A 288,358-nucleotide genomic window follows, 5' to 3' on the forward strand; every position below is an offset into this window, starting at 1 on the left:
ATTTTAATATTAATGTTATTATTATCTAAATTAAAAAAAAATATATATTAATAATAATTTTAATTAATTTAGTTTTTTTTTAATTATTTAAAATATATAAAAGTCTTAATTTTTGGTTAAAATTAATTTTAATTTATAGTTTATTTTAATTTTAGAATTAATTATATTTTATAATAAATGATGTGTATTAATTCAAATTCTAGAATAAATGATAAAGAATTAATATCAATATCAATATTAATATTAATATTAATATTAATATTAATTATTATTAATAATAATAATAATATTAATTAATAATAATAATAATTTTCTTAATCTTGACATGGATCACAGAAGCCTCAATTCAACTAATATTAATTAATTTAATTATTTTTTTAAATTATTTAAAAATATATAAAAGTCTTACATTTTTAGTTATAATTAATTATAAATTATAAATTAATTTTAGTTTAGAATTCTATTAAGAGTATTGTTAAAATAAAATTTAAAAGTTTTTATTTTAATTAATTGTAATTTATAATTAATTTTAATTTAGAAATAGTTTTACTTTAGAATAAATGATTAAGAATTAATATCAATATTAATATTAGTATTAATCTAAATTTTAATATTTTTTATTACTAATATTAATATTGATATTAATTCTTAATCATTTATTCTAAATAAAACTAATTTTAAATTAAAATTAATTATAAATTACAATTAATTAAAATAAAAACTTTAAATTTTATTTTAATAATACTCTTAATAGAATTCTAAACTAAAATTAAACTAAAAATGTAAGACTTTTTATATTTAGTTATGAGAAAATATTTTGGCGTAAATCACATTATGATATATTTGTCGACGCATTTCAAACCAACGAGTGTGGTTCATCGTTAGGACAAGTTGAAGAATCAGACCATGGCTGCATGTTAAATAGGGAGAGCAGATCTTCCAACAACTAAGTTTGACTAGGAAACGGTTATAAGGGACTGGACTAACGGCTATATTTGACCAAAAAACGGCTAACTTTGACCAACCAATCGGACTCGACTGGATTAAGGGATAAGGACATGGACCAAAATTTTTATTTTATTTTTTATTTAATACTATTTTAATTATAATAATTTTATTAGATAAATTTAATCAATGAATTAATATCTATTATTATAATATACTCTGGGTTCTTGAATGTTAAATTAATAATTTTATTATAATGCTTAACTAAACTAGTAGTATTAATAATTAAGAAAAATTAACTATATTTATGTCAAAATGTTTCATAGTGAAATATATTAATAATATTATGTATTTATTATCTTTAATGTCCTTTTAACTATAGTATTAATATTATAGATTTAATTATTACTTTAAAATTATATTATTATATTATTATTACTTAAAACTTAATAATCATAAGTTATTGATGGCTTGTATATTTTTATAAGTGGAGCCTAATAACTAAATATGTATATTTAAGCTATCTAATAAATTCTAGATTAGATAAATCTAGTAAAATTTTAGGGGAAGGAATATGATGGAAAATTCCTAAAAAGAACTAAAAAGACAAAAAAAAAAGAAAAAATAAGGACTTATTACTCTTGATATTCTTATAACTCTAGAATTGATATTATAAATTTTATTATTATAGTATTCTTATAGTAGTATTATTGATATTAATTTTAATGGATCATATAACTTATCAATAGGGCTTAATAATTAAATATAAACTTAATGCTATCTCATGCATACAAAGTCATTCCAATAAATTTAGAAGATGGGGGACAAGATGGAAGAAACCGACTAGGAAGAGAGGGCAGGGATCCAGCAACTGCTGATCTTCCAGCTGTCATCTCTATTGAGATTGCTTGGCCTTTTTTCAATCTTAATGACTTCTCTAAATTTCCAGTGGTGAAAATGCGGAACCTTAGCAATAACTCAGGCCTCCTCAATACAAACATGATGCTTGGTCTTCTCGGCATGCTCTGCAAGGGCGGAAGATCGGGTTCTCCCATGTTTTAGGTCTGCTGATTGCTCATTAATCCTCTGATTAATAGAGCGACCAGTCTCTCCAATGTAGGGGGTCCCACAAGAACAGGGAATAATATAGACACCTTTCATGTCCTTAGGGTCGATCGGATCCTTCACCGATCGGAGGGAGTTACGAAGGGTGTTAAGAGGTCTAAAGGTCGAGGGAACATTATGTTTCTTAAGAATCCTTGCAATTTTATCAGTGGTCCCTTGGATAAAAGGTAGATGGACCCCTGAGGCTCGATCTTTAGGGTCTTTCTTGACCAACGAATTCTTGTTGGCTTTAAGGAAAGCCCTCTGACCAAGGTGCCTACTATAACCGTTATTAACAAAGACATTGAGGAGATGGGCTTTCTCTTTATCGAGGCTTTTTTCATCAGAGATTCTCAACGCACGAGTAGCAAGTGTGTTGAGAACGCCCAACTTTTGAGCAGGGAAATGATGGGAGTTGGCATGAAGATATTGCTCGGTATGAGTTTTCTTCCAAAACACTTGGTGGGAGAGGGACCCGTCATTATTCTTTGAAATAAGAACATCGAGGAAAGGAAGGCATCCATCGACTTCTTGTTCCATAGTGAACTTAATGGCGGAGGATTGATTGTTAAGATGTTTGAAGAAGAGATCCAACTCATCTTGGCCATGAGACCAGATGACATTCGTGTCATCCACAAATCTCTTCCATAGCTTAGGCAATAGCCTAGCTGAGGCCAGAGCCTTGGATTCGAAATCTTCCATAAAAAGATTAGCAACAACGGGGGACAGGGGGGAGCCCATGGCAACACCACAGGTTTGTTCAAAGAACTCACCCTCAAAACTGAAAAAAGTGGAAGTGAGACAGATCTCAACCAACTTAGTGGTATCAGGGTCCGTGAGTCGGTTGATAACCTCCATAGCCTCCTTTATAGGAATACAAGTGTAGAGGGAGACTACATCAAAACTTACAAGAATGTCCCCAGGGTCAAGTCTAATACCTTTAAGCTCTTCAAAAAAGGACTCTGTAAGGCCAACTAAGGGTCTAAGCTTCAAGGCCAGGTATTTAGCAAGAAGGTAGGTGGGACCTCCGATAGTATTAACAATGGGCCTAGGGGGAGCCCCCTCCTTGTGAATCTTTGGAAGCCCATAGATCTTGGGAGTGATGGGGTTACTTTCAATGAGTTCATGGCATAAGGAACTCACTGAGCTACTAGACTTGATAGCAAGAGCCATAGCCCTAGATATCTTTTTGAGAGGATTCTTGGAGAGCTTTTTGTAGCTTCCCGTATTACATAAATGATCTAACATCTTCTGGCGATAATCCTCTTTGTTGAGGATGACAACAGCCCCTCCTTTGTCAGCTTTTAGAACCACGATATCATTATTCTGGTTTAAGGATCGAAGGGCATTAAATTCATCCTTGCTGATGTTGCTGTTGGAGGGTTTTGCCTTCCTGAGGACAATGGCACAATCCTACCTTATTGTGTCCTTGATATTATCAGGTAAGCCCTTTATCCTGAATTCAACATCACAAATAATGTCTTATCGGGATCTTTCTAGGGCCCAGGGAAAAATTTAAATCTTTACCCAAAAGATTGAAAACGAAAGGGGGAAAGGAGAAACTCAAAAGATTAATAACCTTATTATCATGAGAGGAAGGAGGAAGATTGTAATTATTATTATTAACATTAAATTTCTTGTGATTACTATGAATCTTATTGGTTGAATCACCCTTATAATAAATCATTCATTCTTTATTTTTATAAATATTGTTATCTTCTTTTTTATTCTTGTGATTCAAACTACTACTACTATTATTATTATTATTACATAAACCTTGTTTATAATTATAGTTAATAATGTCCATATCGAACTTACGGTCCTTCTCATATTCGTGGATATCATTCAATAAGCCTGTGTCAAAAATCATATTTGGGATTGAGTTTAGGAAAGGCAAGGTTGTTGGATTCGGTGAGGAGGATAGTTTGACCAAACTCGAGGGGGTCTTGATTTGGAGTCGGTGACAACAAACCATAGCGTGAGTTCATGACAAAGCCATGGGATGGATTTAATGTCTATGGGAAAGCTTTGTGGCTTGACTCAGAGACAGGGACACGTGGACGAGATTGCGTTGTGCATGGTGAGATAAAAACCCCGATCAAAGGCTAGCTAGAATGACATTCCAAAGGGTTGAGCGGTGGTTGTACTGTGGTCGAGTTGGATGGCTTTAGAGGGACCTAGCCACTTGCTGGAGTTAAGGTAATCTCTTTAAGCTCTGATCTAGAGCTGGTGAGGAGAACCAGTGGATCAGAAGGGATGGGGGCACCTACGGGGGATGGCGATTGCAAAACAGTGCAAGGGTTCTATTCAGGAGGTGAAATGTACTTGTGGATGGAAACAATGTCGGGGGTAGGTTGAAGATGTGTCGATGGCGATATGGAGGATTTAGGTGAGAAATAAACCTCAAAGCATGTCTTAATGGAGGGCTCGTTCGAAGGGCTGAGAGACAGCGCTGCGGTCGACCAGGATATCGGATGGGGGATTGGGTTGCCCGCTGAAGGTGAGACGTGGAATGGATAGGTCTTTTCAGCAACCATCGTCGAATTTGCCGGATTAACATGTGGGTGGGTTGAGTCAGGAAGGCTGCAAGCCCAAGACTTGAGGGTTGCCCTTTGATTGACCGAAATATCGTTGTGGGAAAATCCGTTCGAAGAAGCGAAAGGGCTGGTAAACACTAATATATATTTTTAAATATTTTTAAAAAATAATTAAATTAATTGATATTATTTTTAATAAATTTTTTTTTTTAATTTGGATTAATATTAATATTAATATTATTAATAATTAATATTAATATTGATATTAATTCTTTATCATTTATTCCAAATTAGAATTTAAATCAATACAAATCATTTATTTTTAAAATTAAAATGAACTATAAATTAAAATTAATTAAAATAAAAGTTTTTAAAATTTTATTTTAATAATATTCTTAGAATTCTAAATTATAATTACTTTATAAATTATAACTAAATTATAATTACTTTATAAATTATAATTAATTTAAACTAAAAATGTAAGACTTTTATACATTTTAAATAATTAAAAAAAAATTAATTAAATTAATTAAAATTATTATTAATATAAAAGTTTTAAAATTTAGATCAATATTAATATTAAAATTAATAATAATTGATATGAATATTGATATTAATTCTTAATCATTTATTCTAGTTGAATTGAGGCTTCTGTGATCCATAATAGTTGAAAGAATAACTTCGGCGTAAATCACATGTAGACAGACATTTGTCGACGCGTTTCGAACCAACTAGTGTGGTTCATCGTCAGGACAAGTTGAAGAAACAGATCCAGCTTAGCATGTTAAATAGTCTGAGCAGAGTCTCCAACGGCTAAATTGACTAACGGCTAATTTTGACCTTAGGACCCAGGTCAAATTATTATTTATTAATTATTTATTATTATTATTATTATTTTTCTTATTAGGTAAAAATACATAAATAAATAAAATAATTTTAATGGTTGGTTTAAAAAAGGAATTTATTTATTTATTTAAATTAATTATATATATATATATATATATATATATATATATATATATAATATTAGGTTATTAAGATAAAAGTTAGGATTAATAAATAAAATAATTTCAATAGTTAGTTTAAAAAGATAATTTATTTATTTATTTAAATTATTTAATAATTATTATTAATATTATATACATATATATATATATATTAATTAAAATCATAATATTAGGTTGTTAAGTGACGAGTATTTTCGTTCAATAATAATTTTAATGGTTGGTTAAAGAAGTAATTTATTTATCTATTTAAATTATATATATATATATATATATATATATAGATATATATATATATATATATATATATATATTTTAATTAAAGTTATAATATTAGTTTATTAAGATAAAAGTTAGGATTAATAAATAATTTTAATGGTTAGATTAAAAAGATAATTTATTTATTTATTTAAATTATTTAATATATATATATATATATATATATATTAAAATCATAATATTAGGTTGAGAATTTTCATTTATTTTTATTAGGTCGAGAATTTTCATTTATTAATTTAATAATAATTTTTAATGGTTAGTTTAAAAAGGTAATGTATTTATTTAATTAAATTATTTATTATATATTGCTAATATTATATATATACGTATATATTCTAACTAAAATTATAATATTAGGTTGTTAAGTTAAAAAACGAAAATAATAATAATAATAAATAAATTATAGATAAATAAATAAATAAACCAATAATAATAAAAATTATATATATATATATAAAAGAGCTCAAAAACGAGGAGGGGGCAGAAAAACCGACTAAGAAGAGAGTGCTGGAATCCAACACCTACTGATTTTCCAGCCATCATCTCTATTGAGATTGCTCGACCTCTTTTCAATCTCAATAGCTTCCCTCAATTTACGATGATGGAACTGAGCAACTTTGGCAACAACCTTGGCCTCCTTAATACACACCTGATGCTTGGTCTTTTCCACATGCTCAGCTAATGCTGAAGACTTGGATCTCCCATGTCTTAGGTCGGCCGCATGTTCGCAGATCCTTTGATGGATGGAGCACCCTGTTTCCCCAATATAGGGGGTCCCACAAGAACAAGGGATCAAGTAGACACCCTTCATGTCCTTAGGGTTAACGGGATCTTTCACTGATCGGAGGGAATTGCGAATGGTGTTGAGGGGCCTAAAGGTTGAGGGAATATCATACCTTTTAAGGATCCGAGCAATCTTGTCCGTGGTTCCTTGAACATAGGGAAGATGGACACCTAGACGACGCTCTTTTGGCTCTTTCTTAATTAACGCATTTTTAGAGGCTTTACGGAAAGCCTTCTGACCCAGGTGTCTACTATATCCATTCTCCACAAAGACATTAAGGAGATGGGATCTCTCCTTATCAAAGCTCTCACAATCAGAGATCCTAGATTAGCACTAAAATTAATTCAAATCATTTATTCTAAAGTAAAAATAATTTTAAATTAAAAATAATTATAAATTAAAATATTAATTATATGTATATTTTAACAATATTCTTAATAGAATTCAAAATTAAAACTAATAAAATCAATTATAAATAAAAATTAATAAAAATTATTTTTATTTCAATCTTAATCTGAAATTAAATTAAGTCCAATTAAATATCAAAATTATTAATTGTAATAATTATTAAGTATTATTAATAATTATCTTTAATTAAGACATGGTCGGCTACTATCATTCCTGTTCCATCTATCTCATACCTCTATTTATTCATTCCAACGAGATCTATCCTACACACTTATTGATCTATCCTGATTATGAACCACGGTAGATGGCTCGAAACGTCGATTCAAACAATTATGGATGCGATAACTCTGGAAGAAAACTCTACACAATGTTATATGTTGTTGATGAGTATGTTATAGGTTAACTTCTTGTTGTTATATGATAGTTAGCTTGATGCTTAGGTTATATGTTGTTGAGGAGCATGATGATTAGGTTATATGTTGTTCTAGTAACTTGATGATTAGGATTATTACATTAAGATCTTGATGTTATATGTATCACACTAAATTGGATAGGCCTATGTAGATGGTTAGGGTTATGACATTCATGTATGAGTTGATATGTTGTGATATTATGTCATACTAATCTAGATTGGCTATACATATGCTATTATTATGTATGAATGATAATTTTTATGAGTTTATGATGTGAACATGTTAGTTAGTGACCATTATGGATACTGTGACCTTATTTATGTTTGATTCGATATGGCATGAAGTTATATCATGCTAATATAGCTTGATTGTGCAGACAAGATAGCCTCCCCTGAGATATATTAAGGTATGAGCTTGATTATGTCGTCTATCTTTTGTTGAATGTTTAATTAATCACATGATATGGGTATGTGTCTATAAGATTTCATCAAGTAATGATCTTGTTTTAAGATGATTATACTAACACATATGTGTTGAGACAACTAATATGTATTTGAGTGTAAGTAGGTGATTGTTGTAGAATTATGTATTATGATTGATGAATGTGATTTTATGGTTGAGTATGACATGCTTGTTACTCTTAGTAAATGTTGATTTCAAATTGATAGATATGATTGTCTTGATATTTGGAACATGTGGTTGACATGTGTAAATAGTTGCAGGAAACATGCTTGGTATTAGCATGACAAGGTAACAGTTGATGTTTTTATATAACTAACAATTGGGTGATGTGACAGTACATAGTAAGCCTCGATTGAAACAAGGTAAAAAAGTATAAGAAAGGAATGGGGAAAGAATTCCTTTGGCTATGTTTGGAAACCCTAATTCCAAATGAATGAGTGTTTTGCATACCAGAAGTCTTCTTAACTTTGATTTCATCTGACATTATGTGGGTATGTGTTATATTCATGGACATGTATTTTACAGGTATAACAGTTGGTGCCTAGTTATAGCTAGATCTGTCAAAGGATTGGAGTCCCTTGAGAGATGTCTTGGATGTGTTCAGTTGTAAGCAACATGTTTGGCACAATAAGGTAAGGTAACTGGTGTATTGTTATGTTTATTTATGCACTGACAGTTATGTGTTGATGGTAGTATGATGCAAGGGATTGTATGGAAAAGAGGTTGCCATGAAATCTCGAAGAAGGCTCAGGTTGAGATTTTCCTTGGAAGCACTAGGAACCATGGGGATTGAGTCATGACATCTATTGCAGTCTTGTGCTTTTGGTGATTTGTTGTGCTTGATTGTAGTTTTGTTTGCATCTTGTGCATGGCCATGCCACTTTGTTGAGGTGTCGTACTGTTGTTGGTTTTCTATGGTTTTCTTCTTGGTTGCTTCTCGGTCTTGTCTTTAATTTTTTGAGAGTCTGGGGAATTGGTTGGGAAAGTGGAAAGTTAATGGAGCATAGGGAGAGTTGAATGAAACCCAACAGGTGATGTAAGGCGTGGTTGAAGCTCAGTGCATGAGTAAGGGCAGTGGAATATAAGAGTATGACAACCAATTGGATTGGTTGGGTCCATTGGTATAAATGGATGATGGCAGTATAGTCATGAGAAAGTAATCAAGAAAGGTAAAATAAATAGATTTGAGGCATCATATGCCTTAGCTATGTTGGGAATTGTTGTTCTCAATGTTGTACATGAGTTTCATGGATAAAGAAAGTTCTCTTAACCTTGACCTTATGATATCTGGTAATTATGTTGTGATTATGATTATGTTGATGTCTATATATGTATACATGTATGTATGTATGTATGGCATGTATGATAGGGTCATCATGGATCATCATTGTTTTTATGCTAATGTTTATATGTGTATTTATGTATGTCATTTTCTGAGAGGATCATGAATGTTTAATGCTAATATTTATTTATATATATATGTATGTATGTATGTCACTGTCTGACAGGGTTGTTAGGGATCATTCCGTGGAGGAATGATTTCTTATGCAGGTGAATAGCATGAAAGAGTTCTTGATCTTACAAGGAACCAAGTGGGAAGAGTAACCTTGATAGATCTATCAGGTCAATAACATCTAGATATGAAGTGATATTATATGCTTGTATTATGCCTATGTTGATGTTATGGACAAGTGATGCTGAGGGTGACATCAGTGGAATGAAAGCAGTGTGATTTGCGGCATGCTAGGAAAAGCATGGATTGTGCAAAGACACTCGAAACAAGGTTTCCTGGTAGAGACATTGTGGTATGAGGATGTGTGTTACTATTGTTGTGCATATGTTGTATATGTTGTACATGTTTCATATGTGATGTTGTGTGTATGCATTGTTGTGTATATATAGTGTTTGTACATGTTGTTTATGCAACATTATGTAAAAGGTGGTACATATAGTGTTGTTTGAATATTGCATATGCAGTGAACCATATAAATGGTGCTATGTACATGTTGGATATGCATTGCTATTTACAAATGATGCTATTTACATGTTGGACATGTAGTGTTGTGTACATATGATGCTATGTAAATGATGGATATTAAGTGCTATGTACATGTGGTGATGCGCGCATGTTGTACATATGGTGCTACTTACATATTTTGTTGTGTGCATGATTGTACAAGTGGTATTGTGGGCATGTGGCATTGTGTACATGTTGTACAAGTGGTGCTTTTTGCAGGTGGTGTTGTGTACATGTGGCACTCTGTATAGGTGGTGTCAAATACATGCTATGCATGTGGTATTGTGTACATGTTGTACAGTTGGTGCAGTGTATATGTGGTGTTGTGTACACATTGTGCAGGTGTTGTTGTGTACATGTGATGTTGTGCACACTTCGTGCAGGTGGTGATGTGTATAGGTGGTACTATGTTCATGTTGTACATATAGTTTGTTGTGCATATAGTATTGTGTGCATATCATACATGCTGTGTTGCAAGTATGCAATACTATGTATGTGCATTATGTAGTCATGGTATCATGACACGTGTACTTGTCATGTTGTACTTTGTATACTTATATGTATTGCGTTGTACATCGGTTGTAGGTGTATGTATTTTTTGGTGGTGTAAAATGGGTGTAGGTGTATGTGTGGTATGTCATGTGTAGGTTCATGTATTGCATGGCATTGTATGTCGCGTGTGGTTGTATGTGTGTGTGCACATGGTTGAGGAGAAGGCACTAGGTGTTTTCCAGGTATGGCAACCGATACAATGTGCATACAGAATAAGGACAAAGGTAGAAGCTAAGGATTGATTAAAGGATAAGTATCAATATTTATTTCAGTTTTATTATGCATGTGATCTATGATTATGGTTTATGATGGTTACATGTGATTTATGATTTCGATCTATGATGGTTGTGTTTTGAGCTAACCTGATGTGATATGTTTATACATGATGATTTGGTCAAAGATGCTATCTTTGACTTATTGTGACAAGAAGCAAACATAATTTCAAGTGTACCTTATTGAAGAGATACCAATGAGGTATGACGTGAATTTATTTCAATTTATTTTAAATCTAATGGAAGTTATGTGCTTGGTACAGGAAGCATGGAAAATGCTCAGTTGGATGGTTGAAATAGATTGCAAGAATTAGCAACAACAACAAAAGGAATTGGAATAGGAAATAGTACGTTGGTAAAGAATTTAAGAGCAGGGCCATTGTGGGACACTGGTACCCAATAGTGTCCATTGATTGCCATGAGCATGCTATGATCAGTATGATGTTTTTAAGGTAGGTATATGTGTAATAGCCGTGGTGAAAATTCCATGTAAAATTATATAAATACCACTGATGATGGGACACGTATTCCAAGTTGAATGGTGGGGAAAACATCCTATTGGGTGGTCATTTGGTTGTTTATGGCTAAGGAAATTGGCAAAGGCAAAGGCTAAGGCTCTGAAAATGCATGAGGCATTAATTGGCATTTTATTTATGAAAATAATGGAAGTTAGGAGAAAAGGAAGGTGAAAGGTCACAAGTTGCATGTGAGGAGTAAATTGAAGGAAAATAATGGAAAATGAATAAAATAGAGGCCTCATTAATAAAAGGGCTTTCGAGGATCAGTGGTGAACCTTTTGTCAGTTCAGTTTTGGAGCTCTCCCATTATTCTCTCTCTCTCTCTCATACTCTTCGATACTTAGAGTTTTCTTGGAGCACTCTTGGAGGGTGTGGCATACTTGGATTCTTGGAGCAAGAAGGCAAAGGAAGAGTAGGAGAGTGCAAGAAGGCATCAACATAAGAAACTACATTAGATTTTCTTGCAGGTACCAAGTTGCATGTATGATTTCTTCACTAGTTTTAGCATGCATGGAACATGCATGTGGTTTCTTGGTTATGATCTGTCATTGGCATGGAGGATGGCCAACATTGACAATGGATTTCCTAGCCTTGCCATTTCTTGGATAGGCATGGTGATTGTGGGTTTACTTTCAATGCTTTGTTTTGGTTGGTTCTCATGTTTCCATAGCTTGGGTTGAGTTACTAGTCCCGGAAGCTTTGGTTGAACAAACGCTCTAGAAGCCCTGTAATAGCTTGGGTTAAGTTACTAGTCCTGGAAGCCCTAGTTGGACAAAGAGTCTAGAAGCCCTTGGCGGGTTGAGTTACTAGCTCAAGAAGCCTTGGTTGGAAAAACGCTCTGGAAGCCCTGGAAGGCTTGGATGGAGACCAATCTGATGATGTTTGACCGTGAGGTGGAATCACTGTTTGATGTGGATGGGCTCTGTTAGCCCTGGATGAGTTTTGATTGATGTGTTCTATGAGATCCCACATTCATGCTTGGAATATGGCAAAGGGGTGAATGACTAAAGAGAGATTTGGCTCAGCCATTCTACGGTTGGGTGGAATGTGGTAGTGCCATCTCTGGTTGGTTCATTGCATTCATTAATGAGAAATCCATTCCCTTGATTTTCATGTGTAAAGGTACTGATGTATTTATGGATTTGATGGCGCTATGTTTATTGTATTTTTGTTCCTATTATGCTAGCTATATGCACATTTCATGACAACGACTATGTATGGCTCTCAGCATGTTTTTACTTGTACATGAATGGATAATGTGTTTATGAGTTAATGGAGGATAATGCAACAAATGGTATGATGGAACAATGGTTCATAGTGATTCTCAGATAAGTATGAGATCCCTACACTTAATTATGTTATTTACACCTATATGTTACATGTTGTTGTTATGTTTGATGAAATGCTTGTCATGGCTAGCAGGGTTCTGGTGATGATCTTGTTCATATTATTGCTTTTGCATCATTGTTTCCTTGCATCCTTACTAATTCTAAGTGATAATTCCATTCTGGGCAGTGTCTTGGGCTCTGGGCCGAAAAAGGTGGCTCAAATCCCGAAATGCTAGCATTAGTGCTGAGACTAACTCACATGGGCAGTGTCTGGGAAGCATTATAAAGCACCTGGGCAGTGTCTGGGGAGAATTAGTCCTGAAACTAACTCGCCTGGGCAGTGTCTAGTGGGTGTTACCCTACCCTTAAGTCTCTCAAATAATAGTGGGACCCAAGGATAGGTAGTTTGAGTGGTTGACTTGTCCCCTGAAGGTTATTTGGATGAAGTTGGATGACTCTATCTTATGTTTCGTTGATTCCATTTCCTTAAAGTCACCAAGGAGTTTGAATCTTATCATAGTGGCCTCTCATCGCATGTTTACCCCGACTAGTTGGTAGCTTGGGTAGATATCAAGGAGGGTGTTATAGAGTGGTATCAGAGTGTGGTTGCGCTCTCCTTGGGATGTGTGTTGGTCATGCATTCATGTTGGTTGCATGTGTATCTCTTGTGTTGTATTCCATGTGCTTGTTTCCCTTGCATGGTTTTGATCACGGTTGTAGTGATGTAGCCATGAAGGTCGAAGTTGTTGTCATGGAGTATGTCGTCATTTGTGTATGATTGATTATGCATTTTTATGCACGTCAGTGTTCACATTTTATCAAGTGCACATGATGTGGTTGTTGTTGTCATGCATTAGGTCATGGTTTGTATAGTTGATATTGTCATGCATTGGTGACTAGACTCTAGATAGAATGATGTGTATATGGTTTGGTACACATTTGTTATGTGTGTATATGCAGTTGTTATGCATGTATGGTCATGGCTATGATTATTCATGTAGAGTAGGCCAAACATTCCTTGTGAAGTCATTATATGAAATTTAGGTCATCATGATGCTATTGGTTGCTATAATGCTAATGTTTTGGCTGAGATAGAAAAGGAGATGTAGATCATCATAATGAGGTTGCAGCGTTGGACTTTGGGGTAAGAGCAGATCGTCATATAGGTATTGTATGTTCGTCATGCAGGTATGTTAGTTAATGGATTGTTATATGCATTAGGGTTATATACATTAGGTTTATGTACATGTATTTTTATGTTATTATTACATACATGATAGATGATAGTTGATTTGATAGATGATAGTTGATTTGTTAGTTGTCTATATAACTAACAGTTGGGTGGTGTGACAACACATAATAAGCCTCGATTCCAACAAGGTAAAAGGTAAAAGAAAGGAATTGGGGAAGAATTCCTTTGGCTATGTTTGGAAACCCTAATTTAGAACGAATGAGTGCTTTGCACACAGGAGGTCTTCTTAACCTTGATTTTGTCTGACATTATGTGGGTATGTGATATATTCATGAACATGCACTTGACAGGTATATTAGCTAGTCTTTAGCTACAAATGGATTTGTTAAAGGATTGGAGTCCCTTGAGAGATGGTGTGGATGTGTTCAGTTGCAAGATACGTGCTTGAAAAAATTAGATGAGGTAACTGGTGTATTATTATGTGTTATGAAACCAACTCATAAAAATATAGATAAGTGCCTTCAAAATAAGCCTCTTTGAGGGGGCAACCTCCTTTACATTACAAAAATGAACAATTCTTGGATCATACAAATGACAACACCTCCTTTCTATATATAGGAGTCTAAGGGATCATAATATAATCATAGACAAGATACAAATAATAATGTAAGGGCACAATATAATAACAATAGTGGGCTTCTATGGGGCACAATAATAACAATATGGGGACTACATGGGCACAACAATATAATAAGGGGGTTGTACTAATAACAATAAGGGGTTACACTAGTAGTACAGGGACCTAACATGCCCCTCTCCTTCAAAAAGTGTTGTCCTCAACACTTGAGTAGTTCTTGATGATTCTGTATAAAATTCTTGTCCTCCCATATGGAATCTTCAATGGGTAAGTTCTTCCACTTGATGAGATACTCTGAAATTGATCGATTTCGTAGCTATCAGGTTCTTGTTTCTGTGACTGCTCCAGGTTCCAATATGATTTTTCCTTCCTGTTCAAGTTCTATCATTATTGTTTGAACTAGGATCTTCTGCAACTTTTGAATGAGTGGCCACACTTCTTTGTCCTTCTTCCATTCATCCCTTGCTTCATTGATCCAATTTGGTTGGATAATAGAAATAGCACAAAACAATGCTTCCACATCCTCATCCTTTCTTGAGAATGCATCTTGCTTGAGATGTAGCCGTAAAAATACCCAATCGCCTACATCAAAAATTCTTTCACTGAAATGTTGATCTACTTGTTGTTTCATTCGATTATGCACTAAAGTGGTGTTATCTTTTAAAAGTTGGAGAACTTGTTGTTGATGCTTGATGTGATCTTTCACTACTTGAATCTTTTTCTTCTTGATATGTCCTTCTATCTTGAGAGTTTGAGGAGTGGTAATTTCTTCCAATGCATCACAAGATATGGTCAGATTCATTTCTTGATACTTGATGTGATCTTTCACTTCTTGAACATTTTTCTTCTTGATATTTCCTTCTATCTTGATAGTTTTAGGAGTGGTAATTCTGGCCAATGAATTACAAGATATGGTCAGATTCATTTCTTCTTTCTCGATGTGATCTTTCACTTCATGAACCTTTTTCTTGATATGTCCTTCTATCATGAGAGTTTGAGGAGTGGTAATTCTTGCTAATGCTTTACAATATATGGTTATATTCATTTCTTCTTTCTCTGGGGTTGGTTCCTAGTGTATATCCTCTTCTTTTGATGTTTCTTGATCCTTTTCTTCCTCCTCTTCATAATCTATGTAAAATATTTTCTTCTCAGCACACTTATGACCTTTAGTGTATTTCCTATCACAATTGTAACAAATCCCCTTTTCTCCTTTTTCTTCCAATTGTTGTGGTGTAAACCTTGTAGGTTGTGGAAGGCTAGGAGAAAAAACACTTCCATAATTATAGTCGTGAGTGGTGGGATTCCTTATTTCCATTATTTCGCTTTCAATTTTTCTTGCCAACCTGAATGCCTTCTTCAATGAATCAGGTTCCCAAAGATGAACCTCATGTTGAATGTTATCCTTTAAAGTCCCTATGAAGACATCAATCCTTTTCTTCTCTAGAATATCATTTACCCTTATATTCAATTTTTGAAAGTCCTCAATGTGCTCTGCCATTGAATCCTTTTGTTTGAGATTTATCAATTGGCTAAAGAAGGTGTTTCTCTTTGTATCCTCATAATGTGCTATCATTTCCTCCGTGAAAATTGACCATGTGACAAGTGGTTTACGAGAACAAAGCCCTTCATACCATAAAAATTGATTCGGTTCTAAATATAAATATGCAATACGTACCTTTTGTAACAGTTTCACCTCATGTAGATCAAAATATTGCTCCATCTGTAGTATCCAATTTACGGATCCTTGCCATCAAACTTCCTCATATCTCCTTTTCTTGATTTTAGGAGCTCGATCTTGAAATGACTGTAACTTTGTAATTTTGGATCTCCTAGTTCTGAAATTGTGATCTGCAGTAGCCCTCTACGTCCTCTTTCTAATGCCACTAGTCTGATCGAAATTGGATTCTCCAAGAAAGAGTTATGCACAATCTCCCAAGATGACCTGATTATATACCTTTTTAGAAGAGCAAACTTGTACGAAGTTCCACATGTCATTATTTCAACCTTCAAATCTAAACAAAATACACAGAAAACTATAGCCCGTCCTATTTCTGTAACTTCTTACGAAATTTCAATCTGATGCTCAAAGAGATAGTTATGACGATTTACCCTAAATGTCTTGGACTGTATCTCCGAAAATATAGCGAAACAAGATCTAAAATTCAAGCCCGAGCTTCACCAAGTTTTCAGCTCAAATGGGTTTTAATTTCAGAGTCTGAAACTTTGTAGAAAAAAATTATAGCGAAAATGCCACGATGACCTGTTTGAGATGGAATTCTGGAGCTTGCAAAAACCCTAACTTCCTCAGATTAGATCTCCGAAAATATAGCGAGACAAGATCTGAAATTCAGACCTGAGGTTCAGCGCAATTTCCTCTCAAATGGGTTTCGTTTTTCACTTCTGAAATGTCGCATAAAAAAAGTTATAGCGAAAATTCCACGATGACCTATTTGGAGCAGCGAAACCCTAGAATCCAAAGCTCTGATACCAAATGTTATGAAACCAGCTCACAAAAAGATAGAAAAGATAGATAAACACCTTCAAAATAAGCCTCTTCGAGAGGGAAACCTCCTTTACATTACACAAATGAATAATTCTTGGATCATACAAATGACAAGACCTCCTTTCTATATATAGGAGTCTAAGGGGTCATAATATAATCAGAGCTGACATAACAATAATAATGTAAGGGAACAATAATAACAATAGTGGGATTCTATGGGGCACAATAATAACAATATGGGGACTACATGGGCACAACAATATAATAAGGGGGTTGTACTAATAACAATAAGGGGTTACACTAGTAGTATAGGGACCTAACATTATGCTTAATTATACATTGATGGTTATGTGTTTATGGAAGCGTGATGCAGGGAATTGCATGGCAAGAGAGGTTGCCATGAAATCTTGAAGATGGCTCTGGTTGAGCTTTCCTTGGGAATCATGGGGATTGAGTCATGGTGTTAGTGTTGTGCTTTTGGTCTTTTGAGAATGATTTGCGATTTTGTTTATGTCTGGTGCAAGGCCTTGTCACTTTGTTGCAGTGTCATATCGTTATGGGCTTTCATGGTTTTCTTCTCGGTTTTCTTCTTGTCTTCTCTTTTATTGTTTTAAATCTTGGGAATTGGTTGGGAAAGAGGAAAGTTGATGGAGCTCAGGGAGAGATGTGTGGTACCTGAAAGGTAATGTAAGATTCAGATGAATCTTGGTGCATGGGTAAGCACAACGGAAGGTAAGACTATGATAGTTGGTTGGACTAGCTAGGTCCATTGTGGTAAATGGATGGTAGCAGTATAGTCATGAGAAAGATAATAGGAAAAGGTAAAGTAAATGGATTTGAGGTGTCATATTCCTTGGCTATGTTGGGAGCTATTGTTCTCAATGTTGCATATGTGTTGCATGAATAAAGGAATTTCTCTTAACCTAGACCTTATGTGATCTGGTAATTATGTTATGATCATGATTATGTTGATGTTTATATATGCATACATGAATGTATATATGTTGTTGTCTGACAAGATGATGATTTATTTATGCTAACGATTATATATGTATGTATCTATGTATGTATCTATGTCACTATCTAATAGGGATTGTCAGGGATCATGCTTGTGAAGGAATAATTACTTACGCAACTGAGTGGTATGAAGAGGTTCATGGTTCATGAGGAATCAAGTGGGAAGATTAGTCATGACAAATATATGAGGTTAGTATCATGTGGTTATGAGTTGATATTATGTGATTATATTATGACTATGTTGTGGACATGTTATACAAAAGGATACACCAATAGAAAGAAAGCAACGTGGTCTGCGGCATGCTAAGACAAGCATGGATAAGACCCTAGAAGTAGGGTTGCTTGGTAGAGTCAGTGTGGTTATGGATGTGTGGTACTACTGTTATGTATATGTTGTATATGTTGTACATGTTGCATCTATGATGTGTGCACTTGTGGTGTTGTGTATACATAGCATGTGTACATGTTATTTATGCAATGTTATATATAGGATGGTACAAATAAGGTTGTGCGAATATTTCATGTGGGATGTTGTATACATATTGTATTGTCTTCATGATGTGTATGCAGTGTGTGTGCATATGGTGTGGTGTGCATGTTGGATATGTAGTGATGTGTACAGATAATGCTATGTACAAGTGGTGTAGGTGGTGTTGTGTACATGTCTTGCATGTGGTGTTGTGTACATGTGGTGTCATGTACATGTCGTGCGTGTGGTACTGTGCACATGTGGTATTGCGTACACATTGTACAAGTGGTGTGGTGTACATGTGGCATTGTGTACATGTTGTGCAGGTGGCGTCGTGTACATGTGATGCTGTGAACACATTGTGTAGGTTGTGCAGTGTACCAGTGGAACTGTATACATGTTATACATATGGCACTGGTGCATGTGTGGTATTGTGTGCATGCCATACATGTTGTGTTGAGGGCATGTGGTATTATGTATGTGCATCATGTAGTCGTGGTATTGCGGCATGTGTACTCGTCGTGTTGTACCTTGTGTAGGTACATGTATTGGGTGGTATTGCACATTGGGTATATATGGATGCACTGTGTTGTACACTGGTTGTAGGTGTATGCATTGTACGTTAGGTGTAGGTGCATGTATTGCATGGTGTTGTGTGTCAGGTGTGGTTGTATGTGTGTGATGCACACTATGCATATGTGCACCTGGTAGAGGAGAAGGCACTGGGTGTTTGCTAGGTGTGGCAACCGATCCGGTGTTTATACAAAAGAACAAAGGAAGAAGTAAGGATCGATGAAGGATAGGTATCAGTATTGTATTTTAGTTTTATTATGCATGTGATTTATGATTCTGGTATATGATGATTACATGTGAATTATGATTATGGTTTATGATCTATGATTCTGATTTATGATCTATGATTCTAGTTTATGATGGTTACATGTGATTTATGATTTTGATCTATGATGGTTGTGTTTTGAGCTAACCTGATGTGATATTTTTATACATGTTGATTTGGTCAAAGATGCTAGTTTGACTTCTTGTGACAGGAAGTGAATAGGATTCCAAGTGTACCTTATTGACGAACTACCAATGAGGTATGATTTGAAGTTATTTCAATTTATTTTGAATCTAATGGAAGTTATGTTCTTGGTACAGGGAGCATGAACATGCCCAGTTGGGTGGTTGAAGAATTAGTAGCAACAATGAAATAAATTAGAAATGCAGCAATATGTTGGTAGAGCACTTCACGAACAAGGCCATTGTGGGACACTAGTACCCAATAGTGTCCATTGATTTCCATGAGAATGCTATGACCAATATGATGTGTTTATTGAGGGATATGCCTTAGTTTTTGTATCTTCCGATGTGAGGAAGCCTTGCTAATGGATGGACTACCCAAGATGGGGGTGCCAGTGGAACTTCGATGGTGAGTGAGTACACAGAAGGGATTAACCAAATTGCCTGGGGGATTGTGTAGCAGAGCAGGGAAGGTCGGGGATGGATTTGTTTTGGTCATTGGCATTGCCAAATGGAATCAACTGCACATTAGGAGTGCACCTTGGAATAATGAGCCAGTAACTATTCACAGAGAGGATAAGTGGCGCAAGATTATAGCGTTGGACAATGGATGCAGATTTGACTTTGCAGTGGATTTTGGACTTCCTCGGAAGGAGGTGAATACTAGTATTACTTGAGGGTGGAGGTGTGAGCCTCTAGATTCCCTTGTTGATTGATATGGGCATCGTATCCTTTATTTTCCAGTTAAGAAAATTTGTATACGTGTATATGTGTATATCATTGTAAATACCGTAATGAGTTGTGTTATAAAGCTCCAATACAAGGTATGGTCTTTAGCTAGTCATGTTGTCATGATGTTTTTATTTTGAGCAGGTCATTCATTGTAAATACTGCAACGAGCTGTGTTATAAAGCTCCATGGGTAGTATGTTTTGTTTTTAGTCGTCATGTTGGTTATAGGTTTCATTGAACACTAAGGACGGTGTTCCCCCAAGGGGGAGGGTTCTGTAACAGCCATGGTGAAAATTCCATGTAAAAATATATAAATACCATTGATGATGGGACACGTATTCCAAGATGAATGGTGGGGAAAACATCCTAGTGGGTGTTCATTTGGTTTTTGATGGCTAAGGAAATTGGCAAAGGCAATGGCTAAGGCTCTGAAAAGGCATGAGGAATTAATTGGCATTTTATTTATGAAAATAAAAAAGGAAGGTGAAAGGTCACAGATTGCATGTGAGGAGGAAATTGAAGGAAAATAATGCAAAATGAATAAAATATAGGCCTCATAAAAGGCTTCTGAGGATCAGTGATGAACCTTTTGTCAGTTCAGTTTTGGAGCTCTCTCATTATTCTCTCTCTCTCTCATACTCTTGTATCCTTAGAGTTTTCTTAGAGCACTCTTGGAGGGTGTGGCATACTTGGATTATTGGAGCAAGAAGGAAAAGGAAGAGCAACAAAGTGCAAGAAGGCATAGACATCAGCATCTACATCATATTTACTTGCACATACCTAGTTGCATGTATGATTTCTTCACTAGTTTTGGCATGCATGGCACATGCATGTGGCTTCTTGGTTATGATCTGTCATTGGCATGGAGGATGGTCAGGATTGACAATTGCCTAGCCTTTCCATTTCTTGGATAGCCATGGTGATTGTGGGTGTACTTTCGTTGCTTTGTTTTGGTTAGTTCTCATGTTTCCATAGCTTGGGTTGAGTTACTAGTCCTAGAAGCCCTGGTTGAACAAATGGTCCAGAAGCCCTGTAACATCTTGGGTTGAGTTACTAGTCCTAGAAGCCTTGGTTGGACAAATGCTTTGGAAGCCCGTGGTGGGTTGAGTTACTAGCCCTAGAAGCCTTGGTTGGACAAACGCTTTGGAAGCCCTGTATAAGTTGTGGGTTGAGTTGCTAGTTTTGGAAGCCTTGGTTGGACAAACGCTCTGGAAGCCCTGGAAGGCTTGGATGGAGACCAATCTGATGATAGTTTTGGTGATGTCCGACTGTGAGGTGGAATCACTATTTGATGGGTTGAGATGGATGACCTCTAGAATCCCTGGATGAGTTTTGATTGATGTGTTCTATGAGACCCAACATTTATGCTTGGAATATGGCATGGGGGTGAATGGATGAAGAGAGATTTGGCTCAACCATTCTATGGTTGGGGGGAACGTGTTAGTCCCATCTCTGGTTCATTCATTGCGTTCATTAATGAGAAATCCATTCCCTTGATTTTCATGTGTAAAGGTACTCATGTATTTATGGATTTGATGGCTAATATGTTTATTGTATTTTTGTCCTTTTATGTTGGTTATATGCACATTTCATGACAACAGCTATGTATGGCTCTCAACATGTTTTTACTGGTATATGAGTGGATAATGTGTTTATGAGTTAATGGAGGATAATGCAGCAAATGGCATGAGGGAAAAATGGTTCATAGCGATTCTTAGATAAGTATGAGATCCGTACACTTAATTATGTTATTTACACCTATAGGTTACATGTTGATGATATGTTTGAAGAAATGCATGTCATGGATAGTAGGGGTTTGGTGATGATATTGTTCATATTATTGCTTTTGCATCATTGTTTCCTTGCATCCTTACTAATTCTAAGTGATCATTCCTTTTTGGGTAGTGTCCTGGGCTCTGGGCTGAAAAAGGTGTTTCAAATCCTAGAATACTAGCATTAGTGCTAAAGATAACTCACCTGGGCAATGTCTGGGAAGCGTTATAAAACACCTGGGCAGTGTCTGGGGAGCATTATTCCTGAAACTAAATCACCTGGGAAGTGTCTATGGAGCGTTATCCTACCCTTAAGTCATGAATGCATGTCAGTTGTATATGTATTTGTTACGCATGTCAGTGTTTGTATGTTGTTATGCATGCATTTTCATGGTAAAGGTTGTTGTGCATGAGGTCATTGCATGCAATTTGGTCATCATGATGTTGTTGGTTGTTATGAAACTGATGTATTGGCTGAGATAGAGTGGGAGATGCAGATCATAAAAGTGAAGTTGTGGCATTGGACCTTGAGGCAAGAGAATAATATCATACATTTATTGTATGTTTGGCATGCAAGTATGTTAGTTAATGGATTTTTATATGCATTAGGGTTATATATTAGGTTTATGTACATGTCTATTGATGTTATTGTTACATACATGATAGATGCTAGTTTATTAGTGTAGTCATATGCACCTGTGTCAGATAGTCATGAATGATAGTAACCTGTTGTTGTATGCATTGCTATTGTTGTTTTATGTTAGATAACTTGATGATTATGTTATATGTTATATGTTATTGTTTTGAGGCTTCTGTGATTTGTACTTTGTGTAGAGTTTTCTTTCGGAGTTATCACATCCATAATTGTTTGAATCGACGTTTCAAGCCATCTATCATGGCTCATCATCAGGATAAATCAATAAGTGTGTAGGACAGATCTCATTGGAATGAATAAATAGAAGTATGAGATAGATGGAACAGGAATGATAATAGCCGACCATGTCTTAATTAAAGATAATTATTAATAATACTTAATCATTATTACCATTAATAATTTTGATATTTAATTGGACTTAATTTAATTTCAGATTAAGATTGAAAAAAAAATATATATTAATAATTGATTTTATCAGTTTTAATTTTGAATTCTGTTAAGAATATTGTTAAGATAAAATTTATTTAAAAAAAAATAATATTTTAATTTATAATTAATTTTAATTTAGAATTATTTTTACTTTAGAATAAATTATTTGAATTAATTTTAATGCTAATCTAGAATAAATGATTAAGAATTAATATCAATATTAATATTAATTATTATTATTATTAATATTAATATTAATATTAATATTGATATTGATCTAAATTTTAAAACTTTTTGATTAATAATAATTTTAATTAATTTTTTTTTTTAATTATTTAAAATGTATAAAAGTCTTACCATACTAATATTAATTAATTTTAATTTTAATATTAATGTTATTATTATCTAAATTAAAAAAAAAAAAATATTAATAATAATTTTAATTAATTTAGTTTTTTTTTAATTATTTAAAATGTATAAAAGTCTTAATTTTTTGTTAAAATTAATTTTAATTTATAGTTTATTTTAATTTTAGAATTAATTATATTTTATAATAAATGATTTGTATTAATTCAAATTCTAGAATAAATGATAAATAATTAATATTAATATTAATATTAATATTAATTATTATTAATAATAATATTAATATTAATTAATAATAATAATAATTTTCTTAATCTTGACATGGATCACAGAAGCCTCAATTCAACTAATATTAATTAATTTAATTATTTTTTTAAATTATTTAAAAATATATAAAAGTCTTACATTTTTAGTTAAAATTAATTATAAATTATAAATTAATTTTAGTTTAGAATTCTATTAAGAGTATTATTAAAATAAAATTTAAGTTTTTTTATTTTAATTAATTGTAATTTATAATTAATTTTAATTTAGAAATAGTTTTACTTATGATTAAGAATTAATATCAATATTAATATTAGTATTAATCTAAATTTTAATATTTTTTATTACTAATATTAATATTGATATTAATTCTTAATCATTTATTCTAAATAAAACTAATTTTAAATTAAAATTAATTATAAATTACAACTAATTAAAATAAAAGCTTTTAAATTTTATTTTAATAATACTCTTAATAGAATTCTAAACTAAAATTAAACTAAAAATGTAAGACTTTTTTATATTTAGTTATGAGAAAATATTTTGGCGTAAATCACATTATGATATATTTGTCGACGCATTTCAAAGCAACGAGTGTGGTTCATCGTTAGAACAAGTTGAAGAATCAGACCATGGCTGCATGTTAAATAGGGAGAGCAGATCTTCCAACAACTAAGTTTGACTAGGAAACGGTTATATGGGACTGGACTAACAACTATATTTGACCATATAACGGCTAACTTTGACCAACTAATTGGACTCGACTAGATTAAGGAATAAGGACATGGACCAAAATTTTTATTTTATTTTTTATTTTTTATTTAATACTATTTTAATTATAATAATTTTATTAGATAAATTTAATCAATGAATTAATATCTATTATTATAATATACTCCGGGTTCTTGAATGTTAAATTAATAATTTTATGAATATTATAATGCTTAACTAAACTTGTAGTATTAATAACTAAGAAAAAGTAACTATATTTATGTTAAAATGCTTCATAGTGAATTATATTAATAATATTATGCATTTATTATCTTTAATGTCCTTTTAACTATAGTATTAATATTATAGATTTAATTATTACTTTAAAATTATATTATTATATTATTATTACTTAATAAACAATAATCATAAGTTATTAATGGCTTCTATATTTTTATAAGTGGAGCCTAATAACTAAATATGTATATTTAAGCTATCTAATAAATTCTAGATTAGATAAATCTAGTAAAATTTTAGGGGAAGGAATATGATGGAAAATTCCTAAAAAGAACTAAAAAGACAAAAAAAAACAAAAATTAAGGACTTATTACTCTTAATATTCTTATAACTCTAGAATTGATATTATAAATTTTATTATTATAGTATTCTTATAGTAGTATTATTGATATTAATTTTAATGGATCGTATAGCTTATTAATAGGGCTTAATAATTAAATATAAACTTAATGCTATCTAATGCATACATAATCATTCCAATAAATTTAGAAGATGGGAGACAAGGTGGAAGAAACCGACTAGGAAGAGAGGGCAAGGATCCAGCAACTACTGATCTTCCAGCCGTCATCTCTATTGAGATTGCTTGGCCTTTTTTCAATCTCAATGGCTTCTCTAAATTTCCAGTGGTGAAACTGCGGAACCTTAGCAATAACTCAGGCCTCCTCAATACAAACATGATGCTTGGTCTTCTCGGCATGCTCTGCAAGGGCGGAAGATTGGGTTCTCCCATGTTTTAGGTCTGCTGAGTGCTCATTAATCCTCTGATTAATAGAGCGACCAGTCTCTCCAATGTAGGGGGTCCCACAAGAACAGGGAATAATATAGACACCTTTCATGTCCTTAGGGTCGATGGGATCCTTCACCGATCGGAGGGAGTTATGAAGGGTGTTAAGAGGTCTAAAGGTCAAGGGAACATTATGTTTCCTAAGAATCCTTGCAATTTTATCAGTGGTCCCTTGGATAAAAGGTAGATGGACCCCTGAGGCTCGATATTTAGGGTCTTTCTTGAGCAATGAATTCTTGTTGGCTTTAAGGAAAGCCCTCTGACCAAGGTGCCTGCTATAACCGTTATTAAGAAAGACATTGAGGAGATGGGCTTTCTCTTTATCGAGGCTTTTTTCATCAGAGATTATCAACGCACGAGTAGCAAGTGTGTTGAGAATGCCCAACTTTTGAGCAGGGAAATGATGGGAGTTGGCATGAAAATATTGCTCGGTATGAGTTTTCTTCCGAAACACTTGGTGGGAGAGGGACCCGTCATTATTCTTTGAAATAAGAACATCGAGGAAAGGAAGGAATCCATTGACTTCTTGTTCCATAGTGAATTTAATGGCGGAGGATTGATTGTTAAGATGTTTGAAGAAGATATCCAACTCATCTTGGCCATGAGACCAGATGACATTCGTGTCATCCACAAATCTCTTCCATAGCTTAGGCAATAGCCTAGCTGAGGCCAGAGCCTTGGATTCAAAATCTTCCATAAAAATATTAGCAACAATGGGGGACAGGGGGGAGCCCATGGCAACACCACAAGTTTGTTCAAAGAACTCACCCTCAAAACAGAAAAAAGTGGAAGTGAGACAGATCTCAACTAACTTAGTGGTGTCAGGGTCTGTGAGCCGGTTGATAACCTCCATAGCCTCCTTTATAGGAATACAAGTGTAGAGGGAGACTACATCAAAACTTACAAGAATGTCCTCAGGGTCAAGTCTAATACCTTTAAGCTCTTCAACAAAGGACTCCGTAAGGCCAACCAAGGGTTTAAGTTTCAAGGCCAGGTATTTAGCAAGAAGGTAGGTAGGACCTCCGATAGTATTGACAATGGGCCTAAGGGGAGCCCCCTCCTTGTGAATCTTTGGAAGCCCATAGATCCTGGGAGTGATGGGGTTACTTTCAATGAGTTTATGGCACAAGGAACTCACTGAGCTACTAGACTTGATAGCAAGAGCCACAGCCCTAGATATCTTTTTTAGAGGATTCTTGGAGAGCTTTTTGTAGCTTCCACTATTACATAAATGATCTAACATCTTCTGGCGATAATCCTCTTTGTTGAGGATGACAACAGCCCCTCCTTTGTCAGCTTTTAGAACCACGATATCTTTATTCTAGTTTAAGGATCGAAGGGCATTAAATTCATCCTTGCTGATGTTGCTGTTGGAGGGTTTTTCCTTCCTGAGGACAATGGCACAATCCTACCTTATAGTGTCCTTGATATTATCAGGTAAGCCCTTTATCCTGAATTCAACATCATAAATAATGTCTTATCGGGATCTTTCTAGGGCCCAAGGAAAAATTTAAATCTTTACCCAAAAGATTTAAAACGAAAGGGGGAAAGGAGAAACTCGAAAGATTAATAACCTTATTATCATGAGAGGAAGGAGGAAGATTGTAATTATTATTATTAACATTAAATTTCTTGTGATTACTATGAATCTTATTGGTTGAATCACCCTTATAATAAATCATTCATTCTTTATGTTTATAAATATTGTTATCTTCTTTTTTGTTCTTGTGATTCAAACTACTACTACTATTATTATTATTATTACATAAACCTTATTTATAATTATAGTTAATAATGTCCATATCGAACTTACGGTCCTTCTCGTATTCGTGGATATCATTCAATAAGCCTGTGTCAAAAATCATATTTGGGATCGAGTTTAGGAAAGGCAAGGTTGTTGGATTCGGTGAGGAGGATAGTTTGACCAAACTCGAGGGGGTCTTGATTTGGAGTCGGTGACAACAAACCATAGTGTGAGTTCATGACAAAGCCATGGGATGGATTTAATGTCTATGGGAAAGCTTTGCGGCTTGAGTCAGAGACAGGGACACGTGGACGAGATTGCGTTGTGCATGGTGAGATAAAAACATCGATCAAAGGCTAGCTAGAATGACATTCCGAAGGGTTGAGCGGTGGTTGTACTGTGGTCGAGTTGGATGGCTTTAGAGGGACCTAGCCACTTGCTAGAGTTAAGGTAAACTCTTTAAGCTCTGATCTGGAGCTGGTGAGGAGAACCAGTGGATCAGAAGGGATGGCGGCACCTACGGGGGATGGCGACTGCAAAACAGTGCAAGGGTTCTATTCAGGAGGTGAAATGTACTTGTGGATGGAAACAATGTTGGGGGTAGGCTAAAGATGTGTCGATGGCGATATGGAGGATTTAGGTGAGAAATAAACCTCAAAGCATGTCTTAATGGAGGGCTCATTTGAAGGACTGAGAGACAGCACCGCGGTCGACCAGGATTTCGGATGGGGGATTGGGTCGCCCGCTGAAGGTGAGACGTGGAATGGATAGGTCTTTTCAGCAACCATCGTCGAATTTTCCAGATTAACATGTGGGTGGGTTGAGTCAGGAAGGCTGCAAGCCCAAGACTTGAGGGCTACCCTTTGATTGATCGAAATATCGTTGTGGGAAAATCCGTTCGAAGAAGCGAAAGGGCCGCTAAGCACTAATATATATTTTTAAATAATTTTAAAAAATAATTAAATTAATTGATATTATTTTTAATAATTTTTTTTTTTTTTTAATTTGGATTAATATTAATATTAATATTATTAATAATTAATATTAATATTGATATTAATTCTTTATCATTTATTCTAAATTAGAATTTAAATCAATACAAATCATTTATTTTTAAAATTAAAATGAACTATAAATTAAAATTAATTAAAATAAAAGTTTTTAAAATTTTATTTTAATAATATTCTTAGAATTCTAAATTATAATTACTTTATAAATTATAATTAATTTAAACTAAAAATGTAAGACTTTTATACATTTTAAATAATTATAAAAAAAATTAATTAAATTAATTAAAATTATTAATAATAATTGATATGAATATTGATATTAATTCTTAATCATTTATTCTAGTTGAATTGAGGCTTTTGTGATCCATAATAGTTGAAAGAATAACTTCGGGGTAAATCACATGTAGACAGACATTTGTCGACGCGTTTCGAACCAACTAGTGTGGTTCATCGTCAAGACAAGTTGAAGAAACAGATCCAGCTTAGCATGTTAAATAGTCTGAGCAGAGTCTCCAACGGCTAAATTGACTAACGGCTAATTTTTACCTTAGGACCCAGGTCAAATTATTATTTATTAATTTAATATTATTATTATTTTTCTTATTATTATTTATGGAAATAAGTTAAATTAGGTAAAAATACATAAATAAATAAAATAATTTCAATGGTTAGTTTAAAAAGATAATTTATTTATTTATTTAAATTATTTAATAATTATTATTAATATTATATATATATATATATTATATATATTAATTAAAATCATAATATTAGGTTGTTAAGTGACGAGTATTTTCATTCAATAATAATTTTAATAGTTAGTTTATTTTTATTATTATTATTTATGGAAATAAGTTAAATTAGATAAAAATATATAAAAAAATAAAATAATTTTAATGGTTGGTTAAAGAAGTAATTTATTTATCTATTTAAATTATTTATTAATAATTATATTTATATATATATATATATATATAGATATATATTTTAATTAAAGTTATAATATTAGGTTATTAAGGTAAAAGTTAGGATTAATAAATAATTTTAATGGTTAGATTAAAAAGATAATTTATTTATTTATTTAAATTATTTAATAATTATTATTAATATTATATATCTATATATATATATATATATATAAATCATAATATTAGGTCGAGAATTTTTATTTATTAATTTAATAATAATTTTTAATGGTTAGTTTAAAAAGGTAATTTATTTATTTAATTAAATTATTTATTAAATATTGTTAATATTATATATATACGTATATATTCTAACTAAAATTATAATATTAGGTTGTTAAGTTAAAATAATAATAATAATAATAATAATAATAATAATAATAATAAATAAATAAATTATAGATAAATAAATAAATAAACCAATAATAATAATAATAATAATTATTATATATATATAAAAAGAGCTCAAAAACGAGGAGGGGGCAGAAAAACCGACTAAGAAGAGAGTGCTGGAATCCAGCACCTACTGATTTTCCAGCCATCATCTCTATTGAGATTGCTCGGCCTCTTTTCAATCTCAATAGCTTCCCTCAATTTACGATGATGGAACTGAGCAACTTTGGCAACAACCTTGGCCTCCTCAATACACACCTGATGCTTGGTCTTTTCCACATGCTCAGCTAATGCTGAAGACTTGGATCTCCCATGTCTTAGGTCGGCCGCATGTTCGCAGATCCTTTGATGGATGGAGCGCCCTGTTTCCCCAATATAGGGGGTCCCACAAGAACAAGGGATCAAGTAGACACCCTTCATGCCCTTAGGGTTAACAGGATCTTTCACCGATCGGAGGGAATTGCGAATGGTGTTGAGGGGCCTAAAGGTTGAGGGAATATCATACCTTTTAAGGATCCGAGCAATCTTGTCCATGGTTCCTTGAACATAGGGAAGATGGACACCTGGACGACGCTCTTTTGGCTCTTTCTTAATTAACGCATTTTTAGAGGCTTTACGGAAAGCCTTCTGACCCAGGCGTCTACTATATCCATTCTCCACAAAGACATTAAGGAGATGGGATCTCTCCTTATCAAAGCTCTCACAATCAGAGATCCTAGATTAGCACTAAAATTAATTCAAATCATTTATTCTAAAGTAAAAATAATTTTAAATTAAAAATAATTAAAAATTAAAATATTAATTATACATATATTTTAACAATATTCTTAATAGAATTCAAAATTAAAACTAATAAAATCAATTATAAATAAAAATTATTTTTATTTCAATCTTAATCTGAAATTAAATTAATTCCAATTAAATATTAAAATTATTAATTGTAATAATTATTAAGTATTATTAATAATTATCATTAATTAAGACATGGTCGGCTACTATCATTCCTGTTCCATCTATCTCATACCTCTATTTATTCATTCCAACGAGATTTATCCTACACACTTATTGATCTATCCTGATGATGAACCACGGTAGATGGCTCGAAACGTCGATTCAAACAATTATGGATGTGATAACTCTGGAAGAAAACTCTACACAATGTTATATGTTGTTGATGAGTATGTTATAGGTTAACTTCTTGTTGTTATATGATAGTTAGCTTGATGCTTAGGTTATATGTTGTTGAGGAGCATGATGATTAGGTTATATGTTGTTCTAGTAACTTGATGATTAGGATTATTACATTAAGATCTTGATGTTATATGTATCACACTAAATTGGATAGGCCTATGCAGATGGTTAGCGTTATGACATTCATGTATGAGTTGATATGTTGTGATATTATGTCATACTAATCTAGATTGGGTATACATATGCTATTATTATGTATGAATGATAATTTTTATGAGTTTATGATGTGAACATGTTAGTTAGTGACCATTATGGATACTGTGACCTTATTTATGTTTGATTAGATATAGCATGAAGTTATATCATGCTAATATAGCTTGATTGTGCAGACAAGATAGCCTCCCCTGAGATATATTAAGGTATGAGCTTGATTATGTCGTCTATCTTTTGTTGAATGTTTAATTAATCACATGATATGGGTATGTGTCTATAAGATTTCATCAAGTAATGATCTTGTTTTAAGATGATTATACTAACACATATGTGTTGAGACAACTAATATGTATTTGAGTGTAAGTAGGTGATTGTTGTAGAATTATGTATTATGATTGATGAATGTGATTTTATGGTTGAGTATGACATGCTTGTTACTCTTAGTAAATGTTGATTTCAAATTGATAGATATGATTGTCTTGATATTTGGAACATGTGGTTGACATGTGTAAATAGTTGCAGGAAACATGCTTGGTATTAGCATGACAAGGTAACAGTTGATGTTTTTATATAACTAACAATTGGGTGATGTGACAGTACATAGTAAGCCTCGATTGAAACAAGGTAAAAAGGTAAAAGAAAGGAATTGGGAAAGAATTCCTTTGGCTATGTTTGGAAACCCTAATTCTAAATGAATGAGTGCTTTGCATACCAGAAGTCTTCTTAACCTTGATTTCATCTGACATTATGTGGGTATGTGTTATATTCATGGACATGTATTTTATAGGTATAACAGTTGGTGCCTAGTTATAGCTAGATCTATCAAAGGATTGGAGTCCCTTGAGAGATGTCTTGGATGTGTTCAGTTGTAAGCAACATGTTTGGCACAATAAGGTAAGGTAACTGGTGTATTGTTATGTTTATTTATGCACTGACAGTTATGTGTTGATGGTAGTATGATGCAAGGGATTGTATGGAAAAGAGGTTGCCATGAAATCTCGAAGAAGGCTCAGGTTGAGATTTTCCTTGGAAGCACTAGGAACCATGGGGATTGAGTCATGACATCTATTGCAGTCTTGTGCTTTTGGTGATTTGTTGTGCTTGATTGTAGTTTTGTTTGCATCTTGTGCATGGCCATGCCACTTTGTTGAGGTGTCGTATTGTTGTTGGTTTTCTATGGTTTTCTTCTTGGTTGCTTCTCGGTCTTGCCTTTAATTTTTTGAGAGTCTAGGGAATTGGTTGGGAAAGTGGAAAGTTAATGGAGCATAGGGAGAGTTGAATGAAACCCAACAGGTGATGTAAGGCGTGGTTGAAGCTCAGTGCATGAGTAAGGGTAGTGGAATATAAGAGTATGACAACCAATTGGATTGGTTGGGTCCATTGGTATAAATGGATGATGGCAGTATAGTCATGAGAAAGTAATCAAGAAAGGTAAAATAAATAGATTTGAGGCATCATATGCCTTAGCTATGTTGGGAATTGTTGTTCTCAATGTTGTACATGAGTTGCATGGATAAAGAAAGTTCTCTTAACCTTGACCTTATGATATCTGGTAATTATGTTGTGATTATGATTATGTTGATGTCTATATATGTATACATGTATGTATGTATGTATGGCATGTATGATAGGGTCATCATGGATCATGATTGTTTTTATGCTAATGTTTATATGTGTATTTATGTATGTCATTTTCTGAGAGGATCATGAATGTTTAATGCTAATATTTATTTATATATATATGTATGTATGTATGTCACTGTCTGACAGGGTTGTTAGGGATCATTCCGTGGAGGAATGATTTCTTATGCAGGTGAATAGCATGAAAGAGTTCCTGATCTTACAAGGAACCAAGTGGGAAGAGTAACCTTGATAGATCTATCAGGTCAATAACATCTGGATATGAAGTGATATTATATGCTTGTATTATGCCTATGTTGATGTTATGGACAAGTGATGCTGAGGGTTACATCAGCGGAATGAAAGCAGTGTGATTTGCGGCATGCTAGGATAAGCATGGATTGTGCAAAGACACTCGAAATAAGGTTTCCTGGTAGAGACATTGTGGTATGAGGATGTGTGTTACTACTTTTGTGCATATGTTGTATATGTTGTACATGTTTCATATGTGATGTTGTGTGTATGCATTGTTGTGTATATATAGTGTTTGTACATGTTGTTTATGCAACATTATGTAAAAGGTGGTACATATAGTGTTGTTTGAATATTGCATATGCAGTGAACCATATAAATGGTGCTATGTACATGTTGGATATCCATTGCTATTTACAAATGATGCTATTTACATGTTGGACATGTAGTGTTGTGTACATATGATGCTATGTAAATGTTGGATATTCAGTGCTATGTACATGTGGTGTTGTGCGCATGTTGTACATATGGTGCTACTTACATATTTTGTTGTGTGCATGATTGTACAAGTGGTATTGTGGGCATGTGGCATTGTGTACATGTTGTACAAGTGGTGCTTTTTGCAGGTGATGTTGTGTACATGTGGCACTCTGTATAGGTGGTGTCAAATACATGTCGTGCATGTGGTATTGTGTACATGTTGTACAGTTGGTGCAGTGTATATGTGGTGTTGTGTACACATTGTGCAGGTGTTGTTGTGTACATGTGATGTTGTGCACACTTCGTGCAGGTGGTGATGTGTATAGGTGGTACTATGTTCATGTTGTACATATAGTATTGTTGTGCATATAGTATTGTGTGCATATCATACATGCTGTGTTGCAGGTATGCAGTACTATGTATGTGCATTATGTAGTCATGGTATCGTGACACGTGTACTTGTCATGTTGTACTTTGTATACGTATATGTATTGCATTGTACATCGGTTGTAGGTGTATGTATTTTGTGGTGGTGTAAAATGGGTGTAGGTGTATGTGTGGTATGTCATGTGTAGGTTCATGCATTGCATGGTGTTGTATGTCGCGTGTGGTTGTATGTGTGTGTGCACATGGTTGAGGAGAAGGCACTAGGTGTTTTCCAGGTATGGCAACCGATACAATGTGCATACAGAATAAGGACAAAGGTAGAAGCTAAGGATTGATTAAAGGATAAATATCAATATTTATTTCAGTTTTATTATGCATGTGATCTATGATTATGGTTTATGATTGTTACATGTGATTTATGATTTCGATCTATGATGGTTGTGTTTTGAGCTAACCTGATGTGATATGTTTATACATGATGATTTGGTCAAAGATGCTAGCTTTGACTTATTGTGGCAAGAAGAAAACATAATTTCAAGTGTACCTTATTGAAGAGATACCAATGAGGTATGACATGAATTTATTTCAATTTATTTTAAATCTAATGGAACTTATGTGCTTGGTACAGGAAGCATGGAAAATGCTCAGTTGGATGGTTGAAATAGATTGCAAGAATTAGCAGGAACAACAAAAGGAATTGGAATAGGAAATAGTATGTTGGTAAAGAATTTAAGAGCACGGCCATTGTGGGACACTGGTACCGAATAGTGTCCATTGATTGCCATGAGCGTGCTATGATCAGTATGATGTTTTTAAGGCAGGTATATGTGTAATAGCAGTGGTGAAAATTCCATGTAAAATTATATAAATACCACTGATGATGGGACACGTATTCCAAGTTGAATGGTGGGGAAAACATCCTAGTGGGTGCTCATTTGGTTGTTTATGGCTAAGGAAATTGGCAAAGGCAAAGGCTAAGGCTCTGAAAATGCATGAGGCATTAATTGGAATTTTATTTATGAAAATAATGGAAGTTAGGAGAAAAGGAAGGTGAAAGGTCACAAGTTGCATGTGAGGAGTAAATTGAAGGAAAATAATGGAAAATGAATAAAATAGAGGCCTCATTAATAAAAGGGCTTTCGAGGATCAGTGGTGAACCTTTTGTCAGTTCAGTTTTGGAGCTCTCCCATTATTCTCTCTCTCTCTCTCATACTCTTTGATACTTAGAGTTTTCTTGGAGCACTCTTGGAGGGTGTGGCATACTTGGATTCTTGGAGCAAGAAGGCAAAGGAAGAGTAGGAGAGTGCAAGAAGGCATCAACATAAGAAACTACATTAGATTTTCTTGCAGGTACCGAGTTGCATGTATGATTTCTTCACTAGTTTTAGCATGCATGGAACATGCATGTGGTTTCTTGGTTATGATCTGTCATTGGCATGGAGGATGGCCAGCATTGACAATGGATTGCCTAGCCTTGCCATTTCTTGGATAGGCATGGTGATTGCGGGTTTACTTTCAATGCTTTGTTTTGGTTGGTCCTCATGTTTCCATAGCTTGGGTTGAGTTACTAGTCCTGGAAGCCCTAGTTGGACAAAGACTCTAGAAGCCCTTGGTGGGTTGAGTTACTAGCTAAAGAAGCCTTGGTTGGACAAACGCTCTGGAAGCCCTGGAAGGCTTGGATGGAGACCAATTTGATGATGGTTTTGGTGATGTTTGACCGTGAGGTGGAATCACTGTTTGATGTGGATGGGCTCTGTTGGCCCTGGATGAGTTTTGATTGATGTGTTCTATGAGATCCCACATTCATGCTTGGAATATGGCAAAGGGGTGAATGACTAAAGAGAGATTTGGCTCAGCCATTCTACGGTTGGGTGGAATGTGGTAGTGCCATCTCCGGTTGGTTCATTGCATTCATTAATGAGAAATCCATTCCCTTGATTTTCATGTGTAAAGGTACTGATGTATTTATGGATTTGATGGTGCTATGTTTATTGTATTTTTGTTCCTATTATGCTAGCTATATGCACATTTCATGACAACGACTATGTATGGCTCTCAGCATGTTTTTACTTGTACATGAATGGATAATGTGTTTATGAGTTAATGGAGGATAATGCAACAAATGGTATGATGGAACAATGGTTCATAGTGATTCTCAGATAAGTATGAGATCCCTACACTTATTTATGTTATTTACACCTATATGTTACATGTTGTTGTTATGTTTGATGAAATGCTTGTCATGGCTAGCAGGGTTATGGTGATGATCTTGTTCATATTATTGCTTTTGCATCATTGTTTCCTTGCATCCTTACTAATTCTAAGTGATAATTCCATTCTGGGCAGTGTCTTGGGCTCTGGGCCGAAAAAGGTGGCTCAAATCCCGAAATGCTAGCATTAGTGCTGAGACTAACTCACATGGGCAGTGTCTGGGAAGCATTATAAAGCACCTGGGCAGTGTCTGGGGAGAATTAGTCCTGAAACTAACTCACCTGGGCAGGGTCTAGTGAGCGTTACCCTACCCTTAAGTCTCTCAAATAATAGTGGGACCCAGGGATAGGTAGTTTGAGTGGTTGACTTGTCCCCTGAAGGTTATTTGGATGAAGTTGGATGACTCTATCTTATGTTTCGTTGATTCCATTTCCTTAAAGTCACCAAGGAGTTTGAATCTTATCATAGTGGCCTCTCATCGCATGTTTACCCCGACTAGTTGGTAGCTTGGGTATATGTCAAGGAGGGTGTTATAGAGTGGTATCAGAGTGTGGTTGCGCTCTCCTTGGGATGTGTGTTGGTCATGCATTCATGTTGGTTGCATGTGTATCTCTTGTGTTGTATTCCATGTGCTTGTTTCCCTTGCATGGTTTTGATCACGGTTGTAGTGATGTAGCCATGAAGGTCGAAGTTGTTGTCATGGAGTATGTCGTCATGTGTGTATGATTGATTATGCATTTTTATTCACGTCAGTGTTCACATTTTATCAAGTGCACATGATGTGGTTGTTGTTGTCATGCATTAGGTCATGGTTTGTATAGTTGATATTGTCATGCATTAGTGACTAGACTCTAGATAGAATGATGTGTATATGGTTTGGTACACATTTGTTATGTGTGTATATGCAGTTGTTATGCATGTATGGTCATGGCTATGATTATTCATGTAGAGTAGGCCAAACATTCCTTGTGAAGTCATTATATGAAATTTAGGTCATCATGATGCTATTGGTTGCTATAATGCTAATGTTTTGGCTGAGATAGAAAAGGAGATGTAGATCATCATAATGAGGTTGCAGCGTTGAACTTTTGGGTAAGAGCAGATCGTCATACAGGTATTGTATGTTCGTCATGCGGGTATGTTAGTTAATGGATTGTTATATGCATTAGGGTTATATACATTAGGTTTATGTACATGTATTTTTATGTTATTATTACATACATGATAGATGATAGTTGATTTGTATAGTTATATGCACATGTGTTGGATAGTCAAGAATGATAGTAACCTGTGGTTGTATGCATTGCTATTGTTGTTTTATATTAGATAACTTGATGATTATGTTATATGTTGTTGATAAGTATGTTATAAGTTAACTTGTTATTGTTAAATGATAGTTATCTTGATGATTAGAGTTATTTCATTGAGATATTGTTGTTGTAAATTGGATTGGTCATATGTGTGATGGTTATGTTCATTGCATTGAAGATCATGATGTTATGTGTATTGTGTTAACCTGATTTGGCCTATGTAGATGGTTATGGTTGCGATATTCAGGTATGAGCTAACATATTGGTGATATGGTGTCATACTAATCTAGACTGATCATACATGTGTGATTGTTATGCATGAAAGAAAAATTATTATGAGCTTATGATGTGAACATGTTAGTTAGTTAATGCTATGGATATCATGATTTATGTTTGAGTTCATATGTTGTGAACTTGTATCATGCTAACCTAGATTGATTGTGCATACAAGATAGCCTCCCCTGAGGTACACTAAGGTATGAGGTTTCTTATATAGTATACTCGTGCTTCATTCTTGATTATGTTGTCTATTGATGTTGAATGTTCAGTGTCTATTATGTTGTCTAGTTGATTTATTTAACATGGTATGCTTTTAAGTTGTTTGAATGCTTTATGAATTGCATAATATGAGTATGTGTTCAAATGATATTGTTTTAAGATTATTATACTAACATGTATGTGTTGAGACAATTGATATGTACTTGAATGTAGTTTATAGTTGTATCATTATGTCTAATGACTATGGATTATGACATGATCGTTTGTAAAAGTTGATTTCAAATTGATAAATATGATTGTCTTGATATTTTGAACATGTGGTTGACATGTGTGACCAGTTGCAGGGTAACATGCTTGGTATTAGCATGACAAGGTAATAGTTGATGTGTCTATATAACTAACAGTTGGGTGGTGTGACAACACATAATAAGCCTCGATTCCAACAAGGTAAAAGGTAAAAGAAAGGAATTGGGGAAGAATTCCTTTGGCTATGTTTGGAAACCCTAATTTAGAACGAATGAGTGCTTTGCACACAGGAGGTCTTCTTAACCTTGATTTTGTCTGACATTATGTGGGTATGTGATATATTCATGAACATGCACTTGACAGGTATATTAGCTAGTCTTTAGCTACAAATGGATCTGTTAAAAGATTGGAGTCCCTTGAGAGATGGTGTGGATGTGTTCAGTTGCAAGCTACGTGCTTGAAAAAATTAGATGAGGTAACTGGTGTATTATTATGTGTTATGAAACCAACTCATAAAAATATAGAAAATATAGATAAGTGCCTTCAAAATAAGCCTCTTTGAGGGGGCAACCTCCTTTACATTACAAAAATGAACAATTCTTGGATCATACAAATGACAAGACCTCCTTTCTATATATAGGAGTCTAAGGGATCATAATATAATCATAGACAAGATAAAAATAATAATGTAAGGGCACAATATAATAACAATAGTGGGCTTCTATGGGGCACAATAATAACAATATGGGGACTACATGGGCACAAAAATATAATAAGGGGGTTGTACTAGTAACAATAAGGGGTTACACTAGTAGTACAGGGACCTAACATGCCCCTCTCCTTCAAAAAGTGTTGTCCTCAACACTTGAGTAGTTCTTGATGATTCTGTATAAAATTCTTGTCCTCCCATATGGAATCTTCAATGGGTAAGTTCTTCCACTTGATGAGATACTCTGAAATTGATCGATTTCGTAGCTATCAGGTTCTTGTTTCTGTGACTGCTCCAGGTTCCAATATGATTTTTCCTTCCTGTTCAAGTTCTATCATTATTGTTTGAACTAGGATCTTCTGCAACTTTTGAATGAGTGGCCACACTTCTTTGTCCTTCTTCCATTCATCCCTTGCTTCATTGATCCAATTTGGTTGGATAATAGAAATAGCACAAAACAATGCTTCCACATCCTCATCCTTTCTTGAGAATGCATCTTGCTTGAGATGTAGCCGTAAAAATACCCAATCGCCTACATCAAAAATTCTTTCACTGAAATGTTGATCTACTTGTTGTTTCATTCGATTATGCACTAAAGTGGTGTTATCTTTTAAAAGTTGGAGAACTTGTTGTTGATGCTTGATGTGATCTTTCACTACTTGAATCTTTTTCTTCTTGATATGTCCTTCTATCTTGAGAGTTTGAGGAGTGGTAATTTCTTCCAATGCATCACAAGATATGGTCAGATTCATTTCTTGATACTTGATGTGATCTTTCACTTCTTGAACATTTTTCTTCTTGATATTTCCTTCTATCTTGATAGTTTTAGGAGTGGTAATTCTGGCCAATGAATTACAAGATATGGTCAGATTCATTTCTTCTTTCTCGATGTGATCTTTCACTTCATGAACCTTTTTCTTGATATGTCCTTCTATCATGAGAGTTTGAGGAGTGGTAATTCTTGCTAACGCTTTACAATATATGGTTATATTCATTTCTTCTTTCTCTGGGGTTGGTTCCTAGTGTATATCCTCTTCTTTTGATGTTTCTTGATCCTTTTCTTCCTCCTCTTCATAATCTATGTAAAATACTTTCTTCTGAGCACACTTATGACCTTTAGTGTATTTACTATCACAATTGTAACAAATCCCCTTTTCTCCTTTTTCTTCCAATTGTTGTGGTGTAAACCTTATAGGTTGTGGAAGGCTAGGAGAAAAAACACTTCCATAATTATAGTCGTGAGTGGTGGGATTCCTTATTTCCATTATTTCGCTTTCAATTTTTCTTTCCAACCTGAATGCCTTCTTCAATGAATCAGGTTCCCAAAGATGAACCTCATGTTGAATGTTATCCTTTAAAGTCCCTATGAAGACATCAATCCTTTTCTTCTCTAGAATATCATTTACCCTTATATTCAATTTTTGAAAGTCCTCAATGTGCTCTGCCTTTGAATCCTTTTGTTCGAGATTTATCAATTGGCTAAAGAAGGAATTTCTCTTTGTATCGTCATAATGTGCTATCATTTCCTCCGTGAAAATTGACCATGTGACAAGTGGTTTACGAGAACAAAGCCCTTCATACCATAAAAATTGATTCGGTTCTAAATATAAATATGCAATACGTACCTTTTGTAACAGTTTCACCTCATTTAGATCAAAATATTGCTCCATCTGTAGTATCCAATTTACGGATCCTTGCCATCAAACTTCCTCATATCTCCTTTTCTTGATTTTAGGAGCTCGATCTTGAAATGACTGTAACTTTGTAATTTTGGATCTCCTAGTTCTGAAATTGTGATCTGCAGTAGCCCTCTAGGTCCTCTTTCTAATGCCACTAGTCTGATAGAAATTGGATTCTCCAACAAAGAGTTATGCACAATCTCCCAAGATGACCTGATTATATACCTTTTTAGAAGAGCGAACTTGTACGAAGTTCCACATGTCATTATTTCAACCTTCGAATCTAAACAAAATACACAGAAAACTATAGCCCGTCCTATTTCTGTAACTTTTTACGAAATTTCAATCTGATGCTCAAAGAGATAGTTATGACGATTTACCCTAAATGTCATGGACTGTATCTCCGAAAATATAGCGAAACAAGATCTAAAATTCAAGCCCGAGCTTCACCAAGTTTTCAGCTCAAATGGGTTTTAATTTCAGAGTCTGAAACTTGGTAGAAAAAAATTATAGTGAAAATGCCACGATGACCTGTTTGAGATGGAATTCGGGAGCTTGCAAAAACCCTAACTTCCTCAGATTAGATCTCCGAAAATATAGCGAGACAAGATCTGAAATTCAGACCTGAGGTTCAGCGTTATTTCCTCTCAAATGGGTTTCGTTTTTCACTTCTGAAATGTGGCATAAAAAAAAGTTATAGCGAAAATTCCACGATGACCTATTTGGAGCAGCGAAACCCTAGAATCTCAAAGCTCTGATACCAAATGTTATGAAACCAGCTCACAAAAAGATAGTAAAGATAGATAAACACCTTCAAAATAAGCCTCTTCGAGAGGGAAACCTCCTTTACATTACACAAATGAATAATTCTTGGATCATACAAATGATAAGACCTCCTTTCTATATATAGGAGTCTAAGGGGTCATAATATAATCAGAGCCGACATAACAATAATAATGTAAGGGAACAATAATAACAATAGTGGGATTCTATGGGGCACAATAATAACAATATGGGGACTACATGGGCACAACAATATAATAAGGGGGTTGTACTAATAACAATAAGGGGTTACACTAGTAGTATAGGGACCTAACATTATGCTTAATTATACATTGATAGTTATGTGTTTATGGAAGCGTGATGCAGGGAATTGCATGGAAAGAGAGGTTGCCATGAAATCTTGAAGATGGCTCTGGTTGAGCTTTCCTTGGGAATCATGGGGATTGAGTCATGGTGTTAGTGTTGTGCTTTTGGTCTTTTGAGAATGATTTGCGATTTTGTTTATGTCTGGTGCAAGGCCTTGTCACTTTGTTGCAGTGTCATATCGTTATGGGCTTTCATGGTTTTCTTCTCGGTTTTCTTCTTGTCTTCTCTTTTATTGTTTTAAATCTTGGGAATTGGTTGGGAAAGAGGAAATTTGATGGAGCTCAGGGAGAGATGTGTGGTACTTGAAAGGTAATGTAAGATTCAGATGAATCTTGGTGCATGGGTAAGCACAACGGAAGGTAAGACTATGACAGTTGGTTGGACTAGCTAGGTCCATTGTGGTAAATGGATGGTAGCAGTATAGTCATGAGAAAGGTAATAGGAAAAGGTAAAGTAAATGGATTTGAGGTGTCATATTCCTTGGCTATGTTGGGAGCTATTGTTCTCAATGTTGCATATGTGTTGAATGAATAAAGGAATTTCTCTTAACCTAGACCTTATGTGATCTGGTAATTATGTTATGATCATGATTATGTTGATGTTTATATATGCATAAATGAATGTATATATGTCGTTGTCTGACAAGATGATGATTTCTTTATGCTAACGATTATATATGTATGTATGTATGTATGTATCTATGTCACTATCTAATAGGGATTGTCAGGGATCATGCTTGTGAAGGAATAATTACCTACGCAACTGAGTGGTATGAAGAGGTTCCTGGTTCATGAGGAATCAAGTGGGAAGATTAGTCATGACAAATATATGAGGTTAGTATCATGTGGTTATGAGTTGATATTATGTGATTATATTATGACTATGTTGTGGACATGTTATACAAAAGGATACACCAATAGAAAGAAAGCAACGTGGTCTGCGGCATGCTAAGACAAGCATGGATAAGACCCTAGAAGTAGGGTTGCTTGGTAGAGTCAGTGTGGTTATGGATGTGTGGTACTACTGTTATGTATATGTTGTATATGTTGTACATGTTGCATCTATGATGTGTGCACTTGTGGTGTTGTGTATACATAGCATGTGTACATGTTATTTATGCAATGTTATGTATAGGATGGTACAAATAAGGTTGTGCGAATATTTCATGTGGGATGTTGTATACATATTGTATTGTCTTCATGATGTGTATGCAGTGTGTGTGCATATGGTGTGGTGTGCATGTTGGATTTGTAGTGATGTGTACAGATAATGCTATGTACAAGTGGTGTTGCTTGCATGTTGTACATGTGGTGCTATGTATATATGGCCTAGTGTGCATGATTGTATGAGTGGTGTTGTGTGCATGTGGTGTTGTGTACATGTTGTACAAATGGCATTGTGTGTAGGTGGTGTTGTGTACATGTCTTGCATGTGGTGTTGTGTACATGTGGTGTCATGTACGTGTCGTGCGTGTGGTACTGTGCACATGTGGTATTGTGTACACATTGTACAAGTGGTGTGGTGTACATGTGGCATTGTGTACATGTTGTGCAGGTGGCGTCGTGTACATGTGATGCTGTGAACACATTGTGTAGGTTGTGCAGTGTACCAGTGGAACTGTATACATGTTATACATATGGCACTGGTGCATGTGTGGTATTGTGTGCATGCCATACATGTTGTGTTGAGGGCATGTGGTATTATGTATGTGCATCATGTAGTCGTGGTATTGCGGCATGTGTACTCGTCGTGTTGTACCTTGTGTAGGTACATGTATTGGGTGGTATTGCACATTGGGTATATATGGATGCACTGTGTTGTACACTGGTTGTAGGTGTATGCATTGTACGTTAGGTGTAGGTGCATGTATTGCATGGTGTTGTGTGTCAGGTGTGGTTGTATGTGTGTGATGCAGACTATGCATATGTGCATATGGTAGAGGAGAAGGCACTGGGTGTTTGCTAGTTGTGGCAACTGATCCGGTGTTTATACAAAAGAACAAAGGAAGAAGTAAGGATCGATGAAGGATAGGTATCAATGTTGTATTTTAGTTTTATTATGCATGTGATTTATGATTCTGGTATATGATGGTTACATGTGAATTATGATTATGGTTTATGATCTATGATTCTGATTTATTATCTATGATTCTAGTTTATGATGCTTACATGTGATTTATGATTTTCATCTACGATGGTTGTGTTTTGAGTTAACCTGATGTGATATTTTTATACATGTTGATTTGGCCAAAGATGCTAGTTTGACTTCTTGTGACAGGAAGTGAATAGGATTCCAAGTGTACCTTATTGACGAACTACCAATGAGGTATGATTTGAAGTTATTTCAATTTATTTTGAATCTAATGGAAGTTATGTTCGTGGTACAGGGAGCATGAACATGCCCAGTTGGGTGGTTGAAGAATTAGTAGCAACAATGAAATAAATTAGAAATGCAGCAATATGTTGGTAGAGCACTTCACGAACAAGGCCATTGTGGGACACTGGTACCCAATAGTGTCCATTGATTTCCATGAGAATGCTATGACCAATATGATGTGTTTATTGAGGGATATGCCTTAGTTTTTGTATCTTCCGATGTGAGGAAGCCTTGCTAATGGATGGACTACCCAAGATGGGGGTGCCAGTGGAACTTCAATGGTGAGTGAGTACACAGAAGGGATTAACCAAATTGCTTGGGGGATTGTGTAGCAGAGCAGGGAAGGTCAGGGATGGATTTGTTTTGGTCATTGGCATTGCCAAATGGAATCAACTGCACATTAGGAGTGCACCTTGGAATAATGAGCCAGTAACTATTCACAGAGAGGATAAGTGGCGCAAGATTATAGCGTTGGACAATGGATGCAGATTTGACTTTGCAGTGGATTCTGGACTTCCTCGGAAGGAGGTGAATACTAGTATTACTTGAGGGTGGAGGTGTGAGCCTCTAGATTCCCTTGTTGATTGATATGGGCATCGTATCCTTTATTTTCCAGTTAAGAAAATTTGTATACGTGTATATGCGTATATCATTGTAAATACCGTAATGAGTTGTGTTCTAAAGCTCCAATACAAGGTATGGTCTTTAGCTAGTCATGTTGTCATGATGTTTTTATTTTGAGCAGGTCATTCATTGTAAATATTGCAACGAGCTGTGTTATAAATCTCCATGGGTAGTATGTTTTGTTTTTAGTCATCATGTTGGTTATAGGTTTCATTGAACACTAAGGACGGTGTTCCCCCAAGGGGGAGGGTTCTGTAACAGCCATGGTGAAAATTCAATGTAAAAATATAGAAATACCATTGATGATGGGACACGTATTCCAAGATGAATGGTGGGGAAAACATCCTAGTGGGTGTTCATTTGGTTTTTGATGGCTAAGGAAATTGGCAAAGGCAATGGCTAAGGCTCTGAAAAGTCATGAGGAATTAATTGGCATTTTATTTATGAAAATAAAAAAGGAAGGTGAAAGGTCACAGATTGCATGTGAGGAGGAAATTGAAGGAAAATAATGCAAAATGAATAAAATATAGGCCTCATAAAAGGCTTCTGAGGATCAGTGATGAACCTTTTGTCAGTTCAGTTTTGGAGCTCTCTCATTATTCTCTCTCTCTCTCATACTCTTGTATCCTTAGAGTTTTCTTAGAGCACTCTTGGAGGGTGTGGCATACATGGATTATTGGAGCAAGAAGGAAAAGGAAGAGCAACAAAGTGCAAGAAGGCATAGACATCAGCATCTACATCATATTTTCTTGCACATACCTAGTTGCATGTATGATTTCTTCACTAGTTTTGGCATGCATGGCACATGCATGTGGCTTCTTGGTTATGATCTGTCATTGGCATGGAGGATGGTCAGGATTGACAATTGCCTAGCCTTTCCATTTCTTGGATAGCCATGATGATTGCGGGTGTACTTTCGTTGCTTTGTTTTGGTTAGTTCTCATGTTTCCATAGCTTGGGTTGAGTTACTAGTCCTAGAAGCCCTGGTTGAACAAATGGTCCAGAAGGCCTGTAACATCTTGGGTTGAGTTACTAGTCCTAGAAGCCTTGGTTGGACAAATGCTTTGGAAGACCGTGGTGGGTTGAGTTACTAGCCCTAGAAGCCTTGGTTGGACAAACGCTTTGGAAGCCCTGTATAAGTTGTGGGTTGAGTTGCTAGTTTTGGAAGCCTTGGTTGGACAAACGCTCTGGAAGCCCTGGAAGGCTTGGATGGAGACCAATCTGATGATAGTTTTGGTGATGTCCGACTGTGAGGTGGAATCACTATTTGATGGGTTGAGATGGATGACCTCTAGAATCCCTGGATGAGTTTTGATTGATGTGTTCTATGAGACCCAACATTTATGCTTGGAATATGGCATGGGGGTGAATGGATGAAGAGAGATTTGGCTCAACCATTCTATGGTTGGGGGGAACGTGGTAGTCCCATCTCCGGTTCATTCATTGCGTTCATTAATGAGAAATCCATTCCCTTGATTTTCATGTGTAAAGGTACTCATGTATTTATGGATTTGATGGCTAATATGTTTATTGTATTTTTGTTCCTATTATGTTGGTTATATGCACATTTCATGACAACAGCTATGTATGGCTCTCAACATGTTTTTACTGGTATATGAGTGGATAATGTGTTTATGAGTTAATGGAGGATAATGCAGCAAATGGCATGAGGGAAAAATGGTTCATAGTGATTCTTAGATAAGTATGAGATCCCTACACTTAATTATGTTATTTACACCTGTAGGTTACATGTTGATGATATGTTTGAAGAAATGCATGTCATGGATAGTAGGGGTTTGGTGATGATATTGTTCATATTATTGCTTTTGCATCATTGTTTCCTTGCATCCTTACTAATTCTAAGTGATCATTCCTTTTTGGGTAGTGTCCTGGGCTCTGGGCCGAAAAAGGTGTTTCAAATCCTAGAATACTAGCATTAGTGCTAAAGATAACTCACCTGGGCAATGTCTGGGAAGCGTTATAAAACACCTGGGCAGTGTCTGGGGAGCATTATTCCTGAAACTAAATCACCTGGGAAGTGTCTATGGAGCATTATCCTACCCTTAAGTCATGAATGCATGTCAGTTGTATATGTATTTGTTACGCATGTCAGTGTTTGTATGTTGTTATGCATGCATTTTCATGGTAAAGGTTGTTGTGCATGAGGTCATTGCATGCAATTTGGTCATCATGATGTTGTTGGTTGTTATGAAACTGATGTATTGGCTGAGATAGAGTGGGAGATGCAGATCATAAAAGTGAAGTTGTGGCATTGGACCTTGAGGCAAGAGAATAATATCATACATGTATTGTATGTTTGGCATGCAAGTATGTTAGTTAATGGATTTTTATATGCATTAGGGTTATATATTAGGTTTATGTACATGTCTATTGATGTTATGGTTACATACATGATAGATGCTAGTTTATTAGTGTAGTCATATGCACCTGTGTCAGATAGTCATGAATGATAGTAACTTGTTGTTGTATGCATTGCTATTGTTGTTTTATGTTAGATAACTTGATGATTATGTTATATGTTATATGTTATTGTTTTGAGGCTTCTGTGATTTGTACTTTGTGTAGAGTTTTCTTTCGGAGTTATCACATCCATAATTGTTTGAATCGACGTTTCAAGCCATCTATCATGGCTCATCATCAGGATAAATCAATAAGTGTGTAGGACAGATCTCATTGGAATGAATAAATAGAGGTATGAGATAGATGGAACAGGAATGATAGTAGTCGACCATGTCTTAATTAAAGATAATTATTAATAATACTTAATCATTATTACCATTAATAATTTTGATATTTAATTGGACTTAATTTAATTTCAGATTAAGATTGAAAAAAAAATATATATATTAATAATTGATTTTATCAACTTTTTAATTTTGAATTCTGTTAAGAATATTGTTAAGATAAAATTTATTTAAAAAAAAAATAATATTTTAATTTAGAATTAATTTTAATTTAGAATTATTTTTACTTTAGAATAAATTATTTGAATTAATTTTAATGCTAATCTAGAATAAATGATTAAGAATTAATATCAATATTAATATTGATCTAAATTTTAAAACTTTTTGATTAATAATAATTTTAATTAATTTTTTTTTAATTATTTAAAATGTATAAAAGTCTTACCATACTAATATTAATTAATTTTAATTTTAATATTAATGTTATTATTATCTAAATTAAAAAAAAAAATATTAATAATAATTTTAATTAATTTAGTTTTTTTTTAATTATTTAAAATGTATAAAAGTCTTAATTTTTGGTTAAAATTAATTTTAATTTATAGTTTATTTTAATTTTAGAATTAATTATATTTTATAATAAATGATTTGTATTAATTCAAATTCTAGAATAAATGATAAATAATTAATATCAATATTAATATTAATATTAATTATTATTAATATTAATATTAATATTAATTAATAATAATAAAAAATTTCTTAATCTTGACATGGATCACAGAAGCCTCAATTCAACTAATATTAATTAATTTAATTATTTTTTTTAAATTATTTAAAAATGTATAAAAGTCTTACATTTTTAGTTAAAATTAATTATAAATTATAAATTAATTTTAGTTTAGAATTCTATTAAGAGTATTATTAAAATAAAATTTAAAATTTTTTATTTTAATTAATTGTAATTTATAATTAATTTTAATTTAGAAATAGTTTTACTTATGATTAAGAATTAATATCAATATTAATATTAGTATTAATCTAAATTTTAATATTTTTTATTACTAATATTAATATTGATATTAATTCTTAATCATTTATTCTAAATAAAACTAATTTTAAATTAAAATTAATTATAAATTACAATTAATTAAAATAAAAGCTTTTAAATTTTATTTTAATAATACTCTTAATAGAATTCTAAACTAAAATTAAACTAAAAATGTAAGACTTTTTTATATTTAGTTATGAGAAAATATTTTGGCGTAAATCACATTATGATATATTTGTCGACGCATTTCAAAGCAACGAGTGTGGTTCATCGTTAGAAGAAGTTGAAGAATCAGACCATGGCTGCATGTTAAATAGGGAGAGTAGATCTTCCAACAACTAAGTTTGACTAGGAAACGGTTATATGGGACTGGACTAACAACTATATTTGACCATATAACGGCTAACTTTGACCAACTAATTGGACTCGACTAGATTAAGGAATAAGGACATGGACCAAAATTTTTATTTTATTTTTTATTTTTTATTTAATACTATTTTAATTATAATAATTTTATTAGATAAATTTAATGAGTGAATTAATATCTATTATTATAATATACTCCGGGTTCTTGAATGTTAAATTAATAATTTTATGAATATTATAATGCTTAACTAAACTTGTAGTATTAATAACTAAGAAAAAGTAACTATATTTATGTTAAAATGCTTCATAGTGAATTATATTAATAATATTATGCATTTATTATCTTTAATGTCCTTTTAACTATAGTATTAATATTATAGATTTAATTATTACTTTAAAATTATATTATTATATTATTATTACTTAATAAATAATAATCATAAGTTATTAATGGCTTGTATATTTTTATAAGTGGAGCTCAATAATTAAATATGTATATTTAAGCTATCTAATAAATTCTAGATTAGATATATCTAGTAAATTTAAGGGAAATAATATGATGGAAAATTCCTAAAAAGGACTTAAAAGACCAAAAAAAAAAAAAAATAAGGACTTATTACTCTTGATATTCTTATAACTCTAGAATTGATATTATAAATTTAATTATTATAGTATTCTTATAGTATTATTATTCTTATTGATATTAATTTTAATGGATCATATAACTTATCAATAGGGCTTAATAATTAAATATAAACTTAATGCTATCTCATGCATACAAAGTCATTCCAATAAATTTAGAAGATGGGGGACAAGATGGAAGAAACCGACTAGCAAGAAAGGGCAGGGATCCAGCAACTACTGATCTTCCAGCTGTCATCTCTATTGAGATTGCTTGGCCTTTTTTCAATCTCAATGGCTTCTCTAAATTTCCGGTGGTGAAACTGCGGAACCTTAGCAATAACTCGGGCCTCCTCAATACAAACATGATGCTTGGTCTTCTCGGCATGCTCTGCAAGGGCGGAAGATCGGGTTCTCCCATGTTTTAGGTCTGCTGAGTGCTCATTAATCCTCTGATTAATAGAGCGACCAGTCTCTCCAACGTAGGGGGTCCCACAAGAACAGGGAATAATATAGACACCTTTCATGTCCTTAGGGTCGATCGGATCCTTCACCGATCGGAGGGAGTTATGAAGGGTGTTAAGAGGTCTAAAGGTCAAGGGAACATTATGTTTCCTAAGAATCCTTGCAATTTTATCAGTGGTCCCTTGGATAAAAGGTAGATGGACCCCTGAGGCTCGATATTTAGGGTCTTTCTTGAGCAATGAATTCTTGTTGGCTTTAAGGAAAGCCTTCTGACCAAGGTGTCTGCTATAACCGTTATTAACAAAGACATTGAGGAGATGGGCTTTCTCTTTATCGAGGCTTTTTTCATCAGAGATTCTCAACGCACGAGTAGCAAGTGTGTTGAGAACGCCCAACTTTTGAGCAGGGAAATGATGGGAGTTGGCATGAAGATATTGCTCGGTATGAGTTTTCTTCCAAAACACTTGGTGGGAGAGGGACCCGTCATTATTCTTTGAAATAAGAACATCGAGGAAAGGAAGGAATCCATTGACTTCTTGTTCCATAGTGAATTTAATGGCGGAGGATTGATTGTTAATATGTTGGAAGAAGATTTCCAACTCATCTTGGCCATGAGACCATATGACATTCGTGTCATCCACAAATCTCTTCCATAGTTTAGGCAATAGCCTAGTTGAGGCTAGAGCCTTGGATTTGAAATCTTCCATAAAAGATTAGCAACAATGGTGGACAGGGGGGAGCCCATGGCAACACCACAAGTTTGTTCAAAGAACTCACCCTCAAAACTGAAAAAAGTGGAAGTGAGACAGATCTCAACCAACTTAGTGGTGTCAGGGTCAGTGAGTCGGTTGATAACTTCCATAGCCTCCTTTATAGAAATACAAGTGTAGAGGGAGACTACATCAAAACTTACAAGAATGTCCCCAGGGTCAAGTCTAATACCTTTAAGCTCTTCAAAAAAGGACTCCGTAAGGCCAACTAAGGGTCTAAGCTTCAAGGCCAGGTATTTAGCAAGAAGGTAGGTGGGACCTCCGATAGTATTAACAATGGGCCTAAGGGGAGCCCCCTCCTTGTGAATCTTTGGAAGCCCATAGATCCTGGGAGTGATGGGGTTACTTTCAATGAGTTTATGGCATAAGGAACTCACTGAGCTACTAGACTTGATAGCAAGAGCCATAGCCCTAGATATCTTTTTGAGAGGATTCTTGGAGAGCTTTTTGTAGCTTCCCGTATTACATAAATGATCTAACATCTTCTGGCGATAATCCTCTTTGTTGAGGATGACAACAGCCCCTCCTTTGTCAGCTTTTAGAACCATGATATCATTATTCTAGTTTAAGGATCGAAGGGAATTAAATTCATCATTGCTGATGTTGCTGTTGGAGGGTTTTTCCTTCCTGAGGACAATGGCACAATCCTACCTTATAGTGTCCTTGATATTATCAGGTAAGCCCTTTATCCTGAATTCAACATCATAAATAATGTCTTATCGTGATCTTTCTAGGGCCCAAGGAAAAATTTAAATCTTTACCCAAAAGATTGAAAACGAAAGGGGGAAAGGAGAAACTCGAAAGATTAATAACCTTATTATCATGAGAGGAAGGAGGAAGATTGTAATTATTATTATTAACATTAAATTTCTTGTGATTATTATGAATCTTATTGGTTGAATCACCCTTATAATAAATCATTCATTCTTTATGTTTATAAATATTGTTATCTTCTTTTTTATTCTTGTGATTCAAACTACTACTACTATTATTATTATTATTACATAAACCTTATTTATAATTATAGTTAATAATGTCCATATTGAACTTACGGTCCTTCTCGTATTCGTGGATATCATTCAATAAGCCTGTGTCAAAAATCATATTTGGGATCGAGTTTAGGAAAGGCAAGGTTGTTGGATTCGGTGAGGAGGATAGTTTGACCAAACTCGAGGGGGTCTTGATTTGGAGTCGGTGACAACAAACCATAGTGTGAGTTCATGACAAAGCCATGGGATGGATTTAATGTCTATGGGAAAGCTTTGCGGCTTGAGTCAGAGACAGGGACACGTGGACGAGATTGCGTTGTGCATGGTGAGATAAAAACCTCGATCAAAGGCTAGCTAGAATGACATTCCGAAGGGTTGAGCGGTGGTTGTACTGTGGTCGAGTTGGATGGCTTTAGAGGGACCTAGCCACTTGCTAGAGTTAAGGTAAGCTCTTTAAGCTCTGATCTGGAGCTGGTGAGGAGAACCAGTGGATCAGAAGGGATGGCGGCACCTACGGGGGATGGCGACTGCAAAACAGTGCAAGGGTTCTATTCAGGAGGTGAAATGTACTTGTGGATGGAAACATGTCGGGGGTAGGCCGAAGATGTGTCGATGGCGAAAATTCCACGGTGACCTATTTGGAGCAGCGAAACCCTAGAATCTCAAAGCTCTGATACCAAATGTTATGAAACCAGCTCACAAAAGGATAGTAAAGATAGATAAACACCTTCAAAATAAGCCTCTTCGAGAGGGAAACCTCCTTTACATTACACAAATAAATAATTCTTGGATCATACAAATGATAAGACCTCCTTCCTATATATAGGTGTGTAGGGGTCATAATATAATCAGAGCTGACATAACAATAATAATATAAGGGAACAATAATAACAGTAGTGGGATTCTATGGGGCACAATAATAACAATATGGGGACTACATGGGCACAACAATATAATAAGGGGGTTGTACTAATAACAATAAGGGGTTACACTAGTAGTATATAGGGACCTAACATTATGCTTAATTATACATTGATAGTTATGTGTTTATGGAAGCATGATGCAGGGAATTGCATGGCAAGAGAGGTTGCCATGAAATCTTGAAGATGGCTTTGGTTGAGCTCTCCTTGGGAATCATGGGGATTGAGTCATGGTGTTAGTATTGTGCTTTTGGTCTTTTGAGAATGATTTATGATTTTTTTTATGTCTGGTGCAAGGCCTTGCCACTTTGTTGCAATGTCATATCGTTATGGGCTTTCATGGTTTTCTTCTAGGTTTTCTTCTTGTCTTCTATTTTATTGTTTTAAATCTTGGGAATTGGTTGGGAAAGAGGAAAGTTGATGGAGCTCAGGGAGAGATGTGTGGTACCTGAAAGGTAATGTAAGATTCAGATGAATCTTGGTGCATGGGTAAGCACAACGGAAGGTAAGACTATGACAGTTGGTTGGACTAGCTAGGTCCATTGTGGTAAATGGACGGCAGCAGTATAGTCATGAGAAAGATAATAGGAAAAGGTAAAGTAAATGGACTTGAGGTGTCATATTCCTTGGCTATGTTGGGAACTATTGTTCTCAATGTTGCATATGTGTTGCATGAATAAAGGAATTTCTCTTAACCTAGACCTTATGTTATCTGGTAATTATGTTATGATCATGATTATGCTGATGTTTATATATGTATACATGAATGTATATATGTCGTTGTCTGACAAGATGATGATTTCTTTATGCTAACGATTATATATGTATGTATGTAGGTATGTATCTATGTCACTATCTAATACGGATTGTCAGGGATCATGCTTGTGAAGGAATAATTACTTACGCAACTGAGTGGTATGAAGAGGTTCCTGGTTCATGAGGAATCAAGTGGGAAGATTAGTCATGACAAATATATGAGGTCAGTATCATGTGGTTATGAGTTGATATTATGTGATTATATTATGACTATGTTGTGGACATGTTATACAAAAGGATACACCAATAGAAAGAAAGCAACGTGGTCTGCGGCATGCTAAGACAAGCATGGATAAGACCCTAGAAGTAGGGTTGCTTGGTAGAGTCAGTGTGGTTATGGATGTGTGGTACTACTGTTATGTATATGTTGTATATGTTGTACATGTTGCATCTATGATGTGTGCACTTGTGGTGTTGTGTATACATAGCATGTGTACATGTTATTTATGCAATGTTATGTATAGGATGGTACAAATAAGGTTGTGCGAATATTTCATGTGGGATGTTGTATACATATTGTAATGTCTTCATGACATGTATGCAGTGTGTGTGCATATGGTGTGGTGTGCATGTTGGATATGTAGTGATGTGTACAGATAATGCTATGTACAAGTGGTGTTGCTTGCATGTTGTACATGTGGTGCTATGTATATATGGTCTAGTGTGCATGATTGTATGAGTGGTGTTGTGTGCATGTGGTGTTGTGTACATGTTGTACAAATGGCATTGTGTGTAGGTGGTGTTGTGTACATGTCTTGCATGTGGTGCTGTGTACATGTGGTGTCACGTACATGTCGTGCGTGTGGTATTGTGCACATGTGGTATTGTGTACACATTGTACAAGTGGTGTGGTGTACATGTGGCATCGTGTACATGTTGTGCAGGTTGCGTCGTGTACATGTGATGTTGTGAAGACATTGTGTAGGTGGTGCAGTGTACCAGTGGAACTATATACATGTTATACATATGGCACTGTTGCATGTGTGGTATTGTGTGCATGCCATACATGTTGTGTTGAGGGCATGTGGTATTATGTATGTGCATCATGTAGTCGTGGTATTGCGGCATGTGTACTCGTCGTGTTGTACCTTGTGTAGGTACATGTGTTGGGTCGTATTGCACATTGGGTATAGATGGATGCACTGTGTTGTACACTAGTTGTAGGTGTATGCATTGTACGTTAGGTGTAGGTGCATGTATTGCATGGTGTTGTGTGTTAGGTGTGGTTGTATGTGTGTGATGCAAACTATGCATATGTGCATCTGGTAGAGGAGAAGGCACTGGGTGTTTTCTAGTTGTGGCAACCGATCCGGTGTTTATACAAAAGAACAAAGGAAGAAGTAAGGATCGATGAAGGATAGGTATCAGTATTGTATTTTAGTTTTATTATGCATGTGATTTATGATTCTGGTATATGATGGTTACATGTGAATTATGATTATGGTTTATGATCTATGATTCTGATTTATTATCTATGATTCTAGTTTATGATGCTTACATGTGATTTATGATTTTCATCTACGATGGTTGTGTTTTGAGTTAACCTGATGTGATATTTTTATACATGTTGATTTGGCCAAAGATGCTAGTTTGACTTCTTGTGACAGGAAGTGAATAGGATTCCAAGTGTACCTTATTGACGAACTACCAATGAGGTATGATTTGAAGTTATTTCAATTTATTTTGAATCTAATGGAAGTTATGTTCGTGGTACAGGGAGCATGAACATGCCCAGTTGGGTGGTTGAAGAATTAGTAGCAGCAATGAAATAAATTAGAAATGCAGCAATATGTTGGTAGAGCACTTCACGAACAAGGCCATTGTGGGACACTGGTACCCAATAGTGTCCATTGATTTCCATGAGAATGCTATGACCAATATGATGTGTTTATTGAGGGATATGCCTTAGTTTTTGTATCTTTCGATGTGAGGAAGCCTTGCTAATGGATGGACTACCAAGGATGGGGGTGCTAGCGGAACTTCGATGGTGAGTGAGTACACAGAAGGGATTAACCAAATTGCCTGGGGGATTGTTTAGCAGAGAAGGGAAGGTCGGGGATGGATTTGTTTTGGTCATTGGCATTGCCAAATGGAATCAACTAATCATTAGGAGTGCACCTTGGAACAATGAGCCAGTAACTATTCACAGAGAGGATAAGTGGCGCAAGATTATAGCGCTGGACATTGGATGCAAATTTGACTTTGCAGTGGATTTTGGACTTCCTCGGAAGGAGATGAATACTAGTATTACTTGAGGGTGGAGGTGTGAGCCTCTAGATTCCCTTGTTGATTGATATGGGCATCGTATCCTTTATTTTCCAGTTAAGAAAATTTGTATACGTGTATATGCGTATATCATTGTAAATACCGTAATGTGTTGTGTTATAAAGCTCCAATACAAGGTATGGTCTTTAGCTAGTCATGTTGTCATGATGTTTTTATTTTGAGCAGGTCATTCATTGTAAATACTGCAACGAGCTGTGTTATAAAGCTCCATGGGTAGTATGTTTTGTTTTTAGTCGTCATGTTGGTTATAGGTTTCATTGAACACTAAGGACGGTGTTCCCCCGAGGGGGAGGGTTCTGTAATAGCCATGGTGAAAATTCCATGTAAAAATATATAAATACCATTGATGATGGGACACGTATTCCAAGATGAATGGTGGGGAAAACATCCTAGTGGGTGTTCATTTGGTTTTTGATGGCTAAGGAAATTGGCAAAGGCAATGGCTAAGGCTCTAAAAAGGCATGAGGAATTAATTGGCATTTTATTTATGAAAATAAAAAAGGAAGGTGAAAGGTCACATATTGCATGTGAGGAGGAAATTGAAGGAAAATAATGCAAAATGAATAAAATATAGGCCTCATAAAAGGCTTCTGAGGATCAGTGATGAACCTTTTGTCAGTTCAGTTTTGGAGCTCTCTCATTATTCTCTCTCTCTCTCATACTCTTGTATGCTTATAGTTTTCTTAGAGCACTCTTGGAGGGTGTGGCATACATGGATTATTGGAGCAAGAAGGAAAAGGAAGAGCAACAAAGTGCAAGAAGGCATAGACATCAGCATCTACATCATATTTGCTTGCACATACCTAGTTGCATGTATGAGTTCTTCACTAGTTTTGGCATGCATGGCACATGCATGTGGCTTCTTGGTTATGATCTGTCATTGGCATGGAGGATGGTCAGGATTGACAATTGCCTAGCCTTTCCATTTCTTGGATAGCCATGGTGATTGTGGGTTTACTTTCATTGCTTTGTTTTGGTTGGTTCTCATGTTTCCATAGCTTGGGTTGAGTTACTAGTCCTAGAAGCCCTGGTTGAACAAATGTTCCAGAAGTCCTGTAACATCTTGGGTTGAGTTACTAGTCCTAGAAGCCTTGGTTGGACAAATGCTTTGGAAGCCCTCGGTGGGTTGAGTTACTAGCCCTAGAAGCCTTGGTTGGACAAACGCTTTGGAAGCCCTGTTAAGTTGTGGGTTGAGTTGCTAGTTTTGGAAGCCTTGGTTGGACAAACGCTCTGGAAGCCCTGGAAGGCTTGGATGGAGACCAATCTGATGATATTTTTGGTGATGTCCGACTGTGAGGTGGAATCACTATTTGATGGGTTGAGATGGATGACCTCTAGAATCCCTGGATGAGTTTTGATTGATGTGTTCTATGAGACCCAACATTTATGCTTGGAATATGGCATGGGGGTGAATGGATGAAGAGAGATTTGGCTCAACCATTCTATGGTTGGGGGGAACGTGGTAGTCCCATCTCCGGTTCATTCATTGCGTTCATTAATGAGAAATCCATTCCCTTGATTTTCATGTGTAAAGGTACTCATGTATTTATGGATTTGATGGCTAATATGTTTATTGTATTTTTGTCCTATTATGTTGGTTATATGCACATTTCATGACAATAGCTATGTATGGCTCTCAACATGTTTTTACTGGTATATGAGTGGATAATGTGTTTATGAGTTAATGGAGGATAATGCAGCAAATGGCATGAGGGAAAAATGTTTCATAGCGATTCTTAGATAAGTATGAGATCCCTACACTTAATTATGTTATTTACACCTGTAGGTTACATGTTGATGATATGTTTGAAGAAATGCATGTCATGGATAGTAGGGGTTTGGTGATGATATTGTTCATATTAGTGCTTTTGCATCATTGTTTCCTTGCATCCTTACTAATTCTAAGTGATCATTCCTTTTTGGGTAGTGTCCTGGGCTCTGGGCCGAAAAAGGTGTTTCAAATCCTAGAATACTAGCATTAGTGCTAAAGATAACTCACCTGGGAAATGTCTGGGAAGCGTTATAAAACACATGGGCAGTGTCTGTGGAGCATTATTCTTGAAACTAAATCACCTGGGAAGTGTCTATGGAGCGTTACCCTACCCTTAAGTCTCTCAAACAATAGTGGGACCCAAGGATAAGCATTATGAGTGGCCGACTTGTCCCCTGAAGGTTATTTGGATGAAGTTGGATGACTATATGTGATGTTTCATAGATTCCATTTCCTTAGAGTCACCAAGGAGGTTGAATCTTATCATAGTGGCCTCTTGTTGCATGTTTACCCCGATTGGTCGGTTGCTTGGGTAGATGTGGGAGGAGGGTGTTACAATATGCCTTGGTTGTTGACCTTTTGACGCGATGAAGCCTTTCCAAGGGATGGATCACTCGAGATAGGGGATGTCGGGGAACTTGGAATGTGAATGACTCCACATAAGGGGCGACTGAATTTCCCGAGGAACTGTGTAGCCAAGAAGGGAAGGTCGGGATGGATTTGTTTGGTCATTAGCATTGCCAGATGGAATCAAATGTACATTGGGAGTGTGGCCTGGAACAATGAGTCAGTAATTGTTCACTTAGACGGAAAGTGGCACAAGATTGTAGTGTTGGACATTGGATGTAGATTTGACTTTTGCAGTGGATTCTGGACTTCCTGGGAAGGAGGTGAATCCTGGTATTACTTTGAGGGTGGAGGTGTGAGCCTTTGGAATTCCTATTTGCGGATGCAAGAATTTTATCCTTTTATTTGTTGGTTGAGAAAATTTGTATATGTCTATATGTGTATATCATTGTAAATACTATATTAAGCTAGATTTATAAAGCTCCATAGACAGTATGATTATTTTCTGGGTCGAGAAAATGTGCATGTGTGTATATGTGGTTATTATTGTAAATACCATGATGAGTAGTGTTATAAAGCTCCAATAAATGGTATGTTTGTCAAGTTTTAGCAGATGTTCATTGTAAATACTGCAACGAGATGAGTTATAAAGCTCCATGGGTAGTATGTTTTGTTTTTAGCAATCTTGCTGGTTATAGGTGTCATTAAACAATAAGGATGGTATTCCCCCAAGGGAGAGGGTTTAGTAACAACCCTAGTTAAAAATAGATGTAAAAATACAAGGCCACGGTAGATGGGACAGGTATTCCAAGATGAATGTTGGGAAAAATATCCTAGTGGGTGTTCATTTAGGTTATTATGGCTAAAGGAAATTGGCAAAGGCTTTGGCAAGGCATGAGGCATTTATTGGCATTTTACTTATGAAAATAATGGAAATTAGGAGGAAAGGAAGGTGAAAGGTCACAGGTTGCATGTGAGGAGGAAAACGAAGGAAAATAATGTAAATAGAAGAAAATAAAAGCCTCATTAATAAAAGGCTTATGAGGATTAGTTGGAAAGCTTTTTCCCAGGTTTTGCATTGGATCAAGAAAGGAAAAGAAGGTGAGAGGAAGGAAGGAGCAAGCGAGGAAGAGAAGGATCAAGAAGCTACATCGAGATGCTTTGTAGGTAGCTATTTTCATGTGTGTTTTTCTTGCTGGATTTGGAATTCACGGTATTACATGTGGTTCTTTTGTTGTTATGGCATGGGTTTTTTCAGGTATGATAGTGTTTTGAGGCTAACCTTTCCATTTTCAGATAGTCATGGAGTGATAAGGCTCTCATGTTTTGTTGAGATGGATTTATGGATGGATTTGAAGCTAAGTGAGGTGGATCTCTGAATGAAAGAACACATGGCCTAGGGGTCCTTGAAACAAATTGTGGATCATAGTAAAGCCACTGGCCTAGTAACCCCTGAGCCAGACTGTGGGTTTTGGTAAAGCTAGGATTATGTGCCTTGTTGGGTCTAGGAATCCTTGCCGGTGAATGGTGGGATATACGGTAAAGCCAAGAGGTGGATTGCTCTCCATTGAGCCTAGTAATACCGAGTTGGAATATGTGGTAAATCTTGGAGAGTGGGTCTCATTTTAGGGCTTGGTGATCTAGTGTGGGTTGCAGTACAGCCTGAGAGACTAGTATCTTGGTTTAGGGCCTAGTGATCTGGTGTGGATTGCAGTAAAGCATGAGAGGCTAGGAGGCATGAAAATTCCTCACGGTGTAGGTGGAGAAATCAAGTGGCATCCATGCTTGTTTGGCCTGGTGATTGGGTGGAGATCATGATAAAGCCTTTTATTACATGTTTATTGTGTTGACCTAGTGATCTTGGATGGATTATGGTGAAGCCTGGTTTCTATTGATGAGGGTGAGGTGGTTTAGCCTTGGGATGCCCTGGTTGGTTCTTTTGGTTTGAGTCCTAGATTCATGCTTGGAATATGGCATGGGGGTGAATGGTTGAAGAGATATTTGGTTCAGCCATTCTATGGTCAGGTGGAATGTGATAGTTCCATCCCGTGTTTGAATTTGGCATCATCAATATGAGGTTATTTCTCTTTGTATTTCTATGAGTATTGTACTAGTTTATATGTGGATCATATGGCTGTGATTTCCTTGATATTTTTGTTGTTATTATGTTGGTTATAAGCATGTTTTATGATAGTGGCTATGTATGGCTCTCATCATGTTTTTACTTGTAAATGAATGAACAATGTATTTATGACCTAATAGATGATAATGCAGTTGATTATATAACGAAACAATGCTTCTTAGATATTTTCAGATAGCTATGGGACCCCTATGCTTAAATGTGTTGTTTAGATATGTAGATTGCATTGAAGCCAAGTGTTTGACAAAATGTCAGTCCTGGTTGGGGATGGTCAGGCCTAGTCCTGGAGTTAGTTTTTGGTTTATTAGTCGTGTCATCATGTGTTTAATGGATTCTAGAATTTACACCAAGTTATGGACGTTAGCATGCCCATAATATGGGAATGTCCAGAGGTTTGATAACTTAAAAACTCAGTGGGACCTAGGGACATGATACCTGAGTAGTTGGGATGGCTCGTGGGAATGTTGTTTCTAATGTGTAAGGTATGTTTGATGTGTTTACATAGATTCCACTTCCGTAAGGTCACGTAGGAGGTTGAATCATATCATAGTAGCCTCTCGTCACATGTTTACCCTGGTTGGATGGTTACTTGGGTATATGTGGGAGGAGGGTGTTACAATTACATGATCTTTTAACCCAGGTCCATTACAAACCCCTCCTACTTAGGGGAACAACATCCTCAGTGTTTTATGACACATATAACTAGAAAGCTACTGAAAAAAAGAAAACTAACTATGGAGCTTTATAACATAGCTCAATGCAATTTTTAGAATGAACAACTACTGCAAACCATGACCAACATGACAAACATGAATACTTCTTATTGGAGATTTATAGCATAGCTAATCATAGTACTTACAACATATACATATGTACATAAATATATCAAAAATTGTTTGCTTGACCCAGAAAATAATGAAGGATACAAAACCCAGATCTGATAAGCCATCTCTCATGTAGCTTGATCGAGACCAAAGTGCTTTGACTTGACTTTAAATTGTTTGATTGCTCTGTTCTGGAGCATGAGTTGTTTCCACTGCAATATGCATTGTTTTTCTGGTTGGAATTCTCCCTATGGTTCCACTTGTAATGCAGACTAGTCAATCACATGATCAACATCCCAAACATATCTCTTAAGTAATGAAACATGAAAAACATCACGAACTTTCACTATCAGAGGCAGTGCAAGTTTGTATGATGCCAGTCCAATCCTCTCAAGAATCTCAAAAGGCCCACAATAACAAGGTTCCATATCATGATCCAATCCTAAAATAGATCGTCTTAGGCTTGATGCATAAGTACACATGTTCCCTATCCTGAAACTCCTTGAATGCTCAATGTTGATATGCATAACTCTTCTGCCTATCTTGTGTTTCCTTTAAATTCCTCTTAATAACCTACATTTCTTGTTCCATCCTTGCCAACATATTCGGTCCAATCAATACCTTGTTCATTGGATCACTCCCACTAATAATAGTATTACAACTATGCCTGTAAAAAACCTCAAATGGACTCATATTCAAGGAATCTTGATACCCATTATTATTGTTGAGCTTTGAAATTACACCTCTCCTACACATTTTCCCAGACTTTTTCCCTCACCAGTACTCCATAAGCTATCAGAAATCATTGCATATTGATTCTAAAAGAGCATTTAAGTGGTTTTCTAACTATGTTCTTGTGTTTGCTGTTTGACTTAGATTTTGCTCATAAGCTGCGGAATGCAACCACTTTCCGCAGCTGTTTTTGTTAAACTCCAGGTTGCAGGTGTCATCAGGCAAAACGGGACACGTGGGTAGGTCAGGAATGACCTGGACATGGATCAGGTCCTATTGGTTCAGCCGGATTCATCAAGGAAAGCTGTGGTCAACGGTGGTCAAGCGGTGGTCAAACAGAGGAATCCTACAGCAACAGGACTCTGTCTTCAAGCACGTGAAGGATTCGTGGCCATTCCTAGATCCTTGGGGTCATGTCGACAGCTGTAGACTGCCCCACGATGCGAATCCAACAGCCACAGTTGATAGATTTAATAATCTCGGCAACCATTATGCTAAATCCATGGACGTTGTCTTTTATGTGTCCTCTGTTCACGTAGTTTTATAGGAAAATAGTTATGTAACCTTTGCTATAAATAACACATTTCTATACGCATAGTGTTAGTCTTTTTTGAATGTAATTGTTCTGTTCAAAGTTCACTGTGCCGTGACACTAGTCTTATTGCTGTAACTGTGTTTTGAAATATACGAGAAGACTCTGTTTCTACATGATTGCGTGAATGTAATTTTGGATTGATAGCCTGTTGACCGAGGCTATGCAGAGGGCCCTTGTATGCTGAGGTTTCATTTCCGTTGTTGCTGTACAGTTTTTATGTATCGTTTCCTTATTTTCATTGCACATGTTTTATAGTTATTCACCTGTGTATATATTTCTAACATTTCCTTCCTGTTTATGATTTTACAAGCTTTGTATATTGCTGTTAACGCTGATCAGTGTGTGTATGTTTCAGGACAGAGTAGGCCTGGGCATTTTTCATGCAATTTTTGTAATAACTAGTGACATGGAATTAACCTCTCTGCTGACTTTTCTTTTCTTAGTTTTTTTTTAATTCCAGTTATGCTTTGATTCCAGTCTTGTTCACTTGCTTTAGTAGTTAGTTTAGATATCAGATTGCTCATGTCATTGACGATTATCTCTGAAAGCCATAGCTAGACTAACTGGCGAGGAATCAGATTATGAATGTTGTGATTTGATTTTAGTTTTACTTTTCTGCAATTAGATATCAGATTGCTCATGTCATTGACGATTATCTCCGAAAGCCATAGCTAGACTAACTGGCGAGGAATCGGATTATGAATGTTGTGATTTGATTTTAGTTTTACTTTTCTGCAATTAGACATCAACTTTCTCATATCATTGACGATTATCTCTGAAATCCATAGCTTAGACTAACTGGCGAGGAAACGGACTATGAATGATGTGAATTGATTTTACTAGAATGTAATTTTTGATTTATTTGAGTGCAATAGCTTAATTCATTTTTTGTATTTAGACAGCAGCAGAGATAATGATTTCATGATCAATAGTTCATTACTTGCTTGATTTGAATAGCAGCACATTTTCATTTTTTTTCAAGTATTAATTTCATCACTAGTATGTTCTAAGACCCTCTGAAGTGTTAAGTTCTGAAAATCATTATAGAGGACATAATTGCCTTAAAATCTATATCCATACTTGCCTTCTAGAGTATTCTTAAAACTCAGGAATAGGATTTCCATTCATATTGGAGATAAACAAAGATAAAAACCCCCAAAACAAAATAAAAATTGAAAACGAAAAAAAGGTAAGAAAGATGCTGTCTTGCACATATAGTGCGCCACACTTCATCAATTTACGACTCCCAGATTGATAATTAATATAGCAATTTAGGACACACTAACTTGACCAAACAATTATATGTAAAATATACCAATGGAAGATACTCCTCCCACCTCCATTGTTGATGCATGACATACATCATCAACATATCCTTAAGAATCAAGTTGACCCTCTCTGTTTTTCCATCTGTCTGTGGATGATAAGTTGTACTAAAATCCAAATTTATCCCCAAACATGTAAACAAATATTTTCAAAACTTGGAAGTGAACTTGGCATCTCTATCAAATACCAACTTCTTAGGAACACCATGGAATCTCACTATCTTCTTGATGAAAATATTAGCTACCTCATTGGAAAAATTAATAGAATTAACTGCAATGAAGTGAGCTACCTTACTTAACCTGTCAACCACTACCATGACGGAATAATGTTGCTTTGATGTCCTCTGAAAACCTGTAATGAAGCCCATGGAAATGACCTCTCATTTCTACTCTAGAATCAAAATTAGTTGCAATAGACAACCTAGATGCTTTCACTTTGATTTTACTTGTTGGAAGTTCAAACATCTCGCAAAAAAATCAACCACCTCTTTCTTCAAGTTCGACCAATGATAAAATTTCTTAACTGTTGTCAATGTCTTCTGATATCCTAGATGCCTTGAATACAACTTGACATGAAAATTCGTCAAGATAAGATTTCTTAGCTCACTATCATTTGGTACATAAATGATGTTCCTGAATCTAACCAAGCCATATACTATGAGAAAAAACTCCTCATCCCTATCACCTTCAACCTGTTGTTGTAACATGTGCCTCAACTATTAGTACCTATCATCATGTTTTCCTGCGTGCAAGACCTGCTCCTTCAAATTTTTCCCATAAGAATTAACTGTTGCAATGTGATTCACCTGCACTCTTCTACTAAGAGAATATGCAACCCTATTCTCCTTTCCCTTGATATACCTAATCTTGAAATTGAATTCACTGAGAGTAACCAACCATCTAGCTTACGTGACATTTAGATTAGGTTGATAAAATAACTCATCCCACTATGATCACTCATCAAGATGAACCTCCTTCCAATAAGATAATGCATGCACATCTTCAAGGAATGAAAGATCATAGTAAACTTAAGATCAAGAGTCACATAGTTCTACTCATTCTCATTCAACTTCCATGATTCATAGCATACCACATGTCCTTCCTGCATCAGGACTCCACCAAGTCCTCTCTTGCCAGCATCTGTACATACCACAAACTATTTTTCTGGATCTATAATTTTCAAAACTAGAGCATTTGTAAGCAACTGATTCAACTGATCAAAACTTGCTGCAAACTACTTAGTCCATTCAAACTTCTTTCCTTTACGCTGAAAAGATCTAATATGATAGAAAATTCATGAGAAGTACCTGATGAACCTCTTGTAATAATCTGTTAATCCCATGAATGATATGACCTCATCCACATTCCTAGGAGCTTCCATTCCATGATAATAATGATATTTTCTAGGTCCACTTCTATACCTTCCTTGGAAACAACATGTCCCAAGTAATGAAATTTTGTGTGAAGTAAACTACACTTGCTAATCTTAGCATACAATTGATGCTCTCTTAACAACCTCAACACTTCCACCAGGTATTCTGCATGCTCTTCCTCATTCTTAGAATATGTTAATATGTCATCAATGAATATTATCACAAACTTGTCTACATAAGGACGCAACACACTATTAATAAAACACATGAAAGTAGTTGGAGCATTAGTAAGACCAAAAGGAACTACTACAAACTCATAATGCCCATACCTGGTATGAAATGTGACCTTGTAAATTTCCTCTTCTTTGATGCGTACTTGATGATATCCTAATCTCAAGTAAGTATTTGAGAACATTGTTCCTCTCTTCAACTGATCAAACAAGTCATCAATTTGTGGTAATGAATACTTGTTCTTGATTTTCAACTTGTTTAACTACCTGCAGTCAATACACAACTTGAGAGTACCATCTTTCTTCTTCACAAACAACAGTGGTGCACCCCAAGGTGATGCAGTTGGCCTAATGTACCCCTTATCAAGATTTTCCATAAGCTGCAACTTTAATTCCACTATCTCTAGAATGCTCATCCTGTAAGGTTCCTTTGACGCTGGTGTTGCTCTTGGTACCTAATCAATAGAAAATTCCACTTCCCTATGAGGAGGAAAATATGAAATCTCTATTGGAAATACATCTTGAAACTGCTACAAAATCGAATGCCTCTTCAAGACATCAACATCCTTACCTTTGTCACTGGAAATATGAACTGCAAATAATACACACCCTTTCCTAAAATTGTGCTTATCTTTCATAACTGTAACCATTCTCACTAATGTAGGCTTCTTCTTAACCTGTAAAATTCTATTATCTTCATCATCATCCAACTACCCAATAGCCTTCTCATAGTAATATGCCTTAGTCCTGTGAAGGTATAACCAATCCATACCCAAAAGCATACTCTACGAACCCAAAGGAATCATATTCATATGTGTTGATGTAGACATACCGTTCAACTCAAATGCACAAGCTCTCACCCAATGATGAACTATTTTCTTGGTACTTGTAGTCAACTGCACCAACCAAGATTTTGCATGCACTTCATTTCTCAAGACACTCTTATCCACCGGGTCAATATTAACATAATTGTAATTATATCTAAGATCATTCTAAATGGAAACAACTAAATCGTAGACGTTACCTTCGATCTCAATAATGGATGCATGGTGATTTTCCTGCTTGTTATCAATTGCTGCATAAATTCGAGGAATGCTTTGCCAAACATCCCCAACTATCTGTGCCTCCTGAGTACTGTAGATCTAAGGTCTGCCAACCTGATACAATGGACAATCCTCCTTGTGATGATCCTTACCATAAATCCAACATTGCAACGGTTCCCTGCCACTACCCTTATTCTGCTACTCTCCAGACTGATATCCATGTCCCTTCTCTACTACATTAAAATTCTTGTAAGGAGCCACATTTTATTTCTCACTTTCATCCTGAGGTATTTCCCTCTTTGGAGGCCATTTTCTTTTGGTCTTGACATTACTTTTCCAGTCACACTTAGGCCTAGTCTTGTGCTTTGACTGCTCATAACAGTGCTTCAATTTCTCGATGACTTCCTCCAACGAACGAGGCTCATCATACCCAATCTGATCCTTGAATGCTAATGGTAGTCCACTGATGAAAATTTGAACCTTCGTCTTCTCATTCTTGAGGTAAGGCACACACCTCAACAAATCTAGAAATTTAGTATTATACTCTTCATCTTTCATAGACCCCATCTTAAGCTCATAGAACTCCTCGGCCTTTCCATTGTAATATCTCTATGACTAGTACTTCTTCTTGAAGAGTCTTTTGATCTCATGCCAACTCAACTCCTTTTTCCTGATGCCTCTGAAATGTTTCACATCTTACCACCAGATGTATTCTTTTCCCTAGAGACTAAAAATCATTGTCTTGGCTTTCATATTCTCTGTATAAGCATGTAGCTCAAAGAACTTATTCATCCCAAGAAACCATGCTTATGCATCCTCTAGTTTCTTCAACTCTCCATCAAATGTAGAAGGATTGGATTTCTTGAACTCATCAGGAAAGTACCTCCTTTAACTCCTCCTATAAGGATGATAGCGATGATGACCATGATATCTATCTGAACCAGAACTAGAATAGAACCCATAACCACTACCTCTCCTGTCAGGTGTATCCATCCATCTGCCACCTTTGATTATGTTATCCTTGTTTGAACTGTGCCCTCCATGATACGTGCTACCATATGCCTCATTATTCCTTTCTTCCTATCCATAACTGATCCTTGGTTGTCCTTGTCTTTGCAAATATGACAAGATTTGAAGGATCACTACATTGACCTCATCTTGCTTTTCTTGAGCCTTGACACGTCTTTCCTGTGACTGAATTATCCTCTTATTATTTTCCTTGCGACTTCTAATTTATACCTTCATACTTCTTAAGGTATCTTCTATTTCAAGAGAATACTCTTCCCCATGTTTCTCAATTGATCTATAAGGAGACTCACATGAACTGTAATCCACAATTTTTCTTGTCATCTCTGATCTTCTTCTTCATGCAAACATACCATGCAGATAAACTAAACATAACCATAATCAAAAATACCTTGGTGAAATTTAGGGGAGGCTATCTCGTTTGCACAAATCAGTCCATATTAGCATGATACACACACACACACACATAATGACACCAACATATCAACCTATCGACATCATGCACTCTAACATTGATTAGATACATGACAACCATAGCTTCTGTGATGCATGCATATGAATGCCATGCATTCATAACAATCACATCTCACCCATCCAATACAAGTGTTTGAACCTGGAAGGTCTGATACTAATCTGTAACCAACCTCCCAACACTTTCCCGCTTTTAAAAGCCCTCAAGGTAAATGTGAAGCATAGTACCACTATGAAATGACTTGACCTCCTAGTTCAAGTTAAGGAAGTGGGACCTACAACTGAGACTTACTGACCTTCCTTAGGAACCATAGATCACTCAGAGGCTGAACAACCACCCCAGGTAACCAATCCCTGAGCTGGAACCCTTTTTTAGTTACCTAATCCTATAACCACACCCTTGACACTACCTACATGTGATTGTGAGCCTCCAACCACACTCACAAGCCTTTCTCCATGTAGTTATGACCCTAAATATCTAGTTCAGAGCATGTGATACCAGGATTTGAGCCACTTTTCTAGGCTAGTCTCCAAACCACTACCTATAACTTCTAGTAACTCTCTAGAATCATATTTATCATAACGAAAATGCTAAGCATTCAAACATGAAGCCTAAACTTAACCTAGAATAACTAGAATATACTAGAATTTTTTTCAAACACATTGTAAACATGTAAGCTACAGGTCATGAATGCATATCTGAGTGTAAACTCTGTACTTTAGCTGAAAATCACCAAGAAGGTCTAATTCCCTCTCAAGTAGTTGCAACAAAACTAGTTAGCCCATGCATTCATCAACTATTCATTAACTTATCAAAGCATAATAAGAGCCATAAGTGGAGCACATCATAAACCATGCTTATAACCAACATATAACCAAAATATTAACCATGAAAAAACTGCCATCAAAGAAACGTAATAACAAGTACAAATACTTATAAATCACAACAAGAAAATAACTCTTATTAACATGCAAAATCAAACCAAGTTAGGGACTTCCATGTACCACCTGACCATAGATTGAGCTAAACCAAATCTGTCTTTCAGCCAATCACTCCCGTGCCATATTCCAAGCATGAATGTGTGATCTCATGGGATAAACCAAGACTTAATCAACCAAGGGAATCCAGAGGTCAAACCACCTCCACTTTCAAACTACTTTGATCGCGCCAAAACTAGTCAAGAGATAACAAAACCAAAACAAGCTTGAATGCCTTAGAATTTCTTCACCATACCTTATGGAATTTTTCTGTCTCCACCCACCTATTGAGGTATTCCTAGAGAAAACCATATCCACCCCAAACCCTTGGGAATTTTCTTGAGACCACCTCACCTATTTCCAAAACCTTCCGGCAATCCAAAGCTCAACCAAGAAATAAATCCCATCGCGCCATGGCTATCCAGGGAATAGAAAGGCAAGGCTGAAACCATTGCCAAACTAGGAAAAACCCATGCCAATGATAAAAAATGAACGAAATACACAAATGCATGGACCATGCATTCACACCTCAAATAGTAAATCACGTGTGCAACCTGTTACTTGCAAAATCCTCCTGTTGAAGTTGTCGATTCAGCCTTCTCCTTTATTTCCTTTGCTTTCCTTTTCCATCCTTTGCTTGCTTACTTTATTTCTCCTCTTGGTAATCTTCTCTCTGTTTGAAGAAATTCCAAAACCAAACTAAAAAATGTTATTAACTAATCCTCAAAAGCCTTTTTATTATTGAGGTCTCTAGTTTCTCCATTTTCCTTATTTTTCCTTATAATATCCCTCTCATGCAAATCTGTCTCTTGACCTTCCTTTTCTCATATTTTCCTTTATTTTAATAAATAAATTCCAATTAATGCCTCTTCTTTTTTGTCAATTTCGATAGCCATTAATAAACAGAAAGTGATTCCCACTATAGTGCTTTGCCCAACATTCATCTTGGAATACGTGTCCCATGACCTTGGTCTTATTTTTCCTTTATTAACTTTTATTGCATGAAATTTTAACCCAATGTTGTTACAAACTCCATTAACAACCTGATTTATTCTTGTCCCATTCTTTTCTACCTTTATTTCTTCAAGTATAGTCTTTATTTCACTTATTAAGCTAACTGCATATGATAAATGCAAATCAAGTCATAGATTTTTGGATCAAGTTCGGTATCACAGTAGATGTGACAGGATTTTCCAGTGTGGATGCTTACTCAATCAAAGATTAAATGAGGAGAAGGATCATTGGAAGAATTCAACCCATTAACTAGTTCAAGGTGAGAAACTCAAAGGCAAGAAATGGCATCGCTAAGAGGAGAAAACCCTTTTTCTTAAGAATAGGATTTACATGAAGCATTCCTGACAACGAAAGGTATGGTGGAGGAATTGTACCACAAACAAAATAATTTTGATGATAGTGGACCATATGTAAAAGTTGAAGGAGTTGGTGATCCTCCTAAGTCTCCTCCATCTCCATCATCTTCTTCCTCTTCTTCTTCTAGCTCAAGAAAAACTTCTTCCAAAAAAACACTCCAAGAAACTTCGTCCAAATCACCTTGGTTAAAACTTGATGTTAAGTCTGATTTTCCTACATATGAAAATGAAATTAACACAAAGAAGTTGGACAATTAGATTAGGAAACTAGAATTTATTGCAATATCTGGAAGATTGTGAACAATGTAAAGATATAACTTGCTTCTCTTCGATTGACTGGTACAACCTTCACTTGGTGGGAAAGAAAAACTAAAGAAGACTTCCTTCGACATGGTAAAGTAATTTATTCTTGGTATGAATTTACTTCCGCATTAAGGAAACAATTCTATCCGTTAGGCTACATGCAAGAAGTCGTAATGGACTGGAAAAAATTAAGACAAACTAGGGGACAAAGTGTTCAATGTTACAATCATGATTTTAGGAAGAAAGCTTTGATTGTATTTCGTTATATACATAAGAAACTCTTCTCAAGTATATTGGTGTTTTTCATATCTATCTTCTACATGCTATCCATATGTTCAATCCTACTAACTTGGATGAAGTTTGTGTTCAAGATAATCAACTTGAATCTAGAGGGAAGAATGTTCATGATGATTTCTTGAAGAATCCATCTAATTCTACTAAGGAAAAGTTGAAAGGAAAAGGAAATGACAAAAGGAAGCAAGCATATACGATCCAGAAATAGGGTGAAAATCCTACATGTACTCACTGGAAAAAAAAGGAGTACATCATGAAGCTAGATGTTGGAAGTTTCATCCTAAACTAAGACCAAAGGAGTTTGGAAAGAAGGGAAATAAGACACTGTTGCCATAGTTCAACAAGATCTCATGTTTGATTCAAGTGAAAAAATAAAGATCCCAACTATAGGAGTACAAGGTATATCATCTTCTAATGCTAGTTCTATATGTACTATTCAACTTCCTATTTCTGAATTTGAACACGATGAAAGGAAAATAAGTGAGATTTTTCATATTATAGCCATAACAAATCATGCTAAAGTTGACACACTTTTTTATAGTGATTCCTAGGTAAATCCCACTAAAGAAATTGTTAAAAAGTTAGGGTTGGAAACTAATCCTCATGTAAAACATTACCTTTTAGGATGGGTGTGTGGTGATGCAAAACTACAAGTAACTAGATACTCTAAATTCATATTTGAAATCTCCTCTAACTTCATAGATGAGGATGAATTGGATGTACTTTTGCTTGACGCATGTGGAATTTTATTGGGAAGCTTCTATCTTTATCACCAAAAATCCATATTCTATAGAGAGGAGAATAAGTACCATCTCTTCAAAGATGGAATTGAATACATTGTGAGAGCTCATCACATGAAAACTAACCTATCTCTTGTTAGCACAGGGAAAATGAAGAGACTCGTAAGTCCTAGAAAGAACTTTGTACACATGATTGTAAGGGCTAAGGATACTGGTAAATCCAATGCTTTTAAAGGATGTGATCCTATTTCAAATATTAATTAGTTAAAGTTATTTGTAATTAATATGAAATGTTTTAGGAACTTTAAGGGTTTCCTCTAGAAAGGAAGATACAACATGATATATAGTTGCAACAAGATGCCCCAGTTCCTAAGATTGGTAAGTACAAGATGTTACTAATAAAGAATGCAGAGATCGAGAAGAAAGTTCATGAATTTCTCAATAAAGGGATCAGCAGACCAAGTACCTCTCCATGTGGGTCACCTATTTTATTGGTACAAAAGAAATATCATGGAGGATATGCACAGATTTTTGAGCATTGAAAAAAATCATGGTGAAAATTTGTTACCCACTTCCTCACATTGATGACTTGTTAGATCAATTAAAGAATGAAACTTACTTCATTACGTTAGAGTTAAGAAGTGGTTATCATCAAATAAGAATTCTAGAAGGTGATGTGTGAAAAACCACTTTTAAAACAAAACATGGATTATTTGAATAGTTAGTAATGCATTTTGGCTTTTGCAATGCTCCTGCCACTTTCTTGCAGGTGTTGAATGCTGTGTTCTGACCATTCATTGATGATTTTGTCATAGTCTACTTAGATGAAATTCTTATTTTCAGTAGGACTTGGGAAGATCATGTTAAGTAGCTTAAGAAAGTATTATATGTATTAAGAATGGATAAATTGTACTTAAAGATGTCAAAAGGTGAGTTTGGCAAAACATCTTTTGTATACCTGAGCTATATTGTAGGGGGTGGCAAATTGAGGATAAATCCCTCTAAAGTAGAAATTATTGTAAATTGGTCCAAGACTAATTTTGTAACAAAAGTTGAAAGTTCCAAAAGATATGTAGAAATAGACCTTAGCATATAAATTTGGTATCTCAGGGACAAATTCTCTCCTTTGGAAAATCTTCCTCATTAAGAAAGACCCCTCCTAGCCCTTGGAAGAATTTAATTTAGTTAAGGAGAAATACATTTTTAATATGGAAACCCACATGTGTGCAAAAGGACAGGTCAACCCAAAAGAGAAATTGGACACCCTTGGAATCCTATAAATACAAGTCAAGTGACCCTCATATGGAGATCATCATCAAACATTTTATTCTGCTCTCTTCTTTGGTTTGGCTCGCATAGGTCTAGAGTTGGTTGTTCGTGATCCTTGTCCATTCTGATAAGTTGGGTATCTCCTCCCTATCTTGGTCTAGTAGAGTATACCCATGGTGGGGAACACCAGTTCCTTTGTCAAAGATTCCAATCACTTCATCAATGAGATCAAACAGATAAAACTTGACCAGCATGACATCTTGGTGAGTTTTGATGTAAAATCTCTCTACACATTCCCATAGATGAAGCCATGGAAGTCATCCATAAAGTCATTGATCCTGACACAGCTAAATTAGTAGAAGTTTGTCTGAAATCAACCTTTTTCAGTTTCAAAGATGATATATATGAGAAGACTTACGGTGTAGCTATGGGATCACCTCTATCTCCCATCATTGCCAATATGTTTATGGAACATTTTGAAGCTAAATCCATTGAGTCTTCCCCATTAAAACCTAAGATTTGGAAAATATTTGTCGATGACACTTATATTATTTGGCCTCATGGCAAAGAAAAATTAGACATTTTCCTGAAGCACCTTAACAGTCAATCTAATTCTATAAAGTTTACAATGGAAGTAGAAGAGAATGGTAGCCTTCCCTTTCTTGACATCCTAATCAAGAGAAACCAAGATGGCTCAATATCTCACCAGGTCTATCGTAAGAAAACCCACACTGAGCATTACCTTCATGCCAACTCTCACCATCATCTTGCTCAGAAACTAGGGGTTCTCAACACTCTAGCAACCAGGGTTGTTCGCATTTCAGATCATGATCATTTTGAACAGGAGAAGAACCATCTCATGGATGTTTTTGAAAATAATGGTTATAGAAGACACCAAGGAATCAAAGCTTTCAAGAAGGCACAGAATCCCAAAAGCAAACAACCAATGGATGATTGTGCTGGTAAGGTCCACCTCCCCTACATATTGGGCACCACTGATAAAATTTCTCATATTTTAAAGAAGAACAATATAAAAACCACCTTCAAGCCTATGAACACCATTAGCAGATGCCTAAAATCGGTAAAAGATCCTATTGATCCTAAATGCCACAAAGGGGTTTATTTGGTTCCTTGTTCTTGTGGCAGATCCTACATTGGTGAGACCAATCAATCAATCTCAACTAGGATTCAAGAGCATGTTGCTAACATTAAGCATAACCATTCAAAAACCTCAGTTTTGGCTAAGCACTCCAACAAAACCAATCATCATATCTACATTGAAAACTCTTGTGTTATGGCCAAAACTGATCATTATCACCATAGGAAATTTAGAGAAGCTATCGAAATAGGAAAACACCCTAACAACCTTAACTGCGATGATGGTTGGAAAATAAGTGATAATTGGATTCCCACTCTAACCTCTGATTCCACCCTCTCCTAGATGCTCCCTGCCCTCTTATCGCTAGGTTTTCCCTCCATGGTCTTCCTTATAGTATACCAACCCTAAAATTTATTAAATTATTTTAATAAAAACTAAAATCAAGTATGAATAATTTTAGAATTTCTAATTAAATTTATTTAATTTTTAACTAAAACTTTAGTTTAATTCATTGTCAATCACCATATTCCATTCTAATTTGAAACTTTACAAATTAATTAATAATAATTAACAATGATATAATAAAGTTGATAAGCACTAAAACTTTGTAACAACATTAACATTTTAAGGATTATTATTAATAAAGATTAATTTTTTTTATAATTCTCAAAATTAATTAATTAATAAAAAATTTATTCGATTTAATTACCAAATTCAATTAACTAATCATGCAAAAATAATAAGTTAATTAATATTATGTATTGAAAATCAACTATTTCAATTATTCAATTAAAACCAAAATTAACTTTATACGACTTACTAAATAAAAATAATTAAATTCATTTTAATCTTGAAATTAATAAAGATTAATTATTTATACAAGATTAATAAAAATGGTATAAAATTAAAAGATTAATAAAAATTGTATAAATTTAAGATTAATAAAAATTTTATTCAATGTAATTATCAAATTTCAATTAATTAATCATGCAAAAGTAATAGGTTAATTAATATTATGTATTAAATATTAATTATTTTTAATTATTCAATTGAAACCAAAAATAACTTTATACAACTTACTAAATAAAAATAATTAAATTCATTTTAATCTTGAAATTAATAAAATTAATTATTCATACAAGAAAGCAAGGAAAAGAAAAATAATAGGTTAATTTATCAACATTAATAAATATTAGGAACAATTAATATGTTTTTGTTTTTATTTTTAATCTAATCATTCAATTAAAACTAAGAAATACAAATTTAAAAGAAAATAAATTTTAATACTTTAAAAGAAAACTAAACATTAAATTAAAAACTAAAACTAAAATCATTAACAAAAATTAAAAATTAAAATTAAAATTAAAAATGTGTTAAGCATTATCAATCTTGTCGACTACCATTCATTCCCAACCCTACACACACCATTATTTATTCATGCTATTGAGTTTTGACTTATTCACTCATGGATCTATCCTGATGATGAACCATAGAGGATGGTTCGAAACGTCGATTCCAAAAACATGAATGCGATGACTTTGGAAGATAACGCCACACAAAGTATAGATCGCGAAAGCCTCAAATCAATAATATACCCTAGTTGTTTTCATACCCAAAAGTCGAGCTTGTTGGGATTGTCCCTTCCCATGTGGACAATGTGTTGAGGAGGCTTGGGGGTGTGTGATCCTTACCTTTGGTAAGTTGGGTATCTCACCCAAGCTTGAATTATGATGTAGGTGTTATATCACATGACTCTTAAGGGTCAATTCTAGGAGGATCAACAGGAAATAGGATGGTTGTGATCCTTACCTCATATAGCAAGTGCTATCTTGTACATTGATTACACAATGGGATGGTTGTGATCCTTGCTTGATAAGTGGTATCTCACCTATTTCTCGATCTGGGGTGGTAACCAAATGCTCCCCTATGTGAGATGAATTGGGGTGAGAGTGTCCCATAGGACCTTCCCTATGTTAGATGAATTGGGTTGAGAGTGTCCCATAGGACCTTCCCTATGTGAGATGAATTGGGGTGAGAGTGTCCCATAGGACCTTCCCCATTGTTGTAGACATGATGTGAGAGTGTCCCATAGGACCTTCCTCTTTGTCATTGGATTATAGGTGGTAGCAGTGGTTCCTAAATGGATAGACAGTGGTAGCTTTGGCTCCACTCCAATGTCAAATTATTCTTATTTTATATTCGAGAGTGTTCAACATATGAGCATAGATGAGCAGAGATAAAAAAAGATAAGAAGAGATGAGAAAGAATGTGCAGAGATAAAAAAAGATAAGCAAAGATGAGCAAGGATGAGCACATATGAGCAAAGAGAAGAATGGATGAGAAAATATGAGTAGAGATGAGCATAGATGACAAAGACGATATTTGATGTTGACGAGATATTTATGATGGGACATACATTGTAGTCAGTAATTTTCCCCTAGCTGAAAGGGAGTGTTAATTTGGAAGCTCAAGGACCAATTCCCTCCTTTGGAAAATATTCTTCATCAAGAAAGACCCCTCCTAGACCTTGAAAGAATTTAATCTGGTTAAGGAAAAATATGTTTTTAATATGGAAATCCACATGTGCACAAAAGGACATATCAGCCCAAAAGAGAAATTGGACAGCCTTGGAAGCCTATAAAGACAAGTCAAGTGACCTTCATTTGAAGATCATCACAAATAATTTTCTTCTTCTCTCTTCTTTTGTTTGGCTTACACAGGTTCGAAATTGGTTCACGGAGATTGGCTCTTAAAAGTTTGAGATTGCAGTATCTGAAGCTCGCATGTGTAGATTAGGTTTTTTGGTTTGTAGACATAGTTTTGTAACATGGAATTTTTGGTTGTAGCCACACACATGACAAGCATCTCCCTACAGCTAGAATTCTTCAACCGCACGCATGACCATTAGCTCCATGCAACTAGGACTTAGGGATTTTCTCACAATTGACGTCAGATTCTGACTTTTGACCGCATGCTTCTAGATCATGATTTTGATTAGTATTATTGTTGGGTTCATCTCTAGGATTTTTTTTGTTTAGTTTGTTGGATAGTCTTGTGAATGAAGAATTGAATTATTGTACTCTCTCTTTGCTGAACATTTTATGACAATCTAATAAGAAGAATAATTTGAAAGGGTTTTCCTCCTTGTGGGGTTTTGCCTTGGTCTCTGACCAATCTTGGTGTCTCTATGTGTCAATACTCTTCTTCTATTATTACTTTATGTTTCGATGCATTGATGATTATATTGTTCTTTCTATATAATTGCATATGTTTCTAATAATGCTATGATGTTGTGAGGTGAATTTAATATGTAAATAATGAAATGAAATTATCAAAGCAAAGAAAAATATAGCCCTAAGAAAATTTAACACAACAAAGGTCTACTTGATCACATTCAATTGAAAAATAAAAATGTTTAGTGGACTCAAGTATTAGATTATGAGAATATGGCATTCAGATGATGAATATGCTACCAAAACGAACACTTGTATAACTCATGCCCATAGGAAATAAAGATCCCAAAAGAGAAAAAAAGTTGGCCTGCAAACCAAAAATATGAAAATACCCTTTTCACCTTTTATTTTACTTATGTGATATTTATCCCATGTTAAAAGGATTAAATTACATAATTGAGAAATTCTCATAATTATTTTTCCAAAATATTATAATTATGAGATAATAACTATTTGATAATTGAGGTAAGCTCATAATTGTGAAAAAGATTTCTAGTGTTTTCCATTCCCAAGGAGATCAACTTGTCCCACTTGTGTATGAGTTGGCTAGGGGTCCATTATTCTAGAAGTTTCCTAACTTCTCAAGCCCCTTGGTGTCTAGATACATTCTCCCAAAGGATAGAATGAGCCTATATAATCTCACCAAGAGGAAAGGGGGTTATATCAAGTATCCACACTATAGCACGAGAGCTCTACTGTATTGGGAGAGGAGACCATGCTACAAGCTTGAGGAGAGGATCTCATTTGTTGAAGGAATAATTGTACCATTTGATTCATGATTAATGAAATTACATGTTCCTTCATATTAATTTATGCTTATGGTTGATTGTACATGTTAATGTTTATTTAAGCTAACAATTTTCTACAGAAGGTTATTTGTGGTCTTTGTTTGGTGATGCATGTGTGTAGGTAGTAGATCTATTGTAGTAGGTGAGATATATTGGTTGGAGCATAGAATTTTTACATCGAACTCAACACCCTTAACCGATTTGCGAGGGCTACAGGTGTGATCTCAAACCCTTAGTGTAGGGGCTACATTCATGACCGACTGCTTGGGAATTTAGATTGGGTTTTACATATGTAATTGAATTGGTCATCTAATTTATTTTCTAGTAACTTTGTTAGGGCCATAGTGTTACAAAACAATAACTCCTTGTGTGTGAAATTTTCGACAATAGAATTGGTGCTTCTAATGAGAGTTTTCCCTGGTTGTCTTTATATATCCTCTTCTTCTTTGTGTTTTTTCTTTTTTTCTTATTTCCATTGAGTTCTTTGTGGTTGTTTGGATTTATTTTTGATCTCCATTGGTTTGACTTGCTTTAGATCTGATCTGATTTTAGATTTGGAGTTTTTTTCTGTTTTCTTTTTATATGAGAGAATAACAAATCATGCATTTAAAATAAAATTCTAAAATTTTGTATAGAATTTGATTTAATTGACCATAGATATGGATTTCTCTCAAAATTTCATCCAAAAGAAAAAAATAAATCACTGAAAATGGACTTCGTCTGAGGATTTTACAACTAATTGAAGTTAGCTAGTCAAATTTTCTTCCAACTGCAAGCACTGCACTGTTTCAATGCAGTTATGTATTTTCAACCATTACTTACCTATGTCATCCATGTAATTATAAATGAATTGATCCTAAATCCTCCATGCGGTTGAGCCTATAACCCTAAAAACTTAGAATCTCTCTCTGCAACTTTCTTCCTCATATATGATCTCTTTTTTCCTTCTACCTAATGTCTGGTTTTTTTCCAGATCCAGTATTATTTGATTTATCTGATTCGAATTGAGTGTCTACTTTTGAAAGGGTTTCTTGTTGCATCTTGGCTTTTGATCTACCATTTCCTATCTAGTATGTTATGTTCCATTATGGATCTGTTATTATTGTTGCTACTAGCTACTACTACATCTCTAATATGATGTTGCATTTCTTTTTATGTTTGGGGTCTTCCATTTCTTATGTTCTTCAAGGTGTTCTTTGAAGGTATTTTGTGCTTTGGTTGGGGCTAGTGTCCTCATTTTGAGATCTCATCCTTTAAGATTTGTGTGGTTACATGAGTGATAATCTAAGTCTATTCTGCATCTCAGTTTTGAAACCTTGTTTCCTTTGTTTGGCTTTCGTCACTTTTACTTGAGTGTTTTCCTTTATTTTTTCTTGTTTGTACCACAATTTATGGTGTTGTGTTTGTTTGTGTAGTTTTCATCTAGAAAAGTTTAATTGTGTTTGTCTTGATTGTATGTTACCATTTCCATTTAATCTTGTTTAGACCTTCCTACCTCTAAGGTTTAGTTTTGACCTTCGTAGAACATTGACCCTTGTTGAGTCATTGTGCTACAACCCTAGCTTTTTGACATTGCCTTCCTTTTTTACCTTTATCTTTCTCTTTGATTTCTTTAGTACTTGATTCTTTGGATTTTAATTTCCAACTTTGACACTTTTGAAGTTCTTTGCATTCTAGCTTAGGAATTTCTTTGGCCTCTTTTTGGTTGCTTTGCCTTTTTGGTTTGGTTTTGGGTTAATTTTTTTATAAATTTGTGGATTTTCATTTAAAATATCTAGTGACAGGAGCATTTTCATAGGCATTGGTGTGTTGTGAAAAAATCTTACCCTCCTGTAGTTAGAATTCATCGAAGTGAAAAGAAGAATTTGCATATAGTTGCATCAAAGTTACTAACAAGAGTCATGCACACCATCTAAGTTTCATGCCACATCCCAACTATCTAAACAAAAACCATTTAAAATCAACACAATAATAAAATCAACTAGACTCGTCTTTTTCCTTTTACAGGTATTACACCAACATTAGCTTAGGCTAGGGTCTTGGAGATAGGTGTGTGAGTCAACTTACTCCAAGAATACAAAACCAACTTAGTAGCTTGCGGTAGGGAGATAAATCCACTTGCAATAGTGTGGTCTGGGAAGCCCTTCTAACACGAGGGTCAATCACGAGGTCACACTTGGGCTAAGTGAAGTGAAATATCCCATTTCGCTTAGTTTCGGGTGGCGGGGAATGAAAAATCTGCATGTACTACAAACATTGTTATTAGCATTTTATTGTAGCACTTGGGGGCCACTTGGGAGGAAACTCTCAAGGGGGTTCCATACTTGGATATCCTCCCCTTGCATGTGAATTTGGTTGACAATTGTCCCCCCCATGACATGTTATTATTAGTGGTAACCTTAGTGGCCAATATTTTTAGGGCTCATACACAAGTGCAGGGTCGGGTTCATCTTCTCTATACTTGGGACGAAAATTAGACATACTCTCTCAGTCCTCTCAAGGGGTGCCTTGAGGCTAATAAGGGCACTTGGACTGAGTTCATAGCTAAAAGGGATAGGAAGCAGGTCGCTAGTAAAATTGTCCCACCACCAACTTTTTGTATTTAGTTTGTGTATAAATACCTCTTAAGACGTTCCTAGTGTGTGTTGTTTGGTCTGAGTCCAATAGTTTGGCCTTAGGGTTGTTTGCACTAACTTAATTTAGTTACTTTACATTTATTCACCCTAACTGAACCAAGTCACTGTCAGTCACATCATATTCATGATTTCCCTCTTGAATGAGGTAGACTTGTCACTTCTACTCAATGAGTGTCTATAGGTGCTCAAGACTTAGAACAATCCATAGTTGTGGAATCTATACTTGGGCCCTCTGGTACTGATTTGATCTTTATTGAAACATTGTCAGACAACTAGTGTCTCTTGCTAATCCACCTTTGACCAATCCTTTGGGACTAGAGTTACTACAGTTGAACCCAAATGGTTTAACACCTACTTACAAATACGTGCCTTTATCTATATTACTTATGGAGGAGATTAGTTCCTCGTTACCCTCTGCATCAATAGAATCAATTGCCATGTTATCATTTCCACCACTTAGTGTGGCTATGCCTACTTCTTTGTCTATGCCTCTCACATCTTCTTGGTACATTCCACGAGTCTCATCTATGGATCCTACAAATTTCCCTAGTGCTTCTATGTCTATTCCTTCATCCATGATGACTATGGTTTTTAATCCTAGTCAACCAGTAGGGTCGGGAATGTTTACTCCTGGTTTTTCCCAACCTACGATTCTTTTTCCTCAAATAATCATGGTCACTTCTAGAAATACGTGGGGAGGATCATCTATTGCTCCTAGCCAGCCTGGGGGACAAATGCTTCAAATATGTCACAAGCTTGGTATAATTTGTTGTTTAGAGGGACGCCAACTTCCATCACTTTTCCTCAAGTGGCTAGTTTACCTAAGGGAAACCTTGCTACTAGTACTGTCACTTCTATGAGTTACCATCCTTATGTCGATGCTACTGCTTGGGTCAGTCCATCCTTTCTCGTTAGGTACAACCTCATCATCAAACATGCTCTCGGGGGTCCATTGCTCTTTGCGGAAACTTACCCTGGAGGGAAAAATACTTTCACCACCCATCCTCGCCCACATCATTTATATGCTGGAGAGAATAAGGTTGGTCGAGTAATTCTCCTGCCTAAGACCCATTTAGTCAACTTCATAATCCGTTTTTATCTTCTCTTGATTTACCAGATTTGGCTAAGTTTACTAATGACCCCATTAGACATGATCCCTAGTGGCCACATATGTAGCGAAATTACACTCCGATATACCCAAATTTGAAGGAAATCCTGGAGAGAATCCATCCACCCATATTACCACTTACCATTTGTGGTGTTTGTCAAACTCTTTAGTGGATGATTTCATCAAATTACACTTGTTCCAACATACATTAACTAGAGATGCTGCCAAATGGTACATTGAATTGGACACCACATCTTATAATGATTTTTCATCCTTGGCCCAAACTTTCTTGACCCATTTCCAGTTGCCTACGAGGTATGACATCGATTCCAACCTTTTGTCTAACTTTAAACAACATTATGCCACCTTTATTTATGATCATATTCATGAGTGGCACCATCACAAGAGGTTGGTTAGAACCAAGCTTCCTGATGAGATATTGTGTAAATGGTTCATTCGATCCTTAAGACCTCAAATCACCAAATATGTGTCCATGTTTAGAGTTGTCATTGAGGAGCAAGCTATCTTAGCTGCCCAACAACTGGATTTAATTTATTCACAGTCAGGTATGCTTTATGAAGTACTTCCCAATGCTCCTAGGCCTTCCACTGACCCACCAAAACCTACTCCTGGCCCACACACCAATGGTGTGATTGGGTTTATTTTTGATTCCATGAGCCAACTTTCTGCCCAACTTGGAAAATTATTGTTATCGTTAGCTCACAAGCTGTAATTCCCTAATTAATCTTATCAGGCAAATTTTACTAGTGTTTAAATTACCTTAAAATATTGACTTATAATTATCAAGAAATATTGGTACATACCTACATTGGTGAAACTGTAAATTTATTACTGATATAAATTTTGTTATTATTCAATTCCCAACTTACCTCCTCAAATTTAAATTTTGATAGGATATGGTCTCCTTCCATTTATTCCAATTTAAATATCCATATCCCCAAAATGTCCTCTCAAATTTACTTGGGAGAAGACATGGTCCTCTCCAATTAATTACCAAATTATATATTCATATCTCATCCCCAAAATGTCCTCTCAAATTTACTTGGGAGAAGACATGGTCCTCTCCAATTAATTACCAAATTATATATTCATATCTCATCCCAAAAATGTCCTCTCAAATTTACTTGGGAGAAGATAAGTCAAATGTAAGGATGAGGGGGTAGTTATGACATTAATGATAGGTGGTTGAGGTGGAGAAGAGAAGGGGGCATAAAAGGGGAAGGATGATGGGAGGAGAGGGGGATCCTTGGTCTTGGTTTTGGTTTTGGTTTTCATTTTGGTTGTGGTTTTGGAGGATTTTGTTTTGAGAGGAAGGTGGAGAAAAGAGAAGGGAGAGAAGGAGAGTATTTGTTTAACTTGGACACACTACATTTGGTTGGACTTGGGCTCAGAGGGCTAGGGAACCTATGGAGGTTTCCTGGGCTAGGAAATACTTCCTAGTTGGCTGGGAGGTAAATCCAGTCGGTAGTCAAGAGGAGCATCCCAACAGGATCAGGAGCTCAGGGGCATCTCAACTAGGTTATCAGAACAAGTATTCCTCTGTTTATAGATTACTCATGTAAGTGATTGAAATGAAATGCTTACTATTTAATTGTGGGAAATAAATTTTAATGGTAAATTATCATCAATTAAATGTTTAGTTAGAAATAAGTTATTTCCCATTTTATTGTATTTAAAATTAGAGAAATTTAGTTTTTGTTAGAGGACCCTAGGATGGAGCCTCACATGTGGTATCGGAGCTAAGTTTCAACTCTTCGAGACTTTATAGGCCCTATGCACTTACTTCAACATACTAAAATTCTTTGCTAGTAGAAATTTAATGGCCAACTCATGGGTAGATGCTTGTATAACATATCTATGTATCCAATAGAATTTTGCGTGCTATTTTTCCTTTTGGATAATTCAAACAATAGATACACACTTTCTGGGTTCACTAACTGTGCTTCCTACTATAATTGTTGTCCATGAAACCACATCTCTCTGAGACATTTTGTCAAACATTTGATGCGCATTCTCTAAATTCCCACATTTAGCATACATGTCTATCAGTACATTCCCCATATAAACGTCGATTCAAATCCAGCTCCAAGATATGATCAACAATCTCCTGAAGCAACATTAAGTCACTCTTAAATGAACTAGATGTATTTTCCAGTTGCAGAAAGACCAACGATGGCAAGGCATTACTCATAACTTTTAGACCCCGTACTTGTGAAAAACTGTTCCATATAAGAGTAACATTTTCTTTTAATCTGACAAGAAGCTCATGACTTTCTTCCAAAACATCAATTTCTCTAATTGCAGCACTTGCTAGACAAGGTGGCAAGGATGTAGAAAAGCAGTCACCTGCACCACAAAGACGCTGGTGATCAACAACTTTTTGCACTTCTTGTACAAAAGCCTTTAGTAGTTTCCAAAGCATACCCCATACTAGCAGTGATAATATCAACTTTTTGAATTAGAATTCCATAATGTTCTGTAAGACCTCTTCCAGTTTTACCTAGCACACCAAATGAGTTGCTTTCATCAACCAATACTCTAAACTTATACTTCTCTTTCAATCTTATAATTTCATCCAAGGGAACCATTTGACCTGAATTCTGATATTTAGTGACACCCATTAGAAAATATACATACAACAATTTCAGTCCATTTGTGGTGACATTCTCGTATTTGGATTGACAAATATGATGCCAGGAGATAATACGTAGGTCCAACACTTTATGCCAGCTCCCAATAACTCAAAAAACTCTCTTAGTTTTCATTAGTTCGAATGTCTTGCCCATATATTGGTCTTTTCTCTGAAAGAATGCCTCACACCTAGCCAATGAAAAAGGTACTCAACTCCAAGTATGTCATTGCCATTCCTCTTTTAAATAATACCCAGCAGAGATAGATAAGTGCCCACAACTTCTTCAGAAAAGGTACACAACTACCCCAACAAGCATAGGGTATTCAACCAGTCAAATAAAATGAGTGCAGACTCCTCTGGTTAAGGAACTAGACCCCTATTTAGCATATACCTTCAATCACTAGTGAGTATTGTCCAACATAACTCGTCCAGGGTAAGATAATGATATGTCGCCCCTTTTCCAGCAAAGCAAATCGTTCAATAAAGGCCCAAATTTGGAACTTCTACCTCCAGAAATGAGTGCCTTCAACTCATTGATTCAAATATCCCTCTTTAGGCAAGATTTGTCCAAATTTTAACTTGGTAACTTGACCCTCCATGGTTTTCTCTTCAACCTGATAAATAGCTTCTACTACTATAAATCACGAGTTCATAACATTTTTAACTCGTTTGACTTCCAACGCAATCTCTTCTATGTTATTTTCCAGGGATTTCATATCATTATGTTTGAATAGTTTCATAGTGCTTCTTGAAAGAAAAAGTCCATTTTGAATTCCCCAATGCACACCTTCATTGACAATAATTATATTTCCTCACTTACAAAATGTCAGAATTACACTAGAGGTAGTTGCAAGCCCATATGAATAGAGAATTGAATCTGGAGTTCCCAAAAATTTTGAAATTCTGGCTTCACAGTCAAGATGGAAATCAATAGTTCCATAAAAGCCACGAGGACCACAAAATCCCACTCCATATTTTTTTTAAAGCTGCATTGCATGGCTTTGTTATCTTCCGTTATCCTATTAGCCCAAGATAGTTTTCTGATGCTAGATTAATAACTTCTTTACCACTAACTATCATACATGGTCCTGCATCACATTCTAAAACTAGAGGCTTGATCTCCATCTCCTTTGTAATGGCTGGATGTAGTGGCTCCAGGACCCATTCATCACACAACTGATCAATTTCCTTTCTTGTAAGAGGGCGTTTTGAGGCTGGTAACTCATTTGAAACAACAGGAAAACAATTACCGCCACAAGTAAAGCTTCCACAACTAAATTCCCATCAAAATGAACTCCAAAGACAACTGCTCCAACAAAGGGGGCATCCAATGCCCCAGTCAGATGATTCATTAAATCCATAATGCCTATCTGTAATCCACTGCTCATCTTATCTCATAAGTCCAAGTCCAGAACCTTTAGTTCTTGCTCTGTATCAATTCTCAGCAAGGGTCATGTGAGAGGCAGGTTTGATGGCTCCTCATGACAAGATAATTAATGGATATTCTCTGACTCCAAATTTACAGAAGTACCCAGACAGGAGGCATCTAATGGAAAGATCACAGAAGAGCTTAAGGCATCACATACAAGAGAAGACTCAACTGAAGAGAAGACTCAACTAAATTGTTGCTTGCCACACAGGCAGTGATCAACGTATTGTAAGTAATAGCATCAGGCCTCAATCCAGCCTTATGCATTTCACCAAGTAGTCTAATCCTAGAGAACTGGCCTTGGTGCGGGAGTTAATCAAATTATTGAAAGTCACAAGGTCCGGTTTGTAACCCCTGGACTGCATCAGCTGAAGCAATTCCTCCACTTTTTCTCTAACACCATGTCTAGCATAGACTCCCATCATTGCATTGTACACATGAACACAATTTTCTATTCTAGACTTATCTCTCTGAAAGTTTCTTTAGCAAGGGTAGCTTGATTAGCCATCCCCAACACAGCTAGCATGGCAGTGAGCATCCTTGCATTTGGTGTATACCAATACCGAAGCTTAAGCCACTCATAAATCTCCAGAGCCCTTTGCCAATGTGTCTACCCAACCTGTTTCACTACGAGGCAGTAATAAGTGGGGGCTAGTTGCTCTATCCAATTCTCAAGAATTCTGCCATTAAAAGTTTACACATCTTCTCAATACTGTCAAAAGTTGAGGGCTTCTGTCCTTGTCAAATTTAGGTATACTCTTAAACTGAGAACTACTATATACAGAGGGCGGTAAGGTTTCCCCTTTGATAGCTTTGGTTATATGCCTATATTTAGAACTATTAGAGAACGAGTTGTCCATGTCAGGTCAATTCAAGTTCAAAGTCTGAACATATACAGTTGAAAGAAATAGAAATTGTGATTTTTAATAGAGGAAAGGCATAATTATTATACAAAGTGAGAGATATGATAAATCCATGTGGGACCCCTTAAATTTGGGACAAGGGATATCATCCATATAACCATTACAATGTGAGGGATGTGTTAAATTGGTGTTAGATTTTTTTATTTTTTATTTTTTAAATTTTTGGATAAGGGATTCATTTATATAATTATTTTAATATATAATTCATAAAAATATATATGTCTAAGTTTTTGTAATTTATAATCTATAATATTTAAACTCAAAATTATTTTGATTTTAGTTTTTCTAGACGTAATAATTAAGAATATGTGTTTTCGGTTACAGATTTGAATACAAAAAAAATATTAGAGTATGTACACATCATTGCTTGACAAATTATTCAATAAAATGCATCTCTTTAGAACCTTGTCATACACATTTGGATCCAATAGGAGTCCTCGTTCATGAAAGACGCCCATGGCTTCATCCAAGCGTTAGGTTCATTATAAACTATACATTTTCTGAGTTTCAATTAGTTAGAGTTGAGGATAAATAGTACAAAATGTAATGGAATTGACATGGTAATGGAGTTTGATTTTGGGATGTCCATTGCATTGCACAAAACATATTTCTCTTTTCTCTTAGTATATTTTACTACATTAAAGTTGTCAAATGTGAACAACAATAGATTTGTATGTTAGAATCACATACAATATATAATACTATTATCTTAAAGCATGTAGCACTAGCCATTTTATATACATCAATTGGATAGTATACATCTAACAATAGTGTCAATATGGAGTCGAATGACATAGCTAGGCATCCAATTTGAAAACTAATCTAACATTGTTGATGGAATTTCTAGAGGACACCTAGTATAATAATATGATTAAAATGGTAAGCTAATGTTTATATGAACGCTCAAAATAATTAAGATGGATTTAGGATGGTTGTTTAGGGATATCTAAAGATATTTGAAGGTGACTAGCAGTGTGTGGTAGCACTTGCTTAGATAGCAATGGGATAGGATTTAGTAGACCCACAGTTATCATCTCAACATTAGAAATAGTCATGTACAAGTATAACAAAAGGAAAACTTGCATCTATCATTATGCAAAACATGTGTGAGCCGAGTAAGAATTGACAAGGCCCTAAGTTGTGCTAATAAGTCTTACGTATCATACAGATATTTGAACAATTCAAAATGGTGAGGACATGAAGAAATCAAGGTCAAGGAGGGTCATCACAAGGACCTCCTACAAATGACCCATTACCTTCATTGGAGTTGACTGTCATCTTGCATTCCCTGGAAGCAATTAATGAGACCTTAAATGGGCGCCAAACAAATGAAGTGGAAGTGGAGCACCCTCCATCAAAGTTAGGAAATCTCGAGGGATCAAGAGACTTCGATAGAGGTCCTCCAATCGAGGACATTACTAGGGAGCTCCAAAAGATTAAGCTTCTATAATTTGCTGGAGGTCGTGCCAGCAAGCGTGCAGAAGCCTGGTTAGAAGGAATGAGAAGGTGCTTCGCACTAAGGGATTATAATTCCAATTCAAAAGATAAAATAGCAATATTCCAACTCAGAGATAGTGCTCTGAATTGGTGGGGTAACTTAGAGTGTCAACTACACCTCACTCTAGACACAGTTACTTGGGAGTTATTTGAGGAGAGATTCAGGAAAAAGTACCTACCAACATATTATGAAGAACAACAGGTAGGAGCCTTCCATGCCTTGGTACAGGGAAATTGTATGGTAGAAGAATATGAAATTAGATTCATGGAATTGGTCAAGTATGTCTCCTACATGGATATTGACCAGTGCCAAGCAGATCATTTTATTTATGGATTGAACCCTAAGATTAGGGCAATGGTGCGGATGTGGAAACCATCCTCAGTTGCAGAAGTTGTGGAACAGGCTCGTTATGTCAAAGAACACTTAGACTTAAAGGGTGGAAACAAAACCATTTTTCCACGCCAACCAAGGTTTATGGGGAAGGCCCCTCGTACCTTCCCCAGGGGAGGAAGTTTGAGGCCACCACCATATGGAAACAGGGTTGTACCTAGAGCATCGATAATGGGGATTTCAATGGTTACTAGTGCATCTTCACCCGCAGCTTCAAGGGTGCATGCAAATCAAGGTCATATGCAAGGAGAAACAAGTAGGGGCAGGGGTCCCAAGGGAAGGAACTCTTTCCAAAGAACTCCACAACATTTGGTTCAAGGTCTACCGTGCATCACTTGTTGGGGATGCAGGGGACCTCATTACCAGCGTGACTGCCTTGAGTTACAAACTGGTAACAACTGTAGAGAAGGAAAAGCACCAATTGGGGGGGGGGGGGGGGGGGGGGGGAGTTTCCACCATCGAATCTATGCAGCAGTTGATAACCAATAAGTTGAACACCAGTCTGTCGTGGTAGAAACCTCAGGTATGATAAACAAAGTAAAAGTTAAAATTTTGTTTGATTCAGGTACTACAGATAGTTTCATTTCACCATTTGTGTTGAGAATGCAACAAGATGATGGAGCTTAGTGAAAAGAAGTCGCCTTCACTAAGTGGGCCCACAGGCTATTTTTCGCGCAAAGTCTATTTTTAGACTATGTCTATTTTTAGACTATCTATTTTTAGACATATGGATCATGGTCTATGAGTTGTAGGATGCTATTTGTGGATGATTGGTCATGTTGGTAAAAATAGATGGACTTCTATTATTAGACATATGGGCAGAGTCTATTTTTAGACTACCAGGCTAAAACTAGAACAGTCGAATATTATTAGCTCATAATAATATTTGGACTATAAACATTATCTTATCCTCTTGGAGCACTTCAATTTGAGCTATAGATGTGGCACATGCAGCTATAAAAAGGAAATACACTTTTCTTATGATTCAGTTGAGCTATTGCATGATGGACTTCAGTTAGAACTCATGTGGTTGAGTTTGGTGGAGTTGATTGAGGAGTTGATGGAGTTGTGTTCAGTTTGACTTGGTTAAACTAGTTGTATTTAGTCTAACTACAGAATACACTAGTGATGAGTGATGTGAATTAATCATTAAGTAATTCACTAATTATTAACTCATAAAGCAACTAAAGAATACATCAGTTAACTCAGTGCATGGACAGTTCAGTGGAGACAGGTGTTAGAGGTTGAGATTGCTATCAGTTGTGACTATAGTTGTGCATGAGATTTGCACAATCAATGGATTGAGTATTGCCAATGAGGATTGCATGGTTCAGCCAAGGGAAATACGAGTTTGGATCAGCCATACTCATCTATTCTCATGTAGGATTGCGCAGTGGAGGCACGCAAGCAGTGGAGGAGATTTGAACCTGTGATTGATTCAGATCTGAGCTAGTTTGTGTGTAACAGGTGGATCTAGTAGTGAGTACTTGTGAGGAGTATTGTGCTATGTATTGTTACATGTTCTCAATCATTATAATATACAGATAGTGTGGGGTTTTCAGCTGTATGCTTTCCCCGGGTTACATATTGTTTTAATGTGCGCATGCGATTGATGTTTCATTGTTTTTAATTCCGCAAAATTGATTATCAAAGTAGAGGAGGTTATGTATTATGCATGTATTCCGCAATAGTGTATAATCAGGATAATCTCTGTGAATAAGTGTCATATTATTCAAAATTTCTACATGGCATCAGAGCTGTTGATCATCAGATCTATTATTCAGAAAGTGTTTACATTTTATTTCTTCAAGCAGAGTCTGTAATCGGGCCAGGTAGCCTCTGGATTCATCCTTCCTTTGGAAGGTGAGATATCTGGTAAAAGCCCATACAGTCAATCTCTGTACGAAAAATACTTTGTTCTCACGAATTTTAGATCAGAAGCGGCTGAGTTTTGAGCTGGTGGAATTCAAATTTGCAGCAGTGTTTTCTTGGTGTCAAAGTTGAAATGTCTTTCAACGGGTTGTGATTGGAGTATGCTCTTGAGGGCAGCTCGAATTATATTACATGGAAAGACAGGATGGAGGCAGTGTTGGATGATAATGGGCTGAAGGAGTTCATAGAGGCTGAGGTCCCAAAGCCTACTAATACTGCTCAAGTTGATGCTTGGCAAAAGAAGACAGCAAGTGTCGAAGGATTCTGTTGGAGGGCATGAAGGATCACATTGTGTCCAGCTTGCATGGAAAGGCTTCTCCATACTTGATGTGGAAAGCATTGACAGATCTATTCCAAAGCAAGAGCAAACAAAGGAAGTTGGCGCTCAAGGATAAACTCAGAAACATTAAGTGTGAGAAAGGAGATAGTATGCCCAAGTATCTCACGAAGTTCACTCAGTGCAGGGATGAGCTGGGAAGTGTGGGGGTGATTGTCGACGATGAGGACTTGGTGAGATTAGCTCTCCTTGGTCTTCCAAAGAGTTGGCATTCCTATCAGGACTCTGTCAATGGTCGGGAGAAATTGCCAGGATGGGAGAGACTTTGGTTAGATCTTCTGCAGGAGGAGATCAAGAGGAATACCAGGGACTGATCTTCATCAAAGGCACCTGATGAAGAAAATTGCACTTTGGCTGCCAAAGCAAAGAAGGGGAAGAACAAGAAAGCTTCTCATTTTGGTGCGAAAGGCAAGAAGCAGGATATGTCCAAGGTGAAGTCCTTTCACTGTCACCAGCACGGACATTATGCCACAAATTGTCCGCAGAAGAAGAAAAATAAGCAAGCTGCTGGATCTGCAGCAGGAGAGGCCTTAGCCTCGCAATTTGAGCTTGATTTTTCATTGATCGCATGCTTGGTATCAAGTGTGATGGGATCGGTATGGTTCTTGGACAGTGGTGCATCTTTTCACATGACAGGAGATCGAGGTTTTTTTTCTGATCTGGAGGAGAAAGATCTTGGAGTGCACATCGAGAAGGGTGATGATGGTAGATACAGTGCGATCGGTATCAGTACCATTTTCTTTGAGAGGGAGTTTGGTAAACCCTTCATATTGAAGGAAGTGATGCATGTTCCAGGATTGAAGAAGAATCTTATCTCTGTGGCGATGTTAGAAGACTAGGGATATGATGTTGTTTTTAGCGAGGGAAAGGCTTTCCTGCGCAGTAAGACAACTGGAGAAACCCGGAAGATAGGGGCTCGAGTTAGGAACCTTTATCAGTTGCATGTAGATGGCTGCACAACAATGGCATGAAAGGCAGAAGGATTGGTGAGCCAGGATGATGGCGAGCTGTGGCACAGGAGATTGGGCCACCTTCACCATGGAGCCTTGAAGATACTACAACAGATTACTACTGGGCTTCCTAAAGGCACTCTTGTGCAGTCAGATCAGTGCAAGGGGTGTACTTTGGGAAAATTTGTGAAAACCACCTTTCACGAGAAGGATAGTCGCGCCACGACGATCGTTGAGAGAATTCACACAGACGTGTGTGGACCTTTCTCAGTTGCTTTGACAGCAAAGCACAGGTATTATGTGATCTTTGTTGATGATTTCTCTCGAAAGTGCTGGACCTTCTTCATGCAGAAGAAGAGCGAGACATACTCAAAGTTCTGTGAGTTCAAAGCACTGGTCGAGAAGGAGTTAGGGCAGAAGGTGATGGCTCTTAGGAGTGACAATGGTGGTGAATTCATCTCTGGCGAGTTCAAGGACTTCTGCAGCGCAGAAGGGATTCAAAGAGAGCTCATAGCTCCCCATAACCCACAACAGAACGGGGTTGCTGAGTGGAAGAACAGAACGATCGTGGGTGCTGCACGGGCGATGTTGCATGATCAGGGCCTACCCCTTCACTTGTGGGCGGAAGCATGCAATATGTAGTATATGTGCAGAACCGTTGTCCTCACAAGATACTTGGCATGAGTACACCCGAGGAGGCTTATTCTGGTAAGAGGCATGATATTTCCCATTTGAGTATTTTTGGTTCTAACGTTTACATGCATGTGATGAAGGATGCCAGGAAGAAGCTGGAGCTGACCGCAGAGGTTGGGATATTTGTGGGGTACACTGATATGCCCCATAACTATCGTGTGTATTTGCTAGACAGTCGCAAGACTGTTGTGCAATGGGATATCAAATTTCAGGAGGAGAAAGCCATGAAGTGTTCGCTTGAGAGGGAGCCACACTTGCATGTAGATGAGGAGCTATTAGTTCCTAAGGATGAGCTTCAAGACGTGGATCAGCCACAGGACAAATTTCATGGAGTGGAAGAGACCACTCATGCAGCGCCAACCATCAGAGGGTGAAAGCGCATTACAGAAGCTGAGCGACTGGCTCAAGATGCAGAGAAGGTTGTAGGACCACCTACAACTCAATGTAGACAGAGACAGTCACCTGATCAGTACACTGGATACATGGCTCTTGTGAGCAAATTTTTTGTGACTGAGCCATCCTCTTTCGAGGAAGCTGTGGAGGATCCTGCATGGGTAGATGCCATGGTGGAAGAGTATGATTCGATTGTCAGAAACAATGCATGGGAGATCGTCCCAAGACCAGAAGGGAAATCAGTGGTGGGTTCGAGATGGATCTACAAAGTGAAGTAGGCAACTGACAGGAGTGTGGAGAAGTACAAGGCAAGATTTGTTTCCCGAGGTTTTTCACAGATAGAGCGGATCAATTATGAGGAGACCTTTGCACCTGTCGCAAGGTATTCTTCCATACAGACGATTCTTGCTCTCTCAGCGCAGATGGGGTGGCATATTCATCAGATGGATGTGAAGACTGCGTTCCTCAACGGAGTCATTGAGGAGGAGGTGTACATAGAGCAACCCGAAGGTTTTGAGATCTTCAACAGTGAGTTTCATGTGTGCAGGCTCAAGAGAGCGCTGTATGGGTTGAAACAAGCACCACGTGCTTGGTACACACGGATAAACAGTTATTTCACTGGACTTGGATTCTCCAAGAGTGAGGCGGATCCTAACCTATACTAGATTGTGGTGGAGGGTAAGTTGCTTATCATTATACTTTATGTAGATGATTTGATTCTGATAGGTGATGAGCTGTTGATACTTTCATGCAAGGATGATCTTGCTAAGGAGTTTGAGATGAAGGACTCTGGCCTCCTTCATTATTTCCTGGGATTGGAAATTTGGCAGCGCAGTGATGGACTATTTGTTTCTTAGGGTAAGTATGCTCGGGAGATACTGGAGAAGTTCAACATGCATGGCTGCAAGCTTGTTGATACTCCTCTTCCTGGAGGTTGGAGGAAGGAGGATGTTACTTTAGCAGAAGTAGTGGATGCCACTGTTTATCGACAGTTGGTGGGGTTGCTTATGTATCTGGTCAATACACGACCCGATATATGTTATGCTGTTAGCCAGCTTTCACAAGCTATGGTTAAGCCAACCAAGCTCTTCTGGAAGGTAGGCAAGCATGTATTGCGTTATCTCAGAGGCACATCGGGATATGGATTGTGGTACAAACAGGAGGATGAGGTGAAGCTATGTGGCTTCACAGATGCAGATTGGGCAGGGAGCCCAACAGACATAAAGAGCACATATGGAGGGGTCTTCAGTATTAGGTCGACAGCAGTTTCTTTGTACAGCAGGAAGCAGAGATCCGTGGCACTCAGTTTAGCAGAGGCCGAGTATATGGCAGCAAGTTTGGCTGCATGTGAGGCTATATGGATGAGGAAGATCCTGGTCGGGTTGTTCGGTTCATACTTCAAGCCTACTGTGCTTTATTATGATAACCAGAGTTGCATTAAACTCTCGGCTAATCCAGTATTTCATGATAGATCTAAGCACATTGACATCAGGTACCATCATATCAAAGATTGTGTGCAGCGGAGAATCATGTTACTTTCATACATTCCAATGGAGGATCAGGATGCTGATATCTTGACGAAGGCGCTCACCAGGAGCAAATTCGAATACCACCGAGGTAGGTTAGGGGTTGCTGACAATCCATAACTTGTTGAGAGGGAGTGTTGAGAATGCAACAAGATGATGGAGCTTAGTGAAAAAAGTCGCCTTCACTAAGTGGGCCCGCAGGCTATTTTTGGCGCAAAGTCTATTTTTAGACTATGTCTATTTTTAGACATATGGATCATTGTCTATGAGTTGCAGGATGCTATTTGTGGATGATTGGTCATTTTGGTAAAAATAGATGGACTTCTATTTTTAGACATATGGGCAGAGTCTATTTTTAGACTGTCAGGCTAAAAATAGAACAGTCGAATATTATTAGCTCATAATAATATTTGGACTATAAACATTATCTTATCCTCTTGGAGCACTTCAGTTTGAGCTACAGATGTGGCACATGTAGCTATCAGAAGGAAATACGCTTTTCTTATGAATCAATTGAGCTATTGCATGATGGACTTTAGTTAGAACTCATGTGGTTGAGTTTGGTGGAGTTGATTGAGGAGTTGATGGAGTTGTGTTCAGTTTGACTTGGTTAAACTAGTTGTATTTAGTCTAGTTGCAGAATACACTAGTGATGAGTGATGTGAATTAATTGTTAAGTAATTCACTAATTATTAACTCATAAAGCAACTAAAGAATACATCAGTTAAATCAGTGCATGGACAGTTCAGTGGAGACAGGTGTTAGAGGTTGAGATTGCTATTAGTTGTGACTATAGTTGTGCATGAGATTTGCACAATCAATGGATTGAGTATTGCCAATGAGGATTGCGTGGTTCAGCCAAGGGAAATATGAGTTTGGATTAGCCATACTCATCTATTCTCATGCAGGATTGCGTAGTGGAGGCAGGCAAGCAGTGGAAGAGATTTGAACCTGTGATTGATTCAGATCTGAGCTAGTTTGTGTGTAACAGGTGGAGATAGTACTAAGTACTTGTGAGGAGTATTGTACTATGTATTGTTACATGTTCTCAATCATTATAATATACAGATAGTGTGGGTTTTTCAGCTGTATGCTTTCCTCGGGTTACATACTGTGTTAATGTGCACATGCGATTGATGTTTCATTGTTTTTAATTCCGCAAAATTTATGATCAATGTAGAGGAGGTTATGTATTATGCATGTATTCTGCAATAGTGTATAATCGGGATAATCTCTGTGAATAAGTGTCATATTATTCAAAATTTCTACAAGTTGCATTAGAAAAATGTGGGTTGGCAGCCTATGAGCATGATGACTTTAAGCAAGTTGAGATGACTTATGGGATAAAACAAGCAGTAGGACCTAGTGTTGACCAATGTCAGGTAAACCTTGGGGTGTGTATGACTAAGTTGAAGGCATATGTCATAGCATTGGGGACGTATGATGTAATTATTGGAATGGACTGGCTAGAAGCTCATCGAGCTTTGGTAGACTATTTCAAGAAGAAGGTGATTTGTTTAGATGATGAAGGTAGGCCAATTGAGATTTTTGGAATCAAGAGAGGAGTGTCACTACGATTCATATCCATGATGAAGGTAAAACGTTGTCTCCGAAAAGGTTGCAAGCTATATGTGGTCGAGGTTGTAAGTGACCAGAAAGGACCCTCCCTAGATCAACACCCAATTTTGTCAGAATTCAAGGATGTTTTTCCTAAGGAATTGCTTGGATTACCTCCTGTAAGGGAGATTGATTTCACAATCAACCTAAAACCTGGTGCAGAACCAATATCTAAGACACCCTATAGGATGACAACTCCAGAACTTTGTGAGTTGCAGATGCAGTTAAAAGAGCTCTTAGACTTGGGATTTATCAGACCTAGTATTTCACCTTGGGGTGCACCAGTGATTTTTGTCAAGAAGAAGGATGGTTCCTTACAGCTATGCATAGATTATAGGGACTTGAATAGATCCACAATAAAGAATAGGTACTTGATACCTCGAATAGCTGACCTATTTGATAAAATGAAGGGACCAATGGTTTTCTCAAAGATCAATCTATGATCTGAATACCACCAATTGAGGATTAAGGAAGAGGACATCTCAAAAACTGCTTTTCAAACTTGTCGGAAAAATCAGGTCTAGCAGAGCATGCATGCTCATCCTCACAATACATTTGCATGGAACAAGAAAAATTAATTCACAAGGAAGACCATTATTTAAAAAGAAGGGTGAAAGAAGCAATTGAAATCGAAAAATCCTCCAACAACATGAATAGAGACGACGGACTAAAATTAAGTAACACCTGGAAACCCCTATTAAATAAAATAAAAAAGCAATAAACACAGATTTACACACATTCATTAAAAAAAATAAAAAATAAAATAAAATAAAATAATAATAATAATAATAATAATAATATTAATAAATAAATAAATAAAATTATTTAATTAATAAATAAATAAATATAACCTATCATAACTAGCTCCCTATCTAACTCTCCTTTAAATAAATTTAACAAGATCACATAATAAATAAGTTAACATAAAAATCCTTCAAACTATTACTTTAAAATTATATACATTCTAGTAAAACAATTAACATATAGCAAAGGATATTAAAAATATAATATAGATTTCAATTAAAAAAAAATAATAATAACAATAATAATAATAATAATAATAATAATAATAATAATAAAATAAATACTTATATAAATAAATAAATAAATAAAATAATTATTAATTAATTAATCATTTGTAAGCCGACTATAAAAGAAGACATCAAAAATAAATAAAAATAAATAAATAAATAAAAATTTTCAATAACTATTAATAAGCTCCATAATTTCACGCTCTCTCTTCTCAAAATACAAATCTCATTGCCCTGATGATGGATTCACTAAGCTAGTCTGAAACGTTGGTTTCAAAACTGTTCACAGGTTTTCCCACAAAATAAAAATAAAAAAATAAAAAAATTTCGAACTTGGTTTGAGCACTATGAGTTCGCAGCTATTCCATTTGGTTTGACCAATGCACTAACAGTATTCATGAGCCTCATGAATAGTGTGTTTAGGAAGTATTTGGACCAATTTGTGCAAGTCTTTCTGGATGACATTCTTGTGTGTATTACAAGAATGAAAAGGAGCATGAAAAGCACCTAAGGGTTGTATTGACTTACTTAAGGGAAAATCAATTGTATGGAAAATTGTCAAAATGTTCCTTCTTTTAGAAGAAAGTTCATTACATTGGGCACATCATTTCAGGAGGAGGGATTTCAGTTGACCCGGAAAAGGTGAAGGCCATAATGGATTGGCCAATACCGAAATATGCTCATGAGGCGCATAGTTTTATGGGGCTAGCAAGGTATTATCGCAGGTTTGTGGAAGGGTTTTCGAGGATTGAAAACCCATCACCACATTATAGTGAAAGGGGGTCAAATATAAATGGGCATATGAATGTGACACTGCATTCACAGAACTAAAGAGGTTACTAACTAGTGCACCGATCCTTTGAGTACTGGACATGGAAAAAGACTTCACTGTCTGCACCAGTGCTTCGAAGCAAGGATTGGGTGTAATATTGATGCAAGAAGGTGGAATAATAGCTTACGCATCTAGAAAATTCAAGAAACATGAAGAGTTGTATGCTACCCATGACTTAGAATTAGTAGTAGTGATGTTAGCTTTGAAATTGTGGAGACACTACCTCGTTGGGAGAAGATTTGAGTTAAGAACAGATCATCAAATCCTGAAGCACCTCTTCACTCAAAGGGATTTGAATGCTAGACAAAGGCAGTGGAGCGAATTCATGAGTGAGTATGATTTTGAGATCTCATACATCAAGGGAAAGGAGAATTTGGTGGTTGATGCACTAAGCAGGAGACCACGAACCTTCTCCCTAGTAGCCTTAAAGGTAAAGTTGAGGGAATGTGTGTTGGAGAAACTCTTTGAAGATAGTTGGTATCTAAAGGTTATCTCAACACTCCAGAGTGGGAAGCAAATAGAACCAAAGTTTGAGAGATATGTCCTTGAACCAGATGGACTATTGAGATTTCAAGGGAGAATGTACATACATAAGGAACGAGGTATAAGAACAACCATCCTCGAAGAGTCACATAGAGCACTCTATTGTGCACATCTTGGAGTGAAGAAGATGTACGCAGACATGAATAAACTCTTCTTTTGGGCAGGCATGAAGCACAACATAGTCCAGTTTGTCACCAAATGTCTTGAATGTTAATGAGTGAAGGCTAATCATCGTCATCCAACAGGACTCCTACAACCACATTACATCCCTATGTCCAAATGGGAGGTAATTTCTATGGATTTTGTTGTGGGTTTGCCACTCATGTCCCAAAGACACAACACTATATTGGTTATAGTTGATAAATTGACCAAAAGTACCCATTTCATTCCAGTAAGAGACACTTACGATGTTACTGATGTGGCACGAGTCTTTATAAGTGAAGTTATTCAACTACATGGGTTACCTACAAAGATCATTTCTGATAGAGACTCTCGATTTACATCTAGGTTTTGGACAAGTTTGCAGTCAACACTAGGGACTCAGTTGAACCTAAGCACTGCATATCATCCAAAAATAGATGGGCAAACCGAAAGAGTAAATTAGGTTATGGAAGACATGCTTCGAATGTACGTCATGGATAATCAGACTCAGTGGAAAAGGTACTTACCATTGGTAGAGTTTTCCTATAATAACAGTTACCATAGTTCAATCAGGATGCCTCCTTATCAAGCTCTATATGGAAGGCCATGTAGAACGCCATTGAGTTGGGAAAAATTGGAGGACCGAGTAATAGTTGGGATAGAATTAGTTCAAGAAATGGAGGAACAGGTAAGACAGATTCGACAAAGGTTAAAGGAAGCACAAGATAGATAGAAGAGTTATGTTGATTCACATAGGATCAATCGCAGTTATGAAGTAGGGGACCAAGTTTTTGTTGAAAATAGCAACAAGAAATGATAAAAATAGAATCCATAAATTCCAATTTTAATTTGTCCTTGAATTAAAATTGTGAATTAAATTTGAATTTAGTCTCACCAGCTGCTTGGAATTAATTAATTAATTCATTATGGATTAATTAGTTGGAGAAATTCAAGTTAGATGTCTTTCTGAAGTCATGCAATAGTTATCCATTAAATTAAGGAGGTTATCCCTTAATTAAGGAGATAAGATTGAGTTATATTTGAGTTGTAATTGGTTAGCTCAGTTTACTGAGTTAAGTCCAGTTAAATTAGTTCCAAACTGTTTGAAGAACTAATTGTGAGTTATCAGTCAATTGATGCATGCATGCACTCAACTAGTGTACTCCAGATAACTAAAGATTCCCTCATCAGAAACTCATGCATGTCTATTCTGAGAAAGACCTAGTTGAGCTAAATGTCAAGGATAGTGTACTATCAGTTGCATGTTTTCTCCTATAAAGGAAACTCATGCATGCAGTCAAGGTAAGGTTCCTTGAGGATTGCGCAGTTCTGACAATGTGTTAGAGCAGTGTGTGAGAGCAGTGTTACACTGGGTGAAGGAGATCATCCCAGAGGTAACTACGCAAGGAAATAGGAGCTTGGAGGGTAGAGGAGAAGGCTTGTGAGAAGCTTTGATTGCTTGTGAGCATCCAGGAGGATTGTACTGAGAGCTAGCTAGCTGTGAGAGCTAAGGCTTTGTATAATTCTGATGTATTTCCACCTTGTATGATAATACAAATAGTGGGGTTTTTAGTTGAGGCTTTCCCCTGAGTATTTTCTGTGTTTCATGTGTATTGATTCTTCTTCTTATGGTTATATGTGTTCAGCTCTGATTCAGCTCGATCTTTAAGCTTCCGCAAGTTTGATAGTAGAAGTAGATTATAGTATTTTTCTTTGGTATATTGCATTATCGAGTTAATCTACAGCCAGATTTTCTACATAGATCTCAGAGGTAGATTTGTAGAGAATTTGCAGGAAATTCTACATGGTATCGAAGCTGTGAACAGTATACGGAGAAGAGAATTTGAAGTTTGAAGTTCGGGGTTGCAGGTGCAAATCAAATTCTTATCATACTTCAAGGTTGGCCAATGGCGTTCTATGGCTTGAGACTCGAGTATGCCTTGGAAGATAGCTATAATTACATAGCATGGAAATATCGCATGGAGGTTGTATTAGAAGACAACAGCTTGAAGGGTTTCATTAATCAAGAAATCCCAAAACCAGGTTCAACTAATGCACAAGAGTTGGCTGAATGGAAGAAGTGCGTGGCGAGGGTGAGAGAGATCATCCTTGAGGGAGTTCGAGACTATATTGTCTTGAGTCTCCATGGGAAGGATACTCCATTTTCAATGTGGAAGACATTGAAGGACCTCTACCAGAACAGTAGCGACCAGAGGAAATTGGTGCTCAAGGATAAGCTTCAAAGAATCAAGATGGAGAGCGGTGATACTATTTCCACATATCCAAACAAGCTCACCACTTGAAGAGATGAGCTTGGTAGTGTGGGAATAACTACTACCGATGATGATATGGTGAGCCTCGCTCTCCTTGGCCTTCCAAAGAGCTAGAATAGCTACCAGGACTCTGTGAATGGAAGGGAGAAACTGTCGGATTGGGAACGACTGTGGTCAGATCTCATGCAGGAGGAGATCAGGAGGAGCACACGAGATGGTTCTTCATCCAAGGATGATGATGAAAAAAATATGGCCTTAGCAAGTAAGGCAAGGAAATGGAAGGGGAAGGCATCCCATTCTAAATCGAATTTTTCTCGTGGAGGGAAGAAGGGTGACAACTCTAAAGTGAGATGCTTTAATTGTCATGAGATGGGTCATTATGTGACTAATTTCCCATCGAATAAGTCCAATAAGGGATCCTCGGAAGGATCAGAAGGTGAGGCATTAGCCTCTCAGTTCGAAATGGACTTCACCCTCATCGCATGCATGGTGTCATCGATGATGGGTTGTGGTCGATATCTTGACAATGGAACCTCATTCCACATGACCGACAATAAAAGTTTATTCAATACCTTGGAGGAGAAATACCTCAAGATGCGCATAGAGATGGGTGATGACAAAAGGTTTAGTGTTTCAGGAGTGGGCATGGTTGCTTTTCAGAGGGAGCATGGAGCTCCTATCACCTTGACAGATGTGAAGTATGTGCCTAGACTGAAGAAGAACTTGGTATCGGTCGCGATGTTGGAGGACAAAGGATACAATGTTGTCTTTAATAAGGGAAAGGTTTTCCTTAGACACATCACCATGAGACAGGTGAAATAGATCGGTTCACAAGTCAAGAACCTATATGCTCTTGAGGTTCAAGATGCATGCAAAGCCTTGAGGAGCAAGGAAAATGTTAGAGACTTGGTGGTTGAGAGGGGGAGTACATTGCCTCTCAACATGAAGTCCCAGAAGAAGTCTCAGACAATTGGGGAGGAGCCACAATTAGAGTCAGCAGAGGGATCACATGCAACCATACCTATAGGTGTGAGGTGGGGCGATGTGAAGTGATAGTCCCAAGAAGGCTGAAATTGGGCAGGGTCCATTGAGAGGTTTTATCTCATGGATTGTACCTTGCTACGGGAGCCCAAAGTACATAGTAGCGGGAGGAATCAGTGGGATTGATGCAGTTAGAGATCAAAGTGACAAAGGCTAGAGCAGTTAGATACGGAAAAGCACAGAGAAGGATTGACAACAGTGTAGAAAGGCTGAGTCAGTAGAAGCACAGAGTTTTCAATCGACAGAGGCAATAGTAGTCAGAGACTTTGATGATAGAGGCATCATTATGATTCAGGTTGGATGTTTTTTTGTTTCTGAAGTTGTTGGAGCAACAACACTAGAGAGAAGTGTTGCATGCAGAACATTCCAAAGGTTCAGGATCAGGATCGAGTTGAATTCCTTTCTTGTTGAGAGGGAGTGTTGAAAATAACAACAAGAAATGATAAAAATAGAATCCAGAAATTCCAATTTTAATTTGTCCTTGAATTAAAATTGTGAATTAAATTTGAATTTAGTGTCACCAACTGCTTGGAATTAATTAATTATGGATTAATTAGTTAGATAAATTCAAGTTAGAAGTCTTTCTGAAGTCATGCAATAGTTACCCTTAAATTAAAGAGATTATCCCTTAATTAAGGAGATAAGATTGAGTTATATTTGAGTTGTAATTAGTTAGCTCAGTTTACTAAGTTAAGTCTAGTTAAATTAGTTCCAAACTGTTTGGGGAACTAATTGTGAGTTATCAGTCATTTGATGCATGCATGCACTCAACCAATGTACTCCAGATAACTGAATATTTCCTCATCAAAAACTAATGCATGTCTATTCTGAGAAAGACCCAGTTGAGCTGAATGTCAAGGAAAATGTACTATCAGTTGCATGTTTTCTCCTATAAATGAAACTCATGCATGCAGTCAAGGTAAGGTTCCTTGAGGATTGTGTGGTTCTGAGAGTGTGTTAGAGCAGTGTGTGGGAGTAGTATTACATTGGGTGAAGGAGATCATTCCAGAGGTAACTACACAAGGAAATAGGAGCTTGGAGGGTAGAGGAGAAGGCTTGTGAGAAGCTTTGATTGCCCGTGAGAATCCGGGAGGATTGTACTGAGCGCTGGCTAGCTGTGAGAGCTAAGGCTTTGTATAATTCTGACGTATTTCCACCTTATATGATAATACAGATAGTAGGGTTTTTAGTTGAGGCTTTCCCCTGAGTATTTTCTGTGTTTCATGTGCATTGATTCTTCTTCTTATGGTTATATGTGTTCAGCTCTGATTCAGCTCGATCTTTAAGATTCCACAAGTTTGATAGTAGAAGTAGATTACAGTATTTTTCTTTGGTATATTGCATTAGCGAGTTAATCTACAATCAAATTTTCTACATAGATCTTAGAGGTAGATTTGTAGAGAATTTGCGGGAAATTCTATAGTTTTTATTCGTATCTGACCCAACAAAAGCACCATTCGGTTTGGGAAAGGGACGAAGTTGTCACCTCGTGTTATAGACGTATTTGGGCACTGCAACCCCAATCACATATGTCAATAAACCAAGGGCTCTCAAACCCCTAAAAGTGTTGTTTCATACCCTAAAGGATCAAGGTCAACTGATTACATCATTTCCCAGAAGTTCTCCTTGAAAAACTGCTCAGAACTGGTCAAAACTGGACCATACAGACTACTCCATGCTGAGGGTGCGATGCATCTCACCTGCTACACACAAAGGGTGTGATGCATACTAAAAAGCCCTTCTGTAGGGTGCGATGAGCAAGAGCAAACAAATGGCAGAGGCAGTTTGCTAGGTGGAAACTCAGAGAATCTTCTAGAAACTGCTCATATGACACTTGCCTCTCTGAATTCGCCCAGGGATGAGTAAGAGATCATGAAATCTCCAAGTGGAACCAAGAACTATCAATGAAATGACATTAATCAAAATCCCAAAAGCTGACTCACTCCCCTGCAAATATCTATATATGGATCCCTCATCTTAGAGATCTAAAGGCTGGAATTTTGTAATTTGTAACGAAGTGTTGTTGGTTTCTCTTTGAGACATTGTATTTTTGGGTGATCTTGCTTTTCATGAGGTGAAGAGGGCTTTCATGCTGGGAGGATGATGCTGGATCAGACTGCTAGGTTGTAATCCTCTCTTCTACTACTTCTCTCAATAAAGCTATTTGAGTTTTCCTCCATATACTTGTATATTTCTGAATCTTGTATTTGTGTATGCATTTGTATGGTTAATGTACATCTTATTCTACATTGTTTATGGTTATAGATCTCTATGCTTTGATGGTATTTTGCTGCTTTGACTCTACAGGTGTTCTTTGAAGTGGGACAAGTGAGAAAGGAGTGGCGAAGCTCTATCAAAGGAGAGAGGAAACAAGCAAGGAGCCAAGCGAAAGACTAAGGTTGGTACTCTCTGCTTCTCTCTCATATATCTCTCATAAAGGAAAACACAAGTTACTTTGAATTGTTTGTTTCTAAGATAGCTACCCGTCTTAGTGGGACTAGCAGCTCTGAATGGACACTAGTTTTCCCGGAAACAAAATGGCGACTCCGCTGGGGAGCGAATAGTTTGTTTGTTTGTTATTGTTGTTTGCTTTATAAACTACAGATAGAGCATGAAGTTAAGCTAGCTAGCCTTCGAACTGCTTTTGCTATGCAACTACAAAGTCAATCTCCGGGTTGGTTTATGAACCAAACATCTGACTTGCGAACATCCTAAGTTCCTTGGTGGTAGCTCAATAACCTCATTAGATCAGCCCTTATACTTTGTGTTTACTGTCTATCATAAGCTCAGCCTAAATCCCTGAACTTAGCTGCAAATTGTGGGTGAAAACCAAGCTTATTCTCATCCCTGGACCATCGCACTATCTCTCATTGGCAGTCTGGATGCATTGCACCTCCCGTGTGCTGCGGGTGAGATGCATTCCTATTTTCCTTAAGGACGGGCACAATGATTGAATGAGACTTTTTCTGCCTCTAGATTTTGCTTTTTTCTTCATTGTTTTCAGCTCTATTAAGTAGTTTTGCTATCTATGATCAGTATAGCATTGTTGAAACCTTCTTCCTTCACATTATTCAACCTCCATTGATAACGAATTGTGAATGTTTTTTTATGTATTTTTCATCATTTACAGTCCTCGTTTGCAAATGATAGCTTAATTGAACTGTCATCTTTTGATTCGAAAGTGTCGCAACTATCGTTTTCAGTCAAGAAAAAGAGTGTCGTAAAGTCTTCCTCTTTTAGATAGCCTATTACACTTTTGCCATTATATTTGATTTGAATTATCAATTCTTTGAAGTGTCGAAAACGGTTTTCCATTTGAAAGAGAAAGTGTTGTCTTAGTCTTCCTTTCGTTTTTTGAAAAGAAATTGTTAAAGTGTTGTTTCAAGGAAAAGTAGTTCAGATTTGTACTTAGTTTTCTTTTTGTCATTCTCACATTAAGGGAACTGAAAAACAAATACATGCATGTGCATTTGCATTTAGACTACATGCAGAAATTGATTTAGGAAAAGTGCATTTAGTGTGTGCTCTCCACTCTATGTTGAAAGAATCATATTTTTCTTTCCCTAGTAGCTAGGATTTTCATTGCTAATAGAAAATAAATGACTATTTATCATTTTAGATTGCATATTTAGGAGTTGTACATCTACATCACATGGTGAACCTTGAAAGGAAAACTTCTTAAGAAGATCAACTATAAAATAAACTTCAATGAACATGAAAACACTTTGGAACCTAACACACAATATTTAGAAGTCTAGGCTAGAGACGTATTCCAGTGTTGTAAAGCTTGGTAACTATCGTTTTCATCGTAGGTTGGGTGATTCCTCCTCTTTGATACAACAAGTGCCAGTACGGACTTGTGCTCCCACGTACCATTTAGTATATATTGGGAGACCACAATAGGCTGATATCCTTTATCCTTAGGAAGCCATGTCTGCTGCCCTATCAATTGCAATGCACTGAACACAGCATTTGGGAAGATTGACTGCCGTACGTAAAGTCCTCGGTAATTTCTCTATAATTTACCACCGAGGTGTATATTGCAGTTTTGTGATTGGTTTGGTAATGCCTTTGTCTAGATTTCCAGAGTAGTCACTTCCGTTCCTTTTCAGACTCCTTAAAAGAAAAGGTCCATCTGAGCACTTGTCACTTCAGGCTCATTAAAAATCGAAGGCGACTAGAGTCATCTTTAGCTTTTTCTCGACTCTTAAAAATTGAAAAAGCAAGTTGTGTCAAAGCATCATAAAATTTATTTTATTCGGAATATCATCACTGTTCCCTCGTTGGTCTTAGGTTGAGAAAATGGAGTCCACTAATCAAGGATTTCCCCTTGGGGGAATCCTAGTCCTTTCTCCTCTTGGGGAGATATTGGTGCTCCACACATGGCTACATTGTCCCTTCCAGGACTCACAATTGGCCTGCCAGTATGGCTATTCTCGACCTCTGTCGTTCAAAACACCATAATTCCTCAGCAATAAAATCAACAACCAGATGATATTGAAGTTTCTCCCCCACCTTCCACTTCATTTGTTTCTCCCTCTCCTTCTTCTTCGCTTGGTGAAACTAGTAACACTAAAAACCAAGTAACTGAGAAGAAGAAGAAAGGGTAGGAGAAGAAGAAGAAGAAGCCAACGACGAAAGGGGGCAACCATGAATCGTCTGGAAAAAATCCACACACTGCACCATCCAAACCCAAATCTCCATGTGTCATTTGCAAAGGAGACCACTATCATCAAGATTGTCCCTGGATCTCACGGATCTTGAGAGACTAGTCTACCCGCTTGCACAATTTGGTGTCTTCAACCTCTATCAATCATGTTGAGAGTATACCGTCAACTAGTGAAAATGAAGTCAATGGGCAAAAAGGAAGATCTAAGTTTCCTTGTAAGTTGTGTGAAGGCGATTATGCCCTCCACCGTTGCCCCTTCCTGGATGAAGTTAAAAGAGTCTTGGATAACTGTCCTGCTTCACCATAGTGACTTCCCCCTAGATACAAGAAACTCTTGCCAAGTCCATCGCTAGTTGAAAATCCGACTGACACGCCTCTATTGTCGGTCGAAACACCTATCATTGAAGATAAACCCTCTGAGTCCACACCGGACCAAAGTCAATAGGTCGAGATGGTAGTCGACCCAATTTTGTCTTCATAAGGTCCACCTTCATATGATACAGTCTCCAAAGAGAATGAGAACGACACCATTCATATTCTTTTTGTTAACACAGAATCCGATGAACATGGGGGCAATCTACCCATTCCTCTACCACAGGAGGGTAGTTCCTCAGTTCAAGGGATTCATCCGGCTGTTTATTTAGTCCCTCCTCCAAGTAATCTAGTCGTTTCCTTTGATTGGAATCTACTAGTGAGACCCTACCTACCATCTAATGTACCATTCTGAATCATAGTACAAGCTTACAGAATGATCATGGTTGGTACTATCATAGATGAAGGGGCTTCTGTGAGTATGCTTTCGTCAATAGCTTGGAAAGTGCTTGGTTCACCATCACTTCTGCCTAAGATTCGAAATCTGTCAGGCTTCAATAAAGGAACCAGTCGACCATTAGGGATCCTTCCAAATTTTCCTATAACTTTGAGAAGGAAAACTGTTCATCTGAACGTGATGGTAGTCCAAGGGCCTCTAGATTACAATCTACTCCTTGGGTATGACTACATTTACAGCATGGGAGCTATTGTTTCCTCACTCTTTCGGGTGATGTGTTTCCCGTATGAAGGCAGAATGGTCCAACTCGTTGACCAGCTTTCATTCCACGGTTCAAACACGACTACTAGTCAAATGCCATCCCTAAATGGTCTTTTTGCACAAGGAATGTCTCATAAACCTCCGGTCCATCCACCTAATGATCGCGAGTGATTCAGTGAATGTGACAAACCCAGGAGGCATCTGCCCTGGTCTGCTCTGACAGGAAAACCCCAGATATAAGGTAGGTTTCCTCGTAGGATATATGACTAGTTTGACACACCCGTCCGTTTAGGATATGGGATCAGTCTGAAATAGGACTTCCTCGTCGAAGTTATGTGATTGGCAGTGGATCCACACCTTTCACCTTTGTCTATTTCGATGGAAAAAGCCAAAGAAGTGTTTTGTCTGCAACGTGGACAAAACAACCTTGCTTTAATGCAAGAACTTCCATATGGTAACCTGGAAACTTTATTTTTCTTTATACCTGGGGGCATGAAAACCTTTTGTATGCAAGTGAAAAGTGACCAGCGTAACTCTAACCCAGTAATTTTTACTAACTTCAACTACTTAATTTAGGTGATTGGTCTGAACCACCATTCATCTTTGCCGGGACCAGCGGCGACAGCAAAGCAAATGAAAAGTTTTGTACGAAAATATCCTACCTAACCTCGGTAGTTCATTAACCCTTAGGACAGTAGTTGGTCATTCCTAGCCTGCATACAAAATGCTCCAGAGAAAAGTTTCGCATGGGGCAAGGTCCCTAAAAAATGAACCTATTGACGAGAGACATCCTTAATAGATGACTGGAATGAGCAATGTTTCTGCAAAGTTCAAGCTCGTTAAAAAATAAACCCAACAATGAACATATGTTCCCCCAGAGTTCAAGCTCATTAAAAAATGAACCCACCTTCGGTGAATAACCTTTGTGATCGCATTGCTATCAGCTTTTGAGCCTTGGTAGTGTTCTTACCATAACCTCCACCTTTTTAGCCAATCATACGCCTTCACTTGATTGTTTACCCTTTTGAGGAACATCTACGACGAGTGATTCTATTAGCCACCTTCTTTACACTGCTGTGATTGAAAAGTTCCAAACTTACTTGGAACTAGTTGCTATCCAAAAACATCACTCGTTCTTAAAAAACGAGTCTCCTTTAAGCTCTTTTTAGACTTGTAAAATATGAAAAGATTGCCGAGCAATTGGCCTCTCCAGCTCATTAAAGTGATTGGAAGTGCCATCCCTCCTCTATATTTTAATCTTTTTGGACCTGAGGGATCATTACACAAAAAGATTGAGCGCTTGTCTTTCTTGGCTCGCTAAAGTTAGCGGAAAAGTCATCCCTTTCATATTATTTTATACTTTTTCGAACTTAAGGGATTATACTACGAAAAAGGACTACTGGAGTTTCCTTTCCATCTCTTTTCAGACTCTCTAAAACTGAAAAGGACTGAGTTATCTTTGTCATTAAACTCGTTAAAACAATAGCGACAAACTTGTCCATACGGACAAGAGCGAGTTTCACTATCGCTAGGCTCGCTAAAACATAGTGATAGGTTTGCCCGAAGGGAAAATTATAGAACAAGCATATGTTATCCTCCTCAAGCTTGACAAAAATAAAGAGGTACTGGTCAGCAATGACTGGGGAAAAAGGGAAGAAAACTTGAAGAACTTCATTGGTAGCAGGTCGCTCTTGAACATGACACTTTCACTCCATCACCATGATTGAGTCGGGTTAGGTTATTCCGTTCACTGGTCATATCACCATTGGTCCTCCGTACCATCCATTTTGGGGTTAATGCTACCAATCCATTCCAGTGTCGCTGATATGTTCAAGAGAAGTCGCTCAGAGAATTCACCAACCCAGCTAACACCTCATCCACTGCAATACCTTCGCGCTTCATTTTGCATGACTGCCACCCTAAAACTTGTGTCATCAGATCCTTTTCACCTCCACAAAATCATTTGCTCTTTTCCATGTCGTAGATATAGGATTCATTAAGGCCCTCCTACGATGGGTCACTTCTTGTCGACATCAGCTCATTATCTAAGAAGTTGACTTAGGAACAACCCTTTCAGTACTTTGAAGCTTGCATGCCTCAATGGCAAGTTTCTCACTTCCGGTGACAGGTTTACATCAATGGCCTTCGACCGAAAGATTTTACGTGGTGTTTGACATCGATTCATATATTCACACCACATGAATTGTACTGCAGTACCTTGAGGGTCATTATCATTATTGGTGATTCCTCTCGCGCCTGTTAACAACTTACATCATTGGCTGGTAATCAAGGGATGTCTTTCCATGTTCGACACCAGAACATCTTTTCACATGGATTGACTTGTACATCAGACAAAGATTTAATGAGTTTGAAGACCCCGGATCTAGTTTCATCCATCCGGGTTGCGATACATTCGGGAAAATAAAAACATCAAATGCACTCCATGGTTGCACAGATAATCATCCAAGCTAAGGGATGATGGCTCTACCAGAATCATCAGTCTACCACACAGATGATTGTCTGTCCTATGTACATGAAAATGAATTTATAAAGCTGAGCATGGGAATGCCCGCCTCAGCTAGATCATGAAAATAATATGAAGATAATGTATTGTATTGTATTTTATACAGGTCACCTTCCAATTTGAAAAACCTCGGATCCTCATGATAAAGCATTTCACCCGACATCAGAAGATTTACGACCTCATGCTTTAGGGGGCAACTGTTATAGACATATTTGGGCACTACAACCCCAATCACATATGTCAATAAACCAAGGGCTCTCAAACCCCTAAAAGTGTTGTTTCATACCCTAAAGGATCAAGGTCAACTGATTACATCATTTCCCATAAGTTCTCCCTGAAAAACTGCTCAGAACTGGTCAAAACTGGACCATACAGACTGCTCCATGCTGAGGGTGCGATGCATCTCACCTGCTACACACAAAGGGTGTGATGCATACTGAAAATCCCTTCTGTAGGGTGTGATGAGCGAGAGAAGACAAATGGCAGAGGTAGTTTGCTAGGTGGAAACTCAGAGAATCTTCTAGAAACTGCTCATATGACACTTGCCTCTCTGAATTCACCCAGGGATGAGTAAGAGATCATGAAATCTCCAAGTGGAACCAAGAACTATCAGTGAAATGACACTAATCAAAATCCCAGAAGCTGACTCACTCCCCTGCAAATATCTATATATGGATCCCTCATCCTAGAGATCCAAAGGCTAGAATTTTGTAATTTGTAAGGAAGTGTTGTTGGTTTCTCTTGCTTTTCATGAGGTGAAGAGGGCTTTCATGTTGGGAGGATGATGCTGGATCAGATAGCTGGGTTGTAATCCTCTCTTCTACTACTTCTATCAATAAAGCTATTTGAGTTTTCCTCCATATACTTGTATATTTCTGAATCTTGTATTTGTGTATGCATTTGTATGGTTAATGTACATCTAATTCTACATTTTTTATGGTTATAGATATTTATGCTTTGATGGTATTTTGCTGCTTTGACTCTACAGGTGTTCTCTAAAGCAGGACAAGTGAGAAAGGAGTGGCGAAGCTCTATCAAAGAAGAGAGGAAACAAGCAAGGAGCCAAGCGAAAGACTGAGGTTGGTACTCTCTGCTTCTCTCTCATCTATCTCTTATAAAGGAAAACACAAGTTACTTTGATTTGTTTGTTTCTAAGATAGCTACCTGTCTTAGTGGGACTAGCAGCTCTGAATGGACACTAGTTTTCCTGGAAACACCTCGATTCGTAGGACCTTTTAGGATCAAGGAGAAGATTAGACTAGTTGCCAATTGTCTTATACTACCACCCCATTTTCATAAAACTCATGATATTTTTCATGTATCTATTTTAAGACATTATGTTTTTGATGAATCTCATAAACTAGATTCGAGGGAATTACAGGTCTTGGATGATCCAGGTCCAGGTGTGACAAAGGACCCTTCCAAGACCTTTTACTTTTGTGATGTGTTAAATTTAAGTTTTAAAAGAACATAAATGAATATATCTACATGCTATAAAGAAGAGGAACATGATAATCATCAGCAACATAAAAACATAAGCCGTTGATAACAGAGTTCGTCCAGGAGGGACTACGTCTCCGAGCCCCCGTGTCAAGATGGTGTAGGCCACTGCATTAAGTGTTGTCAATAATGATGATGTTGCTATCATACAAGGAAAATGCTCTCACGCAAGAGTGGCACTAAGAGATGTTCCACTACAGGAACTCTCAGTCAAAAGGCTCCTATTAGTATGACACAAACTCATGCATGATGAGCATCCCACCAACATGGCATAAAAGGGATCTCAATGCAAACATACATGACGACAACATGAGTATCCCATCAACATACATCAAAGGGATCTCAAAACATAACATGACGAATCATGACACAAGTACATCACATAGAAAATTCCACGTCACATCAAGTAGGAATCATGAAAACAAGTAATAAACAAGATCCCTCATAAACATCAAACAGGGATCTTTGTAGCATAATGCATAGCAAAAGAAGTACATGAACACACTGCATATACCTCATGACCAAGGACCATATGAAGAAGATAATGTTAAACTGCTGAAGTTGTTTGTGCCATCAATCTCACGGCATCAATCGCATAGAAATGGCTGCTCGCACATAAATGTTGACACTTGCATTCCACTTAGAAAAGTGGTTGAATAATAGAATTATAAAATGATAAATCTGAACACACCATCATATTTGTGGCATCAAACAGTGCAAAATCGACTGTCCAATTTCTGAATTCTGAGAAATTGAGAATTTGGGGCTCAAGGGATCCTTTAGATTCCCCCTAGATTCCTCAAAGATTCTGCTCCATAGGTGGACTGGAAATCTGCAACTCCAAAGGTAAATCTGACCTTTCCATTGCGATCCCTATGAAAACCATGAAAAATGACTATAAACTTGACTATATTCTGACATGGAGAAAAAATACCTCCTCGGGAAAATTTCAAGGATCATGATTTCGCTCCCTATTTCTGCGACAATCATGATTCCACCTGCATACTGAAAAATGGCCGAAAAATGCAAAACTTTGATGGAGAAATGGACAATGCCATTGCGTTCGTGGCAACGAGAAGTGCTGAAACCATATAAAATTTGTCAAAATCTGACAAAGTGAAAATTTGGCCCCCTTGCAAAGTTCTGCCTCGAACTGTGTGCACTGCCTTCTTCCCCTTAGCGCATTGAAAAACTACGTTTAAATAAAATATTCCGGGCGGATTTCTCAATGAGGTGGTTTGGTGCGTTGGTTGAGATCTAGTTTAATATGGAGGAGGTCAAGTGGTCAAACCCGGCCTCCTCCTTTATTTTTAAACAGAAGTTTGTTTTGTTAATAAATTCGAGTTGGCTGGGCTTGCCTTGGGTGGCCCACCCCCATACCTTCCTCCATCAGCTATGCAGTTGGCTGGTTGGGGTGGAGTGTTGGGTCTATGCCCCATGGGCTGGCCCACCTCCATTACATAATATGCAGTTATGAGTTCCGTTGGGGGTGGTAGGGTTGGTGGCCCCAACCCCCCCTTTTTTATATTTTTAATACAATAAGAGGCCCTTTTTGAAAATTCAAATTTTTGGCCAAAGGAGTCATTTTAAATAGGCAAAAAATTTTCCTGGAATCTGGCCGGAGTTGGCCGGATTCTGTCTCCTGGAAAAAGTCCAAATTGCGGCCTCCTTAATCCTGCTCAGTGAGCAAAAAGTCAACCCAACTTTCACTGCTTCTAACTTTCGCATACGGACTTGGTTTGATGAACCATTCACACCATTGCGATCGGGGTGATGAGATCTACGCTCTTGTTTTGGTTCAAAAGCATTCTGATCACTTTGATTTTTGAGCTTTCTTGAGTCCTCTTTGTCATGTGTGTGTCTCCAGAGCCACCTGGATCAATCCTTGCCACTGAGGAGCTTTTGGTCCTCCAAAAGCATGAAAAACAACCTGCAACTTCTCTGTACCTCATTTGCATCACAAGTGTCCTAAAAAATTCTTGCTTCCCTCTCCTTCACCTTTGTCCTTCAGAGCCTTAAGCGATGAGCTGACACCCGCAACCTCTACAACCTGTAGTACATTGTTTTGCAATTTACATGCTTGACTTTCATGACCAACTAATGACCTAAGCGCCTCACACTTGCCACGAGTTATAACACATACTCGGTGGTCAAGTTTACATCAAAATAATACCCCAGCTAAAAAAACAAGGCCAACACATCATTGTTGCTTTAATAAATGATGGAAAACGCATCATCATTGCAACACATGATTTACAAAGATAAGGACAAACACTATTTTTTCTTTTGACAAGTGATGGAAACACGACATCACTTTCATCGTTTATCATGCAACACAAAATAAGACCAGACATCATTTTTGTTGAACAAGTGATGGCAAACACATTATCACTTTTACATTTTAAAATGCAACAAATGATTTACAAAAGCATGACCATGAAATGCTAACATATCTAGAAACCATTTTTCACTTATCAAGATGAATGGGTTGCCTCCTTGTGGTGCATTCAATGGTCGAACAACTACTTCACCTAGTTCATGCACCGACGCTTTGTCTTTAAGGTGCTGATCTGGATGGAGCCTCCAACATGTGGCTCTTTGATGGCCACCTCTATCGCAATAATTGCAATAGGTTTTCCTCCTCCAGGTCTGCTTAACATGTTTCTTTACCTGTTGTTGAGAGGGTCTTTCACACCTCATCCCTTTGTGTGCTGCCATTCTTTCCCAACACTTAGAAAATGTATGATTATGTAATCCATAAAAGGTACATGTTTTTCGATGCCATGTTTTACATTCATTATTAAAAACATCATTATGATCAAAATGAACATTCAAATATCGAAACTAGTTATACCTTTCCTTTTTGTCTCTGGTGTAAGTATGGCGATGAGCATTGGCCTCAACTCTTTCCTTGCAATGGAAACTGCCATGAGATGATGGGGATGTTTTCCCATCATTCTCTTTCCTCGACGATTTTGATGATGTCTCGGAATAATCTGACACCTTCGAGCATTCTCCTTTGGTGTACCCCACGCCTGCAAATTGAAGTCTCTGCACAACCTCCAATGGTTGAGTTATGCCTTGGTTATTAACACCAAGTTCTTCTTCCTTCTCATGCTTCATCCTGCTATGGAGCCTCATGTTTGTCCCTGTAATTGGGATCTCCAAATATCCAACAGAAATCATACTATGTGAAGACGAAACCAAAATGAAATCAACATCTTTTACCTCCTCAGATGATTTGGAAAGCACTGATGAGGGCTGCTCATCATCTGTTGTTGGTGGTCGCTAGCTTTCTTGGCATATTCCCCAACTTCCTTTCTGACAATACCCAAGTCCTGCCTAACGAGGTAATTCTTCTACTTTGATGGGGTTGATAATGCCTTGGCCATTGACACCCAAGCCCTTTCCTTCATACCCCATTTTCTTCAACAGTTTGGAGCCAATTCCTATGGTATGATTTTCGGAAACAGAGAAATCATCATCAAGAAACATACATGAATTCAGAGAACTACCTTTTACCTCACATGGGTCTCACTGCAGTTTTTCCAAGGCCTCGTCCTTTGCTTGCAGCTATCGTAGCAAACTATGTTTCTCCTCTTTCTCTTCATGTAGATGCATCTTCAATTTAATGTTCTTTGTTTGAAGACTTTGCTTGTTGTGCTTCAGTTCTTCCAGGGCCTCTTCTGTGGCTCGCAACTGAAGCTACAATCACTCCTTTTCCTATGTCTCCTTTTGTAGAGTTTCATACATTATTTCCACTCTTTTGGAAATGTTGAGCATGATATCGTACATCGTTTTTTCATCTGTTGTCGCTGCACATTCCATCGTTCACGCTGCAATTCACATCAACGCAAAGACCACTATGATACCACTTGATCCAGGTCTGGGTGTGACAAAGGACCCTTCCAAGACCTTTTACTTTTGTGATGTGTTAAATTGAATTTTTAAAAGAACATAAATGAATATATCTGCATGCTATAAAGAAGAGGAACATGATAATCATCAGCAACATAAAAACATAAGCCATTGATAATGGAGTTCGTCCAGGAGGGACTACGTCTCCGGGACCCGGTGTTAAGATGGTGTAGGCCACTGCATTAAGTGATGTCAATAGTGATGATGTACATAGAGATGTTGTCGCTATCATACAAGGAAAATTCCCTCATGTAGGAGTGGCACCAAGAGGTGTTCCACTACAGGAACTCTCAGTCAAAAGGTTCCTATCAGTATGACACAAACTCATGCATGATGAGCATCCCACCAACATGGCATAAAAGGGATCTCAATGCAAACATACATGACAAAAACATGAGTATCCCATCAACATACAACAAAAGGATCTCAAAACATAACATGACGAATCATGACACAAGTACATCACATAGACGATTCTGCATCACATCAAGCAGGAATAATGAAAACAAGTAATAAACAAGATCCCTCATCAACATCAAACAGGGATCTGTGTAGCATAATGCATAGCAAAAGAAGTACATGAACACATTGCATATACCTCACAACCAAGGGCCATATGAAGAAGTGGATGTCAAACTGCTAAAGTTGTTTGTGCCATCAATCTCACGGCATCAATCGCATGGAAATGGCTGCTCGCACATAAATGCTGATGCCTGCATTCCACCTAGAAAAGTGGCTGAAGAATAGAATGAGAAAATGAGAAATCTGAACACGCCATCAGATTTGTGGTGTTGAATAGTGCAAAATCGACTGTCCAATTTCAGAATTCTGAGAAATTGAGAATCTGGGGCTCAAGGAATCTTTTAGATTCCTTCTAGATTCCTCAAAGATTCTGCTCCATAGGTGGACTAGAAATCTGCAACTCCAAAGGAAAATCTGACCTCGCCATTACGATCCCTGCGGAAAGCCATGAAAAACGATTGTAAACTTGACTGTATTCCAACATGGAGAAAAATTACCGCCACGGGAAAATTTCAAGGATCATGGTTCCACTCCCTGTTTCTGTAGCGATCATGGTTCCACTTGCATAATGAAAAATGGCCGAACAATGTAGAACTGTGATGGAGAAATGGACAACGCCATTGCATTCGTGGCGTCGAGAAGTGTTGAAACCATATAAAATTTGTCAAAATCTGACAAAGTTAAAATTCGGCCCTCCTGCAAAATTCTGCCTCGAACTGCATGCACTACCTTCTTCACCTGAGCGCACTGAAAAATTGCGTTTAAATAAAATATTTTGGGAGGATTTCTCAATGCGGTGGTTTGGTGCATTGGTTGAGATCTGGTTTAATAGGGAGGAGGTCGGTGGTCAAACACTGCCTCCTCCTTTTTTTTAAACAATTTTTTTTTTAATAAATTTGGGTTGGCTGGGCCCGCCTTGGGTGGCTCACTCCCGTACCTTCCTCTGTCATCTATGCAGTTGGCTGGTTGGGGTGGAGTTTTGGGTCAGTTATGAGTTCTGTTGGGGAGTGGCAGGGTTGGTGGCCCCCACCCCCTTTTTTTTATTTTTAGTACAATACGAGGCCCTTTTCGAAAATTTAGAGTTTTGGCTGAAGGAGTCATTTTAAACAGGAAAAAAAATTTCCCGAAATTTGGCTGGATTTGGCTAGATTCCATCCACTGGAAAAAGTCCAAATTGCGGCCTCCTTAAACCTGTCCAGTCAACAAAAAGTCAACCCAACTTTGACTGCTTCTAACTTTCGCATACAGACTCGGTTTAACAAACCATTCACACCACTGCGATCAGGGCAACGAGATCTACGCTCGAGCCCTAGTTCAAAAGCATTCTGATCACTTTGATTTTTGAGCTTTCCTAAGTCCTCTTCATCCCGTGTGTATCTCTGGAGCCACCTGGATCATCGACATGGGTACCATAGTGGTCAAACCATTACGCATATTGGACCATAGGTTTTGATAGCTCAGACGTCGCATGGTGGACCAAGTTAAGGTCCAGTGGGACAAGTATAGCCCATGATCTGCTATCTAGGAGGATGTAGAGACTATACGTCGAGACTACCCCTCACTTTTTGAGCATTTGTGATGCCCATTTTTTACTTAGATAGCTACCTATGCTAAGGTTCTATTTTGCAGTTCCATGTTATTTATTTATGAATGCTATGTAATATTGATGCATTTAGTTGGACACGTGAAACTACTTATATAAATCATTTGATGGATTAGGTATTGATGATGGAAATGTTTGATGTATGACCTAATGTATGACTTACTTGGTGATGATTTATCTGGTGCATGACTTATCAGAGTTATTGTTGTTTCATGTATGGCTTAAGTGGATATGATTTATTTAATGAAAGACTTAGTGAAATTATGATTTATTTCTAGTATGAACTACAAAATTGACACGTGGATACTAGACTTAATAACATGATGTTTAATATCACTCATCTATATATATCTTGTTGTTATATAAATGCATGAATGAGGACTAACCCGCAAATTGGAAAGAACTATATGATAGCCAAGATCTACTCTTCCATTGGGGAAGGTCGAGGCATCTAATGAGGAAAGGTATGATGTACAGTGTTCTATTACATTTTGTATCTACTGGAAGTGCACTCTTATGACATGGGTAAAATGTACAGGTGACAAGAGTACCTAACTGGATTATTCGATGACATGTATCCAACCAACGCTGTAGTGTGGTCCATATTAGGGTGCTAACCCTAATTGTGAGGAGGGGTGGAGGTATTTCCCACTGTGTAACCTCCAAACCTAGAATCATGGGAGGGCAGTGATGGACACGCTCCCCTAGATGAGTGATGACGATTTCCAGCTACCTGCTGAGGAAGTTAGGTCGATATAGTCGACGCTTCCACCATGTTGGTCTTATCAGTGGTTAGACTGGTATAGTCGATGCCACAGTATATAGCAACAGAGGATGGATAGGGTGGGAATGAAAGTAGGTTAGGAAGGATAGGAGGATATATATTAGTTGGATACTCTTGATGGGACGCGATGTCATTGTTTGACTTATCAAATTTCACTACTATAACTCTCTCTCTATTTTGTTATGCCTTATTATCAAACTACTTCAAACTCCTTGTATCTTTTTCACTCTAACTTTGGGATGAAGTTTTCTAAAGGAAGGGTGTATGTAATTCCCTACTTAATCTTATCATGAAAATTTCACTAGCATTTAAATTACCTTAAAATATTGACTTATAATTATCAAGAAATATTGGTACATAACTATGTTGGTGAAACTGTAAATTTAAAACTGATATAAATTTTGTTATTATTCAATTCCCAACTTACCTCAAATTTAAATTTTGATAGGATATGGTCTCCTTCCATTTATTCCAATTTAAATATCCATATCCCCAAAATGTCCTCTCAAATTTACTTGGGAGAAGACATGGTCCTCTCCAATTAATTACCAAATTATATATTCATATCTCATCCCCAAAATGTCCTCTCAAATTTACTTGGGAGAAGACATGGTCCTCTCAAATTAATTACCAAATTATATATTCATATCTCATCCCCAAAATGTCCTCTCAAATTTACTTGGGAGAAGACATAGTCCTCTCCAATTAATTACCAAATTATATATTCATATCTCATCCCCAAAATGTCCTCTCAAATTTACTTGGGAGAAGACATGGTCCTCTCCAATTAATTACCAAATTATATATTCATATCTCATCCCCAAAATGTCCTCTCAAATTTACTTGGGAGAAGATAAGTCAAATGTAAGGATGAGGGGGTAGTTATGACATTAATGATAGGTGGTTGAGGTGGAGAAGAGAAGGGGGCATAAAAGGGGAAGGATGATGGGAGGAGAGGGGGATCCTTGGTCTTGGTTTTGGTTTTGGTTGTGGTTTTGGAGGATTTTGTTTTGAGAGGAAGGTGGAGAAAAGAGAAGGGAGAGAATGAGAGTATTTGTTTAACTTGGACACACTACATCTGGTTGGACTTGGGCTCGGAGGGCTAGGGAACCTATGGAGGTTTCCTGGGCTAGGAAATACTTCCTAGTTGGTTGGGAGGTAAATCCAGTCAGTAGTCAAGAGGAGCATCCCAGCAGGATCAGGAGCTCAGGGGCATCTCAACTAGGCTATCGGAACATGTATTCCTCTGTTTATAGATTACTCATGTAAGTGATTGAAATGAAATTCTTACTATTTAATTGTGGGAAATAAATTTTAATTGTAAATTATCATCAATTAAACGTTTAGTTAGAAATAAGTTATTTCTTGTTTTATTGTATTTAAAATTAGAGAAATTTAGTTTTTGTTAGAGGACCCCAGGATGGAGCCTCACACAAGCCCCATCAAGTGTGCCCAACTCTACAAAATAACTTTCTTTTGAGTAGTTCAACGATGTTCTTATGGTGAAGTCCAAAACACCTAAGAACAACTAGAAAACTGGTGGTAAAAATAATAAGAAAAATAAACAAAAAAATCAACCTGCTTAGGAATCTCAACCAAACCCACAAAATCAAGGAGGGGGCACAACTAAAAGTCATTGAAAGATTAATTTCCCTTGGAAAATTTGTCAGGCTAAACATTTAACTCATGAGTGCCCTCAAATGGATGAATTTCATAGGCTTCTTGCACCACCACCATCTACCCAACAACCTGATGTTTTAACTCATTCATTCCCTGCACAACCGCAACATCAAATGATTGCACAACCTCATCCACCTCTGCAAGGGGGCAATGAGGGGTGTTTTTTCAATCCTGCAAACAATTCATTTGTATTTATATGGAAAGAAAACATCAAAATGACTATGCGAGCTAAATCTAATGATGTCCCTGAGTTGATTTCTTCCTCTAAGGACTCAACCACTCCACCTCCTTCCATTAGACCTCTCACGTTACATAAGCATGTGGAACCTATTTACCGCCCACATAGGTGTGTCATTCATAAGACAACACACAACCCATATTCTTGGGCCACTCAACACTATAGTATTATTGAAGATCTAGCCCAGGCTCCCTCTGTCATGTCTTCCTTGGAGATTTTCCAAAGATGTCCTCAACAACGCAAGGCCTTTCTTTCTGCGATCGGTGGAGTAGACCCTTCAAACTCAAACCTTATTACCTTTAATGTTGACAATTATTCCATTCTAATTTCCCACCAGATTGTCTTTCATATCACTGTGTATATCTTCCATAAGAATATTCATCACATCTTGGTGGATTAAGGGTCTTCCACTTGTGTCATGTCAACATCCTACTGGAAGGCTCTTGGATCTCCAGTGCTCGCTAAGTCTAATACCACTCTTCAAGCATTTGATGGACATAATTTTATACCTAAGGGGGTTCTTCCCAAGTTTTCCATTGAGCTAGGAGGTAAAACCATTTATGTTGATGTTGAAGTCATCAACACCACTTTGGATTATAACCTACTCCTTGGTCATAGTTGGTTTTATGCCATGATCGCAATTGCTTCGTCTATATTTCATGTCCTTTTCTTTCCTCGGGAAAAAAACATTATTACCATTGACGAAGTTGATTATTACATACCATCGGCCCAAATTTCCACTACTAGGAACTCAGTCCCACTTGTGGGAGACAACCCTGATCAGTATCAGAGTGTTGGCATAGAATTGTTTAAAATATCATCTCTTATTGGGGTATTTCCTCAATTACCACCACTTGACATTCCTTCATCCTCTTATAAAGAGCTTATACATATGATCTCTTCCAACACCTATGGACCGCATAGACCTCCTGATCCTTCGGTCGTGTCACCTGATCTTATGGAACTTGATCAAGCTAGTGAGCATCCTTTTCCACCTATGGTGGAAGAGATTTCCCCTCAAGCAGTCCCGTCAATACCTCTTGACGCTAGTCAGCAACTCCATCCCAATATGGAATATGATCAAGTTCCTTTTCCCACACATTTCACCACTCCGACTGTTCCACATGACTCCCTTGATGACAAACCTCCTCAGCTAGTCAACTTGGAGGTAATGGATCTATTCATTAATAATCCTAGGGAGATTATGCCTCTTTCTGCCTCTAGTGTCCCCGATTCGAATCAAGTAGAGCTTAGAAACATAAATCATGGAACCATTTAGGGGGCACCTTCTCAGTCCTCCTCAGATGTGCAACACATGGATCGAGTCAAATCATGAGATTCTACTACTGAACTTTCCAATGAATTTTCCAACTCATTACCACTTGTTGAAGAGCGTCTTGTACCTCCTTTATGTCTTGATCCTCCCTTATGTCCTCAGGCTAATTTTGAGAGTGCGACTATGTTAGATTGTACTTGACATGGTCAACCTTTAGGGATTAGGCAGTTTGAATTCCTTTAGCATGGCCCTAGATTAGTGAGCCATATGGTCCCTTGACCTTCCATGAGTTCGCATATAGAAACCCTTGGCCTTTGCCTGTCTGTGGGCACACTTTAGCGTCACCTATTAGGTTGTGTTGTGCTTGTACATATTGTACATAGGAGTGTGATGGTTTATTTTTATTTTTTGGTTTGGTGTTTGATGTGAGTATATTTTATGCCTTGTTTATGCCAAAAATCCAAAAAGATTATTAGATCCAAAAAAAATTATATGGTCTTGTTTTTACCTCATCCATGTTTATTTATTTCATTATGTGATTTAACCATGGGTATACTCTTTCTATATGGTTTTTACAGGACAGGGTGGAATTTTTATTACGACATCCATGGACCTTAGGTGTGTTTCTCTTGAACTAGCATATAGGGGTAGGTCATATATCACCATTAACAATGCATTATTAACTGTCAGTTCCATCATTATGGCTTACGTTTGACCCCATCAAGTTACAAATTTAGCATCATTTCTTTATGCATGTCGTTTCTTGGAGATAAAGCTTACCTGTTCATGGATACCCTAACTAGCACCCTTTTTTCCATATTGGTGTCCATGTAATCATTTTTACTCATTTTCAGAATCCCCCCTCACTTTCCATGACCTAGAATTTGAGCCTCATCTCCTCTTCTTTGTCACATAGCTGGCCATATCCCGGGAGGATTACACACTTTACCCCTTGTGATTTCCAATTTTGATTAGGATTCTCTACAAGATGAGACTTGGTTTCTTCATTCCATCATCATCATCTTCTTGGCCTACCATACTCTTTAACTTGGTGTTTTCCCCTTTCTTGGAGGAACTGTTGTGATGAGTGGCCTTATGAGACGAACTCTTGTCCTCTTTATGTCATGAGCAGTTCCATCATAACCAGAACCAATTGCTACCCCTTATACCACTCATTCCTATAGGAGGAGTTTTCTTTAATCTCCTTTCAGACTCCTTAATTTAGAAAATATTGTCGAGTGAACTTGTCTCCTTCACACTTGTTCAAGTACTTGAAGGGTCATCAATTCAGAAGAGGTTTAGCCCTTTTTCAGACTGAGTAGACTAGTTACGAAAGAATGATACTCTAGTCTACTATGGCAAGAAGGTTCTCCCTTGTATTTTTTTTATCTCTTTTGGGCTTGGGGGACTAAAATAACAAAAAAGGAACCTTCAAAATAGAAAGGGAAGGGAAAATTCATCTCCATTAGTCATCAAAATGGCAACATCAATCACATCACCGTTAAACATTGCATCTATCTGGATCACTATCTCACAGTTGGGTTTTAACTTGCTTAGGAGTTGTACCATCCAAATGAGTTTATTTACTCCTCTGGATGGTTACTCTTCCAGTCATATGGAACGTGCTTCGATGCCTCCCATTAGGGGAATTTTGAGGTCTAAAATGGGCCTCCTATGGAAATTGTAAAATAATAGTGGAAATAAGAAAATAAGATTAGATTACATCATCAAATTTTAGAGGGCAAAAAGAAAAAACTATTTTTTCAACTTGTATATTCAACTTATATCCCTATGGGTTTACTCAAATTTTGAGTGGAAACACTCGTTGAATGCAAAATTTGATTCCTCTCTCAAGGAGTACCCATTTTGCATACTTTTGATGGACCCTACTACACGAAAAATGTGATCGCAATCACGTTTTTTCATGTATTTCTCATTTTTTGTGGAGCGGGGTCTATCTAAAGTATGCAACATGGGTACTCCTTGGATAAGGAATTAAATTTTGCATCCAACGAGTACTCCTGCTCAAAATTTGAGTAAGACCTCAGGGAGATAAGTTGAAAATACGAGTTGAAAAAGTAGTTTTATTATTTTATTATTTTTTAGTACTTTTACCTTTTTACTCCAAAAATGGTGAATCATCCACCATGGTTGACATCATCATCTTGAATTCTATTGGTTCCTATAGATTTTACTTTTGTTGTACATTTTTCTTAGGAGGCCCATTTTAGACCTCAAAATTCCCCTAATGCTACATTGTTGTATGATATAACATGGTTCTCATTAGTTATGTTGCCAAGTCACTCTTGTGTCGTGCCACTATGTGTTCAAGGGAATTCTCAGCCTGTGTCAGTCATCTATAGTAGCATGTTGACATTTTTGAGTCATCTATCCCTCTATCAATTGTATTTCATAATTGATATAATTGAGAAAAATCTCATAATTGTGAAAAAGGTTACTCTCACTATAATGGAGTGGAAAATAGGATTATAACAAACCCTCTGATCCCTAACTCTCATCAAAATAAGAAGAAGAAACCAAGAAGAAACCTCTGCCAAGAAGAAGGATGTGCATAGGTCCATAATGGAAACACAACCCATGTGCATAGTGGCACCGAATAACAAGATATATAGGCACTAGAACAATAGAAAAATGAGGCATAAAAATAAATTAGGATGGGGGGCACAAAGAAAACTCATATTTCTGGGAGCTCAGCTTCAGACAAAGAATTCCCTATGTAAACAATAGGAAGTGAATTGGAAATGGTTCCAGTTGATCCCAACTTAGGGAGATGTCAGAAGGTCTAAAAAAGGAAAGGAAAGAAAGATAAGTGATTATTATCTGTAACACTCTCCTCCCACATTTACCTAAGTTAACTGGTCCACTAGGGTAAATATGTGACAAAGAGTTACTATGATATAATTCAACTACCCAAGTATAGTTAAGGAAGTGGAACCAATATGACAAGACCAATTGTACCTTCCACACATGCTACAGAACCTTCAGGAGCCAACCAACCCTTCTAGGTGACCAACCCTTGAGGTAACTTTCTTTTTCACTGCCCTAGAGCCTCATTCGCTCCCATGACAAGGAATACATGTGAATGGGACCCTCCAATTTCTCCCACAACAAGGTAAAAATGTGATTTTGGCCTTTTTCAAGAAGTTCTGTGCCAGCAACCCTAGATTCCATGCCACTTTTTCAAGGCCAGGACTCAGGCCACTGCCGAGAACTTCATGAAACTTTCAAAAATCATAAATAACATAGAAATAAGGGTACTAATGCAAAAACTTGAAAAAGGAATTGACTTTACCCCTACTAGCCATGACAGGAATTTCGTCAAACATATCGCAAACATGTAATCTACAGGTCACAACAATAGATCTGAGCATATGGGTCTCATAATTATTTGAGATTTGTCAAAGAGGACTAATATCTCCTCATAATAATTTCATTGTTGTCTATTATGTCATTCATTCACTAACATTTCATTTAATAACAAAAACATGATAAGATCCATACATCATAATTGTCATAAAACATACTTATAGCTAATAAATAACCAGAGATATATCAATGAGGAAACAACCATTAAAGCCACATAATATCAAGCACATTTACTCATGAAAGTACCAAGGAAAAGGAGCTCTTATTAACATATGAAAATCCAACTAAGTTAGGGACCTCTACGTACCACTCGACCGTAGATTGGGCAGAACCAAATCTCTCTTTCAACCAATCACCTCCATGACATATTCCAGGCATGAATGTGGGATCTCATGAAACAAATCAAACAAAACCAAACCAGGGCTTGGAGAAGCTAAACCACCTCAACCCTCAACCAGTGATTCCACCTCATGGTTAGATATCACTAACCATCACTAGATCGGTCTCCACCCAAGCTATCCAGGGCTCCACAGTGTTTGCTCCAACTAAGGTTTCTAAGACTAGTAACTCAACCCACAACTGTTGTTGGGCTCTAGAAAGTTTGTGCAACCAGGGCTTCCAAAAATAGTAACTCAACCCACCAAGGGATTCAGATAGTTTTTCCAACCAAGGCTTCCAGGACTACTAACTCAACCCTAGCTGTTACAAGGCTTCCAAAGTGTTTGTCCAACCAAGGCTTCAAGAACTAGTAACTCAACCCACAACCATAAGGAACATTAGAACCAACTAGAAAACAAGAGGAAAGAATCCCACAACACCATGACTATCTAGGAAATGGAAAGGCTAGCCAAAATTACTATCAATCTAGGAAATACTCCATTCAATGACAAATCATGACCAAGAAACCACATACATGTGCGATGCATGCCAAAACTAGCAAGGAAACCATATATGCAACTCAGTACCTGCAAGAAAAACCCGTTGTGGTTGTTGATCCCGATGTCCTCTTATGCTTTCTTGCTCTTATGTTTCCTACTTGCTCCAAATCACAAGTATGCCACACTCCTCCAAGAGTGCTCCAAGAAAAATCTAAGTGTCCAAGAATATGAGAGAGAGAGAGTAGAGAATGAGAGCTCCAAAACTAAATTGATAAAAAGATAACACTGACAAAAAAATTAACAATGTCAAAAAGCTACAAACTGATCCTCAGAAGCCTTTTTATTAATGAGGCCTCTATTTTCTTCAATTTTCCATTATTTTCCTTCATTTTCCTCCTCACATGCAACCTGTTACATTTCACCTCCCTGTTCTCCTAATTTCCATTATTTTTCATAAATAAAATGCTAATAAATGTCTCATGCCTTTCCAAAGCCTTTGCCATTGCCTCTTCCAATTTCCACAACCATTAATTAATCACAAATAATCCCCATCAATATGTTTTTTCCCAACATTCAGCTTCGAATATGTGTCTCATGACCTTGGTTATTATTTTTCCTTTATTAACTTTATTACATGGATTTTTAACTAGGGCTATTATAGAACCCTCCCCCTTGGGGGGACACCATCCTCGATATTCAATGACACCTACAACTAGCAACACTGCTGAAAAAAATAAAATAAAAAATAAATTAAATAAGTAAATATATAAATATATATATATATATATATATATATATATATATATATATATATATATATATATATATATATATATATATATATATCTATATATATATATATATATATATATATATATATATATATATATAGATATAAAATAAAAATAAAAAAATTAAATAAAATAAATAAAATAAAATAAAAATAAAAATAAAATAAATAAAAATAAATAAATAAATACTTCCCATGGATCTTTATAAATTATCTCATTGTAATATTTACAATGATCAATCCTATTGAGAATCAAACCAACATGTGAAATATAACAACATGACAACCATAACTACATGACACCCATACCAATTATTGGAGCTTTATAACATAGCTCATGGTGGTATTTACATCCATATACGTATATATACATATACCAAAGCACCACACCCAAAACATATGCCAAAACATTCACTCAAGAAGCAAATAATGAAGATTACATAGCCCACATCTGATCTATCATATCCCAAGTACCTTCATTGGGCCCAAACTGATTCCATTGCACTTTAACTTGCTCGATTGCTCAATTCCAAAGCATGAGTGTTATGCAACCAGCTCACAAAATGGAATAAAATATAGATCAACACCTTCAAAATCATCCTCTTCGAGGGGGCAACCTCCTTTACATTACACAAATGAAAAATTCTTGGATGATACAAATGAAAAAACCTCCCCTCTATATATAGAAGTCTAACGGGTCACAATATAATAAAAGCCAACATAACAATAATAATATAAGGGAACAACAATAACAATAGTGGGCTTCTATGGGGCACAATAATAACAATATGGGGACAATAGCGGCACAACAATAACAATAAGGGATACAATGACAATAGTAATGGGTGAATCACTAGTATTATAAGGACCTAACATGCCCCTCTCCTTCAAAAAAGTGTTGTCCTCAATGCTTGAGTAGTTTTGGATGCTTTTGTATAAAATTCTCACCCTCCCATGTGGAATCTTCAACAGGTAAATTATTCCACTTAATGATATACTCTAAAATTGATCGATTCCGTAGCTGTCGAGTTCTTGTTTATGTGCCTGCTTCAGGTTCCAATATTATTTTTCCTTCCTCGTCAAGTTCTGGAAATATTGTTTGAACTGGGAGTTTGTCACCTATAACCTTCTTTAAGCATGAAACATGGAAAACTAGGTGCACTTGGGAAGTTGTAGGAAGCTCTATTTTGTATGCCATAGTATCAATGTTTTGCAACACCTTTTACAGACCATAATACTTTGGTGATAATTTATTATCCTTCTTAGCTTGCTTGAGGGTCATTTGTTTATATGTTTGTAGCCTTAGGAATACCTAGTCACCTACATCAAAACTTTTTTCACTACGATGTTGATCTGCATATTGTTTTATTCTTTTTTGCGCCAAAGTGAGGTTATCATTTAAGAGCTGGAGAACCTATTTTTGATGCTCAATGTGATATTCCACTGCTTGAACCTTACAATTTTCTCTTAAATATGATGTGATGGACGGTGGATGATATCCATAAAGTTCCATAAATGGTGTCATTTTTGATGCAGTATGGAAGGAAGTGTTATACCACCATTCAACTAGAGGTAACCATTTGACCCATTGTGTCTATTTATCAAATACAAAGCAACGAACATATCCTTCCAAACATTTGTTTACTATCTTAGTTTGCCCATCAGATTGAGGACGATAAGATGAGCTATGAGCTAACTAAATACCAAGACAAGAAAATAATTCTGTCCAAAAATTTCCAGTGAAAATGGGATCTCTGTCGCTTACAATAACCTTTGGGTTTCCATGTAGATTTTGAATTGTTTCCATAAATGCAATAGAAACTATACTTGCTTTAAATGGATGCGATAATGCACAAAAGTGTGCATACTTGATGGGTCTGTCAACTACCACCATGATAAAACTCTTTCCTTCAGACTTGGGTAAACTTGCGATAAAATCCATTGGAACCTCCTCTCAACGTTGGCTTGGAATGGATAAAGGTTGTAATAGACCTAGGGTTTTAATTGTTTCAACTTTATTTTGTTGGCAAAACAAACATTCCGCTGTAATCTTTTGAATATTTGATTTAAGGCCAATCCAAAATAAATCATTCTTAACTAGGTGGTAAGTTTTTAAAAATCATGAGTGCCCTCTTAAGGGAGAGGTGTGAAACTCCATAAGAATCTTTTGTTTGAGTTGGGAATTCTTACATAGGTATAAGCGATATTTGTACCATAACGAATCATTTTTCTAGCTAAATGTATCAGATGTACTGGGATCCTATTGTAACTTTTGAATACGTGCCCACACTTCTTTGTCATTCTTCCATTCATCCCTTTCTTCATTTATCCAATTTGGTTGGATAATAGAAATGGCGCAAAGCAATGCTTTCACATCCTCATCCTTTCTTGTGAGTGCATCTGCCACAACATTTTTATTCCATTTTTTGTAGATGATTTCAAAGTCATAACCCAACATCTTTGTGACCCATTTTTGTTGCTCTTCGAAATATAATATTTGTTCTAAAAAGTATTTAAGACTATCATGATCCTTTTTTACCTTGAAGTGTCTTCCCATTAGGCAGGGTCACCATTTCTTAAGTGCATGTAGTATTGCCAACATTTCATTCTCATAAATAGATTTTTGTAAATACTTTCCTTTGATTGGATGACTTTCAAAAGGAATGGGTATTTCTTCTTGAATTAAAACAACGCCAATTCCATTTTTTGCAGCATCACATTCCATAATAAAGGTTTTTGTGGAGTCTGGCGTAGATAGACCTGTGCTTAGCACATTGCCTCTTTAAGATGTTTAAAGCCTTTTGTTGCTTATGGAGTCCATGAAAATGCATCTTTCTTCAATAATGTTGTTAGACTTGCTGCTATTCTCCCATAATTCTTAAAAAACCTGCGATAATACACCGTCAACCTGCGAAATCATTGTAGATGCTTTATGAATGTGGGGATTTTCCATTTCTTAATGGCTTTAATTTTTCTAGGGTCTACCTTAACACCTTCATGAGATACAATATGACCCAGATATTCCACCTCTTGTACTCCAAAGAAACATTTGGAGCTTTTTGCATATAATTGTTTCTCCTCCAATAGTTTGAGAACCCTGCTAACTTGTTGAACATGATCCTTTCAAGACTTGTTGTAGATTAGTATATCATAAAAAAATACTAACACAAATTTTCTAAGGAAGGGTTTGAAAATGGAATTCATCAAACCTTGAAATGTAGAAGGTGCATTGGTAAGGCTAAAAGGCATGACCAAAAATTCATAATGACCCTCATGAGTTCTAAATGTTGTTTTCAGGATGTCTTCAGCCTTCATTCAAATTTGATGATATCTTGAACGAAGATCCAACTTGGTGAAGTAAATTGATCCATGCAATTCATCCAATAATTCATCAATGACAGGAATGAGAAATTTATCTTTAATAGTGAGCTTGTTGAGCTCCCTATAATCCAGACACATGCACCATGACCCATCCTTCTTGTGCACCAATACTACTGGAGTAGAGAAAGAACTTTGAATAAGTTGAATTATACTAGCCTCTAGCATTTCTGCAACCATACATTCAATTTCACTCTTTTGGGCATAGGGATATTTGTAAGGCCTGATGTTTGGAGGAATACTTTTTGGACTCAAATGAATAGCATGATCATGATCACGAATAGGTGGGAGGCCTTTGGGAGTCTCAAATACCTTGGAATGATTGTCCAAGACTTTTTGGAGATCTGGATAAATAGATGATTTCGATGTGGGAACCTCTAGTGAACATAATTGTGTAATTACGCCTCGTTGTTATTTCTTTAGAAGCTTTGTCTTTCCGTTAGAGCCGATTATCTTTCCCAGTTTCCCTATGATACCCCTTAATTCAACTTCCTTTCCTTCTGAAGAAACTTTCATGAAAAGTTCTTGAACATTAAAAGCTATTGTACCCAAGGATTGTAGCCATTGGACTCCTAGTACAACATCAGCACCACCCATTGGAATGGAAAGAATTGGGCTATTCAATACATATTCTCCCATGGATAGCTTGATATTATGGCACTTTCCAGAGCACTTTATGGTTCCTCCACTTGCAACCATCACTTGGCACTCTAGTGCTGGATATAGGAAGCAATTCAATTCTTTGGATATCTTACAATGAATAAAATTATGGGTACTGCCTAAATCAGTCAACACTATTACCTTTTTCTTCTTGATATGTCCTTCTATCTTGATAGTTTGAGGAGTTGTAATTCTGGCCAATGCATTACAAGATATGGTCAGATTCATTTCTTCTTTCTCTAGGGTTTGTTCCTAGTGTATCTCCTCTTCTTTTGACGCTTCATGTTCCTTTTCTTCCTCCTGTTCACAATATATGTAAAATATTTTTTTCTTAGCACACTTATGACCTTTAGTGTATTTGCTATCACAATAGTGTAACAAAACCCTTTTAATCTTTTTTCATCTAATTGTTGCGGTGTCAACCTTGTAGGTTGTGGAAGGCTAGGAGCAAGAACACTTCCATATTTAGTTGTGAGTGGTAGGCTTCCTTGTTGTCATAATTTTTCTTTCCATTTTTCTTTCCAACCTGAATGCCTTCTCCAATGAACCAGGTTCCCAAAGGCGAACCTCACGTTGGATGTTATCCTTTAAAGTCCCTATGAACACATCAATCCTATGCTCATTTGGAATATCTTTTACCCTTATATTCAATTTTTGGAAGTCTTCAATGTGCTCCATCATTGAACCCTTTTGTTTGAGATTTATCAATTGGCTAAAAATGGTGTTGTTTTTTGTATCCTCATAATGTGCTATCATTTCTTCTGTAAAAATTGCCCAAGTGACAATTTGTTTATGAGAACAAAGCCATTGATACCATACAAAATAATTTGGTTCCAAATATAAAGCTGCAATGCATAACTTTTGTGTGTTTTGCACATTATGGAGATCGAAATATTGTTCCATCTGTAGTATCCATGTTACGGGATCCTTGCCATCAAAATTCCTCATATCGATCTTTGGAACGTGGTGGGTATTTCTTCCAACGTTAGAGTCTATGAAATCATGATTAACATTTCTTTTGTTCTCATCATGAGTTTCCTATACTACCTTTTCGCTATTAAGAAGCCTTTCTTGTAGCAACTTTGTCAAACCTTCCTTCAAACCTTCCATGTCTTTCTTCAAATCGTCAATGTTGTCATTCTTCGGATCATGATTAACATTTCTTTTGTTCTTATTATGAGGTTCCTCTACTACCTTTTTGCCATTAGGAAGCCTTTCTTATAGCAACTTTGTCAAACCTTCCTTCCAACCTTCCATGTCTTTCTTCAAATATTCAATGTTGTATTTCATACCATCTATCTTAGCTTCCACATCTTTCTCTAAAGCATCCATCTTAGCTTCTATTACCTTTTGTGAGAGTGAAATTTGTTGCACTTGGTCTCGTAATTTTGATATATCATGTTGCATTTCTTCGACTTCTTCATGAGTCATGCTAGAAATTTCAAGTTGCTTACTAGTTGTTTCCATTTTCTTTCTTTGGGGCATCAATTAATCATAATAATGCCTCACTATGCCCTTTGAATTCCTTCAAACTAATTTTTCAAACTAAACTTTAGCAAAATTATAAAAAAAAAATACACACACCTTTTTTCACTTTGTAGGAGCTCGATATTGAATATGTTGTATCTCTGTAATTTCGGATCTCCAAGATCTAAAATTGCGTCCTACAGTATCCCTCTAAGTCCTCTTTCTAACCCCACAAGTCTGATCAAGATTGCATTCTCCAAGGAAGAGTTATGTCAAATCTCTCACAACGACCTGATTATAGATTAGTTCAGTAGAGAGAATTTGTATGAAGTGCCATGCATCATTTTTTCAACCTTAGGACGTGAAACCAATACACAAAAAACTACAAGCCATTCTCTTTCTGTAACTTCTTACGAAATTTCAATCTGATGCTCAGAAAACAAGTTATGAAGATGTTCACTAGGTCACCTGTTTGAGATATAATTTAGGTTCTTGCAAAACCCTAACTTCCTTGGATCATATCTTCGAAAATATAGCGAGAAAAGATATGAAATTCTGACCCACTGTTTAAATATATTTCAGCTCAAAAGGTTTTTTTTTTTAGCTTCTGAAACGTCACAAAAAAAAAGTTATAGCGAAAATTCCACGATGACCTTTTTGGAGCAGCGAAACCCTAGAATCAAAATCTTTGATTCCAAATGTTATGCAACTAGCTCACAAAATAGAAGAAAAGATAGATCAACACCTTCAAAATCAGCCTCTTCAAGGGGGAAACCTCCTTTACATTATACAAATGAGCTATTCTTGGATGATATAAATGACAAAACCTCCTTTCTATATATAGGAGTCTAACGGGCCATAATATAATCAAAGCCGACATAGCAATAATAATATAAGAGCACAACAATAACAATAGTGGGCTTTTATGGGGCACAATAATAACAATATGGGGACAATAGGGGCACAACAATAACAATAAGGGCTACAATGACAATAGTAATCGAGAAATCACTAGTATTATAGGGACCTAACAATGAGCATATTTCTTTTCAAAATGCACCGAGGTTCTAGCAGAAATTATCCTTCTAGTTCCAGCTAAAATACAGACCAATCAATCACACGATCAACATATTTAATATACTTCTTAAGCAATGACACATGGAAAACATCATGGAATTTCACTGTCAGAGGCAGTGCAAGTCGATAGACTACTGGTCCAATCCTCTTAAGAATCTTGAAAGGTCCACAATACCGAGATGCCAACTTAGCACATGATCCAATCCTTAAGGAGCTCTTCTTGGGCTTGATGCACAAGTACACCTGTTCCCTAGTCTAAAACTCCTTAAAAATCCTGTGCTGCCTATACATTCTTCTTGATTACCTACATTTCTTGTTCCATCTCTGCCAACATTTCTGGTCCTATCAACACCTTGTTAACTAGATCACTCCAACTGATCGGAGTATTACAACTTCACCCATAGAGTGCCTCAAACGATCTCATCATCAAAGATTCGTGATACACATTTTTGTAAGCATACTCAACCAGTGGAAGATACTCTTCCCACCTTCACTGCTGATGCATCACATACATCCTCAACATGTCCTCCAATATCCTGTTGACCCTCTCTGTTTGTCCATCTGTCTACGAATGATAAGTTGTATTGAAGGCCAACTATGTAACCAAACCGGGAAATAACTCTTGAATCTAGTAGTAAACTTGGCATCCCTGTCTGACACAATCTTCTTCAGTACACCATGCAACCTCACTACATCTCTGATTAAGACATGTGCTACATCTTAGCTGAATATGTAGATGTTGTAGCTGCAAAAACTCCCCATTTTGGTTTTCTCTTTTCATAATAATGGGGACCCTTCTTCTAAGTTTTGCTAAGGTCTTTCTTGGCTTAACATTTTTTACTTGTTGCGACCACATCTGTTATCGTGGGCCTCTGAAGCAAATCTTGAGACCTTTTAAAGTATCCCACTAGTTTTATCGTCTTGACAAAATGACTTGATGAATTCCCTTCGAATTATTTAATTTTGGTTTGTTTTAGCCTCTTTAATACATTTCATAATCTTCATTTACATAATGTACATATATTAATAAATATATATTAATGTATACATATTATGGTCATAATTATTAATATATATTATTAAGATATATGATTATATGTATATTATTCTTATATATGTATTATATTATTATATGTTATTATGTATTAAAATATTAATATATATTTGTATATGATCATTGTAAATAAAATATTTATAAATTTTGATGTATATAATAATTAATATAACATTGTACATAACATAAACCAATACTTTACATAATTCCAAACTCTTTCATGGCAAAACGAGGGGAAACATTTAAAAAAAAAAATAATGTCAAAAAAAAAACGCCTCTTAAATACCCCAAACATTTAGAAAAAAGCTTTTAATCTCAAAAAAATTTAAAAGTTTTTTTTTAATGCCAAAACATTCTATTTCTTTTAAATGTGAAGGGCATATGTCAAGTTCAAATGTTTTGTTTTAAAAGGTTAAACATTGGGGCTCAACGTAGGTTCCACGATGGCTCACGCGTGGTCAACCCTCCACGATGGTTTTATTTTTCTCACAACCATTCAACGTCTCCGTGACTCGTCAACCATTTATGATAACTCGCCACCCTTCCACGATGTCTCATCAAACCAATCAATGTTTGTCATATTTTGGGCATGGCGTTGCATTTTCGTCCGTCGAATAACGTTTTTTACTTATCTTGTTGTTTGATTTCCATTACTGTTCCATTAAATTTGATATCGGCCGCCTAACATTTTATGTTTGCTGTCCATTGCAGGTTTCAACAATCATTTCCAGAACATATATCCTCCAACGTTTTCTCCAACAAGAATTATGAAGGTGATTCGAATATCCAGTCGTCACAATCATCGGAGTTCACGATGCAAAGCCACCCAAATGTCCGTTAATTTGTTCGTTGGGGCGCTGGGATGATAAGTTTGACATTCAATGTTGCAGCATATTCTCAGGTTTCAATCATGGGCGATATTCACATCATATGCCAAAACGGAACACAAATTAGATCTTCGTTGCACAGAGGCTACCATTCAATGACAAATTCTACAGAACTAAAACAACGCATCGTCAAGAGTGAGATACTCCCATAGCTCTAACAAAATGATTCTCCTTCTCGTGCAGTGAATGACGTGACTTCTGCAAGTAGTTGAACATAATTTCTTTGTAATTATAATTGTAATTATAACTATTCGATTGTAACGGTTTGAAAAAACATATAAAATATCCCCCTTTCCACAGAGTAAGGGGTTCGAATTTTTTTTCCCTTTGGCGCCCAGATTAACATCTATTGTAAATCATTTTCTGCCTGTCACAAGCTCTCTGAACCGCTTCACATCGAATTTGAGCAGAGTGTTATACGTTTGTAGGTTAATTCTTTTGTTGGTACAGGACAAAATCGTTGGCAGTGGAAATCAATCCCCTTCATCACCTCCCATATCTTTATTAGTTCCTCCACCTCATCAACTCATCAATATGGTGGGTCAACAACCACAACTAGTACGCCCTTGGAAAACATTGGGAGAAGTTAATGTTTTTGGTGATCAACATGATTTACCTAAAAACCCTGAAAAGTGGCTTCCTAAGTTTGACCCTAAATCGGAACAACTCCCCGAAAACCATATAAAAAATTTCATGTTGTGAATCAATTTAAGAAGAGTTGATGAAGAGGATGTTGTATGTCAACTCTTTCCTTACACATTCAAAGGAGAGGCTTCAACTTGGTATTTTTCCCTACAACCAAATAACATTCAGGATTGGGATACTTTTGAAGACTTTTTTATTAAAAAATTTGGAGACAACAAGACTTCATCCACTATCTTAGTTGAGTTGTCTAGGATCAAAATGGGCCCCAAAGAGAAGATTAAGGACTTTAACCAACTATTTCTCAATCTTCTTATCAAGATGTCTAATACAGCTAAAGTAGGAGTTGAAATTCAAATAGATTTCTACACTTCCTCTTTACCTGTGTTTATTTCCATGTTTGTTAAACGTGCTGCAAAAGCCACTCTCAATGAAGCCATGCATGAAGCCCTAAAGGTAGAGAAAGAAATGACTGGTATCATAAACAAGTCATCAACTGAAAAACCTAAAGCCTCTCAACACATTAGGAGATATTTTGCAAAAGAGGAAAAGAAAGATAAAGATGCTTTTGACATGGAGAGTTGGCAAAAGGTCATGAAAAATTTAGCTAGTGAAATGGTCAATGTCAAAGGAAAACTAGGAAACCATTTAGACCTTTTGTTAACAGGAATCCAAAAACAACCCTTGGTGGTGAAATATCTGTCGCTGACACTGAAGAAGTATATGTAGATGAGGAAGAAAATGAAGAAGAACAAGGAGAGGAATTATATTTAAATTTTTCTGGGATATAAGTGGTACATTTGAAGAAGTTCTAGCAATACAAACTAGAAGTAAAATTGTTCAACAAACACCCACTTCCCTTCAACAAAAATATACTTCCCCTCAACCAGCATCAACTTCAAATGAGTCCGCAAATAGTGATACTACAACTTCCAATTCCAAAACTTTAATTGTCCTTGATAAAATTGAATATGACATTTTGGAGGACATGAAAAGAACTAGAGCAAACATCAGTTTATATGAATTGAGAAAACTTAAATCCCAAAAGAACATTTTTCTAAAAGCTCTAGGTTCTGTTGATAAGTCTCCCCTTCCTCCTATCGTATTAGCCAAAAATGGAAAATCTATATTAATCAAAATGTTGTTTCTGATAACCATATTGATCCTATAATGATTGGGGACACATACACCACCATTCCTCCTTACTTTTGAAATTTTCAACAAGAATGTTCACAACTGTCTAGTTGATTCTGGGGCATCTTCTAACATTATGCCTTACTCAGTTTGTTTAAAACTCAATGTTCAACCCCAACAATCAGCTATCCAGATTGCACAATTAGACAGGAGAACAAAAGTAAAAGTTTTAGGAGAGTTACCAAATATCCTCATTAGGATCTCCTCCAATCCTCAAGTCCACCAAATCATAGATATCATAGTGGTGACATTATTGAACATCATGGTATGATTTTGAGTGGAGAATGGCTGCAACAAGTGAATGAATATCTCGCAACAGATTTGTCTCACTTTCTACTTCCTTGTAACGAGAAACCAAATCAAATCAGAGTAGATATAGAAAGACATATGAAATATATTGTTACCGATTTTGGAGAAGAAACTGAACCAAGTGTCACATCAAATTCCATTGTCAGTAATTATTCCTTTGATTCATTCTTTGGAAACTTTGTTGCACAAATGTCTCCTTTCGAACAAGGTTCTTGACTCTCTGAAATTGAGAATTTTTCTCAGACCGACTCTTCCCACTGTGTAAATTTTGTAGATAGTCATGTAGATAATTATGTAAGTAATCCATTTTGGACTTTATACTTTGACGGATCAAAATCAAATGATGGAGCCGGTGCAGGTTGCATCCTTGTAAGCCCTGATGGTGAAAAGACAATGTTAACTTGCAGGTTAGAATTTGAATGTACCAACAACGTAGCTGAGTATGAAGCATTAGTGCAAGGTCTTAAAAAGGCTATTAGTATGAATGTGCAGGATATTAAAGTGTTTGGTGATTTAGAAATTGTAATTAAACAAGTCAAAAATGCTATTCACTATGTCTCCAACAATCTGGAAAATTATAAATCTTTAGTCCAAGATCTAATCTGTAATTCTTCTTCATTCAATATTATTGCCATTTCAAGATTATAAAATGCTAGTGCTAATTGTTGGCTAATGTGGCTTCAAAGTTAATCCCCCAGAATATTTCAATCCTGGCCGATTTTTGATTGAATTAATTTTCAAGCCTTCCATCCCAGATAACATCACTAATTTGCGTGTGTTCAATGATGATAATGACATAATTAACTTTCTTACATCTGAAGGTACATATGAAAATCATGTCATCGATGAAAAAACTCATGATATTGATCAACAAATCTTTCAAAGGTGATAATCTCAGAACTGAAAATTTATGAGATTATCTAAAACAGTAAGAAGAGTATTAGAAATAGAAAAGAAGAAATAGTAATACCAAAAACTTTCTAAATGATAAAACAAACAGTCCTACTATGAGTCATGAAATCATCAACTTAGGTACATACCAAAATCCACAAAATGTCAATATTGGATTAGGGTGTTCACCTTCAGAGAGAATTGCATTAATAAATCTCCTCAAGTAGTATAAAGATGTTTTTTCTTGGTCATACAATGATCTTAAAACTTTGACACATCCATTATTCAACACATGATCCCAATCATGCCTCAATCGAAACCCGTTCAACAAAAGTTATGGAAAGTTCATCCAAATCTTGAATCTCAAATTAAGGTTGAGCTCAATAAATTATTAAAGGCTAAAATAATCTTTCCCGTAAGACACTCTAAATGTGTTTCTGACTTAGTTCCCGTAAAGAAGAAGAATGGTGACATATCAAATCAGAGTAGACAGAGAAAGAAATTCATATGGGAGAAGGTGAAGGGGTTGATTTCCACTACAACCAGTAGTAGTAATTGGTCTCCTATGTGGGTGTGATGGCAATGGAATTTCAAGGGGTTTGATTCCTAGATTAAGGGTTTGAGATCTAGTAAGAACACTCAGTTGCAGAGAAGAAAAAACATCAATACTAGAGTTAGAGGAGACTCTTGATGATTGTCCTAGAATTTTTAATCCATCAATTCTCTGTCTAATGGATTGGATGTCTTCAAGTGTAGTTTGATAATATGAAGAGGTTGGTCGGAAATTAATAGAAGGTGGAAGAGTGTGTGATTGTTGAAGCAAAGATTCTAGAGTAGAATCAATGGACTTGAAACTTGGAGAAGTTACTTCGAATGAAGCATAGGAGACGAAAGAAATAGGTATGGGAGAAAGTTCAGGTTGTATAGGTGTTGATGAGGGTGAATTTCTTGAATCAGATTTTCTTGATGTTTGTTGAGACCTACTGGACATTCATTGCCTGGTGGCCCTCTTTCTAGCACCAAAAGTGTTGATGTCTAGAAATGTCCTAACTCAACACGGGGGGAACTCTCCAGTCGGAGTCTTGATCAAACTCTTTTCCATCGATGAGTCCTGAATAGAATTTCGAGACAAGTTTACCCTTCACAAGTTGATACTCCAACGAATGGAGACTTGATTTGGGGAGAACAATTTTTTTTGTTTTTCTGAAAATATGAAGAAAACACAGTGCATAAAGCCTACTCTAAATGAAATTCCACATCTATGTTATTAATGTATATACAGGCTTAAGCTTAAACTTATGTTCATGGAAACAAAATATGGGTAGTAAATTGAACAATTGAAGATTAATCGAAAAACTATGATCAAAAGCATAGATGAAATACAAAATTTACGGTGTTTCCAAAAACATAAAAAAGGATCAATCAAATGATACGTATGTGAAATAAAAGTAACCATTTGCAAGATATCAATCTAACAAAAGGATCGTTTTGAATTTTCCTACAAGTTAGTGAAATATCATTAAACAATATCAAATGAACTTAAAAAACCTGCAACATCTACACATATGACTAACAACATGTAAATATGAAGAAGAAAAATAAACAAAATAACTAATAAATTTAAATCTATTAGTATGACATCCATTGATTTGTGCAAAAAAAAATGATATATACAATTATAAAAACACCTACACAAATAAAATATCAACTTGTCAATTAAAAAAAATAAAAAAAAAATTAACAGACAATGAGAACTCACAAACTCACATAATGAGAACTCACAAACTCACATAATGAGAACTCACAAACTCACAAGCTTCACAAAAAGATTCACATAAAAATTAAAAGGACACAAATTTCTTCCCCTTTTATTTTAAAACCAATAACAAAAAAAATTGTCTTTGATTAAGGTGGACTGCCATTCACTACTTGCAGAGGTCGCGCCATTCACTTCACGAGAAGGATAATCATTTTGTGAGAGCTATGCGAGTATCTCGCTCTTTACGCTGCGTTGTTTTAATTCTGTAGAATATGCCATTGAATGGTAGCCTCTGTGTAGCGGAGATCCAATTTGTATTCCTTTTTATGCGAATATGCTGCAACATTGAATGTCAAACATATAATCCCAGCGCACCAACGAGAAAATCAACATACATTTGGGTGGCATTGCATCGTGAACTCCGATGATTCTGGCGACTGGATATTCGAATCACCTTCATAATGCTTGTTGGAGAAAATGCAGGAGGAAATATGTTCTGGAAATGCTTGTTGAAACCTGCAACGGACAACAAACATAAAACGTTATGCCGGCGATATCAAATTTAATGAAACAATAATGGAAATCAAACAACAACATAGAAAAAAACGTTGTTTGACCGACGAAAATGCAACGCCATGCCCAAAATATGACCAACATTGATTGGTTTGATGAGACATCGTGGAAGGTTAGCGAGTTATCATAAAAGGTTGACGAGTCACGAAGACATTGAATGGTTGTGAGAAAAATCAAACCATCGTGGAGCGTTGACCAAGAGTGAGCCATCGTGAACCGACGAAACCTTTTAAAACAAAATATTAGAACTTGACATATACCCTTCACATTAAAAAAAATAGAATGTTTTGGCATTAAAAAGCACTCTTAAAGTTTTTCGCATTAAAGGGGTTTTTTAAACGTTTTGGGTATTTAAAAGTTTATTTATTTATTTTGTTTTGACATTAATTTTTTTTTGTTTTAAATGTTTCCCCTCGTTTTGTCATGAAAGAGTTTGGAATTATGTAACATATTGGTATATGTTATGTACAATGTACGTTTTGGGTATTTAAAAGTTTATTTATTTATTTTGTTTTGACATTAATTTTTTTTTGTTTTAAATGTTTCCCCTCGTTTTGTCATGAAAGAGTTTGGAATTATGTAACATATTGGTATATGTTATGTACAATGTTATATTAATTATTATGTACATAAAAATTTATAAATATATTTATTTAGAATGATGATATACAAATATATAATAATATCTTAAATATATAATAACATATAATAATATAATACATATATTATTATATATGTATGATTATATATATTAATAATCATGATCATAATATGTATACATTAATATATATTTATTAATATAGGTACATTATGTAAATGAAGATTATGAAATGTCATAAAAAGGCCAAAACAATTCAAGAATAAACATTTCGAAGGGAATTCATTAAGCTATCTTTCCAAGGCAACAAAACTAATTGGATACTTTAAAAGGTCCCAAGATTTGTTTCAGAGGATGAAATCAAGTAAACTGAATATTAGAAGGTTGTTAGAGAGCCCACGATAATGGATGTGATCACAATGAGTAAAAAATGTCAAGCGAAGAATGACCTAAGCCAAAATTAGAAGAAGGGGCCCCATTATTATGAAAGGAAAAAACCAAAATGGGGAGTTATTGCAGCTACAAGAGTAGACTTTATTGGAATGAAGTGCTCTACCTTTTTCAAACTATCAGCCACGACTATGATAGAATCATGATGTCTATATGTCCTCGACAAACCTTTAAAGAAATGCATGGAAATGACCTCCCATTTCCACTTTGGAATTGGAATCGGTTGTAGTAGACCACTTGGATGCTTACACTCTGTTTTGACCTGTTGATAATCCAAGCACCTAGCCACAAACTTTACCACTTCCTTTTTCAAATTCTGCCAATGGGAGAACTTCTTCACCGTTGTCAATATCTTTTGATATCCTGGGTGACCTAAATATCGATTAGCATGAAATTCCCTCATGATAAGCTTCTTGAGCTCACTATCGGCTGACACATATATCCTGTCCCTAAATTTGACAAAGCCATCTGCTATGAGACGGTAGTCCACAACCTAATCACCTATACTCTGATATAACCTATGCATAAGCTCCATATACCAGTCATCCTGTTGTCATGGGTGAAAGATTTGATCCGGTAGATCTATCCCATAGGAGCTCATAGTTGATATTTGCAACCATGTTCTCTTTCCCCTTGATGTACCTGATCTCAAAATCGAACTCATTGATCACGACCAACCATCTAGCTTGTCTAGCATTCAGATTTTTTTGTTCAAATAGATACCTCAATCCACTGTGATCACTCATCAAGATGAACTGCCTACCTAGAAGATAATGCCTCCACATATTCAAAGCATGGATGATAGTTGCCAACTCAAGATCATGTGCTAGATAATTCTACTGATGCTCATTTAGTTTTCTTGATTAGTAACACACCACTTGTCCCTCCTACATTAATACTCCGCCAAGTCCTCTTTTGTAGGAATCTGTACGCACTACCCTCTTTATCTGGATCTACCATCTTTAGAACTAGAGCATTCATCAACAAATGCTTCAATTGCTCAAAACTTGCTGCACATTCCTCTGTCCATTCAAATTTCTTACCTTTCTTTTGCAACGATTTAATAGGATAAGAAATATGTGAGAACTTCCTGATGAAGCTCCTTTAATAATCGACTGATCCCATGAATGATCTTTCCTCATCCACATTTCTAGTAGTTGCCCACTCCATGATAGCCCTTATCTTTTCTGGATCCATTGTTATGCCTTCCTTGGAAACAACATGTCCCAAGTAATGTACCTCTGCTTGAAAGAAGTTGCATTTACTAAGCTTAGCACACAACTAATGCTCTCAGCAATCTCGTATTTTTTTGCTAAATGTTCGTCATGTTCTTCCTCATTCTTAGAATATACCAATATATAATCAATGAATACAATAACAAACTTGTCTAGATAAGGACACAATACATTATTCATCAAGAACATAAAAGTAGATGGAGCATTAGTTAGACCAAATGGAACTACAACAAACTCATAATGCCCATACTTGGTCCAGAAATTAGTCTTGTAGATGTCCTCTTCCTTAATGCGTACCTGATGGTATCCTAATCTCATATCAATCTTCGAGAACACTGTTTCTCCCTTCAACTAATCGAACAAGTCATTAATCCTTGGAAATGAATACCTGTTCTTGATGGTCACCTTGTTCAACTGCCTGTAATCAATGCATAACCTGAGAGTACCATCCTTCTTCTTCACAAACAACACTGGTGCACCCCAAGGCGACACACTTGGACTAATGTATCCTTTGTGAAGCATTTCCTTCAATTGTAACTTCAACTCCACCAACTCCAGTGTGCTCATCTTGTAACGTTCCTTTAATGTTGGTCCTTCCCCTAGTACCAACTCAATAGAAAATGTCACTTCCCTTTGAGGCGACAACTCTGAAATCTTAGCCGGAAACACATCCTGAAACTACTATAAAACTAGGTATATACTCAACACATCTGCAACCTTAAATTCCCTACCTTTTTTACTGGAAATATGCACTACGAATAACACACACCCTTTCTTATGGCTATGCTTTGCCTACATAGTTTTCACCATTCTAACTGATGTTTCCTTCTTCTTACCTTGCAAGACTCTCTGTTCCCCATTGTCATCTAGGCACTCAATAACCTTTTCATAACAATCCACCTTGGTTCTATGAAGATACAAACAATCCATACTCAACAACATCTTGTATGATCCCAATGTAAGTACATTGAAATGTAGGTGGCTTCTTCATTTCCCCATCAAATGTAGGTGGCTTTTCTTTCTTGAACTCATCCAACAAATATCCCCTATCACTCCTCCTATAAGGATTATAGCGATGATGACCATGATACCTGTCTAAACTAGAACTAGAGTAAATCCTATGTCCACTGCCTCATCTATCAGGTGTATCCAATCATCTTCCATCTTTGACTATGTCATCTCTATCCAAACTGTAGAAATTATCACTATAGATTAACCTGATTATGCAATATAACTAAAGCAAAATACTTAATCTACTTCTACAATCAAACTTGCGGAAGCTTAATCGATTTGAGCAAGATCAAGTAGAACACATATAACAGAGAAGAAGAATCAATACATATGAAACACAAAAGAATACTCTGGGGAAAGCCTCGGCTAAAAACCCCACTATCTGTATTATCATACAAGTAGAAATATCTTAGGATTACACACAGCTTTAGCTCTCACAGCTATCCAGCTCTCAGTACAATCCCTCACTGCTACTCATAGACAGAACATATTGCTCATATGCCTTCTCCTCTTCCCTCCAAGCCTCCTATTTCCTTGTGCATTTTTCCTTAGTTGATCCAGCTATAACCTTGTGTGACACTAATCTCACACACTGCTCCAACACACTGTAAAACTGTGCAAATCTCAAGGAATGAATTCCTTCTGCATGCAAGATATTTTCTTATAGGAAAATTCTTGCAACTAATAGTACATTGTCCCTGTCTTTAATCTCAACTGGGTCTTTGTCTGAATAGACATGCATGAGTTATTTATGAGAGAATCTTTAGTTATCTGGAGTACACTAGTTTCATGCATGCATGCATTAACTGACTAAACTCACAATTAGTTCCTCAAACTGTTTGAAACTAATTTAACTGGACTTAACTTAGTTAACTGAGCTAACTAATTACAACTCAAATACAACTCATCCTTATCTCCTTAATTAAGGGATAATCTCCTTAATTTAAGGGATAACTGTTGCATGACTTCACAAAGACTTCTAGCTTAAATTTCTACAACTAATTAACTCAAGATGAATTAATTAATTATTTTTCAAGCAGCTGGTGAGACTAAATTCGAATTTTAATTCTCAATTTTAATTCAAGGACAAATTAAAATTGGAATATTCTTGATTCCATATTTCAACACTCCCTCTCAATAAGAAAGGGATTATCTGCCACCCCAATCCTATCTCTATGGAACTCGAATTTACACTTTGACAATGCCTTAATCAAAATGTCAGCATCTTGCTCCTCAATCGAAATACACTGCAACAACATGGTCCTCCTCGCCACACAGTCTTTGAGATGATAATACCAAATGTCGATGTGCTTGGACCTGTCATGAAATACTGGTTTCCCATAGAGTTTGATACAACTATGATTATCACAATAGATCACAGTTGGATCCATCCTATGATCAAACATACCAACTAGAATTTTCCGCATCCGAATGGCCTCACATGTTGCCTGACTTGCAGCCATGTATTCAGCCTCTGCTGAGCTGAGTGCAACCAACCTCTATTTCCTGCTGTACCAAGAAACTGCAGCTCACCTAAGGTTGAAAATTTCTCCTGATGTGCTCTTCCGATCTGATGGACTCCCTGCCCAATCTGCATCTGTGAAGCCCTATAGCTTCACTCCCTCTGTCCATCTATACCATAATCCATACTGAGATGTGCCTCTGAGGTATATCAAAACATGTTTAGCTGCCTTCTAAAACATCTTGGTAGGCTGAACCATAGCTTGACTTCATCTAGTTCACCACAGAGCACAAATCTGGTTGTGTGTTCACTAAGTACATCAGTGAACCCACAAGCTGCCTGTACATAGTAGCCTCTACTGCTTCTCCTGAAGTAGCATCCTCCTTCCTCCAGTTACCTGCTAGAGGATTCTGCATGGGCTTGCATTTCTCCATGTGGAATCTCCTAAGTATCTCATTGGCATACTTGCCCTGAGAAACAAACAACTCCCCATCCTTCTGCCACACTTCCATGCCAAGGAAGTAGTGCATGAGACCCATGTATTTCATATCGAATTCTCTTGCAAGGTCCTCCTTGCAAGACATGATCAAATGATCATCACCTGTCAATATGAGATCATCAACATAAAGTACAATGATCAACTGCTTACCTTCCACCATGATGTGGTACAGGTTTGCATCTGCTTCACTCTTTGTGAAGCCCAACCTAGTGAAGTAGTTGTCGATCCTGGTGTACCAAGCATGAGGTAATTGCTTCAGCTCGTACAAATCTCTCTTGAGTCGGCACACATGTGACTCAAGATTGAAGGTCTCAAAACATTCCGGCTGCTCTATGTACACCTCTTCCTCAATCTTGCCATTGAGGAATGTAGTCTTCACATCCATTTGATGGATCTTCCAACCAATCTGTGCTAATAGTGCCAACATCGATCTGATAGATGAGTACCTTGCTACAGGAGCAAAAGTCTCATCATAATCAATCCCCTCGACCTGTGAGAAACCACAGGAAACAAATCTTGCCTTATGTTTCTCCACACTACCATCAACAGCTTGCTTTACCTTGTAAAGCCAATAGGAACTCTCAACTAACTTGTTCTCCAGTCTTGGAACCACATCCCAAGCACTGTTTTGAACCATGGAGTCATACTCCTCCACCATAGCATCAACCCAAATCAGCTACTACACTACTTCCTCAAAGGAAGATGGCTTGGTCTCAACACATTCCCTAATAAGGGCCATGTATCCAATGTACCTCTCAGGTGACCTTCTTTGTCTACGCTGAGAAGATGGTTCTCCCACATTCTCTCTCGCATCCGACAACAATCTGTGAGCTTCTCTTGTGCGCTTCCATCCCTCTCTAGAAGAATTTGCTTGAGTGGATTTCTCCACTCCTGGAACCTCTACATGCAGCTATTCCACATTATTCTAAGGCTCCTCCTCCTTAGGAAACAAAAGTTCCTCCATAGCCTGTAGTTGGAGCTCCCTCCCAAGGGAAACTTGCATGGCCTTCTGCTCATCAAACTTGAGATCTCTATGGACCACTGTCCTCCGACTATTAGGCAAGTACACCCGATAGTTGTGAGGTGTATCAGTGTACCCCACAAGTATTCCCAACTTAGCTGTCGGCTCAAGTTTCTTTCGGGAATCCTTGGTCACATGGCAATATACCAATGAGCCAAAGATCCTGAAGTGACCCACATCTGGTCTCTTACCGGAGAAAGCTTCCTCTGGTGTTTTCATCCCAAGTATGCGATGCGGGATTCTATTCTACAAATAGACCATTATGTTGCATGCCTCAGCCCACAAATGAAGTGGTAGGCCTTGGTCATGCAACATTGCCCAAGTTGCCTCCATAATCATTCTGTTCTTCCTCTTGGCCACCCCATTCTGCTATGGGTTATGAGGTGTCATCAACTCCCGTTTAATTCCTTCTGCTGCACAGAAGTCCTTAAACTCTTGAGAGACATACTCTCCACCATTGTCACTTCTCAAGGCCTTAATATTCTTCCCTAACTCTTTCTCAACCAAAGCTTTGAACTCGAAAAACTTTGAGAAGGTTTGATCCTTCTTCTGCATGAAATAAATCCAACATTTACGAGAAAAATCATTAATGAAAATCACATAATGCCTTTGCTTCACGGTGGATGCTGTCGAGAATGGTCCACACAAATCAGTATGAAATCGCTCTAAGATTTCTTCAACTCGATCATGAAAGGAAGACCTGGTGTACTTTCCTAAGGTACAACATTTGCATGTGTCCACTTGCTCAAGTTTACCTTTGGGAAGTTTGGTAGAGATCTGCTGCATTATCTTCAAGGCCCCATGATGCAAGTGGCCCAACCACCTATGCCATAACTTGCCAATGTCTTGGCTTTGCACCAATTCTTCTTTCGAACTCAATGCAGCACAGTCATCTACCTCTAGTTTATAGAGATTCTTCACTCAAATCCCAATCCTCTTGGTCTGACCCATGGCTATGTGTCTTAGGAACGCCTTTCCTTTACTGAAGACAACATCATAGCCTTTGTCCTCCAACATCGTGACTGATACCAAGTTCTTCTTCAGTCCAGGCACATACTTCACATCAGTCAAGGTGAGAGGAGCTCCATGCTCCCTCTAAAAAGAAACCATGCCTTCTCCTGAAACACAATACTTTCCATCATCACCCATCTCTATGCACATCTTGAGGTCTTTCTCCTCCAAGGTACTGAATAAACTTTTATCGCCGGTCATGTGGAATGAGGCTCCATTGTCAAGATACCAAACACAACCCACCATCGATGAAACCATGCATGCGATGAGGGTAAAATCCAATTCAAACTGAGAGGCTAATGCCTCACCTTCTAATCCTTTCAAGGATCCCTTCTTGGATTTCTTCAATGGGAAATTAGTTGCATAATGGCCCATCTCATGAAAATTAAAGCATCTCACTTTAGATTTGTCAATCTTCTTCCCTCCATGAGAAGAATTAGATTTGGAATGGGAAGCCTTCCCTTTCCCTTTCCTTGCCTTACTTGCTAAGGCCAGATTTTCTTCATCATCATTCTTTGATGAAGAACCATCTTGAGTGCTTCTCCTGATCTCCTCCTGCATGATATCTGACCACATTCGTTCCCAATATGGCAATTTCTCTCTTCCATTCATATATTCCTGATAGATATTCCAACTCTTTGGAAGACTGAGGAGAGCAAGACTCTCCATATCATCATTAGTTGTAGTTATTCCCACACTACCAAGCTCATCTCTGCAGGTGGTGAGCTTGTTCAGATATGTAGAAATAGTATCGCCCTTCTCCATCTTGATTTTCTAAAGCTTATCCTTGAGCACCAGTTTCCTCTGGTCGCTACTGTTCTAATATAGGTCCTTTAATGTCTTCTACATTGAAAATGGAGTCTCCTTCCCACGAAGACTCAAGACAATATGGTCTCTAACTCCCTCCAGAAGAATCCATCTTGCCTTGGCCACACACTTCTTCCATTTAGCTAATTCTTATGCATTAGCTGCAGCTGTCTTGGGGATTTCTTGATCAATGAAATCCTTCAAACCATTGTCTTCTAATACCGCTTCCATGCGATCCTTCCATGCTATGTAATTCGAGCTGCCATCCAGAGCATACTCGAGTCTCAAGCCATTGAACGCCATTGGTGAACTTTGAAGTATGATAAGAATTCGATTTTGCACTTGCAACCAAGAACTTCAAACTTCGAATTTCCCTTCTCAGTATACTGTTCACATCTTCGATCACCTTTGATCTGATACCATGTATAAATTCTCACTATAGATTAACCTGATTATGTAATATAACTAAAGGAAAATAGTTAATCTACTTCTACAATCAAACTTGTGGAAGCTTAATCAATTTGAGCAAGATCAAGCAGAACACATATAATAGAGAAGAAGAATCAATACACATGAAACACAAAATAATACTCTGGGGAAAGCATCAGCAAAAAACCCCGCTATCTATATTATCATAAAAGTGGAAATATCTCAGGATTACACACATCTTTAGCTCTCACAGCTATTCAGCTCTCAATACAATCCCTCATTGCTGCTCATAGATATAATAGACTGCTCATATGCCTTCTCCTCTTCCCTCCAAGCCTCCTATTTCCTTGCGCAGTTTTCCCTGGGTGATCCAGCTATAACCTTGTGTGACACTGATCTCACACACTACTCCAACACACTGTAAAACTACGAAAATCTCAAGGAATGAATTCCTTATGCATGCAAGATATTTTCTTATAAGAAAATTCTTGCAATTGATAATACATTATCCCTGTCTTTAATCTCAACTAGGTCTTTGTCTGAATAGACATGCATGAGTTATTTATGAGGGAATCTTCAGTTATCTGGAGTACACTAGTTTCATGCATGGATGCATTAACTGACTGAACTCATAATTAGTTCCTCAAACTATTTTGAAATAATTTAACTGGACTTAACTTAGTTAACTAAGCTAACTAATTACAACTCAAATGCAACTCATCCTTATCTCCTTAATTAAGGGATAATCTCCTTAATTTAAGGGATAATTGTTGCATAACTTCACAAAGACTTCAAGCTTGAATTTCTCCAACTAATTAACTCAAGATGAAGTAATTAATTATTTTTCAAGTAGCTAGTGAGACTAAATTCGAATTTTAATTCTCAATTTTAATTCAAGGACAAATTAAAATTCGAATATTCTTGTTGCCACGTTTCATCACTCCCTTTGACACTTTGGAGTTGTAGGATGGATAGTGGTGCGAGAAATTGAGTAATTGCCTTTACCTTATTGGGACCAACCTCTATCCCATGTGTAGAGAAAATGAAAGTAAGCAGGTGTCTAGACTCGAAAAAAATACACAATTATGTGGATTAAGACGGATGTTATAGAACCTACACCCAAGAATATTGCCTGAAGATGAGCTAAGTGTTATGTTCGTTTCCTGGACTGAGCTAGAAAATCATCCAAGTAATCTTGAACAATATGTTTGATATCATGAAATGCATAGTCCATAGCCCTTTGAAAGGTTGCACCCACATTCTTGAGACTAAATTGGAGCTTCCTATATGTAAATGTGCCCCAAGGATAGATGAAGGTGGTTTTGTGCTGGTATGTAGGTTTTGTAGCAATATGGTTATGGCCTATGGATCCATCCATGAAGGAGAAGGACTCACAACTGGCGTAATCACTGATTATTTGGTCAATGAATGAAGTTAGATAGTTTTCTTTTGGACACGCAACATTAAAATCGGGGCAATCGACATAGACACCGATGGTAGCTTGTTATTTTTCTATAGGAACCAGATTGGAAACCAATTTAGTCAAGGGAATGGGGTAGATGAAACCAACACTTAACAATTTTTCAACTTCAGTCTTGATCACCACAGTTTTGCAGGGTTGGAATGGTCAAAATATTTTCCAGACAGGCCTGGCATTTTCATAGACCTCAGACCTCGATCTCATGCTACTCATCTGATCTATAGGGAAAATCTCATGAGTTGTAGTCTACCATATTCTTAGTCATCTTTGATCTTCTCTTCCTGCAAGGTATATCATGTCATCTATCCAAATCATAAACAAACCAATGTATGTCAATGTAGTTCAATGGAGGATATCTCGTCTGCAAGATCAACCAGATTAGATCGATACATGTATAATCATAATCATCACAGTATATAGACATCATCTCAATCAACATCTAGTTACCATGCTTGATGCCAAAACTACAACATCAAATTGACACAATGCATGGATAACAACATGTGTTCGACATGCATGAATACACAATACATACAAATATAAACATGCATTCAATGCCAACACATTTCAACAACAACACCATCAACTTCTACATGAAATCACAATGGAAACCATGACCACCAGAATGCATACACTATAAGCACATAGACCATACGCATAAGGGGACATATGAAACCAACATGTACATATGACAACACATTCTTCTAAGGAGAACGAAAACCAGACATCACCCAAGGAGAATGGAACCATGCTTTGATACCATGCGGTAACACCCTCTGCCCACATTTACCCAAGCTAACCAGTCCACTAGGGCAAATATGTGACGTAGAATTACTATGATATGGTTCAGCTCCCCAAATACAGTTAAGGAAGTGGAACCAACATGAAAAGACCAATTTGACCTTCCGCACATGCTACAAAACCTTCAAGAGCCAACAAACCCTTCCCGGTGACCAACCCTTGACGAAACTTGCTTTTTCACTTCCCTAGAGCCTTAATCACTCCCATTAAAAAGCATGCATGTGACTGGGAACCTCCATTCGCTCCCACGGTAAGGAATCCTTGCAACTATGGCATTTTTAAGGCAGTGTTGTTCTAGCGACCCCTGATTTTGTGCAAAATTTTCAAGGCCAAGACTCAGGCCACTCCCTAGAACCTCATGAAGCTTACAGAAATGATAAATAACATAGAATCAAGGGTACTAATGCAAACACTTGAACAAGGACTTGACCTGATCCATACTAGACATGACATGAATTTCATCAAACATATCGCAAGCATGTAATCTATAGGTTACAATAATAGATATAAGCATAGGGGTCTCATACTTACCTAAGATTCATCAAATAGGACTGACATCTCCTCAAAATAGCTACATTGTTATTTATTAGGTCATTCATTCACTAACATTTCATTTACTAACAAAAACATGGTAAGAGCCATATATCATAATTGTCATAAAACATACTTATAACCAACAAATAACTAAAGATATATCAATGAGGAAACAACCATTAAATCCACTTAATATCAAACACATTTACTCACGAAAGTACAAAGGAAAAAGATATCTTATTAACATATGAAAATCCAACCAAGTTAGGGACTTCCACGTACCACTTGACCATAGATTGTGCTGAACCAATTCTCTCTTTTAGCCAGTCACCCACACACCATATTCCAAACATGAATGTGGGATCTCATGAAACAAATCAAACAAAACCAAAATAGGGATTACAAAGGCCAAACCACCTCAACCCTCAACCAATGATTCCATCTCACGATCTAAAATCACTAACCATTACCAGATCTATCTCTGCCCAAGTTATCCAGGGCCCCATAGTGTTTGTTGTAACCAAGGGTCCCAAGACTAGTAACTCAACCCACAATTGTTAAAGGGCTCGAGAGTGTTTTTCCAACCAGGGCTTCTAGGACTAGTATCTCAACCCACCAAGGGCTCCAGAGCATTTGTCTAACCAAGGATTCTAGGAGTAGTAACTCAATCGAAGATGTTATAGGGCTTCGAGATCCTTTTTCCAACCAAGGCTCCACTAACTAGTAACTCAACCCACAACCATAAGGAACATGAGAACCAATGAGAAAACAAGAGGAAAGAAACCCACAACACCATGGCTATCCAAGAAACGGAAAGGACAGGAAAAACCACTACCAATCTAGGAAATCCTCCATGTCAATGACAAACCATGACCAAGAAACCACTTGCATGTGTGATTCACGCCAAAAATAACAAGGAAATCATACATGCAACTCGGTACCTGCAAGAAAAATTGTTGTACTACTGATCCTAATGTCCTATTGTGATTTCCTTATATTATTTTTAATTCCTTCTCCAAATCCCAAGTATGGCACACTCCTACAAGAGTGCTCTAAGAATACTCTAAGTGTCCAAGAGTATGAGAGAGAAAGTAGAAAATGAGAGCTCCAAAATTGAACTGACAAAAATCTAACATTGACAAAAAGCTTAACACTGACAAAAAGATACAAACTGATCCTCAGAAGCCTTTTTATTAATGAGGCCTCTATTTTCTTCATTTTTCCATTATTTTCCTTCATTTTCCTCCTCACATGAAACATGTGACCTTTCACCTCCATTTTCTCCTAATTTCCGTTATTTTCATAAATAAAATGCCAATAAATGTCTCATGCCTTTCCAAAGCCTTTTCCATTTCCTTTTCAAAATTCCATAGCCATTAATTAATCACAAGTGATCCCCATCACTATTTTTTCCCAAAATTCAACTTGGAATACGTTTTCGATGACCTTGGTTATTATTTTTCCTTTATTAACTTTATTACATGGATTTTTAACCAGGGCTGTTACATTATCACACTTAACTTTGAAATTTTTTATTAGTTTTCTCCTTTTCTGATCAGGTGCTCATGTCCTAAGTGTCGTAAAATGCTCAAAATTTAAAGTACTTAGAACTGGTTCAAAGTTGAATTACTGGAAAATGATCGTCTTCTCGATTCCGGTGCTGCAAACAGTTCGAAAAACGGTCGCCGTATGAGGAAGTTATGGCAAAAAGAAGAATTTGTCCATAACATTAGAAATTTTAATTTTTCAAAAAAAAATTAAAAAAGGAATATTCTGCCTGGCACGAAATCCGAGGAAACCACCAAACATTAAATGTAACTGCAGTTAATTTGGCGGAATTTTGGCAGGAGTTCCAAATTTGGCGGACCCGCCATAATTGGCGGAGCTAACTGGAGTTAACTAAAGTTAGCTGGAGTTTCTCTAGGGGCAAACTGGAGAAACTTTAAATGGCCATAACTTTGGCTAGGAAAGTCGGTTTTGGACGAATTTTTTTTTTTTTTTGGGTATTTTTGACCTTCTGAAGCCATTTGTGTAGGTATTACAGCCATCTGAGGTCATTTGCAATGGTTTTGGAGCCGTGAAAGTTCTAGGAGCCACCAGGGCCCAGTTTTGTGAAGACTGTATAGGGTTGCAGGTATCCATTGGAGGTGATCCAATAGTCAATATTGAAGGATTCAAGCGTTCTGAATCCATTTTTACCATCTATTTCTCCTGTAGATGCTTCTATTCAGCTGTATTTTCAATTTGATCATTTAATAAAAACAAGGACAAGCCCGGTTGGGAGCTTTGGACCCAACAGACGTAGCCCTGGAGGGGGTGAATTGCTTTATCAACTTCTTTTGCATTTGTGGTTGATTTATTTTGCAGATCAAATTCATTTTAATGTGTTAAACAGTAAAAGGAAACAACTCTGCTATGCTTAAATGGGTCATGAACAGCTGAAAATTTCATGTGTTTTCTTTCTACAAGACATGGAAATCTTTTAAACATGTTTAATTCTGAATTGAATACCTTGCAAACAAATTTCAAGTAGTTTCAAATTTAGATCAGGTTGGTATCAGAGCTCAGGGTTTTGTGCAAAGATCTTCTAACTGTCTTGCAAAGTATTGATGCTTACCAGGTTGAAACTTAAAAGAGGGGAAGGACAGTTGACTAGAGAATGAGAGAATCCTCAGTCAAGGAAGGCCAGAGAGCCATCACCTCCACCTTCAATTTCACCCTCAAGAGTCTCAGTAGAAGCTTCAAGAATGTCTGCACATGAAGGAGAAATTCCTACAGAGACAGATCCAAGAGAAGAAGAAAGAGTCTTCAGAAAGGCTTTCTTGGACCTCACTAAAATGGTGAGGATATTGTACCAAGAAAGAAATGAAAAATTGGCTGGAGAAGGGTCCAAACATCCACATGAAGGAGAGGGCTCTTCAGGAGGTAAGAAGGATGATGATCATTCCAAGAAAGGACATGGAGGAAATGGTGATCCGCCACCCCCATCTTCACCTTCTTCCTCTTCATCTTCGTCTTCTTCTGTTCATAAGCATAGATCCTCTGGAAAAAGTCCTTTTTTGAAGCTTGATGTAAAATTCGAATTACCTATGTTTAATGGTGAACTGAATGCAGAAAAGCTTGACAACTAGATTAGGCAGTTGGAAGTTTACTTGAGGATCCAAAATATGCATGATGATGCCACAAAGATTCAGTTGGCTTCTTTGAGAATGGATGGAGCAGCATTGGTCTGGTGGGAGGCCAAGACTAAAGAGGAGATCAAGAAATTTGGTAAGGTTACCTTAACATGGCCTGAATTTCTGTTAGCCATTAAAAAACAGTTTTATCCTCTTGCTCACATGCAGAAGGCCATTATGAATTGGCAAAATTTCAGACAACTTAAGGGTCAGAGTGTCCAAGACTACACCCAAGAATTCAGGAGAAGAGCTCTCTTGTTATGGGTAGATTTACAGACCCAAGAAACCTTGCTGAAATACATTGGTGGCTTGCATAGCTACCTTAGACACACCATCTTGATGTTTAACCCTACTAGCCTGGACGAGGTTTGTGTCCAAGCTACCCATTTAGAGGCAAGGGGAAAAAACACATTTGAAGAGGGTAGAAACAAGCCCCCTAAGGGGAAAAACAAAGAGAAAACCTCCAAGGGAAAGGGCAAAAAGAATGCATCTGTCAAATAGGAGAGTGAGAAAGTGATCTGTAAACATTGTTCTAAACCAGGTCATGAGGAGAAAAACTGTTGGAAATTATATCCTAAAAAAAGACCTCAATTTAATAAATCCAAAGGGAAACAGAAAATTGTTGCTACTACATCTACACCACAAGATTTAGGGGAAGATTCAGGTGATGAAACCAAAATTGCAGCCATCGGTTTGAAAAACTTGAAGGGAAAAGAAATTGAAACTCAAGCCAGCACTAGTACCTCAAACTGCCATGTACAAGCTCCTAATGAGGAAGAAAGAATTGAACTGTTTCATATGAGGGTGATTTCAAAACATACCAAAATTGACACACTTTTTGATAGTGGGTCACAAGCAAACCTTATATCAGAGGACTTGGTCAAGCAGCTTAAACTTGAGACCGTTCCACATCCGAAGCCATATCCACTTGGATGGATTTGCAAGGATGCAAATTTACAAGTTTCAAGAAAGTGCACATTGCGATTTGCAATTACTGCACATTTTATTGACACAGTTGAACTTGATGTGGTACCTTTTGATATAGCAGGAATTGTTTTGGGAAGTCCTTACTTGTTTGACAGGAAAGCTATCTTTCATCGCCATGAAAACAAATATCATCTGTTCAAAGATGGCAAGGAGTTCATTGTTAGAGCTCATCGCAAGAAGACAAATATAGCGATGGTGAATGCAGGACAGGTAAAAAGGCTGGTCAATTCAAGTAAGAATTTTGTTCTTCTTATGATTAAGCCCAAGGTTGATGTGAATCATGAGTCATTTGACAATTATGATCCAAAACTTAAATCAGATCTGTATGATGTAGTTGATGCATATCATGAGATGTTTCAGGAGCCAACAGGTTTGCCTCCTAAGAGGAAGATTCAGCATGAAATCCATTTGCATCCAGATTGTCCTCTTCCAAACATAGGCATGTACCGCATGTCTATTATGGAGAATGTTGAAATAAAGAAGCAAATCAAGGACTTGTTGGACAAGGGTTTCATAAGGCCAAGTACTTCGACATGTGGGTCACCGATTGTATTGATTCCAAAGAAAGATGGCACTTGGCTTATGTGTGTTGATTTCAGGGCCTTGAACAAGATAATGGTAAAGAATCGTTACCCACTCCCAAGGATAGATGATTTGCTAGACCAGCTGAAAGATGCTCGATATTTCACTAAGCTAGACTTGTGCAGTGGATATCATCAAGTAAGAATTGAAGAAAGTGACATTTGGAAGACAACCTTTAAAACCAAACAAGGACTCTTTGAGTGGCTTGTGATGCCGTTTGGTTTGTGTAATGCACCTGCAACTTTCATGCGGGTAATGGATGATGTCTTGCGTCCTTTTCTTGATGATTTCGTTATTGTCTACTTAGATGACATCTTAATTTTCAGCAAGTCTAGAGAAGATCATGTCATGCATGTTAGAAAAGTACTTGATGTTTTGAAGAAGAATCAGTTATTTCTTAAAATGTCAAAGTGTGAATTTGGAAAGACTTCTTTGGTTTATTTGGGACAGTAGGAGGAGGTGCTTTGAGAATTGATCCTGCTAAGATTGAGGCTATTGTGAAGTGGCCTACTCCCAAATCCATAACAGAGGTAAGAAGTTTTTTGGGTGCAGCTCAATATTGGAGGAAGTTTATCTCTAACTTCTCTTCTATAGCAGCTCCTATGCATGCAGTGACAAGTGTGAAGCATGCTTTCCAATGGGGAGGCAAGCAGCAAAAAGCTTTCGAATCTTTGAAAGAGAAGATTAGTTCAGCTCCAGTCCTTGCGTTACCGGATTTGAGACAGCCATTTGAGATACAAACTGATGCTAGTGATTATGCTATGGGTGCAGTTCTTCTACAGCATGGTAAGCCTATTGCTTTTCATTCTGAAACTTTTAATGGTGCTGTTGTAAATTATACTACATATGATAAGGAGTTGTATGCGTTGGTACAAAGCGTCAAAAAGTGGAAACACTACTTGATGGGCAAAGAAACTGTTATACATACCGACCATCAGCCCTTACAGTACTTGCAATCACAAAGCAAGTTACAACAGTCACGACACTTCAGATGGATGGGCTTCTTGCAACAGTTCCATTTGGTAATAAGGTATAAGAAAGGTACTTTGAATAAGGTTGCTGATATGCTTTCAAGGCCTATTATTGGTGTTGTTACTTTACTTAAGAATGATTCCATTGTACATGATAGTTACATAGAACAATATGCATCTGATGATGACTTTAAAGATGTGTATGCTAACTTGAGTAAAGGAAATCATGTAGAGGAAAATGACTATCACATGCATAACAATTTGTTGTTTCATTTGGGAAAGTTGTGTATACCACAGGGGGAGAGGATAAATGTCATAAGAGAAGCTCATTCTTCTCTTATTGCTGGCCATTTTGGTGTGAACAAAACAGTTGCACATCTACAGAGGTATTGCTATTGGCCTCGCATGGTAGATTCTGTTTCAAGGTTCATAAGAGGTTGTTCATTATGTGCTACAAGCAAGCCTAGCAACAGGAAGCTTGGTTTGTATACTCCTTTGCCGGTACCTTCTAGACCATGGGAGAGCATCTCTATGGATTTTGTAGGAGGTTTGCCAAAATCTCAAAAGCAGCATGATTATTTATATGTAGTAGTTGATCGTTTCAACAAAATGTGTATACTTATGCCTTGTAAGAAAACTATAACTGCTGAACAAACTGCTGAATTATTTTTTCATCATGTATGGATTCACTCTGGTTTGCCTACTTCCATTATTAGTGACAGGGATTCCAGATTTGTGGGGAATTTTTGGTCCAACCTATGGGAGATGATGGACACAAAGTTGAAGAAAAGTACTACTTTCCATCCGCAAATAGATGGACAAACCGAAGTTGTGAACAGAACCATTGTGCACCTCTTGAGAGGTTATTGCAGCAAGCATCCCAAGCTTTGGGATGAACATTTGCACTACATACAACATGCTTACAATCGTGCCAAGCACTCTTCGACAAACACCTCACCGTTTGAAGCTTGTTTTGGTTACTTGCCAAAATCACCTCTTGATTTCATTCTTGAGAAAGATGTTGCCATTGAGAGACATAGTGACATTGACAAAGCTCATTCATTCATTGAAAGAATTCAGCAAATACATCAGCAAATTCAAGAACAGCTTGAGAAGAGTCAAGGCAAGTACAAGAAAAGACACGACAAGCATAGAGTCGATCACAAGTTTCAAGAAGGAGATGAGGTATGGCTGTACATTAGTAAGGAAAGGATGCAAGGAGAAGGTAAAAAGCTGAAGCCTATTCGTTATGGTCCATTCAAAATCCTCAAGAAGGTTGGAAATAATGCTTTTCAATTAGATTTGCCTTCCTACATGCAAATGTATTCTGTTGTCAATGTGGAGAACTTATGTTTGTATGAACCTCCTTTGATTACTAATCATGAAAGTGCTGTTCAGCTACCATCTATAGAAGATTTCTCACCAAAATTCTTAGATGAGCTGAAAGAAGATACAATCCTTGACAGAAGGACACACACTTCAAGAAGGGGCAGTGTAGATTATGTTCGGGTTGGTTTCAAAGGCAGCAAACCGAACAAGGCAAAGTGGATGGAGGTGGACAGAGTGAGGGAGTTGTACCCTCACCTCTTTAACAGGTAGTTGAAGGCTTTTGGGGTCCAAAAGCTTCCCAATGGGGAGGCGTGATCAGGTGTTCATGTCCTAAGTGTCGTAAAATGCTAAAAATTTAAAGTGCTTAGAACTGGTTCAAAGTTAAATGACTGGAAAGTGCTCGTCTTCCCGATTCTGGCACCACAAACGGTTCGAAAAACGGTCGCCGTATGAGGAAGTTATGGCAAAAAGAAGAATTTGTCCATAACATTAGAAATTTTAATTTTTCAAAAAAAAATTAAAAAAGGAATATTCCGCTTGGCACGAAATCCGAGGCAACCACCAAAAATTAAACATAACTGCAGTTAAGTTGGCGGAATTTTGGCAGGAGCGCCAAATTTGGCAGACCCGCCATAATTGGCGGAGCTAACTGGAGTTAACTAAAGTTAGCTGGAGTTTTTCTAGGGGCAAACTGGAGAAACGTTAAATGGCCATAACTTTGGCTAGGAAAGTCGGTTTTGGACGAATTTTTTTTTTATTTTGGGTATTTTCGACCTTCTGAAGCCATTGGTGTAGGTATTACAGCCATATGAGGTCATTTGCAGAGGTTTTGGAGCCGTGAAAGTTCTAGGAGTCACTAGGGCCCAGTTTTGTGAAGACTGTATAGGGTTGCAGGTATCCATTGGAGGTGATCCAATAGTCAATCTTGAAGGATTCAAGTGTTCTGAATCCATTTTTACCATCTATTTCTCATATAGATGCTTCTATTCAGCTGTATTTTCAATTTGAGCATTTAATAAAAACAAGGACAAGCTCGGTTGGGAGCTTTGGACCCAACAGACGTAGCCCTGGAGGGGGTGAACTGCTTTATCAACTTCTTTTGCATTTGTGGTTGATTTATTTTGCAGATCAAATTCATTTTAATGTGTTAAACAGTAAAAGGAAATAACTCTGCTATGCTTAAATGGGTCATGAACAGCTGAAAATTTCATGTGTTTTCTTTCTACAAGACATGGAAATATTTTAAACATGTTTAATTCTGAATTGAATACCTTGCAAAAAAATTTCAAGTAGTTTCAAATTCAGATCATTTTCACATAAGCTAGAGGCTTATCTTACTGGATGCTTTCAACATCTACATAATATAATTTTGTTCGTTGTTTAAATTTCAATAAAATCATGCCTTTTTTCCTTTGGGAAAAAAAAAAAGTTGAAAGCTTCCTGGGAGTAGCCCAATATTGGAGGAAATTGATTGTTAAATTCTCATCTATTGTAGATCATTTACATTCTTTTACAAGTGTTAAACATAATTTTTGGTGGGGAGGCAAGCAACATAAGGCCTTCAATACTTTGAAGAAAAATATCAACAAGGCACCAGTGATAGCACTACTAGATCTAAAACAACCATTTGAAATTGAAATTGAAATTGATGTAAGCAGGTATTGATCTAGGTGGATCTCTAGACACCAGTGGCATGGAAAAGGCTCAAAATTCAAAGTGGCGAAAAGACGATTAACTTGACATCAGATCGAAGTGCTTGTTGCCCTGATTCCAATGGTGTGAATGTCACTCCAATCTGAGTCTGGATGAAGGAGATAGAGGTAGTCAAAGTTTGGTTGACTTTTGCTGACTAGGTAGGACTAATGAAGACACAATTTGGAATTTTCCGGCAGATGGAATTTGGCCAACTTCGGCTAGATTCTGGGTGAAATTGTCGCCTGGTTAAAATGACTCCTTCGGTCAAAATCTGAATTTTCAAAAAGGGTCAGGTTGTTTTATTTAACAAAAAAAATTATAAAAAAAGGGTGGCGGGCCACCAACCCTGCCACCCCAAACTGTTTCAAGCAATGTTTAGTGGAGGGGCGGGCCACTGCCCCCGACCCCTCCCACGGAACGACCATAACCATAAGAAACCACATGGGGTGGGCGGCCATGACCCTACCACCCCGACAACCACACAACGGGTGCTCCATTAATCGGGGGCATGGGCTGTCAACCCCATCACCCCTCCACCTTTCTCAAACACAACAAAATGTTGGTGGAATTGGGGGGGAGTGGGCCACTGAGACAGTCGGACTCGCCTCCAACTATAACCTTTCAATAATTTTTGCAATAAAAATAGAGGGGCGGGATTTGATCCCCCGACCTCTCTTGAACAACCCAAAATTTTTAGACAGAATGCCAATCGTCAACTTTGGAAAATCTGCCAATGAATTTATATTTAACACTCAGTTCATCAGTGCACCTAGGCATAGGAGGGGGTGCACACAGTTCGAGGTAGATTTTTGCAAGAGGGCCAGATTTTCACTTTGTCATATTTTGACAAATTTTATATGGTTTCAGCATTTGTCAACACCATGAATGCAATGGCGCTATCCCCTTCTCCATTAGAATTTTTCATTTTTCGGCCATTTTTCAGTATGGAGGTATAAAACTCCTTTTTTTTGTAACTAAAGCTTGTACTATTCTTTCTCATGCCACTTAATGAATGAAGGCCTTCCCGTTAATCGAGCAGGGCCCAGAGACGTAGTCCAAGTCGAACGAACTCCGTTATCAAGTCTTCTTGTCTTCTTTCATGCTTTATGTATTTCTCCTCTTCTCTCACAAGCACATTAAATTTCTATGTTAAGCTACAATTTATGCATGTAATTCTTTAATACATCTATAAGCGAAAGATCTTGGATCAAGTGGTATCATAGTAGGTCCTTTTAGATGTGAATTGCATGTTTGTATGCTAACAAGAAACAGGCTCCAAAGATGCGAAGGGAAACTAAAGTCTTTCGATCCCAAAGTGGGGCGTGCACATCGAAGGAGAAACATGGTAGATGAAGAGGCTTGTCATGAAGAGGGGCGCAATTTCCACAAAACCTTCTATACAATGGTAGAAAATGTCAATCAATTGCTTTCAAGGCTAGAGAAAGCAGAAGAGAGAAATCTAGAAGAACAAGGTTCAGTGCATGGAAATGGTGGAGAAGAACCCCCTCCTTCTCCTTCCACAAGTGAAAGTTATTCTTCCTCTCATCACCATCATCATAGAAATTCAAGGGATGCATCTAAGAAACCTTTCTTTAAATTAGATGTCAAATTTGATCTTCCCATGTTTAATGATGAAAGTGTTGGAAATAATACTGAGAGGGGGGGGGGGTGAATCAGTATTATCAGATCAATCAAACTTTTCAATTTCATATTCAGAAACATATACGCTACTTCAATTAAGTGAACCCGCGTGTACACGCTACTGTGTCTAATGAAACTCGCGTATATCCAGAGATCTTATAATTCAGTTAGCTTAATCTTCAGTAAATGCATCAGATCATTATTAAGCATATTAACAGTAAACAGGTGCAGAATAACAGAACAGAACATCACACAAGAGCCACACACATGAACACAAAGATATAAGGTGGAAACCCAATGTGGGTGAAAACCACCTGCTGCAAGTCATCTCAATCTTCTTCTTAATAAGAAAATCCTTTTACAATATTTGTACTGGTGCAGTCTTATACCAGTACGGGAGCTACAACCCCCTTTGCTCTTGTACTAGCTGATCCATTTACTAGTACGCAGGCTGCTACCTGCTACAATGCTCCAAAGATCTCCTTTAGCTTTTGTACTAGCTTAGATACTAGTACGTAGGTGCTTGCCTACAATCTTCTCTCCTCCAGGTACCACGTTTCATCAATTTTCAAACTGGATACACTGAAGCACAACACATAATCTGTAAGGCCACTTTTCATCCAATTTTCATACTGGACCCATAACTATCATTGAAGCTCAAAACAATCATCAAACTCTGAATCACTGAAACCCTGTTAACAGCAGTCACCAGAACACAGAGCAGACATAGAACTCTGTAATAACCATCAGATCCATCTGCAACTTCAAATATTAAGATTTACAATGTATACGCTACTTCGATGAATCAAACCCGCGTGTATACGCGCTTTTATCAAAGCCAACCCGCGTACAGATCTAAAAATAATTTCTCATAACTTGCAGCTGTACCAGACATCAGTCATACTCATAACACTTATAGAACAATACATGCGTCAGTATGTAGATCTAGAATAAGCATCATAAAGATAGTTCATTTCAAACCATTTGATCCCGATCTCTCCTTAGATCTTGTTCTCCATCAACCGGTGAGATCTCTCCTTAGCTCAGATCAAGCAATGCATCATCAACCCATAACCCTGCATACTGGATCTAATGCTTCATCAGATATTCAAGACATTTCAGATACACTTGCCTAATGATTTCCTTCTCCTTATATAGCCTTAGGCCTTGTTCAATACCAAGAGCCAAAACCATAGAAATCCAATACCATCAACTTCAAAACTAGGGATCGACACGCCCGTCGAGACACAATGGTCCGAAACCATAGGCACAACTTCCAAGGACTAACCGCCATGGACCAAAGGTACTTTTCCACATACACGCGCTTTTGATGAAGCCAACCTGCGTGTACACGCGACTTGGGCTTAACGAACCTGCGTGTATGAACTTTCTCTTCTTCTTATAGTCTGATCATCAATTCCTTGCTGTTGACCTTCTGTACTATGAATTGTCATCAGTGAGGTTTGCCATCAAGGACAACACTTATCTCATAATGCCAACAGAAAGTAATGCAGAAAAGCTTAATAACTGGATTAGGCAGATTGAAATCTACTGCAGGATTTAGCAGATCGAAGAGGACAGGGCAAAGATTCAGCTGACCTCTCTTCAGCTAAATAGCATTGCTCTCGTTTGGTGGGACAGAAAATTGTGAAGCAGTAAGAGTGTGGGTAATCTTCTTTCCTCATGGCCTAGTTTCATTTCTGCATTAAAGGAACAATTTTATCCCTTGGGTTATAAACAAAAAGCCTTAATGGATTGGAAATACTTAAGGCAAGGCAGAGGTCAGGATGTTAAAATCTTTACAAAGGAATTTAGAAAACAAGCACTTAATTTCAGCATTGCACTGGACTCACCTGAAGTAGTAACTAAGTATATTGGATCATTACATAGTTACCTTAGACATTCATTATTATTGTTTGAACCAACTACTATTGACTCGGCCAGTGTAAAGGCCATCCATCTTGAGAACAGGGGCAAAAATGAAAGAGATGATCATTTCAAGAAACCACCTTTCAAACCTCCAAATGGCAAACCCAAAGTGAAAGGAAAAGGAAAGGAGAAGAGGATGGCATCAACCAAGAAAGATGAAGGAGAAAGACCTTATTGCACTCACTGCAAAAAGGAAGGTCATGACGACAATCATTGTTGGAAACTGTACCCAGAAAAGAGACCAAAGAAGTACAGAGGAAAAGGCAAGCAGAAGATAGTAGCAAATGTGTAGCAAGACCTTGGATCTGATTCGAGAGATGAAGCATTGATCATAGCTACAGGAACGAAAGGTACTCTTACACCTCATGTTAATTCTGGATCACGTGAAGGCACTAGTTCAATAGATGAGTCTCTTCCTAATGAATGAAAGAGAATTGAGCTATTTCATATTAGAGTTATCATAAATCATACAAAAGTGGAAACTCTATTTGATACCAAATCCCAAGCAAACTTAATTTCAGAGTCCTTGGTAAAGAAGCCAGGCTTTGAAACCAAACCACATCCAAAACCTTACCCATTTGGATGGATACATGATAAAGAAAAACTAAATGTAACTAAGCAGTGTAAGGTTAAATTTGTGATTGCTTCTAAGTCAGTGGATGAGGTAAAACTTGATGTGATACCATTGGATATCTATGGCATGGTGTTAGGGAGTCCATATCTATATGATAGAAAGGAAATCTTCTACCGTCATGAAAACAAATACCAAATCACAAAAGATGGGGTAGAATATATTGTAAGGGCTCATCAAACTAAAATCAATGCGAGCCTTGTAATTGCAGGGAAAATGAAGAGGTTGGTAAATCCTAGTAAGGGTTGCATGCTTATGGTTGTAAGGGGAAAAGATGCAGAATTATCCGATGCTTTCTAGGGTTGTGATCATGTACATAAAAAGGAATTACGTGAATTAATTTCTAACTATGATGAGATGTTTCAGGAACCAAAGGAATTACCTCCAAATATGGAAATCCAACATGAGATTCATTTGTAGCATGACGTTCCTTTACCGAATATTGGCATGTACAGGATGTCAACCATTGAGATGGAAGAGATCAAACAGCAGGTGTAGGAACTATTGAACCAAGGGGTCATCAGATCGAGCACTTCTCCATGTGGCTCACTAATTGACTTAGTGCCGAAGAAAGATGGCACATGGAGGATGTGTGTGGATTATCGAGCACTAAACAAAATCACGGTGAAAAATTGTTACCCTCTTCCCTGCATTGATGACTTATTAGATCAGTTAAAGAATGCTATCTATTTCACCAAATTGGATTTGCATAGTGGTTATCACCATGTTAGAATTGTAGAGCAGGATGTGTGGAAAACTGCCTTCAAGACCAAACATGGGTTGTTCGAATGGATGGTGATGCCATTTGGACTTTGCAACACTCCAGCCACTTTCATGAGGGACATGAATGATCACTTTAGACCTTTCATTGATGAATTTGTTCTTGTATATCTAGATGATATTCTTATCTTTAGTAAAAGTTGGAATGAACATGTATGCCATGTGAAGAAAGTGCTTGATGTATTGAAAAAAGAAAAACTCTATGTAAAATTGTCAAAGTGTGAGTTTGGGAAAACCTCTTTGGTTTACCTAGGTCATACTGTTGGTCATGGTCAGCTAAAAATTGATCCTTCTAAAGTTGAAGCAATTGTAAATTGGCCTAAGCTTACCAGTGTAACCGAGGTTTGCAACTTTTTGGGTGCAGTACAGTATTGGAGGATATTTATTGTCAATTTCTCTATTATTGCAGCACCTTTACACACATTGACAAGTGTAAAGAAAGTCTTTCAATGGGGAGGAAAGCAACAGAAGTCCTTTGAAAGAAAAGATCAACACCACACCGATCTTGGCCTTACCAAATCTCCAACAGCCATTCAAGATCGAGACAGATGCCAATGGATATGCCATGGGATTTGTACTAATGCAAAAAAAGAAGCCAATATGTTACCATTCAGAGAAGTTCTCTCAAGTTGTGATAAACTATCCCACTTATGACAAGGAGTTATACGCCTTGTCCAAAGTGTGAAAAAGTGGCAACACTACATGATCAGCGAGGAGACCATCATCCATATGGATCATCAACCCTTGTAGTATCTTTAGTCACAAACCGAGTTGCATCAATCTCTTCATTTTAGGTGGATGGGTTTTATTCAACAGTTTCATCTAGTAATAAAGTATAAGAAGGGCACTAGCAACAAAGTGGTCGATATGCTATCTCTCCCTCCTATTTCTGCTTCTGTTATTTTGCATAAAGCTTCGTTATCTTTTGAAAGTTATGTTGAACAATATTCTAACGATGATGAATTTAAGGAGATTTATGCAAAACTAACCCATGGTTCATAGGTGGAAAACTATCACTTGTAGGGGAAATTGTTGCATCACCTTGGTAAATTGTGCATACCCATGGGAGAAAGGGTACATGTGATCCGAGAGGCCCAAACCTCCCTTGTGTTTGGTCATTTTGGTGTTGAAAAAAAATTGTGTCATGTACAAAGATTTTGTTTTTGGCCTCATATGAAGAACATTGTGACTCGTTATGTAAAGGGGTGTGTGATGTGTTCTGTTTCAAAGATCTCTAATAGAAAACTCAGGCTCTACAAACCACTCCATATTCTGAGTCATCCATGGGAAAGTGTGTCGATGGATTTTGTAGGAGGTTTGTCTTTGTCTAGAAAAAGTCATGACTATTTGTATGTTGGCGTTGACTGTTTTATTAAGATGTGTATTTTAATGCCTTGTAAAAAACAGATCACTGTAGAGTAGACTGCTTATCTTTTCTTTCAGCATGTTTGGGTCCATTTTGGGTTGCCCACATCGATTGTGTCAGATTGGGACTCTCACTTTCTCAGAGATTTTTGGACCAGCTTGTGGAATATGATGGACACTAAGTTGAAAAGAAGCACAACATTTCATCCACAGGCAGAGGTTGTCAACTGCACCATGGTACACTTGTTGCGAGGCTATTGTGGGAAACATCCTAAGTTGTGGGATGAGCATCTTTCATATGTGCAACATTCCTACAACTGAGTAGTGCACTCATCTACGCATCATTCACCATTTGAGACATGTTTTGGCTACCTGCCAAAAGACCCTTATGATATAGTCCTTCGAAGGGAAGATGACTCGAGTGGACGTGATGACAAGGACAAAGCGCAACAGTTCATTCAGCGGATCCAGTTGATTCACCAAGCAGTACATGAGCAGTTGGAGAAAAGTCAAGCCCGGTACAAGGCTCGACATGACAAACACCGAGTCGACCGTCAATTTCAAGTGGGCGACAAAGTGTGGTTCCGTATCAGCAAGGACAGGATGAAGGGAGAAGGGAAGAAGTTGTGACCAATCTGGTGTGGTCCATTCACCATCTTAGAGAAGATTGGAAACAATTCCTTCTATCTCAATTTGCCGATATATATGAAAATGTACTCCGTAGTGAATGTGGAAAACTTAAAGCTGTATGACCCACCATTGATTATGGATACCGAAGAGGTGGGCACAGTTCCTATAGTTGACGACTTTGCACCAGAATATCATCATCCTTAACAGAAGAACCAAGACTTCATGATGGGGAGATGTGAAATACCTTCGAGTTGGTTTCGAGGGGATGCACCCTAGCAAGGAAAAATGACTGGAACAAGAAAGAGTGAGGGAACAATTCCCTCACTTGCCAATTGACTGATAAATATTTTGGTGGTCCAAAAGCTTCTCAATGGGTAGGATTGATCCAGGTGGATCTCTAGACACTAGTGGCATGGAAAAGGCTCAAAATTCAAAGTGGTGGAAATATGATTAACTTGACCTCAGATCGAAGTGTTCGTTGCCCTAATTCCAATGGTGTGAACAACACTCCAATCCGAGTTCGGATGAAGGAGATAGAGGTAGTCAAAGTTCTATTGAATTTCACTGACTGGGAAGGACTAATGAAGACGCAATTTGGACTTTTCGAGCAGTCGGAATCTGACCAACTCCAGCCAGATTCCGAGCAAAACTTTTGCTTGGTTAAAATGACTCCTTCAGTCAAAATCTGAATTTTCAAAAAGGGCTGGGTTGTTTTATTTTTAAAAAAATTATAAAAAAGGGTGGCGGGCCACCAACCCCACCACCCCAAACTGTTTCAAGAAATGTTTAGTGGAGGGGTGGGCCACTACCCCGGCCCCTCCCATAGAACCACCATAACCATAAGAAATCACGTGGGGTGGGCGGCCATGACCTCGCCACCCCAGGAACCATGCAATGGGTGCTCCATTAATGGCGGGTGTGGGCTGTCAACCCCATCACCCCTACACCTCACTCAAACACAGCAAAACATTGGCGGAATTGGGGGGAGCAGGCCACCGAGACCGGTGAACCTGCTTCCCACTATAACCTTTCAAAAAAATTTACAATAAAAATAGAGGGGTGGGATTTGATCCCCCGAACCCTCTTGAACAACCTGAATTTTGTAGCCAGCATGCCAACCATCAACTTTGGAAAATCTACCAATGAATTTATATTTAACACTCAGTTCATCAGTGCACCCAAGCAGAGGAGGGAGCGCATGTAGTTAGAAGCAGATTTTTACAGGAGGGGCAGATTTTCACTTTGTCATATTTTGACAAATTTTAGATGGTTTTAGCATTTGTCAATGCCATGAATGCAATGGTGATGTATGGAGGTATAAAACAGCTTTTTTTTTGTAACTGATGCTTTTACTCTTCTTTCTCATGCCACTTAATGAATTAAGGCCTCCCCATTGATCGAGCAGGGCTCGGAGACTAGTCCAAGTCAGACGAACTCCATTATCAAGTCTTGTTGTCTTCTTTCATGCTTTATGTGAGATCCACCTGGATCAGGTATGCCATGGGAGAAGTACTAGTGCAACACAGGAGGCTCATATGTTTCCATTATGAGACTTTATGTTGGGTCCCTATAATACTAGTGATTACCCCATTACTATTGTAGTTATACCCCTTATTAATATTGTTGTGCCCCTATTGCCCACATATTGTTATTACTGTGCCCCATAGAATCCCTCTATTGTTATTTTTGTGGCTTTATATTATTATTGTTAGGTCGGCTGGATTATATTGTGACTCCTTAGACTCCGATATATAGAAAGGAGGTTTTGTCATTTGAATCATCCAAGAATTTTTCATTTATGTAATGTAAAGGAGGTTGCCCCCTCGAAGAGGCTGAATTCTAAGGCGTTGATCTATCTTTTCTATCTTTTCTTGAGTTGGTTTCATAACATTTGGTATCAGAGCTTTGGATTCTAGGGTTTTGCTGCTCCAAACAGGTCATCGTGGCATTTCTGCTATAACTTTTTTTTGTGACATTTCAGAAGTCGCCAAAAAAACCCATTTGAGAAGAAATCACGCTAAACCTTGGGTCCAAATTTCAGAGCTTTTCGCGCTATATTTGTGGAGATATGATCTGAGGAAGTTGGTCTTTTTGCAGACTCCTGAATTACATTCCAAACAGGTGACCCAGGGAAAATCGTCATAACTTTCTCTCTGGGGATCAGATTCAAATCTCATAAGAAGGTACAGAAAGAGGATGGACTATAGTTTCTTGTATGCATTTTTTAGATCCAAAGGTCGAAACAGTGACTCGTGGCATGTCATACAAGTTCGCTCTACTGAACTAGTCTATGATCAAGTCACTGTGGGATATTTCGCATAACTCTTCCTTGGAGAATCCAATTTGGGTCAGACTTGTGGCATTGGAAAGAGGACACGGAGGGCTACTACAGGTCACAAATTCAGAACTAGATGATCGGAAAGTACAGAGATACATCTGAGGCAATATCGAGATCCTACAAAGTGAAAAAAGGTGTGTAGATTTTCTTAAATTTTTGCTTAAGCTTGGTTTGAAAATTTATTTTGAAGGAATTCAAAGGGCATAGTAGAGCATTATTATCGGTAACTGATGCCCCGAGGAAAGAAAATGCAAACACCTAGTAAGGAACCTGAAAGCTCTAGCATGACTCATGAAGAAGAGGGAGAAATGCAACATGATATATCAAAATTACAAAGACCAAGTGCAACAACTATCCCTTACACAAAAAGGAACAGAATCTAAGATGGATGGTTTAAAGAAAGATGTAGAGGCTAAGATGGATGGTTTAAAGAAAGGTGTAGAAGCTAAGATGGGTTGTTTAAAGAAAGGCGTAGAAGCTAAGATGATTGACGTGGAAGCTAAGATGGATGATTTGAAGATAGATTTGAAGACAGACATGGACGATGAAGATAAATATGAATAAGTTGCTACAAGAAATGGGCACTAAGGGTGAAAGGGTACTAAAGGAAACTCATGATGAGAATAAAAGAAATGTTAATCATGATTCCATAGACGCTAATGTTGGATCGAAGACTCACCATATTCCAAAAATCGATATGAGGAAGTTTGATGGCAAGGATCCTGCCACATGGATATTACAAATGGAGCAATTCTTCGATCTCAATAATGTGAAAAACACACAAAAGGTACATATGGAAACTTTATATTTGGAACCAAATCAGTTTGTATGGTATCAATGGCTTTACTCTCGTAAACAATTTATCACTTAGGCAATTTTTACGGAAGAATTGATAGCACATTATGACGATACAAAAAGCAACACTTTTTTTAGCCAATTGATAAGTCTCAAACAAAAGGGTTCAATAATGGAGCACATTGAGGAGTTCCAAAAATTGAACATATGGGTAAAAGTTATCCCAGAGGAGCATAGGATTGATGTGTTCATATGGTCTTTAAAGGATAATATCCAACATGATGTTCGCCTTTGGGAACCTGATTCATTAGAGAAGGCATTCAGGTTAGCAAGAAAAATGGAAAGCAAAATTATGGCAACTAGGAAGCATACCACTCACAACTATAAAGACGGAAGTGTTGTTGCCCCTAGTCTTCCACAACCTATAAGGTTGACACCACAACAATTGGAAGAAAAAAAGAGCAAAAGGGCTTTGTTACAGTTGTGATAGCAAATACACTAAAGGTCATAAGTGTGCTAAGAATAAATTATTCTACATAGATTGTGAAGAGGAAGAAGAAAAGGAGCAAGAAAGGTCAAAAGAAGAGGATATACTCCAGGAACAAAGCCTAGATGAAGAACAAATAAATCCAACCATATCTTGTAATGCATTGGCGGGAATTACCACTCCTCAAACCATCAAGATAGAAGGACAAATCAAGAAGAAAAAGGTAATAGTTTTGATTGATTCAAGAAGCACCCACAATTTTATTCATTGTAAGGTAGCAAAAGAATTGAATTGCTTCCTATATCCAGCACCAGAGTGTCAAGTGATGATTGCAAATGGAGGAACAATAAATTGCTCTGGAAAGTGCCATAATATCAAGCTATCCATGGGAGAATATGTATTGACTAGCCCAATGCTTTCCATTCCAATGGGAGGTGCTGATGTTGTACTAGGAGTCCAATGGCTACAATCCTTGGGTACAATAGCTTTTAATTTTCAAGAACTTTTCATGAAATTTTGTACGAAAGGAAAGGAAGTTGAATTAAGGGGTATTGCAGGGAAACCAGGAAAGATAATCAACTCTAATGGTATGACAAAGCTTCTAAAAAAGGAGCAAAGAGGTGTAATTGCACAATTATGCTCGCTAGATGTTTCCACATCGGAATCATCTATTTCTCCAGATCTCCAAAAAGTCCTGGACAATCATTCCAAGGTATTTGAGACTCCCAAAGGTCTCCCACCTATGCGTGATCATGATCATGCTATTCATCTGATTCCAGGAAGTGTTCCTCCAAACATCAGGCCGTACAGATATCCCTATGTCCAAAAGAGTGAAATTGAACGTATGGTTGCAAAAATGCTAGAGGCTGGTATAATTCAACTGAGTCAAAGTTCTTTCTCTGCTCCAGTAGTATTGGTGCACAAAAAGGATGGATCATGGCGCATGTGTCCTGATTATAGGGAGCTCAACAAGCTCACTATTAAAGATAAGTTCCCCATTCCTGTCATTGATGAATTACTGGATGAATTGCATGGATCAATTTACTTCACCAAGTTGGATCTTCGTTCAGGATATCATCAAATCAGAATGAAGATTGAAGACATTCCGAAAACAACATTTAGAACTCATGAGGGTCATTATGAATTTTTGGTCATGCCTTTTGGCCTTACCAATGCACCTTCAACATTTCAAGGTTTGATGAATTCAATTTTCAAACCATTCCTTAGAAAATTTGTGTTAGTATTTTTTGATGATATACTAATCTACAGCAAGTCTTGGAAGGATCATGTTGAACATGTTGACAGGGTGCTACAACTATTGGAGGAGAAACAATTATATGCAAAAAGATCCAAATGTTTCTTTGGAGTCCAGGAGGTGGAATATTTGGGTCATATTGTATCTCATGAAGGAGTTAAGGTAGACCCTAGCAAAATTAAAGCCATTAAGGAATGGAAAATCCCCACATCCATAAAGCATCTGCGAGGATTTCTCGGGTTGACAGGGTATTATCGCAAGTTTGTTAAGAATTATGGGAGAATAGCAGCACCTCTAACAACATTATTGAAGAAAGATGCATTTTCATGGATTCTGGAAGCAACAAAGGCCTTTGAACATCTTAAAGAGGCAATGTGCCAAGCATCGGTCTTAGCTACACCGGACTTCACAAAAACTTTATTGTGGAATGTGATGCTTCAGGAAATGGAATTGGTGTTGTTCTAATGCAAGATGAAAGACCCATTGCTTTTGAAAGTCGTCCAATCAAGGGAAAGTTTTTAAGCAAAGCTATTTATGAGAAGGAAATTTTGGCAATACTCCATGCACTTAAGAAATGGCGACCCTACCTAATGGGAAGACACTTCAAGGTAAAAACGGATCATGATAGCCTTAAATACTTTTTAGAACAAAGATTATCCTCTGAAGAGCAACAAAAGTGGGTCACAAAGATGTTGGGTTATGACTTTGAAATCATCTACAAAAAAGGGAAGCAAAATGTGGTGGCAGATGCACTCTCAAGAAAGGATGAGGATGTGGAAGCATTGTTGTGCACCATTTCTATTATCCAACCAGATTGGATAAACGAAGCAAGGGAGGAATGGAAGAATGACGAAGAAGTGTGGGCACTTATTCGAAAGTTACAACAAGATTCCAGTACATCTGATACATTTAGCTGGCAAAATGATTCGTTATGGTACAAAGATCGCTTATACCTCTGTAAGAATTCCCAGCTAAAACAAAAGATTCTTATGGAATTGCACACTTCTCCCTTAGGAGGGCACTCAGGATTTTTAAAAACTTACCACAGGGTTAAGAAGGAATTTTTTTGGGATGGCCTTAAATCAGATATTCAAAAGTTTGTGGCGGAATGTTTGGTTTGCCAACAAAATAAAGTTGAAACAATTAAGACACCGGGTCTATTACAACCTTTATCCATTCCAAGCCAACGTTGGGAGGAGGTTTCAATGGATTTTATCACAGGTTTACCCAAGTCTGAGGGAAAGAGTGTCATCATGGTGGTAGTTGACAGACTTACCAAGTATGCACACTTTTTTGCATTATCACATCCATTTAAAGCCAGTACAGTTTCTACTGCATTTATGGAAACAATTCAAAAGCTACATGGAAACCCAAAGATTATTGTAAGTGACAGAGATCCCATTTTCACTGGAAATTTTTGGACAGAATTATTTTCTTGTCTTGGTACTCAGTTAGCTCATAGCTCATCTTATCATCCTCAATCTGATGGGCAAACTGAGATAGTAAACAAATGTTTGGAAGGATATCTTCGTTGCTTTGTATCTGATAAACAGAAACAATGGGTCAAATGGTTGCCTCTGGCTGAATGGTGGTATAACACTTCCTTCCATACAACAACAAAAATGACCCCATTTATGGCACTTTATGGGTATCAACCACCATCCATCACATCATATTTAAGAGAAAATTCTAAGGTTCAGGCAGTGGAACATCACATCGAACATCAACAACAAGTCCTCCAACTCTTAAAGGATAACCTCGTGTTGGCACAAAATAGAATGAAACAACAGGCAGATCAACATCGCAGTGAAAGAAGTTTGATGTAGGTGATTGGGTATTCCTACGGCTATAACCATATAAGAAAATGTCCCTCAAGCAAGCTAAGAAGGATAATAAATTATCACAAAAGTATTATGGTCCATACAAGGTGTTGCAAAAGATTGGTACTATGGCATACAAATTGGAGCTTCCTGCAGCTTCTCGATTGCACCCAATTTTCCATGTTTCATGTTAAAAGAAGGTTATAGGCGACAAGCTCCCAGTTCAAACAATATTTCTAGAACTTGACGAGGAAGGAAAAATTATATTGGAACCGCAAGCAGTCACAGAAACAAGAACTCGACAGCTATGAAATTGTTCAATTTCAGAGTATTTTATCAAGTGGAAGAACTTATCCGCTGAAGATTCCACATGGGAGGATGAGAATTTTATGCAAAAGTATCCAGAATTACTCAAGCATTGAGGACAACACTTTCTTGAAGGAGAGGGGCATGTTGGGTCCCTATAATACTAGTGATTACCCCATTACTATTGTAGTTATACCCCTTATTAATATTGTTGTGCCCCTATTGCCCCCATATTGTTATTACTGTGCCCCATAGAATCCCTCTATTGTTATTTTTGTGGCTTTATATTATTATTGTTAGGTCGGTTGGATTATATTGTGACTCCTTAGACTCTTATATATAGAAAGGAGGTTTTGTCATTTGAATCATCCAAGAATTGTTCATTTATGTAATGTAAAGGAGGCTTCCCCCTCGAAGAGGCTGAATTCTAAGGCGTTGATATATCTTTTCTATCTTTTCTTGAGTTGGTTTCATAACACTTTATCTAAAGAAGATATTAACTATCCTACCTATGATAAATAATTGTATGCTTTATTTCAAACTGTGAAGAAGTGGAAACATTACTTAATTGGTAAAGAAATAATCATACACGCTGATTATCAACCACTACAATATATTCAATAAGGCAATTTAGATGGATGGGGATTTTACTACAGTTTCACTTAATCATCAAATATAAAAGGGGTACATAAAATAAAGTTGCAAACATTTGGAAGACCTCCTACAAATTCATCCATTGTTCTACAAAACAAGTATGTAGCTCATGGAAATTTTGTTGAAAAAATCACTAAATATGAAGACTTTAAGGTTCGGATTTGGCTGGGCAGGCATCTGGGGTTACTTAGGTGGAGCAGAGTGCAGGAGTTGTGGTTGGGTAGGTGGTGGAGGCAATAGTGCTGGAACATTGTTGAATTGGGGCCTCCACCCCTAGGTTGGGGTATTCCACTGAGGTTGTGGCTGAACATAAGGTTGAAATGACTGGCTGGATGGCTAGGAATGATACTGATATGTATAGGACCAAGGAGGGGGTGTAGACCAAGAAGGATGAGCACGGGGTCGCCAAGAAGGTATAGTTGTGGTTTGGTTGGGGTTGTAATATGCATGGGATGACCCTTTCATACCCTACTGGTATGGTCTAGGCCCAAGGAGGTCTCCTTTGGTTGATGTAGCACAGTTGCTCAGTGACCCCTTCATCTCCTTGATATATAGCTTTGAGTCCAGGTAAAGAAGGGCACTTGTCTGTGGAGTATTTTTCTTCACATAATGAGCAAATATTAATATAGTTCAATGGACATTCATTCCTAGGATGCCTCCTGGTGCATCTAGGACAAAATATGGCCAAGGCTCTCTCTGCTTCCTCTTGCTTCCTTTTGATGTTCATGGTGTCCAATTGCAAGGCAATGGATTGCAGCATATGACTTTTGAAATCTTCCAACATATTTCCAATTCCACCCTTGATGGATGAGTTGGAGGATGATGTACTGGCCATAGGTTGACTACCCTTACCATTTTTCCTAGTTGCCCTAGAATGGTTTCTAAAGACAGTCTTAATATCCTCATAGGGTAATTGGTAGATATCTCCTCCTACTATCATATGTAAGGTATTCAAAAGATCCTCCCTTATTCCTCTAAGCAAGACCAGCTTTAGTGACTCAGGGTAAAGTGTGCACTTGGCCCTTTTGTAACTGAGCTAGAATATTTCTTCATAGTCTTCTAAGGATTCATCCTGGCCTATGGTCATCCTGAAAATCTCTTATTTAGTGTCATTTGACCTACAGTAATCCCGATATTTTTTGTTAAAAGCCTGTTGCATCTGAGCCCAATTTGTGATGCTATCTCCAGGTAAACCCATGAACCAGCGCAATGCTACATCCTTAAGGGTAGATGGAAACAGTTTTAACTTTTTCTCATCATCTGTATAGTCATAGGTTCAGCATATAACAACAAAATCAAATAGGAAAGTGTCAGGGTCCTCTGTGGTCAGGCCATGGAAATGAGGTAGAGTAGAGGGGCTTATATTCTTCATCTTAGTGTCCCCATTGGTCTCCCTAATGGGGAAGGCACCCTCAATTCTCTCTCTATTTCCTCTATCATTTTGGTTTTCAACCATTGGTTCAGTAGGAATGGGTTCTTCCTCTTCTTCTTCCCTTGTAGTTTCCTCAAATATGTAAGGTTGCTCACCTAAAGGGTCTTCCAATTCACTGTCACTGAAGAAGAGAGAAGGTTGACTGTTGGATGCAGTGGGGCTATTTGATAAGAATTTCCCTGAATTTTCCATATTCCTACGAGGCATGAAAGGAAATGTTTTTCGGTTGGTTTTTGTAAGATTTTTTTTTTAAGCTAGAAAGTACTCTACAGAAAGGAAATTGTTGATTGAATGAAAAACCACTAACAAGAAAAACTACTTGCTGAATTGAAATTCTACTTGCAGAATGAAAAGGAAAGTAGATAATGACAACTGAAAGAAAGGAAGAAACTAGATTACTTTTGCAGAAATAAACTAATGGAATAAATTTGGAAACTAGAAATAAAAGAAAAGAGCAGTAATCACTTATACTCTGACACCCCCCTGGAAATGACACCAAAAAGTGATGAGCCTAGGTATTGCAACAAGAATGCTGCAACTCCCAAGGCTACCAGCTTTACTTATCAACTCGGAGTTCATACAAACTTGGAGGTGACAGTACTATATGCACAAGTAAAAGTGAAGGTCCTACCTGTTGTCACTACTCATCTGGCAAGATACCCCAAGGGTTCCAAGCCAGACTTCTATATGGTCAGAAGAAGCTTAATTCTTTTATGGAAGAAGAGAAAATCTATCCTAAGAGAGAGATACTCTACTACAGTAATGAAGAAAACAACATGTAATGATAAACCACACCATACTCTAACTAACCATCTAAACAGCTATGCTAAACAGAATTGCTAAATCAACACTAACCTAATGTTGTTATCTAAGTTGCAAAGGTAAAGAGCATCAAACTGTACTAAGGTGTAAGCAAAGAAACTAAGCTAAGTCGATTTTCAGGCGAAAGAGCAATCGACGGTCGAAATCAATGAAAGGAGGATGTAAGGAAGTAGCAATGCATAAGAACCATAGGATCGATCAACGAGTAGAAGATGAACAATGGAGATCTTATCGCGGGGACTTAAGTGAATAGATGGATGAACAGGGTTGGCGAACAAGATGAACGACGGAGATCTTATCGCGAGCGATTTAGTGAATAGGTGAATGAACAGGGTAACTAAGCAGATGAACGACGAAGATCTTATCGCGAGGAATTAAGTGAATGGATGGACGAACAAGGTAACGAAGCAGATGAACGACAGAGATCTTATCGCAAGGAATTAAGTAAATGGATGGATAAACAGGGTAATGAAGCAGATGAACGACTGAGATCTTATCGTAAGAAATTAAGTGAATGGATGGATGAACAAGATTAATCAGTAGATGAATGACAGAGATCGTATCGCGGGAAGAAAATGTGTGGAAAGGATGGAGTAGGTTTCGAAGGCGGTAAGTAGTTTCTCGTGCGCCCTCAAAGTTGTAAGTTGTATTTATGAATTTCACGCGATTAGCCTAACTGAGCGACACGTAGTATGAGAAAACCACTTTTCTCGCGTGCTCTCAGGCGAATAACGGTCATGAAAGAATCCACGTGAGATTGCGCGACAACTGTCGGATCAGGCTAGATAGATCGGTGGTGGAGATTCGGGCGCATAAAGTATTGAGGTGACGGGATAGCCATTGGATCAAGAGACAGATCGACAGTGGAGGTTACAGTGCATAAAGTAGGTGGAAGACTTCGCGCGTGATGGCCGTTGGGTAAACTAATGAATCAAACGGTGATTGGTCAGGTTCGTTGTGGATTGGACGGTGAGGAAACGAGCATGAAGAATGTGTTCAAGGAAGTTTCAAATGAAAATGACAGAAAAAACCAGTGAGGGTGAGGGTGGATCAAGAGTAATGGAAAAAGACAACAGTGGAGCAAAACAAGTAACTGCATCAAACAACAAACTCCAAAGCTCATGCGAGAACTAGAAACTTGTGTTTTTAGGGTTTCTGAAGGGTCTCTTCCTCAAGTCATGGTCCCAGAGGGAGGAGGTGAGGCTGAGACACCCGCGGACAACCTTATGGTGATCTTTTCCTCCTAGTTAAACCAGGTAACTGAAAGAAGGCACAAATAGAAGTAAACTAAAGAATAATCGATCTACTCTACACTGCTGTAATGGGAATGCAACTACTTAAGCAAATGAATAGAAAAACCATAAATCTATGCTATAATATTGTAATGAAAATGCAGCTATTTAAACAAATGAACAAAACCAGGAAGCTACTTAAGCAAATGAATAGAACCATAAATCTATGTTACCATACATGTACAATAAAGAGGAGCTTTGGCTGCTCGGGTTGGGCCCTAACCCAAGAGCTTCAGCCCTCTGAGTTAACTCAGTGCTGGTTCAAAATAGAACTCATCTTTATTATAAAAACCATGGATTACATAACAAAACTCTCACAAGTCTTGCAGCTCAGAAATAAAGTAGAGTTTTACAATAAAAATCTAAATCCTATTAAGGTCCTAAGCCTCTCTACTTATACATCTGAAGTCTCCAACGACTTCCTTCCAAATTAGGGAGGTTTGGCTCCCCACTCAAGATAAACTGGTTTCTGTCACTTTCACTTGTTCGGTTGTCTTTTAGTCCTCATGGTTTGGTTGTTTGCACTCCAAACTGGTGGAGGAATATTTGAATGGAGGGGTAGTAAATGAGGAGGATCTACCTCCTATAATTCCTCTCCCTTGTCCCATTCGAGTTTTGACCAAGGTCTTTGCCAGAGTTCGTTGCTTTTATCCTTTATTCCTCCATTTTTCCTTGCTTTAATCCTTTATTCTTGCATTACATGCACTTTAGACCACAAAGCAAAATATCCAACTCTAACTCATCTCATAAACAAAATATAATCAAAAGTATGCAATAAGTTGTGAGAATAGTTGGTTTGACTAAGCTAGGAGGTGGATTAAGGCCAATTAAGGCCCATATAATTACCCAATGATGAGACTCATCAGTGAGCTTAGATCAAGCACGGGAGTTAGTTCTGGATATAGACAAATCTTTGGATCTCCATGTAGTTCAGTTTCCAGAAGGATCCCTGCGCACCGAGACAGAAGAAAAAAGGGCCCAACTATTGCAGATGAAGAATCTAGGATTAAACCTCATGGCACTCCCTATTGAGGCCTTGTATGAGCTACACCAAGGGGTGTCCGATGAATTGTAGATTAGGGAGAAGCACACGCTACTGCTAATCAGTGAAGTTAAAATAAACAACTAGCATATTTGTGAGGAGAAGGCGTAGGTGCTTAAGGAGAAAGAGGAAATTAGAGTGTGGAGCCAACAGTTGGAAGTAGCCATTGCACAGGCTTGTAATGACCTACCAAAGGTCAATAATCCAGCTGAAGCAACCTCTGCAGAGGAGATCCAAAAGTTGGTCGTTGTCATGCAGGAGTCTAAAGATGAAATCAGTCGAGTTTGGTTCGAGCTGCAATTGCAGATATTAGAGCTACAATTAAAGCTAAAATCCAAAACTCCTCTAGAAGTTAAAGAGCAGCGCGAACTACTACCAATGAAGGCATGGAAACTTTAGAGGAAGTAGTAAAGGGCTGCACTGAGCTATTTGAGCAAGCCACGAAGTTATGGACCTCGCTACAAGAGGATCCAAATCTGCAAAATTTTGGAGTAGATATCAGAGAAAAGTAGAGATATTTCAATGAAATTTGATTGACTGCATGAACACTGGCACAAGTACAACGGTTCATGCAGTTGCAGGAAGGGAAGCTTATACAAAATGACATTGATTAGTTGCACCGTAAGGAAGAAATTATTTATGCACAGATGCAGCCATGGACAGATGAGGCCTACCAGTTGACTCTATCAGTACAGAGTAAGCTTAAGGGAATGCAACACACTTAGACGACCATGGGCCTTGCAGTTGAAGGCCCAGCTACTGAAAAGCTAGTCGAAGAAGTGCAACGGGTTGCTACAAAGGGAACCGCCGACCTACAGGTTTTGATGTTGGAGTTCCACGAACTACAGGCAAATATCAAAGCACCAACATAGTGACTGGAGGACGAGTCACCAAATTTTATTGGGGGCCTATTGGGATAAGGTACCCGAGGGTAAAGATTTGCAATAAATTTTGGTATACTTGTAAATTCTTTGTGTTTTGAGGGAGTGGAGCGCGAAGGTCATAGGAGTCAAAAGGGGCTTTAGTCCCTTAATTTGCTAGAAGATAAGGAGTTTTGTGACCCACCCATGGTATGTGGACCATGGTATTATAAAATCGAAGGCTATATATAGAAGAGTCATAGCGATTCTAGGGGGTAATTTGATAATAGAAGATCATTGTATGAGCAAGTAAGCTAATGCAGGAAAGTTTATTTCCTGTACTTAGGAGAAGGGGAAGGCTCCTGCTGTTGTGTGCATGAAGACCTTGGTAAGTCAAAAGGTTGTGTGCATGGGCCCCTGTAGGTGTGTGTGCAAGAAAGAAGAGTCTATAACAGGAAATATTATATCAATAAATATTGTTTTGAAGCTATAATTGTGTAATTGTGCATCTATATTTACTTATGCAATTTATGTCTATTTGCTCTATTGTTTTGAATTTATATGAAGTAATACTTAATTGATGCACAAAAGTAGAAGATCTTCTTATTTAATTACTGTTATGAATGTCTAAAGCACTTCGAGAAGGATTAGATTCTGTTTTTGCAAGTTACTGCAATGATTCATATTTTAAGGGTTAGGATTCACAAATACTGAAAGAAGCCCTAGAAGCTGCAGGAACCCATCACACTGACATCTAGAGTAAGAAACATGGTTGTGTCATCCCCCAATATTGGTTCAGGTTAGACTGCAACTTGTGCTACGTGGGTTTTTGCCAAAAGGGCCAACAATTAGGGTTTTGTTGGTTGGTGCAACTAACTTTGAACCTGGGTCAGGACCCATCAAGCCAATAGGTTTTCTCGCCTTCTACACACAATGCCATTCAAGATTCGCTTCGACTAAGGCTTGGGTGCAATGGTTTTGAAAATTTCTAGGTCTGTGCCAATGTTAAATCATGAGCCTTAAGGTCTACTAAAGCACTCACTGATGTTATCCCTCTTGAGCTTAAGATAGATCCACTCTTCCTAAATCCATGGGATTTATGAGGCACTATGAAGGCCATGAGGAGATCGAACCTCCTCATAGGAATATGGAATCCCTTTCTGGGTCTAAATACATACATGATCCTTATGGGAAACACACCATGGATAAGTTCCCAACCATCAAGTATTCCTCATTTACAGATAGAGAATTCTAGGAATGACTACACTGATGACCTTTTGGACTCCCCCTACTAATAATTTGCAGACCCTTGAAGAGCCTTTGGTTCTCTTACTAAGATTTAAATCAACCCTGCAAGTAACATTGCATTTCTATTTAGGGGTTTTAGGGACATTTGGTGCTTATCAGTGACATGCAACGCATCCCTCCTAGATGAGATACTATCACTTTAAATCAACATGGATATTATTAGTCATTCCGACCATAAGAAACCACATCCCCTTAATATTGATATGTTACTCAGGATATGGTTCCCAGTCTAGAAATATTTGGCAACTATGAAATTAGAAAGTAAATGCATCTGCAGTGTATACAAGGATATAAGATCAAGTCAACCCCTCTTACAAGGTTGTGCCCTACTCAAGAGTGCACATATATCCATTGGACCAAATTCTAGTTAAGTGAGCAATGTATTCCAACACCAGGGAATTTATCATGACAAGTTGAGGAAGACCTCATGTAAAGTCACATATTTGCAAGGTTAATAAATTAGGTAATCCTCAACACTAAAACGATGCCACATAGACTGTAACACGGGCTTGTAGCCAGTACATGCACACAAGCCCTGTCAAAATAGGTTGTCTTCATTGTAGTCATGAAATTGTAAGAAACTAAGTTCCTATGTTGATTACTATTATAGTTTTTAATCATGATTATTACAGACCATTACAATACGTTTAACATTTCACCTTATGTTTTTCATGTCTATCATATTAGAAAAATTGTCATGTATTTATCACAGTATACCATGTCAAACAAAAAATGCAACATGTTTTCACTATCTTGGAAAGACCTTGCACACCACATTATTTAGTTTTATAATGTCAAAAAAAAATCATGTATGTGCTCAGTGATACCATTTCATTCCATAAATGAAACATACAATTACCTACATGTAAGAAATTACATAAGAACACTTGTCTTGAATATTTCAAGGAAACTAAGTCATGGACTATGACTCTCCACCCAACCATAGATAGTTGTAGACAATACTCACTTGTAGTTGTCACCAACGAGCTAGATTCTAAAGTCCGAGGGGATTTTCTCAAAGGATTTAAACACTGACTGCTAATTAGAACATGAAATACAAAGTTTCACCCACCTCTATCCACCAACTATCGAGCTATTTTATGAGAGCTTTGAAAATCTAGAGGCCCACTCTCTCCACCCTTTAGATACCCAATAGCCAATAGTTTTATGGAATTTATATATTTCCTCTCCACCCAAGAATTTCAAGGGAGTCCAGAGAAACAACTCTTCACCCTTCAAACAATAGCACAATGGTTCCACCGACCTTGGGGATTCCATAATCCACCATAAAACCACACAACAATAAAGGCTTCAAATATCCTCCTTTTAGGAATCCAAGTAACAACCCTCCACTCGAGCCATCAAGGGACTCTAGAGAAATGCCATCTCTACCCTCTGACTAAACAGGGAATCAAGAGGCCATTGGTCATCACCTAGAAGCAATATTCTTCCTACCAACCTTACCAACCAAAGTTGGTATCATAATTATTCCTCCTTTTTCTGCAAGACTCCCTTTCTCTCCATCCTCTTGGGATCTTATTCTATTTTTCTTGCCTCCCCTTTTTCTCATGCTTTGCTGCTAAATGAGCCTTCTCTAATGCTATCTACCTCTCTTCTCTCGTGATTCTATCTCTATTGCACCCCCAATTTTCTTTCCCCAACTCCAAAGCAGTCAATTTCCCATTAATTTATTCATCCTTTCTACCTTGTAATGTTTTCCAAAACACCATGGTATTCGCACTTCTCTTGCAATCTCATTAATCCTGAAAATACTAGGCCATCAAATTTGTACCAACCAACCTTTAATGGTTGTTATAACCAGTTCATATTTTCTTGCAGCAAGGAAACTTAAACATCCCAAGAAACCAACCTCCCCAGTCTCTGGAATCCATGTCCCATTACTCATCCCGATTTTTTTGTAACAATATTTACATTTCATTTCATGAGACAAAACATGGTTGGGGTCGTCACACTCATAAATGTTATTCATTAGAATATCTAACACATAGCATACACTGCTCCATGGACAAAACATCAATTATACAGAACATTATGGATTCCGTGACATGATATTTCAACATCATATTATAAAATATAGTGGTCATGCTTTGAAGCATAAAACAAATGCACCATGTTATTCTATTATTCCACTAAAGAACAAACTACAATGAATTTAAATGTACAAAACTCAAGACTCGAAATTTATCCATCCCTTAGAACATTCAAAATATTTCTACAAAAGCTCATTCAAGCAATTTAGATGCATAACACTCTATTCTAGACATTTCTATCATAGAAACCATGATATATTAAATGTATATTTATTATTGTTTGTATGGTTTTCGATAAAGACAACCATGAATGGATGGTTGTATCTACGCCTTAATGTATAGTTCTAGAATATAAACCATGTTGTCTTAGATACCACTGTGCCTCTCTATTGCACAACCGAGTATCATCCAACATGCCCTGTTTAAAATAACAATTCACAGAAGTATCAAGCTATTACATGAAATTATGCTCTACATAGGGATGTTTTTTTTTTTTTTTTTTTTTTTTTCACTGCTGGTTCACGGATACCATGGTCAGTGGTCCGCTACGTCCAGGATCGAAAGTCTCTAGAGTGGACCCCACCCGAAGGGGGTCACACCCCTCGGCCATCACAGACCTAACCCCAAGGGCTTTCGGGTTTCGACCCTGTGACCTCCCATTGGCGAGGCCCCGACTTGACCGATTGAGCTAACCCTTGGGGCTATCTACATAGGGATGTTATTACATGAGGTTCAAACATTAAACAATTTTTTGGCTATAAATACAACCTAACATTCCAATCACGATTGTATTCAAGCTATATATCAACCAACAATTCGTGCACAGGGAAATCAAATTGTATCTCATGGTTTATACAGTAAAATAGAAGAAATTAAACAATCTATCAACCAGGTGATGGAGCTATGGGTTCCACCCAATAATTCAAACAAAATGAATAATGAAGGCATAATGTATTTCAAGGCAATTGTGTTGCTTTGAGGAATGTGGTTTAAACCTTATACAACAGGTAAACACACCAAGGGTCATTTATATACTAAATTACCCTTTAGATATTCTACATAGAACCATTTTTAAGAAATCGACTCAAATCTACAGATGATAACCGTGTAGAAATTCTCACTATAGATTAAATTGATTATGCAATGTACTAAAGCAAAATAATTAATCTACTTCTACAATCAAACTTGCGGAAGCTTAATCGATTTTGAGCAAGATCAAATAGAACACATATAACAGAGAAGAAGAATCAATCACACATGAAACACAAAAGAATACTTTGGGGAAAGCCTCAACTAAAAACCCCACTATCTGTATTATCATACAAGTGGAAATATCTCAGGATTACACAAGCTTTAGCTTTCACACAGCTATCCATCTCTCAGTACAATCCCTCACTGCTGCTCATAGACAGAATAGATAACACATATGCCTTCCTTCAATCCTCCAAGCCTCCTATTTCCTTGCGCAGTTTCTCCCGGGTCCTCCAGCTGCCACTTGTGTAATTCTCACCTCACACACTATTGCTAACCTTTGTAGTAACTGCATAATCCTGAAGGAATGAATTCCTTCTGCATGCAAGAGATATCCTCAAGGGAATATTCCTGCAACTGATAGTACATTGTCCCATCCTATGATCTCAACTGGGCCTCTGACTGAACTGACATGCATGAGTTATTTATGAGAGAATATTCCGTTATCTGAAGTACACTTGTTACATGCATGCATGCATTAACTAACTAAACTCATAATCAATTCCAAAAACTATTGGAACTAATCTAACTGGACTTAACTCAGTTAACTGAGCTAACTAATTACAACTCAAAGTACAACTCATCCTGATCTCCTTAATTAAGGGATAACTTCCTCAATCAAAGGGATAATTGTTGCATGTCTTCACATAGACTTCATGTTTGATTTTCTCCAACTAATTAACTCAAGATGAATTAATTAATTATTTTTCAAACAGCTGCTAAGATCAAATTCGAATTTTAATTCACAATTTTAGTTTAGGGACTAACTAAAATTGGAATGTATCCCGAAATGCTATTTATAGGAATGTTATTTTTAGCACTTCTATTTTTAGCATTTCTTGTTGCTATTTTCAACACTCCCTCTCAACAAGAAAGGGATTATCTGTCACCCTGATCCTATCTCTGTGGAACTCGAATTTTCATTTTGACAATGCCTTAGTCAAAATATCTGTGTCTTGCTCCTCGGTTGAAACATACAGCAACAACATGATCCTCTTCACCACACAGTCTCGTAGATGATGATACTGAATATCGATGTGCTTGCACCTGTCATGAAATACTAGATTCTCGAAGAGTTTGATACGACTCTGATTGTCACAATAGATCACAGTTGGATCCATCCTCTGATCAAACAATCCAACTAGAATTTTCGCATCCAAATGGCCTCACATGCTACCTGACTGGCAACCGTGTATTCAGCCTCTGTTGAGCTAAGTGCAACTAACCTCTGTTTCCTGTTGTACCAAGAAACTGCACCTGAAACAAGGTTCAAAATTGCTCCTGAAGTGCTCTTCCGATCTGATGGACTCCCTGCTCAATCTACATCTGTGAAGCCCTGAAGCTTCACTCCCTCTATCCGTCTATACCATAATCCATACTGAGATGTGTCTCTGAGGTATCTCGGCACATGCTTCGTTGCCTTCCAAAATAGCTTGGTAGGCTGAACCATAGCTTGACTCAACTGGTTCACCGCAAAGCACAAATCTAATTGTGTGTTCACTAAATACATCAATGAACCCACAAGCTGCCGATAAATAGTAGCAGCTACTACCTCACGCGAAGTAGCATCCTCCTTCCTCCAGTTACCTACTAGAGGAGTCTGCATGGGAATGCACTTCTCCATGTGGAATCTCCTGAGTATCTCATTGGCATACTTGCCTTGAGACACAAACACTTCCCCATCCTTCTGCCACACTTCAATGCCTAGAAAGTAGTGCATGAGACCCATGTCTTTCATCTCAAACTCTCTTGCAAGGTCCTCCTTGCAAGACTTGATCAACTGATCATCACCTGTCAATATCAGATCATCAACATAAAGAACAATGATCAATGGCTTACCTTCTACCATGATGTGGTATAGATTCACATCCGCTTCACTCTTTGTGAAACCCAACTCGGTGAAATAGCTGTCGATCCTGGTGTACCAAGCATGAGGTGCTTGCTTTAGCCTGTACAAAGCTCTCTTGAGTCAGCACACATGCGACTCATGATCGAAGGTCTCAAATCCCTCCAGCTACTCTATGTACACATCTTCCTCAATCTTGCTGTTTAGTCAATTTAATGTCTTAAATTGCTCTACATAAATTATCAATCCGGGTATCGTAAACTGATGAAGTGTGGTGCACTATATGTGCTTAGTTAACCTTTCTCTTACTTCGTTGTTTTATAGTTTATGTTCAACTCTTCTAAAACTCTTCTTAAAACTCTGCTTCAAACACATGTGCTGTGTAAAGCACGATTAAGAAGTAGTCAGAAATAAGTCCAAAAAGTAGTCAAGCTCTAAGGTGACAAGTAAGAAAAACCACTTTAAAGACCAGTTATAATGTTCAACTCTTCCTAAAACTCTGCTTCAAACACATGTGCTGTGTAAAGCACGATTAGGAAGTAGTTAGAAATAAGTCTAGAAAGTAATCAAACTTTTAAACTTGTAAAGAAAGAGCTTGAAAGAAATAACTTAAAATGAAACTGAAAGCAAAGAACTTGAAATGACTTGAAAGTAAATGACCACTTCCAATGGCACTAGACACCATTCATGCTGCTGCAAATAAAAGAAAAGAAAGTCACTTTTAAAACCAAAGATAAAGATTATCTCTCTCTAACTCGATGCTTCTAAGCACATGTACTGTGTAAAGCACGGATAGAAAGTAGCTTAAGTTGAATTAGAAAAGTGAGAAAAATCTGCTTTAAAGACTAATGATAATATTTTGCTCTTTCTAATTCTCTACTTCAGCCATATGTACTATGCAAAGTATGATTAGAAAGTAGTGAAAGATTAGTCTAAGAAGCACTTAAAACCAAAAATCTACTTTAAAGACTAGTAATAATATTTTGCTCTTTCTAACTCTCTACTTCAGCCATATGTACTATGCAAAGTATGGTTAGAAAGTAGTGAAAGAACAGTCTGAAAAGCACTCAAAGCCAGCTGCAAGTTAGTGATATTTTGATCTTAAAATATAACAATTTATGATGAAGATCATTTATGTGTTAGCAGCTCTTTGAGAAATAAAATTAAAAATCAGCTATAAAAACAAAGGCAGCAACTTGAACCTGTCAACTTCAAATACCATTAGTTTGTAAAGCAAATACATAAACATAAAAACAAATCCCGGGAGAAAATAAAATGCAATAATTCAAACTGTACAAGGCAGGGGCCCCCTTCTACCTATGAAATCAAAGCAAACTTAAAATTGCATGAATGAAAATCTAATCTATCTTACATTCTACAAAGCAATATTTACAAAATGAAATCTAATCTACTTACATCCTAATATGCTCCATGACATCTACTTCACATCTCCTTCCATGTTGAGAACATCAAAGCTTTATTCAATTTCTTCAAAAGTGCAAAGTACAACAAAGCTCTCCAAAGAGAGACTAAAAGAGACTAAAAAGACTAAAAAGACTAACTAATGAAGGAGAGAGATCTCCTATTTATACAAAAAGATGAGAGTCATCTCATTAATGATAATCCATGAATCTCTCCCTCTACCTCTAGAGTCCTAATCAAAATAGGAACTGATAAGACACATGTCTTTTAGAGTTACAATACAATTAGGAGATGTGACACATATCCTCATGATCCCATGATTCTTTCCAACCAAATTCGAATTTGGCCTTAGAGTGCCACATAAGGGTCTTCTAGAAGCCTCCTTTCAACCTACACATGTCAACAAACTCAACCCATTTGTTAGGTATAAGCATATGCACATTATTTTCTAATGTTTAACCACAAATTCACTTAAAAGGCTTAGAAATAATAAATATTGGAAAAACATAAAGGTAGCCCAATGATAATGAAAGTGGGATGAATGTGGTAACATAGTAGTGAAATGGAGGTGAAATGGAGGTGATATAATGGACATAATAGTGAAAGTGTAATGCAAATGAATGACATTTTCAAGACTCAACATACCCCCCAACTGAAGCTATTGCATGTCCTCATGCAACATATATTACATTGACTCTTTTGATCCTTGAGCTTTGGCTTAACTTTGCATGATATTATTTGATAACTTCATATTTCTGCAAAGTGTTTTACTTGAATTGCAACATGGTTGGTTCTTGTGTTACAACCATTTTTTTTTTTTTTTTTTGTTGCCTTCTATTTTGATCTTTGAACTTTGCATAATGATATTTTGATTATTGTTGCAAAGTATATCTTTATTGGATTGCATGATGGTTGGTTCTTGTGTGACAACCATGATTTTGTTTGTATCCAATTTATCCTTTAAGCACTTTTTCAAAAGCCATTGTATGCTCATAATAGCAATGTAATAATTAATATATGTTGGAAGTATGTGAGCTCTTGAATATGTTATGGACATGGAAAGATATGAATATGAATGTTTCCCCCCCCCCCAACTGATGGTATTGGCAATTTTATGAAATGAGGAAGAGAAATGTTTTTCCAACAAATATCATTCTAGCTTTTTATGGAATTCTATGGTTAAAAGTTAGAAAATGCCGTACCTTCACTTACCCTTTGGAATGGATGAGTTGTATGTGTGTAGTGGCTGAAAACTTCTGATCATATTCTTCTTCAAGTGGCTGAACAAGAGGAATCATGGATAGAGAGATAAGATGGCTTTTTATTGCTTCTACTAAAACTTGCTGAATCTGCTCCAAAATGCTGAAAATAATAGTCTTCATGTCTTCAAAACTCATTGGCACAATTCCTACTATGTGAAAAGATGTTCTGATGTCGAACATAGTAGGAAATTGTTGGCTTAGTGGCCATTAATGGATGCCACTAGTCAATACGAGAACTCTCACCATTGATGACAATGAGAGTCAAGATGCCCAAACACATCTTGCTAGGTACGAATGAATTTGCTGATGTCGAGTCACCTAGAAGATCTAACGAACAAGGGACATTAATGTATTCCCATTGTTTGTCAGCATGAGGACTTGCCATTAAGGCATGCAAGTCTCAAGGTGTTTTTACAAAGAAATTAGACTCAAAGGACTATGGACTCAATAATTTGCATTGAAGCAGGGCTTATTTGCGGAATGAAAATGACAAGGAATGGAAAGTGAACATGGAAAATGGCAATGGAGAACAGAAATGACAATGGCAATAAGCATGTGAATGAGCCTTTTGCTTTTATTGGTGGGTTATGAATGGACAAAAGGAAATGGAAAGTGTATGTGAATGAAAATGGAAAATATGGAGTGGAATGAGGTGAATGGTTTATTATGAAGTATGGATGTGATGGATGGATGGATGTGATGGATGGGTGGATGTGATGGAGACAATAGTATCTGAAGGTTTTTCAAGTGTTTGGATCTGATTTTGCATCAGCATATTTCCTCTTTGTTGCTGATCATCCTCTTATGAAACAAATTGGTCTCTTAGAGAGACATCATTCCCTTGTAGTCATTTGTCCTTCCTCCTGGAACCTGCAAAAAAACTAATACTTCTTCTGCAATGGAATGTAAGATTATCAAAGGAGAGAGGTGGCCAATCTCTCTAGTTATGATATTTACACACAAAACTAAGAATTTGTATTAATGAAACAAGTTCTCAAAGGAAAAATCAAAGGAATTTATACCTGCTTTGGAATTAGTGCCTCAATTTGATGTTGCTTCTTTTCAGCAATTTATTTCATTATTTGCCATTTCAAACTCTAATGATATATTTCTCATTGTATAGATCTTGTTGAGATCTTTCCAATGGTACTTAAATCATCAAAATCTGACTTTGTATGAGAAAGATAGGCTGATTTGAACAATGAGGTTTTTCTGGCTGCGGAATTGAGGAACAGCTCTGTAGCTAAAAATCTTGAATAAAAAGTTAGCCATTCAATTTCATTATCAGTCCAAAATTAATCAATACCTTCAGAAAAGTGAGAAAATAACTTGTTCATTTCATTGATTCAAAATTATTATTTTTTCTTGACATGCAGCGACTTAGTGTGGCGACTTTGTGATAACACCCAATTTGACTTCCCTTTGACCGGGGTCTTTTTCAGCAAATTTGATCGAATGGATAGGACACCATCCATGTACTGAAATTTCCCTAGCTACCCATGTGACCTGTTTTGCCTGATGACACCTACAACCTAGAGTTTAACAAAACAGCTGCGGGATCACTAAATGGCTGCGGGATCGCTAAATGGCTGCGGGATTGCAGAGTGTGGAAAGTGAAATGGAGTGGCTGAAACAGAGTGTAGTAATTACAACAAAAACCTCAGATCATATCAGGGGATCATATGACAAAAAGTCCATAACAAAATTATTTTGATCCTTTGGAGTCCAAATCTTAATGTTTTGTTGTTTTTTTTTTTTTTTTTGTGACATGAATTTCCTGTATGGGAAGATGACTGCATCATTCTCTACTCTCTCAAGGGCAGCAACAACAGAGTATATCTCTCAAGGGCAGCAACAACAGATTTTGTAACAGCAGAATCAGCAGCACATGGTGAAGAGGCAGGCATACAAACAACTTTTCTCCTCAGGGTGCTTCTGATCATGTTCATAGTGAATTTGGCTTGGAAGAACAAGACCCTTGCCATCTATACACCGTTTCTGGTTGTAATAAGCAATGGATTCTTCAGCAGCGGGGTAGAATTTGAGGTAAAGAAGACTCGATATCGTGAGCCCTGTTCTATCCATGCCAGCTTTACAATGAACCACTACTACATTCTCTATATCTTCCTTCAGCCCTGAGTACACACTTTGACAAAATGATACTATGAATTGAATTGGAGGGCAAGAGACGTGGTACAGGTGACGTGGTGGAGAATGGAAATGTGGTGAAGGTGGAAGAGTGAAAGAGTTTTGCGGAGATCTTGGTGAAGAAGAGCCGTAATATGATAGGTCTCTTCTTAATGCACAGCCGTAGTATGATAGGTCTCTTAATGTACAGCCGTAGTATGATAGGTCTCCTAATGTACAGCCGTAGTTATGTGAAACAGCACATAGATGACTTTTATTTGTATTTCTCCTCCTCAGGCACGCACATTAAATTGCTGCTGTTTATTTTAATTAAAACTCTGTTTTTTTCACGCGGCACTCAAAAATACACTCCAAAGAACCGAACATTTCTCCCTGACCGCCACGAATCTTCTCAAAATTTTTCTGGGTTTTCTAATTAACCCACCTGGCAACAAAACCCATGTTTTATTTTTTTGAAATTCGCCTCTGTTTGGGAGAATCGAACGTTTAAAATATGACGTTTTTTAGCTGTTTACGGTTTTTTTCTGAGTTAATTTTTATGTTCTGCACTTTTGATGAATTGCTGCGTTCGGCTTTTTGGGAGAATAGGCTAAGACCAAGGCGCATATCCTTCATGAAGACTCAGCAACTAGATCTCAGTTATCTTCTTTCTAGTGTTGGACGACTAAAATGGAGTTTACCGCTTTGGATTCTATTGATGGAGCAGATTACTAAGCCGTTGATCAGCAAATGGTTCTTCAATCAGATCACTGTGTTAAGAAGTGCGGTGAAGCCAAAGGCAGACAGGGCCTACACATGTCATCGAATGATATACCAGAAAATGGTCTTTTATTTGAACTTATCTTACTATTAACAGTGGCAGCACCAGCCATGGCCAAGCTACCAAAAGTCATTACTGGAGAATCAAAATCGATACTCATTCCCGACTAGGTATGGGGGACTGTAACTTAATTCCGTTTCCCATGCAACAGCCAACATTACTCTCTTATGCACAAGACACCTTGTCTGCAGATTTCATTAGAAAGACAGGGGATGGAATTTAGCTTTAGAGACTTGGAGTGTTATCTCCAAAAATGCATGATTTGTTCTTAAAACAAGGAGCTCAACACCTGAAATAAATTTCAGCCTCTATAAAGAAATGCCGAGGCCCCATGGATTCTACAAGTTTGCATTCACTTCCTCATTGTTACCTAATCATTTTAACATTCGATTCCCTCTTTTTTTCTCACATATACAGTGCATTTTTTTTATGTTGCAGGCTTATTTCAGGTTAAAGCTTGATCAAGGAGGCAGATTTTTTTTTTTTTATTGAAGCCATAATGAAAACTAGGAATGGAGATAGCCCTAGATTGTTTTTCTCTTTTTTTTTCTTCTCTGAAATTGTAAAATTTTTATAAAAAGGATTAATGATTTTCAATTTCAGGCAGCAAATACTTCAAGAAAAACATGCTAAAACCAAGACTTTGACTAAGGTCCTAGGCTGGTTTTCCATCGATCTGAGCTGGGTGACTAGGATAGGATCCATGTCGGGACAATTCTGGAGATGCCCATGTGGTCGGTTTTTTTATTAGATGCCTGTAACTTGTTAAACCTTGAAACAGCTGCGGGATTGTCAGATAGCTGCGGGATCAGGGCAGTTTCTGCAACTAAGTTGCAAAACCTTATTTGAACAAGATACAGTGTTTTGAAGACCACTACAAAGCATAACCATACAATTTTGGACAATTTGAACCTATCAAAGCACTTGAGTTTTATTTTTTCATTTTTTTTTTTATTTTTTATTTTTTCATTTTTTTTTTATTGAATCAATTGAAGTGATGAAGTTTATTTTGTCTCCTATTTTTTTTTTTGTAACAATTCTTTTTCTGATCCTCCAGATCACACAAAGTGCAGGAGGAGAGCATACTCAAGAATTATTGTTTTGTCTTTTTTTACTCAACAATCCTTTTTCTGATCCTCCAGATCACACAAAGTGCAAGAGGAGAGCATACTCAAGGATTATTAATTTTTTTCAGATGTAAGAAATAAGGTCTCCTAATTACACTTCCCCGGCAACGGCGCCAAAATGTTTAGTCAATTTAATGTCTTAAATTGCTCTACATAAATTATCAATCCGGGTATCGTAAACTGATGAAGTGTGGTGCACTATATGTGCTTAGTTAACCTTTCTCTTACTTCGTTGTTTTATAGTTTATGTTCAACTCTTCTTAAAACTCTTCTTAAAACTCTGCTTCAAACACATGTGCTGTGTAAAGCACGATTAAGAAGTAGTCAGAAATAAGTCCAAAAAGTAGTCAAGCTCTAAGGTGACAAGTAAGAAAAACCACTTTAAAGACCAGTTATAATGTTCAACTCTTCCTAAAACTCTGCTTCAAACACATGTGCTGTGTAAAGCACGATTAGGAAGTAGTTAGAAATAAGTCTAGAAAGTAATCAAACTTTTAAACTTGTAAAGAAAGAGCTTGAAAGAAATAACTTAAAATGAAACTGAAAGCAAAGAACTTGAAATGACTTGAAAGTAAATGACCACTTCCAATGGCACTAGACACCATTCATGCTGCTGCAAATAAAAGAAAAGAAAGTCACTTTTAAAACCAAAGATAAAGATTATCTCTCTCTAACTCGATGCTTCTAAGCACATGTACTGTGTAAAGCACGGATAGAAAGTAGCTTAAGTTGAATTAGAAAAGTGAGAAAAATCTGCTTTAAAGACTAATGATAATATTTTGCTCTTTCTAATTCTCTACTTCAGCCATATGTACTATGCAAAGTATGATTAGAAAGTAGTGAAAGATTAGTCTAAGAAGCACTTAAAACCAAAAATCTACTTTAAAGACTAGTAATAATATTTTGCTCTTTCTAACTCTCTACTTCAGCCATATGTACTATGCAAAGTATGGTTAGAAAGTAGTGAAAGAACAGTCTGAAAAGCACTCAAAGCCAGCTGCAAGTTAGTGATATTTTGATCTTAAAATATAACAATTTATGATGAAGATCATTTATGTGTTAGCAGCTCTTTGAGAAATAAAATTAAAAATCAGCTATAAAAACAAAGGCAGCAACTTGAACCTGTCAACTTCAAATACCATTAGTTTGTAAAGCAAATACATAAACATAAAAACAAATCCCGGGAGAAAATAAAATGCAATAATTCAAACTGTACAAGGCAGGGGCCCCCTTCTACCTATGAAATCAAAGCAAACTTAAAATTGCATGAATGAAAATCTAATCTATCTTACATTCTACAAAGCAATATTTACAAAATGAAATCTAATCTACTTACATCCTAATATGCTCCATGACATCTACTTCACATCTCCTTCCATGTTGAGAACATCAAAGCTTTATTCAATTTCTTCAAAAGTGCAAAGTACAACAAAGCTCTCCAAAGAGAGACTAAAAGAGACTAAAAAGACTAAAAAGACTAACTAATGAAGGAGAGAGATCTCCTATTTATACAAAAAGATGAGAGCCATCTCATTAATGATAATCCATGAATCTCTCCCTCTACCTCTAGAGTCCTAATCAAAATAGGAACTGATAAGACACATGTCTTTTAGAGTTACAATACAATTAGGAGATGTGACACATATCCTCATGATCCCATGATTCTTTCCAACCAAATTCGAATTTGGCCTTAGAGTGCCACATAAGGGTCTTCTAGAAGCCTCCTTTCAACCTACACATGTCAACAAACTCAACCCATTTGTTAGGTATAAGCATATGCACATTATTTTCTAATGTTTAACCACAAATTCACTTAAAAGGCTTAGAAATAATAAATATTGGAAAAACATAAAGGTAGCCCAATGATAATGAAAGTGGGATGAATGTGGTAACATAGTAGTGAAATGGAGGTGAAATGGAGGTGATATAATGGACATAATAGTGAAAGTGTAATGCAAATGAATGACATTTTCAAGACTCAACACTTGCCATTGAGGAACACAATATTCACATCCATCTGATGGATCTTCCAACCCATCTGTGCTAATAGTGCCAACATCGATCTGATAGATGAGTACCTTGCTACAAGAGAAAAAGTCTCACCATAGTCGATCCCCTCAACCTGTGAGAAACCAAGGGAAACAAACCTTGCCTTATGTTTCTCAACACTACCATCAACTGCTTTCTTTACCTTGTAAAGCCATCGAAAACTCACCACTGACTTGTCCTCTAGTCTTGGAACAACATCCCAAACACTGTTCCGTACTATGGAGTCATACTCCTCCACCATAGCATCAACCCAGACTGGCTGGTGCACTGCTTCCTCGAAGGAAGATGGTTCGGTCTCTATACATTCCCCAACTAGGGCCATGTAACTAGTGTACCACTCGGGTGACCTCCTCTGTCTGTGCTAAGACGATGGTTGTCCCACATTCTCTCTAGCATCCATCATTAATCTGTCAGCTTCTCTTGAGTGTGTCCTCCCATCTCTAGAAGACTCTACATGAGTGGATGTCTCCACTCATAGATCCTATGCATGCGGCTGCTCCGCATTAGTCTAAGGCTCCTCCTCCTTAGGAATCAAAAGTTCCTCCTTTGCATGCAACTTGAGCTCCCTCTCAAGGAAACTTGCATGGCCTTCTGCTCGTCGAACTTCAGATCTCTGCGTACCACTATCCTCTAACTGGTAGGCAAGAACACCTGATAGTTGTGGGGTGTATCAGTGTACCCCACAAGTATCCCCAACTCAACTATTGGCTTTAGCTTCTTCCGGGCATCTTTGGTCACATGGAAAAATACCGATGAGCTAAAGATCCTAAAATGACTCACATCTGGTCTCTTCCTAGAAAAAGCCTCCTCTGGTGTCTTCATTCCCAGTATACGATGTGGGCTTCTATTCTGCAATTATATTGTTGTATTGCATGCCTCAGCCCACAAATGAAGTGGTAGGCCTTGGTCATGTAGCATCGCCCGAGCTGCTCCCACAATCGTTCTCTTCCTTTCAGCCACCCCATTCTGTTGTGGGTTATGGGGTGCCGTCAACTCCTGTTTAATTCCTTCTACTGCACAGAAGTCCTTAAACTATTGAGAGACATACTCTCCACCATTATCGCTTCGCAAGGCCCTTATTTTCTTTCTAGATTCTTTCTCAACCAAGGCTTTGAACTCACAAAACCTTGAGAAGGTTTGATCCTTCTTCTGCATGAAGTAGATCCAACATCTACAAGAAAAATCATCAATAAAAATAACATAGTACCTTTGTTTAGCGGTGGAGGCTATCAAGAATGGTCCACACACATCTGTATGAACTCGCTCCAGGATTGCTCCAGCTCGACTGTCTTGATCCTGAAAGGAAGATTTTGCATACTTACCCAAGGTACAACCTTTACATGTATCCATTTGCTCTAGTTTACCCTTGGGAAGTCCGGTAGAAATTTGTTGCATGATCTTCAAGGCCCCATGGTGCAAGTGGCCCAATCTTCTATGTCGTAGCTCGCCAATATCTTGAATTTTCGCCAACTCTGCTTTGGAACTCAATTCAGCACAGTCATCTACCTCTAGCTTGTAGATATTCTTTACTCGAATCCCAATCCTCTTGGTTTGTCTAGTGCCAATGTGCCTCAGGAATGCCTTTCCTTTACTAAAGACTGCATCATAGCCTTTGTCTTCCAACACAGCGATGGATACTAGGTTCTTCTTCAGACCAAGCACATACTTTACATCAGTCGGGGTGAGAGGAGCTCCATGCTCCCTCTGAAACACAACTGTGCCTTCACCTAAAACATGGTACTTTCCATCATCTCTCATATCTATGCACATTTGGAGGTCCTTCTCCTCCAAGGTATTGAATAAACTCTTGTTTCCATTCATGTGGAATGAGGCTCCACTGTCTAGGTACCAAACACAAGCCACCATCGATGAAACCATGCATGCGATGAGGGTGAAATCCAATTCGAACTGTGAGGCTAGTGCCTTACCATCTAATCCTTTCAAGGATCCCTTCTTCGATTTCTTCAGTGGACAATTTGTAGCATAATGGCCTACCTCATGACAATGAAAGCATTGCACTTTCATTTTTTTAATCTTCTTCCCACCATGGGAAGAACTCGATTTGGAATGGGAAGCCTTCCTTTCCCTTTCCTCACCTTACTCGCTAAGGCTAGATTTTCTTCATCATCATGCTTTCATGAAGAACCATCTCTGGTGCTTCTCCTTATCTCCTCCTGCATCAGATCTGACCACAGTCGTTCCCAATCTGGCAGTTTCTCTCTTCCATTTACTGAGTCTTGGTAGCTATTCTAGCTCTTAGGAAGACCGAGGAGAGCAAGACTCACCATGTCATCATTGGCTGTCATGATTCCTACATTTCCAAGCTCATCCCTGTAGGTGGTGAGCTTGTTTAGATATGTAGAGATCATGTCGCCATTTTCACACTTGATTTTCCGAAGCTTGTCTTTCAGTGCCAACTTCCTCTGATTGTTGTTTTTATGATATAGATCCTTCAATGCTTTCCACATTGAAAAAGTGTCTCCTTCCCATGGAAACTCGAGACAATGTGGTCTCGAACTCCCTCCATAAGGATCCTCCTTGTTGTAGCCATACATTTCTTCCATTCCGCCAATTCTTGGGCATTAGCTTCTCCTGGCTTGGGGACTTATTGATCAATGAAGTCCTTCAAACTGTCATCCTCTAATACTGCTTCCATGCAATCCTTCCAAGCTATATAATTCGAGCTGCCATCAAGGGCATACTTGAGTCTCAAACTGTTGAACGCCATTGGTGAAATTTGAGATGTGATAAGAATTCGATTTCTATAATCAAGAACTTCAAAATTCAAACTTCTCCCTTCTTTGTATACTGTTCTCTGCTTTAATCAACTTGGCTCCGATACCATATAGAAATTTTCAATGTAGATTAAACTGATTATGCAATGCACTAAAGAAAAATACTTAATCTACTTCTACAATAAAACTTGCGGAAGCTTAATCGATTTTCAACAAGATCAAATAGAACACATATAATAGAGAAGAAGAATCAATCACACATGAAACATAGAAGAATACTCTGGGGAAAGCCTCTGCTACAAACCCTGCTATCTGTATTATCATACAAATGGAAATATCTCAAGATTACACAGGCTTTAGCTCTCACACAGCTATCCAGCTCTCAGTACAATCCCTCACTGCTGCTCATAGATAGAATAGACAACACATATGCCTTCCTTCAGTCCTCCAAGCCTCCTATTTCCTTGTGCAATTTCTGCTGGGTTCTCCAGCTGCCACCTATGTAATTCTCACCTCACACACTACTGCTAACCTTTGTAGTAACTGCGCAATCCTGAAGGAATGAATTCCTTTTGCATGTAAGAGATATCCTCAAGGGAATATTCCTGCAACTGATAATACACTATCTCTAATCTCAACTGGGTCTCTGACTGAACTGACATGCATGAGTTATTTATGAGAGAATATTCCGTTATTTGAAGTACACTAGTTACATGCATGCATGCATGCATTAACTAACTGAACTCACAATCAGTTCCACAAACTGTTGGAACTAATCTAACTGGACTTAACTCGGTTAACTGAGCTAACTAATTACAACTCAAAGTACAACTCATCCTGATCTCCTTAATTAAGGGATAACTTCCTCAATCAAAGGGATAACTGTTGCATGTCTTCACATAGACTTCATGTTTGATTTTCTCCAAATAATTAACTCAAGATGAATTAATTAATTATTTTTCAAACAGCTGCTAAGATCAAATTCGAATTTTAATTCTCAATTTTAGTTCAGGGACTAACTAAAATTGGAATGTATCCCGAAATGCTATTTATAGGAATGCTATTTTTAGCACTTCTATTTTTAGCATTTCTTGTTGCTATTTTCAACAAACTAGAACACCCCTAAAATATCTACAGAGTATAGTACTCAATCACACACTATAAAAATAATATATCCTCGATACGTGTAACCATGATAAAACACACAACAAGAGTAGGTCACAATTCATGATGGAAAAAGATGATTTAAGCAACTTATTATACACATTTAGTTACATGCAGATGGGCAACTAAGTTCAGGACTTTGCTCACCTCCTAACCACAGACTAACTGCAATCAAACTTCTTGTGTAATTATCTCCCCCGAGTCAGACTCTGGGACATAAGGAGACTGCTCCAAGGGACAAACCTGAGCTGCTAATTAATCTAGGTATTCTAATGACCAAAATATCCCTCTTTGTCAAGTACGCTTCCTTCCCTCGACATTGTTTTCACCCCTTCACTACCTCAAGATGGGTAAAGGTATTTATCTTCAATTCCCTTCCCTCCATCAATGCCTGGCCAATATTTCAAAGCACTCCCAACTCCACATCCTATTTCTGGGTGCTTATTTCTTTCCATCCTAGTCCACATCCTCTGAACCAATTAACCTTCTTCCATTTGTCCCTCAGTTCCAAGTTTTTTTATTAATATCTTCCTGCCAAATCTTCTAGGGCAAACAATTGAATGCCACATATTCTCTAGACCCTTACCTACCATCTATCCCAAGGAGCATGTCCCCTTCAACCTTGGAATTAGTATCCCTTGACTCAACCTATGTGCATATTTTTCTTTCAAAATATTTACAATATCTACTAAGGTGAAAAGTGGTCGAGGCTATCGCATAATTAAATAAATCATCAATCTTAGGTATAGGATACTTGTTCTTAATGGTTACTTATTTTAACTTCCTATAGTCTATATGCAACCTGAGAGTGTCATCTTTCTTGCTCGCAAATAAATTTGATGCTTTTGAAGGAGATAAACTAGGTATGATATGCCATTTGTCCAACATTTCCTTCAACTAAATATTTAACTATATTAATTCAGGAGTACTCATCTCGTAGGGTACGTTGGACATTGGTACTACTCGTGGCATAATATTTATGAAAAAATATACATGTCATTTATGTGGCAGTCATGGTATTTCTTCTAGAAATACATGTTGAAATTCTTGAAAAAAATTTAAGTCTTCAAGCTTTGATATTGTATTACCTACTGATTCCAACAAATGTATGGTATAAAACTAACATCCTTTTCTGTAGAATTTTTTCAATTGCATTGTTGATACTTCTCTTATAGTCATAGGTTTGGCTATGTCTTTGAGAGTTATGGGTTTCCCATTCTTATCCACACCTTCCAATGTCTTATGATAGAAATCTAACTTAACTCGACATTCCTCTAACCAATCCATGCCAATAAAACATCATATGATCCTAAAGGAAATATATTCAAAGTTACATGGCTTCGATACACATTCATAACAATTGGGCACACTTCCACCACTTCCATTATATTCCTCTTTGTGCTTGTATCTAGTTGAGTGATTTCTTATGCTTACTTCTCTTCTACTTCAACCATAAATGCTTGATGATCTTCTTATTGATTATCTAATGCCACATAAATCCTAATTTGCAGGTGGGGAGTGAGGGTGATCATAATGAAATCCAGATGGGGCAACATCCCATATCCTCATTACCCTTTGTTACTTGTTAGCGACAACAACTAGAGCTTGAGGAATGAAATCTATTAGAATAGAAACATCACAGACATGGATCAACTCATGCCGATACATAATTTTATGTTGTTCTTGCTAATGATATTTCTTGTTTTGGTTCATTCTCAGAGCATACAAACATCACGAAAGGACTTGAGAAGAAGTGAGGTAAAGTGGATAAAACGATCAACTTAGAACTTATCACAAACCCTTCAATACTACAAACAAATATCTATATGGAAGGGAAAGGGAATTCTTGTAAAAAATTCAAATGGCAGGCTTCACATTGTACATGTTTCTTCAAAAAATTTCTTGTTAGTTAGTTGTTTCTCAGCTTTGGCTTATGTGGCAGTACCATAAATGTATGAACCAAACCCCCAAATCATAAGCAAGATAAAAAGAACTTTGAAGCCACCCATAGGGTCATGGAAACATATAACTGTTGCAATACTAGTCACAAGGACTTGTATTGCATTAAGCACTCTAGCCATCAGCGTCGATATCAGGTAAAGCATTGCTACACTTCCTAGTATTCCAAGCTGGAAAGTTAAAGCCCCCCACAAAAGTACCATATAGTACGAAAATACCCCATGTTTAAATGGAGGTGCCTCTAACTTCATAGCTATGAAATCCTTATTTATAATTACACCAATTATCGTAAACATTAGGGGATTTTTGAGGTCTAAAATGGGCCTCCTAAGAAAAATGTACAACCAAAATAAACTTTATAAGAACCAATAGGATTCAAGATGATGATGTCAACCATGGGGGATGATTCACCATTTTGGAGTAAAAAAGTAAAAATATTAAAAAATAATAAAATAATAAAACTACTTTTTCAACTCGTATTTTCAACTTATCTCCCTAAGGTTTTACTCAAATTTCGAGCAGGAGTACTCATTGGATGCAAAATTTAATTCCTCATCCAAGGAGTACCCATGTTGCATACTTTTGATGGACCCTGCTACACGAAAAATGAGAAATACATGAAAAAACGTTATTGCAATCACGTTTTTCGTGTATTTCCCATTTTTCGTGTAGCAAGGTCCATCAAAAGTATGCAACATGGCTACTCCTTGGATGATGAATCAAATTGTGCATTCAACGAATGTTTCTGCTTGTAGTTTGAGTAAACCCATAAGGAGATAAGTTGAAAATACGATTTGAAAAATAGTTTTTTCTTCTTCCCCTCTAAAATTTGATGATGTAATCTAATTTTATTTTATTATTTCCACTATTATTTTATAATTTCCTTAGGAGGCCCATTTTAGACCTCAAAAATCCCCTAATGAATGCAATCAAAAAGTGAAACCATAACATGTTATTCTATGACAACATGAAAAGATTCCCCTCCTAATATCTTAATGAATAGAATCTCTGATAATGCAAAAATTAGGCCATGCAATCGAGAGCCTAAAATGTCCCATATGAAGCCAACAACATATTGGCAATGGCTTACACCAATTGGCTTATCAGAGTTTGAGTCTATGCCTATAATCACAACTGTTGCAGTTATAATCACTATTGAATTCAAAGTGGAAGCATTCAACTTATTTCCCACAATGAAATAAGAAAATATTGCAGTAAATGTGAGTGATGATGAAGCAAGAAGAGAAGCAGTTGATGTAGGAAAAAATGAATAAGCCCACACATACATTAGGTTGTCAATAGCACTGAACAAGCCAAGCACAACATATGACATAACGAGTTTCCAACTAAGTGGTGTATGTGAAATTCCTTTCTGAAAATAAAATGGAAGTAGAAAAACAGTTGTTAGAGGCCAACCTGCTACTGCTATCCATAACAGTGGCCACCTAGTCTTTCCACCATCAACATAGTATAGGCGAGAAAGGACGTCAGAAGCTAGAAAATAAAAAAGCATTGCAAAGTTGCTTAGGAAGAAGAGCACCCAGTGAATAGGTGTTTTCCTTCAAAAAACTTCCCCAACCTGGAATAAGTCAAGCAAATTTATAAAACTCCAGAGAAAATTCTTGGTTCCTGATATATATACCTATTATATTGAGACGAGTCAAATGTTAAGCACCATTCAAAGTTATAATAATATTTCAAGAATATCTCTAGATTTACATTATCAGTGAACATACTTTTGAAATGGAAGTATCCATTAAAAAAATGTGTGCAATTTATGGGTGAAATTTGTTGTCATGGCTACTCTTTAGTTGTTGCATCTTAGCCCAAGGCTTGCTTTCACAAGTTCGTGTAATCATGTTCATGTGGACTGGAAGCATCCATTAAAAAAATGTTTTGTTTTGGGAGATAGGTACCTATGGAGTTGGTTGCTAATTCATTTTACTTATAGATTCTCATTGTTTGTAAGTGTCATACTTGAGAGAAAGTTATTCTACTCTTTTCTTATTTCAACTTCACTCTTTTTGTAACTTACCATCCTAGTCAAGGACATATAGAGAAAATAATCATATAATGAATCTCTCTAGGTATTAAATTTTCCTTTAGGGCATTTTATCTCCCAAGATCACCGAGTGAAAAGTTAAGTAGAAATAAAAGTAGCATGTTGGAGTTAATGCATGTTGGTGCTACCAGAACTTTTTTCTTTTATTGATGTCTGGTTTCAATACAAAGCTCTTAATAGGTCATCAAGCTTATCATGGGAATGTTCCAGATTGAGCTTTCCTTAAGGTAGGTTGAGTTATGTGTTGTTTTAGGGTTATTTAATATCATTGATAGGTAGACCATGTTTATACCTCTTTCAGGTAGATGATTACATTCATATATAAATTTTAATCACTTGCGCAATTTCATTAAATAGATATGACGTTTTTAGGTACCCTATTCTATCTTTTTTTTTTCCCATAAGGAAAAAATCGTAACTTCTATTAATGGAGAAATTACATTTTACAGATGCAGTTGCATTCAAGATTGTGGGACGGTAACCATCCTGTAGGAGCCTCGTTATCATGTCTTCTGATAGGGAGTCCTAACAGCTAATGCTGAAATATGCCTGAAATAACCTCTCACATTCCGGCTCTGCGCAGAGAGCCCAGCAGTTGCTGGTTCAGCTACATAGATGTTATACATAAAATAAAACAGATGGTCAAGTAAACTACAAAAAAACATTGGTTATATGTGGGACCAAGCCCAGTCCTAAGGTATATCGTGAAATGGTCTGTGGTAGTATTGATGGGATGATCCATCAATCTCCTCTTGGATTAGCCAGCCATCCCTTTGAATTTGTGTTGCTGCTTTGGATAGCTGGTCCGCCACAGTGTTCTGTTCCCTGTATATGTGGCTGCAGTTGAAGGATTCAAGTGATGCAATCAGCCTTTTTGTCTCTTGGAGAATGTGGCTCAGAGAGTAAGAATGGCAGTGTGTTGTATCGTTCAACCAATTGCATACAATTTGTGAATCTCCGAATAACTGAAGATGGCTGCAATGTTTCTGTATGGCAAAGTGGATGATATGCTTTGCTGTACATAATTCAGCAAAATTGTTGGTACCACGACCCAGATTAATCTGAATTTTATAGAAATGGGTATCGCTGAGATATAGGAGCGCTCCTCCACCACAACCTATTTCTTGGGCAGAGCCGTCGAAAAAAGCCCAAGGCATCGATTTATCCAGGTTAATATGTCTGAAGGTGCGCGTGGTATTTTTTGGTACAGCTGTAGGAAGTAATTCAAAATCAGCAATGGTGTGGCTCAGTATGACAGGCCAATGTGGCTCCTTGTTCTGAAAAATAACCTGGTTTCGGGCAATCCATATTGCCCAGCAAACAAGTAAGGGCATGTTGACGGATTTGCCTGTGTGAGATCGGCACCATTCGCTCCATGTTTCCATGAGATTCTGTCCCTGCCAGACCTTGAGGGATGGATAATGTGAAACGATGCTTTGCCAAAATGCTATAGTGACCTGACAAAAGAGGAACAAATGCGCTGTGCTTTCCTCACCTGAACAACACAAGTGACATCTGAACGGGCCGTGGAATGCACGTTTCATGAGGTTGGTACCTGTTGGTATTTTATCAGCTAAGATGTTCCACATAAGGAGTCGAGTTCGGGGGGCAGCGTCCAGTTTCCAGAGCTCTTTCCAGACAGGGAGAATAACCGTGGGCTTATATGGCTCCATAAGAGTTATATATCCCAACCTGGGCGAATAGTTACCATGGGGTGCGATTGCCCAGATTATGTCGTCGGGGCCTTCGGTGAGTCGTATGTGGGCCTGCGACAGAGCATCGGTATAATCCCGCCATACTTGATGCCATTGTTCAGGTAACTCTAAGGTACGGGGGGATGCCCACGCTTGATGCAGAAAGGTGGTGTTCGCCCTGTCTCCGATTTGCTTGATATGTGAGATGCCTTTGGCATGGAGGTGCGCTATTAACTCATCAGGTAACCTGTGCGAATTACCGCACCCGACCCACGGATCCACTCCAATCCTAACACAGTTTCCCTCTTTGATGCGCCAGGTGATTCCTTCCCTCAATAGCGGCAACGATTGGAGGACAGCTTTCCAGATATTTGAAATGTTTCGGCCCGGGTTGTGTTGTAGGCGTAACCAGTCCATAAGGTGCATTGGCTTGATATATTTAACCTGTGCGACTCGAGCCCATAGGCTATCTGTGGTCAAGAGGCACCACCCAAGTTTGGCAGCCAGCGCCTTGGCAAAGTAGTCGAGGTTTTTGATGCCCCATCCGCCCCATCGCTTGGGTTTTGCTATGGTAGCCCAATTCACCCAGGCAAATTGCTTCCCTGTGTGATGCCCATTCCATAAAAATTTGGCACATATGGCTTGTAATCTGTTCAGGATGCCCCGAGGTATCCATGCCAAGGTCATCCAGTATACTGGAGTGGCCTCAATGACTGCTTTTATAAGAGTCAATCTACCGGCTCTGGAAAGATATCGGTGATACCAAACCTGCAGTCTTTTCTCCACCTTTGCTATTAACCAAGACCAATCTGCAATCCGATAGCCAAGAGGTTTTAATCTGTACCCCAGGTATTTGATGCCGTCAGCTAATGATAAAGAGATGAAGGGGAAGCGCTGTAGAGCAAAAGTACATTCATGTTGTGAGCAGCCTACAACCGTGATTGTAGATTTGCTTTCATTGATCTGCATGCACCCTATTCTATCTTAACTATTAGTTATTCCCAATTATTTACGCTTGAAAGATTTAATACAAAGTAGGTATTTGGCTGACCATTTTGAGAATATACATCTATGCAGGCCATTTAATCGAATTCTTGCAGAGACATGCATATATATTGTATCTCTCATTAAATTAATCTAATTAGGTGTTGCCTTATCTATGAATGCTTGAGAACTTCAAAAAATACTTGAAAAATGTTTCAAAGCAGTTTGAGAACATCGACTGTCAGAATGAGTTGCCAGAGGATAAGCAATGGACAAGTTATAATAATATTTCAAGAATATCTCCAGATCTGCAAATTTCTATAAGGACCGAGTTTGTTCAATGCTAAGAGAGGAAACAAATAGTCAGGCAAGATTCTTTCCAACAAGCTTTGTAGGTGGGGAGTGAGGGTGATCATAATGAAATCCAGATGGGGCAACATCCCATATCCTCATTACCCCTTTTTACTTGTCAGCAACAATAGCCAGAGCTTGAGGAATCAAATCTATGAGATTTTAAACATCACAGACATGAATCAACTCATGCCCATACGAAAGTTTTTGTTGTTCCTGCTAATGATATCTTTTGTTCTTGTTCATTCTCAAAGCATACAAACATTAGGAAAGGACTTGAGAAGAAGCAAGGTAAAGTGGAGAAAGCGATCAATTTCGAAATTATCACAGACCCTTCAATACTACAAACAAACATCTATATGGAAGGGAAAGGGAATTATTGTAAAAAATTCAAATGGCAAGCTTCACACTCTACATGTTTCTTCAAAAAAATTCATGTTAGTTAGTTGTTGCTCAAATTTGGCTTGTGGCAGTACCATAAATATATGAACCAAACCCTCAAATTGTAAGCAGGATAGAAAGAACTTTGAAGCCACCCATAGGGTCATTGAAACATACAACTGCTGCAATACTAGTCACAGGGACTCATACTACGTTAAGCACTCTAGCCATCAACGTCGATGCCAGGTAAAACATTGCTACACTTCCTAGTATTCCAAGCTGGAAAGTTAAAGCCCCCTAGAAAAGTAACATATAGTATGAAACTACCCCATGTTTAAACGTGGGTGCCTCTAACTTCATAGCTATGAAATTCTTATTTATCATTATAATTACACCAATTGTCGTAAAAATGCAACCCTTTAGAAACTCTTTTGAAACTCTTCACATTTTAAATTTCATCAATTTAATTTATTTCGTTGATTGGAAATATTTTATAAGTTAAAACTTAATAATTTTTAAATGTAATTGGGGTCTCCATTCATGAGGCATGTGTAAACCTGTTGTAAATTTAAATTAATTTATTACCTATTATTAGTAAGTAATTTATGTTGCAAAGGAAACAAGTCCAAACTAGGCAACATCTAGATCACATAACATATCACATTTTTTTCATCTATTCTATTAATCCATATGCTATAGCATTACGACATTTCCTTTGTAGCATGTGGTGCAATTGCTAGTTAGGATGAATTTAACCCTAGAAAAAGGGTGATGTTGCATCACCACATTTGGATCTCGATAATTTTTCCTTGTATTTTGTAATCACGATATTTTATTTTTTTAATGTTGAAATTTTAACCCTGGAATGAAATGAAAAAAATGATATTGCATCACCAATTCACATTTTGAAATGCTTTTTCATGTGCAATTGCTAGTTATGATGAATTTTAACCCTAGAAAAAGGGTGATGTTGCATCACCATGTTTGGATCTTGATAATTTTTCCTTGTATTTTGTAATCACGATATTTTATTTTTTTAATGTTGAAATTTTAACCCTGGAATGAAATGAAAAAAATGATATTGCATCACCAATTCACATTTTGAAATGCTTTTTCATATTTTTCATAGAAAAATATGAATATTTAATATAAGAATTCTAGTTTTAATGTCACAACTCTCAATAACTTTATTATTTTACATTTAATTAATATTATCAAAAAAATTTAAATAACAAAATCTTAAACTCTATTAATAAATAAAATAACTTTCTTAAAACAATACAAATAAATTTTAAAATTCTAAATTTCATTAATAAAATTTTAATTAAAAAAAGCCAATCAATCAACCTACCTTGCATTATGCTAGAGATTCACCATCTTTCCCAAATATAATGGCATATGAAATCACAAAAAGTTAACCTTATGAAATTGATTTCTTAGATTCATCTATCTATCTAGCTCAAAACCCTCGATCCATTTAAACCATAATCTTTGTGTCCTTGGCAAACATCAAAATATATAAGTTACTCGTTACTTTACTAGCATAGATCCATCTTAACTACGAATCTAACATGAATCGAGAGGGATCAAATTTCTTCACGTACTATCTTATTTTATAGTGCAAAAAAATTGTGTAATTTTTTATTGTTTAGCATAGCCAACATTTCTATTCTATTTTGAGAATATTTTATTTTTATTTTAAGAGGGATGAACATACTTATACATCACCTTCACATTGGGTTGTAGAATGGGCCTCTTGGCTCAATTAACCATCAATTGCGTAGGTTTAATTTTATGTTGAACCTCATAAGCTCAAAAGTGCAATGCCTCATATTCTCCCTTCGCTGGTCATATATTTCAGTTCGAATCCAAGATTCCAAAGATTTAAGATGTCAAAAACATTAACATGAAACTATGATGGTTTATCCTTCTATCAAATGCTTTTTTGTTATCATATTAATTTTATTTTGAACTTTACAAATCATTAGTATTTGGCACAAAATATAAAAGACTAAAGATAGTCCAATGGTGAATTCCTTCACTTGGTTCCTTGTACATAAGAAAATATTGATAATTAAGAACCTTATGAAGAGAGACATCCATGACTCATTAAGATGTTTTCTCTACAAAAAGCAAGTGGAAAATATCTCTCATATTTTTTTGGAATATGAGTATACAAAAAAGGTATGGATGTAGGCAACATCTCCTCTCCACAACAAGGTCAAATAGCCCTCTTCTTTGCAAGAATTATTCTATTCTTGGGTGAAACATTACAAAGATAATCTTATACATAAACCTCTTCTCAAAATGTATTGGGAAACAATTCCCAAATTTATATGCTGAAAAATTTGGTTTGCTAAGAACAATGTAATCTTTAATAACAAGCTTACTCCTCCCCAAAGCACTTCAATCAAAGCATTATCATTGTATGTTGGACTTGAAGGTCAAAAGCAGGATTGTAGCTCCCCTATGAAAGAGTTGGATTAGGTAGAGTATGTATGGTTTAGTAAATTAGTGGGTATGGATAACAACCCACATATTACTTGTTGGAATCAACAAACGATAGGAGAATGCTCAAAGCTTAGAATGATAAATGTATAATTAAGAGCCTAGAAGAATAATAAACAATGTTGGATTCTCTATTTTGATGGGGCATCCAAATGAAATCCATGAGTGGTAGGAGGGGGAGGGGCTCTTTATGGCCCTGAGGATGACAAAGTGTTTAGGTACTCTTGGGGACTTGTTCATATGACAAATAATCACCCAGAGATTCATGGTCTTTATTAGGTTCTTGTGATTGCCAAAGAAAAGTAGGTGAGAAAGGGTTCACCATCCTAGGAGACTTCCTCCTTATTTTGCAACATTTAGAAAAACCTCTAGAAAATATCATGAAAAATGCACAAAAAATGGTAAAAGACATTCCATAAAAAACATACTTTCATGTGTTATGAGATCATAACAAAGAAACAAACAAGCTCGCTAATGATGGATGCAAATTGAAAGCAAAAGAATTGCACATCAATGGCTAAATTAAGCCATCAATTATCCCTTAATGGAGCCTCCTCAAGGCTCCAACAAGTTTATAGACATCAAGGACTTTATTATCAATCAATAGTTTTATGTTTTTTAAATGATGCATTCTCTTGGGGCAATTATATAAGGTATACACCTTCATAAACCCTATTTTTGTTACTTAACAACATGCTCCTTAAAAAAGTTTAACATATCTCTTGAATAAGAAAAAATGATAAAAATTTTGAAAAAATTGTTATATAATTCTTTATGTATTTTAATATAATATTTTTTCTTCAAAAATGCTAATAAAATTATTTTTATTTAAATTTTAAATTTAAATATTTTGAATAAGATTACTTTTACATCAATTTTAAATTAATTAAATAACTTTTCCGGAATATTTCTATTAATTTATTACACTTAAATCCAAAAAATCATTATAAACCCCATTATTTTAAAACCTAACCAACCAAATGTTAATATTAATTTCTTGATCCAAAATGCGTAAAATATATCAAACCGAATTCCTCTTTAAACCCCTTTATTTAATTTACTAAATATCTAACATAATCCACTTCCTAACCAAGTCACTAACACTAATTTCATGCTCTAAAGTTTAAGCTTTTAACCTCTTCGCTTATCATACTATAGCAAACAAAATCCGTTTTGGACCTCCCAATTTTGGGACCCCTAAATTTTTCCCACTTAAGCTCTCTAACTAATTTCTTAAACCAAGAGATCAAACTTAAAACCTCTTTATCTTCCCATATATGAAGCCTAATCTCTCCTTAAACGCCTGCAGTTATGTAAAAAAGCCAACCCCAATCCCTCTTCCTGGCAGATGTCAATGTCAAGATTAGGGTCGATTCTTCTTTAGAGACAATGAGATGACACGAGAAAATATTCATTACTAGGTTTTCGATTGTAAATAACCATCCACAGGGTACAACTAAAAGGAAAAGGAAAAGGAGTCTTAACAGGATAAGGGTATTGGATTTGCAAATAATTCATGGGCCCACCACCTAGTATTCTTTCTTTTCTAGATGAAGACTTTTTGGAAAAAAAAAAAAGCATCCTTATCTTATCCCTAGGCAAGGGGGTGAGCGCGTTAACTCAGGCAAGTCATAATCAAGAGTTTAAATGATTCTAGGGTAAGCGGGTTTAACTCAGGCAAGTCATAATCAAGAGTTTAAATGATTCTAGGAATAAGCGGGTTTAACTCAGGCAAGTCGTCAAGAGTTGATTATGAGTTTAAATGATTCTGGGACTAAGCGGGTTTAACTCAGGCAAGTCGTCAAGAGTTTAAATGATTCTAGGGATAACTCAGGCAAGTCATCCAGAGTTTAAATGATTCTGGGGATAAGCGCGTTAACTCAGGCAAGTCATAATCAAGAGTTAAATTGATTGCTCCATTACTTGGAGATGAATTTAACAAACAATAGCTGCTTACCAACTCTCCACAAACAGACAAAATCATGTGAGAGCCAAAGTCTCGATGGAAGTGGAATGATTCAAAGTCTCTGGAGTCGATGGGAAGACACCAATCAAAGTTGCACTGGATTCAAATTGCAACCAGCTGGCAAATTGATGGAAAGTGTAGTATGTAGGGCCCATCCATTAATCACGGATAATGGTGTCATTTCTTCATTATCTCACCATTTCTTTTTTTATTTTCAGTGAAAGCGAAATGTCTTGTACATATTTTCCTGGGTGGTATTTCTAAAACCACCATACTCTTTCTAACGAACAAGTTGTTTAACGAGGCCACAAAACGAAAACGTGGCATGTTTAGACTACGCAATTATTATTATATGGAATTGAAGCCTCGAAAATGGGATAACGTTTCTTGTATGGGCGCCACCGCCAAAAGTGGTGACCACTTTTCCTTTCAACGTCAAACGTCATTGTCACTGCTCATTATTTGAAAGGCTAACGGATTAAATACGCAACGGGTCCCACATGGTCTGCCAGTCTGGTAAAAACACAGCGCGTAAAAGTGACCATGGTTGGTAAATTGAATGCTATAAATCAAGGGCATCAGGTATACTCGGTTTGCCCAGCTCGGTGACAAACCCTCTCTGCTAGGAAAAAAATGGAGCCGAGAAGTAGATCTAGAAATGCCCCTGTGATGCCCCTTACCCTTGGCCTTTCGAGATCCCACTCTCCCACACGACATTTCTCCCCGCCTTCCTCTTCTTCCTCAGCTTTCAACTTCGCTGTTCACAGAACCCTCTCGCCTACTCGTGCTAAATTTAGCGGCGCCTCTTCTTATTCTTCGTCTGCTTCTGCCGCCGCTTCATCTTCTGCTGGTTTCGCCCTCGACAGATCCTCGTCGCAGGTTCGATCTGCGCGGCGTCCCATTACACCAAAAGGAGATGTCCCCATGAAGTCCATTCCCTGTGCTCCGCCTAGGAAGACGTGTATGTGTTCACCCACGAATCACCCTGGTTCGTTCCGTTGCAGTCTTCATAGAAATAGCAGTAGTCACTCCTCGTCTACTCATTCTCAGCTGAATGCGAGGAGATCTGCCATGACGAATTCGTTGGTAAGGATCGGCGGTGTGGAAGGCGAATGGGTGAAAAGAGCCCTCACGGCTCTCATACGCCCCTCCAGCCACCACATGCGAAGGAGATCGTCTTTTCAGCCACGGCCAAGCAGGCTCTGTCATATGACCATGGCCCAAGATATCTCCTGAAGCTCGCATCAGGCCGCCGCCTCCCTTTTCAGCGTTCCTTTTGTCCTATTTAGCCGATCGTTCGGCTCACGAGTACAAAGGAGCAGCCTGTACTTTTGTTTTCGGCTTAAGGACTTCGCCCAGGCTTTTCTGTATCTCTCCAAAAGCCTATAGCTAAGAATCGCTGCTCATGCGTTGATATTGTGAATATATTTAACCTACAAGCAACGATGCTACGGATCTCCTAAGGGAATTCAGCATTTCCTCACCAGTAGAAAGTCAGAAAAACTAAGGGACCAGATTGTAAAATATACAAATAAACATATATATATTCATTGCATTCCATTTCTCCTTTCTTTGTTCAGTCGCCGTCAATATTTGCCTGTCAATTGATTGGGTCATCGATCACTTAGCGGAGTATTTCTCTTTTTAAAACATAATCAGTTTCTTTTTCGGTATACCAGTTATTAGTTTCTTTTTTGGTATACCAGTTGGTTTGTGGGGTTGGGTTTAGTGCTTGCCACTCACAGTTTCAGGTGTTTGAGTTTTAAAATTTTTGGTCCAGATTGAAGGGCCATTGCCACTCACAGTTTCAGGTGTTTGAGTTTTAAAACTTTTGGTCCAGATTGAAGGGCTATTGCCACTCACAGTTTCAGGTGTTCGAGTCTTAAAAAAATTTGGTCCAGATTAAAGGCCATTACATAATTTTGACAATAACATCTTATTGTGGGTTATTGGTACTTTTCTCATCGGCCTATGCTCAGCCTAAACACAGCTCAGACAAAATAAATGAACAGTATCAGTAAAACTGAATGAGTGAATAATCGGCCTATGCTCAGCCTAGACACCGCTTAGATAAACACAGCTTAGACAAAATAAATGAACAGTAACAGTAAAACTGAATGAGTAATAATCGGCCTATGCTCAAGCCTAGACACAGTTCAGACAAAATAAATGAACAGTATCAGTAAAACAAAACTGAATAAGTGAATAATCGTAGTCACAAACACTAAATGTGTGCAATTTTCAGAAAACAGTAGCATCGGTTTTGGAATTTTGGTATTTTCAGAACAGTCTTATTCCAGTCTTTAGAGTTTTGGTGTAAGTCCCGGTCTCTGGAGTCCGTCAAGTCCTAGTCCAGTCTCTACTCGGTCTCTGGAGTCCGTCAAGTCCAAAGTCCTAGTCCGGTCTCTACTCGGTCTCTGGAGTCCACTCGGATCCCGTTCGAGAGGGGATCCAGTTCGAGTTCGGTCTCTGGAGTGCACTCGGATCCCGTTCGAGAGGGGATCCAGTTCGAGTTTGGTCTCTGGAGTTTTAGTGTTTGGAATAGTTTGATTTTTGTGTTTCTAGAGTTTCGGTGAATTTTTGTCTTTGGAATTTTGGTATTTTTTGTCTTTGGAATTTTGGTATTTGGAATGCAGTTTTGGAATTTTGGTGTTTGGAATGAAGTTCTAGAATTTTGATGTTTTGAAATTGATTTGCAAGTAAATTTTAGGAGTGTTCAGAAAATATTTGTTTTCAAAAATCTTCAGAAAATATTTCTGTTTTCCATATCTTTTAAAATTTGTGTTACTCTTAAAGAAGGAAATTGAAGTTTTCCATCATCTGTTAAAATTTGTGTTACGCTTAAAGAAAGAAATTGAAGGCCCAGTAAAATTTATCAGAGCCCTATTTTGATTGATTATTTGAATTCGCCGTTCAAAAGCCATCCATCTCTTAGCTTATAAGTTGCATTGCGGTGTGCCTTGCGCTAAACCCCTTAAGCGGACTGTGTTCCGTTTAGTTTGACGCCTTGTGCTAAACCCCGCAAGCGGACTGTGTTCCGTTTAGTTTGACGGTATTCAATGAACGCCGTCCGCATGATTTGGGTACGTTTATTCTTTTTATATTTTATTTGCGGTTATTTACCGAGGTCACAATTTCGCTGAAATTTTTGCCAGAATTTGGTGAAAATTTCTGCTGAAATTTGATGAAAATTTATGAAGAAATTCAAGCTTAAAAGTGTTTGAATGGTTTTCTTGATCACTATCAAAACCCCTGGTTTTCTTGATCACTATCAAACACTATCAAAACCCCTGAAGCACAATTAATTCAAACACTATCAAAACCCCTGAAGCACAATTAATTTGACAGTTGTAATTTATATGTATATTTCAAAAAATGTCTGCCCGAATTTTTCAAAACCCTACCAAATTTCCATTATTTTCCTGTCAAAATTGTGACCTCTTTATGAACGCCGTTTGAATGATGTGCCTACAGTTCATTATTTTTATATTTTCTCTATGCTTTTTGGGCGTGACTGTAGTCCATGAACGCCCTTTGAAGGATGTACGTACAGTTCTTTCTTTTAATGTTTCCCCCTTCTGAAGTTATAATCGTTGGTCTGAGAGTTACATAATTTCTATATATTTTTAAACGATCGTTTTAGCATTGCAGGTTTTCTTAGTCTAATATATATTTTTAAATGGTTTGTGCGTTGCAGGAGACAGTATTCATACGGAGTGAACGCGGTAACCGGTGGTAATATATCCGCATTATGTAACACTACTATTTTTGTTTGTGGTTTGTTATTTTTATTTTTTTAATAGAAAAGCAAGTTTTATTATCAATTTTAGTTTTTATTATCCATTTTAGTTTTTTGAGTTTTGGTGATTAGAATTGATTTGTAGGAGTTTTTATATGACGGTAGTTTAACTCGCTGGAGGAATTGCCCGGAAAGTTATGGAAATTCTGATCATATTTAAAGAAAATCCGGCAAGGATTTTTGTAAATCCAAGTTATAGTTTATATTGTTTAAATTCCTGGAGGCGTTACTCATAGTTTATATTGTTTAAATTCCTAGAGGCATTACTCATACTCCAGTCCAATGTGTTGTTTTGTACTCTTTGGGTGGAAATGGAGTTGTTTTTAGTGCTACTTTTTGGTGCCTGCTGAAAAATTTGAGGTGAAATCTTGATTTGAGCGACTTTTTGGACTTTCTGGTGCTGATTAAAAAAGTTGAAGTGAAATCTTGATTTTGATTGAAAAATTCGAAGTGAAATCTTGATTTGTGTTATTTAAACCGTTTTTTAAACTTTATATATGGGTAAACACCCTAAAAACCCATAGGATTGTGCAGGATTTTAGTGAAATTTTAAACCCACTAGAAAAGCTTTCAAAAAATTGCACTAAAGACAACTCTAGTGGAAATGGAGTAAAAAGTCCAATGTGTTGTTTTGGACTCTCCCCTAAATTGATTTTTGTTTTCAATTTGTTTTATATTTTAACTCTAATTAAATGGCACTAAACTTAGCCCAAACTAATTAATTTATACTTAATGGATTTATACTAATCAAAATATTTTCTAGAAGTTAAATCCCTACTATCTACAAGGTCGGCGGAGGCGGCTGGTTGGTAAAGTCGGACTCGTCATGACGGTGAGGTCCTGTGCTCAAACCCGAGCGAGGGCGTTGACTAGTCGCGGGAAAGCTTACCTGGGCCAAGCCCGTCCACCTTTTATCAAAGAGAAATAGAACAGTTGTTAAGGCGCTCCGTATGCAAAGGTCACCGGCTCTAGTCTTGCCGATACCAAAAAATCCAGCATGGTTTCCGCTGGTGCGGCTCAGGCCGGGTGCGATCCCCGGGTGACTTTGACGGCTTAGATGCCCCTGAGTCGTGGCCTCTCAGCCACAGGGTAAGAGTGATTTTCAGGATTCACCCACTTATCAACAAAAAAAAAATCCCTACTATCTACCAATTAATTATTAATAATTAAATTAAAATTTGAAAGCGCTTTTCCAAAATTAACCTAATAAAATTGCATAATTTTTAACAAATAAAAAAATATCCAATTAAAAAAACAAATATATTTTTTAACAAAATAAAAAAAAAAATATTTTATTAAACTATAATTTTGCTTAATCATTTTTTTTTCAAAATAGTTATAATTTTACATAATTTTTAATAAAATTTTAATCAAAATAAAAAATATTCAATTTAAAAAACAAATATTTTATTAAACTATATTTTTGCCTAATAATTTTTTTTTGCAAAATAATTATATTTTTACATAATTTTTAATAAAATTTTAATAAAAAAAAATATTCAATTAAAAAAACAAATATTTTATTAAACTATATTTTTGTTTAAAAAAATCTTTAATTGAAAAAAACCATAAATGCAACCTTTCTTTTTTAACCCTCATAAACAAGCACACTAAATTTTGAGGTCAAACCGTGCATTAAACACTGATTTTAATAAATCCCTACCTAATTCTAAACAAATTACATTAAAATAAATTAATCTCATTCTTGGTTATTATCCCTTAGAATATGCTAGAAACTCATTGTTAGGATATCTTTTGATACCTTGTCAATTCAATTTAAGAAATTGTCCAAAATCCTTTGACCAAATACTAAATTATTATAAAGATAGTCACCCAACACAACAAGAGAAAGACTTGAAATTATTTGTGAAGAATGCCTTGAACAAACCCTAAATGTCATCTTCTCCAAGTCCCATAAATACTCTAAAACTTTGATTTTTCAAGAATCATAAAATACTCCTCCCCTACTGCCACCCACAAATAATCAATAAATTAAAACAACTAATTAATATTTTTATTTTCAATATATTTATAAAAAAACAATTTTTTTTTTTAACTTATCAAAATTATAGTAATTTTAAAATATTTTTCAAAACTAAAAATAAAATTTTAAATCATTTCCAAATATCCGCAGAATAATTTGATTTCAACCCAAAAAAATAAATAAATAAATAAATAAATATATATATATATATATATATATATATAATCACGCTGAGTCATTCGATTAGCGTTTCAAGTACGATACTAGGCTCTCCGAATCATTATTCTTTTAAATTTTTGTAGGGGTGCCAGAATCAAAACTCCGTCTTCAATAATATTTTAAATATTATTTATATAATATCAATTTAAATAGAATTTTGACCTGTGATTCATATATGCTGGCTTAATATTATTATAGTATGTTATAATAAAAATTAACAATGTATTTTTATAATATATTTTATTATATTATTATAATAATAAATTAAAATTATATAATATAACAGTATATAAAATTGATTATATAAGTTTAAAGATAATGAAAAATATTAAAATAATTATCATTTCTGAAAAATAACGTATACTTTATACTATATTATACTTTAATTATATAATTGTCTTATTATATTATTAAAAATATTTTAATAGGTTAATTACTATATTTTGTGTTATAAGAGTAGTATAAATAATATTTAAATAATTTATATTATAGTTGAATACATGAAATAAAAGTTTACAATATAGTAATATAAAATTCTCTTAAATGGGTAGCATTAATATTTATATGGTTTATATTATAGTTGAATATATAAAAGATGTTGTATAATTAAAAGGTTTATAATATAATAATATACAATTCCATAAAATGGGTAGCATATCGTAAACACTTAAATTTATGGATAGTCATTGTCGCCCTTCTTAATTCTCACTACATGGTTGGGATAATTGGAATCAAAAGAAAGTAGGAAAGGTATCTAATACAATGTTAGCTTATGGCAATTCGTATCACAACCTGCTCCATTGTGCAAGCAATTTCCTTATGATCAATGTGATGATTCAATGAACAAAATTCCCTTAAATGGGTAGTATTATAAATTTGATTATATAATTGTCCTATTATATTATTAAAAATATTTTAATAGGTTAATTACTATATTTTATGTTATAAGAGTAATATAAATAATATGTATATCATTTACATTATAGTTGAATACATGAAATAAAAGTTTATAATATAGTAATATAAAATTCCTTTAAATGGGTAGCATTAATATTTATATGGTTTATATTATAGTTGAATACATGAAAGATTTTGTAGAATTAAAAGTTTACAACATAATAATATACAATTCCCTAAAATGGGTAGCATCCCGTCAACACTTAAATCCATGGATAGCCATTGTCGCCCTCCTTAATTCTCACTACATGGTTGGGACAGTTGGAAGCAAAAGAAAGTAGGAAAGGTATCTAATGCAATCTCACCTCATGGAAATTCATATCACAACCTGCTCCATTGTGCAAGCAATTTCCTTATGATCAATGTGACGATTCAATGCGCTACACTCCTCCTCGCTCGTCCAACATGAAGAGGCATAAATTACCTAATCATTTAGGAAAGTCAAACTTGCAAACCCTGTATTTATGGTCTTCTCAACAAAGGATACACTCATCACTGAAGTTATTTTGGTTTCTTGTTATCTTTGTTATTTCAATTCTCGTCGCCCTATTCAGTTGGAGTAAAGAGTTTCCTCCTTTATTTTGGGTTCTTTCCTCCTTTTTCTCCCCGGGGCCTAGACTCTTGGTTGGGATTTGTCATCATCATTCTCTTGATTAGTAAAGTTATACTTATGGATGTTTCCTCTTATATTTATCCTCTTTCATTTTAGAACTCAAGTAGCCTGGTCCTCACTTATCTTGTTTCACTCTTCTCTTCCTTCAATACCACTTGTCATGTTAGTCACTCCCTCTCTCCTGCCTATCTCAGACACCCCTTTAGCCACCCTTATCCTTGTCCCCTCTTTTCGCCCTTGTTAGCCCCTTTACCCATAAACCTTCCTTATCTCACCACCTCTTATTAGGGCATTGACATTCTACAATTTATCAAGTATGGCTCATTGTGGTGTTGGGCGATATGGTAAGTACATGCCTGGGGTAGATCGAATCCTCGAATTCATGACCAAATCTATGCAAATAATTATGTTGCCAACTATTGGGAGCCTATGCCTTTAGTTGTTATAGCCAAATTCAACATAGTTAGAGGAGAAAGAAAGAGTTGAAAGACAATTCTTGCAAGTTGAAGAAATTATAGAAAACATGGGTCAGTGGATTCTAATACAGGGACCAACAAGGAAAGACACAACGAATATCTTTAGGCGCTAGGTTTATATTGGAAAATGAAAACATCATGGATAAATATTGGTGGAAAGTAATGAGGTTCATCAAGAAATAATGTTGTCGATTGAAACTCACTAGCTTCAAGTGCAAAAACTAGATCATAGTAACTTTAATTGCTAAGAAAATTATTAATTTGGAGTTCTTAGAGTCTAAAGAAGAAGAATATCATCTAGTTGTGGAAAAAATGGACTAACCATATGGGTAAACATGTTGAAAATTCTCTCCCCCTTATTTTTTACTCGTCATTCATAATGAATCTGCTAATTAGTTAAATTTTGCACTAAAGATAGATAGTAATAACTCAGATAATAGAAAACTTATGATTCTCATCTATAGTATTACTTTTGAAAATTTGTCCATTTGGACAAGGAAAATGCTATTGGGCTACTGGTCTAGTTCCCTAAGTGGCAAGTGAGTAGGAAAAAATATGTATTCTTTTCCCATGATTTAGATGAAATATAATATTACAGAGGAGCCTTCCCCCAAAAAAAATAATATTCATCATGATTAGAGTTTTGTTGACATGTTGTGCCATTCAATGGTTATGTCACATTACAATATTCATCAAGGATTTTATCTAGGACACTCCTTGAGGGTTATCTTGGATTGAGAGATATTGAGAGCCATTCCAAAAATTGGAGGCTTTGATGTATTTGTAGCCAAAAACACTTTTCTTGTCATTCCAAACCTAAATCTAAAGCAACCAAGTTAGCAAACACTTATTTTAAATTTTTGTCTCCCACCCAAAATATTTGAATGAAAAGAATGTGCACACATTCTAGGGAATGTGCATGTGCATGCACCATTGTGAATAAATTATTTTCAGAATGTATATCCTTCACCACCAAGTGAGGATATCAGTTGATTTTCTAGAGAAATGGAAATTTCTATTCTTCCTAGGGTTTTGACCAGTGGCAGGGTCAAAGGATGTTCCACCAACAAATTTATTATCCCCTTAGTTAGGTTTGCTGCCATTTGGCACGGTGTGGACATGCCCATCTCTTCCCTAGTCCAGGGTTGGGTATCTTATGGACATACGAATGGGGATATCGGGATTTCCCTACATTGGGTGCACAAAACTATGTGGTGAGAATCTCGCCATTGGCTCATGATAGTATTCCTCTGTCAAGGCTTTATGTATTGATGATATTCGCCCCCAACACAATGGAAATCCCACGAAAATTTTCTCAGTAAATCTAGCCTAACCACGATATGGGAGGCTTTTGTTTCTTTTGTTTCAAAGGTTTGAAATCTTTTCATTTTTTTATGGGTTTACCATGAAATGCACAAGTTGGTTCTATTAGTAATGTTCAATGGAGAAGGTTCTAATATTATTGTCTTGTCCCCCCATATGTATAGATTTCTTTGTTTTGGTAGCGAAGGATTAGAGGATATAAAATACCCCTTCGTGTATTGTTTGGGCACTAATAAGGGTGTGATAGAGTAGATTTTGGGCGGCATACCTGATACCTATGGGGTTATAAACCCACATAAAATGGGAACTTTCCCTCTCTGGATGGAGCTTGTCGTTCATCTGCCCTGGGAGGAATTTTTTACTTTCCAGGTTTTCATAAAAAGCATTCATGGGAAGAGAACACTATTTTGGATAAACAATACATATACCATTTATGAACTGAAACAAAATATCAAGAACAAGTGTTATATTCATGTGGAGTATCCAAATCTCATATATGAAGAGATTTTACTACAAGACTATGCACATATCAAAGGAAATGGCATCTACAAGAATTCATTCATTATTCTAAATTTGTGGTTGCGTAGTGGTACTCTAGGATCCAAGACTCAAAATGGATCAACTTCATACAAGGATGCAGATAAGGGAAAGTCTTCCCTTCCTGTCGGTCTTCCCCAAAATAGCACTAGACTTCAAATCCAAAGTAATCTTGGACCATACATTTTTTAACAAATGGAGAATGCTCCTCACATGGATGTAAATCTTTCATGAGTTAAAACTCTCTTTTCTACTGTCAAATGAAAGGTTGTCATTTATAGATTTAATGGTTTTTGGTCCAAACTTGAGGCTCTTCACCAATGGATATTAACCCTTTGGATGCTAAACTACGTAATTTACTTATGCTCCAAAGGTTTTTTCATTGTTCAATTTGACACACAAAAAGAAATGGATATTGTACTAAATGATGGACCATGGTTTTGGGGTAATGCGGGCCTTTTCATTACACCATGGTTCCTTGAATTTGATGCCACAACTATGGTGGTTTCTACTATGTCGGTTTGGGTGAGACTCCCAAATATTCCTCTTCCATTCTAGCACCCTAGGGTCATAAAGAACATTCAGAACACACTTGGTAAATTCAAGAAAATGGACAATGAAAGGACAAAGAGAGGTATCTTTACATTCACCAAAACATGTGTAAATATGGATCTCAGTAAAGGCCTTCTTAGCCATATACAAATGAAACATCAAGACTTCAGCTAGACACAAGTTTCAGATTATGAGAACATGGCTTTTAGATGCTAAGAATGTTTCAAACATATACATAACACATGTCCCCTGTCCAAAAAGGACCCAACAAAGAAGAAGAGGCTGACAAATAAACAAAAAGGCTGGCAGTGTACTTATCCTCACCTATCAGTTGATGAGGAGGACATTCCAGAAAACTAGCGAGTCCAATTAGAAGAGGATGGTTAAAGACATCATGGCTTACACATAGCTGGGGATGTGCTGGCACAAGTTGATGCTTCTCCTAAACAAAACAAGGTAGATAGTGAAACTCTCATGGTTTCAGAACAACAGACTAATGCGACAAACAAGGAGGATGTTTTGGGGGCACAAAACATGTCCATGTATCTAAGAGCTCATACTCTAACAAGGATCATTCTCAAAATATATCTAAGTGTTCTTTGGCTTTGGTTCTTGTTGGAAATAATCTAGGGGTTTGGTAGAAGGTCCAAAAAAAGAAAGGAAAGAAGGGGAAGATCAATGCTTCTTGATCATCCCCAATATTTACTTTTTTGTTGTTGTTTTATTCACTACTTTGTATGTACATTTATATTGGCCATTTGGTCTTTATCTGTTATGATTTAGGCATATACTTTTGACTTATGTACACCACTCATGGATTTGGGCAGATCCAAGGAGAATGCATACGTTTATAGTATGTATATACAAAATGTATTTTCTATCTATTATTGAATGAAAGTACAAGTTTCTTTTTGCAGGGAAAAAAAATTGAGTATATCTGTGATATTAGGAGGATGTAAGCATTAAGTATGTGTGTCAAGGGCCCTTGACATGGTAAGGAAAGGAAACCTCGGCCTTAGGCTATAAAGGTTGCTTATAGGACATAGGATGTAAATGAAGATTTTACACATATAGGCAAATAACAATATCTCAAACTACCACATAAGACCTATTAAGTACATCCTTGTCATCAAAGTGGGATACATGCATTATTAAAATATTTTAAGAACTAGTTATGAGTCTTATTTCCTTAATCATGTTTGGGGGAGAAAACTTAAGCCTCTAGCTCTAATCATGGCTTCTAAGGTTGAATGGACATGAAGATGACTTGAACCACCGCATATGACCTTTCTTTATGATCTTTGGTGCTTAAGATGGGATATTGGCTCTTTTATAATGTATTTGGCACTACATTTGGGTCACAATGTCTCGAACATGATTAGAGGAGGAATCTCTAGTTTTAGGCCTTTAAAAAAAATCAATTAGACATTTAGAGACAAGAATGTCACCTCAAACGTGAGTCTCAATGCCTTAGACATGGTTAAGGGAGGAAATATGAACTTTAGTCCCTAAAGGAAGTTTATAGCCATCCATGGGCAAGAAGGATGCCTTTAACAATCAACATGGCCTCTTAACGGTACCTTTAGCTTATGATTGAGGATGCCAATGCCACTAGGTTTCTTTGATAGGTAGGCATGTATCTCACAACCTTAAACATAATCTAGGGAAGAAGGCCATGCATTAGGTACTAAAGAAAGATTTGAAGCATCCTAAGTCATGAATAATGCCTTGAAGCATCACATATTACCTCTAAAGATGTCATTTGCCTTGAAGAAATGATGTTAGTACCCTGACAAGGTTTTGAGCATTAGGTATAAGTCTCAAGGCCTTAATATGGTTGAGTATAGAAAACCAAGCCTTAATTGACATACAAACATTCTAGACATCTAAAGCCAAATATACTGCCTCAAACCACTACACTTGAACTGTTAATGTTTTAGGAAACTTCGAGGGATCGATAATCATGAATGACACCTAAAACCACTACAAATGACATGTAAAGGGAATCTTTGATATTTAAGTGGGGATATGGGCATTGTTAGGAAATTTTAAGCATTATGTATGGGTCTTGTTTCTTTCACATGATTGAGAGAGGAAACCTAGGCCTTAGGTTCTAAAGGAAACTTCAAGGCATTTGGGGCCATCAACATCATGTTAAATCACCTCAAGGGACCTTTTTATGTTATCTTTGGTCTCCAAATGGGGATAATAAACATTACGAATTTTTCAACATTAAGTATTAGCCTTTATACAATAGATATGGTAAAGGGAACAAACCTAAAAATTAGGCCCTAAAGGAATATTCTAGGAATTTGGGGCCAAATTAAGCACCTTAAACCAACCCAAGTGCCCTCTAGAGGGAATCCTTTGCCTTTAACTAGATATATAGGTATAATTTGTATTTTTAAGAGCTAAATATGGGCCTTAGGGCCCTAAACACAATCATGGGAGGGAAAATGAACCTTAGTCCATAAAGTAACCTTGTATCAATCTAAGGTCAAAAGGATGCCTAGAACAACCACACTTGGCTTCTTGAGGGTATCTTTGGTCTATGACTAGTGATGTTAGTCCTACTAGGAAGTTTTGAATAGTAGGTATATGCTTCAGGGACATGGAAATTGATATAGTGAAGAAGGCTAGTCCTCAGGTCCTAAAGCAAGATTTGACACATCCATAGCCATGAGAAATGCTTGAAAGCACAACAAATGACCTCTGCAGGGTATCCTTGTCCTTTGAGAAATGGTTTTAGTCCCCCAAAAGGTTCTGAGACTTAATGCCTCGATATGGTAAAGGGTGGAAGCCTAAGCCTTTTAGTTAATATACAAAACTCATAGTCATCTAGGGCCAAACATGGCATCTCAAACCACCACTCCCAACCTCTCAAGGCTTAGGTAGCTCGTAGGGCTCAAGTGTAATGAATGGAACCTCAAACCACCATAGATGACCTCTTAGGGAGAAATTTGAAATTCAAGTGGGGATATGGACATCATTAGGAGGTTTTGAGCATTAAGTATGGGTCTTGGTTCACTTGAAAGAATCTAGAGGAGAAGCACAAGCCCTAGGTTCTAATGGAAGATTATAGGCATTTTGGGAAATCAACAACATGTTTAACCACCATAAAGGACATTTTGAGGGTATCTTTGTGTAACAACCTTGGGTTAAAAATTCATGTAATAAAGTCAAAATAATACCAAGGTCATGGGACATGTATTCCAAGTCTAATTTTGGGCAAAGCACTTTAGTGGGCATAACTTTTGGTTTATTTATGGCTAAGGAAATTGGCAAAGGAATTGACAAAAACAAAGAGGAAATAATTGGAATTTATTTATGAGAAATAAAGGAAAATAGGGGAAAAGGAAGGTGAAGAGACACATATTTGCATGAGAGAGAAATTGAAGGAAAATGAAGAAAATAGAGGCCTCAATGATAAATAGGATTTTGAGGACCAATTCACATCCATTTATTAGTTTAACTTTGCACTCTCATACTCTTTCACACTTAGAGAAATCTTGGAGCATTATTGGAGCACTTGGGAATTCACTTGGATCGGAGAAAGAAGGCAAAGGACAAGAAAGGAAAATGTTGGATCAGTAGCTTCAGTGGGAAGATTTTGCAGCTAACAAGTTGCATGTGGGATTTCCTAGATGAGGTGTGAATGCATGGTACGTGAATTTGTTTATTTGGTTCATTTATTGTCATTGGCATGGCCTTTGCCTGGTTTGACAATGGTTTCAACCTTGCCTTTCCATTTCTTGGATAGCCATGGTGTGATGGGATTTATTCTTGGTTGAGCTTGGGATTGCTGAAAGATTTTGGAGCTAGGTGAGGTTGTCTCAGGAAAATTCCCAAGGGTCGGGGGTGGAGATAGGAAAATTCCTCAAGGTATGGTGAAATAATTCTAATGCATCCAAACTTGTTTTGTTTTTGTGATCTCTTCACTGGTTTTCGCGAGATCACGATAGTTTTAGGGTGGAGGCGTTTTAACCTATCGATTCCCTTGGTTCTTCATGTCTTGGTTTATCCCATGAGATCCCACATTCATGCTTGGAATGTGGCATGGGGGTGATTGACTAAAATAAAAATTTGTTTTAGCTCAATCTATGGTCGGGTGGTTTGTGGAAGTCCTTGACTTGGTTGGATTTGGATATGTTAATAAGAGCTATTTTCATATTTTCATTCATGAGTATTTGTACTAGTTATTATGTTGATTTTATGGTTGTTCTATCATGGTTAATACCACGGTTATAGGATGGTTATAAGCATGATTCAAGATATGTTCTAGCTATGGCTCTTATTATGTTTGATAAGTTGATGAATGGTTGATTCTAACAAGTGTTGTTTCATCTACTTTAGAGGGCATTAGACCTTCTCAGTGATTCTCAGCTAAAGCAAAAAGATTTACACTCAGATGCATTCATGACTTGTAGCTTACATGTTTATCACATGTTTGACAAAATTCCTAGTGTGTTATGGTCAGTCTAGGTTAAGTTTTTGATTCAAGTTTAAATGTGTAGCTTTGTCCTCATGATAATTATGATTCTAGAAAGCTATAAGAAGTTATGGGCAGTGCTATGGAGGCTAGCCTAGAAAAGTGGCTCAGATATTAAGACCATAGGAAATGAATTGAGTAATTAGGTTGTAATCACTAGTATCTAAGCTTATGAGTGTGGTTATAGCCTCATAACTATATGCATATAATTTAAAAGGTGTAGTCATAGGTCTAGGTCACTAAAACAAGGTTCCAACTCAGGGATTAACCACCTGAGGTGTTTCTTTAGCTCCTAGATGATCTATAGTCCCTGTAGGATGTCAATTTGTGGTAATTTTGTAGGTCCCACTTCCTTAACTGGAACTAGGAGGTCGAGTCATGTCGTATTAGTACTTAGTGTCACATTTACCCCTGAAGCTTGTGAAAGTGGGTAAATGTGGGGAGGAGGTGTTACATATTGGTATCAGAGCTTCCAGGTTCAAATACTTAGGCTAGATGGGCAAGATGTGATTGTTATGAATGCATGTCTGTTGTATGCATATATTGTAGTGGGTATAGTTGTCATGTATGTTGTTGGTGTTACAATGCATGATTTTGATAGGTTGATAGTTGGTGTCATTATATATATATATACATGTATATTGTGCTAATATGGACTGATTTGTGCAAGCGAGATAACCTCCCCTGAACTTCACTAAGGCATGTTTTATTATGCTTATATTTGGTTAGCTGACATGGTATGTTTGCAAGAAGAAGAAGATCAGAGATGACAAGCATAATGGTAGATTATAATTCCAATGACTTTCCTTATAGATTAGATGAGAAACACAAAGATGAATACTCTCCTAACATAACAGATAATGATAGGATCATTTAGTCATAAGAAAGGATTTCTAGGGATCAGGAAAAGAAAGTATAAGTCAATGTACTGATTCTTTAGAGTTTATTAGATTTGCAACGAAAAGGACAACCAAGGACCAATTATGGAAAATAGGACAGGATTAATGGGGCATATGGCAGTAGGTCTCAAGGAGGGCATAGGTAAAACAAACATGACATGGTTAAAGGTGACAGATGGATGGATACACCTGATAGGAGAGGTAGTGGATATGGGTTCTATTATAGTTCTGGTTCAGATAGACATCATGGGCATCATCATTATAATATTTACAGGAGGAGTGAGAGGGGATACTTACCGGATGAGTTCAAGAAAACCAAGCCTCCTTACCTTTGATGGAGAGATGAATAAACTGAAAGATGCAAACTCATTATTGCAGTAGTTGCAACAATAGTGCAGAAGAAGCAACAAATAAGTAGCAACAACAATATGAGTAGATCAGATTTAGCTCATGCATGAAAATCCTTGAGGAGCAAGGCAGAGACTAGAGACTTGGTTGTTGAGAGGGAGCATGAGTTACCTCTCAACATGCAGCCTCAGATGCGACCTCAGCAAGTTGTGGAGCCACCACAATTGTAGAAGAAGATAGAATGCCAAGTGGAGACATCCACTCAAGCATAGACCTCCAGTATCGAGAAATTTTGAGCCAAGTGGGAAAAGGGAGCACATGCAACCATACCTCTAGGTGTGAGGTGGGGCAATATGAAACCTTAGTCCAAGAGTTTTAGAATTTGGGCAGGATCCATTGAGGTGTTTTTTGTCTCATGGATCATTACCTTGCTATGGGGGCCCACAACATTCAGTAGCAGGAGGATCAGTTTCCGTTAGATACTGAGGAGTGCAAAGTAGTGTTGACATCGGATCAAGAGGCTCAATAGAAGAGTCAACAACAACACAATTTTCCTAGTAGACATTTGTAGACACAGTTGATTCAGTTTATTTTATTTGGATGTTTTTTTTGGTTGCAGATGTTGTAGTAGCAAGAAAAACAGTAACAAGAATTACATGTAGAACATTCCAAAGGTACCAGATCAAGATAGAGTTGAATTACTTTCTTGTTGAGAGGGAGTGTTGAAAATAGAAACAAGAAATGTTGAAAATAACATCAAGAAAAATCCTAATTCAATTTTGTCCTTGAATTAAATTGGGAATAAATTTGTAATTCCACATCTCATGAAAACTTGTAATAGTTAACTAAGTTAATTTGACTTATTTAGCTCAGTTAATTCGAGTTGAGGGTCTAAATAGAGTCATGTAAAGTGTCTCCTACAATTAGGAGCACTAGTTGAGTTTATTTTGAGTTGTAATTATTTAATTCGGTCCAACTAAGTTAAAGTCAGTTAAATTAGTTCCAATTGATGGACGAATTGGTGGGAGGTCCAGTAGTGGGGTGTAACCTGTAGTGATCAAAATAAACTGAAGATTCACTCATAATTAACTCATGCATCTCAGATCAAAGAAAGATACAATTGAGATTGGAGTTCAAGGATAATGTACTATTTGTTGTAAAATCATCTGAATTAAGTCGATGGTGCATGTAGTCAGAGGAAGGCCTATGAGGATTGCACAATTCATAATTAAGGAATTTACCAATTAAATAGGGGTTAATTCCAAAGGGAAAAAGCCAAGGAATTAGGAGCTTAGAGGTTTGGAAAATTGACTAAGTATTGGCCAAAGGCAGTCGGTCGGGCAAAGGATAGAAAAAACTTGCGCAGTTTGAGCTCATGGTTGAGCGGAGCATATTGTATTAATTCATATTCTTTGAGTAATGAAATATATAGATAGAAGGGGTTCTTTAGTTGTGTATTTCCCAAAAAATCATTGTGTTATGTGTGATTGGATTCTTTCTCTTATATGATTCGTGATTTCACGATCGTTTAATTGTTTCGCTGATGAGTAGAGTAGATTCAAGCATATTGTTTTAACATATTACAATTAGCAATTTGAATCTACAAGAAATTTCTACATGTTATCAGGCCTATATTTGTAGAAATCTATACAAGAAGTGCATGCAGAGTCTTGGTTGGTGCAGTTGGCTACAAGTACTAAGAAAAGAGTTCATCATTGGGTGAGATCTTGTTCATTTGAGCTGAATGGCATGCCTATAGCAGTGCATCTGAATGTGCTTCCTTTGAGTTCATACAATATGATTTTCGGTATGGACTGGTTGAGAGCCAAATGAAACTTTGGGGAGTTCCTCTATGCTCCTGATGGAACAAAGATGTTCCTCAAACGATGATAGGAAGGATGATTTGATTTCCATCACTTGATGAGGTTACCTTTAAGAGCCTTCCCTCTTGCACTTACACCCACAAAAAATGTAGAAATTTTGAATAATATGACACTTATTCACAGAGATTATCCTGATTATACACTATTGTGGAATGCATGCATAATACATAACCTCCTCTACGTTGATCATCAATTTTGCGGAATTAAAAACAATGAAACATCAATCGCATGTGCACATTAACACAGTATGTAACCCAGGGAAAGCATACAGCTGAAAACCCCACACTATCTGTATATTATAATGATTTAGAACATGTAACAATACATAGTACAATACTCCTCACAAGTACTCAGTACTATCTCCACCTGTTACACACAAACTAGCTCAGATCTGAATCAATCACAGGTTCAAATCTCCTCCGCTTCTTGCTTGCCTCCACTGCGTAATCCTGCATGAGAATAGATGAGAATGGCTTATCCAAACTTGTATTTCCCTTGGCTGAACCACACAATCCTCATTGGCAATACTCAATCCATTGATTGTGCAAATCTCATGCACAACTATAGTCACAACTGACAGCTGTCTTGCCCTTTCACTCACCTCTAACACTTGTCTCCACTGAACTGTCCATGCATTGAGTTAACTGATGTATTATTTAGTTGCTTTATGAGTTAATAATTAGTGAATTAATCAATAATTAATTCACATCACTCATCACTAGTGTATTCTGCAGTTAGACTAAATACAACTAGTTCAACTAAGTTAAACTGAACACAACTCCATCAACTCCTCAATCAACTCCACCAAACTCAACCACTTGAGTTCTAACTGAAGTCCATCATGCAATAGCTCAACTGACTCATAAGAAAAGCGTATTTCCTTCTGACAGCTACATGTGCCACATCTGTAGCTCAAACTGAAGTGCTCCAAGAGGATAAGATAATGTTTATAGTCCAAATATTATTAAGAGCTAATAATATTCGACTGTTCTATTTTTAGCCTGGCAGTCTAAAAATAGACTCCGCCCATATGTCTAAAAATAGAAGCCCATCTATTTTTACCAACATGACCAATCATCCACAAATAGCATCCTGCAACTCATAGACCATGATCCATATGTCTAAAAATAGACATAGTCTAAAAATAGACTTTGCGCCAAAAATAGCCTGCGGGCCCACTTAGTGAAGGCGACTCCTTTCCACTAAGCTCCATCATCTTGTTGCATTTTCAACACTCCCTCTCAACAAGATATGGATTATCTACAACCCCTATCCTGCAACTCTGGAATGTTCTGCATGCAACACATTTGCCCAGTCCACTTGCTCCAACAACACTTGGAAACAAAAACACTCCCAGCTGACCACTCTGTTGGGCTAGGAACATACTCTGATGCTGAAGCTCTACCTGCTGCTAACAAGTGCTCCCTCTCTGACATCTGCGCTACTGCAACATCTCCATGCATCTCGCACCATTGCACACCTCTCTATGCCACTTAGCACTGTGCAAAACACTTGTGCCTCTCGCACTGCTGCAGCCTGCTAGCTATGCGCTGTCCTGGGATTCCCTACACTGTCGCTTTCTCTACTGCTCCATACGCATCTATCTCTACCCAATCAGTTAATTCCTACTACTCCACATCGGGGCTCTCGTAGCAAGGTCTCATCCAAGAGGTTGGGTACCTCAAGGATCCTGTCCCTCCTCCTTGGAACGATCACTCTATATCTCCCCACCCCCTTCCTGGAGGTATGGCTGCATGTGATCCCTCAACCCACCTGGCTCGAAGTTTCCCCCTACTGGAGGTCTCTGTGTGAGTAGATGTCTCTACTCGATCTCCTCTCAGCTTCCCTTGTTGTGGCTGCTCCACAACCTCCTAAAGCTGCTGCACTAATCGTGGCTCCTCCACAATCGTCTGAGACTTCTTCTGGCTCTGCATGTTGAGAGGTAATATACGCTCCCTCTCAACCACCAAGTCTCCATCAGTTGCCTCGCTGCTCAAGGCTTTGCATGCATCTTGAACCTCAAGAGCATACAAGTTCTTGACCCATGAACCAATCTGGTTCACCTGTCTAGTGATGATGTGTCTAAGGAAAACCTTTCCCTTACTGAAGACTACATCATAGCCTCTGTCTTCCAGCATCACGATCGACACCAAGTTTCTCTTCAGTCCTGGTATATACTTGACATCGGTCAAGGTAAGGTGAGCTCCATGCTCCCTCTGAAAAATAACCATGCCTACACCTGAGAAACTATACTTCTCATCATTACCCATCGCTATGAGTATCTGAAGATCTTGCTCCTCCAAAGTACTGAACAAACTCTTGTCACCGGTCATGTGGAAAGAAGCTCCATTGTCAAGAAACCAACCACTTCCCACCATGGATGAAACCATGCATGCGAAGAGTGTGAAATCCAACTCAAACTGTGAAGCAAGTGCCTCACCTTCAGATCCTTCCCCGGATCCCTTCTTGGATTTCCTCCGTGGACAATTTGCAGCATAATGGCCCACCTCATGACAACGAAAGCATCGCACTTTCGATTTGTCAACCTTATTTCCATCATTGGAAGAACTGGATTCGGAAAGAGAACCCTTTTCCTTCCCCTTCTTTGCTTTGGCAGCCAAAGCACAATTTTCTTCATCAAATTCCTTTGATGAAGATCCGTCCCTGGTATTCCGCCTGATCTCCTCTTGCACAAGATCCGACCAAAGTCTCTCCCATCCTGGAAATTTCTCTCGACCATTGACAGAGTCCTTATAGGAATGCCAACTCTTCGGAAGACCAAGGAGAGCCAAGCTCACCAAGTCCTCATCATCGATAGTCACCCCCACACTTCCCAGCTCATCCCGGCATTGGGTGAACTTTGTGAGATACTCGGGCATACTGTCTCCATTCTCACACTTAATGTTTCTAAGTTTATCCTTGAGTGCCAACTTCCTCTGGTCGCTCTTGCTTTGGAATAAATCTGTCAATGCTTTCCACATCAAGTATGGAGAAGCCTTTCCATGCAGGCTGGACACAATGTGATCCTTCACGCCCTCCAACAGAATCCTTCGACACTTTTTTGTCTTCTTTTGCCAAACTTCAACGTGAGCAGCATCAGTAGGCTTTAGGACCTCAGCCTCTATGAACTCCTTCAGCCCATTGTCATCTAACACTGACTCCATCCTGTCTTTCCATGCAATATAATTCGAGCTGCCCTCAAGAGCATACTCCAATCACAATCTGTTGAAAAACATTTCAACTTTGAAACCAAGAAAACACTGCTGCAAATTTGAATTCCACCAGCTCAAAACTCAATCACTTCTGATCTAAAATTCGTGAGAACAAAGTATTTCTCATACAGAGATTGACTGTATGGGCTTTTACCGGATATCTCACCTTCCAAAAGAAGGATGAATCCAGAGGCTACCTGGCCCGATTACAGACTCTGCCTGAAGAAATAAAATGTAAATAGTTTCTGAATAATAGATCTGATGATCAACTCTGCTCTGATACCATGTAGAAATTTTGAATAATATGACACTTATTCATAGAGATTATCCTGATTATACACTATTGTGGAATGCATGCATAATACATAACCTCCTCTACGTTGACCATCAATTTTGTAGAATTAAAAACAATGAAACATCAATCGCATGCGCACATTAACACAATATGTAACCCGGGGAAAGCATACAGCAGAAAACCCCACACTATCTATATATTATAATGATTGAGAACATGTAAAAATACATAGTACAATACTCCTCACAAGTACTCAGTACTATCTCCACCTGTTACACACAAACTAGCTCAGATCTGAATCAATCACAGGTTCAAATCTCCTCCGCTGCTTGCCTGCCTCCACTGCGCAATCCTGCATGAGAATAGATGAGAATGGCTGATCCAAACTCGTATTTCCCTTGGCTGAACCATGCAATCCTCATTGGCAATACTCAATCCATTGATTGTGCAAATCTCATGCACAACTATAGTCACAACTGACAGCTGTCTTGCCCTTTCACTCACCTCTAACACTTGTCTCCACTAAACTGTCCATGCACTGAGTTAACTGATGTATTCTTTAGTTGCTTTATGAGTTAATAATTAGTGAATTAATTAATAATTAATTCACATCACTCATCACTAGTGTATTCTGCAGTTAGACTAAATACAACTAGTTCAACTAAGTCAAACTGAACACAACTCCATCAACTCCTCAATCAACTCCACCAAACTTAACCACTTGAGTTCTAACTGAAGTCCATCACGCAATAGCTCAACTGACTCATAAGAAAAGCGTATTTCCTTCTGACAACTGCATGTGCCACATTTGTAGCTCAAACTGAAGTGCTCCAAGAGGATAAGATAATTTTTATAGTCCAAATATTATTAAGAGCTAATAATATTTGTCTGTTCTATTTTTAGCCTAGAAGTCTAAAAATAGACTCCGCCCATATGTCTAAAAATAGAAGTCCGTCTATTTTTACCAACATGACCAATCATCCACAAATAGCATCCTGCAACTCATATACCATGATCCATGTGTCTAAAAATAGACGTAGTCTAAAATTAGACTTTGCGCCAAAAATAGCCCGCGGGCCCACTTAGTGAAGGCGACTCCTTTCCACTAAGCTCCATCATCTTGTTGCATTTTCAACAAAAAAAACATAGTTGTTCCTTCATCGATCCTTCCCTCTTGCACTTACACTCACTGACCGAATTCGACCTCTATTTAGCAATAGAGTGGTCTTACGACTCCTTTCCCGATGTGAACAAGTGACTTCACTCCTTTTCATCATGTCTCTTTCAATTTTAGGTAGGATGGACAGGTGCTTGATGAAATTAAGTACCTTCACATGACTATGGTAGATTGTTACGAGAAGGTTACTGAGTGTTTGGATGATGATGGAGAGAATAGAATCTTGTAGAGAAAGAAGAATCCTACGTTAGTGAGGATGGTTAAAGCGATGCAGGCTAAGCGCAGTTGCGGGAAAGGATGTGTATTGTTTGCAGTGCATGTTTCCAGTGACAAAGGGAAGGATGTTGATGATGCTGAAGTTTTGAAGAGGTATCCAATTTTGTAACAATTTCAAGATGTATTTGCAACATATATTTCAGAGTTACCACCTCATAGGGAAGTGAAATTTTCTATTGAGTTGGTACTGGGAGCAGCACCAGCATCAAAGGAACCATAGAGGATGAGCACTCCAGAATTAGTGGAATTGAAGTTGCAACTTAAGGAAATACTTAATAATGGATTCATTAGGTCAAGTGTGTTGCCTTGTGGTGCACCAGTATTGATCGTGAAGAAGAAGGTTGGTGCTCTTAGGTTATGTATTGATTACAGGCAATTGAACAAGGTAACGATCAAGAATAGGTATCCTTTGCCTTGGATTGATGACATTTTTTATCAACTAGAGGGAGTAGTAGTGTTCATGAAGATTGACTTGAGATTAGGATATCATTAAGTACACATCAAAGAAGAGGACATCTACAAAACCATATTTCGTACCAAGTATGAGCATTATGAGTTTTTTGTAGTTCCATTTTTTCTTATTGATGCTCCAAATACTTTCACGTGTTTGATGAATAGTGTATTGCATCCTTATCTGGATAAGTTTGTGATAGATTGATGACATATCGATATATTCTAAGAATGAGGAAGATCATGCATAGCACTTAGCAACAATGTTGAGATTAATGAGAGAGCATCAGCTATATGCTAAGCTTAGAAAGTGTGGTTTCTTTCATAGTCAAGTTTTGATTACTTGCGACATGTTGTTTCCAAGGAAGTTATAACAGTGGACATGGAAAAGATCAAAGTTATCATGGAGTGGGCAGCTCCTAGGAATGTGGATGAGGTTAGATCATTCATGGGACTAGTAGGCTATTATAGGAGATCCATCAGGAATTTCTCACGGATTTCCTATCCTATTACATCTTTGCAATGAAGAGGGAAGAAGTTTGAATGGATTGAGGATTGTGCAGCTAGTTTTGAGTACTTGAAGCATTTTCTTTCAAATGCTATGGCCTTGAAGATTGCAGATCTAGATAAAGAGTTTGTGGTTTGTACATATTATTGCAAAAGAGGACATGATGGAGTCATGATGCAAGAAGGGTAGGTGGTATGTTATGAGTAAAAGAAGTTGAATGAACACGAGTAGAACTATGTGACACATTCATGCCTTAAAGATGTGGAGACATTATCTTCTTGGTAGGAGGTTTACTCTGATGAGTTATCATAGTGGGCTGAGGTACTTGTTTGACCAACCTGATTTGAATTCCAGGAAAGCTAGATGGTTGGCTACTCTCAGTGAGTTTGATTTTGAGATCAGGTACATTAAGGGAAATGAGAATAGGTTGCAGATGCTCTTAGTAGGAGGTGAGTAGGAGAGTGCAGGTGAATCATATTGTAGCAGTGAGTTCTTATGGGATATATTTGTAGGAGTGGATCTTGCAGAATGATGACAAATACCAATAATTGAGGCACAAGTTACAACAACAAGGTGAAGGTGATAGGGCTGAGGAGTTTCATCTCACAACAAATGGCTTGGTTAGATTTAGGAACATGATTTATGTACCAGATGATAGTGAGCTCAAGAATCTTCTCCTGAAGGAGTTTCATGTTGAAATGTATTTAGGTCACCCGGGATATTATAATACATTTACAATAGTTAAGAAATTCTATCATTGGATAAATTTGAAGAAGGAGGTCGATTATTTTGTTGCGATATGTTTGGAATTTCAATAGGTAAAAGATGAGTGTAAGCATCCAGGTGATTTATTACAACCGATTCTGATTCTAGAGTGGAAATGGGAGGCCATTTCCATGGAATTCATTACAGGTTTTCCAAGAACATCAAAGCAGCATAATTCCATTATGGTTGTGGTTGACAAGTTAAGTAAGGTAGCTCACTTCATTGTAGTTAAATCTACAAATTCAACTAGTGAGGTGTCTCAAATTTTCATCAGGGAGGTAATGATATTACATGGTGTTCCCAAGAAAATCATATGAGACAGAGATGCCAAGTTCACTTCCAGGTTTTGGAAAGAGTTATTTGTAGGATTAGGGACAAAGTTAGCTTTCAATACAACTTATCATCTGTAGACAAACAGATAGACAGAGAGGGTCAACAAGTTTCTTGAGGACATGTTGAGAATGTGCGTCATGCATTAGCAGAGGAAGTGGGAAGAATATCTTCCACTGGTAGAGTTTGCATACAATAATGGGTATCAAGAATCTTTTAAGATGAGTTTGTTTGAGGTTCTTTAAGTGCAGAGTTGTAATACTCCTATTAGCTGGAGTAATCTAGTGAACAGGGTGTTGATTGGACCGAGAATGTTGGCAGAGATGGAACATGAAATGCAAGTTATTAAGAGGAATTTGAAGGTAGCATAGGACAGGTTGAATATTTATGTAGATCAACACATGGTATTTAAGGAGTTTCAGGTTGGGGAGCATGTGTACTTGCACGTCAAGCCAAGAGGAGCTCCTTGAGGATTGGATCATGTGCCAAGATGGCACCTCAACATTGCAAGCCTTTCAAGATACTTGAAAGGATTGGACCAGTGGCCTACCAACTCGCATTACCTCCGACAATGAAAATCCATGATTTTTTTACATGTTTCATTACTTAAGAAGTATGTCAAGGATGTTTATCATGTGATTGAATGGTCTGTATTGTAGTTGGAACTAGAGGGAGAATTCCACTTAGAACCACAATGCATATTGCAACAAAAACAATTCTTGCTCCAGAACTGAGTAATAGAGCAATTTAAAGTGTAGTGGAAGGACTTTGGCCCCGATAAAGCTATATGGGAGATGACGGATTAGATGTGGGATTTGTATCCTTCATTATTTGTTGGGTCAAGAAAATGAGTTTTGGTATATGTATGTATATATGTGTATGGTTGTAGATACTACTATGAGTTGTGTTATAAACCTCCAATAAGTGGTATGATTTTCATGGTTTGTAGTAGTTGTTCATTGTAAACACTGTATCGAGCTATGCTTTAAAGCTCCATAGAAAGTATGTTTTTTTTATTCAATGGTTTGTTGGTCGTAGGTGTCATAGAACACTGAGGATGGTGTTCCCCTAAGGGGTAGGTGCTCGTAACAACCCTAGGTTAAAAGTTCTTGTAATAAAGGTTAATAAAGGCAAAATAAGACCAAGGTCATGGGACATGTATTCCAAGCTGAATGTTGGGAAAAGAACTATAGTGGGCATCACTTTTAGTTTCTTTATGGCTAAGGAAATTGAAAAAGGCAATGGAAAAGGAAAAGAGACAATAATTAGCATTTATTTATGAGAAATAAAGGAAACTAGGAGAAAAAAAAGGTGAAGAGACACAAATTTGGATGAGAGGGAAATTGAAGGAAAATGAAGAAAATAGAGGCCTCAATGATAAAAAGGCTTATGAGGATTAGTTCAAAACCTTTTGTCAATTTAGATTTTCTCTCTCATATTCTTACATACTAAGAGAAATATTGGAGCACCTGGGAATTCACATGGATTTGAGAAAGAAGGTAAAGGACAAGCAACGAAAGCAAGGAGAAGGTTGGATCAACAATTTTAGCAGGAAGATTTTTCAAGTACCAAGTTACATGTTTGATTTCCTAGCTGAGGTGTGAATGCATGGTACATGAATTTGCTTATTTTACTCATTTGCTATCATTGGAATGGGTTTTGCCTAGTTTGATAGTGGTTTCAACCTTGCCTTTCATTTCTTATAAAGTCATGGTGTGATGGTATTTATTTCTTGGTTGAGCTTTGGATTGGCAGAAGATTTTGGAATCAGGTGAGGCATTCTCAGGAAAGTTCCCAAGGGTTGGGAGTGGATATGGTTTTCTCTGGGAAGCCCTCAATAAGTGGGTGGAGACAAGCAAATTCCTTAAGGTATGGTGAAGGAATTCTAAGGCATCCAAGCTTGTTTTGGTTTAGATATCTCTTGGCCAGTTTTGGCGAGATGATGATAGTTTGAGGGTGGAGGTGGTTTAACCTTTAAATTTTCCCTTGGTTGTTTATGTCTTGGTTTATCCCATGAGATCACACAATCATGCTTGGAATATGGCATGGGGTTGATTGGATGAAAGAAAGATTTAGTTAAGCTCAATCTATGGTTGGGTGGTACATGGAACTTGGAAGTCCCTGACTTGGTTGGGTTTGCATATGTTAGAGTTATTTTCCTATTGTGATCCATGAGTATTTGTATCATGAGTATCCTAGTTATAGGTTGGTTATACGCATGATTCAAGATATGTTCTAGTTATGGCTCTTGTTATGTTTGATAAGTTGATGAATGATACATGAATGAATGGGATAAAAAGTGTTGTTACATCTACATGATAGGAAATTAGACCTTCTCAGTGATTCTCAGCTATAGAACAAAAATTTACACTCAGATATGCATTCATGACTTGTATCTTACATGTTTACCACATGTATGATGAAATGCCTAGTGTGTTTTGGTTAGTCTAGGTCAAGTTTTTGATTCAAGTTTAAATGATTAGCTTTTTCATCATGAGAAGTATGATTATGGAAAGCTACAAGAAGTTTTGGGCAGTGGTCCGGAGGCTAGCCAAGAAAAGTGGATAAGATCTCAGAACCATAGGCACTGAACTGAGAAATTTAGGTCATAACCAGTGGAAACTAAGCTTATGAGTGTTTTTTTAGCCTCATAACCACATGCAGGTAGTGTCAAGGGTGTGGTTATAGGTATAGGTCATTGAAGAAAGGTTCCAGCCCATGGATTGACCACCTAGGGTGTTTCTTCAGCTCCTAGGTGATCCATAGGCCCTATAGGATGTCATTTTGTGGTCAGTTTGTAGGCCACACTTCCTTAATTGGAACTAGGAGGCCAGGTCATGTCATGGTGGAACTCCACCTCACATTTACCCTAAGAGCTTGTGAAAATGGATGAATGTGGGGAGAAGGTGTTACACCTTTGTCTCTTGATGGGGATATTCAACCTTATGAACTTTTAAACATTAAGTATTATCCTTTGGACTTAATACACAGTTAGGGAAACAAACACAAGTGTTATTTCTAAAGGAAAATTATAGGCTTGTAGGGCCAACAATGACACCTTGAACTAACAAAAATGATCTCTTGAGGGCATCATTTGCATCTAACTAGGTATGCATCTCACATCCCTAGACATTTTCAAGGGAGGAAAAATGAATCATAGGCCATAAGGGAAGCTTATATCCATCCAAATCTAGGAAGGATTCCTCAAACAATGATACATGGACTCATGAGGGTATCCTTGGCCTATGATCAGAATGATAGTGTTACTAGGTTGTTCTGAGTAGTAGGTATGGATTTTAGCGCCTTGGAAATGACCTAACGAAGAAGGAAATTCCTTAGGTCCTAAATAAAGCTTCGAGGCATATAAAACCATGAAAAATGACTTGAAACACCACTCATTACCTTTGGAGGGTATCATTGGCTTTTAAGAAATAATATTAATGCCCTCAAAAGGTTTTGAGCATTAGGTATGGGTCTTAAGGCCATGGAATTGCTAATCAACAAAACCCAAGCCTTAGCTAAAGTGAAAATATTATGGGCATCTAGGGCCAAAATGATGCCTCAAACCACCAGACCTAACCTATCAAGGATTTAGGTAGCTTCTAGGGCTCAAGGGTCATGGATGACACATCAAACCACTATACATGACCTCTTAAGGGGATATTTTATTTTCACGTGGGGATATAGGAATCATTAGGAGATACTGAGAACCAAATATAGGTCTTGGGTCCTTGGACACAATAAAGAGAGGAAACCAAAACCTTAGATCCTAATATAGGCATCTAGGGCCATTAACAACATATTTAACCACCACAAAGGACCTTTCTAAGGTATCCTTCATATTTTAATGGGTATAGTTAAAAATATGAGTTTTTGAGCATTAAGCATGAACCTCTAGACCTTGGATATGGTTAGGGAAACAAATGCAAGAGTTATTCCCTAAAGGAAGATTCTAGGCTTCTAGGGCTAAGAATGACACTTGGAACCACCATGACCTCTCAAGGGCATATATTGCCTCCAACTAGGTAGACATGTATCATTAGTTTTTTCTAGCACTAATTATGGAACATAAGATATTGGACATGGTTAAGGGAGTAAACATTAATCTTAAGTCATGAAGGAACATTCTATCCATCTAGGGCCAAGAAATATACTTCAAACAATCACATATGTCCTCCTAAGGGTATCCTTGGCCTATGATTAGGGGTTGTGGTGACACTGGGTGATTTTGAGTAGTAGCTATGTGCCTTGGAGCCCTAGAAACTATTTAGGGGTGATGGCCATGCCTTACATCCCTTAAAAAAAGGTGAGGCATCTAGAGCCATAAACAAAGACTCAAAGCACAAAACATTACCTTTGAATGGTATCCTCAGCCTTTCAGAAAGGATTTTAGTGTCCTCAAGACCTCAATATGTTCAAGGGAGGGAAACTTAAGCTTTATCCAAAGTACAATTTCTAGGAATTTAAGGCCTACATGATGCCTCAAACCACTACACTTAATCTCTTGAGTTTTTTGGTAGCTTCTAGGGATCAAGGATTGTGAATGACTCCTTAAATCACCATATATGACCTCTTGAGGGGATCTTTGGCCTTGAATTAGGGATATGGGAATTGCTAAGATATTTTTAGCATTAGGTATGGATCTTAGGTCCTCAAACATGATCAAGAGAGGAAAATTAGGTCTTAGGTCCTAATGGAAACTTCTACACATCTAGGGCCTTTAGAAAATTGTTGAACAACCATAAATGACATATCTATTGTATCCTTGATCTCTAGATGAAGATAATTAGAATTATGATTTAAAAAAAATTAAGTTTGAGCCTCTAAAATTTGGATATGGTTAGGGGAACAAACCCAAACGTTTATCCCACAACTTTTTGAACCACCATAAATGACGTATCAAGAGAATCCTTAATCTCCAGATGGAGATAATCAACATTATGATTCATTAAACATTAATTTTGAGCATATGGACCTTGGATATGGTTAGGGGAACAAACCAAAAAGTTAATACCTAAAGGAGGTTTCTAGGAATATGGGGCCACAACCACAAATGACCTCTTGATGGCATTATTTCATTTAACTAGTTATATAGGTATCGTTAGAATTTCTTTAGCACTAGGTATGGGACTTGAGGCCATAGAGATGGTTAGTGAATGAAACATGAACTTTAAGCCCTAAAGGAAGTTTCTTGCTATCTAAGGGAAATAATAATGCCTCAAAGAACCCTACACGGATTCCTAAGAGTAACCATCACACATGATTAGGGATATTGATTCCACTAGGTAATTTTGAGTAGTAGGTATGTTCCCTATGGCATTGGAAATGATCTAGGGAAGAAGGGCATGCTTTAGAATCTATAGAAGGATTTTAAGCATCCAAATCCATGAATGATGACTTGAAGCACCACCATTACCTCTAGAGGGCATCCTTGGCACTCAGAAAGGGTTTTAGTGCCCTTATAAGGATTTGAGCATTAGGAATGGGTTTCAAGGCCTTGATGTGGTTGAGGGGGGGAACCCAAGCCTCAATAAAAGTGTAAAGATTATAAGAATCTAGGACCAAACACTATGCCTCAAACAACCACGCCCTACCTCTCAAGTTCTTAGGAAACTTCTAGGGTTCAAAAGTCATGAATGACACCGTAAACCACCACAAATGACCTCTTAAGGGCCTGTTTACCCTTCAAGTGGGGATATGGTAATCATTTGAAGATTTTCATTCATTGTAGAAATAATATTCATGTGCTTTCAAATGCATCTGCATTCTAAAGTGTCTACACACTCCTAATGGATAAAGAAAAAGGGTGCATACTCTCTTAAAATTCCCATCTTACTTGTAGATTATTTGTCATATTCCACATAAAACTACTATTGCATATAATTTTTATGATTTTTTCATGATTGGAATAAAAATCTTAGTCTACTTCTTATTTTCAATCCTTATAAACATGGGAAATAGATGTAAATGATGAAAACAAGTCTTTGTGGAAAGTTTAGTCAATTCAAAAGTCAATCAAGGAAGATAAAATGCAAGGTTAGGCATGGAAAAATGTAATCTTTTAGTAGAGGCTAACCTAAATTCTAGAAAAATTGATCTTACTATTGTTTACCCTCCATCAACACAAGAAAATTTCAAAATTTTAGTAGAGACGATTCTATTTTTGTCGTTAGTGAACCTCCCATTTTTATTTTATTAAGACAAGTTATTGTAGATGAGTAGACAATGAAATTTTTTCTTAGAGCTAATTATACTATAGATCAAATTAAAGAGGAAACTAGTGTATAACGTTCTAGTGAATAGGTTCTTGTTGTGAAACCTCTTGTTCTACAATTAAGCATTCCTAAAAATACCCAAGACCCATCTTAACCACGGATCTTACATGAGCAAATTTCTTCAGGGGTAATGTAACACCCTCCTCCCACATTTACCCAAGCTAACCAGTCCACCGGGGTAAACATGTGACAAAGAGTTACTATGATATGATTCAAGTCCCCATGTACAGTTAAGGAAGTGGAATCGACAATACAATACTAATATGACCTTCATCAGGAGCTACAAAACCTTCAAGAGACAATCAACACTTCCAGGTGCTAAACCCCTGAGATAACTTGATGTTTTGTTGATATAGACCCCCACTCACTCCCATGACAAGCCATGCCTACGAATAAGACCCTCAATCGCTCCCAATACAAGGCATGCATTCGATTGTGACCTTTTTTCAGGTAGTTTTGTGCCAAGGAACCTAAATTATGTGCCACTTTTCCAGGGCCAAGACTCAAGCCACTTCCTAGAACTTCATGAAACTTCTAGAGAAGATAATTAACACTTAGATAAGGTTACTAATGTAAAAACTTGACCAAGGACTTGATATAACCCTTATTAGCAATGGCAGACATTTCGTCAAACATAACGTAAACATGAAATCTATAGGTCATAACAATATATTTGAACATAGGGATCTCATACTTATATGAGAATCATCAAGGAGGATTGATGTCTCCTCCCAATAGCTAAATTGTTATCTATTAGGTCATTCATTCATTATTATTTCATATACTAACCAAAACATGATGAGATCCATAGATCAAGATTATCATAAAACATGTTCATGACCAACAAATAACCAAAGTTATATCAATTATGAAACAATTATTAAAGCCACATAATGAAAAGCACGTTTACTCTTGAAAATACCAAAGGAAAAGGAGCTCTTATTAACATATGAAAATCCAACAAAGTCAGGGACTTCCACGTACCACCCAACCATAGATTGGGCTGAACCAAATATCGTTTTTAGCCAATCACCCCCACACCATATTCCAAGAAATAATGTGGGATCTCATGAAACAAATCAAACAAAACCAAACCAGGGCTTCCAAAGGCCAAACCACCTCAACCCTCAACCAGTGATTGCATCTCAAGGTTGGAAATAACTAGTCATCACCAAATCAGTCTCTACCCAAGCTGTCCCTAGCTCCAAAGTGTTTATTCCAACCAAGGATTCCAGGACTAGTGACTCAACCCACTAAGGGATCAAGAGAATTTTTCCAACCAAGGATTCTAGGACTAGTAACTCAACCCACCAAGGGATCGAGAGCATTTTTCCAACCAAGGCTTCCAGGACTAGTAACTCAACCCAAGATGTTACCGGGCTTCCAGAGAATTTTTCCAACAAAGGATCCAAGAACTATTAACTCAACCCATAATGATAAGGAACATGAGAACCAACCAGAAAACAAAAGGAAAGAAACCCACAACACCATGGCTATCTAGGAAATGGCAAGGCCAGGAGAAACCACTGTCAATCCAAGAAAGATTCCATGCCAAGGAAAAATCATAACCAAGAAACCACATGCATGTGCCATGCATGTCAAAGTTAGCGAGGAAATCATACATGAAACTCGGTACCTACAAGAAAAACCCATTCTAGTTGCTAATCCTGCTATCCTCTTTCACTTTCTTTATTTTCCTTTGCCTCATTGCTCCAAAGCCCAAGTATTCCACACTCCTCCAAGAGTGCTCCAAGGAAAATCTAAGTGTCCAAGAGTATGAGAGAGAGAGAGAATAGAAGAGAGAGATCCAAGCTAAAGCTGATAAAAGGTTGAATTGGAAAAAAGCCATGAACTGATCCTTAGAATCCTTTTTATCAACGAGGCCTCTATTTTATTCATTTTCAATTATTTCCTTTAATTTCCTCCTCACATGAAACTTGTGACCTTTCACCTTCCTTTTCTCCTATTTTCCATTATTTTCATAAATAAAATACCAATTAATGCCTCTTTTCCTTTTCAAAGCCTTTGCCATTGCCTTTTCCAATTTCCATAGCCATTAATTAATCACCAGTGATCCCCGTCACTATGTTTTTTCCCAAAATTCAACTTGGAATAGATGTCCCATGACCTTGGTTATCATTTTTCCTTTATTAACTTTATTACATGGATTTTTGACCAAGGTTGTTACAGAACCCTCCCCCTTGGGGGAACACCGTCCTTGGTGTTCAATGATACCCACAACCAACAAGACTGCTGAAAATAAGAAACATACTCCCCATAGAGATTTATAAATTAGCTCGTTGCAATATTTACAATGGAAAACCTGCTGAAAATAAACCAACATGATAAACATTGTTGAAAATGTAGCAAGAAATTCCTAATTTATTTTTCGCTTGATTAAATTAGGAGAAAATTGAAATTCCATATCAATAGACAACTTGAATGAGTTAACTAAGTTATTATCACTTAGTTAGCTTAGTTAATTCATGTTGGAGGGATAATTTATTGAGTTGTGTATAATGATTCCTAAATTTTAGGAGCCTATGCTGAGTTAATTTCAGTTATAACAATTTAATTCAGTTAAATTCAGTTATTGTGAGTTAAAATAGTTCCAATTGTTGGAGGAACTAGTGGAGGGTCTAGTAGTGGGGCATGCCTGCAGTGATCAACCAATTAACCAATTAATCAACCTAAATTAACTCATGCATGCAGAAAATTCGAGTTACCCAGTTGAGATTGGAGTTTAAGGGAAGTGTACTATCAGTTGTAAACTAGTTCAAGTTGTACAGATGGTGCATGTAGTCAGAGGAAGGACCTAATGAAATTGCACAATTTTGAGAGTGGGAAATTCCTATTTAATAAGGGCCTAATTCCTTAAGGAAAAACACAAGGAAATAGGAGCTTGGAGGGATTGAAAATTTTCCAAGTCTTGGCCAGAGTCAGCGAGTCAGGTAGAGGGATAAAATATACACTTGCAGGTTGTGCTCAAGCTTGAGCAAGCATTTTATTTCATCTCTATTATTTGATTAATGCAATACGAATAGGAAGGGGTTTTGAGTAGTTTCTTTCCCCTGAATAAATATTTGTGTATGCGTGTTGAATCTTGATGCATTTATATGATTTGTGCTATCGATCATGAATTGCTTTTCGTAGATGAGTAGCATAGATTTGAGTCTTATGTTTTAATAAATTTCATGAGCAGTTTCAAATCTACACCATAATTTCTACATGGTATCAGAGCTAGATTCACATTAGAAACCAGTCATTGAAGTCTTCATGTACAATGATCATTGAAGAACTAATGAGATGTTAGGAGGTAGAGTTCAAATGCCACTAAGAGGGCTACAAGAAGGTTGGAAATATTCAAAGGAATGGGGAAATATTTTAGTAGATTCAAATGCAGGCATGTGCCATGCGGGTAAGCGCATAAGGGTTATACTCTTGGCCTTCAAGGATTCCCCACTTAGGGTGAGGGAATTCCAAGCATGTCTACGTTGGTAACTCTTTGGTCACCCTCACTAAGGGCTTGACATGGACTCCTGAAGAGCCTCCACCTCTCTTGCTACATGCCAGGAGATTTGTGCTTCAAATCAAGCTTGCAAGCACCTCTATGGTGTCACTCAGGGGTTTCAAGGGAATTTGGCTATTAGAAATAACACGCAGCCATCAACACCAGTGCCCTTAGGGGAAAGGGTATATACTACTAAAAATGAAAGGCTGGAGAATCCCTCATGTAAGGTTGCAAATTATTATTCTTCAAAGAGGAAGTAATTCATCAACAATAACACAACACCACATAAAATAATTCACAAGCTAGAAACTAATACACACACACACACATACGTAGACCCTGTCAAATAGGTAGTATGTGATGTAACCATTTTACATATAATGAAAGGGTTTGTATATTAATACTGTCCCGATTGATTCTGGTTCTTATGGACCATTTTGGTGCCTTTAGATGTTGCACATTTTATTATTCATCATGTATATCAATAGCAAAGTCATGTATTTCATAAGACATAACAGTTCAAATCAGAGATGCATTATACTCATGTCAACCACATTTATAAGCACCATTCCATTCCAAAAATGTAAACACATGCTCATTACAGTTATAAGCACCATTTCAATCCAGAAATGGAAACACATGCTAGTTATATTTATAAGCACCATTTCAGCCCAGAAATGCAAACACATACATGCATGATCAGTTAACCAAATGCAAAGAGAGAAATTATCTTGTAATTTTTAGTGCAACTGATTATGGGACTTCAAATCTCCATCCAACCATAAACAAATGCAGCCAAATCTCACTTGCAACTGTCACCCCCAAGCTAGATTCCAAGGCTTGATGTGGAGTTCCTTTAGAGGGAAATCTTTAACAAATATACAACTAAACCAGAGCACCACCGGGCCACCTTGCCTTCGTCCTGAAGGAAAGCCACTGCTCTTGTGATTTTTTTCCCATGAGGTTTCGATAGGGATTTTTGCTTGTTTATTTCTCTCCTTGGAGCTCAACAACGTAGCTCCAAAAAGTCCTTGTTTTTATGCCTTTGCTCTAGCCTCTTGCAAAATGAGAGTCAAATAGGAGAATTGAATGAGAGCCTCCTATCTCCTTTTCCCCACCTTATCTTTCTTTTCTACGTAGTGATTTCCTTCCTCTGCCCTTGTTTCCATCATAATCAAAATTCCATAAATTTCTTTCTCACTGCCTTGTAAATTTTCTCCCAAGGTAGCAAAGGCTGGTGTAACTCACTTGCAGCGCAATTTAATTTAAAAAACTAGTCCATTTAAGGCTCAAAACCTAGGCTTTAATGTCTGTAAAAAACAAATCAGATTCCTGCAACAAGGAACCTTGAACATCCTAAGCAAGTAATCCACTCAACCAACCAAGGAATGAAATTTAAATCAACAATTCCCTCAATCAATATCCTACCTCAAGCAATGGAATTTGTGTCCCTCTCTCAACCTTTTAATTTATAAAAGTATTTACATTGCATACATAAAGATGAAACATTGGGTTGTTACACCTTGAATGTCTAACAACAAATGGGAGCCGAAAAATGGAAAAACTCAAGGGCGATTGCCAAGAAATTGTTGGTCATTGGGTCGTAGGGAATGTGGAATTAGAGATAGTAGGGAAACTGTTGAGAAACAAAACTCGAGACGAAGATTTTCCACTTGAAGATGATGAAAGTATTTAGAATAATTATCTGGAAATCATCGGTCATCCAACCATAAGACGAGTGACATTGGAGGAAATTGGGAAACTTCCGACAAATGAAGATCAGGATATGATTTTTCCCAATAGTTAGCACTGATAAGGTCCATTGGAAGGGGCCCGATAGACAAAGGTTGAGATGAGAGTTTTGATGTTATTTAGAGCCAATAATGTTCATCCTAAGGCGCTATGGAATTAGAGGAAATAGGGAAACCATCGAGAGAAGGAACCCGAGCTGGAGATTATCCTTTGGAAGATGACTCAATTATTCATAATAATTTTCTAGAAATCATCGATCATCAAGCCATAAGACGAGTGGCATTGGAGGAAATTGGGAAAATTCCGACATATGAAGGTCGGGATAAGATTTTTCCCATTAGTTAGTGTTAATAATGTCTGTTAGAAGGGGCACGACAAAGAGAGGTTGGGACAGGGGTTTTCATGTTAGTCAGTGCCAATAATGTCCTTCTTAGGGAACCAAACCACTGGGCCACCGAGAGGCGTGCTATAATGCCAAAAGTGTAAGGGGACTGGGAAGTCGGCGGTGACGTGGATATAACCACATGTGCCCAATGAGGGAAAATTATGTTATGAACCCTTTTTTTATGACATGGCAGTAGGGTGGTATGCCATATAGGAATCATGTGGGGACCACATGGGTGCCTCGTGGCAAGCTAAGACAAGGAATCAGGGTTTTTGATCTAAAATTTAGAAGGTCATGTGTTTTAATTCTAGAACCTAATTAAGATAAAATTTTATGTCACTGGAAGGGTCTCGACGAGACGAATATGATAGTGTCATCAATTTAGGGTTTTGAGGAGTTTGAGAAATGTTGAAATTTTCAGACCGCATTTTCATAACGAAACATTGGGAGTCAGGTCATCATAGTAACCACCTTATCTGGGTTAGGATGGTAAGGGTGTGTTTCATTGGGAAAAAACATATTTTGAGAAATACATGCGTTAATATATTCAAATAAACACAAATTAACACATGATTTTGTAGAAACAATAATGAACATGGTTATTATTATGACACACACACACATACACATGTATGTATGTATTTGTCATTTTTACCTAACACCCTTGTGCATAAATGCTTAATCATATAATCGATAACATCATTTAGAGACTTTATTCATAGCATCATGTGCATAAGGATATATGGTTGTAGAAATAAACAAAAATCTTTCTTAGATGGCTACCTCTGTAGGGGTTTCACCTTATTGGCCAATAGATTACCATGTTAATTCATAAAAAAATTTGGGGGGAATTAGGGGTTTTTCAAGGTTTATAGGTATTGAGGGGGTATTAAAAGGGGTATCTAGCAAAAATAGCAGGTTGTTTTTATTGTAAATATGTATTGGGAGGGGGGTTCAATGAAAGAATTTTAGGAAATATTTATCAATATCTAGTGAAATTAAGGGTTGTTGAAAATAGAAAGAAGAAATGCTAAAAATAACATTGCTAAACATAACATTTCAGGATATTCCAATTTTAATTTGTCTTTGAATTAAAATTGAGAATTAAAATTCGAATTTAGTCTCACCAACTGTTTGAAAAATAATTAATTAATTCATCTTGAGTTAATTAGTTGGAGAAATTCAAACATGAGATCTTTGTGAAGTCATGCAACAATTATCCCTTTGATTGAGGAAGTTATCCCATAATTAAGGAGATAAGGATGAGTTGTATTTGAGTTGTAATTAGTTAGCTCAGTTAACTGAGTTAAGTCCAGTTAGATTAGTTCCAAACATTTTGTGGAACTGATTGTGAGTTCAGTCAGTTAAATCATGCATGCATGCAACTAGTGTACTCTAGATAACTGCATATTCTCTCATAAATAACTCATGCATGTCAGTTTAGACAAAGACCCAGTTGAGATTAAAGGCAGGGACAATGTTCTTTCAGTTGTAAGAATTTTCCTATGAGAAAATCTCTTGCATGTAGAAGGAATTCCTTCCTTGAGGATTGCGCAGTTTTACAGTGTGTAAGAGCAGTGTTCCACTTGGTTGAAGGTGAATCATCCTAGAGGAACATCGCAAGGAAATAGGAGGCTTGGAGGACAGAGGAGAAGGCATAGGTGTTGTCTCTTCTGTTTATGAGCAGTAGTGAGGGATTGTACTGAGAGTTGGATAGTTGTGAGAGCTAAAGCTTTGTGTAATCCTGAGATATTTCCACTTGTATGATAATACAGATAGTGGGGTTTTTTGCTGAGGCTTTCCCCACAGTATTCTTTTGTGTTTCATGTGTGAACAATTCTTCTTCTCTGTTATATGTGTTCTGTTTGATCTTGCTCAAATCGATTAAGCTTTCACAAGTTTGATTGTAGAAGTAGATTAATTATTTTTCTTTAGTACATTGCATAATAAAATTAATCTACAGTGAGAATTTCTACATGGTATCAGATCGAAGGTGATCAGAGCTTGTGAACAACATAAATGAGAAGGGAAAAGTTTGAAGTTTGAAGTTCTTTATTGCGGGTACAAAATCGAATTCTTATCACACCTCAAAGTTCACCAATGGCGTTCAATGGCTTGAGACTCGAGTATGCCCTGGATGGCAGCTCGAATTACATAGCATGGAAGGATCGCATGGAAGCGGTATTAGAAGACAATGGTTTGAAGGATTTCATTGATCAAGAAATCCCCAAGCCAGCAGTAGCTAATGCCCAAGAATTGGCGGAATGGAAGAAGTGTGTGGCGAAGGCGAGGAGGATTCTTCTGGAGGGAGTTTGAGACCATATTGTCTCGAGTCTCCATGGGAAGGAGACTCTGTTTTCAATGTGGAAGACATTGAAGGACCTATATCAGAATAACAGGGACCAAAGGAAGCTAGCGCTCAAGGACAAGCTTCGGAAAATCAAGTGTGAAAAGGGCGACACTATTTCTACATATCTGAAAAAGCTCACCACCTGTAGTCTAGATGAGCTTGGGAGTGTAGGAATAATGACAGCCGATGATGATATGGTCAGCCTTGCTCTCTTCAGTATTCCAAAGCGCTGGAATAGCTAACAGGATTGAGTGAATGGAAGAGAGAAACTGTCGGATTGGGAATGACTGTGGTCAGTTCTGATGCAGGAGGAGATCAGGAGGAGCACCAAAGATGGTTCTTCATCTAAGCATGATGATGAAGAAAATCTAGCCTTAGCAAGTAAGGCAAGGAAAGGGAAAGGGAAGGCTTCCCATTCCAAATCAAGTACTTCTCATGGTGAGAAGAAGATTGAAAAATCTAAAGTGAGATGCTTTAATTGTCATAAGGTGGGCCATTATGCAACTAATTGTCCATTGAAGAAATCCAAGAATGGATCCTCGAAAGGATTAGAAGTTGAGGCACTGGACTCTCAGTTCGAATTGGATTTTACCCTCATCGCATGCATGGTTTCATTGATGGTGGGTTTTGTTTGGTACCTGGACAGTGGAGCCTCATTCCACATGACCGGTGATAAGATTTTTTTCAGTACCTTGGAGGGGAAAGACCTCAATATGTGCATAGAGATGGGAGATGATGGAAAGTACCATGTTTCAGGTGAAGGTACGGTTGTTTTTCAGAGGGAGCATGGAGCTCTTCTCACCCTAACTCATGTAAAGTATGTGCCTGGACTGAAGAAGAACTTGGTATCGGTTGCAATGTTGGAATAAAAAGGCTACGATGTAGTCTTCAGTAAAGGAAAGGCGTTCCTGAGACACATAGTCACGGGTCAGACCAAGAGGATTGGGATTCGGGTGAAGAATCTCTGCAAGCTGGAGGTAGATGACTGTGTTGCATTGAGTTTGAAAGCAGAATTGGTGCAAAGGCAAGACATTGGTGAGTTATGGCATAGACGGTTAGGCCACTTGCATCATGGGGCCTTGAAGATAATGCATCAGATTTCTACTGGACTTCCCAAAGGTAAACTTGAGCAAGTAGACACATGCAAAGGTACCTTGGGAAAGTACACCAAGTCTTCCTTTCATGATCGAGATAGTTGAGCTGAAGAAATCTTGGAGCAAGTTCATACAGATGTGTGTGGACCATTCTCGACAGTCGCCACTGCGTAACAAAGGTATTATGTGATTTTCATTGATGATTTTTCTCGTAAATGCTAGATCTATTTCATGCAGAAGAAGGATCAAACTTTCTCAAATTTTTGTGAGCTCAAAGCTTTGGTTGAGAAAGAATCAAGGAAGAAGATCAGGGCCTTGAGAAGTGACAATGTTGGAGAGTATGTCTCTCAAGAGTTTAAGGACTTCTGTGTAGCAGAAGGAATTAAACGGGAGTTGGCGGCACCTCATAACCCACAGCAAAATGGGGTGGCCGAGAGGAAGAACAGAACGATTATGGGGGCAGCTTGGGCGATGCTGCATGACCAAGGCCTACCACTTCATTTGTGGGCTAAGGCATGCAACACAGTGGTCTATTTGCAGAATAGAAGCCCGCATCACATTCTTGGGATGAAGACACTAGAGGAAGCTTTCTCCGGGAAGAGACTAGATGTGGGTCACTTCAGGATCTTTGGCTCATCGGTTTATTGCCATGTGACCAAGGATGCCTGGAAGAAACTTGAGCCAACAGCAGAGTTGGGGATACTTGTGGGGTACACTAATACACCCCACAACTATCAGATGTATTTGCCTACCAGTCATAGGATAGTGGTTCGCAGAGATCTCAAGTTTGATGAGCAAAAGGCCATGTAAGTTTCCCTTGAGAGGTAGCTTCAACTACAAGTTGTGGAGGAACTTTTGGTTCCTAAGGAGGAGGAGCCTCAGATTGATGCGGAGCAGCCGCATGCAGAGGTTCCAGGAGTGGAGACATCCACTCAAGCAGAGTCTTCCAGAGATGGGCAGAAGCGCATGAGAGAAGTTGACAGATTGTTGTCAGATGCGAGAGAGAATGTGGGAGAACCATCTTCTCAGTGCAGACAGAGGAGGTCACCTGATAGGTACATTGGATACATGGCCCTTGTTGGGGAATGAGTTGAGATCGAGCCATCTTCCTTTGTGGAAGCAATGCAACAGTCGATTTGGGTAGATGCTATGGTGGAGGAGTATGACTCCATAGTTCGAAACAGTGTTTGGGATGTGGTTCCAAGACCGAAGAACAAGTCAATTGTGAGTTCCCATTGGCTTTACAAGGTAAAGCAAGTTGTTGATGGTAGTGTGGAGAAACATAAGGTAAGGTTTGTTGCCCTTGGTTTCTCACAGGTCGAGGGGATCGACTATGATGAGAATTTTTCTCCTGTAGCAAGGTACTCATCTATCATATTGATGTTGACACTATCAGCACAGATGGGTTGGAAGATCCATCAGATGGATGTGAAGACTGCATTCCTTAATGACAAGATTGAGGAAGAGGTGTGCATAGAGCAGATGGAAGGTTTTGAGACCTTCGATCACGAGTCGCATGTGTGCCGACTCAAGAGAGCTTTGTATGGGCTGAAGCAAGCACCTCATGCTTGGTACACCAGGATCGACAACTACTTCACCGGGTTGGGCTTCACAAAGAGTGAAGCAGATGCGAACTTGTACCACATCATGGTGGAAGGTAAGAAGTTGATCATTGTTCTTTATGTTGATGATACGATATTGATAGGTGATGATCAATTGATCGTGCCTTGCAAGGAGGACCTTGCAAGAGAGTTCGAGATGAAAGACATGGGTCTCATGCACTACTTTCTAGGCATGGAAGTGTGGTAGAAGGATGGGGAAGTGTTTGTGTCTCAAGGCAAGTATGCCAATGAGATACTCAGGAGATTCCACATGGAGAAGTGCAATCCCATGCAAACTCCTCTAGCAAGTAATTGGAGGAAGGAGGATGCTACTTCAGGAGAAGTAGTAGAAGCTACTGTGTATCAGTAGCTTGTGGGTTGATTGATGTACTTACTAAACACACAATCAGATTTGTGCTATGTGGTGAACCAGCTGAGTCAAGCTATGGTTTAGCCTACCACGTTGTTTTGGAAGGAAACTAAGCATGTTTTGAGATACCTCAGAGGCACATCTCAATATGGATTATGGTACAAACGGTCAGAAGGAATGAAGCTACAGGGCTTCACAGATGCAGATTGGGCAGGGAGTCCATTAGATTGGAAGAGCAGATTAGGAGGAATTTTCAACCTTGTTTCAACTGCAGTTTCTTGGTACAGCAAGAAACAAAGGTCAGTTGCACTCAGCTCTACAGAGGCTGAATAAATGGCTGCAAGTCAGGCAACATGTGAGGCCATTTGGATGCGGAAAACTCTAGTTGGTTTGTTTGCTCAGAGGATGGATCCAACCGTGATCTATTGTGATAATCAGAGTTGTATCAAACTCTCTGAGAATCCAGTATTTCATTACAGGTCCAAGCACATCGACATTCGATATCATCATCTCAGAGACTGTGTGGCAAGAAGGATCATGTTGTTGCAGTATATTTCGACTAAGGAGCAAGATGTTGACATTTTGACTAAGGCATTGTCAAAGTGTAAATTCAAGTTCCATAGAGGCAGGATCGAGGTGGTAGATAAAACCTTTCTTGTTGAGAGGGAGTGTTGAAAATAACAACAAGAAATGCTAAAAATAGCATTGCTAAAGATAACATTTTAGGATATTCCAATTTTAATTTGTCCTTGAATTAAAATTGAGAATTAAAATTCGAATTTAGTCTCACCAGCTGTTTGAAAAATAATTAATTAATTCATCTTGAGTTAATTAGTTGGAGAAATTCAAACATGAAGTCTTTGTGAAGTCATGCAACAATTATCCCTTTGATTGAGGAAGTTATCCCTTAATTAAGGAGATAAGGATGAGTTGTATTTGAGTTGTAATTAGTTAGCTCAGTTAACTGAGTTAAGTCCAGTTAGATTAGTTCCAAACAGTTTGTGGAACTGATTGTGAGTTCAGTCAGTTAATGCATGCATGCATGCAACTAGTGTACTCCAGATAACTGAATATTCTCTCATAAATAACTCATGCATGTCAGTTCAGAAAAAGACCCAGTTGAGATTAAAGGCAGGGACAGTGTACTATCAGTTGCAAGAATTTTCTTATGAGAAAATCTCTTGCATGCAAAAGGAATTCATTCCTTGAGGATTGTGCAGTTTTATAGTGTGTAAGAGCAGTGTTCCACTTGGTTGAAGGTGAATCATCCTAAAGGAACAACGCAAGGAAATAGGAGGTTTGGAGGACAAAGGAGAAGGCATAGGTGTTGTCTATTCTGTCTATGAACAACAGTGAGGGATTGTATTGAGAGCTGGATAACTATGAGAGCTAAAACTTTGTGTAATCCTAAGATATTTCCACTTGTATGATAATATAGATAGCGGGGTTTTTAGCTGAGGCTTTCCCCAAAGTATTCTTATGTGTTTCGTGTGTGATTGATTCTTCTTCTCTGTTATATGTGTTTTGTTTGATCTTGCTCAAATCGATTAAGCTTTCGCAAGTTTGATTGTAGAAGTAGATTAAGTATTTTGCTTTAGTACATTTCATAATCAGATTAATCTACAGTGATAATTTCTACAAGGGTATCCTTTAATATCCCATGAAAGCATATGCTATTGGAAAGTTTACTCACTAAAGACCCCGTGGGCATAACCTCTCTTTCATGATTCCATGGCTTAAAAAATGTTTTATTCTATGATCTCTAGAACTAGGGTTTTACTCAGTAAGAAAAAATGAAACTTTTGCATTAAGTGGTCAACTTTTCAAAACTAAAGATCAGTACCAGGAGATTAGGGAAATCAATTCTACCGCTTGACTTATTTTTTATTCCTTGGGACGATTCACCATGTATTTTTGAATGGATTTAAGAAGAGAGTTGCAACTTGCCATAAAACATAATCCAAGACTCAAATTAGTGAACCATTAATTATGTTTGATTCCTGATATTTAATTACAACTAGGGGAACCTATCTTTGATGATTCCATTTCCAAAAAAAAATTATTCAATGGTTTTTAGAAATAGGGTTTTTCTTAGTAAGAGAATGAATTTTTTGCATTAAGTTTCAATTTTTGAAAACTATAGGTAAAGCGATTATGGATAGTGTGCTTACAGTGGCATTACCAGAACACACGTGTAGGAGAATGTCACTCAATTTCACTACTTAGTCTGGTTTTCATGGCCCCAAATCAAATTCACCATGTGTCTTTGAATGGATTCAGATTGACTAACTACTAGATGGCCTAAAGTATGTGTTACGGATCCATTTGGTCATATCACTCCCATCATCCAGATAAGTGTGTTGGGGCTCATCAAACCCTAATTTTAGTTGCTACATGCCCTAAACAAGTCAACCTTTTGAATGCCTCCTTCCCAGACAGTTTCATGACTTGAAGACATCCTGAAATGATCTCTAAAGGGACCAACGCATGTAGGCCCATGTAAGGGTGTGCTGCAGAGCAGTTGAGTCCATGCCAGGGTGCTCTACAGAGTACTTAGGTCCTCTTTGACTTGCACTGGGTGAGATTGAGCGAAATTCACATAGGGTTTGGGGAATATTCTTATCTCTTGGAGTCTTCTAGAAGTTTCCCTCACTTATCAACTCATATGAGCTCAAAAATGGATGAGGAATGAGTTAATATGCATCCTATCCTCTCATCCCTTCCTCCATGGAACTAATTATAAGTATGGAAGGCCATTCAATACCCCCATTTATGACATAACCTCCTCCATCTTCCTATAAATTGAGCACTCATCTAAGTGATCAAGGGCTGGACTTTGATGAATTGTAAGGAGATAATGTTGCTATGAGAATTGACTTTGAGACAAGTATTGTTATGCTACAAGTTTGTCATGCTTTTGATGTGATGTGGATGGGATCAAAGCTGGAGGAGTGACTTCGAATCAGACTTGATGGTTGTAATTCCTTCTTCTATTCAATAAAGTATTTGAACCTTTTTCCATATGCTTATCTTGTTATATGATGCTTATATGTGTGAATGTATCTGATTCCATTTACTTGTAATCAATATATCTTCTGCTTTGATTTGTTCTTTGTCTTCTATTGATTTTTACAAGGACTTCTCGAACGTGTTAAGTACAGGAAGGAGCAACGGGACCGATACAAAGGAGACAAGAGGAGAGCGGAACTACAAGTAGGTCTTCTCATTCTCTTTGTCTTATCTATTGCTTACAGGAAAAGACTAAAGTGCTTTAAACCATTTTTCTAGATATGGCTACTTATCTAGGGATTTAGTATTTATCCGTAGATACAAAATTCTCCAAAATAGTATGGAGGTTAGGGTTGGACCCTAACATATCCTTCCTCTTCAAAAGAAATGTTATATTCAAGGCTAGATGTGAGGAATTTAATATTGAATTGTTGATGGTTCATGTGTATCATCTCCTGGCTACATACCCCACCATTACATTAATAATTTTCAAACTATGTTGACACTATTAATGATCTCTAGTATCAAATAACCTCTAGCTTGAGCTAAATGGGTCCTTCTTCCTTAAGTTCCAATAAGCTAATTTGAATCTCGCATTTCAATCCCATTCCATTTTCCAAAATAGACACATGAAATACTAAATGAGTCTTGGAATAGGATATAAAATCTATCTTGCATGCCACTTTTATAATGCATTGGTGCTAATTTCTGGTGGATTTTAGTTTTAAGTGATGTTTGTTTACACAGATGAAGGTGAAGAAAATATTGACCCCCTTTTGAAAAATAATGTTTTGAGTGATGTTAGTGCACTTGTTGCTTCATTTTATTTTGAACCAAAATGAGATTATCCTTGATTTTGTGAAGAACAACTTCTATAGTGTGAAGTATGTTATCCAATGCCTTAGAGATGCCTAGTAAATAAGAAGTCATTTAGAATAATTTTTGGACATAGACAACTTTATGTGGTGTCATTTTGGTATCTCCATGATAAGATGTGTAGTAATACTATTTTTCAAATGAAAACCATTACAATCATTGGTGAAGATTTTGAAACTTTAAGCACCACAAATAGGTTTCTAAGCTCTTGTTGACCAATTTAGTTTAACCATGTATTTGGGCATTATATGCAATGCTCATATTTAGCTCAATATCATAAAGTTTAAATAGCTTTTGTGAAAATTTGTTGGTGAATGTCAGGTCCCAATATGAGATTATGGAAGTGTGCATGCCCTATAACTTAAAAGAATAATCCATGAAGACTTGGGTGATTTATTGAAGAGGGAGTAAATGGGTGCAACAAAGTGAAGAAGAAAACATGTTTGGGAATATGGTTGACTATCACCATGATCATTGACTTTTTATTAGCTCAAATTGCATGGATAAAGCATAGACCATCATATTTTCTTTACCCTTAAAGTTAATATCACAATCATACCCCAACATCTTAGTACCCATTTATGATATTATAATGAGAAACAACTTTATTCTATAAAATACTTTAGACTATGATCATTGGTCTTGATTTGGGAATGGTTCCTTATGAGATACGGGCACTAGATCTAAACTACATAAAGGATGGTCATCATCTCTTTCTCATATGTGGACTTACTCAAGTTGTGATCACACAAATACTTATTAATGAATGTTAAGGAGTACCCTTCTTACATTAAAACTCCTCCAAGACCTCTACCTAAGGCATCACATCTAGGAAAAAGGTTTTAGTAATATATGTCATTGTTGATACTAGAGTAAAGCACATGGAGTCCATTATAGCTAAGAAGGCCTAATCAAATAGCTCACTCCATACAAAATAATTCTTTTTCAGTAGTATTTTTAAAGGAGAAATATTTTTCCATGATTTTTGACAAACTTCTTGTAGTGGCCTATAAGTCCTAATAACCCATGTAATAAATTTAATGCCTTCGGATGTGGCCAATATTGGATAGTCACAATTATATTTGGATGTATTCATACATCATCTTAACTTACAATGTGGCCCAAGTATTAAAGTTCTAACTCTAGAAAAAAATATTTCGAACATTTTAGGAATAACTAGTGGTCCCTCAAGAGCTACAAGGTTCTATCTACATGATCTATAGGGAATCCATATATTTATTTACATTAAGATATCTTCAAACAATGCTAACAAAAAATTAAATAGGAAGCGTAAATTTTTTTTCTCATAAGTCTCTAGAATTTGGATGGAGCATTCCAGAGGAAAAAGGGAATCACTAAAAAATCATAATGACCTTCATCCATGCTAAATGTTTTCTTAGGGATTCCTACCTCTTTCATCCTTGTTTGGTGTTATCTAGGATGAATATATAGTTTGGTAAAAGCTTGGTTCCATTAAATTCATTCAAGAGGTAATCAATAACTATGATGACAAATTTTTCCTCAATGGTCCACTTATTCAAGAGACAAAAATATAGATACATGTGCTAATTTCCTTCATTTCATAATATCATAACCATTAGTGAAGAGTGAGTGATAATACTTGGACATATGACTAACTTCTAATGATTTTGGAATGATATTTTATATATTCTTTCTTCTATGCAAAAGCCTACTCATAAGGATGCTCATTGCAGGGTTGACTACCTAGAATTATGGGAATACCATGGTCATGCTCTCCACATGAGGATTGTACGTCCTAGTGTGTTTCAAATACATGTTGATGTTTACCAAGGAATAGGTGTGAATCAATGTGAATCTCCTATGGGGGTTTCCAGTACTTGTATCGAATTGAAATATGAAATAATGCCTTATTGGCCTTTATTCAATGACTTATCCATATGATGAGAAGTGATAACTTAAGAGGAACCAGATGTAAGCCCCTTTATGGTATTTTTTTCTCTTCCTTGGTGAACCTTATGTATTAATCCTTGAAATTTATAATTCCGCCCTAATAAATTGGATCAAAAACTATCCATTTCAATAGAAAATATGTGATACTTGAGATGATACTCACCAATTTGAAGTTTTGCATTTTCACATGTACCACCATAGTTCATCATACAACCATTATCTATATTAAATTGAAAATTAGGCATGACATGGATGTGAGAATGGGTTTCTTCAACCACTTTCTTATGAACAAATTTACGAGAGTTGCAATTGTCAATCAAAACAATCAATTTACAACACTTGATGTAACTAATCAAATTCAAAGTTTGGGGTGTCAAAAAATTTAACAAGGCATGGAGAGAACTTTGAGGATTTTTTGCAAGGGACTTGCAAGGTTATTTCTTCTTCCGTGGGATGGACTGTGTCATCTATTGTATGTTTACAATTTTCTTCAACTAGAATGTCTACTAAGTGGTCTCATGTAGATACATCCATTTTAAACAATATTTTTTCATTATATTTATGCCCTTTGGAAGCCACGCATGACACTTACAACAAAGTCTAAGGTGTTGGTGATTTTCCATCTTCCCATGTGATAATTTTTTATTCATAAGTGGAGGGGCTAGGGGTAGTTGTTACTAGAGGGCTAGAGAGAGTAGTGCATGGAACTATTGTAGATAGACTTGTGTCAGTAAGTTCAACAACTGTGAAAATATGCACTAGAACTATTTTGGTTTAGGTATTGATAATCATGTCACTTTCTTTCTCTTTCACAAGCTTCCAACTATGTAGATATTTGGTGCACCGTGACTTATGCACTAACTGGTTCCTTGAAACCATTAATAAAACATTTTTAAAGAAAAGTAGTAGATATTTCCTCCCTATGGATTGATAACTAATTAAAAGTTGCTATAAATTATATCATGATTCGGTGCAATTTTGTAATTATCCTAAGATAGTGAGCATCTTACTCAAAATGAGCATAGATGGCCTTAACAAAATGACTCCAAGAAATGTAGCCACCATGGGAATTTTTTTATACCATTTCCAACACTACCAATGTTCATGATATTAATAGAGAACTCCCACTTTAACTTTCAATAGGTCATAATTAATTCCATGGAAAGGGAAATAACTTTCCATTTGGGTAACAAAACCTGAGGATTAGACCCATCAAACTTGTTCATGTCAATTTTTGGATAGTGGTGTCATGAATGGTGATCTTAAGAGGGCATGTAAGGGCTATCCAAAAAGATCATGTAGGTGTGTTTCTCTTCATTTGCTAAATATTCCCCCTTTAGGTGGTTCCATGTGTTGTTTTAACAACTTGATACCCAAATATGTACATATATGTACTAGCATGTTGTTGAATATAGCTTCTTATTGCGTAGCTTGAGCAATGTCATATGCTTATTGGTCAACCCTTTTCATGAGCTAGGAAACGATATGATGAAGCTTATGGTACTTAATATGCAAATCTTTGATTTCCACTCCTTAATTTTTTTTCCTTCATGGTTTCCTAGTAGTGAGTATGGGCCATGGGACTACTTAAGATATTATCAACGTATTATCCCAAAGTTATCTCAATACGATAAGTGGCTTAAGAGAAGTTTATATTGAGCTATATCCTTGATACTATAACAAGGGGTCCACCAAAATGTTATTAGAGAAGTATACCCACATGATCAACATGGTGCAAGGAAGTTTTTAATATAGGTCTCCTACAATGATGTCAAAAGGACCTATACTCCCATATGCATATTACTATACCAACATAATTTCCAAATTCTTTCTCAATGCAAATTAAGAATTTCATTGATGGACTATAGAAGTTAAGGTTTATAGGGTTCTAAAGAAATACGAGTGTCAAGTTTTATAACTTTTTGACATATTAAAGGATTTTCAACAATAACACTTAGTTGAATCTTTCACAACACTAAATAAGGAGGGGAAAGCATACCCTTAGTTGTACTACTCGATTTCTAGTATGTGATAATGATCTCCCCAAGCGTTTTTCTTAGTGTACTATAGCATTGAGACAACCATAGGTTTATTAATTCTATTTTCATGTGTGCTAAAGGTTTTTCACTATACCCTAGGGTATAATGTAGGTTTTACCCTATACAACTAAGTACTGCAAACAAATTCTTAATAAAACAAAAATGATGTAATGGAAAACACACATTGACATAAGGGTTTTATCTCGGAAACCCAAACTAGGAAAACCAACAAAATTTTTAATATATACTCTCATGTATAAAATTACAATACCATATATACCCCACAACATCAATAAATCACCAATCCATTTACTATGGATTAGAATATAATCGTAGTTCCTTAACAAAAACTACAAAACCATGAGAAAAACCATCATGTGCCATACAACTACTTTCAGAAAAAAAATGTGCCAAAAACCACCCAAATTTTTTTCTTGGGGGTGCTATCCCTGGACCCCCCAAGTTGCGCATTGCACATTACATAGCATGTGGGGATAGTTATGCAAGGAATATAACACATACCTAACATATAGGGAAGACAATTTTTTATACAACAACTATCTAATGCAATAGTGCTCAAAGAGGTGCCATCAAAGATTACAAGGGTGTCCAACCAAATGACTTGACTTGTTTTTCTGGCATGTATTCTTCCCCACTCATAGGTTTACCCACCAGACAACATATATTTGTGTTAATAATAAATGATAGAATCCCGCTCTAGATAAATTGGAAAAAAAAGAAGAAAGTTGCTAATACTTGAAAGCATGGTGACTTTGAAGAACATTGATACCACTTGTAGTGTTTTTCAACTTGTAGAATTGGAATAAAAATAAGGTGTATAGAGATTATAAATGTAGGAAACCAAAGGTAAGAGATCAATAACATGAAATATGTGAAGTTTGCCCTTGTATTATGACAATCAAACAAGAGAATGTAATGTTCACTTGCTTGTTAAGGTAAAACAACCTTTCATATATATATATATATTCATATATATATATCTATGGGGCATATAATAGACAATGATGGGGTGTATTGTTAAGTCACTCCATGATGTGAATGTCACTATTTCGAAACACCATGGGCAAAAATCCAATCATGTCAAAGTGTTGGTGTGGCCCATGTGGTGTGCGATCCCTTGGTGATTTTGATGGCTTAAATTCCCTTGGGTCGCGGTTTCTCAAGTCAAAGGTTAAACATAAAATATAAAGATATATTTGTTTTTAATAAATAATATTAAATTTGTATTATAACGATTAGATTTCTTAAAATTTCTTAATATATTTTAATAAATATTAAATCTTAATAATTAGTTATACATTATAAAATATATTATTATTATTATTATTTAAACTTGGTCAATAATGTATTAACTATTACATTTGTATTATATTTTCTGACCTAACGGTCATATATTAATCAATAGATTTCTTAAATTTATTAATTTATTTTAATACATATTAAATCTTATAAAATATCTTTAACTCTCTCAAATTTTCATTTTTTTTTTTTACATTATGTATCTCTTTAAACCTCTAGATAGATTAGATTTTTCAACATTGTCCTAATGATGAACCATATTAGTTGATTCAAAACATCAACAAAAAATTGATGATGTGATTAATCCAAAAAAAAATCTCAAAACAATATGAATCACAAAAGTTTAAACTCAAAAATCATAAATTTAAAAACCTAAACCTTTCCTAGACAAAAATAAAGTAAAAACTTCTTTAAATTCAAAAAATACCCAATAAGCCTTTCTTTTGAATTAGTTCACTTCAAAGTTTAGCAACTTCATAGCAAGTAAATGTCATCCACCTACAAAGCGGACCCGTGTATAACATATTGTGATAATCCAATACCTATTTCTAAAAGGTGAATTTTGCTTTTCGAAAGCGGACCCATGTATAACGTATTGTGATAATCCAATACAATATATCGATTTCTAAAGGGAAAATTTACTTTTCGAAAGCGGACCCATGTATCATGTCGTTTGTTAATCCAATACCCATTTCTAAAATGGGGAATTTACTCTCCAGATTTTCCATCCATGGTATGTATTTAATCAATTTCGTGGATGGATAAGGTTGATTATTATTATTTATTTATTTATTTTCATGTATAGATAAGCATAATACTTATCATGTAAATATTTATCTTTAGGTTAAGTACAGTGGAATTATTTACACGATATTTGAATCGGTGATTTCTCATAAGGAATGTTTTAATAATATATTTGCTCATTTTTAATATTTTAATAATAAATAATAATTTAATTTTACAGTTATAATTTAAAAAATAAAAAATGAAAATATAAAATGTTTTTTCTAATAAAATATATATATTTTTTATAATAAATTAATTATCAAAGTTTGTAAAATTATATATATTTTATTTTTTTCTCTATTTAAATTTGTATTTTTTTTTTAAATTAAGGAATACATATTTTTCGACTCATTTAAATTGTATAGCTAATAAAAAGAAAAAATAATTAAAAATAATTATTTTTTGTTTTAAAGGACTAAAATGGTTTTTCTAAGAAGGATGCGAAATTGAGATGGTTGGTCCAAAAATGATCTTTTGTTTCTTACCATTTTGGGCTACAGAGGAAAAAAACTGAGTTTCCACTGTGTAGTGAGTATCGAATGCATTGATGATGATCACCGTGAATATTTAGAAATTGTTCATCGCCTACTCTTTATTCCCTTGTTGGTTTCAATGGATTGAATTGAAATGGAAGAGTGCATGCCTTTTGATCTAATCAATAACTACTCACTCATGTGCTCAACAATTATGGCACATCAATGCCAAAGTAAGAACACCTTGTAATCTAGTGATTTGTTTAAATAATAAATTAATGCCACCCACATTCCTTAACTCCACAACGCACTTTTTAATCTCGTCTTCACCTTAACTCTAATCACATATGATTTGGCATCAGCAAATAAACAGAAGAATGGGTGAGATTGGCATGACACATCTAACTATTTTAACCTTTGAATTAAAGAGAAGTGACCGAAGAAACATGTATCAAGGCTCCTTGTTATTTCCATTCTTCCTCAAGGGTTAAAAGAATTGGAAGCATACGAAGGCTTGGGATGAAAATTTGGTAGATATACAACACTCTTATAGCCACAGGGGCTTCACTTAATGAACCTCTGACATATCATGTGCGTTTGTGGCATACTAAACAATACCCTTAATTTGACTACATATTGGAAAATACCTCTAAAAATCACATTATTAAACACACTACCAATACGAACCCAATACACCTTCCCAATTTAAAAAACCCTTACTTCCAATAAATATTGTAGGTATTCATTTTTTCGTTAACATTTTTTTATACCCCTTTATATTTTTCCATTAACTTTGAGCTTCATTTTTATACCTATCAATATAAAAACCATCTACCCCATATTATATGCTCAATATATTATGTCATTTTTTCCTCAATATATATCCCCCAATATGAATGCACATGATATTGTATTGTTCCCCTAATGAAGCCCCCATGCTTATAGCAAAGCAATCCACACTTCCACTGGTAAGTCCCCATTTGAAACTTGTTTTGGATACTTTCCACCTTCACCTTTGGATATTGAATATAGGAAGCAAGAAGGAGTGAGGGAGTATCTCTTAGGGGATGCTTTAATGGTGGAAAAAATCAAAGAAATCAACTTACGAGAGTAGTTTTGGAAATGGGCCCTAGTTTGAAGAATTGATGTCATAGACCTTTTAGGGCTAGTATGAGGCTTTAAACACCTTTTTTGGGGTAAAACTTCATTTCTTAAACATTACACCCCTAGTATTATTGTACATTCGAAGATGTTTCCAACGATCTAAGAATCATGTCAATAGAAGTTTGGATACAAAAGTTATCCCACCAGCAAGTTTACTTATCATGATTGACCACTATAATTCGAGATAATGCCACGTCAACCTTCATTATTCATGGAAAAGGGGCTAGTTATGTGGAAACTGTGAATAATACTCTAGAAGATTCAAGTTGTAACTCGTATTGAGGGTTGAATGGGTCTAATTTAGACCCTAGTTGGCTATTGGGTTGTGTTATAACTGAGCCACTAGGAGGAATATGGGTTTGATTATATTCAAATGTATTTTATTCCATAATAGAGAAGATAGAGAGAGGGCATAATAAAGAGAGTTTGTGTTTTATATTATCTCACGAGCCATATGACTCATTTATCTGTATTTGCACCAATTCCATTATGAGAAAGAGAGAGCAGAGAAACCTCACCTTCCAACTGGGTTTTCTCTCAAAAGGGTTTCTTAGGTCATATCTTGATGTTATTGTGGTTTGGCAGTGATTGTTTTATTTGTTCTCTATTTTCCACATTTTATATATTGTATGCATAAGTAGAGAACAATAATTTAATAAATCCATAAAATCCAAGGAAAATTCACCATTATAGTATATATTTTGGATTTCATTATATCATTATTAGGTCTATTGTGACTAACTGTTTAGTGAAACATCCACGACAATTTACAAATCATATGGTATCATAAAAAAAAACACTAATACCACTTGCAGGGTTTTTTAACTTATAGAATTGAAACAAAAATAAGGTATATAGGGATTATAAAATTAGATTTAAACCATACACAAGAGATAAAATAGCAAGAAATATTTGAAGTATGTCGTTGTATTATGATAATCAAAACATAGAAAGTAATATTCACTTTCCTATTAAGGTTAATAAATCTTTCATTGGACAAAGATCCAAGTACAACAATATTTGATAAAACATTCCATAGCCTCCTATCCCTTTAAATATATTCTTAATAGCAAAATCATAACTACTTATTATCCCATCATTAATGAGTACTAACTATATAGTAGGCTTTATTTAACACAAAGGACTATTTACATTAAAAGTGACTACCCACTGCTATCTAAAGGGCTTTTATTCAAACATAATGACTGCAGATAGTAATGGATTAACTTCTAGGTCGTCTAAAAAAAGGTAGTTGAGGTAAAGCCCTGACATGCAAAATCATTAAGGAAAATAATGAGTGATATAAGTCAACTAAAATAAACATTGTAAGTACTAAGCTTCTATTATATTATATGATTTTTTCATGGTCTCACAATACACCCCTAATCTCTTACAACTCCGAATAATCCATTTGAAGAGAATTACAAGATAAATTCCAATATAATTTTAAAAACTCAATACCATCAATAATACTCTGCCATTGAATCGCTATCAATACTCTCAAAACCTAACACACACAAACTTAACTCTAAACGATTAAAAAAAACACTACGTAACTAATATTTATTAATAATAAATTCACATGAAAAAAACAACTCCCTTACCCTTCCACAAAAAAAACCCAATTCAATCTTAACTGTCAAACTAGAAAAGGGACTAACCCAAAAGACAAAATATATTAAAAATAACTGTAATTCATTAATAAAAACAAGTGTTGTGTGCATCCAGTAGTCCCTGCCGGTGTTTCTTTGAAGCAATGTCCTTTATAAGGGCCTGCAACTATTTATAAAGATCAAGCGTGGCATAGACACAATCACATATTTTTGAATCACATGATAGCATATAATATATCTTACTATTAAGGATATTTAAATTAGGTGAATAATGAAATAACATATAATATATCACACTATTAACGCCATTAAGGATGTTTATGTCAGGCGAATAATTAAACTATGCATAAACCAGAGCACACCATTAAGGATGTTTATGTCAGGCTAATAATTAAACTATGCATACACCAGAGCCCATGCTAAACAGAGCTTGAAACTTGTGACCAACTATTTTTAATTCCATAAAAAAATTACTTGAAAGTCCATAATCATAGTGTAAGGAAAATTTGGTCATTACTAGTGTAACATATTTTTTAACACACATTTTAAAAATTCGTTGTGCCCATCATTGAATACATTGGTACACCAACACCTCCTAAAGCACCAAGATAGAGATGTGAGGTTGCTGGTCTTCAACTGCGTCAGCCAAATCACCAAAATAATAACACCCAATGAGCCATACGACGATGAGGTAATGAAAGAAATATTAGAGGTCATTATAGAAAACAACCGGGACATGAGAGAGATGAACTATCCCTCCTTTTTCAAGGTGGATTTTCCTTCTCAAAGTTGTTGAACCTGAACCTAACCTGGGATTGGGGATGTGCAAATATTTTTTTGTTGTTGTTTCTCACCATGCTTATTCTACAGATGTATGTGCTTTCATAAAAAATAAAGTGATGTTATCTCGTAGGAATTATTGTTTGCTTTTATCATCAATCTGAGAAGACAAATGAGGAACTCTTCACTGGCTGCACGCTTTAACCCTCATACCATATTTGAAAGAAAAATTTCCACCTGAGTAGGCAATTCATTGCAAGTGTCTACACCATGAAATTGTTCACGAAATTTGCAGACATAGAATCCAAGAGATTAATGTTAATAAATATACAAGTCCTACTGAGGAGGTTGTGATAATAGATAAGGGTACAACAAAACCAAGTGCATCGCTTTTGAATGATCCAAACTCTCAGGTTGTAAGTTGTCTAGTGTTTCCTAATGGTCGTCACAATGAATCTATTAATGAAAAGAAGATTCCTTATATGGAGAAGAGTGAGGCTGATCTTAGGTTGGTAAGCTTATTTTCATATGTAACAAATTTGGCCATTACTAGTGTAACATTGATTAATCTTGAAGTGCATTCAATCATAAATTTAGTCAACATTGATTAATCTGGAAGTGCATTCAGTCATAAATTCAATTAACCCATTTTAGATTGGTGATGTGGTGAAGTTTCATAAGTTTAAAATGTTGTGTCATTGGACTCATCTTCTTAACCTGTTGGTTTGCCTCACTATTGAAGTTGTTGAAATATCATAAATATCTTGTTTCACCACATTCTTTTCCACCACACCAACGTGAAATTGACCTCTGGCCCTTGTTGAAAGAAATTAAATATGGTGCCCGCTTTTTAACAAGGATTCATATCAATGGAAGTATAAAAAGGAAAGAGATAACATCCTCTTATTTTATTTCTTGTCTTAATTAATAAAAAACAATTTAGCACATACAACGATTACGCTTGGTTTACAAGGTGAATCGGTCCATTATGTGGCATAGTAGAAAGACGAGAAGACCTAACATACCCATTTGTCCCATGCTCCACTCAACCTAGCAACAACTAGCAACACATATTGTTATCAAACTTGGCTTATATGGTGAATTGGTCCATTATGTGGCAGAGTAGAAAAATGAGCAGACCTGATGCACCCACTTGTCCCATGCTCCACTCAACCCAGCATGCAACGAACATCTTATTCGATAGACGAGAGAGTAGTACAATAACGTGATTTAGGATCTCTAGAACGCTTAAACTCTATGGTTACGACCATGGCTATTTGGCGTTTAAGGCAAATAACAAGTCCGAATCTGGCCACCGTATGGTTACACCCATGGCGCTTTGGGTTTACTGTAGACAACAAACTTGAATATGGTCACTTTTATTGAAGTAAAAGTAAAATCAAGCAGAAGGGGTTCCCAGAGTGAGACGAGAGAGTAATACGATAATGCGATTTAGGATCTCTAGAACGCTTAAACTCTATGGTTACGACCATGGCTATTTGGCGTTTAAGGCAGATAACAAGTCTGAATCTGGCCATCGTATGGTTACACCAATGGCACTTTGGGTTTACTGTAGACAACAAACTTGAATATGGTCACTTTTATTGAAGTAAAAGTAAAATCAAGCAGAAGGGGTTCCCAGAGTGTCAGAGTATCGGTAAGCTGCATGTTTTTATACACATGGGAAGAGTGAAAAGAACAATTCCTTGTACATTTCCATTTTTTTTGGTTTGGAAAACAATGGCATCAATGTCAGTGCAGTGTTTGAGTTGAATCTACATGATCATAGAGAAGGAAAACACAAAGTTCATAGCCATTTGGACATGTCACTTGAGATTCTAGTAATTTATTTACTATTTATTATTTCATTTTGGATTACCTCACTTGGAATTTATATAACAACAAGAAAACACTCCACCAAGATATTTAATAATCATAGTTAATATAGGATAGGAGATGAACCAAAGTGATTCTTACATAACCTCAGATATCTCGAAGCTTGTCCTAAGAGATAACCAAAATGCCTCTCACAAAACCTCAAATATCCCATGGCTTACTGGTGGGCTCCAGTATTGTAGCAATAATGCTACAACTCCTGGAACTCCCTTCTTTAATTTTATCAACCTGATAGTTCGTAACAAACTTGGAAGCGACGGTGCTGTATGCACAAGTACTAGCTCTTGCCGCAGCTGTCACTTGGTCAGCTGGCACAAGTCCACTAGGAGCTTAAGCCAACTTCTATGAGCTCTTAGAAGAAGCTTTTTAATTGATGGATGAAAGCTAACTCGAAGGAAGCTAATCTAATTGCAAAAAGAAACTGAAAGCCAAAAAGAAACGCAAACCCTAGCAAACCCTAATTCTACCCGCTAGTCCTACTGACGCAAAGGAGATCATGCAAACTACTGAAAGAGATGCCATTACTTCTATGAAGGTAAAATGTATGTGTCTAAGTTATCACTATCTAAAGAAAACATCTTTTTGTATTTTTGATTAAGTTGTTGGGATTATCATGCATGTGCTTCTAACTATTTTTGACTGTGCAGAGGTGGATCAAGGAGGAGAAATGCTTGGGAAAGGTTGGGAAGGTTCAGAGAGGGTCTAAGGGGTCCCTAACACCCTTCCAAAGAGTCTCACAAAGTTTGGCTGCCAAGAAACCGTGTTTATGAGCTTCTACAGGAAGTCTGCAGGGGTTCTACAGGATGTTCAGGATTTCTACAGGATGTTCTGTAATTCTTCTACAAGATGTTTAGTAATGGAATTTTGGAGCATGGATGGAGGGAAAAAGGTGGAGGAATGAGTATGGAGGTGAAATAGGGGTATATGGGAGTTCAAGACTTGGAGGATGGAGTTGAGGAGAAGGTGTAGATGGTTGGACTTGTTCCAAGAAGACTGAAGTAATGTTGCACACAAGATAGGGTTATGAGGGAAGTATGGCAACGTGAGGCAAGAAACCAAGTTAGGAGATGAAGAAGATGGGTTTGAGGGAGTCTGGGTAGATAGAGAAGTGGTATAGGTGCTCTGCAATTTGTGTTTCCAACTGAACCAACAAAGACATGCAAGAAAACAAGGACCTAGCTATGCTACCCTAATATGATATGGCTAACAGTAACGAGAATGGACAGCAGCATTCAAAGATCTGAACATGTAACCAACTTCTGCAAATGAAAACCAAACACTAATGATTGCATGGCAAAGCAAAGTCAGTGTTTTTGTGGGCAGCAAAGTCATCCTAGTCACAGCTCCTGATCCCACTGAGGGAGAGGTGAAACCACAGATGTTTGTTGGCCCTTTTCTTGAAGCTTTTTCTGTTAACGACCTATCAACTAAATCTGAGCATGAAAAGCTATTTTACTCATCAAAAAACAAACTAAATAACAAAACAAGATTTAGATCTAAATAACATATTTTACTCTTAAGAATGCAGCGAAAACACATAAAGATAATCAAAGGAGGTATTGGGCGCTTGAGATGGGCCCAACCCCAAGAGCTATAGCCTCCTAAGAGAGATTTAGAGCTGGTGCAAAGCTGGATTCATCTTTATTGAGCAAGAAAAGAAGAGTTACATCAAAACTGTCCACAAGGAGAACTCGAAAATGAGCTGACAACAAAACTAATCTATTGCCTAAAAATCGAACTACAAAATGACTACAACAAGACTATGAAATGACTAACTACCAGCTACAAAATGACTAACCACTAGCTAACCAAAATGAGGCCCTAAGCCTTCTTATTTATACAAATTGAGGACCCAACAGTCCTCCTAAACTTTAGGGACTCGGCTGCCCAAAACTTGTAGTTAACAGCAGTCCTACTTGACTTGCTTGGCTGCCCTTGTGCTAATTGATTTGGTGGCCTTTGAACTCCGAGCTGATGGTGGAGAATTCGAGGTAAGGGCCCATAAATGAAGGGGACACCTTCCTACAAATCCTCTCCCTTGTTCTCCCACGAATTTGGCTGCCAAGTGCTCATTAAGACCTTCAATTTTGTCTCCAAGTTGACCAAAAAGGCTACACAAAGCACCCATTAGACTTGTTGGCATAATGACTAACCAAATTCACTCTATTAGCATAAATATAATAAAAAACATGCAATAAACTAATGAGAATGGTGGATTAAGTCAAATTAGGAGGTTGAATGAGCCCAAATAATTATCCATTTTTGGGGCTCATCACTTACCCCATACATCTTGTACGGATGGTGTGCAATTAGTTTTCTTTCATAATTGTTTGATAAAAATCATTCTTATATTTCTAAAAGTTTATTTAAAAAAAATGTAACCACAGCCACCACAAGTAAGATGGAATTGGATTATACTTAATACCTACTTCTTTTCTTTTTTATTACATAAACATCTATTTACTAATACGGGATGGCAAAGCCAAATCTTCTAATTGCATAGGTAGCAACATCCGAGTGAGCAACATAGATATGGGATGGCAAAGCCAAATATTCTAATTGCATAGGTAGCAACATCCAAGTGAGCAACTTAGATGGAAGAGGCACCGATAGCTAATGTAAGGCCTCCGAGCGATGGTGCGACGGGCGCCAGGCGAAGTCACCGTGCACGAGGGCGCGCGGGCGGACCACGGGTGCGCAGGCGCACGACGGGCGTGCGCTGAACGAACAAGCGACAAAAGGCTGTGCAGAAATGCGACGAAAGGTAGACTTTGGAAATGCGACGAAAGGTAGACTTTGGAAATGCGATGGAATGATGTGCGAAATTGACTAAGGCATAAAGCGTATGCGATGCTAGTTATACCCATTGGTGCGTGGAGTAAAACATATGCGGAGGCCGACATATGGAGGGTGCACACAAGGGTGTGTAAAGGTTATTATGGGGGTCGGCTGGAGAGCCACCGCCCACACCACTATTGCGCAAGGAAGCATATTATACATGAGCATTGGAGCTCATTCATCACCAACGACTTCGCACTTGAAGCTCGCACAAAGAAGAAGGGTAAAAGGTGCGCAGGAATAAGAGGTAGTGCGCATACCTCATGCACAAGTCTTAAGGGTGCACTTGAAGTATCTCTTGGAACCGGTTGTGGGTTGGGCAAGGTGTGCCCGGGTGAGTGCGGATGTGCAGGTTTTGTGTAGGACTTGGCAAAGGGATTTAGGTGGCTCGGGTGAGCACCACCCTTCGTACAAGAGGTGCACAAGACTGTTGTAAAAGGCAGGTTTGCCTCTCTTTGTAATATTTGGCTAAGTGTGAGACTTGGTTTGGCAAGACACACTTGTATGTTGTAAACTGATATTCTTAATATATTGTCGGGCAGACTCACATTACGGGGAGTTGCCCCTCCCCTTTATACTTGTTGCAATTGTTGATGTTCTTGTTATAATTGCTATGGATAATGAATGAGTATGGGCTTCATTAAGTATAAAGGATAATTGCATGTTTACTTGGTTGCGAAACACAAGGTAAGTAATGTTAATGTGAAAGTACGCGTAGTCCACAAATGTTAGTATGGGTGAAAAGAAAGCGTTCAGTGGTGCCGCACCTTGCTACAAGCGGTTGGAAGACTATCGCAGGTGTAGGGGCGTGACAGGTGGTATTGGAGCAGGCTGATTCAGGGTTGAAGAAGCTTGACAGTTGATGACAGTGGAAGCAGGTTTAGCAGAGGTGAAGCCTAGTGCTTGGACCAAGCTGAACAACAAGGCATGGCAAGTTTGGAAGAATGCGAAGGGAAGCTCTTGCTTACCTTATACAAGTTGAAGTGGATGAAAGAAGAGAATCCCCGGATTCGAGAGAAGCTTGAAGTCTTGGAAAATAATGTTGAAGATGAACTTCTTCAACTTGGTTGGGAAATGGAGCAAGGTGAAGTTGCAGATTGTGCCAACAAGGAAGAGCAAGCCGTGATAGTTGAAGATGTTGTAGACATGACAACTATGGAGGATGAACTTGAGATTGATCAAGTTGGACCAGGATCGTGCAGTTTGTGGGCATGGATGGATGAGGGTACTCATATGGATGAGCCTCATGATGATGATGATGAAAAACAAGGATTGTTGATTGTTACAGGACTTGTTGGGGTTGTTTGTGACCTTATGGTAGAAGGTACAATGACCCATGACAAGGGTGGAACTTGATGATCGTTGTGGAGGAATGGGTCATGCTTTAGCCATATGGAAGATTGGCTAAGTGCCCAGCATGACTCATGGACATATTGAGGAGGGCACACACTTGAGGTATGATGATGATGCTTGGGTGGACTTCTCATGGCCGAGACCAAGAGATAGTCTTGGTGGACACTTTGGTGGAGGAGCTATGATGGAGGGACTCATGATGATGATGATATGGTTGGGTGACCAAGTTCACTAAACCGAAGATTGTAGACTTGGATGAGGATGACCGCTTGTTGTGATGGGTCTACTTGGTTGGACTACATGGGCAACTTAGACATCAGGTTGGAGGCATGGAGCATGGCAGTCTTATGCAGGGACATTGTGTGGGAGCACTTGTAGAGGTGTCATGGACATCCAAGGAAGAGTGCCAAGGCAGGGATGTTGTGCGGATGGATTTGCTAGTGTGACATGGAGACTTATTACTTATGAGTCGATGGAGAGGTTGTGCACTCTTGTACAATAAGGCCATGGACTTGGGTGAATTTGTGAGCAGACTATGGAGCTCATGATGACATGAGGTTGTTGTGACTTTTAGGGACTTCATATATGGTGGACTTGGAGGATCTAATGCATTGAGGAGCTGAGGTCAAGAGACTTTGATGCAGTATGGGATGCATACTTTCAAATTACATGTATGGGCATGCCTTGGAAGAGTGACTTGATGTAGAGGATCGATATGAGACACTTTGGAGTGATGGAGTTACAACGATGATGATGCCTTGGTGACAACACTTGGGCATGGGTTGAGCCGAGACTCAACTACCTTGACAACATGTTGCAGATGAGATGAAGACTACTTCATGGACCTGAGCATGGCTTACTTATATGGAGATGGATTCTTGATCGAGTTGAGGATGTGGTAGGATGTCTTGAGAAACAACTGATGGTGACATGAGGATGTGCATTCTCATGATTGAGCGTGACAGTTGGACTGGCCATCCGACTAGTTCAGACATGGGGGTCGACAGTGTGCAGAGATGTGTTAGCATTGTGTTGGAGTATCATGGCAGCAGTTCACATGATGACACATGAGGAGGTCGACGCGGGATGTTGCAATGGGCATGTAGCTTGGATGGAGGGACCAGCCTTCCACGATGGGGAGCAACATGTGGAGATTGTGACAGGTTGGTCGATGATCATGGATGGAGATGATCTCTGATGGATGACATACTGATGAGGTGTATATCTTGGTATGGTGATCTTGGTGACAGATGGTTGCCGGGGTGAGACATGGTGGAGACGGTGGTTCTACAATGTTGCAGTGATGTTTGCAGTATGTGGAGGATTTGACATCATGGATATTGATGATCTTGGTGGATGGCTAACGGGATGGTATGTTGTCGAGGACGACAACGATTTCAGGTGGAGGAGGATATAAGGCCTCCGAGAGATGGTGCGACGGACGCCGGGCGAAGTCATCGTGCACGAGGGCGCGCGCGGGGGGGCACAAGCGCACGTCGGGCGCGCGTTGAATGGACAAGCGACAAAAGGCTGTGCAGAAATGCGACGAAAGGCAGACTTTGGAAATGCGATGGAACAATGTGCGAAATTGACTAAGGCATAAAGCGTATGCGATGTTAGTTATACCCATTGGTGCGTGGAGTAAAACATATGCAGAGGCCGACATATGGAGGGCGCACACAAGGGTGTGTAAAGGTTATTATGGGGGTCGGCTGGAGAGCCACCGCCCACACCACTATTGCGCAAGGAAGCATATATATACATGAGCGTTGGAGCTCAATTATCACCAACGACTTCGCACTTGAAGCTCGCACAAAGAAGAAGGGTAAAAGGTGCGCAGGAATAAGAGGTAGTGCGCATACCTCATGCGCAAGTCTTAAGGGTGCACTTGAAGTATCTCTTGGAACCGGTTGTGGGTTGGGCAAGGTGTGCCCGGGTGAGTGCGGATGTGCAGGTTTTGTGTAGGACTTGGCAAAGGGATTTAGGTGGCTCGGGTGAGCACCACCCTTCGTGCAAGAGGTGCACAAGACTGTTGTAAAAGGCAGGTTTGCCTCTCTTTGTAATATTTGGCTAAGTGTGAGACTTGGTTTGGCAAGACACACTTGTATGTTGTAAACTGATATTCTTAATATATTGTCAGGCAGACTCACATTACGGGGAGTTGCCCTTCCCCTTTATACTTGTTGCAATTGTTGATGTTCTTGTTATAATTGCTATGGATAATGAATGAGTATGGGCTTCATTAAGTATAAACGATAATTGCATGTTTACTTGGTTGCGAAACACAAGCTAAGTAATGTTAATGTGAAAGTACCCGTAGTCCACGAATGTTATTATTGGTGAAAAGAAAGCGTTCGGTGGTGTCGCAACTTGCTACAAGCGGTTGGAAGACTACCACAGGTGTAGGGGCGTGACAACTAAGGTGCTTAGCTGGTGAATAAACACATGTCATAGCATAAAATGATTCAAGTAGACCAATGACAATGTTATTTACTTGCACCTACGATAATGACAGAGAATATCTGCAAACCCAGAAATAGAATATAAGAAAGCCTTAGTAGAAGGAATAATCCAGCCATAGTAGCAATTTGCTGGGCTTTAACGCTAGTATAAAAGATAAGATAGGCAGGTATCAAAGCCATTACTAGATAAGAAATAAGCATTAAAGAACGTAGTGTAAATTTATAACACTTGGTGTGAAACTGAAAGATTTGAAAGATTTGTGTCTACAAGTGAGAAGTTATAAATTAGAATTTATAGGTTTGATTTGCATTTCTTACAATTATTTTAACTCTAGAAAATCTAACATATTACATTATATACATTTCTGTAAAGGAAACAAGTGATGTTTTTTATTTTAAATTTGAAATAAAATCTACAATAATATGACAAGTAGATTTCTAAATTCTCTTTAAATCCTCCTTAACAACCGGTTTTTCGAAATAGGTCCTGCTTTAAAACATGTCTTCTAAAACATATGAAACATATCCTGACCAAAGATAAAGATATACTTTCTGGTGTGGAAGGTATCTGTGACTTAATAGATATACTTTGATATAATTTCTTGTACGGAAGGTCTCTCCAACTGAATATATATACTTTCTAGTCTCTGCAAATGAATAGATATACTTGCTGGTGCAGAAGGTATCTGCAACTGAATATATATAAATTCTGGTCTCTGTAACTTGATACATATGCTTGCAGAAGGTCTCTACAAGTGAAGAATCAGATGTTAACACCCATACCTCATGGTGCAGGCTCTTCGACCCCTTCACCAAGAGAGTGAAAACAACTCGAGTGACTCAGGCGGTGAGCTTTGAAGGGGATGAAAACGATGAGCTTTGAAGGTTCTAAAGGGCGAAGGTAGTTATACTGGCAGGTCTGCGGAGGCATTGAAGTGGTGGCAGAGGTGGTCAAGGAGGTGTCAAGTAGTGTCTAGTAGTGTCTGACACCACTAACATCTAAGATTAAGTATATTTTTGGTTTAAAAAGACTTAAGATAGAATACAGTTTCCCCTCTTTCAAACTTTGGCTCAAACTTTGGTTAAAATGGCTAAAATAACTTGGGTGATGTGAAGTCTTCAATAAGAGGTGGAAATTAAAATTTTGGTTAAAATTGTGGTGTAGCCAAATTTCCAAGTTGAAATTTTGGTATGCAATGAAATTTACAGTCAAAGAACTAGTTAATTATCAGTAAATGCTCTATTGATTGCTAAATTCCCCGCATGCCAAAGGTAGGGACTAATAAAACATTCTCCCTAAGTCCCTCGCTAGAAAGAGGAAGCACTAACAATGAGGAAGGAATCCCCTTCCCTTTGACTAGGCTTAAAAATGGATTAGTTTAAGAACTAAATCTCCAAAACCAAAACTTTTAATAAACCCCGTTAACTTCAGAATCTTCACTCTATATATATATATATATTATTTTTCAATTTCTTAAAATTTTAATATTAAATAAAATTAATATTTTATTAATAGTTAAAAAAATTTAATTTATTATATGAATTTATGTTTCTGTGATTCATATTGTATTTAGTAAAATATTTTGATAAAAATCACATTCAAAATGTTGGGTTGAAGTATGTTGAAATCCGTAGATTTGGTTTTTATGGGAATTAATTTTATTATTTCATTTTTTGGTTAATTTTTTTTTCTTTTATAAAATAATTATTTAATTTTTATTTTTTTTATAAAATAATTATTAAAATTATGATTTTTTTTTTTTGTTATGAGAAATGTTTTTATATCTTATATAAGAAATGTATATGTTTGGAAATTTATGAGTTTATATAGATTCAACAATGAGATTAAATTTTGACTTGTTATTTAAGGTTCCTCACTTTTATGTGATACCTAATATGGTGTATCATGAATTTTGTGTATTTCTTTAGTGCATTGATGCTTAACTATGTCAATTATGGTAGGTATCTTGTGGAATATTGATTATGTGTCTCACTTTCAAGAGTATCACTTATGTACATTTCTTAGGGGGCATCACTTAATTATGTCACATGTGTGTCACTTATGGGAGTCTCTTATGGTGTGTTGGGTATAAATTAGTCACAATGGTATAAATTACAATTCTATTCCATTTTCAAGTGGGTGTAGCTCGGGTGGTAGGGAGAAGTTGCTCTTATCCTCCGCACCCAAGATCTAGTCCCACCAAGATTGACATGATTTCTCATTGGGAGCAATTTCTAGATGAAAGATAACCGACTCACCTAGACACAGGAGGGTTGTCCATGGAAATAGCTAGTATCAATATGCAGTACAGTAAACCACACTAAAAAATCCAATTCCATTCCATCAAATTATATATTACTATGGTTTTCAAATTCCAAAAATATAGCATTTTGAAATAGCACAAAACTAGGGTTTTAAAATTCCACTTTAATATACATTAAAGAGAATTGCCAACTTGCAATACAAGGTTAATACAGTGTGTTTACTTACATTTTCTAATTATGCACTCAAATATGAACTCATTATTTTGGAGTTTCCATACTCCACATTACTAGGGTTTTCAAATTACACAAAACTAGGGTTTTCAAATTCCACAGAACTAGGGTTTTCAAAGTCCATATTGAGTTTTCCACCTTTATGGAAAAAATCATAATATGCTCCTAAATGGCTCTTGGCAGCGAGTTGTAACTCACCATAAAATTCAAAAGGGGAATTAGATGGGAAAATCATCGATTCCATTGGACTCCTGGCATCGGGTTTTAGTTAGGGACAACCCTCACCTATGACTCCATTAGTAAAAAATTGTTTTATTTGAGGATCTTTAGAGATAGGGTTTTGTTTAGTAAATATCAATGCAAAATTTTCACAAGGGGTTTGATTTTGCAAAATTCTCGCTCGAGCGATCCTGGATAGTGTGCTCACATGTGCCTTAGCCAAATACAAATTCTTGAGCTTACGAAACTAAATTATGATGATCAATTTTCTTTTTATACCCCCTAGACAAAATTCACAATTGTCCCTAAATGACTCTTTGAAGTGAGTTGCAACTCAAATTAAAATTAAAATTGGGGCTTGGATGGGAAAACCATTAGTTTTCTTGGACTCTTAGCAACGAATTACAACTAGGAACACCACCTCCTTATGACTCCATAGGTCAAAAATTGATTTATTTTAGGATCTTCAGATTTAGGGTTTTGTTTAGAAAATACAAATGCAAAATTTGTGTAAGGGAATGGATTTTGGAAAATTCCCTCTTGAATGATTGTGGGTTGTGTGCTTAGATGGGCCCTTGTGAAACATAGATGCTTAATATTATGAAACTCATTTATTTTGATCGGTTTGGTTTTTATACCCCAATAAAAAATGCACAATGTGTCCATAAATGACTCTTGGAAGTGAGCTGCAATTGATCATAAATTTCAAATCAGGACTCAAATGGAAAAACGAATGGTTCTATTGGAGTCTTGGAACTTGGTTATAGCTATGGATATGCCCTGTCCTACAACTTCATGGGTTAAAAATTAATTTGTTCTAGGATATTTAGAGCTAGGGTTTTATTTAGTAAATATTAATGCAAATTTTTCACAAGGGTTAGGATTTTGTAAAATTCTCACTTAAGCGAATATGGGTAGTGTGTTGGCATGGCCCCTTGTCAAACACAATTTCCAAATATTATGGAACTCATTTTGTAGCATGGCTTGGTTTTTATACCAATGAATACATTTCACAATGTGTTTCCAAATGGATCTAGCAAGCGAGATGCACTGGCCATAAAATACAAACAAGGACTCAGAAGAGAAAATTGTTGATTTTGTTGGAGTATTGACACTAGGTTAAAACTAGTAGCACCCGTAACCCCCTGGGATTCCATAGGCCATAAAATGATTTGTTGAGGATCCTCAAAGCTAGGGTTTTTTTAATAAAGGCCAATGAAATTTTTTCACAAGGGGATGGATTTTGCAAAATAATTTAAAGCATATCACTTGCGTACATTGCATGGTTTTTTTAATACCCACAGACAAAAGGTTCCAAGGACTAGAGACTAATGGGTGAGGGTGCCAAGGAACCCACCTAAGATCCTTATTTCAAATGTATAAAATGGTGTAATATTTTGTAACTTTTTATTAAGTGATTTATCGTGGTACATTAATGATCATATTTGAGAAAGAATAATAAGGAATCCATTATTATAGGGGAGGTATAACAATTGTAACATTCCCCATCTCATGACCCAAGGATTCTCTTACATGTATTTGGGTAGTTGTTGAAAAATATAGCTAGTGCATGAAAATATACTTTTATGATGTGAATGGAAATGCAATGTGAAAAGATAAGCATCTAGTAAAATAATTTAGCTGCCCAATACAATATGGGGCTCCTTAATGTGGTCAAGTGAGGTTATGAATATATTAATAAAATGAAAATAACATTTGGGGCATGTGGCGCATAGAAGACAATCATCTTGCATTAGGACACTTGGATAGAAAACCATGGAAGAGGAAGCTTTGGACTAACAACTTGTTAGAGAGTGCACCATCATGTAAGAGAGGTGTTGATCCCAAGGAAGATCATGCTTGGAGGGTGTTTCACTTGTATGAAATTATGTCCTTATTATGTTAGCCCCTCTCACCTATTGTATATATAAGGGAAAATATAGTTGTTGTATATTTTCTCATTATTATACTCTATTCATTTTATTGTCTTATAGAATTTTTTGTACAAAGAAATTCATTAGGCTCATGAGAAAACCCTATCAGTATGATATTAAGGTGGAGAAAAACCCTAGAATAAAAAACAAGGAAAGATATCTTTTGTATATTTCTTGGAGAGATTTCTTTTGTATGAATTTTATTTTTTCTCATATGATGTTAGGGTTTATACTATGTGTTAGCCTCCTGTTGCAACGGGGTTTCATTTTTCATGATTGACATTTTTACATGCCAAATATGTCATACTTTGCAGGCTGCAGTGTTCCATATTTCCACAGGATACCATAAAGTGTGCTTAGTCCAAATAGCACTGTTGTTTTCCAATTTTGATGAGTTGTTCCAGTTTTGAAGAGTTTTTAAAGGGAGGTCCAAACAGTCTAATCTTGGTCTCCCTAGGTTTCAATTTCCTGTTTTAGAATATAGAGAATGTATCTGTCCAAACAGTTTAATCTTGGCAGATTTGTAGATAGGTAGAGAATCAAAGGGACCCAACTGCTTAATCTGGGCCCTGGCAGAAATAAGTGTAGATTTAGATAGGAAACATTCAAAAGAAAAATTGTAAAGCTGGGTCTGCAAGTCTAAGTGCACCCAAATCAAAAGAAGAAAAAATGTTAGGTGAGTAGGCTGGGTAGGTAGCTGTGAGGTTGCAGAATGATGATTTATGATCAATTTTGTGTTACAAAGTGTTTTATCTTTTCAGATCACAGTTATCAGGCAGTTTTCACCTGGAGGATCTCAAGCTGGACATCACTAACTCCCCCTTCTTCTAATTCCCCAAGTCACTTACTAATTTCCCCAAAGAGGTCAAGATTTGCTTGATTCCTCTTAGTTTCATCATTCTCCATGTCATTTGTCTTGGTGAAGATCTGCTTCACTCAAGGATTCTTTGTTTCTCATTTATGAGTCACTTTCCCCAAAAAACAGCCTAAGGTCCCTTACCTTAGCGCCTGCTTATCATCTCCACATTAACTACTAACTCTAGTATATAACTCCCTATCATTTTTCCCTTTCCCTTACTAAAACTATGTATATAAAACTCCCCCATGTAAATATCCCCTCCCTGGCAATATAGCCATATTTCTTCTAAAAGTCAGGGAAAAAATGGTCCATCTGGGGCTGTTTTTAACCCATCCGTGTCATAGCAGGAGTTAGATGACACCTGGTCATTGTAACAACCTCTCCCCTAGCCCTAAAACCCTCAAAAACCCACATTTCCACCCTTATCTTAAGTTTTTGTGCATAAATCGTTAAAACCCCGCTCATAAACCCTCAAAAACCCATGTTTTACCCCTTGTGCTAAAGTCCCGAACGTAAATATATTAACCCGCCCGTTATTAACCCCCCAAACCCACAAAACCTAAGTCTAAACCCCCGTCGCGCTTTATTTAAATCCGAATATTCCATGGAATCCCTGCCCCTTATCCCTCCGCCACCTCACCTTCGCTGCTAACCATTAGATCGCCCGCCCCACAGATCTACAGTGGGCGGGCCTTCCTGTCCCCCAACGCGCTCGAAGGTTAGCGTCCGGGAGATGGGCGGTATTGCTGCCGTACTCCCGCCACACGTCACCTCCTAGGCTATGGCGGAGCCCCCTCCCCCGAAACCACCTCTGTCCAAAGGCGGTGCACCTAGAAACCACTTACCGCCCTTCCCCTGTGACGTAAGCCCCACATCACCTGCCGCATCATCCGCCTGCGTGGCCTCCTGCCACTGTACCGCCGAGTCACCCCGCCACGTGCCCTGCCACTGTGTCCCTTGCCGTACTGCCATTTCACCTCCGTAGGTGATGACGTCATCATGCTGACATCGTCCCGCCACAACATCATGCTGACGTCATCGCTGACATCATCCACCGTACGAAGTCCGTCATGCTGACGTCATCAACAATTTTAGCGCGAAGGGCGAAAATCGCACTCCGGAGCCCCGGAATCAGTTTCTGAGGCAGTTTTGATGCGCAATTTGTGGCGCAAATCGCGCATCGCTGGATAAAATAGGCCAAAGTGGGGAATCTTTAGGGAATCTTTTCATTACGCAGCCCCCAGCAAGCCCGAAAGGCGCCAAATGACCCATTTTTCTTCACGAAGCTTGCCGAAAGGAGCAGAAGGTAGTCCTAAAGGAAATAGAGGCCGAACAACGGCCATTAATTTGTGATTAGACCCACAATAAACGAGAAAAGTGACCCAATTCATTTGTCAAAGAGTATCAGATGGAGAAGAAGAGCCAAAGAGTATCAGCCAAGATTTTTTAGGGGCTCGAAGCACCTGAACATTGATGAGCCCCCCAGAAAGTCAAATCAAGAGGCGTAAGCCCATCCTTGCCCTCAAATCACAGTTAAAGCTTTAAATGCATGCAGACAGCAAAGAAACAGAAACCCATACACATTTATTTCAGAAAACACTGCACCAAGCCATCGAGGACAACATCATTTACTCAGTTTTGATACGGCAGCCCTCAGCACAGCCCGAGATATTTTCACGCTTTTATTTCTGATAGGATTAGGTCAAATTAATTATTATTTAGGACCTGATTAGGTCAAGTTGTAATAAAAGCAGTTGTAGAGAGTTTTTCCCTATATATACCCCTCTCTACATTGTTTCAAGGGTTGGTCAATTGAGAATTTTCACTAGAGACTCGCATTGTATACCTGAGTTTTTTCTATAACCAAAGATTGCCGAAAGCTTGGAGAGCAAATTGCCTGTTGTAAATGAATGTTTTGAAGATATGAAGATGGAATTCTTGTGCTGCAGGCTGAAACAATAAGTGCATCTTACCTCTGTTTTATTGTTCACCACTATCTAAATAGCAGAAAGAAAGAATAGCTTAGAATTTGTTTGAATACACTCTATGCTCAATTTCTGTTGTTTCTTTATGTTTTCCTCTGAATGAATTGGTCATGAATATGAATTCGTTCTGGCTCATATTTACCCCGATTCACCTGTGTTTTGCCAATTAGCTAGGGATTCTTCATTGCCCCTAGGTAGAGCTCTGTTACCTCCATCTGTTAAGCTGATTGAGAGATTCTTAACTGCCTCTCGTTACTTAGCATTCTTAACTGCCTCTCGTGACCAAGAAAACACACCAGCAGTCCTCCTCCTCGACTCCACGCCCAATGGTTTGAAATTTTCAGACTATGCTCTGCCTCTCTACCTGAAACATCAATTTTCCCACCAAAATCAGAACAAAAAACCCCTGAACTCAATAGCTAGCCTAAGATAATTTTCAACAAAGCTAAATCCCAAAGAGAGAGCCCTCTCTGATTGCAGGCGGGCTAGAACCTGCAATCCAAAGTTGGTTTGTGCTTACCTTGGCCGTATCCCTTACTCCAACCTGGAGACAACCTGAGTGATAACATAATGGCGACTCCACTGGGGAACATCCTCAGTTAATTTCACAAAGAAGGTTGGAAAGATCCCTCATAAAAAGGTCGATTTTCTAATTGCTGTATATTTCTTAAAACTACAGATGAAGCCTGAAGGTCAGCCAGGAAGCCTTTGAAACTGTTTCTATTTTACAATAGCAGAAGTAAATAAAAGCTGCTTCAGTCAATCTTCATGCTAGTTTTAAGATATACACAGCCATTCCAAAATCTGATCTGTCCCTTGTTAATTACAAAAATATTCCCATAAAAATACCCAAGAAAAAAAAGAAAAACAATTCGGAAGCTGGCTCCCAAGAAGAATCCACGATATACAAGGTCAAATCCAGATCCCGACTCTCCAGCTATTTTTGAAAACCCTAACATAATCTCGAAAATTCTTAGGAAGCATGAAAGACAGGAAAATTTCGCTGATAAAACTCCTGAAATAGCTTACCCTAGCTGTATTTCGACTCCTATCAAGGTTTTGTTTCGTTCGGCCCTTGTTTCCCCTAGTTCATCATCTACACCTCGAACTCCCCCTTCCACACCTTCATTCACTGCACATACTACCACTACTGTTGTTTCCAGCGTTCCAGTTACTCCTGTGATCCCCGTTTCTCCAATCATTCCATTTATCCTCGTTGTTCCACTTATCCCTGCCAATATGGCTAATAGATATGCACCCCTACAATTACCTGCTAATGCTGGGGTTTTACCTCAAGAGTACCAATCTAAAATCACATATTTTGATAGTACTGGCCCTTTTACTGCCATTCAGCATACCAAAAAGATGCAAGACTATTTTGAAAACTACGAAATAGATGATGATAGCATGAGAATGAGAATTTTTGTTCAGAGCTTAACAGGTGATGTAAGAACTTGGTTCAGATCACTTGCTGCTAACTCCATAACCACCCCAGATGAGCTGTACCAATCCTTTACCAACAGATGGGAGAAAAAGAAAGATCCCTTGCACATACTAGCAGAATATGATACAATTAAAAGAGGTCCTCAAGAGACTGTTTTGGAGTACTGTGCAAGATTCAATAATGTATATAACACAATACCTCAGAACCTAAGGCCTCCCCCTGATCTGGCCTTGTACAAATTTCCGAATGGTTTTGACCCTGATATGGCAGACCAGTTAAAAGAAAGAGCTCCTTAGACCCTTGCAGATGCACAAAATGTTGCTGTGACCGTAGAAGCTAACTTAATTGCCAAGAGAAACAGGGCTAGAATGGAAAGAAGAACCACCTTTAAGGAAGAACCCTCAGCCTTTGATCAAAAGCTTGATGCTATTATCAATGATATACAAAGGCTAGGAGAAAGAGTAGAAAATGTTGAGAGAAAAGCATCATGGGAAGGACAACAATCAAATACCATAAGGAATCCAAATTTTAGGAAAACGCAGAACACAATGCTGGCAGGTCTAACCAAGACCATGACATAAGACCCCCTTTTCAAGATAACTATGTCGAAGGATCTACTTCTAGTGAACCCATAGAGGACACTCACATGAACCTGATGGATCTAAAGGGTGAGCACCAAACTGTCCTGTCCCAAGAAGACCAAAATGAACTCGATTACAATCAGTTTAAAACTAAGTCTGGCGAGTCTTTTGATTTTAAACAAGGTTACGATACTGTTGTGTATGAAGTACACAAACAATATAAGCTGAGAACTAGGACCATTGACATTTTGGAACCTAGTAAAACAAAGGATGGCAAACAACCCAACAAGACCAAAGGCAAGGTTGTCATAACAGAACCAGCTGATACAAATGTTCCAAACCCGCATCAAGTGATTGTAGAAGACATAACAGAAATACAGCCTTCCAAAGATCAGCCTTTGCCACCTTCTCCCTTGAAAGAAAGCTCGAACAGTGTTCCAAAAAACTTTCCTGAAACTAAAAAACCACAAGCTATCAGTCCTCATAACGCTGATAAACAAGAGCAAATCGCAGATAATTTAAACGAAAAGGAAAAAACTTCCTTTATCAACAACAAGACTCCATTGGAAAAGCCATTTAATTTAGAGGCAGAAATAGCTAAGTTGAAAATATCCATTCCCCTCTCAGAACTTGCCAAACACGATGTATATAGGCAACAAATTCAAAGGTCACTTCAAATTCCATAAAACAAGGACGATGTAAATGTTTTGGATGATTCCCCTGAACTGTTGTTTGGCCCAGAAGTAAATGGAATGTCAACACATGGACCTGTCCCACCCTTTTATGTCAGTTTGCATATACATGACAAAGTTTTGCACAATGCTATGTTTGACTCAGGGGCATCGCACAATCTAATGCCCAAAGCAGTTATGGAAAAACTGAACCTTGACGTTACAAGACCTTACAAAGACTTGTACTCATTTGACTCAAGTCAAGTGAAATGTCTAGGCCTCATCAAAGACTTGTGTGTCTCCTTAGTTCAATATCCAAATAAGACCATCCTCATGGATGTAGTGGTTGCCGACATTCCACCAAAATACGGTATGCTCCTATCAAGATCATGGGGAGCAAAGCTTCAAGGATCCCTTCAATTAGACCTTTCCTATGCCACCATTTCAGTCTTCGGGCAACCAAAGAGAATGTATAGAGAAAAACTCATGAAATATGTGGTAAGTAGTGAGAGCAAGCCAGAAAATTTTCCCATTTACTCAATCCATTCTGATATGGATTCCTTTATTTTGTTTAATGACGACACAAATTCTCCAACCAAGAATGAGCCGTTGGCTCTAGAACAACAAGCACACATCAATGAAGAATCAGTTCCACACACTAGTGAAACTGTCACAATAGTTAACACAACCAGCATGTTAGAAAAACTTCCCCAAACAGAAACTTTAAATCTGCCCAATCCTATAATGACTCAAACTCTTAGTGCTAACCTTGAGCAAGAAATCACATGGTATTTAGAGTTTGATGGCTCTGTTAACAAGTTAGGAGCAGGGGCAGGTGTCTGGATTCACAATACATATAACAACCATGCAGAAGGTCATGCCTACAGACTGAATTTTAAATGCACAAATAATATGGCAGAATATGAGGCTCTGCTGCTAGGCCTTAAACTGCTCAAAGCTCTAGGAGCTGCAAAAGTGTCTATTTTAGGAGACTCTGATTTAATCATACAACAGATGAAAGGTAATTTTGTAACCAATGACAACAGAATGAGAGCCTATAGGACTGCTGCCACTAATATACTCAATGCATTCACTGAATTCAAGCTGGCCAAAATTTCAAGAGAACATAACATTCATGCACACAGCCTAGCCACCTTTGCTAGTACATGCAAGCTTCCTTTTGACCCAAACCATCACTTCACAGCTGAAATAAAACATAGGCCCGCTGTCCCAAATAACGTTAAAGATTGGCAAGTGTTCGAAAATGATACCCAGATTAATAATTTCCTCGCTCTTGAGCATGAGTTTTCCAATATCAACATTGACTTGGACACTATGACAGATCCGGAACAACAAACAAATGAATATCAGCAAGCTATAACAGCTGCAACAGCCAAGCAAATCTTGAACCCGACTGTTTTTGACAAAGAAAACATAGAACAGCTGAAACAAATGCATTTGGAAGACATTGCCAAAGCAGAGGCAGAGATCATTGACTTAAAGGATAACTTTCTGCCTGCTAGCCTAACCCCATTAGAAGACATGTTTGACGCCAATGACGTTCCTAGAAAGCCAAAATTGCAACCCATTAACACTGGTATAGAAGAACACAACATTGGGACGGCAGAAA

The 288,358-nt window shown here is 37.1% G+C and overlaps 1 protein-coding gene and 1 pseudogene across 1 annotated transcript; one reads left to right on the forward strand and one right to left on the reverse strand.

Annotated features, from left to right (window-relative positions):
• Window positions 1-83,481: 83,481 nt before the first annotated feature.
• On the reverse strand, window positions 83,482-85,472 carry LOC149193876 (long chain base biosynthesis protein 1 pseudogene; annotated as a pseudogene).
• A 126,689-nt stretch (window positions 85,473-212,161) lies between these two features.
• Window positions 212,162-213,132, forward strand: LOC149193877 (uncharacterized). The gene has a single exon (XM_089404955.1). It carries the CDS (start codon window positions 212,202-212,204, stop codon window positions 212,802-212,804), a length of 603 nt encoding a protein of 200 aa, XP_089261081.1. The 5' UTR covers window positions 212,162-212,201; the 3' UTR covers window positions 212,805-213,132.
• The last annotated feature ends 75,226 nt before the right edge of the window (window positions 213,133-288,358 follow it).

Source organism: Pinus tabuliformis, chromosome 2_2, assembly GCF_031772625.1.
Source record: "Pinus tabuliformis cultivar Carrire ecotype Pingquan chromosome 2_2, CPIR1, whole genome shotgun sequence".
NCBI classification, from domain to species: Eukaryota; Viridiplantae; Streptophyta; class Pinopsida; order Pinales; family Pinaceae; genus Pinus; species Pinus tabuliformis.

Bases quoted from the DNA above. Each gene is read 5' to 3' on its own strand.
- LOC149193877 (XM_089404955.1), top strand. From the start codon at position 212,202: ATGGAGCCGAGAAGTAGATCTAGAAATGCCCCTGTGATGCCCCTTACC.